Source organism: Talpa europaea (genome assembly GCF_964194135.1).
Source record: "Talpa europaea genome assembly, chromosome: 14".
In the NCBI taxonomy this organism is placed as follows: Eukaryota; Metazoa; Chordata; class Mammalia; order Eulipotyphla; family Talpidae; genus Talpa; species Talpa europaea.
Window position 1 is genome coordinate 72,400,813 of NC_140082.1, and position 288,358 is coordinate 72,689,170.

Consider the following 288,358-nt stretch of genomic DNA (forward strand, 5'->3'; position numbering starts at 1 on the left):
CAGGAATCCCCTGCATCTTGGTTTTTGTCCCCATAAAATCTCCCCCCCCCCTTGTTTTGATCCTACTCCTCTCTCCCCCACTATAGTGTGTCTCCAGTTTATAGTTGTCTGTTGATTTTGATTTTTACTTTATTATGATTAGTCTTTTTCCTGGTCCCTTATTAAAGTTTTCTAAATTCCTGCTAGGAGGGAGGCCATCGGGTGTTTTTCTTTGTCTTTCTGGCTTATTTCACTGAGCATGATCCCTTACAGCTCTATTCATGTTGCTGCAAATTGCATGTGTTTATCTTTTTGATTGTTGAGTAATATTCCATTGTGTTTTGATCAGCCCCTTCTGAGACTCACTGTCTTTGAAAACATCCAGCTTTACACCTAGCGCTTCCACCCCCAAGGCACAGGAGTGGATAGGATTGGGGTGGGAGGGGATGGGTTTCCATTTCTGTAGTTTAGAAGATGGACCAAGGGCCTCATTGATGGTGCAGGCCGTACTATGAAGCTGTCCACAGCCTCTGCAGCGCCGGTTCGATCCCTGGCACCCAGAGAGGGTCCCACATGGCGCAACAGACCTCTTCTGCCACGCCCGCTGCTCCCCTCAGCAGTGTATTTTGTCAGTCTGCCTGTTCTGTTCCCCACTCTGTCTCTGGTGAATCCTCTCACCCTCCCACGCATCTGGCCTGTACCCCAGTTCTTATATAAATAAATAAATCTTAAAAAAAAAGAAGATGCCCCCAGATGGCTGTACACACTTGAGGTGTTAATTTAAGATCTGGAGTTGTGGTATTTTCAACGGAGGCATTTTAGGGTCCCTCATCCAATTCAGCATCACGCCATAGTCTCTGTGGCTTTTTAAAGTGTATCCCTGGTCAGTAGTTATCAGTGAAAGACAGTGTCCAAAAGGGACAAACGCCCTGCTGGATCCTGAAGCTAACAGGCCATGTGTCCAGACCTGCATCCCACCCTTGGGCCAGTTAGGGGGAGTAGGAGTAAGGATAGGGGCCCACATAGAAACCAAATGACAGGAGGGGCAACTGGAAAAACCAGGGGTGATTAGGTTGGTGAAGACCCGGCTCACAAAAACATCGCCTTCTCCCCACTTTGGTGCACTGCACCGGCAAACTTCAGCATAGTGGGAAAAGCCATTCCCCACTTTTAGAGCTCCCCAACACTGGAGCAGGTCCCCTTGGAACTACCCTGCCTGTTACTGTCTCCTTCCTGCAGAGGCAGCACATCTCAGGGGAAGGTCCCAGGGGTGTTGTCATGAGATGACCTTGTAGGGGCAGGATGGCACAGGGCAGGATCTCTGTGACCCGAGCACACAGGGTAAAGGAGGAGTCTATGGAGCCCTCGGTGGCTTTTTCAGGCTTTTATTGGGTCTACCCAGTACACGGCAGGCAGAGGTGCAGGGGGGCGGGAGGCTGCCAGGCCTCCCAACCCCTAGCAAATCCTCACTTTTTCTAGGCTCTCCGGCCTTCTCTCATGGTCTTGTTCTCTTTTGTTTCTCTCATTCCTACAGCATCCCCGTGACACCATCCTTACAGGCCCAGTATCAGCCCAGGTGAATCCCATCTACCTATGCCCACACCCTACTCCAGGTGCCTGCTATCAGGCATGCATTAGGGACCACAGGGTTCTGTCATCTATCCTAATGGTGGGAGGGCAGAAAAACCTGCCAATTATTTACCCTACAACCCCAACTTCATGCGGAGGGTATGGCAGGTCACCCCGCCCACAACTCCCAACTTAACTAAGGAGCAGAAAACAAGCACAAGGCAAAGCCCCTTGGAATAAAGAGAACCAAATCACGAAGACAGTTGCCTCTCTCCAGAGAACGCCCTGACACGAGCAGCCCACGTGTTTCCAATGGAGGCTCCCACATACACCGACTGCAGGGGCAGGGGCCATAGAGGAGGAAATCTGGGACAGAATGTGGAGAAACAGCCATTTTGTCTGAAAATTTCTTCATCATTATCTTGTTTTCCTTTACAATTTTCTGTTAAGAATCTTTAGGAAAAAGATTTAAGTCTTCTCAGAACCTCCAGGCCTGCCTTCCTGGAGAGACCTCACACAACTATCTCCCCATCCCTTCTGTGAAGATAAAGCATCCCCTATTGTCACGATTTTGATTTTTGATGTTTTTTTTTAAGATTTATTTATTTATACAAGCACTGGGTACAGTCAGAAGTGCGGGAGAGTGAGAGGATTCACCAGAGCCAGAGCGGGGAACAGAACAGGTAGACTGACAAAATACACTGCTGAGGGGAGCAGCGGACATGGCAGGAGAGGTCTGTCGCACCATGTGGGACCCTCTCCGGGTGCCAGGGATCGAACCGGCGCTGCAGAGGCTGCGGGCAGCTTCACAGCCCAGCGCTCAACCGCTGTGCCACCAGAGGAGGCCCTTGATTTTTTATTTTAATACACTAAGGCACGCTTTCAAGAAATCCTTCTAAATTTTCTCCAATGAAACAGCTGTTACAGGGCAGTAGAGGTGCTGTAGCCGACAGCTCTCTGTGAGTTGTAGGAGGGTGGAGGCCAGTGGCCGCCTCCAAACCCTGCCCCCCATCACAAAGTTCTTTGGCTTCTCTGCTAAGCTTTTTGGCTTCTTGTAAGGGCAGGAAGGACACAGTGCAGGTTTTCTGATCCAGCAGACTGGGTAAAGGAGGAGAGAGTCCTGGAGACCTCAGTGGCTTTTGTAGGATTTCATTGGGGTTTACCAGGTACACAGCAGGCAGGGGTACTGGGTGGCCGGGAGGCTGGCAGGCCTCCCAGCACCCAGCAGGTCTTCACTCTGGGCTCTCCGTCCTTCTCTCTGCTCTCCCATCTGCTTCTTCTACTGCTTCTCTTCTCTCCTGCTTCTCTTCTGCTGGCGTCCCTGTGACACCGCCCTTAAAAGCCCAGTCTTAGCCCAGGTGAATCCCATCTACATATGCCCACACCCTACTCCAGGTGCCCGCCATCAGGCATGCATTCGGGACCACAGGGTCCCATCATCTATCCTGATGGCGGGAGGGCAGAAAAGCCTGACACTTTTGCCTTACCCTACACTTCTCTTCTTTCTTCGTAGGCCAGGAACAAAGAGTTCTTCTCAGGAATAGAGCAAGCCCCAAGCTGGCGCCTGTTGTGCGTTATAACCTCTTTCAGCCACCCCCCTCCCCAAGTCTGATTGGACCATTTCAATTCTCTGGCTGATAGGACTATTTACCAATCTGTTCATGGCTCACACTTGATGGTCCATTCCACCATCCAGGCACCAAATCCCCTGGGCCCTCTGCTGCCTGCAGCTGGAGCTGGCCTGTGGGGTTCCCATGCACCTCCCTGCAGCCCTGGGGCAGGGGCTGCTTGTCCCGAGGGGTCATGTGTTGGGGCAGGAATGGACACAGGGCAGGTTTTCTGATCCAGCAGACCGGGTAAAGGAGGAGTCAGAGTCCTCAGTGGTTTTGCAGGTTTTTATTAGGGTTACCAGGTACACAGCAGGCAGGGGCGCTGGGGGGCCGGTAGGCTGGCAGGCCTCCCAGCCCCCAGCAGGTCTTCACTCTGGGCTCTCTGGCCTTCTCTCGGCTTCTCCTTTGGCTTCTGCTGGTGTCCCCGTGATGCCACCCTTAAAAGCCCAGTCTCAGCCCAGGTGAATCCCATCTACCTATGCCCACACCCTACTCCAGGTGCCTGCCATCAGGCATGCATTCAGGACCGCAAGGATCCATCATCTATCCTGATGTGGTGGGGGCAGAAAAGCCTGACATTTTTCCTTAACCTACAGTCCACCCTCTCAGGGTTTTCTGCCATACAGTCCATATGTTTCTCTTAGTCTTGGCCCATGAAAGTAAGTGAAATACATCACAATATAATGAAATACACCAGAACACAAATAAGTCCAGGCAGGGCATCAACCTAGTGGCAAAAGACAATTATTATTGGTACCAGCAGATGATCCACCACATCTGCTGCCGAAGGCACCACTCATACAAGGGAGGGAAAATCGCTCAGATATCTCTGTCACATGCCAGGAGCCGTCAGGCCTCCTGACCTTCTCTCGCTGTGGTCTCAGCCACAAGCCACACACCACATCCACCCCCAGGATGCACTCACTCCGGGATTGGGGATTCTCCATTCTTTGGGGGTCATCGCCCAACCCTCAGGGTTTCTGTCTGCAGTCGCTCCAACACTCGGCTTTCATAGCCACCAATGCGACTCGCAGACCCCTGCACTCAGGCCAGCCCACTGCACAAGCACCTGGGTCGGGGATCCAAACTCTACATGCGGCCTCTCTCGGGTCCCCTCTTCGGCTTGGGCTCCACCCCAAGCCACGTTCCCCACCCGTCCCCCAAGGACAGTTTCCTCAGCTTCTCACCCTCACTTGAGAACGAGCAGGGCATCACCCACAGGTGATTTTATGAGACTCATTGGCCTTCCTCAGCTTATTTAGTGCTTAACAGCCACTCAGGGCTTCCCAAACTTAGCATCAGCACCAGCTTTTTTGTTTTGTTTTGTTTTGTTTTTTTGTGGAACCCTCACCAGCGGCCGGAGAACAAATCAGTGCTGCAGAGGCTGCAGGCAGCCTTACAGCCCAGCACTCAACCGCTGCGCCACCAGGGGAGGCCCAGCATCAGTACCAGCTTGCTTTCTCAGTTGGCTTTTCTCCTCCGCCTAGCTGCTGGGCATACACAGGCTGCTTTTGGCCATCCCACTGGCCACCCCCAGATTGCCAAAAAAGCATAACCTGCCAAGGTCCTCCGCCTTCTGGCGGGATTGTCAGTCCAAGTCCGTTGGCCTTTCCCTGCATCAGCACTGGCGAGCTCTGAATCATGGTCCTCTCTTCCCTGACAATGATTCTTGCTGCCTCAGGGGTCGTTGGCTGGTCCTCTCAGGTGTCTCCTCCTCCAGGTGTGGTCTTATCCAGTAGCCCCTGGACCTCGTTCATCTCTTGTGCTGCCATGGCGCCTCCAGCGTCGTCACAGGCAAACACAGTCTGTTACTCCTTAGTCCCTCCAGGTCTTCGGAGGGCTCCATACCCATCTGCATGGATCATCTTGCCGACTTACGCCAATTGTAAAGGGCAGGAATGGACACGGTGCAGGTTTTCTGATCCAGCAGACCGGGTAAAGGAGGAGTCAGAGCCCTTAGTGGCTTTGCAGGTTTTTTATTGGGGTTCACCAGGCATATGGCAGGCAGGGGTGCTGGGGGGCCGGGAGGCTGGCAGTCCTCCCAGCCCTCAGCAAGTCTTCACTCTATCTGGGCTCTCTGACCTTCTCTGCTTCTCTCGGCTTCTGCTGCTTCTGCTGCTGCTTCTGCTGCTGCTTTCTTGGCTTCTCTTTCGGCTTCTGCTGGCATCCCCATGACGCCGCCCTTAAAAGCCCAGGTGAATCCCATCCACCTATGCCCACACCCTATTCCAGGTGCCGGCCATCAGGCATGCATTCAGGACCACAAGGATCCATCATCTATCCTGATGGGAGGGGGCGGAAAAGCCTGACATTTTTTCCTTACCCTACACAGGTGATGAAGAGCCTGCCACCCACTGCCGCTGGCATTGCCACAAGCGGCTTTTGGGCCGAGCAGAAAACCGCTATCATTCTTCCAATGGCTCTGGAGGCCCCGGGAGAAGGTTATGATAAAGGAAAGTTCAGGAAGCATCCTGGGATCAGTTACCAGAGGTGAATAATAGCCAAGGTGGGTTGAGCCTGAGAAAGCCACCCCAGGGATTCTCCCCATGGTTTAGAGGGTTGATAGCTAAGGGGTCTCTGGGGACCCAGGCACCTCCTAACACCTGAGCCCTCTCCTCTCCACTCTACACCCGTGGAGCAGGACGAGCCTAAGCAGCTCCCATGGGCTCCTCCTCCATCTCCCTCCCACCTCCATGAAGGGTCCTTCCCCCCTCCCTCCCATCTCTCTATATTAGGGGTCCTCCATTTCTCCTCCCATGTCCATTCTGGGGGCTCCCTCTCCCCCAACCACCTCCATGGGAGCTGGGAGAGCAGGAACTCGTGTACCTCCTCTACCAGAGGCCTGACTGTGCAGCGTGCCCTGCCTCCTGCTGCCGCCACCACTGCTCTGTCATCCCCCACCCCCTCCCCAGCCCCTCAGAAGGTTCTGGAATCAGGAGTAGCAGTTGGGGTGAGCATCATTGTCAGAAGGCTGGTCCTTAGGAACAAAGAGAGCGATGGGGAAGAAGAGCTGGCTTGCTGGGGGCACCAACAGGGGACGTGTGTGGCTCTGGCGGTGACATTCATCCACGTAGAACATCTTTACATTCAAGGAGCTATGTGATCCCACCTTCTGGGGTTCTTTTTATACTTCATTACAGGAGAATTAAAGGATCTTAAGAAGCATGTGCTTTTCAAGTGAAAACAGGGAATATAATTTTTTTACAGCATATCCTGGCAATATTTTAAGCTCTTCTGCAAGTTGAAAATAATTTTCAAACACCCTTTGAAAGTTCTGATGATTTCAAATCTTTGCTCACCAAACCTTTGAGTAAGTGCAGCGTTTACCTTTACTTAGGTTTTGGGGTGCCATGCTGTGATTATTTTTCATCTGTGATTTCCTTCCCCCATCATCTGTCCGATTTTTGCTTTCCATAGCTCTCTGCCTGACTCCTTTCTGCACATGTTTCCCTTTCTCTTTGTTTCCTTCCCTCCTTTTCTCCCTCCGTGTCTCCCTTTCCCCAGGGGGAGCACTGTTATTCCTGGGCTTTCCTCTCTGGGCCCTGTTGTTCATCTGGGTCCTCTCTTCCTGTACCTGGCACCCAGGTTCTCTACCTCTCCACCCCACTTCCGTCCTCTCCACCAGCCCCTTCCAGCTCAGAGTAGTAGGGACAGGGGATGTGATGCTTGTGTCAGCGCATGTGAGGGCAGAGATGTCCCAGAAAGAGTGTTCAGCAAAGAGGGAACAAAAGATCCTTTATGACAGGGAATAGGGTGCTGGGGCTCTTTTATTGTGCCAAGTCTTTCAGGCCACATTTGCTGAACTGTCGTCATAACTCCCGACGGCGGCCACCTCTTTGGGACTCACAGGAATAATCAGACAATCAAGCAATGTTCCTGGTTCAAGAGAGGACAGCAGAGGCAAAGAGACCTAAAAGTCATTTGTTAAATGAGCTTTTCCTGAGTTCTTTTAAACCCCTGGGCACCGCGCTAGACGCTGGGGCTCTAAGCAAGGACAGACTTGCATCAAGGACAAATTCCTCATTTGACTAGAGAAACCACAGCATGTAAAAAGCGACACAGGAACAGGGTGTTGACCTGATAATGCAAAAGGCACTAACACTTTGGTGGTGGGAAAGGTGAAACTTAGAGGTGAAGCTCTAATACATAGAGGATGAACATGGACCCCAAATCATATGTAGTAGTATAAATCAAAGGCAGGTTAAAATTTCATTTTAAAAAATCAAGAAACAATGACCATCTTGGACCATGTTATCTCCACAAATGGGGATCCAGGGACTCAACCACGTTCTGTCCCTGGCACAGAATATATTTGGAGGAATTGCTATTGGAGATCCGGCAGCCAAAGAGAGGTCACGTGTGGCATGGGCTTGTTTCTTGGAGCAAAGCTGTGGGACTCTGGCTCCTCTTTGACCTAAAGGCTCTGGGGTTTGCCACTGGGAGAGTGTTGGGCTCACATCCCACAGTTCTGGCCCAGATTAACCACCTGACATTGCAAGGGAAGACCATGTGAAGTTCATCTGTTTTAAACATTCTGCCACAAGGTTTGACATCCAGCTGCTGGGAGGAGCCCTGCACCAGGAGAAGTCAAAGAAGATGGGACACAGGAGGGGGGAGTGGGTGACTCACCCTTCCTGCCCCAGTCCCAGGAATTAAAAAAAGATACAGTGTAAAATATCTCCCATGGCTCCCTCCTAGTGTTACCCCAGTGCTTAGCAGCCATCTGCCCTTGAACCTCTGCCCTCAGCCTGTGGTGAACCCGGTGCTAACAGTGGCTTTTCACTCACCACCCAACAAGGCCCAAAATCCACAGACTAAGAGGAGGGAGTAATCAGACCTCACATTGGAGCCCATGGCCTGCAGGATAAGCATATTCATGGAGATGACAGCATGGGACATTTTACAACTTAGGATTGTGGCTCTGCCTTACACTGAAAAGGGGCTGGCCAGAGCGGGGAGGTGCAGACAACTTTGTCTGCTTTCAACACTGCTAGAACAAAAACAAATATTTAACAACCTGGTCTTACCTTGGTTCATATCCAAACCAAATTTTTCCTCCGCTCCTTGCTTCCTGAAATCTGCCCACCTGCTTTGAGCTGAAGATTTCCCCACGTCTGCTCAGCAGAGGGCAGCAGAGTACACCTTTTGAGCCTTAGTGAGGTGCACAGAAAACAGAGGGTTCATTCAACAAATGTGTGGAGTTTGAGGTTGGGCAGTGTTCTAGGCACTATAGATACAGAAACAAAAAAGACAGACAAGGTCTCTATTGACCCAGAGTGAGGAGACAGAATAAGCAAGTCATCAGACTCAGAACCCTTATGCTGGGGGCCAGGAATGGGAAAGAAACTTGCTTTTACATTTGACATTCATTCCATCCAGCTACTATTTTCTGGGTGTTTACTAGGCACCAGGCCCTAATAGGGAGTGCTGACAGGACAGCGTTCCCTGCCCTCCTGGCCCTTACATCCCAGCTGGGGCAAGAGAATACCGTAAACCAAAAACGTGGTTTTAAAGTATTTTAAGGATATCAGATCTTGTGGGGAGTGGGAGAGTCAGCCTTGGGGGTGTGGGGGCAGCAGCACAGTGGGTTAGGTTTCCTCAGAGGGTCAGACTACAGCAAGGTCCAAGGACAGAGTCAGCTCAGCAGCTCCAGGGATATGCATGCTCCTGGACCTCAGCCCTGGTCCTCAGTCTTGCTGAGTTGGGCTGACCAGCTGCAGTTCCACCCTGAGGTCAAGGTGGGAATAGCAGCAGCCCCCACTCTGCACCTCACCTTTGTCCTAAGGGGGTGTTGTGTTGGGGAGAGAGAACAGGAGGCTAACCCATTACACAGAGTTGACTCACCCTGGGGAGCTGGGGGGCGGGGTCAGAGAACACCAACAAGCACAGAGTGGTGAGGACGGGGCTACGGAAGTCAAGGAAGAGAGAGGAGGAGCACAAGGGGCAATGCGGAGGGAGGGGGGATTGGGTTAGTCAGCCATGAACTCACCCCATAGGAAGGAGCCAGGAGAATTCTTTCTCTCACACACGCCCCTCTCCACCCGTGCCAGTGCCGCGGGGAGCAGAACCAGGGAGTTACAACTGAGCACCCTCTACACACCCCCACCGCTTTCCTCTTCTAGGTCAGGCAGAGGAGGCCCTGAGAGGCGCCAGACTGCACCCCAGTGGCTCCTCCGGCTGTGGAGCTGGAAAGGTGGAGGAAAGGGAACAGGCTTGCAGGGCTAAGGGGCCAGGTGGACCAGGCCGCAGAGGGGCTGAGCTTCCAGAACTTCCCCTCCTGGGGTGTGGGAGGCACTGCCAGGGGAACCAGGTAGGCCTTGACTCCTGACTGGGGCTTTGGGAGAATATGAAAGTGGGGCTCTGGCTGCCTCCATTTTGGCTGCGGTCTGAAAGGCCCGGAGGAAGCTCTCCTGCACCTGCAGTGTTGGAGGGGGAGCCCGGGCTGGATGCCCCCCTCAACACATGCAGGGATGAGGTTAAAATAGGGAAACTGACTTTGCCCCAGCAGCCAGGGTGCTGTGGGCTTGCCGGGGTGGGGTCCCGCCTCCCCCCCCCCCCCCACCCTGAGCTGGTGAGAGTTTCCAGAGAGCTGGGTGGGTTTGCTCTCTCTGGCAGGGCAGCGGTCCCAAGAGCCCCATGGGAAGGGAACGGCCTGGAGCATCTGACGTCCTGCCTGGAGGGACACGACAAGCTGAGAAGGTGCAGGGGCCGAGCAACTGGAGGGGCTGGAACAAGACTCGGGGGGGGGGGGCTCCCTGGTGGCGCAGCGGTTGAGCGCTGGGTTGCAAAGCTGCCCGCAGCCTCTGCAGCGCCGGTTCGATCCCCGGCTGCTCCCCGGCCGCCGGAGGAGGGTCCCACATGGCGCGCAGACCTCTCCTGCCGCCCGCTGCTCCCCTCAGTAGTGTACTTCGGTCCTTCTGCCTGCTCTGCTCCCCGCTCTGGCTCTGGTGAATTCTCTCGCCCTCCCGCGCTTCTGACTGTACCCAGTGCTTGTATAAATAAATAAATAAATCTTTAAAAAAAAAAAAAAAAGACTCGGGGGAGCTGGACAGACCCAGCCTGCCCCATGGATGTTGATGAGGGCCTCCTCCTTTCACCGCCTGACTCAGTCGACTCCATCAACAGGGCTTTTCTTCTCTGCAGAGGAAGGAGCAATGAACAGGCCTCCAGGTGATAAGACAAAAGGGACTCTGCAGGGAGGACTGTGGGACTTTCTGGAGGGTAAACAAACGGCAATCTTTCTGGAAGGTCTTGGCTAATCTTATCAAGAACTAGCAGCACAGACATAGGGACCTCTCTGGGCTTCTCCATTATCCAAGGAGTGGCTCCTCGCTTGGGAGTTAGAATAAGCACATTCTTCCTCTGCTCCTGCAGACAGCCGGCCAGCAGAACCAGCACAGCCGACACCACGTGGGCAGGAACCCAGGAGGGGGTGTCTGCAGGCTCCGTTGGGATCTGAAGGACCCTCAAGTCCTCCCTACCCATAGGGGACCTACCTGCCTTAGGAGATTCTAGATCTCTAAGCATCTCTTGTTTAAGACAAAAGTCCCCCCAGCTCCCCAGGGTGGTGGATAAACCACCTTCCATGAACTCATTCATGTGAACTAGTTAACTGCAGTCTTTCGTTTCAATTCATTCAACCAGTCTTGCAAGGAAGAAACTTACCTAAATAAAGGAAGCGGGTTTTAATGCTTTCCCAAACACTGCCTTGCAAAGGTTAATAAGGCCGGGATCCCAATAACCTGCAGTCCAGCCAGGAAGGAGACACAGAAAAAAATGAGCTCAGACACTTGGCGGGAGTTCTGTGCTAGGTGCTCTGGAGCACCCAAGAGAGCTCTGGAGGCTGAGGAGAAAAACAAGGTCAGCAAAGATGAAAGTGAGTGAGGAGTGAGGAGCAAATGCATGGGGAGGAGGGTGGGCAGAAAAGCATAACACATGTAAATGAAAACACTGTTTTGTGTATGTTCATGTGATTTTTTTTTTTTTTTTTTTGGTACCGCCGGGAAGAAGGTTCAGGGAGTCACACAATTGATGAAGGATCTGTTCACGAATGGTTAAAGAACCCTGCTGTGAGTGGTGGCAAGACTTTGAGAGCTTTGAAAGCAGACTTGTGGCTCCATAGGGACACAAATGTTCTGGAAAGTTCCAGCAGACAGCTGTGCAGCTTGCAGCGGGATGAGCAGGCCGATGATGTTGAGACCCAGTCTGGTGGCAGACTTGGTGCTGGGCCAGTGTATATCACTCTACTACCCAATTCTCTGACCAAGAGGGAAAGAACAGAGCTGGTTAGAGGTATGTGTGTGTGTGTGTGTGTGGGGGGGGGGGTGGCATAAAAATCTTGCCCCAAATTTCAGAAAGCAGCCACCACCTTGACCTGGAGGGCAGCAATCACTCAGGATTGGATTGTTGGTAACAGCTCACACCAGGGCCCGCGTCTTTGTCTCCATCAAGTGCTCATTGCCCATATGTGAGTGCTTTATGCAACCCTCATTCATTTTATTACCTTTGATGTTTAAGAGAAGTTTTGTCACTCAAAGGCCTCTGAACCCAAAGATTACAAATTGAAATAATGAAGGGCAGGTCCATGATATTAAATCCCTCGAGCAGAAGATGGGGAAAAGTTTCCCGATGAAGCAGTTTACCCTCCAGAACGTAGAAGCATCCCATCATCATCGTCAGTATCAAATCCTCATTTCACTCACGAGAAAACAGTCCAGAGAAGTGAAAATACCCACCCAAGATCATACAATCCAAGTTCAAATCAAGCCTCTGGCAGCTGGCCAGATAGCAGTTGGGGTCCAGAACCCACAGCCTGAAGGCTCCCCTTTACCACCTTGCAAGTCAATCATGTGACTCGGCAGCAGTCTTTTAAAATGAAGTTGTGGGGACTGGACTGTCCAACCTGTCACGGTCTCAACCAAGCGCCCTGCCCCTCAAAATGGGACCCTGGACCAGCAGCATCTGCATCTTGGGGAGCTGGTTAGCCACAGAGATTCTCATGCCCCATCCCACACCTACGAGTCAGCAGCTCTGAGGGCTGCACCCAGGAATCTGTTTCACAAGCCCTGCAGGGGATTCAAGACATGCTAGCATAGTTCACTGCTTGGCTGCAGGTTCTCTGCCCTGCAGTCCTACCTGCAGCTGTCAAGGTGCCGGGGAGAAATTCCCCACCCTCTCGGTTCTTCTGAGGCTGGACAAATGAACAAGTGATATCAGACAGATTAGTGGAAGAAAAAGACCAAATTTAATGACATCTATATTGGAAAAAGGCCTACTTGGGACATCTTAGAAAAAGATCTCTCTGACCCCTCTTGGGGAGACCGACCCCACACAGCACTGCGTAGCCCCGTCGGTCTTTGATTGCTGTGTTTTCGTTTGCTTTTTGTTCACTTTTTAACTCCCAGAAAGAATTGAGAATCACAAAGTGCAGGATTTTGAAGAATGAGAACTGAGTTCAAATCACTCTTGTGTGGTTACAGGCAGAGGACTGGACAGTGACAAAACCTTTCCAGGATGCACTGCTCACCTGCGGGAAAGGTGGCAGTGGGGGCTGAGGACGCCAGTCATGACCAGCTAGTACGGGCTCTGGGCATGCGTGTCAGTCTCCCGGATTTACCCACACTCACCAGCTGGAGCACCTTAAGGCTGTTGGGAAGGTTGGGAGACTAGGGGACACATCCTAGATGACACCCGGGGCCCTGCTCAGTGCTGAAGTCTGCCTCATGGACGTGCTCACACACACCCCCACCCCACCCCGACGTTGGAGGTTCTGCTGAGTTCCCTGGCATCACCCTTCCCCATCAGCCCCACCTTCCCAGGTTCTTCCCACTGACCCAGCAATCAGGCAGGCGCCCCTTCTGCCCCTGCTCTGGCCACCTGTTCCTCACACAGCCCCGCTCATCAGATGGGCTTTCTAGTCACTGAACCCAGGAATTTCTGCCCTTAGGCTCCCTTCTGCTTTGGTTGCAGGGGAGCAGCCTGGCCTGGTTGGTCTTGCACTTTCCTGCCAGCTCCCGCTGCTGTGCTTCTCTCTGTCCCTGGCCATGAAGGAAGCCCATTTGGGTCTGTGTCTTCAAGCACCTGTACCCCTTTCTGCTGTGCCCCCTCTCCCAAGGCCTCTGAGGCCCTCACAGGATGTGAGCTTGTGGGACCCCCATCCTGCTCCTATTTCCCTCACCTGCCAATATCATTTTCCACTGAAAATGGAAACGGAGTCAGGGTCTCTAACCCAAATCTCCACACTCAGTTCCCTTCCCTCCGTGCCCACAGCCGGTGATGAAAGCCAGCTGGACTCAGCGGCCACCACCCTGCGCCAGAAGGGGCCTCACATGTCTTGCCTCTGGTGCGGACACGCATCTCCAAGGTGGGCAAACTGTCCCATCTCACATACAAGGTTAAACGGCTTTCCTAATGATGGATACTTCACATGCCAGAAACCAGAGGTGGGTTAGAAGTGATTAACAAGCAGTGAAACCAGCTATGGATGATCAAGGATGGACATGGCGGTGGGGGCGTGTAGAATTGTCAGTCATTGCAGAGAGATCACAGGTGCTTACAGGGGAACCCAACCAGTTCCTGGAAGTGATAGACTCCACAATAGATAAAGTTCCACAAAGGAATGAATCCCACCCCCCAACCCCCAAGAACACTGTAACAGGAGACCTTGTCACTGTGGCAAAATGCAGCTTTTGCCCTGTAAGAGTTGTGTCTATGTCTATACAAATGTCTGTTTTCCTAATAAAACTATCCTTTTAAAATGCACCCTTTGGGGCCTCCCTGGTGGCACAAGGGGTTAAGATGCAACCTATGAAGCTATCCACAGCCACTGCAACATGAGTTCGATCCCCGGCCGGCGAGGGAGCTACCCACATGGCGCAGCGGACCTCTCCTGTCTCGCCCGCTGCTCCCCTCAGCAGTGTATTTCAGTCAGTCTGCCTGTTCTGTTCCCCACTCTGTCTCTGGTGAATCCTCTCACCCCCACACCTTTGGCCTACACCCCAGTTCTTGTATGCATAATTTAAAAAAAATACAAAAATAAAATGCGGCATTTCCCTGTTCGTGTCTATGCAAATGTTTTTCCCCTTAATAGCTGTGCTTTAAGAAAATTGCTCTCTGCCACTGAATGTAAAACTCTGCCAAAATCTTTCTCAGAGGGAACCCAAGAACCCCACTCATGGAACCCAACACTGAGATGACACAGGCGCAGAGGCAGGACCAGGACTGAGCCCATCCACCGGACCCAAGGCCACGCTCTTCACTCCCATTAAGTCCCCTGAGCCGCCATGACTTCTCCCTCCCCTGGGCTTCAGCTTTCCCTGGGGCATCCAGCCCCCCAGCTGCCCAGTGCCCCAGAGGCTGCCTTCCCCCTTCCGCACTGGCCTCCATGCTCAGTCCCGTCCCCCTGTCTCCTGCCCGGACCTCCCACTGGGCCAGGAAAAGCACGGTCCTGGCATGGGCAGCCAGCAGGGTACATGCTTATGAGACCCTCAGATCCCCCAGCAGTGAAATGGGGGTAACAATTTCTCTGCAGGCTGTAAAGACGAGAGGTGATTTGGAAGTGATTTGCCAGGCCCTGGCTAGTCACATCTCTTGATTTTGGGAGATGTACCCACTTCCACCTTCCCCTGATCCCCCCTCAAACCTTATTCCTTATCCCTAATTCAATCCTGTGCGTCATGCAGCTCTGGTGTTTAACTCATTTGCACACCCTACCTCCAAGAACAGTGCCTTCCCATCCTGCTCTCCCTTCCCACTGCCCTGTCTCCGAGGCTGCCTGGAGCCTCTGGCCCTGGCGAGCTGCTGATAAAGTTGCCACTGAGGCAGGCGCACAGGACCAGCTGCAGACCTTGCTTAGCAGACTCCAAGACGCAGGTTTCCTGGACAAGGCCAAGCCTGAAGCAGTCAAGAACTACTTCCTCCTCTCTTACTGAGAGGCGGTTAGAAAGCCCTTTATATATCTTTGTTCTGCTCACTGGGTAATCTTTCGTTCATTTTAGTTTCCAAATGCTCCAATATGGAGAGAAGTTGCTTAACAAAATCCCAGGTCCCTTAGTCCACATCATATTCAACCATTGGGCAGGCGCTAAAGATGGGACAGCTCTGCCTACAACCCACAGCGGCTCAGCCCCGCCTGCCCGCAGGGCCACCTGTCGGCTGTTGGTGTACATATATTATAAATGCAAATATGGTGGCTGTCTGTGAGTCTCTGGCCACTTGGGTCACACAGGTGCATCCTCAAGGTGGATTTCTTCCCACTTTAGAAATGCAGCTGAAGTCCAGGTTCAGGGTCAATGTCAGTTACTGTCCCTGTCGCCTCACCCCTGCTCTGCTCTGTCACCTCAGCTTTGCTTTGCCCAGCCTCACACATCTCCAGCAAGAAGACAAAACCACCAAAGCTTAAAATGTCCTAGATCACAGATGCCATCTATCTCAAGATTCTGAACATTTTGGAGGGCCAGAGAGGAAAAAGATTACCTCTTTATTGCTACAAACCTCCAACTAACCCTCCAATCAACTGGGAACTTTGTCATCAAGAAAAAAAAAAATCACAGATCACATCACATTAATTATTGCAGACTTTTCAAAATACTGTTTATGCTCATCACTACTTTGAAATTATGATAGCTATTAGAAATGAGACCCTGTTAATAACACATTAAGACTCACATATTACACAAATATTTGGATAACTACATTGCATATGATTAGTTGTCTTTGTAGTCCCATGCAATGTGTGTCACTCATTTGCAAACACTTTCAGAAAAGCCCCCACAAGGCCAGCAGACACCAGAGGACCGAGGCCAGGCAGGATGAAGTGCTTGGAAACCCTGCAGTCACCCTGAGGACACAGGTGCCCTGTGAATGTGTGGCCATGCGGGCTGTCCAGAGGCTGTCAGGATTCTTTCAGAGATGGCAAATGTGGCCAGAGTCCTGGTAGCTCCCCCTTCTCTGTACGCTTAGCCAGAACCCATTTCCACAACTGAGGACAGAGGGAGCAAGGAAGAGGAGAGAGAGGGAGAGAAGGAAGGAAGGAAACTTCATTTTCACTGGTGTCTTTATGGCCCTTGCAGGGCAGAAAGCCATTTATTCACAGCATGAAACCTCAAAAAGACCTGGAACTCAGTCATGTTTGGATTTCTTGCTATACAAGATGGTAAATGTCTCTTTTAATTTTTTTAAAGATTTATTTATTTATACAAGAGCTGGGGTGCAGGCCAGAGGTGTGGGGGGTGAGAGGATTCCCCAGAGACAGAGTGGGGAGCAGAACAAGCAGACTGACTGAATTACACTGCTGAGGGGAGCAGGGGGAGAGTCAGGAAGGTCTGCTGTGCCATGTGGGCAGCTCCCTAGCTGGGGACTGAACTCGTGCTGCAGTGGCTGCAAATAGCTTCATAGGTTGTGTCTTAACCCCTTGGGCCACCAGGGAGACCCTCTCTTTTAATTTAAACTGCATTTTGTTAGATAACTGAAAATGCTCCAAAAGAGAAATCTCTTCAATTCAAGAGCAACATGGACAGTTACTTTCTGGAAGACCGTCAGTGAGCCTGCACAGGCCACTGGGAGTTGTCATGTCTTGGTCCTTGGATGGCGACCCTGAGGGTCCTTCACTCCACCTTCAGGAGGCCAGCACCTTTCTGAGACTCAGCCTTCATTCTCACGAGTGCATTCAAAGTCTGACTCCCCCGTGTGTGGCCAAGGCATGGCTCACCAGGGTCTCTTCCATTGCCATCTCCCTGCATCCCATCAGCACCCAGGGCTGGGCCACAGGTCCAGGAAGGATCTACTGAGTGAATGTCTCTTATCACTCCCTTGGGGCCCTACAAATACAAAGTCTTTTGGAAACATTTGGTATGCATCATCTGCAGGTAAACATAAAACATAAAGCAAACACATACACAGTATGTGACGAATGAATCGCTCAGGAATACAAGGGCATCTAGGAACAGAATTTTCTTTTTCCCCTTTAAGTCAGTCCTTGAGCAAAAGAATGTAAGCAGAAATCTTATTTTTTCTGACAATATTTTTTAAATCGAAATGCTGAGTTGGGCATTTTATCCTGAAAGGTTTTGCAAATCTGATCCATCACTTCCCTCCCGCAGACTTGGCCCAAATCCTTCCCGTCTTCAGGATCCCGACTGATCCCACCAACAACCCAACCCCACCCATCAACAACCCAACCCCACCACACACACCCCGGCTGAGCTTGCAGAGCACTTGACTTGTCCTTTTTTTTTCCTTGACCTTAACGTGTTTCTTCTCCATTTGAGTTCTCAAGGCAACAGTTTCCCAGTAGATCCTTGTAGATGAATATACTTCTCCCTGTTGTCAAAGCAAGGATACCGCAAACACACTCTAAAGGGCTCTGTGAAATTGTGCTAACAGTTTTGTTTTGCTCAGAGATGGCAAGAAAGGCAAATTTTTGGTTGTCTCAAATAATGGAGAAAGAGGAGACATAAATATGGCTTCCAGAAGGTTCAAGATACTGGCCTCTTCTCCCTCTCAAGCTAAGCTGCCAAGCAAATACTTGGTCCATGCTGTGTTTCCACGATACACCTGTGGTTTGTTCAAAGATAGGGGTTTCCAGAGGCCAAGGAGGAGGGGGAGGCACCACAGCAGCCTCTGACAGAACTGGAGAGCCTCAGATAACTGGCAAACAAGCATATAGATTGCAAATACTTAAGAAGCTGTAAAATTTGCTTCCGGCCCACCAAGTTCCCGTCTCACCCTGGTCTGGAGTGCAGGCTCAGGGTCAGCTCCAGGTAAATACTTACAGTGCTGTGACCTTGAGCAGGCCAGCTCCAGGTAAATACTTACAGTGCTGTGACCTTGAGCAGGATTAGGCTGCAAGCAGCAGCTTCCCCAGTCAGCTGTAAAATGCAGCACATAATGCTACCTCACAGGCCACAGTGAGGAGACAATGAGAATGTATTTAAGGGCTTGGCTCGGTGCCTGGCATGTCATAAACACTCCACGAACGAACGATAACAATTATTATTACAAATAAGAATAAACCACCAAAGGGCACAGCAGTAAAAGGTGAATGCATTTTAAAAGTGTGATAAGAGACTGTAATAGAACGGCCCCGAGCAGCGTGCGTGCAACCGCCGTCTTCAAACGCTGGCACATCCATCCTGTCCGGGTCAGGAATGACAACAGCCGCCACCAAGAGCTTTATCTATAAAGTATCTTCTCTTTATTTAAGTTAAACAATTTTCAAGGATGGTTTCCATCTATAAAATGGACAAAGTACAAGCTCTGTACAGCAGTTCTTTTTAAAAATCAACTGGAAAAAAAATTACCAAACTATATTTTGAATTTGCAAAACATACTCACAGAGACTGTCATTGTAGCTTTTATGATAAAGACATAAGAAAAGACCACCACAGAGAAGACAGCTGACTTTGCCACGCTTTGCTCAAAGGGCTCTTAGGAAAGCATCTTGTAAAAACGGGAGCGGGAAGATGGGATCGTCCCGGTGACTAAAAAATAACGCAACCACAGCAAGTCACTTTGGCACACCGTGTCATGTAAACATAGCTCGCCTTGAGAGGGCTGCCCAGCCACCCTCCGCTCCCCCCGGCCTGCACCACCCCGGTCGCTGCCCCCTCAGCTCAGGGACAGTGCTGCCCCCCTGCCTGGGCACCCTGACCCGATCGTACAAAGATTGGTGAGACTTCCAGGCTGGGTGGAGGTGAGTGGGCGAAGGATTCCTCAAGGACCAGATTAAAATTTGTTTTACATCAAAGCCAAATTTGCTTGTATGCCGGCGACTGTTTTCTTTCCAACAGCAGCAGAAGCTCACAGGTGACAGGCGCTGACAAGGGAACTGGGTGCTCAGGCTGAGGGCGCCTGCACCACGACCCGGTTCCCACCCCTGTGATGGACAGTTCCGCATAGGTACCGAGGGCTGTCCCCAGGAGCCTACCGGTCTTAAGATCAGCCCCTAAGAGAGAAGTGTGCAGAGTTCATCAGCTATAGCCTCTCTGTCCACTAAATGCACCTGATTACTGGGCAAGGGGCGTGAAGGATGAGGACGTGGGACAGTCACCAGCCACACCGCGTGCCTGAGCCCGCTGTCAAAGAGGTCACTCAGGCGAGCCTGTGGCAGCGCCCCCTCTCCTAGAAGAGCAGGCTGGTAAGAGCAGCACTCAGCAGTGTCAACCCAGAATCTTCCAAGGCCATTTCTCTGCGACCTCTCAGTCCCTCCCAAAGGGCTGAAGGTTTGCATTTATGATGCAGCACGGGGCTCCTCACTGAGACCGAGGATATGTGTGCAGGGGCGGGCGTGAGGGAGGAATGCAGAAGACAGGAGGGCAGTGACCACATGAATGAATGAGGCACTGCTCTGCAGGGGCTCGTCTGTCACTGCATGTGGGGGCACAGCAAAGGCAGGTGGGCTCTGAGGGACGTTCACAGGCATCGAGGTGAGACACCCAGGCATCTCTTCCTGTTACTATAATTAGTTTTTAACTGTCTCACAGTTTATACTGACACCTGCTTCCTAAACCACAAGACCCCCAATTCGTGGCCTGAATCCTCAATGACCAGGTGCTGTGGGTTTCCAGCCTTCCTATTCTTGACCCTGAGACCGTCCCCTGGGCCTGAGAGGGCAGGCCAGAGTGCAGGGCCCCGAGACGGCACTGCCAGCCCCCAGGGAGCCCAGTGGTTTCTACTCTCACGGGAGCTGTGGGATTGGCTTTCTTTTTCCTTAGAGAAAAGAAATTGAATTTAAAAAGACCCAAAGCAACATATGTCAAAGTAAGTAGCCCAACCAGGTTTACAGACACCAAGGGCATGGAAAGAATATTTCAACACGCAGCAGTGACTCCCCAAGCTGAAGCCGGACAGATGCCCAGGCCTGAGGGTGGCAGTCTGGGGCGCCGGGCATGGCCAGCCTCCGGGGCACGCTTGTCCAGACCCCGGCTGGCCGCAGTAGCACCTACTCACAGATAAGGCTCCAGCGGGCCAAGGAGGCCACGTCCTCCTTCTGGAAGAGCCTGACCTGGAAGTGTCCCACTCCCTCCTCGGCTGCAAACTGCTCTGTGGGGAATTTACAAGATGAGGTGACCTACAGAAACCATAGGGAACTGACCGTACATTCTTTCTTTATATATATATTTATATTTAGTGTCCCACCATAGAAAAGTTCATATTCAAATATAGCAAGTACATCATGTGGAAGAGGGGTCTGTGCTAGGAAGACAGTTGGGAACGGGGCGGGGGGAGGGACACACGTAAACCTGCGGACAAAGTGACATGATTCGATTCTGCGGAAACCACACGTGATTCCCATGGGGTCAAAAATGGAGATCTAGGAAGAGATCTCCTGGCTGCGGGATGGCAGCCACGCCCCGTTTTCCCTCCCTCCCTCCCTCCACCGCACAGGCCTCGGGTCCTTCTCTTCCTTTTGCTGCTGTCGCCAGGGGTGCTGCTCTGTGGAGGCTGGGAAGGAAGGGGGTGGCGTGGCCTCCAGAAGGGGGTGCTGTCTGCGTCCTGTGAGGTGAGGAGCAGTTCTCTTTTCTTGCCTCCGCTGGGCCCACCTGGTCCCCCAGGCCTTGCTGAAGTTCTCCGACTTTCAGACCATGATGGAATACTGAGGTATATAGTTTCGCGGAAAGTTTAAGAAACATAATCAAGAACGTGATCATCAAACTCAGTCGGATGGTGCGGGAGAAGGACGCCTGGCCCCGGCTCTCCTACTGCTGCAGGTTCAGCGAGAACTTCCACTGCTGGGACAGGGCAGGGCCGCAGACCTCCACGCTCAGGCCCCCGGCCTTGGCCGTGCGGCTGTCCAGGCACAGGCTGCTGCCCACGTGCCGCAGTTTGGAGTTGCCCTCGATCTGCTCCCATTTCTGCAAGACACAGTAGCATGGGAGCACAAACACATGAGCATAGCACAGTCTGTTTCCAGGGTCCTTTGACGACATTAAAAACAAACATTTTTTCTGGTCTCTGAAAACAAGGGACAGGAGATAATAGTCCCAAGACAAACCAGCCATACATGCGCTGATGGCCCAGGAAAGAAACCCAAGTTGTCTTGGTTTGTACCCTAAACTTGTTTCTGGGCCCCATGGAGAGACACTTCTACAATCACATGTCCCTTTGGGTGTCCCCTTGGCCAAGTCTGAGTGTCTTGAGCAATTACCTGGTCTCAGTGACAAAGGGGGTGGGAATTTCCTGTAAAGAGAGCCTCCTCTAATGATATTTCACCCCGATAAAGGAGTCACAGGAAGCTGAGCCAGCTCTAATGGCCCCACGCTGGCCCCAGCAGCTTGAGGCAGCCCTGCTCCAAGGCTGTTGTGTGGGCATCCCCATGCTCCTTCTTAGGTCTTATGCTCAGCTGAACCAGAGGAATGGTCAGGTCAGAATGGAGGGAAAGACGCTTGTGAGGACAGAGCATCATGTTGAAAAGCTTATTCTTTTCTATATAGTGCCTTCTTGTGGGCTCCTTGGTAGGTGTGAGAAGCCTGTCTCAGTCATCCCTGAGTCTCCCAGAACTCTGCAAGGCAGGGGCCAAGTATTATCTGTTGAGTTCTAAACATGGCACCTGCAAAGTATAGTCTTCCTAAATGTACACCCCACTCAAGCTAAACCAACCAGCCAAACTCAACCAACCAACCAAGCAAATTCGATCACCAATCAACCCAGCAAACAACTCAACTCAACTCACCTATTGTTACAGGACAGGGAGAGGGGCAGCCCAGACCCTGCAAACCTGCCTGCTCTAAATGGGTTCTGCCATCTGCTGCATCAACACAAAACATATGAGACTTTAATGGGAAGGAACTTTAATACAACTAGGAAACAATACAGGAAAGGCAAAGAATCTAGTTTCTAAATCAAGTACCCGAAGTTACCCGTCCCCTCGTGGGTAAAACTCCATCCAAATGGGATTGGGCCAGCAAGGCCCCAAAGCCTGCCACAAGTCCAAAGCATCTTCCAGTGGGGACCCACAGAAAAGGGTCAGAAACAACCAGACAAGTCCCGGAGGAAAAGAGCAAAATCAACATCAAGATAAAAGCTGCCATTGTCACTTCCCCACGGATCTTACCCACATCTGTGTTACCCCGTCCACGACCAAAAGACAAGCGCAGTTTCTTCACGTGTCTCTAGGCTCCATGCGCCTCCTCCAGGTCTCCTGGCTCCATCCTGCTTCCTTCCTTCCTCAGTCTCCTCTGCAGCTTCTTCTCTCCCTGCTCAGCTCCACCCTGCCTTGGGTGGGGCAGGGAACCTGAAACCTCCCCCTTTTATTGGGGACCACCCTGTTACACTATCACCCAACCAACCAGGCCAAAAACAATGACCAAATCCCAGCCTGAAAGAAATCTGAGAACTTCCCATCCTGTTGTTTATCCCTATGTAAAAATCTTCGTTCTTAAAAAAAATACTTAACACATTTTTTTCTCCCCAAAGCTCTCCCTTCATTAATGGAGTCTGTGATTCTAATTAATTTTTTACACTGTGTGCACTAAAGCTCCTTTACGTAAGTATTTCTGCAAATCCTTCTGACACCGTGGAATTAAATTTTCTTACTCTTGCCTCCCTTTCCCCTTTGACTCTGCAAATGTACACATAACACGGACACACAGACGTGCTTGGAAACCAAATATTTCTTCCAGTTTCAAGATAAAATTAACCAAGGAACCTTTTCTCAAAGGGCAGATGAGTGAGGGGGGAAGGAGGCAGAGCCAGCAGAGAGGAGTCTGGTGCCCCCAGGAGCTAACGCAGGATCGCTGCGAGGAGGATGCTCTCATAAGGACCTGGTGATACTTGTTTACTCTGGCCTGCTAACTGCAGTTTTTGCCAACAGTGAAATTCAGTGCATCAGGTGAGCCTGGGAGGCCATCACTACCTGCCCACCATCCCCTCTTCATTTCTGGTTCCCTCTTTCCTGTCAGTCATTCTTCATGCTGTTTTCCTCCATTGTCATGTAAAGTGTGTATGTGGCTGCCATCATCCAGGTGTCACTCTGAGTGGCCAGGAATCAGCTTGACAAAGAATGTGGAATGAATGGAATCTGATTCCATTCTCTGGAGGGGGCTCTGCTTGTCATGTATCAAAGCATCAGCTAAATGGAGGGCCTGACAAAAAATAAGCACCCCCCTCCTCAGTCTCTGGAAGGCAGCCTAGGCAGCTTTCTTCCACTGGTCTTGTAACAGGGTGGTCCCCAGGAAAGGCGGAGGTTCCAGGTTCCCTGCCCCACCCAAGGGAGGGTGGAGCTGAGCAGGAAGAGAAGAGGATGCAGAGGAGACTGAGGAAGGAAGCAGGATGGAGCCAGAAGGAGACCTGGAGGAGGCGCATGGAGCCTAGAGACACGTGAAGAAATTGCGCTTGTCTTTTGGTCGTGGACTGGGTGACACAGATGTGGGTGAGACCCGTGGGGAGGTGACAATGGCAGCTTTTATCTTGATGTTGATTTTGCTCTTTTCCTTCTGGGCTTGTCTGGTTGTTTCTGACCCTTTTCTGTGGGTCCCAACTGGAAGGTGCTTTAGACTTGTGGCAGGCTCTGGGGCCTTGCTCTGGGCCAATCCCATTTGGATGGAGTTTTACCCACAAGGGTACGGGTAACTTGGGTACTTGATTTAGAAACTATATTCTTTGCCTTTCCTGTATTGTTTCCTAGTTTTATTAAAGTTCCTTCCCATTAAAGTCTCATATGTTTTGTGTTAATGCGGCGGATGGCAGAACCCGTTTAGAATAGGCAGGTTTGCGGGGTTTGGGCTGCCCCCTCCTTGTCCTATAACAGTCTGAGAGGACTGTAGTGAAGGGGGCAGATTAATGAGAGAAGGGGTGACCTCCACACCCCTCTGTAATGGGCTAAGTCTAGGGGTTCTCAAAGAACAGATCCTCACTGATATACACCTGTCTAGAAAAGCCTACTGTTGGCAAGTCTTTTTCCATTTCATGACGTGAATCTTTAAGGGGTATCAGTGATGGCTCTTGAAATTCAGCCTCCGTGCTTTTGTTTTTTAAAGGTTTAGAGACCAGATAAAGTCATTACTTTGTCTCGTCTCCTGTGCATCTCCACAGACTCTCCTGCCCCCTTACGTCCTGGGGAAATGCTGAGGCAACCTGAGTAAGAACTAGTTAATACCAGGCTCATCCCACGCCTGACTTGCAGGTGGCCTGGGCCCAAGGGGAAGCAGCTCTCAGTGACTCTCACTCACTAAGGTACCACAGTCATGAAATTGCATCATCAGCACAGATGGGCATTTGAGGACTGTGAAAGTGAGCAGAGCCCAGCAAGGGAGATGCCCTGCACAGACCAAACACTTTCATTTTTTAAATAAAGCTTTAAACAGAACTTGTACTCTTTTAGACTGGCATCTTTCCTGGCTGAGCCAAGTGACCTGCCCTTTGCTTTTGGTTCTACAGAGAAGCTGGGGGCCTTGGGCCTTGCTTTGCTGTGGCCACTGCCTGCTTCCGGGCCTGAGGTCTGTGCCTCTAGGGGGTTTGACAAGGCGGAGTTACAGGGTTCCATTTCACTGTCCAGTGCTAAACATGTGTGCACCAGTCCCCAGTATCCCCACTCTCTGGTATTCACTGACACCACCAAACATTTCAGCATTACAGGGCACCTACATCCAGGTGCCGGGCACAATGGCTGCTATCAATAAACTTCCAGAAAAGGGGCCACCAACACTGCTTACCTGGCACCCACCAGGAGGAAGAGATGTCCTGCAGTCACACCCCAGTGCCTGCTCAGAGCAGGTCTTTACAAGCCCTTTGGGAGCTGAACAATCACAAAATACAATCCCTGTCCTCAGTCTAATTACCAAGTGAGGCCCCAACAGCTGACCAGTTGGAGCACAGGCTGGCCTGGGTTGGGGGCACTGGGCTCTCGGGGCCTGAGGACCATACCTGTCTGCTGTCGTTTTCTCGGCAGCCCTGCAGCTTTATCAACGAGCCGGGCGCCCGCTCTACCACGGTCAGGCACAGGTCCATGTGCTTCACTGACTTCTCCTTTGTCAAGGCCCATTCCTGGAACACAGAACAGATGCAGAGGCGCGCTGCATGCAGGGTTGTGAAGTCAAAGCAATGGATAAATAAGGGAAATGGGTGACACCGGGCAGCCAAGACCCAGGACCTCTGAACCAAGTCAGAACCAATGACTTTGCGTCTGTGAGTAAATCTGTGGCTGGGGGTTACTAGGGGGTCACAATTGAGCACTACACTGACCGACTGACATTCAAAAATGCTCTGAGGACCCAAGTGACTAACTCTTATTTTGGTTCTAAATACAAATGTAGAACATCAAGCCCATTTTTCCATAATTGAATGTGAGCTGTAAACATGGCAGCTCAAGTTTGTGTGCCCATGAGGTGGAGAGTTCAAGGTCAACTTTCCCTCCCACCTTATTTTGGAACCACTCTGCCATCCCAACAGAGCATAGAAAACATTCATGACGTGGATTGTAATGTTGGCTGCTGAAACAAAGCATATAGTGTACAGCCTCATAACTGAGCATTACGTTGACCCACTGATGCTCCTGCAGTTCTGTGAGACCCCTAAGAAGGCATCTATGTACTTGGACACACACACCACACAGCTAACACTGACGGGTGCCTTTTGTGTGCAAAGTACTACTTTAAGCCCTTTATACAACAGCACCACGAGAGGCTATTATTCTTTCCATTTTATGGATGAGAAAATGGAGCCACAGAGTGCTAAGATAACTCACCCAAGATTTTAAAAGCAGCACACACCCTGATGGGCTGAGACAGGGTTGAGAGCACGACCACTTATTCTGAACATGAAGCACGTCCACCGGGAGGGAGGAAGCGGGAGGAAGGAGGAGACAGGTAAGGGTGCCCACAGGTGGCAGGGGAGGCGGGAAGCCTGCTCTCGGGAGGGGTACAGCTGGGACTGAAGGGAGGCTTCTGACTTTCACTGTAGAACTTGGGCCCTTCAGAGAAGGACAGTCAAGCGAACCCTCCAGATCTAGAGCAGAGGTCCCTAACCACTGAGAATCCCACAGGGACACCCCGCCCCCAAGTCCTGGGTCCCTTTTTGCATATGCCCAGCAAAGCTGTTCATACACCCACTCAAGAGTGTCCACTCACCCCTGTAAGGACTTGGTACTCTCACACATGCAGGGGACAGACAAGCACGGCCCTGCCCAGGGAGCCCTCTCTCCAGGGAAGAGGATGCTAACACAAGAATAAATGTACTACGTGACTCTAAGGACAACTGATTGCTACGGAGAAACTGTTTTTCTTTTCTCTGCTCTCAGGGGTCAGAGGAAAGGAATACATCTTTTTTTTTTTTTTGTGCGGGACCCTCGCCGGCGGCCGGGGAACGAACGGGCACTGCAGAGGCTGTGGGCAGCCTCGCAGCCCAGCGCTCAACCGCTGCGCCACCAGGGGAGGCCCAGGAATAAATCATCTTTTAAAGATGCCTCACTGTTGAGTACCTAAGTCGCTTGGTGTCAGCCCTGGCGGGTTCAGGTGCAGGGGTGCAGTGTCTGGCAAACCCCCTCAGCCTGTTTGAGGCTTCCCTTTCCCCTGACAGAGTGAGACTCGGGCGATCCCCTCACCTTCCTGGGCATCAATGTTCTCACTTTTTGATTAGTGTTTCTCGAAGGGTACTCTGAGGAATTCTATGAAAAGATGGTTTCAGGTCAAATGGATTAGGTCAACTCTGTGGGCCATGTTTCTCTCTGGCAAACCAACAAATAGCCTGTGAAAGACTGGACGCCCTGAAGGAGAGGAACCTGCTTGGTCTGCTTTCTGTCATGCCGCCCAAATCAGTGCCTGCTGCCTGTCTCCATCTGTCCTGATGGCAGCTCTGGCACTGAGAACCAGAGCACCCTGGGGACGAATCTGTCTGCTTGGTGCTACCGCTGCCGGCCACTGCCACAGCCACCCCACAGTGGTGCTTTCAAAGCACCAGCAGATACTCCCCGTCCCCTCAGTTTAGGATGGCATTCGAGGTGCACAGATCCCAGAAGGAGCGTGTCCAGGCCCTTCTCACTCACTGAGATCACCACACCTCCACACGTTGTGTCATGCCCACCGCAAAGCACCCCCTCGAGGGTTGAAAGGAGGGGCTGGAAAGTTTGCTGATCACAGTTAAAGCTCACGTCTGAATGTTTCTACAACTTCTTGCTATTGTGTGCTTAATTATTTTATAGCAGACTTTACACTGAATTCCAGAACAACTAATTCAGCTATGCAAACAACTGAGCTATTTGTCACTTTGTTCTTCTGTTGCATTTCAATGAACTGAATTTGTAAGAAAGTTCATAAATATTTAAGAAATGCTTTCATGAGCTGCCACTCTTAAAAAGCACCGCTGTTAAATCTGCCATTTCCTGTGTGTCTGCTCACCCCTCAGACACTAGATCCCCAAGCTCACCCTTCCAGAACTCTGGGCCCTGGTTTTAGCCACGACACGTCACTCACCCTCTCGGTTCTCATCCCTGTGGCACACGACTCACAACAGTGTCACTTTCTACCAGTTTGGACTGAGGCTCAGCTGTGGGCGTGAGCATGCACTCTGGCTGCCTGTCTGCCCGGCACCGTGCTCTCCAATACCTGCCCAGTAGCCACTAAGTAATAACTACACCCTGAGGCACACCAGACACATTCTGAGTGCTCAGTCGCCATGTGTTGCTGGTGGCTCCATACTGGGTGGTGCAGATCTAGAATATTCTCAATGACATAAAGAACTGATCTGGAATGCAGCGAGGGGGGTGACCCCAGGTGCTGGGTGAGCGCACACCAGGTTGCCGTGCTGCCTGCTGCTGCCTGCCGACAATGGGCCATCGCGCATCCTCACACCCAGCTGCGCTTTTGGAAGCTCCTGATGCTCTACCCTGGACTAATTAAATCGCTGAGAGCATGCAGGGAGCCACTGCCCAGGACAGTGACCCCCAAAGGCCTGGCACAGTGCCAGGCACAGCAGGCATGGAGCCAATGTTCACTGAAAAGAAAAGCAAAGCTCTGCTGTGAGAATGGTCATGACTTCACAGGAGCAAAGGGGGAGAGATCAGGAGCGAAGCGTCTGCACACACAGGCCTGTCTCTTCAGGCTGACAAGGAGACAGAAAGGCGGGTGGTGGGAGGGCCCCTCTCTCCTTTCCTGGTCCCACAAACACTGTCTGGCTCTTGTTTCCTTGCTTGTCCTTCCTCTGCTGCACTTCTTCCTCCCTCTTTCCAAGATGCTCCTTCCAGGGCCATTCCTGCCACTTGTGGATCCATGAGTCATAGGTTTAAATATTTAAAATTCACAAATCAAGCTGTAGCCAGGGCTGTCTGAGAGTTACTCAGAGCATGAAGCCTGTCCCTGGGCGCATCCCCAGAAGTCAGAGGCCAAGGACAGAGATCTGGAGCCTGGGAGCCTGGAGTGACAGGGGTGTGCTGGGTGGGGCAGGGCTAGGCCTGGGGACACTGAGCCAAGGAGGTGAGACACCCTTCCTCTCCTGCCCCTCACTGTCTCTCTGGGGGCCATTGTAGGTAACCTTGGCCTCTGCATCGCCCAGCGAGGAGAGAAACACCGAGCACTGCAGTCTGGGCACTCCTCAGGAGCATCCACAACAGCCAACTTTACATGAAAGCAGGAACCCTCTTTTAAAAATAGTTCCAGGGCCTTCCCTGGTGGCGCAGGCGGTTGAGCACAGTGCTGTGAAGCTGTCCACAGCCTCTGCAGTGTGGGTTCAATTCCGGCCGCCGGCGAGATACCCACATGGCACAGCAGACCTCTCCTGTCTTGCCCACTGCTCCCCTCAGCAGTGTGTTTTAGTCAGTTTGCCTGTTCTGTTCCCCATTCTGTCTCAGGTAAGTCTTCTCACCTACCACACCCCTGACCTGTACCCCAGTTCTTGTATGCATAAATAAATCTTCAAAAAAAAAAAATAGTTCCATTTAAAGAAGGTTCTGCAATCAATACATCTGAAAAAACAGCTATTGTCTTTTTTTTTAGCTGCAGACCCTCTGAGAGCCAGGCATACTTTCAAGGAGAGCAGAGTACACAGCATTGCCCAGGCTTTCTTGTGTACAAAGCCCACATTTGCCCAAATACCTATTATTATCTCACAGGAGTACCGCCTTTTGGAACACTGTCCTTTTGGAACACACAGGCCACCATTAAGCCTATCAAACCTTCATTTAGCTCTCCCTTTTCAATGAAGACAGAATGCAGTAGGTTTTCACACCTCTAGGAAAGGTTTGTGTTTGTCACAAATTTGCAGGAGCAAGTAATTGTCAATATCATTATAGTTCAGCTATCATTATTCTAATAGGCAGGAACGACAATGACAAGCAGCGGCCAGTCAGGGTGGTGAGGGACAGTTAGGGAGGGACACGGGTAAGCATTCACAAGCTCATTTAGGGACGACATGCAGTCATAGACACAGATACTTTGGGGGTGAGCACATGTCACCAGGAAGAGGGCAGTGGCTGCAAGATGATGATAAGGACAAGACCCAGGTGACTGGCTGCAGCCGTGCCTTGACAATGGATGCTAGAGGTCAGCGTTAGCACAGATGCCTCTGCCACGAGTGGAGCCTGGCCCAAGGTGGATGACCAGCTCCCCATGCCAGTCAGGTCTGGGACATCCCAGCTGAGGTGGCCTGTAAGTGGCTTTGACTGGCAGGACATCCTCACGTCATCTCTGACACAGGAGAGAGACGGCAGCTGGACCTCAGGATCCAGCTGTTCCTGTTCCCTCTGGCCTCCAGGTGCTCAGGGGCACCCCATGCACATACCTGGTTACCCCCAGCATTGTGACACTCATAGACTCCAACAACACCATCAGCAAAATGTCCCAAAGTGTCGAGGCAGTTGGTTCCCTGCTGCAAGGCCCCGAAAGCTATATCCTGGTGATCGGGGACCCTGGAAAGCAACATGAGAATCACTTGCTCAAGTTCACAGCCACCAGCTCTCACCACTTACCCCTTTGTTAAGTGATTTCATCTCAAGCAGAAGGCATCTCAAGCAGAAGGATGAAATCTTGAGATTTCATCTCAAGCGAAAGGTCACCACCAGGCCTGGCACCCCCCTGCTGCATGGGCAGTGCTGTCAGCGAGACAGAGCATCAGTTTCTGGATATCTAACCCTAACTAAAGAGTGAAGTTGGAGAAGTATTCTTCCTATTTTGAATCAGGGAAATTTTTCTGGTAAGGAAATATGTCTACACGGTTAGAAGTCACTCAGAAAAGCAATTAATGGGGTCAAATCCAATTGTCTTGAACTTTCTAAGCCTTAGATATGGACTTTCCCGAGTAGTGGGGAACCTAAGTGGGTGTGTTAGTGGCCAGACAAGGTCAGGGAGCACATGGGTGGGAGCACTACATTTTTGGATCAGACCCGAATCTGAGCCCTGTGCTTGCATGCATGGTGAGGTCTTTCAGACTCTCTATAAACCCCGCACCCCTTTTCTGCACAGTACCTACTAAATAGGTCTGTTGCAAGTGTTATGTTTCATTGTGGCATTTAGCACAGTGCCTGGCTCATAGGAAGGACCTAGTAAATGTCAGAAATTATTCCTATCAGTACAAACACTGAGCCGGCGTCTCCCAGGCCTGGCACAGGTGGGGGAAGCTGCTGTTGTGGTGCTGACTGCTTGTGATGTGATCTTAAGTGGTGCAGGGTCTAATGTCATTCCAAATCTCAGGTGACCTCAGAGTGAAACTGTTACTCTGTCTGATGCTGTCACCTGCCAACCATGGTAACAGCGAGAACAAAGGGGCACCATTAAAGGCTCTGGTCCACTGCCAGAAGCCCCCACTGTTGGCAAGCAAGACGATGCCCAGGGTTTCGCACCGGTGACTGGCACTGCTCTCAAGCCACAGCAAGGCCATCTTTCAAGACGGGCCCAGTGGAAGGGGTCCATCTGGCCAGGTGGCAGGGCGGCACAGGGTCTCCTAAGTTACTTTAAAGCAAAGAAAACAGTTCCAAAGAGACATAAGTGAATAGCAGTAATAAGGCTGGCCCGCATGACCTAACCCCCAATGAGTCTCTGGAACAAGGCTCTGTAGGTGCTGTTAGCACAAAGATATGGTGGCGATGCCTACATGCAGTCACTGTGCTCGATACGTGACTCGCTGCAAATGCCCTGGGAATATGTGTAATAAGAAATGTGCCACAGTAAGGCCAAAGCTGCCTGGCAGTCCCTTTAAGGAGAGGAAGTTCAGATGGATCCCCAGGCCCTGCAGGCCACAGGTCCTCTGATGAGGGGAGCAGGACAGGAGTGCACATCAATTTAAAATTAAAGTCTGGCTGTAGAGAGATGGCTCGGAAGGGTATTTGTGTCACTGCCATCTGCAGAGGAAAGAAAGCAGGGGCCATTATCCTTATTCCTGTCTTCTGCATGGCACAAACAGCTGCAGGAGAAGGCACTGGGCAGGGTCCTGTTCCCCCAGTTCTGCTGGGCATGCTACTCTGCCAGCCCATGGAAGTGGCAACTGCGCCCTTTGAGCAGAAGCCAAGCGGGAAGTGACGCAGCTGATTTAATCTTTGGTCTCTACTGGGCCAGTGCCGGCCCCTGCTCCGACACCCACCAGGGAGCGCAGGAGCAGCGAGCAGGGCGAGGCTGCAGGAGGCCAGCGCAGGCACCTGGGCAGGGCAGGCCTGGAAGGAGACACAGGGCACACCCCCCCGGGAGGCCGGGAACTCCCCCTTTGTCCTCTGACACAGGCAGTTAGACAAAGTCCTCTGGCACACACAGGCCTGTCCTATCAATAAGAACAAGTGACACCAGCCGATCCCTGGGGGCTATTTCCAGGTCCACGAAGAATGGAAAGAACGTCAGCAGGAACGGGAGGGCAGAGCAATTCAGGGAGCAGGTTCTTGGGGTCCTTGAGGACAGCCTTGGGGCAAGGACAGCGGTTCTCACTGGGAGCCCCAGCTCCCGGCCTCTTGACTCACGTGCAATGAACCTTTACTTCACCTCTTGAGCCACACTCGTTACTTCTGACACCCTTCTAAGCCCTTGCAGAATTCAACTCCCAGACCTCAGGGTCTTACCTTAATTCTGGGTAGACATTCTCAAGGTACCATTTGAAAGGCTTGCAGCTCAGTTTCTTCCTAAGCTCCAATCGGCTCTGAATACTAGAGGAGAGGGAAATAATATTCTTTGACACATTTTAGGAAGGGATGAGCTTTCTGGAAACTTGGAAATCTGCCAACAAGACCAGGTTGGGCAGGCAGTAGGGCATGGACCCTGGAATCCTGCCCACCCCCTATGTACCGCCTGACACAGACCTGGCGGCCTGGCTTTGAGGAGAGGCCCTGCCCCTTTTGATACCTGGATGGCTGTTCTCAACTCTGGTCACAAAATGGTTCTAGGGGTACAAACTGGCCACATCCCCCTCTCCCTTCCCAAGGATCCCAAGTAAAGCAGTATGAGAGGGCACAAGGGTCACTCACTTTCCATAAGGAACATTTCTGGCAGAAGGCACTGCTGCGTAGTAGAAATTTTTGTATTCATCCATCCAGACCTCAGCTGCCCGGCGGGTGTTACTAGAAACAAAATAAATCTCCTTGAACTGTGATTTGCTTTCTCCCCATCACACCACTGTTTGCACCTGCCTGGAGTGCTACTTAGGAAGGTCCTCCTAGGCGGGCAGGGAGCTCAGGCAGCATCCCAGAGTGAGGGGCCAAGAGCAGGCATCCCATGCAGCAGCCCTGCCTGAGTTTGTGGGTGGCTGGGGTTCAGCCTGTGCTTACAGAACAAACAGGACACATGTTCTTGCCTATAACAGAACACGCTGTGTTCAAGTTAGAATTACAGCGCAGACAGGTATTTTAAAGAACTGGAGTTGTGCCATAAAGAACAAAAGAGGATTCCTCTGCAATAACTTGTATTATTTCTACTGAAGGCTGTTACCAGGGAATGCAGCAAAGAAATCCTGTTTCTATGGCCTTCCTTGTAATGGCTGTCACACAACTTAGCTCTGGAAAAGAGCTAAGGACAGGTGAGTTACTCCTTTCTTTTCTGCAGACCTGAGCTGAGACAGTGTCCTTGGACAAGGAATCATGGTGTGAAGCTTTATGACCCCCACCTGGGGCTCCACTACATGGTGCTGGAGAGGCACAGGCAAAGCAGACTTTTCTAGTAGGCAAGAAAACCATGTGCTTACAGCTCACCATCATGCAGACAACCATAGTTCATGGTAAATAAGGCTCCTAGAACAAGCTACTTCTGAATGGATGGCCTGGATTAAAGGCTGCTGCATGCACAGGCACCTGCATCTCATCCCACCAACATCCCTTCAAGGCCCTGTGAAGTTCTTTGCTCCCCAATCCTGCCCTCGGTGTCACAGTAGGTTCGCACAGTAGGCTTGGAGCCAGTCCTCCTGGGAACCCATACAGAAGGTGTGCTGTTCTTCCCAAATGGACACAGGAGGCGGCAATGTGTACCTTTGCAAGGAATTCATTTTCTTTACCTGAAAGGGAGCTTGTAAATGGGGAGCCCTTCAAATGATATGAGTTACAGTTATTAAAAGAATTTCAGCTTGGGGCATTTATCTTTCATATAAAGTGATGTCGACACCTGTTTATCTTTTCCGCTGGTAGGAAGGCTGTCTAAGCAGCAGACAACAGGAAGGACCCATCCTCTGATCCAGCAGTTCCTGTTTCTAAAAATGTACCTCAAGGAAATAAGCAACTAGAAGTGAAAGTATTTATGTGGAGATATGTTTACTTCGGCACTACCTGTCATGGCAAACAACTCAGAAAACTACAGCAGCTGGTCAGTGACCCAACAAAAGGATGAATCCCTGGCACTGAACTGGAGGGTCTGAGCTGGAGGGTGCACCTTGCCTGCTGCCAGGAGGGAGGGCCGAGACTCTGAAAGCAAAACAGAGTGGAGAACAGCACACAACAGAGGTGAGTGGAAGAAGGGGATGTGGAGGGAGAAGGGGCATGGGGAAAGGCTGAGAGACTGATTCACCAGTCCTAAGAGTGTTCTCTTTGATGAGATGGGTCTTCTACTTTCTGTTAAAAAAAAAAAAAATACATAGCCACAACAGTGTGCACCTACAGACTTAAAAGTGCTGGGGATACTGGATGAGCAATTTTATTTCTCATAAGAGATGTAAAATATTCTTATTGGGATTGTGGAGTCTTTAAGTAGCCTGTGACCTAACCTGTAGCTGGCCTTGTAACAGATCTATGGGACTTGGATTCCCCATCAGGAAAATGAAAGGATTTGATTCAAGGAACTCCTAGGCTACTCTTAGCTCTAATGGTATAAAGGTTTTATAATTTCCAATCATATCGTGGTTTTAAATCACTTAAGTCTTTAAAGTCATTTCTTAATTCCTAAATGCAAGGCAACCTTTTTCTGTCTACTTAGCAGAAAAAGATATGTAGGAATCTCCCCCCCAAAATAAGCTTCATGTGTTACTCAGTGCTAGCTACGAGTCACTCATTCCAACAACAGTCTTGCAGGTGCTGTGGACACTGAGGCTCCTGGAGAGGAACACCTTGATTCTCTAGGCTTTCCTTGTTTTGGCTCCCTTCAACCCAGGGGACCCAGATAAGCAGATAAGCAGCTCTACCGGGAAGCAGGCAGGAGAGAAAAAGTGTGATTCAAACCAGTCCATTATATTCCTTGGTGGTAACAACAGAAAAAACTTTGATAAGAGGGTAACTATAAACCACGTGTTTCCTGTATTTAATTTCTTGATATGCTCCTCACCATTATTTGCTACACCTAAAACCAAATCCCCTTCTGAGAGATCCACCCCATTGCCACCCCACTACTCATGGCCTTTGAGTAAACTTCAATCAGCACACTCAAGCACACACAGCACTCTTCACACAGTCTCTGATGGGGATCATGAGAAGCTGCTTGGAAAGGTGACTGTGCAAAAAGAAAAAAGGAAGGAACTGTTTGTTTACTCTCAACTGGTCTTAAGGGAGGTGGGGAAGTGGCTGCCATAACCAGAGAGATGATGCAAGAACGTGCAGGTGTGTCATCACCTTACTCTTTCTAAGTGACAGGTGCCCCTGTGGCTGACCTGGGGGTGACAAAACAAGGCAGGACCCCACACCTGCTGGTTCCACATATTCGTCATTCACCACTCATTTACCAACCACCCAACTCACATAAATGAGATCCTCCTCTTCACGCTATCTAGTATCTAGTTCCTGAAGACCTGAAACCTTAGATACATAAGACGAAAAATTGATGTGTGGTAAGGCCATGGCTCTGGAGTGACCCCAATCAGTACCTTTTCAATTCTGTGAACTGGGACAGAGAAGCTAAAGCTTTTTTGCCTTATTTCCCTTATCCCTGCAGTGGAGATTAGTAGTACTTAATCCACAAAGTTTTATGACAATGTAAGTTCGTATTTGTGAAGTACTTAGAACAGCCTGGAATGCATAAAACACTAATAAATATTGGCTATTTGTTAAGTCTCAAATTTTTGATGGAAATACTTATTCATTTAATGTCAGAGGAAATATGTAGAGTAAGACCTCAGAAATCTCTGAGATGACTGACTGGGCTAGGGGCAGGGGAGGGCTCTGCTAAAGACCTAACAGATTATGCTGTCCCCAAACTCTGAAACCCAGGTCTGCTTTCTCTCCGTATTGCTCCTGTGGCACAGAATGAAAGACAGGCAATGGAAAAAAAGTTTCCCTTCTAAAAAAGAGTGCTTTTAAAAAAAACCTATGGAAAGCAATGTCATCTATTCTAACATACCATTTTCTGAAATCCCACTGTTAGCTGTTTGCCGGTAGATACCAACACAGCCATGATTTGGGATATTTGATATGTCTCTATAAGAGGTTTCTGGAAAGAATCACGTGTTGCCTTCGGGGAAAAACGTTTGATATTTATAGAGCTTATTGTATAAGACAATATTTTTGTTTCTAATACGGGGCGAAGAAGAAATTTAGACAATGTTCGGAAAAGGATATTCTTTCCCAGGGAAGGTAATTTGGTCTTGAAGCAATAATTATTTGATATTTGGCTTCTATTAAAATTTCCCAGGGAGCCTCCCCGGTGGTGCAGCGGGTTGAGCACTGCGCTGTGAAGCTGTCTGCGGCCTCTACAGCACAGGTTCTATTCCCGGCCAGCCAGGGAGAAACCCACATGGCGTGGCGTCCGTCTCTCTGCCTGTTCTGCTCCCCACTCTCTCTGGTGAATTCTCTCACCCTCCCACTCCTCTAACCTGTATTCCAGTTTTTGTATAAATAAATAAATCTTAATAAATAAATAAATAAATAAAATTTCCCAGATCTTAAAATTCTCTGAGTTGAAAATTCAACATCTCTGTGTTGTGAAATCTGTACTTAACACAAGTTGAAAAATACCAAGCAAGAGGTATGTTAGTCATTCCCCCTGCCCCCAACCTACCCCACCGGACTCTAAACCAGTAGGGTGTCGTGTCTGTCTCAGCAGGGGCGCCCCATCAGTGGGGTCCTGTGCCCAAGCCTGGGTGTGCCCTCAATTCCTCGCTCTGGTTTCCTGTCACTGCCTCAGGAGCGAGCGGGGCCTGGCCCTAGTGACGAGCGCAGCTACACCTCTGCTATGGGGCCCCTCTTCTGTTCTGGGGTTTGATGACAGGTCCTAGGCGTTCCCCTGCCTCTGACCCTGCAGTGGGCCCATTCATCCTAGTGTCACTGCACCACTAGCCTCTGCCCAGCAGACAGAAGACCTTTCTAAAGCCTAAATAAGAAAGGGGTACCTGCTTAAAACACCCAATAGCTTCCCCCAACAGCAAAACCCAGCTTCCCACAACTTGCAGGGGTGCACCACACAGGTCAGCTCAGGTCTTGCCCCCGGGCTCAGTCCCTCACAGACTAGGCCCTAGTCACACTGCACTCACCTGACTCAGCCCGGCGCCCCCAGGGCTCCAGGCTCCGGGAAAGTCGCTCCCAACATGCAGGTTTCACACCAGTGCCTCCAACTCGAAGGACCCTTCCGTGCACATGTCCTGCCCCCTCGCCCCTCCTCCCAACATAGCTGATGCCAGGCCCACCTTTTCCCTTTTCACAGCCTTTGTGAGTGTTTGGAGCAATCTTACTTGGCTGTGCGGGTGGGGGTGGAGGGCTTGCTACCCCCCTCCCTTGTGGCCAGGCTTGCTGACTTGTACTCCATTTTATCTTTTAGCTCCTAGAAGAATTCCCAGGGGAAAATGTGGTGCCACTGACTGTTAATTTGCTATTTTTCTTCAAAAAGCTCTTCATTTGACATCATCTTGTTTGCTAAAATATACCTATTATCTTTCATGAGTCATATCTGTATCTCATGATGTCTTTTCAACTTGACTTTAATATTGTTTGTAGACTGTACTTGAAAGGTAATTGGTAATAAAGAAGCATCTGTTCTCTTCTTTAAAATAACGTTTTCCCTCATTTGGGGGCTGGACATTGCTATGAGATTTCACACAGGCAGGGGGCTTTGGGTGACCACCACATCAGGCCGCAGGACAGTCCATCCTCCACCCCCAAGAGCCCCCTGACTCGTTCCTTTGGAGGCCCTCTTGCCCTCCCCCACCCCTAGCAAACACGGGTCCATCCTCCACCACATCATTTCGTCTTTCTGAGACTGTCCCATGAAGGAACTGTACAGTAAATCACCTGAGTCTGGCATCTTTCACTCAGCAGAAACCCTGTGCGAGGCACCGAGTGGTCGTGTCTCCCTGTGACTGCTAAGTGACACTCCGTCCCCATGCTGTTCGAGAGCCATTCTGGTCTGGATGGTGGTCAGCCAACTTTGTGGTCCCCGACCCAGCCTCTCCAACACTTACCGGGCAAAGACAGTGCCGCTGCCACCCGGGAAAGTGTAGGGGTGCTGCTTCCGGAACACGTGGCCCACACGGCTGCAGGGGATGATCTCCAGGCTGCCACCGCACTGCCACACGCGGAATGAGATCTCTGAGAAGAATGAGATGGGGGGTGACCAGAGGGTCTGGGGCTGCTCTGAACACTGCCACCCCGGCTGGGTGCAGATGCCCACCCACCACCATCCCACTGCGCCCCGTACTGCTCAGGGAGGTGTGAATAAGGAACACGCCTCTGCCCGGTACATGGTCCTGCACTTTCCACAGTTGGGACTCTGACATGTCCCGGGTTTCGAGGCTCCGTGGCACAATCCAGAATGTGTGGGTGATGTTTTAATGAGATTGACTGTAGTGACTGTTTCACACTAGAAACAAGGGTGACTGTCTCTTTTGCATATAAAGGCTCACTGGGATGAGATCAGACATATCCCTGGAAGATCACAAGCATCAGTGGATGATGCTTGCACTGAATTCTTTGCTAGCTCCATGATCATGGGAATCACGTGCTTATATCAACATGGCTAGAAAAAGCAACACTGAGGCAGTGTATGAATCAGAAAGCGTGAAATGCCCACAGCTAAGCTTCAACAGTGGATTAACAGGCCGCTGCATACAACATCTTCCTCTAAAGAGACTTCAAATGCACTGAGCATGAGTATGCCCCTGGGCTTTACCCATCCAGGAAAAAAAATCTCTTACCTTAAATTGCAAAAATTAGGTTTGTCCTTGTGCATTCACAGGCCTCAAGCCACCTGGCAAATTTGCAGGTGATTTATGGATTATGGTAGTGACCAAGGACACCCGAGTAATAGACAGATACCTCAAAGTGTCATGGCCTCTTGCCAGTCAGTAACCAATGGACTTCATGAAGGTGACTCTTCACCTGCCTCAGTACAAACTCTATCCAGAGGAGTGAGGAAATACAAAGTGCAGGGCCTCTGATGCACACGCACTTGCACATACATATACACCCCCCCCACACCCAGCATATATACTTGGAAGACACTCCCCACACATGGGTGACTTCTGGGGCATGCAGGCTCCTGCACTCCTCGCCACCCATTCTGAGCAACCGTCGCCTGAGTCAGAGGTCCGACTGGATGCGAGAAATTGAGGTTAAACAGAAATATCAAGATGTAATATTCTAAAAGGTCAAATTTTTTTTCTGAAAGACTTCATGAGGTTTGTATAAAAGGGCATTTCCTCTACATCATTTTGCAAGACAGAAGCTACAGAACAAGCAGTCACTGCTGCCAATTGGGATGGCTCAGAAACGGGAGGGTCGCCCCAGACTACGAAGTGAGCTGCTGGGGTACGTGCTGCAGAGACCCCGGCTGCAAGGTGGGAGGGGTGAGAGCCCGCTTAGGGGCAGAAGTGCCAGAGTTTTATGTCAGGTCCAGCAAATCCAAGTGCAGGAAACACCTCACTCATTAGGAGTGAGTGATACATGTAGCTGCTATGGGCCTGTGATTCTCTCATAGTATTAAACACGGTCATAACCATCTAAGTCGATACAGTGAAGAGTTACACTGTCCATTTCAGTGTCCAAGAAAATAAGTTCCTTGTATTTATGGAATAAAATCTAAATATACATTGGCCTAATTGGAAAATTCAAAACTGGGGGCTCAGCAGGCCTTCTAGCTCTCTGAGTAGAGAGTCTAGTAAAGCAGTAAGGATCTGCAGAGATTTGGTTGGAGGTTTTAAGGCCAAGTACACGTACAACTACATTCAATTCTGCTTTCGCTTGAGCCCTATAACTGAGGGATGATTACTCAAATATAACTTGGTGGCTTTTTAATTAGGCAGCTTGTGCTCGAATTCTGGCTCTGCTAATGACTAGCTCCAAGAGTATGGGGGAGCCTGGGCCCTTCAAAAAAGCATGAAATGAGAGGATACGCTGGGAGCATTTAGCATTTAGTCAAAAAGGACAAAAAATGTTCCCCAGGAGCCCAAATCCTCACAGTAGCTGGTTAACAGGCTCTCTGCCCTTCTTTTTAATTGCGTGTATTAGACTTACATCATTAGCTAGGGAAACAAGCTCTAGAGACTCTGGTGACACACACTTGGAGGAGATTGCTTGGATTTCTTCAGTCACCCCAAAACCCCTCTTTCCTGATACACACCCACAGAAGCTGGACAGTGGCTAGTGGTGCACACAGAGCACCCCGAGAAAGGAGGCTCACACCAGGACTTATCCTGCCAAAGCCCTTGTGCCTGCTCAGCCTCTGAAGAAACTAAAAGGCTACTAAGGCTACTTGAGAGGGTCCTCTCTATAGCCAGCAGGGGGCCAGCAGATGCCAGGCTGCATCCCGGCAGGGTGCACTCCATAAAAGTCAAAACGAGGGTCTCCCTGGTGGTGCAAGGGGTTAAGTCTCAGTACTGGGAAGCTATCTGCTGTGTTTGCAGCACGAATTCGATCCCGGGCCGGCCAGGGAGCTCCCCACATGGCACAGCAGACCTCTCCTGACTCACCTGCTGCTCCTCTCAGCAGTGTGTTTCAGTCAGTCTGCCTTTCTGTTCCCCATTCTGTCTCTGGTGAATCCTCTCACCCCCTGCACCTTTGGCCTACATGCCAGTTCTTGTAAGCATAAATAAATAAATCTTAAAAAAAAAAAAAAAAGTCAAGCCAACCCAACAATAAACCAAATTAAAAAAAAAAAAATTCTCTCCCTTTTCTCTGGTCTCTGAGTGAAATATTTCCTTTGGTATTTAAACAATACACTTTCTTCACCATAACAAGCCTGGCTGCATGTCCTCACCTCACCAGTGCTGTCAGCTCATCGCACACACCTCTGCAAACCCCACTGTGCTTCTGGGAAATGGTCGCCTAGGTGATGTCCTACGGGGTCCTGGCTGGCCCGTCTCCGCTGAGCCATCAGGGGACATCTCTGCAGTGAGGGTGACTCAGAATTCTCCCCAGATGGTTAAGGAGTCTTCTGAAACCTTTGTCCTCAAAGACTTCAAGTCCTGCCTGCCTGTCAACGCAGCCTTAAAAAATACCCAAAAGGAGCTTGACTCATGGTCTTTCACGCCAGTGTAATTACTGAGTCTAAAGAACCTTTCAACATCAAGCCGAGGCAGAGGAATGCTCCACAGAGATGCTACCACGAACTTCAACATCACAAAATGAGAGAACAATGATAAGCTCATTTAGTCTTTCCTTTTAAACTAACAAAACCCATCAAAGTCTCTGTTACAAGTGAAAACTTCAAAAAGTGACAGTGGCCTGATTTCCCCCTCCTCTCCCTGTCCTTCCAGAGCCTGTCTCCACAACCACAAGGGTGAGTGCCATTTCACAGCCTTTAAGAGCTGAGAAGAATCGGCTGGGAACCCCAAGCACCTGAAGTTAGACGCTTCAAGTGAAACAAAATGAACCCTAAACAAGACAAAAGTTTTCATCTTTATACAGTAAATATGATGCAGCTACCAATACAGTCCAACGTCTATATAGTTTTGTTCCTACACCTGGATAAAAATGTTATTAAACAGGTTATTTAGAAAAAAGTAAATCCAACCAAATTAGGGTCCCTCACAGAGCAGTCAAGAAGGGCTGACTGCCTGGGCCCCTCCCCAGCTGGTTTCCATGACCCGAGAGCCCTCCAGAGCTCACTTTCTGTTCAATGTGGCTACCCATGAACCCTAGGGCCTGAAATGGCTCCCCAGTTTTGTGAGCATGTGTTCCTGGGATTCAAATGACATTAAAAGTGTTTGTAGTTTCTCTCCTCCAAGAACCTGACCTATACCCTGGCATCTTGCACCCTTAGGTCTGCACATTTCTGTGCCCAGCCCGACACTTTGAAGTGTTATTTATCCTCACAGGGGGACTAATTTTGTCTCATAAACTCCAGTGTCTTTGAAACTTCTTCCAAATGGCACCCTACGTGCCACAAACTCTTGCCTAACAATCTCTTCAAACTTCCATCTTTCATTTGTATCCCTCTTGGTGGGCAGGAAAAGGCCACGGCTTCACCAGAATTGGAAACAAGAATGTGAAGACACAAGACTAATACATACCCAGGTTTTCGCCTCCCCATACATCCATCATCATGTCATATTTCCCCAGTTCTTCAAAATAGAACTTATCCATCACGAACAACCCTCCAGCAATCATGGGGGTTCTAAGGAGACAGAAAGGGGTGGGGGAGAGAGGGAGAAGCTGAAGGTTAAGGTGAGATAGCCAGCATTCTTCCCACTAAGGTCAGCACTGCAAGCTGATCTGAAAAATATCAGCACAGCCATTGTGCTTGGGACAGAGCTCCGGGGCCCCTCTCTCTGCTCTACCACTGCTGTGTTCAAATGCCTCCCCACTAGCCCAGATGCTTCCACAGTGCAAGGGGCTGAGCTGAGTCTCCCCTGGAGAGAGTGACTGTTGGCTGGGCCTGGAATGCTCACTGACACTAAGGAAATTTTCCTCAGAGGATTGCAAACAGCAACACACGAAATGCATTTGCACACTGAGGAAATGCTCAGTGTATTTGCCATCTTTTTGCCCCTACCCTGGAGCAGGCCCCTTTCTGTCCTCCCCTCATCAGACTGGAAGGGGTTAACAGCAGCATGTGCAGCAAGTCCCTTTGTTCTCAGTAGCAGCTTGAGGATTTAATGTCAAGTGGGAAAGTCCACAGCACGCCGCAGGTGCTGGGCAGCCGAGGGGCGTGGGCAGCCCATGGCAGCCCCTTCTATATCTAAGGTAAAGCACCTCCATGCTCATGCCTGGCTGCGGGTGGTCTCCTGTCCCCCAAAGTGTACCCACAGCAAGCCGGGAGCTAATGAGGACAACCGCTTCCCCCAGGGGAAGGGTGAGTAGAGGCCTGCTGAGGAGGGGGCACCTTCAGGCTGGGCACGGAAGGGGGTCTGATACACACCTGGTCTACAGACCCTCCCTGGTCCCTGAGGTCAACTTGGAGCCCCTGGATGCCGCAGAAAATGCCCTGTTACACACGTGGAGGGACACAGATGGCAGGCTGGCTTTCTACTGCATGGACATGTCACACTCCACAAGAGGAAGCAAAATCTCAGAGCACTTTATTCTGTGATCTGGTGGCAGACGTGACTCCTGAGCTAGGACAAGGCTGAGGGGGACGAGCTCAACTAGGCCTCTAGGGAACGTGGGGCCAGGGTCTGAGACTTTACCTGTGAGGAGCACCCTGAAGCAAGCCTGGTACTTACTTTATGGGGGCGACGGGGTTCCCTTGCCGGGATCTTCTCTGCTCGGGTGTCATGTAATCCCATTTGAACACCAAGTTCCAGTCAAAACCTGCCGATCCCAGAAAAGGAACACACAGAGCTGACAAGAACTGGCTGTGGTTGGCTCCCGGCATCGCAGTCCCTCACAGCTTAAAAATATTTGGTATTTACGTAAGTCTCACTGGAAACCACATACAGGCAAAAACCAAACCAAAACAAAACAAAAAAAATGCCCAAATGCCAAAGAACAAAGATGTGGAATTCAGAGAGAAGCTGGAGGGGTGGTATGGGGGTGGGGAGGGGTACACTGAAATATTCTCTTCTCAAAGAGCTTCCCCCAAACAAAAAATGTGGGTCAGGTGTTTCTAAAATTAAGGTGCATTAAGACGATCAGAATAAGTGTGAAATAAGAACAGAAGGGGGGTCTGTGTGATGATACCACTGTACAGCGAGGGCTGTAAGGAGGTCAAAAAACAGGACTGGGGTGAAAATAACCTACCAGCCAGCCTAAGGTAAGGGGTGCAGGGAGGGGACAAGGTTATAGATTCTCTGTGAACTTGATCACATCAGTATCTTGACAGCAAAGGAATCATACTCCAGATGCCAAGAACGGAATGGGGCAAGGTGGGAGAAGGAAAACTTCTAGACGAAAATGAGCCCAAAGAAATAGCAAAGTGGGCAGGCAAGCATCAATTTCTGGAACATTTGGCATTTATCCTGATTCCCTATTAGAATCCACAGGCTGCTCTGGACAGCAGAGCCTGGGCCTGGAACTGGGTTGGGGTTTCTGGCATTGCAGACCCCTGACCCACAGCACCCAGGTCTTGCCCTTACTCAGAAGGCCCCCTGCACTGTGCCAAGGCCGTCAGCATATCCTACTTGGGGACACATGAGGAGCCCACTTCTTGGCAACATGTGGCTCATCGGGCTGCATTTCCAAGGGACCAATGGCCAGAACTAACCAACCCAGGGCCATCTACCTTTCAGCTTGGGCCTCTTAAGCTCCTGGCCATCAGGATTTTTTGTTTTTTTTCTTAAAGATATATTTATTATTTATACAATCACTGGGTACAGTCAGAAGCGCAGGAGGGTGAGAGAATTCACCAGAGCCAGAGCGGGGAGGAGAGCAGGCAGAAGGACTGAAGTACACTGCTGAGGGGAGCAGCGGGCGGCAGGAGAGGTCTGCGCGCCATGTGGGACCCTCCCCAGCGGCCGGGGATAGAACCGGCGCTGCAGAGGCTGTGGGCAGCTTCGCAGCCCAGCGCTCAACCGCTGCACCGCCAGGGGAGGCCCGGCCATCTGGTTTTTTACCAGCAATGCCTAAGTTTGGATTTCTCATCTGTGTGCTCTGGATTTGGGGTGTGTGCACTCCGACAACCGTGTGTCGGTAGCCTGAAGAGGAGAGAACAGGAGGTAGAGGCTCAGGGCCTCCTGGGATGGCACAGCATATTTATGGCTCACTCAGAGGCAGGAGACCAAAAAGATCCCCCAGCTCCCACTGCTTGCTGTCACTGCAGGCTAAGGCGGAGAAGGAGTGAGTGGCTGGGGGTGGCAGCAGGAAAGGACACTCACAGACACTGGTGAGGCCCAGGCACTGGTGCCCATGAGAAGTCGGGCTCTGCCTGCTGCAGAGAGCCACTTCCAAAGCACAAACACCAATGGAGAAACAGCAGGCATCCAGGCTGTTATTAACAAAGAATGCAAAGGCCTCACCTACCAGTTGACAGGTTCTGTGTTCATTTTTTGAATGTTCATTATTATTTTAGTGGCATTAGAATTTAAGAATCTGCTAAAAACACAGATTTTTTTTGTTGATTTTTTTGTTCTAAATGGATGTCATAAAACGCTCAGAGTAAATCTGCCTCCCTTCTTCTGACCGAACAGGAGACCTGCACCCCCCTCCCCCATTCCAGAGCACCTCATTGTCTCCACATCTGCTCAGACAGAAGCAGCTGCTGAGGGAGAAAGACAGCCCATCGAACTCAGTTCTTATAAAATCCTCAGGGAAAGAAGACATTTTGAACACTTAGGCCTTTTTGGTAGCTAAGGACCTGTCCTCTTTAAAGCCCCAAGTCCTTCTCACCATTTGCTATAAATCTTTCCTGATTTTATGCATCCCAGGGTATGGTGGTTCTCCCAGTAGGACTGATCTCTCGCTGATGGCCTGGCGCTTGGAGCTGCTGTCATTGCCCTTTACCACACTATGTGGCTGGCACATCCCTCCTTATGGGGGGGTCTGAGGAGTGGGGGGTGGGGGGGGGAGACAGAGACTTGACCTGAAAGGGTTAAGTGGCACCAAAGGGTGACAGGTAGATGGGTTTGCCATCAAGGAGACACAAGATGTCAGAGGAGAGCTGGTGAGAGAGAAGAGGCAGAGATGGGCTCCCGCTCCTTCAGCGCCATAAACCCAAGCCATGTGGTACTGCCTGTCAGCCCTGGCGTCGCTGCATCCCAGACGCCCAGCAGGGAAGGCCTAATCCTCTGTGATTAAAAATGACATAAAAACTGTGTACGAAGTCACATGTGTCACAACAGCAACAGAAGGTCAAAGAGATAAGGAAGAGCAGGGAACACAGGAAGCTCTTGGAGGGAAGCAGGCTATTTTTCGCTCTCTTGATGAGGTTCTGCTTGTTGAGCTCACATGTGCTCTGTGCTCGGAGCACATGTGCTGGCGGTGTGAAGCTGCCGTCACTGTCACTCCCCGCGCTGAGAGGGAGCAGGGCTCAGACAGCGGTGTGGACCGAAGAGCAAGCAGGGCAGACGGGAAGGGGCACCTACCGCCTTTCAAGTCAGCAGATGCCCCTACGTACTGGAAGTTGTCCATATTAATAACATCAATGATGGGTGACACCACCCGGGTCCTGTCCTGAAATAAAGAAAGGATGAGAGCGGGTATTAAGAGCACAGCAAAGAATACAACCACATAAGAAAGAGGCCTGGGTGTTAGGTAGTTTCAGTGAAAACCAACTGCCCCTTTTGCCACCTGTCCACCACCCTAGGCCCATGGAGACCCGGGCCCCATCAGAGGGCCTTGCCTGCACCATCACACAGGCATCCCTTCTGATGCAGGCGGTCAGAGCCCGTGCAGAGAAGAGACACCATGCCCTCAGGATAGGCTGGGCCTATGTTCACCCACTGAAGGCCAGGGCGGCACCCATGTGCCCCAGGATCCCTCTGGTTTTCCCAAATGTCAAAACTTCAAGCACAGGGAAGCTTTCTATTGGCAGAATCTAAGTTGAGCTGAACCTGAAACACTGAGAGCTGCGTGCAGTCACCTCAGGAATGAACTCACAGCACAGCCCACACAATAAAACTAGGACTCTGTTTCTCTGGGCACAGGAGGTGGGTGTGATGTGGGGAGCGCGGCATTATTACAGAACTGACCAGAGAAGGCCAGACTCCTTTCCTGCATCTCCTCCAAACCAAAAAAAAAAAAAGACCCCCCCCGCCCCCACCCTTGGTGGGCAGGGCTCTTTACGTGGCCACTGTCATTGTCCTTGGGAAGCATTTGTGGACATAAGCCTTTTTAACCTGCCTTTCTAAATTCAAATGGCTGAAGCTAGTGAGAGACGCTGCCCCATCCTGAGAGTTAACAAAAGAGTGTTATCCTCCGGTTGTTTAGAGAACCCATGTTAGCCAGAAGAAAGACTTGGGAAAAGCAAATTAGTAAGAGAATCAGCAGAGCTCCCAAGAACACTGTACATCAGAGGGGACACACTAAGAGAATAATATCCAGTTCTAACACCAAAGGTTAGGTGCAAATTTGCTGGGCACAAAAGCTCTGTCGACCGCGTGGAACAGCAAAGAATAAAATCCTGCTGTAGCTGGGTCTAGTCTGCTCCACTTCTAGGTCCACTTCATCATTCTCTCTTTTGATGTCACTGGAATCAGTGGACTTCAATATTCTCAACTTTTTCTGTCCTTCCTTTAGGAGGGAGCATGTGAGATAATCCTGAGATATCATCACACACTGTCATCTCTCTGGTTGCTTCTGCTCTTCTGGGAGGAAGTCTGGTAGAGGGAGAAGTCAGGGTGGGAGTCCAGGATGGGGACTTGTTTCAGGCAGATGTGTGCAGAGATATGAGGGCTTGGGTATAGGCAGCTGGTGAACTGAGCTCTGCCATCTGCACGGTTTTGGGATAAGTAACTCATGTTCCCTGAGCCCCACCCAGTTTCCTCCTCTGTCAAATGAGGTTGTAATTCCTGGATTATAGTCATGTATAACATGTCCAGCACGCAATTAGGACTGAAGAAAGAGTAGTGAATGTAATTATCATAATTACTAGTACTTTGAGGTTATTTGGTATTTGATGACTTACTGCCCATCAGTTAAGCTTGCTATGTTGTCAAAAGAATGATCTGCTCATTTTGGATTTCTCCAGCACTTTCATTAAGTTTGCTTTGTCACTTTCTTAGGGAGGAAAAAGAGTCAATAAAACAAGTTGAAAGCAAGAAGTGACATAAGGTGAAAACTAGTACTAGAGAGGTTGATTCTAGAAGACCAAGGTGCACACAGCATGCCCTGGATCACCCTAGGCCTCCCTCTGTCCCTCGTGGTTTCAGCCACCACTGCAGTGAGCAGCACTGGGTGAGGCTGCTGACCTCCCTGAACTTCCCCAGCTGAGACTCCCAGCCCTCAGCCAGCAGCAACAGCAGCAAACACTCAAATTGCAAATGCCAAGCCCTGTTGAAAGCATCTTATCCCTTTTGCAGTATTTTCAGACTTGGTTGCAAAGCTGCAGGCAAGGAAGGAAGAGTCTCCTAAGTCAGGGACAGTCTTAAGCTGGCCAGGCTTTCCCCGAGCTGACGTGCACTTCCTACCTGCCAAGTGGTTATCCTCCTTACAGGTAGTTCCCCTTAGTGACTAAAACAAAAGTCCCAGTAGTGCTCCTCTCCCTCTGCAGCACCAAGGAAAAACACAGCTCCAGCCTGGGCTCTTCTCACTGAGACACTCACCTCGGCCACCCTCTCCAGGAGGGGCTCCAGCCAGTGCTCGTTGCACTCACAGTGGCTGTCCAGGAATGTCAGGACCTTAGCCTGGGCTGCGTCAGCTCCGCGGACCCGCGAGCGCATCAGGCCTGTGGAAGCGAATTCAAAAGCACATCAGGTGGGGAAACCCAGCACATGAGACAAAAAGGCAATAGAACAGCACACGGGCATCAACTCCCCTCACAGGGCTCTGCATCTCCTGCGCTGGGCAGAGTTTATTGCAAACATGAGTGGTGGGAGCAGGACTGCCCTATAGTCACTAAGGAGGGTTTCTGTCACACTTTTTCTTTTTAAGTTAATTGGAGAACTGAACAGACAGCCGTCTTAGATGCCTTCTGAGAAAGACCTTTACATAATTGAAGTCTGTTTTATCAAGCAGATGGAATGTGGAACTTTAAAACTGCTTTCCTTTGAGGTGGCGACAGAGATTTCTAATTAACTGGGTTAAAGAAGGTGTGTAACCCAGACACTTCAAGTGCTAATGGTGCCGATTTTAATGGTGATAATTTAATGGCAACAATGTCCCAAACATCTTTGTCTTCTAAGACTTATCACAAGTCAAATAATATGAATGACAATGCCCTACTGTTTGCTCTTTAGACAAAATTAGTTATACTAGGGGAGGAGAGGACAATGACTATGGTGGACAATGGGCACTTTGGTGGTGGAAAACTAGGTGACCCACATGTAAGGGGAGAAATCCTGCATTGTGAAAAAACAAACAAGGATGTGAAATAATGGTATATCATTAATTTAAAAAAATTAGTAACACTATTGAGCAAATTACATATCTATATATTTGTGATCTGTTAACAATATGTATCTTTTTGTTATCATATAAGGCCCTATCATAAATAGTATATTTATCCCTAGGTCATCAATGGTTTTGGCTATGTATGCTGGACTTCACATATGAAGACGAACGGACTATTCCAAGTGTTTCAAGTGCCTTTAAAACACAGCAGTCAAAATGACTTTTTAATGATTCTCATAGAGCTGCATGCTACAGCAGGGAAAAAAGACAAAAGAGTTCCAGTTCTGCTATTGCAAAGCAGCTTGTATTAAGCAAGCCAATGCTCAGGTAGCAATTATAAACTCTGAGCAAAGTAGAGAAGGGCCAGAAAAATAGCAAGAAGGAGACACAAACTAGAGAGGATTCAACCCTTAAAAGAAGAAAATCACATGACGGGAAATCCATTGGTCCAGCATGTTTCCCCTGAGATTCTTCTCCAGTACACTGCAATGCAGTCTTTCTGGCTGAGACAGAGTACGGGGCTTCCAGAGTGTATTGAACTATAGGAAGAAATCCTGAAAAGTAGGTTAAGTCCCAAATCTGGTGAGAACCTCCCTTTAAAACTGACTGACTCCTGACAAAAAGGATGTCAAGGTGTCAAGAAATAACTAGAAGATAGAACTGGGATTTCAGGTGTTATCCACAACAGTACCTTAAGACCGGAACATGAGTCCTGCCAAGTTAGAAGGGCTTCATAAATACCTCAATTCTACAAGGAACCCCAGCAGGAACACATTTAGGAAAACAGTCTGTATCTAAGAATAAGGGATCTGCTAAATATACACTCTTCTTAGCGAAGTATAAAGACAAGGTTATACAAATTCAAGGTTACCACCCTGTAATCTAACTGCTCAGTAGAACAAAGATCAACACTCTTCAGAGAAAAATAGCAGAATTCAGTGTCTCTACAACATATCCTTCACAATTTCATTATGAAATAAAAAATTACTAGATATGAGAAGAAACACAGAATTGTGAACAATGCCAAAAGGGAAAAAAAATGTCAACAGAAACTTGCCCTTAAATGACCCAGATATAGGAATTAATAAACAGGGATTTTAAAGCAGCTATTATCCTAACTCTATCCAATAACTCAAATGAAAAGATGACTGTAATGACCAAATAGGTGGTGAATCTCAGCAGAGAAATGAAAACTATACTGGAGTCAAATGGATCTCCCAGAACTGAAAATTGCTATGATCTGAGATGAAAAAATTCACCTGACAGGACAGCTATATATCCCTGAGAAAGCTACTTTATCCTCTTTGGGTTTTAATATTTCCATCTGTGAAACGAGAGAGAAGGACTAGGTTTTCGATTTGCAAAATACATCTAAGTTGTTTTAAAAATGTAGATGGGGACTTCCCTGGTGAACCTAGGGGTTAAGTCTCAGCACTATCACTGTGACAGCCTGAGTTCTATTTCTGGCCAGGGAAATAACCCCCATGGCACAGCAGACCTCTTCTGTCTTGCCCACTGTTCCCCTTTAGCAGTGTATTTCAATAAATTTACTGTCTCTGGAGAATCCTCTCACCCCCTGCACCTCTGGCCTACACCGCAGTTCTTCTATGCCAAAGTAAGTAAATAAAATCTTTTTTTAAAATGCATATAGTCAGGCCCCATCCTGAGAAATTCAGAAATTTTATTCAACTGTGGGCTGAATATGGGTATGATCATCTTTTATGTTCTTTCAGATAATTCTAATAAAACAGCCAGATGAGGAAATCACTGGCAAAATCCTCAGATGTAATACTGAAACTAAGGCTACTGCTTCACTAACACAGCATTTTATATAACCAGTTTTCTCTGTCATTTAGTAACATCACTATGATCACTTGTGTACTGCCTAAATATATAAGACACACACACACACAAAGCACAAATACATCTTGGAATACGTGCATTTTCTCACTCAACTCTCACGTACTTCACTTGTACCACAAAGGCCTAAATAATCTGGCTTCCCAAAGTGCCGCTCTTCATCCCTTCCCAAAATAAAGCATCAAAATGGGCTCTCACCAAAATGAACATCCCAACTTAAAGCAAATGGAAAATGTACATTAAGAAGTACTATTTTGACTCTAAACAGGTCAAAGCATTCTCTGATAAGGAGAGCAAGTGACCTGTCAGTTACAAAATACCAACATAAAAAAAATAATGTCTCTTTCTCCCCCTTCTCTTCTTTTTTCACCCCTGTATCAGCAGACACCTTGAGTTTAAATTCAAAGAATTATTATGTAGTTTGTTTAGGGGCAAACACAATGTGAGATTTTTGTTTGCTCTCAAGATTTTTGTTTGGAGGCAGGTGTTGAGTCCAGTAAGCAAAGACTGATCCCACTGCTTATTTATCTTGAACATCTGGACTGATGATCTTAGCTGGTTAAAATATGGTACTTATGGCATCACCAAAAAGGCTCTTTTTGACTGATTAGATTTTTGCTAAGAAAAATGGCATTCCATGACCCTAGCTGGCTTACACAGGAGTGAGAAGAGAGTACGCGCAGATCAAAGACAGAGCCAGTGCTCCAGGAACAAGAGGCAAAAAAGCACATGTCTTATAACTGTGCAATTTTCCTATACTGAAAGATTTCTCAAGACTATGGAAGAATCTGGAATCTAACCACCAAGCTCTCTCTTAACAGAACTGATGCACTGGGTAGTAATTACATTGTGATTCTAGCTTCTTTTCCAGATACCTCAAAGTGTCTGGGGTCTCTCTTATAACTGCCAGTAGGATAGACTAGGTGACCCAGCCCTAGCACAGACAGGACTGACAGCAGGTTTTGAGGCTGGCATTTGCAAAATCCAATAATCATGTAATTGCAGTGCATTCTCCCCTTTTTGGATGGTTCACCTTCAGCAGGCTGTCAAAGTTGAATCCCAGTTATTTTATCAAATGCCTGGAGCATGGGATCATTAAACTTCTCATTGCTAAATCTTTGCTTTTCTTCTAAATTCTAGTACTCAAGGGACTGATAAGACTCTGCAGGTTGCAAAAGAAAGAGAGAAGCCAATTTTCCAAATGCATAAATAAAAATGTAATTTGAACTCTTGGCCTGGTATACAAACAATTTCAATTAGTTAGGCTTTGAATGCCCTTCCTATGCTCACTGTGACAGGCTCCCAAGAGGCTTGGTTGGAAGGAGACAGACAAAAGACTAGACAGTTAATTGTTCTTTCAGCTGAAATATTTTTTTTAGTTATTACTGGGCTCAGGAAAAGTCCAAATTTAACTGTCTTGGTACTAAGTGAAGAAGAGAATCTTACCTTCTCGCCGATCATTTCTGAGAACCCGCACTTTCTCAATTTTCCCCAAGAGAGCTCCATCCTCAGCTAGGAAAAGAAACCAAGCAGAGCATTTTGAACCTCAAATTTATCATGGGATTTGTATTCAAGCACAGTGTTCCAGATCATCTATGAACTGATCATCTCTGGGCTCCCCTGCCTTGCTGTCTGGCCTTTTCATGTAACTGGTTGTTAGTTCTGCATTCCAGTAGGGGCTGGCAACCAGGAGGGGCGTCAGATGCAGGGGGACACTGGTACCAGTACTCACGGTCGTTGCTGTAGTCATCCACTAAGATGATTTCCTTGATGAGGTGGGGTCGGCTTTTCTTGAGCACACTGAGAAAAGACAGAAAGATAAAAGTGGTGGGTCCGGTAGGGGTGTCATTAGGGTAAGGAATTCTCCTATCTTGGTCCCATGAGCTGCCTATTCAGTGCACCCCACAGGGCCCCATGGTCACATCCCTGCCAAGGAGCACCTCCTGCCAGGAGCTGCAACAAATGGGTGAGCATGGCTCCTCCCGGCCTCACCTGACCACTGTCCTCAGCAAAGCCGACCTGGCTTCATTGTGAAACGTGATCACCACGCTGGTAGCCGGCAGGTCCACCCGCCACTGCTTCCGCTGACACCTGAAAGGAGAGAAACATCGTCCCTGAAGGAGTAGTCCAGAGCAGCCACAGCAAAGCCCTGAGAACACAGGCAGAGTGATGTGCCAGGATGGATTGTCACTGCACAAGTTACCTGTTTATTCTGAGGTGGAGACAGCAGGACAGGAAACAGAAAACCACCATGAGTGAGGTTTTAAAAGATGAAAGATTTCAGTGAAAAGTAACATATTGAGAACATTTTTCTAACATGTTGGGAAAAAAAGTGTTTTAAAACAGTGAAATCCCATTTATTCTCACATGCAGATACACCTCTAGAGACGGGCTTTGCACAATTCAGTGGTTATTTCTGAGGGGTGGAACCAACTGTGCTTTGCTGTTCTTTTCTTGTTTGTGACTTCGTTGAGAGCAAGTATGTGCAACTTTGGGGATTCGTCACAAAGTTGTGTTGGGAACCTGGCTCTACCCCACTGCTCTCCTGGACCCTGACACAGGGACGCACTCCCTGCCCTGCCAGGGCATCTCCACACCAGGTAGGTGATGCTGGCGTAGGCTGGTGTGGGGTGAAGGACAGGCCCATGGGGTTGTCAGCCCATCAGCTGGCTCTTTCCACTCACAGTGGTGTCAAAAGAAGCCTGGACTTGCCTCTGAAGAAAGCCAGTTCAGGGACCAGGCCTACAGACCACTGGTAGATCACCATAAGGTCTCTCTCAAGCCTGCTCTCTAGAGACAGACACAGACCGCAAGGACCCTGAATGGTTTTTTTTTTTTTTTTTTTTTTTTTTTAAAAGCAGGCGCCTCTGATAGCTCTGGCTTGAAAATACTGGAGTAGCATACAACTAGAGGCACGATCAGGCTCAGCAGATGCCAGCAAGGTGGGCCCTCGGGCAGCCTCTGGGGGTCAGTCTTGAAGAACATGCCAGTATAAAAAACGGTGATGCCACAGAGATCCTGAAAGGACCGGCTGGCTCGGGCTTACAGCCTGAGGACAGGAAAATAGCGCCAATGTACTGACCCACTGATGCCAGGCTGGAGGAGGCGGGGCAGAGGGCTGAGGCACCTTTGACCCCAGGTAGGTTCTCACCAGTCAGGTTTTTAATTCTAAAGGTGGTAAGGGTAGGCAAGTCATGCCTGCAGTAAGGAAGGGTCCTGTCAATTGGACCCCAGAAGGTGTCTCCACATTGACATGCATGATCTTTGGGCACACACATTTTAAAAACCTGTGTTGCTCTTTAGCTTTTAATGCTGTTTATCACAAGTGTGAAGGACAGGCTCCATCTTAAATGGACAGCAGCAGGGATCAAAGGCGTCCATCTTAAATGGACAGCAGCAGGGAAAGGGCTTGGGAGCTTGTTCACACCTAAAGCGCAGAAGCAGGTAAGGACAAAAAGTGGCTGCTCAGCAACTTCCAGACGACTAACAATTCTCCAGAACGGGTGAGCCTGAAAATGGTCAACAGACACTAACTTTCCCTCGTGACTAGAAAAACGATTTCAAAGCAGCGAATTTTGAAAATGAGCAAGAAAAGCAATGCAATTAAAAAGCAATTAGGTCAGAATTGCAAAATGGGCTTCTTGTGTTTATTTTAGTTTATGTGGATAGCTTGACTTTAATTAATCATGTGAAAACTGCATAATATATCAGTCATTGTTTGGGGGGAAAATACATTCTGGAATTAATATGGCACCTCATTATGGCTCCTGATGGCTAAATTTTTAATGATGAGCAGACTGATAGGCTAGGTGGTGGTTTTTTTTTTTTTTTTTTTCATTTTAAGAATTAGCTGATTGTTCGATTAAGGAAGTAAGAATCACAAGGCTCAACTGTAAACAAATTACCAAGAATGTCATTCCCAGCATTCCCAGGAACTCAATCTGTAATGCTAATGAAATAAGAACTCCACTACAGGAGGCTACATCCTCTGCAATTAGGTCCCACTCAACACAGTGGGGCGTGCTGAGCGAAGCAGACCCGGCTGGATGACTTCTGAACACAGGCTTATATGCAGCCATGTGAGAATTTAAGGGAAGAGAGAAGGAAGCATTTTTCATGCCCAAATCATAGTAAACTTAACAGATCCAATCATGTCCCATTCTCTCATTTTCCTTTTCTCTGTAGGGAGCCTCGTCTTCCAAAAGCATTTGGAAGTCTTCAGGGACTCTGCAAACATTTTTCAGAACACACAGGGATTCTGCACTCACATCAATTTTATTAAAATTCGTCTACATATTCATAAGCACCAACTTTTGCTAGGAATTGGCAATCAGGAAATTTAAGTAGTATTCCATTTTTCAGGCAAGGAGGGATAATAAGCAAAAATGGAGAAACAGTGCTCTATGGTGAGTATATGTATGAATGTATATGAATTCAGATCGTAAGTTCTCACACTGAGCCAAGAAAAAGGTGGTGGTGGGGGGAGGCGGGAGAAATTTCTCTAAAAAGAAACAGAATAAATCTTTCATGTAAGGAGCAATATAGCTGCCAGGGTCTTCACTAACTCCAGAGCTAGTGAAAGAGCTCCCAATATAGAAACCCCAGGGGAGCTGGCTGCCAGGGGCACTTTCATACTTGAGCTTTCTTTGGAGCTGGGTAGAAACTCCAGTTCATTTGAAGTCAGCAGCAGAAAGAGTTTGTAGTGAATTTTGTTCTCCCAGACGATACAAGCTGGGCACAGTGTGATGCTCAGGAAAGTGGATAGATGGGGCTTTGGGTCAGACGTATGAGGTCAAGTTCTCTTGAATTTCAAGGGTAATATTAATCTGGTCATTCTGATAACTTCCTCTCTAGAAAAATGGAGACTTTAAAAACTGGATACATAAAATTGTGTATTTTTAAAAAGATTTATTTATTTATGCATAGAAGAACTGGGTATAGGCCATAGGTGCGGTGGTGGGGATAAGAGGGTTCACCAGAGACAGAGTGGGGAACAGAACAGGCAGATGCACTGAAATACACTGCTGAGGGGAGCAGCGGGCTCCCCTCTCTGCCCAGAGAGGTCTGCTGCATCATGTGGGTCAGCTCCCTGGCCAGGGATAGAACTCGTGCCTCATGAGTGATAGCACTGAGACGAAACCCTGACGCCACCAGGGAGGCCCTAAAATTATTTTTTTAATTCTTAATTGGGTTTTAAATTTCTCTGTGGCCAGATGGCTATTGCTATCTGAACTCTTGTTAGCTATTAGAGGAAAAACTGGCCGATGTCAAAGGCAAGTGCTCCTGAGCTTCTCCGGGGTGAAAAAAAAATTAGTTTCAGGGCAGACATGTCTTTGATGCAGATGTTATACTTGGGGTTCATGGTGATATTGATGAGATAACCAAATGCACATCTTCGGAGGGAAAGCAATACGGAAATAGAAAGAGGCAAGTAAGAAAGCAAAAAAGAAAAAAGAAAAAGTCTGGGTTTGCGAAGCTAAGGGTCAAGTCCAGGATAACAATACATTCACCAGCGTGAATTCCGTGGCTCTTGGGCAAAGAGGTAGCCTGCCTGCTTATTCCCAGACAACCTTGCCCTCCCGATGTCCTTGTGTATACAAGCACAGGAAATGTTTCAAACATAGAATCAGAAATATTACACAAGCACTTATGCACAGTCCCCTCAGCTTTGTTAAATTTTAATATTTTGCAACACTGCCATTTGATTCAGATTATTAAAATGAAATAACACATAATACCCATAATACCCATGTCACCAAGGGTAACTAGCCACTATCCTGAATTTGGTATTCATTATTCCTAGATATGCTTTCAGTAAACTAGATAGGTATATATCCATAAATTCAGTATATATCCATAAATTCAGTAAACTAGATAGGTATATATCCATTGTTCAAGATGGAGGGGGATAGATGACACAATGCCATGACTTGCTCTCACTTTGGGGAACACATATTTGGACACACGGAGCTGCTTCATTCATGTTCACAGCTCTATAACTTTCCACTGGAGGAATGCACCACATTTTACTCCTTTTCTGTTGATTGCCAATTTCTCTTCTTTAGGAATAATGTAGCAGTGGGCACTGTTTTTTTCACTTGTGTCCAAAAGTTTCTCTGCATTACCTACCCACCAGTGGGACAGTTAATCACAGATTATGTACTTGACCTTTACTGGATGGTGCTAAGCTGCCCTCCAAAGCGGCTGGACCTAGTTTCACTGCCACAAGGGCCTGCGTTCGTCCTGTACCCTCTCCTCACCATCCTTTATACAGGCAGAGTTTTAATTTTTTGCCAACCTGATTGGTAGGAAAAAGTCTCATCTAATTTTCATTTTCCTGACTACTAAAGAGGCCACATATCTCTCCATGCTTTGAGCTGATTGCAGTGTTCTATTCATTGCCTGTTCATACTCTGTCTACTTCTGTTTAGTTTTTTTTTTTTAACCTTATTATTATTTGATTATAGGAATTTGTATATTCTAGGTGTTATCCTTTGTCAGCCATTTGCCAAAATCTTCTCCATGTCTATGGCAGGTTCTTATTTCATGTATGTTGTTTTTGTCAAACATGCTTTTTTAAATTTTTATTTTTCCAATTGTGGCTTTGGAGTAATATTTAGGAAAAGCATCCCTAATCTAAGGGCATTAATAAACTCTTGTAGATTTTCTTCCAAATGTTTTAACTCTACAAATGTTTTTAGTATTTAGTTATATCTTATATGTATTTTTATGGATGGTATGGTGAAGTAATTTGACTTTTTCTATATGGTCAATTTATTGTTCAGCATCAATTTCTAATTCATTATTTCACTGCTGATTTGTAATGTCACACCACTTTTATATGCATGTCCATTTCTGTTCTGTTCTTTTCATCTATTTGTAGTCACACCATACTGCCCTTATTGCTATGTGTTTGAAGTAAGTCTTCACACTGACAAGTCAGCTTGCACAACTATATGTTATTGGCTATTTGTGGCCATTTGCTTTGCATGAATTCAATGATCAGTTCAAGTTCTATAAAAAAAGGTAATATGATGACAGTGCACTGAATTTCTAAATTAATTTGAACAGAAGTATTACCTTTATAATGTAGAGTTCTTATGTCCTTCAATTATGTTTTGTAATTAAAAATTGTTTTTCCATAGAAGACATGTACATCTTCTGTTGCATTTATTCCCAAGAACCTAACAGTTCAGCTTGCTATAGTGAAGGGGTTTCTTTTTCATTAAATTTCTAATGGCCATTGCTGGTACTGGGCTGTGCGTGTGGCCCCTGTATTCAGCAGGCCTCACTGACCTCTGCAATTAGCTCTGATAGTGTGCAGGTTCACTTGGATTTTCCACCAAATAAGTCATCTACATTTTTCCTTTTTTTCCCCATTTCTTATACATCTTAATGGTTCTTGTCTTAATAAGGCGCTGAATATACAACACAACATGCAAAAAAAAGGCAGGGAAAATTCTTGCATTGATTCTATCTTCCAGTGAACACAATTAGATTTTCATGATTAAGTATAATGTTTGCTACTGATGTTTTGTAGACACCTTTAACTAGGTTAAAGAAATTCCTTTATAAGCACTAGAATTTACTGATATTGTTCCCATTGCATCCATTAAGGTGATCATAGAGCTTTTTCCCTTTAATCCATTGCAACGGTATAAAAAGGTATACTGTATTAATGTATTTTCTGTTGTTTGATCATTCCTGTATTCCTAAAATAAGCTCTACTTAGCTATGGCTCTTTAAAAAATAGAGCTGTATTAGATTTACTAGTATTTGGTTTATACTTTTTAAATTCTTAACCATAACTAAGATCGGTATACATTTTTCTGTTCTTATACTTTGTTTTTCAGTTTCATAGCAAGATACTACTTAGGAAGCAAATAGGGTAGCTTTCCTTCTTCTTAATCTCTAAAATAGACTGTTTTATGTAAACTCACTTGAACCTTGTAAATTTGGGGAAGGGAAACTATTGCTAAAAAGCTTTTTCCAGTTTGTATTCATAGTGTTTCCTGAGTGATACTGGCAATTTCCATAGAAAACTATCCATTCCATTTACATTTTCCTGTGCCACTCGGCACACCCAGAGTGAGTGCCTGCAAGAGGGAGCAGCAAGGGGATCCCTGGGCCACTCTGACCTCAGTCTCTCCAGCCAGCCCAGCACTTGAAACTGTTCCATTCTCCACATGCGCCCACAGGTTAGGTGAGACAAACCAAGAGAATTTGTGTACAGGTCAAGCTTAGAGCCTGGAAGTTTCGAAAACCAATGGAATCCATTAAAATAGATTCCTTACCTCCCAATCCCTTTGACTCTTTCATGTACATGGAGATGTGTGGGCTGGGAATTAATACAAGACACAATGGAACCAAGGTTTTGAACAGCAGTGATGCCATGAAGCCTAACTGTGCATTCTGTGCCCTTGCCCTCAATCCAGAGATGGCTTACAGGGTTTCCACTTCAGTGAATGAAAGGGCAGGCCTATGGTATGATTGTCCTGGCAGTCTAGCATAGGTACCCCTGGGGGAGCTGGAATTTCCTATAGAAGCTGTGCAGCCAGTGCACCCACCAGGCTGGCACCAACCACAGGCTGGGTGGGCATATGGGGGCCACACTGTCCATTTGGGGCAGGACAGCTGTCTTGTCACATAGAGTGTGGATAGAAAGTGAGCATCATCTGGGTCTCCCTGGTGGCATAAAGGGTTGAGACGCAGCACTATGAAGCTATCCAGGGCCTCTATAGCACGAGTTCGATCCCTGGCCAGGGAGGGACCCACATGGTGCAGCAGACCTCTCCTGACTCGCCCGCTGTTCCCCTCAGCAATGTATTTCAGTCAGTCCACCTGTTCTGCTCCCTACTCTGTCTCTGGGGAGTCCTCTCACCCCCCACACCTCTGGCCTGCACCCCAGTTCTTGTATGCATAAATAAATAAATCTTTAATTAAAAAAGGGAAACACTTTCAGAAAACTAAGGCACGTTCTTTGTGACAATGGTCCTTTTTGGTGGCTGTAACCACGCTCGTCTGGGGAGCTTTGTTATTATACAAGGAATTCTGCCTCCCTCGTAGATTCTGGGTTCCTTTTGCTCCCTCATTCTGAACCCCAGCGATGATCATACATGAAAGACCCAGCCCACACTGTGCTCTTCAGACTCCACCAGAGCTGTGGAGCCTGGCACTAGAAAGTCAAGTTGAGGTTTTGGGGGCAAGACCCCAACACAGCCAGGGCACTTTAAATAGGATGGAGCCCATAACAGGAGTCTTAGTTCACAACAAGGTGTGTCGGGGAAGGGGAGAGCTTGACATGGGCTGTCCTAACCCACTCCCAAATTGGGGAGGGGCTATACCTCTCGATCCCAGGGTACTTCTGCTCTGGTCCCCCCTAAACAAGAGACACAGCTTCTTGTGACCATTTCCATGGTGACTGTTACTGGGGGCTAGAGGGGAGGTGGGTAGGGGATACAGGGCAGGCCATGGGATAGAATGGAAGTTGGAAATAGAAAGAAAAAAGATGAATGAAGACAGTAAATCACTGTTGCATAGTGTTCATTTAATTAAAGCATACTTTTAATAATCCTTCAAACAGTGATAATGACATAATATTCCACCTAATCAACTAATTTCTGATCAGTCCTAATAGCAAGGGCTTATTCTATAGAGGTCTTTCAAAATGGAAGAAAACCGAATCCTAAGATATTTAAAAACCTCTGCAGGACCCATCTGAAATTAAGCTTCTTAAAAATCTAGTTGGCAGGAGATTTGAATAAGCCCCATTAATCACCATAGGTTTGTCTCACTTCGAAATTATTAGCCTAAAACAGCTTTCTCGCATCCTGCAGGCTCCTGCACCCTGCACTGCATATGAAACAGGAGCATGTTCTAAATCAAAATATTTATCCTTCCGGTGGCACAAAAAAGTGGAGCCTATCTTATTTACCACACTTGCTTTGAAGTCCTCTAATCCCCTTGAAAAGTCAAGGGTTCCACAGGCAAAAAAGCACACAGATGCCCCCAGAGTTGGCAGACACGCTCTTTGCTCACCCAACAGTGCAGGCTTCGGCACTGGCCTCGGAATTGCTGCCCAGAATACAAGCACGTTCTGCACCCCAGGAGAGAAGAGATCAGGTTTTCCACTGGCCGCCGTCAGAAGCACTGTTTGATGGGATAAACCTATTCTTTCATTCAAAGTGCATCATCTGCCCTTTATTGCCTCCAGTTTTACAGACACTAAATTTTAACTGAAAACTTTTCAAGAGTCAAGAGCAATTGAAAGTTGAGAAAATAACCGCTGGGATGAAGCCATCTGAGCTTCCTAATGCCTGCAGATGCACTTCAGCCTCACCCCAGGCTGTCCCAGGGGTGGCGTTAGTGCAGGGAGGGGAAACCTCATAGACTTTACATTGTTATTCCTCCAGATGCCAGGGGTAAAAGCCACCCCCTGTGGATGGAAGCACCCACTGCTTATGAGGGAATATGTACCCGGTCTTCCATTTTCCCCTCTCTCTCCCTGGGACATGAGGCACCCACAGTCCAGCTTTGTGACACTAACTCTGCCTCTGGGTATAACCGTCTTCCTCCCATATATGTGAGTTCTGGTTTCCAAGTTGTTGAGGATCTAGTTTTTATTTTCACTGCCCTATGAAGAGATGTGTTTTTATTTTATCTGCTCCCTACTGTCTCAATGAGGTCAATGCTTGAGAGTACCCAACTGTTTTTTTTTCTTACCCTTGACAGCAGTTCTGACTTTTCACACCTGTTAGAAGAAAGCTTATGTTCTATCAAGGATGGTGGGTTACTGCTGGGAGCCTGCTGCTCTAAAGGGAGTTGGAGTTTTTGGAGAATACCTGTTTACTCTGCATACGGTCCAGGATGTTAGAAGTTCTGCAAACAAAACTTCTTCCTACAATTGACTCCTGTTCTCTGAGGACGTGCTGGCTTGTGCACAGGCTATCTACTAACCAGGAAAACTTGTTTTCAGCAGTATCTTATTAACCTATATAAGCAAAAACATAATTGTGTGCTGTTTTCTTGTTCCTTTGTTCATATCTGTAATAAAAGCTTGGGCTGGGAAAGTGAGAGGCAGAGCTGCTCTTGATGGTTCTCCCTAAACTCCCCCCACCACAAATTCATTTGTAGACTCTGAGTCTTCGTTAATGTCAGAGAACTTCATGGGCTGTCCTGTCCGCGGCAGTGGCGTCTGAACAGGGTCAAGAACTCTGGAACCTCAAGGAAGATGCGTGTGGTAAGTGTGTTCTCTAGCTAACCTTGATAGTCATGGGTTGCTACTGACTAAGGGGGGATTATCTAACTTTGGGTAACAAATGCGGCAGAATTTGACTCATCATCATTATATAACCCTTTTAAAATGCCTAAATCAGAAGAGATTGGAGCCACTGTCTCCGCCGACAGCTTTAATGAGCTGTTAGATTGGGTCCTTCAGACCTCTCCGTGGTTCCCGGATGAAGGTGTTTTGGATGTAGAAACTTGGGAAGGAATTGGTGAAACTTTCAAAAGGCATTCTAAACAAGGTATGAAAATCCCTACTATAGTTTTTTCAACATAAGCTTTGGTACGAACGGGTCTGGGACCCTTCTAGGAAACTTTGAAAAAGGAAATTAAACATAAATGAGGTACTTGATATTTCTCAGCCTTCCATACTTTCAGTACCACTAAATGAAAGGGAAAATTGCTCTGAAAGTAAAAGCCCTAAAAATAAATGGTCCCACAATAATCTTTTTCAAAAGGAATTAGTTGTTGGTTTAACTTCCTTAGTCAAAGTGATGAAAGAACAAAATACAATTTTTGCAGATGACCCAAAAATGGCTTCTGTATTGATGACTTCTTTGGTAATTGAAAAAAAAAGGAAAGGGGGCAAGTTGACCACTAGGCATATCAACAGGTCACTTTAGCAGCACGTAGAGCCTGACAGAGCTTGCCTCAACCCAGAAAACCAGATTGGTCTTTCTTGCGTATATTGCAGGAGCCCAGGCAGTCCCCTTAGTAGACTCAGGCAAAAACTTTAATAATAATAATTTAAAACAGAAAAAAAAAAAAAAGGACAAGAGTCCCATGGTATTCTTGGATCAACTAGGAGGAACTGCGTAAATATACAAATGTAGACCCAGAGTCCTATGGGGGCCAGAGTTTACTAAAAGCTAAATTTATGCTACAGGCAGCCCCTGATATCAGGAGAAAATTACAAAAACTGGTTGTAGGCCCTCAACAATCGTTGAAAAACCTCCTGACTGTTGCCACCCGTCTTTTACAACAGGAATCAGGAGGAGACAAAGGAAAAAGCCCAAAAGGCCCCGTATCAAGGCGAAGGCCCTGGTGGCCGCTCTTAGAACTTCAGGGATGGATTCACAAGAGGAGCAAGGTGCTGTCAGTGTGACCCCACAGGGTATTTCCAAAGAGAGTGCCCCGGATGTCAGGATAATCACAGGAGAAGGGACTGTTCTCAGTTGCAGAAACTGGGGCCAGTCTGCTCTGAACTCTGTGGGGACCCAGAGGCTCTGATCGCTCCTGCCCTTTCAATTTCATCATCAGAATCTAGGGTCCGCCTTGAGGTAGAGGGCCATTCAGTAGACTTTCTGCTGGATACTGGGGCCACATACTCTGTCCTCCAATCTTGTTCCTTACCATTAACATCTAATGGGGTGACAGTTAAAGGGGTAGCCAAAAAAACTATTACTAGATAATTTACTTCCCTTTGGGGTGCCTCTGGGACTCCTTTTGTTTTTTGATCCCTGAATACCCAACCCCGCTTCTGGGCCAAGATATCTTGGCCAAGGTGGGTGCTTCACTTTATGTTCGCCCACCAGGACAGCCGGCAGCTCCCTATGCACCCTTATTTTGCCTGTAATTGTAAAAACTGACCCATCGGTCTGGTCTGACAGGTCACAGGTGGGGAGAACAGTTTCCGGCACTCCCATTAAAATCAAGTTACGTTGCCGTCCCGGGTGCCAGGACATAAAAAGTTCTTTTCAATCCTGCATCTAAAAAACGTGGGGTTTTTTTGTATTCCCTTATATCCAGATTCATGGTTTCTTTTTGCCTTTGAGGACTCTCCAAAATTCACTCACAACTTGCTTGGCCTCTTGCCATGGTCCTGCCTGCCTTCTCTTTGGTCTGTGCATTCTAAACCTCTTGGTTAGTTTTTGTCTCTCGCAGCTTAAAAGCTACAAACCTTCAGCTTATAGTGATCTTCAGCCCACTGACTATGCACCGGGCCCCTGGACAGACCCGCTCCAACACACTGCCCTGCCCCATTCTGCCCCTTTCCAGCTGTAAGTAGCCAGAGAGACTTGACGCCCTCTACCCTCATGGCTGCTCAGTGTATTGCTCTTCTTGGGGGGACTGAGAAAATCTGAAACCAGGAGAACTTGGGGAACCATAAAGCTGAAACATAGGCCTATGCAAAACTCCATGTAAAAGCTGGGTCTGCTACATGTGGGGGATGGCTTATATCATACTTTGAAAAAAAAAATTGCACTCTTATGAACATTACCTTCTAAAAAAAGCTTTTTGGCTCTGCCTGTGTACTTAATCCACGTTTTGTTGTCATAAAATGTTCATGTTAGTTGCAATACATCCTATTCCATGTATCACGTGACTTGTAGTGACTGTTATCTGTAAAAATGCATTAACCAGACAAATTGGGAATCTAGTCCAAATATCACATTCTTAATAATAAAACAGCTGGTAGCCACCTGAGTTCCAGGTGAACTCCAGGATCCCTGGCAAGAGACCCCTTTTATTGCATTCCTACAGGAGTTGTTGCATACTTAAAACACCATACCAAATGATTCATATAGGTTTTGCCAAAACTAATAATACTTTGCTTTAAAAACAAAAGTAGGATATGTTGGGAGCCTGCTGCCCTAAAGGGAGCTGGAGTTTTTGGAGAATACCTGTTTACTCTGCATACAGAGTTCCAGGATGTTAGAAGTTCTGCAAACAGAACTTCTTCCCATAATTGACTCCTGTTCTCTGAGGGTATGCTGGCTTGTGCACAGGTTCCCTACTAACCAGGAAAACTTGTTTTCAGCAGTAACTTATTTATCTGTATAAGCAAAAACACAATTGCATGCTATTATCTTGTTCCTTTGTTCATATCTGTAATAAAACCTTGGGCTGAGCAAGTGACAGGCAGAGCTGCTCTCGATGGCTCTCCCCAGCCTCCCCCCACTGCAAATTCATTTAGACTCTGAGTCTTCATTAATGGCAGAGAACTTCATCGGCTGACCTGTCCATGGCAGGTTACCACCCTCTTCAAGGATCAGTTGATTCCTCTATGTTTCTGTCTGTGACTCAAAGATTGACTTTTCATGTAACGGGACAGTTATTAGATATCAAAGGCTGCACTGGATCCTTTTCCTTTTAGGATGAATAGCAAATAGATCACCTTTTCACTGGATAACACTGTGGCCTTGAAGTAGAAAGGTCATTATTTTACCTGCCTCTGGGTACTGGCCTGTCAGTGTTCCATAGTGACCAGATGCCCAAAGTTGTCCTATCATGACTGTTCATGTCCTCTCCAACCAAAGCCAGGTTTCCTTAACACCCCCAATTCCAGCTGAGGACAGAATAGTATGTTATGGTAAACAATGGTAAGATTACTTGATAGATGCTTTCTGGACACCAATAATTATGACATTTATGTTCAATCTTTCTGACTCTACAGTTCCATGAAACGCTTACTACATATCTCTGGAGAAGGGCATACTCCTCTTGGTAACACAAAAATCATCCCCTTCTTGCTCCCTTTCAACAGATTTTATTTTGGGTGAACTGCTGAGCCCCAAATGTAAGTCCTGATTGGCCTAAGACAAATTCATTTCCCCAGTTTCTGTCACGGTCACAAATATCCCTAAGTTCTGGCCCATGGATTCTAGCAGAAAAGTCTACTGGGGCAGCAGAGAGAGCGGTATGGGGGGCTTCCATAAGATTGTGCTTGCTGATAGAAACAGAGTCACTAAAGAAAAGGTTGTTTCTGGCCGCTCTGCTTCCTGTCCCATATGGCCATGATGCATGGAGCTATGGCAGCCTTCCTGCCACTATATAAGGAAAAAATGGATGATGTTAAAAAACCAAAATGCTGAAGACAATCAGGAAGGGACTCAGACAGAGCTCTAGTTCAGATGAAGCAAGCTTAGATGGCCACCTCCAGATGCCATGTTAAATAATTATCTAAATATCTTTTTGCTGAAAGTATCCTAACTGATGTAATATAATGAATAAAATCTGGAGGGCCTCAGGCTTCTCAGTGACAATACTCACCAGAAGACAATGAAACAAAATCTTCACAGTTTAAAAGGGCAAAAAAGATGTCACAGAATGTACTGTGAATTTTCACTCACTTATGAAAGAGATGGACAGTAACTCTCAGGTAAGCAAGCCCAGAAAGTATTTCAATTGTTTTTTGTTTTTTTTTTAATTTACTTCAATTATTTCAGCAGTCTGAAAAAATACCTGAAGATCTACTCATAAAAAACAAAACAAAACAAAACAACAAAACAAAACAAGAACTCAACTTATGGCCTAAAATGGTAGGATGCATTAAAACTACTTCAGCAGGGCCTCCCTGGTGGTGCAGCGGTTGAGCGCTGGGTTGCGAAGCTTCCCACAGCCTCTGCAGCGCTGGTTCAACCCCCAGCTGCTCCCCAGCCACCAGAGGAGGGTCCCACATGGCGCGCAGACCTCTCCTGCCACCCGCTGCTCCTCTCAGCAGTGTACTTCGGTCCTTTTGCCTGCTCTGCTCACGGCTCTGGCTCTGGTGAATTCTCTCACCCTCCAGTGCTTCTGACTCTACCCAGTGCTTGTATAAATAAATAAATAAATCTTTAAAAAAAAAAAAAAACTACTTCAGCAGTACAGTTTAATAAACTTGTGTGAGTATGGTCAAGCAAATGAAAACATTGTTAAAGGAACTTAATTATATAAAATATTTTATTATATAACTACTAAAATACAATTTTAACTACAACCTGTGTTTAATTCCAGACAAATAAACAATATCATAAAGTGGGTGGGAGAAAATAAAAGCATATTAATTTTTCATCAAAAATATATGCTGTTTTATTCTTGGCATTAAACTAATGCTTCTCTAATTATCAATGTTTCTGTTGAATTTTTTAAACATACATAGTTGCAGCTAGTTGAATTAAAGGTAAGAAAGAAACTTTCTTAATCACTGGAGAAAAAAGCAACTAACAAACAAAAGACCAAAAAAGTAAAAATAAAACAAAACAAAACATTCTCCGTGTAGGAGAAGAAAGAAAATATTTAAGGAAGTATGAAAAAAAATTGAACGACATTAAAAAAAAAAAAAAAAAAAAGGGTAACAGACCAGAAAAGAAAATGGTTAAGAGTCCTATTAAACTTCAGATTATCAGGTTGGTCTAACAATAACAGTATAATATTAGATTGCTTATAAAATCTACATCAAAATGACAACAAAAACCACCTGTTAGACAAAATATAACAAGAATAAGCAAAATAAAGGAGATTAACATACAAACTAAAATGTCTAACAAAAGAGAAAAACTTGAGATGCAAAGCCAGAGGGGTAATTTTATGTTAATAAGTAAGTATAATTCATAATGAATACATCATTTCTACCCCCATCACAGTATTCAAATATATCAAGCAATTAACTCTTAGAAATAAACAGAAACTTATAAAATTGTAGTAGGAGCCTCAAAATGCCTCTGCAGAGTAGCAATGATACAGATCAAAATACTTTAAATGCAAGTAATCAACCATAGTGAAAATAAAAAGAATACCTACTTGTGGTGGTTTGGGAATTATATGAATGATGCATGGAAAGCACTTAGCATAATGCCAGGGACAAACACTCAATTACAGGTGAAAATTACTGTCACCAATAGCACGCCCAAATAATACTCTCCAAATATTCTGAATAAAATCATTGAATTGTAATGTCTAGCCCCACTGCAATAAAGTGAAAGAAAAAACCACAACAATGACTTACATTTCAACGGATAAAAAGAAAAAAGTCAATTTCTTACAAGTTTGAAACACTCTCCTAAATAAGCAAGGTATTAAAGAAATCTAACTAGAATTCCAGATTAGTGAGAAATAACAGTATTTTGGTCATTTAAAAGCAGGCTTAAAAATAACAAAAATTTTATACCACATTTCATAGCATGTGAGACCCAGCCAAAGCTACATTCCCAAACAAATTGAATAGATTTAAGCAAGCATTCGGCTCTGATGGGGTCAAGAAAGATGGGAAAACATTAAAACACAGGCTGATATGAATACAGAAAACAGATAAACATTAGAATTCATGTGTAGTCCAGCTCTTGGCTCTGAGGGAGGGAAGGAAAAATGGATGAAAGAGTTGGAAGGAGCAAGAAGAGTGGGTGGGTCAGAGAGAAGTCACTGGCATTTCTGAACACAAAGAGATGTTTACATGCATATACCTACAACTGTCTACCAATAAATTTGAAAATCAAGTGATATTTATGAGCTTCTGGAAAGACATAAATTATCGAAATGAATTCAAGTAAAACAAGGAAAAACTTGCCATATGTCAATATCTGTATTAGATTTTAAAAAGTCATCAGAGAAGTACTTTAATTGAAACACAAAAACAGCTTTGGTTTAGATGATTTTGAATCTCAAAAACAATTTCAAAAAACAATTTGTAAATAGATGGTTCTTAAGTATCTTTTTTGAGACATTTGTTCTAAATTCATTTCACAAGTGAGCACAAGCATGAGCCCAAACCAGATGAGGGAAGGAAGAAGGAAAAAGAGGGGAAGGCGGGAGGGAGGGAGCCACAGGGAATTTCTATTATGCATCTTAATTCAAAATTCAAAATAAAATAGTAGCCAAGATCAAGTGATAAATTGAATAAATGCTGGCAGATTATCAGAAATGAATAATATACTAACATTTAAAAACAGTATTTTCTTTCAGATGAGTGGGCAAAGAGGTTATTCAAAAATACTTACCCAACACTGTTAGCATAAAAAAGAAATCATCTCTGCTTTGATCACCAGAGAACTAGCTGAATAAACATAAAATAGAATACATAAAGCCATCAAAAATGAAAGCTATATTTAAAATGTTTCCTATGTATTTGAGTGAAAAACAGACTTCCTAACAGCAAATACAGTAGCATACTGTTTATGTAAAATTACATGCCTCTAACTATCAGAGAATAGAGAAAGATCAGCAAGGACATTCATCAGAATGGTAATGCGCCCCTCCCCCACCCCCAGTGAGATGTTTAGTTTTAAGACTAAGCTCCTTGTAACTTTTTCATGATTTCCTTTTTTTTTTTTGAACCAGCAAACATATTATCATTCCTTTTACAGGTATGGAAACAAAAGAAAAAGAAATAGCTTAGGAAATCAGGAGTCTTTGGGGACAGCCTGACACAAGGCTGTCCTATGCAAGATGGAACAGGCCTTTTGTGTGGATCATTAACATTAGATGAAACAGGGACAGAAGTCAGAGATTTTAGCTACTGTTTGCCTAAGCTAAGTTCAACAAACCCCACCCACCACCAACCCTATCCCCAATAAGCCTGCTCTTAACATAACAACCTTGAGAAGATGGATCCTCTATGAACCACATTCACATGGTGCTGTTACTCTGCTGACACCTGCAGTGGCCCCCCAACTCTCAGAGGAACACCCAGAATCTTCACAATAAAGCCTCAAGACTGCCCAGAGCCTCAAGGCCTGATTCCTCCCACTCTCCCAGCCCAGGCTCTTGCCCAGCCCCTCAGATTTCCCTGCTGTCCCTGGACATGCCTGGCACACCCCCTTTGGGGACTTTCCTTCAGTCCTAATGGGACTCCCTTTCCTATTATCCAAATGGTCCCCCTTTCAGGACTTTGCCTGTAAAAGAGACCTTCCCTAGCCACCTGTTTATTCTCCTCTTTCTGTTTGAGACATCACTGATACAGAGTGTAAGTTTAAGGAGTGCAGCATGATGATTTGACTCACGTATATTGTGAAATCATTACTATAAGTCAACATCCATCATCTTGTATAGATACCCAAAAAAGGTAAAGAAAAACAGTTTTTCCCTTATGATAAGAAAGCTGTACATACAGTGGTGTGAACTGTAGTCTCCGTGCTGTTCATTACATCCCAGGACTTAGCTCTCTTATAACTGGAAGTCTGTACCATTGGACCATCTTCATCCTAATTCTTGCTCCTATCCACCCCCCACATCTGTTAACTGCAAAATTGGTATCTTCTATTAGGCTTTTTTTTTTTTAATGGAGGGGGCTTGTTTTGCTGTTAGTTTGCACATATATGTGAGATCATATTTTGTCTTTCAATGTGTGACTCATTTCACTTTGCATAATGTTCACCCATGTCATTGCAAAAAGGGCAGGATTTCCTCCTTTTGGGTTGCTAAATAATGTGTGTGTGTGTATGTGTGTGACATATTTTAATTTTTTGAGGGTCTCTATACTGTTTTCCAGAGTGACTATTACCAATTTACATTACCACCAACAAGTATACAAGAGTTCCTCTTCTGGGCCTCCCTGGTGGCACAAGGGGTTAAGCACCATACTGTGAAGCAATCAGCAGCCTCTGCAGCATGAGTTCAATCCCTGGCTGGCCAGGGAACAAATCACATGGTAAAGCAGACCTCTACTGTCTCACCTGCTGCTCCCCTCAGCAATGTATTTCAGTCAGTCTGCCTGTTATGTTCCCCACTCTGTATCTGGTGAATCCTCTCATCGCCCCCCCCACCCTGCATCTCTGTACCCCAGCTTTTGTATGCATAAACAAAAAGTTTCCTCTTCTCCACATCTTTGTCAATAATTATTAGCACATCTTTTTGTCTAAAGTCATGCTAATAGGGGGGCTATCTAATGGGTTGATAGCTCACTATAGTTTTAATTTGCATTTCCCAGATGATTAGTGATACTGAGGACCTTTTAAAATCCTACTGGCCATTTGTATTCTTCTTTAGAAAACTTTATTCGGGTTCTTTGCCCATTTTTAAATTGAATTATTTTTCTTTTTTTTTTTTTTGCTATACATGGTGAGTTATGAGTTCTTTATATATTTTGAACACTAACCCCTCATCAGATGAGATATGCAAATATCTTCTCCCATCTTGTAAACTATCTTCATTTTAATCTTTTTTTTTTTTTTTTTTTTGCTGTGTCTAACCACATATTTAATATTGGACCCTGGACCTTCATCCCCACACCCACTGACCCACACCTTTATTTTATTTTTCTCTACTGAATGTTAACATTGTCCTGCACATATAATTTAGCCATTTATTTTACTGTCTTCTACCTCATCCTCTCAATGTAAAGCTCTATGAAGTCATATTTTTTAAATCAGTTTTGTTCACTGTTCTTTTGCCAGTGAGTGATCAGAAAAATACTTGTCACATAGTAAGCACTCAAATGCTTCCTGAATGAATACATAATACAGGAATAAAAAAAAATCAACACTGAATACAAAACTTGAAATCCACGTGTAATAGTCCTACAGGTGCATTTTCTTCCTATAATAGAACTGAATTTCCAAAGAGATGTGAATTTTCTTTTCCCTCATCATTACCAGATGGAGGAACTCATGGTTGATTCAATGTAGTTAACACAGGTATTATTTTTAGTTGGTACTTTCAATTTAACAGACTGAAATGGAGCCTTTGTTCTCCCAGGTTTTACCATTATCTTTAACGCTCCCGGGAGCACATGAACTGGTCAATTACCCCAGTGAGCAGGCAGCAGATTTGGAGTAAGAATGTAGGAACCATAAACTGACAATGCTGCTTCCTTCAAACTCATCAGAAAAGTCAGTTTCTGAGACCATACTGTTTCTGAAAAGGTGAAATATACAGCCTAAATGACTCGAGAAAGTTGAAATACTCTATACTGTTTTGACTGGTTCCTAAAATATACAAAACCCTTCCATTAAAAAAGGAAAAAAAATTATGTTTTCTGGCTCCATGGTAACAGTGAAGCAAATGCGTTTCCAGTGGATGGCTGAAATAGGATGGTTTATTCAGGCCCAAAGACTGATCTCATTTACCAAGCAACACACTGCTGACCACATTTTTCTTGCTCTAATTTCTTTCTGAAATAGGTGGGGTCACTATTTCAAAGCTATTTCCTCAACTGTTTTTGGCCAATAACAAAACGCTCCAAAGGTATACAGCAGCGAGAAAACCCACTCACCCCTCAGTGTAACGGATATACGGGAATATATCTTCTTCACACTTAAGAAGCCGAACATCTGCCCTTAAGCATCACACAAATAGAGTAAAGCTTAAGAGATAATGGCTCACTCTTTATTGAAGCTGCAGTCCTCCTATATTCAGCTGCTAATCACATACAATAACAATAATACAAACATATCCTATAGTTGTGTAGCTTATAGTTTCTGTAAGCTACTTTCATAAATATCTGAGTACAAAAACCATGTTGTTTGATGGGCAGGACAGGCATTATTGTTTTACAGATAAGAATGCCAGGATTTCGAAAGATTACCGTGAACTCAGTCTGGTAAAGGTAGAATCATTAATAAAAGCTGCACCTCCCAAAAGCAAGTCCACTGCTGCTTCTATTCACTCTCATTTGGGATAGACAGGTGCCCAGGAAGAAGAGAGGCCCTTGAGAGTGAGACCAGCATTTTCTGATCCTCTTCTCCTAATACAGGTTGAAGCCCAGGATCTGAATATGTCAAATGACTGAACAAGTCCAGCAGAAGTGATGGCTTTGAAATAGGAAACCCAGGTAAGCTTTTGCAGATGTCAAGGGGTTGAGGAGGCCAGGACTGGAATTCAGGGCTTGCTTGGTAAGGAAGAGAGGCTCTAAAAAACACCCCAGACTTCCAGCAGAATTCCTAAGAGAATTGGACACTCACCAGTTATTGCACAAAAGGAAGCCCAGTTTATACCAGTTCAATTTCAGACTTGATGAATGTGATCTGCCCTCTTTAACTGCTTGTCGGAGAGCAAAACCATACCTTCTTTGGAGGATGAAAACCTCAGATGGTATCTTTAAATATCTCTGTATTTGTTCACATACAGTAAAATGCAATAACTATAAGAACTCAACAGCACAATAGAGCAGAGGAAAGGATTAGTGAACTAGAAAGAAGACCAACAGATATAATATATCCACACTGAAACACAGGGAATAAAAAACAATGAACAATATGGAAAAAAGCATAAGGGGGACAGAGGACATTTGGAAATATTTAACTAAGATGTAATTAGGACCCCAGAAGACGAGGGGATAGAAAAATGGGACACAAGCAAAATTGACCAAAAAAACACGAAGCTACAGATTCAGGAAATTCTTATAAATCCAAACAGGTTCAAAACAAAGAAAGCATTTAGGCACATTATAGTAAAATTGCTGAAAACCAAAAACAAACATCTTTAAGGCAGCTGAAGGGAAAAGTCAAAATGCCCAAAACAAGTAACAATAAGGCTAATAAATAGGTGATATTTTACTAGAAGCAAAAGACACCAGAAGACAACTGAATAATGATGTAAAAATGCCAAAAATAACTGAATTTCTATATTCAGTGAAAATAATCTTCAAAAATGAAAGTGAAATAAAGATTTTTTTAAGACAAATAAATTCATCACCAGCTAACTGACACTTGGAGGAAGCAGTCCCAGACAGAAGAATGAAAATACAAGAAGTGAGGATAAACGGAAACACAAATATGTGGATGTAAGGTAAGGAAAAATGTCAGGCTTTTCTGCCCTCCCGCCATCAGGATAGATGATGGATCCTTGCGGTCCTGAATGCATGCCTAATGGCGGGCACCTGGAATAGGGTGTGGGCATAGGTAGATGGGATTCACCTGAGCTGAGACTGGGCTTTTAAGGGTGGCATCATGGGGACGCCAGCAGAAGCCAAGAAGCAGAGAAGCCGAGAGAGAGCAAGAGAAGCAGAAGACGAGAGAACGCTGGAGAGCCCAGAGTGAAGACCTGCTGGGGGCTGGGAGGCCTGCCAGCCTACCAGCCCCCCAGCACCCCTGCCTGCCACGTACCTGGTAATATAAATAAAAACCTGTAAAACCACTGAGGACTCTGACTCCTTTACCCGGTCTGCTGGATCACAGAAAACCTGCTCAGTGGTCTTCCTGACCGTACAGTGGATAAATCTGAAGAATGACTACTGCATAAAATTATAAAAGATGTCCTGTGGAGTTTACACATTGAGAATTAAATTGTATGACAAGAGCATAAAAGGGGAGAGAAGAGAAAGTGAGGGTGAAGTATTACGAAGTCTGTGCAGTGTCTAGGAAACAGTAAAATCATTCATTTTCATTAGACTCTAATAAGTCAGGAATGCAACAAGCTAACAGAGCAGGGACTACTAATCAAAAAGAAGCATGAAAGGAAAGGTAAAGGAATCAAAACAGGTGGGACAAGCAGAACACAGACTGTTAGATGCTAGTGCTACACCCAAATATACCAGCACTTGCATTAAATGTAAAATGACTAAATACTCCTATTAAAAGACAGGATTGTTGGAGTAAAAATCCAAAATTCAACCATCTGCTACTTGCAAGAGATACACTTCAAATATAAGGAAACAAAAGGCTTAAAGTAAAACCATGAAAAACGTATACAATGCAAAAACACCAAGCCAAAGAAAATGGTGTAGTGGCACTGCTATGAAACAAGACAAAGAACCTTACTTGTAATAAAGAAGGCACTTCATAATGATGAAAGGGCCAATTCTCAAGAAGATCGTGGAAAAATGACAAGCAGGGCTAAAATATACAGGATGGGGGTTAGTGGAACACAACCTAGAGTTGGTTAGTTACCATACCTAGACTACATAATTGTCTGTTTAGCTGTCTGCCTGTCTCCCTCATGTAAGCTTCCTTCAGGTTAAAAAAAAATGTTCATATTCATCACTGTATTCCCAAGAGGCTGGCGGAGAGACATCACCAAAGAATAAAGAAACAAAATTATATTATTCATTTAGAGCCATCCCATCTCTGCCCAAAACTATAACCCAGAGTTATAGCTGGGGGAACTGAGTCACACATGTGCATAGGCACTTACTGATACTAGGCTTTGAAAATATGTTTGCAATCAACTATTTAAGAAGAGACCTACAACATTTAGAGATGCAAACACAGACATAATCTGTGGAAGCCTGACATTCTCTCCCACCAGCACACTTTAATACAGATGCAGATAAGGCCTGAAATGATGAAGGTAAAAATGTAAAGAAAAAAATAAAAGTGATCTGTTGCTGCAAACTGGAGTTGGTTTTATTAAAACACTAAAAATAAGTAAAGAACAAAATGATGATCACGGTGTGGCTTTGGTCTGAATCCTGCACACTGAGGTACAAGCTGGTCCCTGGAGTGAGTTGGGGTGGGGAGCTGTCAAAGCAGAAAGCCTGGTGGCCGCCATCTGCGACTGCCCATGTTGCACACATGCGTCCCCTGAACCTGCCAACACCTCTCACAGCGTAGGCAGGGAGGCCCCACTGACCAAGAGGTGGGCACTAGGCTTGCTTCCCCAAATGCATGAGCAACCTTCCCAGGGAACAGAAATACAGAGCCCTTTCCACCACATTTCCTCAGAGAACCTGATACAGGAAAGAAGGAACAAACACCAAGCTTCTTCTCATTTCTCAGAACTCTGGCAGCACATGGCTGGCTGGCAATGCAATTTCTCCCAGGAGTTTGGCTGCAAAATACCAATATTCAAGTTGTTTTGCTTTTTAGGCACATTCGGGCCTCATGCCAAAGCATACACTGAAAAGGAGTATAAGTTCTAAAGAGCGGATCCCCATGCAGCGGACCTAGAAGACAGAACTCTCACCAGACTCAAGTGGTTGAGTGTGCGAATTCCTGCATTAACCACCTTGCGGACTTCAGGCAAGTCTCCCAAAGCCCATGGCTCAGCTTCCCAATACCTCCCACACAAAAAACTTAAATTCTTGGTTTAATAAGTGTAATACCCCATGAATCCCCTGGGTTCAGGGTTCTATCCCTGAAGAGGCCAAGGGATACCCCAACTACCTACCAAACCCTCAACATGGTAGACTGCAAGAAGGGGGAAAAATCACCTTCCAGCATCTGTGCTTTCTGGACCAGGCTCTGAATTCAGGGGCTCATGGGCACTGGCATGATGTCATCGAAGAATAATCTCATGACCCACTTCACAGGAGTGCTATTAAGTAACATTTATGCACATCAAAGGCTGAGCACAGGCCATGACACCAATAAAAGGTTCAATAAATGTTTTGTTATTGCTATTATCAAAGAGGCTTTTAAAGCTCATGTTCTGCCACTGCCAGACCCCTCTGTCACATAGACCACAAATGCCAATTTGGTGCCCTCCACCAGAGCAAGCAAACCTGCCCTGGTTAGAGAAGTGCCTGTCCCACATGCGATTATGACACCTGCCTCCCTCTCCCGCCACCCGCCCCAGCACCCTGCACACGGGACACGCGAAGGTGGAGTTGGGGTTGTGTGTGGAGGTAGCAGATGCTGTGGCCGCTTCTATGGAGCAGCTTCTACAAGGGGAGGCTGGCTGCATGTGTTTAGAGATACCACTTTTATGAGAAAAGTACAAAGTGAAAACAAAGTGCTGCCCCCCCTCCTCAAGTGAGACTCTCCTTTTTATGCACCCACTAACAAGGAACAGAGACTCCCTTCAGAGCTTGGCAGCTCCCCTGCAAATAAAACCCTAGCTCCTAAAATAATTGCCTTCACCAAAGTTTCCCTCCAAGCTGCTGAGTTTATGTGAAAATCCTTTCTTGGTTTCAAGGATGTTTATTCTTGCTGAGGAACAATGAGAAGTTTGCATTGCGTCTTTCCCCACAACCCTTCATCCTAATTGGCCACTATTAAAACAACTGACACCAATGCTGACATTCCAGGGAGGGTAAACAGCACAGGCTATTACTTATATGCCTGCCCTCTTGTCAAAATTTCCTTAAAAATTAAAGAAAAAAAGAAAGAAAGAATGGCCCCTCAAGATTATCCTGATCTCTGTTTGGGCTGCATTCAAGTCAGATATTAAAAAAAAAAAAAACAAAAAACCAACTGGTCAAAACAGAGTACTTTCTGGTGATCCTGCTAAATAAAACCTTGCAGTTATAATATAGAAATTCAATAAAAATAGTACGTGCTAGATTTAAAGTCTGCCAGATAATCCATCAAGTGTGTAACTTGGACAAACTTCTGAGAGGAGTGTCCCTTGGGGAGCTGCTGTGGGGGGCAGTCCTGTTCTCAGGGGTGATACTGTAGTGTCAGAAACAAAAAGTATCTCAAAATTCTTCATTTTTATTTTAGTGATGAAAGGAAAGGCTGGTGACACAGGGAGAAAGTTTCTAATAATTTCACAGTTTAAGAAATCTGTTCCTTTCCAAAGCCATTCTCATTTTTAAGAAACAAATGAAAAGGAATGGTGTTTGGGCTGGCAGGGAAAGAGGAAAACAGATACTGTTTTCCCCCTTTAAAGACTTACTTGATTTTACTCCTATAAGCAATTTTAAAGTCAACCTTTCCTCAGCAGACAGAATGATATTCTATAAATTCTTGGGTTCCAACCCATTTCTACAGCTCACTTTCCTGTCAGATGCATTTCCAGGCAAAGATAAAACAAAAACCAAGCAACAAACACTCCCTTTCCCCTGACTCCTGCCACCCAATGCCTGAGTTGGAGCGTAGACAGGCTTAACACACCCACACCCTAAAAGAAGGCTGCAAGAGGCTTCTCCTCTGGGCCTCTGCTCCGCGTACAGCGGGAGCGCTCAGCTCTGCCAGCCTGTATCCCAGCGTGAGCCTCGCAGTATGTGTGCAGCTATAGGCCTCGGTGCTGGAGTCATCCAGAGTTCGGTCTGTGTCTTTCTTTTTCTGTCTGTGTTCACTGCCCCTGGGATGACGTCCAGTCTCGTGGTTTTAAATACCACCTGTGTACTGAACAATCTCGAATTGGCGTTTCCACTGACACTGTTCTCCTGAACATCTTACACACATGCAGTAACCGACTGAAAAGGTCCATCTATATTAAGTGCTTAGTGCATCTTGAACTTAATGCATCCAAACTTCACTCCTGGTGTGTCCCTAGCTGGTTCTGCTCACAGTTTCTTCTGCCTCCCTTACATCTGCTCTCCCTGATCCAGTCACAAGCCTTGGGGTCACGTTCCAAAGATTCTCCTCTCCATTCATCCACACATGGGTTGGCTCCACCTTCAGACTATAGTTGACCCTTGAGCAACACAGGAATCAAGGGGCACCAGTCCCTACACAGTCAGAAATCCATGTATAACTTTTGACTCCTCCAAACCTACCTCCCAAAAGCCTGCTATTGACCAGAAACCTCACCAGTAACATCAACAGTCAGTTAACACATTTTCACTTAACATATTTTATATGTTCTATGTATTACATACTGTGTTCTTACAATAAAGTTAGAGAAGAGAAATTGTGATTAAGAAAGTCACAAAAGAAAATACATTCACAATATTGTATTTATCCAGACTGAAAATTTATCTGTCCGTTTATAAAATAAACCAAGCGTGTATAAGTGGATGCGCACAGCTCACACCCGTGATTGTTCAGGGGCCTGCAGTGTATCAGAGCTGACCCTGCTCCCCACCTCCAGGTCTGCTTCCCATTATTTTTGGCCAGGACAATAACAACAGCCTCCCAAATGGGGAGAGAGGTAAGAAACAAGTAGTCTGAAAATGTACCTTTAAGATTCCTATGGTTTAACTTGCTTTTTAGTCTTGATAATTTATTTGAAATTTCAAATAACATTAAATGAGATGAACAGGCTTTCTAATCTTTCACTCACAGTAGGCTTTTCTCAGCCTCTTGCTTTCATGTATGTGTGTGTGTGTGTGTATATATATATATATAGGCACAAATTTTTTTATATTACCTTAAATAGGTAAATAAAACATAGCTGTAGGGAGCAGGAACAGGACACAGTGCAGGTTTTCTGATCCAGCAGACCGGGTAAAGGAGGAGTCAGAGTCCTCAGTGGTTTTGCAGGTTTTTATTGGGGTTCAGCAGGTACGTGGCAGGCAGGGGTGCTGGGGGGCCGGGAGGCTGGCAGTCCTCCCAGCCCCCAGCAAGTCTTCACTCTATCTGGGCTCTCCGGCTTCCTCTCGGCTTCTCTTTCGGCTACTGCTGCTGCTTCAACTTCGACTTCTGCTGCTACTGCTGGCGTCCCCGTGACGCCGCCCTTAAAAGCCCAGTCTTAGCCCAGGTGAATCCCATCTACCTATGCCCACACCCTGTTCCAGGTGCCCACCATCAGGCATGCATTCAGGACCGCAAGGATCCATCATCTATCCTGATGGTAGGAGGGCAGAAAAGCCTGATACCTTTTACCTTACCCTACAATAGCCCAAACAAGTCGGGTCTTCTGTTTGTTTGGCTTTTTGCAGAGCTCCAAGCCCTTGATTCCTTTTCCCCAGGGGATAGAAAATGAGAGGAAGACTGCAACTTCACTGTTCTCCATTTCTGGAAGAACATACACACAGTATAATTCCTTGGGGTTCATCTTGGGGCTCATTGGGTCTTTACTGCTTAAAATCTCCCTTTCATTCTCCTTTGTTTTGTTATGACTCTTATTAATGCATCTACTGAGCACACACTACATGGCCAGGCATGATGCTAGGCAATTCACTCACACAGGAAATATTTATTGAGCTTAGTGCCATGAATTGTCCAAATAACAACACTGGATGTAACAACTCACTATTCTGGTAAGTAAAGACAACTGATAAGGTGTCTGATAAGGAAAAACAACTCACTATTCTGATAAGGAGTGGTAAATGGAAATGCTGGGGTGGGGAGCAGAAGTTGTCCCCTTAAGAAAGGTGTCCCCGAGGGGAGGTGTGATACCCCTAGGAAAGGGAGGCCTCACTGAGATGGCATTTGAACAAAGTCTCAGGGGAGGAAAAAACCAGTATCGTGGGCATTTTGTTTAATTCTTATAGTAACCAGATGAAATAATATCTTTTAAGTGATAAAGGCCATGGGATTAAGAATTGCAGAGTCTGGGATTTCAACCAAGGTCCATATGACTCTAAAACCTTATTCTTAATTAACTTCCACCTGCACTGCTTTCAGATTAATCACAGGACTGAATTCTATTGGGAAGCATTTCCATAGGTCTACAGAAAGGGAGAGGCAAAAAAATATATGATATTTATATAGGAAGGTCAAATGCTTTAATAGTTCTCTATTAGATATAGGGAGGGAGAGTTCAAAGAGGTAACCTGACTTCATAACCTGACATTTAACAAGAATGGTTATTCTAGAGCTTATATTTTGAGGACAGTACATTGGTTCAGTTCCAAGCATCCAATTGACTTTTGGGAGACTTTAATTTAGCCCAAATCCAACAAAAGTGAAAGGCATCACAGCTGCTCCTTAGCACATGCAAATTGAACACGACACAGTGGTTGGAACTAAAATTAAACCCACCTAAAATGCATCCCAACATGGGATGAATATTCAAACATCTGTTTGGACAAGCTCATATTTCAAAAATGAAAAAGATAAAGATACATAGTTTGGGGTACATTTAAGGGAGTTACTACGAAGGCAGAAACCAGCCCACACACAGATAAGCCATCAGAGAGAATACCATTTTTCTTTCAGCACTAAGAAAAATTATGTAGAGGAAAAGCCATAGCAGGAAAAGTAGCTTTTAAAGCAAACAGTGAAATGAAACTTATACCACTTCATGGAGATATAATTCTAAGCAGCTGACTCAAATCATCGTGTAAGATTTTTGAGCTAGATTCTGCTAGAATTTTAACCACTCTCCTGTGTGTGGGTGAAATCCCTCTTAAAAGCCATATTGAACCTTTCAGGCCTGAAGTCAGCTGCTCCTGATCACAGGCATTAACATTCTGGGAGCTTCAGCTCCCTCTGCAATGAGGACAACCTGATGTGAGTTGTGAGGATTGTGTAAGTGGGTCCCCAAGGAACATTAAGCAGAGGCTGTGTGCAAAGGGCTCTAGTGAGCCTGAGGACAGAAGGTGGTGGGGCTGTACCCACCTGGGACCCTCTCACCAGATGTGGAGGCAGGTGCAAACCTGTGATCATGCACAAGCTTCAGACTTTCACAAAGTCCCAGAAACCAGGCATGGCTCCCTGGGGGTCCTCGGACCCCAGGTTAACAACCCCTATTTCAGATATGGTATTAACAGATAACCACGCTGACTTTAACCAGCAGCACAGAGTAAAGACTGCCAAAAGCTGCTGTAGGGTAAAGAAAATGTCAGGCTTTTCTGCCTTTCCGCCATCAGGATAGATGATGGATCCTTGTCCTGAATGCATGCCTGATGGCGGGCACCTGCAGTAGGGTGTGGGCATAGGTAGATGGGATTCAGCTGAGCTAAGACTGTGCTTTTAAGGGCGGCGTCACGGGGACGCCAGCAGCAGCAGAAGCCGAAGCAGAAGCCGAGAAGCAGCAGAACGAACACCGGAGAGCCCAGATAGAGTAAAGACTTGCTGGGGGCTGGGAGGCCTGCCAGCCTCCCAGCCCCCCAGCCTGCCATATGCCTGGTGAACCCCAAATAAAAAACCTGCAAAACTACTGAGGACTCTGACTCCTCCTTTACCCGGTCTGCATGGGATCAGAAAACCTGCACTGTGTCCAGTCCTACCTTTACAGCTGCCTTTAAAAAAATTAATGGGTTGTGGGAAATATGAAACAAAGACAATTTGGTCTGGATTTAGAAAAATGAGATTCTTAATATTACATATGGTATATATGTTTATATATCAATCATATTCCACATATTAAAAATCACACACACACAGTTACTTCCCTGGTCCCAAAGAACCATAAATCTACACTCATAGTGGCTGCTATGAGTAAATAGAAGTGACCAGAACCTAAAAAAAGTGGCTAAGAAAAGGGAGTGGATGGGCCTCCCCGGTGGCACAGCGGTTAACGCTGGGCTGCGAAGCTGCCCGCAGCCTCTATGGTGCTGGTTCGATTCCCGGCCGCCAGTGAGGGTCCCACATGGCCCGACAGACCTCTCCTGCCATGCCCGCTGCTCCCCTCAGCAGTGTATTTCATCAGTCTGCCTGTTCTGCTCCCCGCTCTGGCTGTGGTGAATTCTCTCACCCTCCCACGCTTCTGACTGTACCCAGTGCTTGTATAAATAAATAAATAAATCTTTAAAAAAAGAAAAGGGAGTGGAATACCTGGCATTTCACTGGTACTGACAGTGTCAGTAAAGTTCCCTGAGAACAGGAGAGGAGAGAAAAATTCTCTTTTGAAATATGGCAGTAATGTATAAAACAAAGCAAAACCTTAACATGTGTTCACGTGTAACCAGCTTGGCCGCCTCTCTCCCAGCAACACGCATGAGGAGAAGTCAGACGCTGGCTGGTCCTCTGGGAGCCCAGGGCTGCCTGCCAAGGCCTCTCCAGCTCAGGGCTCCCCTCTCCTTGAGACCTTTCCCAACCCTTCCCCAAGTGAATGCAGATTTGGGGGAGCCTTTTTAAGCTCCAGGGGCTGCACAACCAGCTCAGGTGCACCCATCACCCCCCTCTCCACCCTCTAGCTGGAATGAGACCAGACCATTTGGACTGGAATCCCTGGGCCCAAGCTCAGTGTCTGAGTTGTGGCCATGTGACCCACACTGTTCCACACTGGCTAGAATAACTCTGAAAGTAACTTGTGAGCAGGAAGGCCGGCAAAGCACTCAGGGAAACAGCTGCCATCCAAATGTGGCTGATTTAAAAAAAAAAATCTGACATAACACTAACCCTCTAAGAAGTTCAACATGAACAGAGTCCCAATCAATTATTCTTACCAACAAGGTTTAAAGGTGTAGAGTGGTGGTGTGGGTGGGTGTCACTTTCTCAAACGGTGACAAAATACACGATACAATCATGTCTGGAGGTCTCCAGCATTGGGCCTAATAACCCGGGGTGCCCTGCACCCTCAGCTCCCAGACCTTTCCCCTTAGCACATGGAGGTGAGATGTCACCTGTCCCTCCTGTCTCCATGTCTCTGCTCGACTTAACACCTTCCCTGCTGGGTTGCTTTTTCCCCTTTCTGATCATCACAACATTTCTAACTTAAGCTATTCAAAAAGCTAGAATCTAGGTTTCCTTCCTCCCAACTGGCTATAAACAATGGAAATCTGTGTTTTGTGAATAGGCTTTAAAAATAACAAGTCATCAGTGGGCATGAGGTCAGCCCACTCCCATGCTCTGAAGCCCCCCACCCTCTGGATACTGCCATGGGGCACTACAGAGATAGAACCAAATCCCACATGGTGCTTGACGTCCTATGGGGGAAGTTCCATGGCCACAAGTCTCAGAAGTTCTCCCAGTTTCATGACCCCATAAAGATACAACACACATTCACTTTCCAGAGTGATAGAGAATTTTTAGTGTCACAGTAAAGGATATCTACTGGGTTGAAATAAAGCAGGAGAGAGGCCAGGCAGACACTCAGCTGAGTACTTACTGGTCGTGTCTGGTGTCAGGAATGGCTCGGTCCATCCGCAGCTTGTCACTTTCAACTTGGTTGAACTTGTTGCGGGCGTAGGGGTCCTGTCCAGAGCGGACCATTGTCCCGCCAATGTAAGCTTCTTGATTGAAGTCCCGCCATCGGACTTTCCCTGAAAGGAGCAACACAGAGAGTGTGGGACAAAGGAAAAGAAGACCACGGTGCTTGGCATCAGTGTTCAAACAGAGGGAAAAAGGTGAAAGGAAAGATGGATCCATGCAGATACTTGGTGTCCACCTAGGTTTGTTTAAATCATTGCTTACCACTTGCTAAATATATGGCCTTGGGCAAGATGTTCATTCTTTGAAATAAGTTTCCTAGAATTAAATAGGTGAGAAAAGGAGTGAAAGACCTACTATGTGCTGGTTCCACACATACAGCAAACTCAAAAGAAAGGCGGGGAGGGAGGGAAAAGTAACACTAAGCCTGCCCTGATGAAGCTTATAAAACCCCAAATGGTCCTAAGTGTTGTGAATATACAAACACAGGCATTAGGGGGTGGACCTCACTGGAGACTTTTATATGGGGTGGTCTGAGAGGGCCTTTTTAATAGGGTGACTGACCAGACACTTGGATAAAGGGAGGGGGTGCGCCAGGCGCTCTCCAGGAAGAGCACTGGGAACTGCAATGCAAAGACCCTGGGGTAGGAGCGAGCTTCTCTGTTCAAAACCCAGTAGGAAAAAGAGTGTGGAGGGAGAGTGGTCAGAGAGGAGAAGGCAGAACTGACCATGGCTACTGGCACAAAGATGTTCTTCAGCAGCATGACCCGTGCTGGGTGGCTGGCTTGTATCAACAGCATGGTTGTGGCCCTAGCATGTGCACCTACAACCTCTCTGCACAGATCTCCCTTGCACGCCATCTAAATGTGTGTTCCTTTCTCGAGTTCAGAGATGAGGAAACTGAGCTTCAGTTACATGGGATTTGTGCAAGGCTGTAGAGTAAATTTTCTATCTAAAAGCTCATCTGCTTCTGGTTGCAATTGCCCTGTAGGTCAAAACCCCCATCTCATCACAGCTGGTTGCCGTGGAAATGATGCTCAGGGTCACAGAGGTCTGGCCTCTCAAATGGGAAAGCAGTTCGAGAACCCACGAGCTCTCTGGCTGTGGCGATGATACTGTGCCCCCATAAAAGTGGCTGTGGGGGCCAGCCGAAGTGTACACATTTTCTTCCACCTGAAATAAAATGTTTCTGAAACATTTCTTTGGGAACATGTTTTGCATGCTAAAGCAATCCTGGAAATACTTAACTGAGACTTACCTTTTTCCCCACTTTTCTGCCTTCACTGCCATTCTCTCAGGGTCAGAGAAGAAAAGCCCAACCCCTCTGCTCAAGAGCACTCAATTCCCTCCTCACCGTGCTGGCTCATCTCCCCACCAGCTCGGACAGGCTGGGAGCCTCGGCTGATCTCTATCAGCACCCACTGTAAAATCCAGGTGAGCTGGTTCCAACTCACTTGAATGCCTGAATACTCTTCCCTGCTCCAAGAACTTGGAACTATGGGGCCCCAACCAAAGCCAGAAAAGACACCATCACCCAAGAGATGGTTGTGGATAGTTTTGCTTTACCCTTCTTCCTTTGCACAGGACAGGACAGTAAGAAGAGGGGTAAATGGCCCTTGGTCAGTGTGGACCTGTGTGTGGGGAAAGCCGAAGGCCTCTGCTGAGCTCTGGAGGCGTCCACGCCTGTCCTGGGGGTGTCCCAGACTTGGGGGTATCTGGGACTTGGTGTCCCAGATTTGGTCCCAAGCACTTACTGTAGACGAGGCGCTGGCTCCATGCAAGTACCTGGCGGTAAGGTGAGCAAAACAGAGCCTACGCCCATCCCTGAAGTCATGTTTTAGGAGTCAGACAATAATAAAATGACCACACGAGTCAATATATTAAAACTGAATGCTCTGATAGGGAGAAATGTAGTTCTATGGAAGCTTCCAGTAGAGGAGACTGATTGTCTGAGATGGAGGTGGGGGATCAGGGAACATTTCCTTGAAGAAGGAATATTTGGGCTGAGAGCTGAACAAGAAGAAGTGTAGGGGAGACCTCTGTGACTGCGCAGAATTGCTCTCCACCTCCAGAGCCTGTGTGGGCCCACTGAGAGGCACCCACATGTGCTCCCCTCCACACAGGGGCTTCCCAGCAGCGCTCCCCTGAGTCCTGTCTTGCCTGTGACAATTTTCCCAAGGCTCAAAATCATTTTATTGGAGACAGATTATAAATAGTTTTTCTTTCATAAAAGCATAGCAAACGTTAGAATACAGCACAGCAGGGAATTTCAACCATGTCTGCCTCTAACAGGCATTTTATATCATGACCCGGAAGCCATGGTGCTAACATACACACACTGCTGCAATGCCTGCTTCACCCTTACTATGGGTGAACGGATACAGTCTATTTTTTTTTAAAGATGGATATGAAGCACTGTATTGGTTTAATGGGTCACAACCTGTAATTTTAGAAACACTGGGCCACAGAGTCATTATAGAAATCAGTTATTTCTGTATCATTTAGGAGTGCCAGGGTTGGTGCCCCCAGAGGAGGCAGAGGCAGTAAAAAAAACAGAGCGGGGTTCTCTGTAGAGACATATGCCCCGGCCCCAGGCCCAGCCAGCCAGAAGTCCAGACAAATGAGGATTCAATGGGCTTAAGTCAGAGAAACAGGCACAATAATAGATACCATGTATGAATATACTGGCTTTTTAAAAATGTCATTCATAAGTCATCTCCTACTTCTATCATCTCTTTAAAATTCTTGGAAAGTGTTAGAAACTTAAAAGCTTTAGAAAACAAAAATTACATGAACATCTAGTGAAAATGGACTTGGCTAAACAGAAACAGTGAATGGAAAATGCCCCAAAGATATAAAATTTTACATGAGAAGGCAGGAACTAGCTTCAAGGCCAAAGATGACAGGAGATGAGAACATGCATGTAACTGACATCAGAAGAGGAGGAGGACGCTGCCCTAAGAGGGGCTGCGGAAACAAACTCACTTGTTAAATATGGTTAGGAAACCATTTATGGGGAAATTTATTTCCAGAAGACAGACTTCTCTTAGACACGGTCTTTGCAGCTGAGGGAGGAATCTGCGGCGTCGAGAGTGCTGAAAACTCTGATTCCATAACAATGAGATACTACTGATATTGATGACAGCTGCCTGACCCTCAAAGAACTCCAGGGGCCAAGCCCTGCTTCCCAGCAGCAGCCAGTTGTCAAATATGGACTTACCAAGGGTCTCCATTTACACAGGTCCCGAATCCAGGGCCTCACCCAGTGGACATCAGTGGTTGGATGAACCCATGAATGCTCAACCCGCAAGTAGAAAAAAATCCACACATGAATGGACACTCACAGCTCACCCCTGCGTTGGTCAAGGGTCTGGTGTACTTTCCTTTGTGCTAGGGGGCGAGCCACCTGTCATGACCCCATGCTGACCAGCAGGGCCAGATGAGGATCCCCACCACATTCCAGCCAAGCCCCTCGGGCAGCCTCCATCCCTGGGCGCCCCCGCCCCGCCCTGTAAGGTGCACGTGGGACTGAGAAGGGTGTGGCCCTCTCTGCTGCACCACCACCTGGCTCCCCCCTCCCTGCCTTAGGAAGGCCATGGCGTCATATGAAAAAACAACCCAAGTAACGCTCATTGCTCTGAGGAACACAGCTTCACTTTGTCTCTTAAAGATTCTAACATCGTGCCACTAATTTCCACACCTGAGAGATGTTCTCCCCTGTGTTGGACGGTGGCTACAAGGCCTCCTTCTGTTTGTTGGAATGGTGCTCTCAGGAATCTACCTCCGCACTGACAAGGAAATAAGTCCAGTCAAATAACCAGCTGGAGTGCAGGGAGCTGAGGGTTGGTGTGGGCTACCTGGGCCCACGCCAACGTCCATGCGCCAGGTGGGGCTCAGGGGCCATGGCCGGGATTTGTGGACACGAGCAGAGGGACAGCCGGAACAACATTACATGCAGAACCAGGGCTCCAAGCCCGAGCCCCAACTGTGAGCACAGCTTTCCAACTCCTGACCCTCTAGTCTGCATGAAATTGGAGTAACACCCCACCCGCTGGAACTGTTATGAAAAGTAAGTAATGACAATGGAAGAAATTCCTAAGCCACTGACTACCACACAGAATGAACTGACCTTAACAGGCATAAATGACTGCATGCCGAGTTACCTGCTTCTCATAGATGTAACCCCCAAACTCCTTTAGAAGGGTCGCTGGGAGCTGCTGAGCCTGCCCGCCCCTCTGTAGCCTCTACTTAGGGCTCCCACCTTTTCATATGACCCTGAGAAATGAGTGGGAAACATTGGAGGGCATTCTCACCTTCTTCCCTAGGTGCCTGCGGGTCCCTATCCAGATGAACATGCTCCTGCTCAGGTGAGTATGCACATTTAGTTCACACTACACTGTTGCCATGGGCCCCTACAGTATCTATGAGGAGAGAGAAGGGGACCAGCTGTTCCCAGGAAACATCTGGGGAACTAAAAAAAGCTCGGTGTCATTGTCTGCTTCCTTCAGACAGAGAACAATGTGCTAACGGCTTGTTCAGAAGTTGGGGGTATTCCGATACAAAGAGGAATAGTGACAATCAAGCCCATCTTAGAGAACGGAATCCTAGTGGCCGAGGCTAAGAATAAATCAGTTTTACTATGGCCACATCATGACTGGCGAGGCCCCTCACCTTCTCACTTGAGCTGTTTTTAAAATTTCTCAGAATAGGGAGATGCCTTCGCAGCACTGGGGCTGAGATATCATAGGAGTGGACAAGACAGGAATTGTCCGCACCCCTGGCACCTACCCTGCATGCACCTACCCTGCATGTACCCTCTTCTCCCCTACTCTCCACAACACCCTGAGGATCAGCCAGGTGGGGCTCTAGAAGCTTCAACTGCAGACACTGTCCTGTTCAGAAGTGACAACAGGGAAGGAGAAGGCGTCTGCCCTGTGAAGGCAGTGTGTGTGAGGGACAGGTTGGAACCCCCCTTTCTCAGACCTGCTTAAATCCCAGCAGCCACCCTCTCATAACCTTAGGGTTCAAAGACTCCCTTTTAAGGGATATCTTGGAATTTTTTACATTCTGCGGTGTTTTTACCTTCCTAGGTCAGCTGTTCTACCTCAGGCAAACTCACTATAAGGGAGTTCTTCATTTTGGAGAAATTCACTACCCTGTTTTCCCCACAGTGGCTAGGACGAGTCAGCACAGAGACAACGGCAGCCCTGCAAGAATGATGCAGCAATGTCTCCGCCCTTGAGTTGTGCACACCCAGCTGAAAAGACAAGCCAAGTGACGAGGGCACCGTGAGATGACTATAAACAAAGACAAGGTTCTCTGGGGTAGGAGACCTCAGAAAAAGCCACAGAGAAGGGGCATTTGGGCTGGGTCTTGAAGCATGAAAAGGAGTCTGCCAGATGCTTCAGGAAGGAAGGAAGGGTGAGTGGAGACCAGTCAGCACAGAGGGATGGGGGGAAAAGGCAGACTGTGCCCAGCCTGGAGCCTCAACCCTCACTGAAGTGCTTAAACTGCAGCCTCCACATTCCAGGGAACACAGAACTTTGGAACAAGTAAGTTCCAACCAAATTTGCACCCCAGGAACGTGACTCTGTGGGAAGAATTCCCAGAGTGGGGATCCCAAAGTATGGTAAATCATCCCCCAACTCCCTGATCAGAAGGTCCTGCTTGCATCTGAGTGGTACCCCCAGAATCACGTTTTCCCTCCAAGCCAGGTGAGTCCATGTGGTGTGTGAAGCCCTACATCTCCTGACCTGTCCCCTCAATGAGTAGCACGCAGAAGCCAGGCTCAGGTGAAGTGCTTTCACCCGTCTCTGTGCTTCTATTAATATGGCTGAGTCCAACTACCATTGTAATTGTCAGTCTCACCACTCAACTCTCTCAGTTTCCTCTGTGAACTCTCACACACTATGTGTACTTACAGATAAGAGATAGTAACGACGTAAGGCGGGGCTGCTTCATTTCAATGCATCCACTCAACTCTTCCAGCTGCCTTCAGCTGCTTCTCAACAAGGCCACCTCCTCCAAGAAGCCTTCCCTGGTGTCCCTAGCTGCAGCCTCTCCCAAGGGCATTCCTTTACCCTCTTTTCACACAGCTCCATCATGACCAGTTTTTCTAGAAACCTATTAGGAGAGGATCTTGAAAGCACTAGCCATCCTTTCTAACAACTGAACTAAAAATCCTGTTGGACAGAGAGCTCAAGTCCACTACCTCTCACTGCTGTTGAAAACAGACAGCAGTGGTTTGTCCCTGCTCTGCTGGCACCGTGGCTGCCCAGAGATGACAGACAGCAGTTCCACAGACACCTGTGTCCTTGCAGGGTCCACCTTGATTGGTCTGGACTTGGAGACACATTCATTCAGAGCAATCTGAAATGAGCTCTCAGTGTCTCAACATCCATTCAGGCTTTAGTGTCCTCCTAACCGACATCTGTCGTACCTGTTTGGGTTTGAAATCAACATCTAGATAAACAAGATGGGGAGACTAAATGGAAACTGGTTAGTTCTGTTCTCCCATTCCCAACCCACTCTAAACAATGGGTCTACCCCTCGTCCTCTCAGGGGCACAGCCCAGTGCGTGCCTCACACTCCCACATGCACCCGGGGCCTCTGACCACAGCTCTTTGCCTCCCAGTGGCGGGCAAAGGCCCAGACGGAGCCTGACACACAGCGCATGTTCATAACTAAACAAACATCCTGCAGAGCCTCAGGTCTCGACACCACTCACAGCCTCGGGTCTGCTGTGGCTCCCAGATTACCATGCACCCTGGCACATCTGGCCTCCCCTTCTGCCCACTGGCTTGCTGCATCTGGTCTCAGAAGGGAGCCTGGGGAGGGCCAGAGAGGCCGAGAGTGCTCCTGGTCCAGAAGCCTCAGACCAGAGGTCCCGAGGCCTTCCAGTGCAGGCCAGCTCTTCTTCCCCCACTAGCCAAGAAAAACACCGTCTAGATGGAAGGGGAGACATGGGGTCCCTGTCTTGAGGGGGAAGTGCCAGGACCTGAAGACACGAACTAGACCCTCCACATGGCGCCCTCCATGGGACCCCCACAAGGGAAGGAGTCCTGAGATTGGCGGCATCCCTCAACTTCTACCTGCCAGCCGGCTCCACAGGACACACACCTGTCCACTGTCTGCACTGCTGCCACCAGGTCCTGCTCCCTGGCTACAGACGTCAGGTCCAGGAGTTTCTTCTTTTTTAAAAAACCTTTGACTTGCTTGACAAACCTGCCCACTGATATTCTTCATCTCTTGTATCCTCATACCTCCTGTCCTTCACAAAACACGCTTTTGCAGTTTCACACTTCTTTGAATCCAGTTTCTTTTCTGTCTCTAATCTGCCCCCAGGCTCTTGAGTTACACTGCCCTTTTAAGAATCTTTTTCTTCCAAATTGAGTCTGGGTTTCCCATCCCACCTCAGCGCGTCTAGATGGAGGGCAGTTCAGCCTCCTAGAGCAGGGAGAGAAGCTGGCACGGGTCCTCCATGGTACATTGAGGGCCCCTCTGTAGCTAGTGGGGTCAGGGCACATTTTGGCTCATGAGGGGTCCTGGGTGCCATTCAAAATAGTGCTTCCACAGGGAAGCTCATGCCTGGCCCCTAAAAAACAATTCTAAGATGATCTTTGGAAAAAGGTCTATAACCTGGGAATCACTTGCATCTGGATGACTTGTTCAACAGATTTTAATTAATTTTCTTTTTGTGTGTGTGTGGGACCCTTGCCAGCGGCCGGGGAACGAACTGGCACTGTAGAGGCTGCAGGCAGCCTCGCAGCCCAGCGCTCAACCGCTGCGCCACCAGGGGAGGCCCCAGATTTTAATTAAATGTTAACACCATACTCCCAAACAACATCTCCTCCTTAAATTATTTGTTTTTACTAAACCTCATATTTAAAGAAACAGTGATGTAAACTATTTAAATGAACTCTGAAAGGATTTACCTCACAGATCATGGAAACCGAAGCACGTGGATACACACGTGTGGTGGTCAGATGAGAAGACTAACTCCAAGGAGCCGCCACGCCCAGGACCTCACAGCTGGTCCTGGGGCACGAGGACTGGGCTGATGCCAGCCCATCGCCCCCATGTGCAGGGGGCTGTGGGAAAGAAGTGCCTTGGTGTAGGTCCTTTTGGGCTCATGGATTCAGGTCCTGGGGAGCTTCTAGACCCTGAGCTGGTTCCATGGCTGCAATCAAATCTCCCCTCAAATCTTTCCCAGGAAAGACAGCTTAAACAAATTGAAAGCTAGTCTGTGTAAAACTGAGCAGCCTCTTCTGGGAAAGCAGCCAAGAAGGGAAATAGAATATATTTTGAATCAAAGGACAAAGCTCTCAGATTTAATTTAACCTCTTGGTTGATCTCAAATTGAATGTAATTTTACTATGCTAAAAGAAAAAAAATCCTAATATTCTTTCTTCAGAAGGTCATAATGCTATACTACGAAAGAAAAGAAGCGGACAAGGCCAGGACTATAACAAATATATCCATTTAAGTGACAAAGGCATGTAAATAATACTTTATTGTCATGGGTTATCTGGCATGACAGGAAATTTTGTTCACCTGTGAGAAACTGTCTCCTGAAATAAGGTATCCTACACAATTTGTTTTTAAGGTTGGAAAAGTAGAAAAGTCAAAGAAGGATCAAAAGTGATTTTAAAGAAAGTATGTGGGAGAAATCAGATCTCACAGGGTAAACACTCAATTTATTTAAAATTATTTGTGCCTTCAAAATAACTAAGAAGGCCCTCCATGGTGGCACAGGGGTTAAAGACTCAACGCTATCAAGCTATCATCAGCCACAGCTGCACGAGTTTGATCCCTAGCCAGGGAGCTGACCCACATGATGCAGCAGACCTCTCCTGTCTGGCCTGCTGCTTCCCTCAGCAGTGTATTTCAGTGGATCTGGCTGTTCTGCTCCCCACTCTGTCTCTGGTGAATCCTCTCATCCCCGACCCCGCACCTCTGGCCTATACCCCAGTTCTTGTATGCATAAATAAATAAAAATAAATCGTTAAAAAAATAACTAAGAAAGCACCGTAAGACAATCTGAATTTACACTTAGCTTGAAATGAAGGAATCTTTATGTATTTCTTTCCTAAATTTTAAGGAGAAACTCTTCATTTTTCCCTCTCCATGTACAGCCATGAGAAGTTGAGTTTGCTGTCCACGGTTGCTACTGATTCTTTGTTCATCTCAAATACGAGCGGTATCCAAGTGCACCTGTCACCCAGAACTGAAGAGGACACACAAAAAAATGCAGGCAAGAAAGAGAACATCTATCAACCAGTGGCCATGAGACAGACCCTACACAGACCACTCCCCACCCCATGCCACACTGTCACCCAAGAAAGGTGCATCCCTCTTCTTTGATTTCAGAAATAGAAGAGTGAGACTTTGAGCATAGGTATACCCAACACATCACGGTTAGGGAATCCTGGAATCACAACTCAAATGCAAGACTCTCTTTCCAGGTGCGTATTCCCCCACTGTGCTGATGACTCACTTTAAGTGGGAAAAACTTAAGGGAGCTGCCAAGAAGCAGCCCCTCTGGCCTTACCCAGCCCTGTCCCTGTCACTGATGTGATGGAGTTGTTCAATGGAGGATATGTGTTCCTCTCCTGAAAGTTGGAGGTAGAAGGTGCCGGGGATGTGATCTCTCTATACATGTGTGACAATGTCTTCATCAAAACTCCCAGCCCCAGTTTATGAATTTCCAAGGATGGTTTCAAAAGGAGCCCAACTCGCCAGACAGCTGGACTTGCTGAGGCGGGCTTCCTTATACAACAGCAGAAACTGCTCCTCCTGCAACCTCCACTCTCCAGACTCTCAAATAAGGGAAGAAAATTAGCTCGCAGCCACTTTTGTATGCAGTGTTTCAAATATTTGGGCATCACGATCCCATTTTCCTTCTGTAAAAACATCCAGTTATTTTATGTGTTCCTCACTGGGTGCTGTTTCCAGCCCCCTCACCATCTGAGTCATCATCTGGGCCTGCTCGAATTTACAAGCATTTCTGAAAACCCTGTTAGCTGCAACAGAACAAAATATCTCAGGTGTGGTGTGGCACACAAGGGCATTGGGCGCCATCTGAATTGCCCTGAACGCTATTTTTACTAGGAAAGCGCCAGATAATTCTATTTTAACAGCTCCATCACACTTTCGGCTAGTGATCTGCTCAATGTCCTTGCTTTTGGCCTTCTTACTTGTTGGAATGGGGAAAGGATGAGGGAAGATTTGTCAGTGTTGGCTAAGAAGCAAGGAAATAGGCCCATTCTGGAAAACAATTTAGCAATAAATATAAAAATTCCTTAAACACATGCATTGCAGTTGATTTTGTGATTTCACATTTAAGAATTACTTCAAGGAAAAAATTAAGGATGTATGAAGATTTACCTCCAAGGATAATCACTCTCTATGTTCTACAACAAAGGCTAAGTTCATTGAGCTAATGATAATGGCTAAATGAGGACATGTCTGTGATATGTTACCCTGGGAGGATATAGCTCAGGAGCAGCAAGGGTTCCGTAGCTGTAAAATGCCGCCATAAGCAGCTGGTAGGGGCTGTCTGTACCCTGTCCTGAGCTGTCTCAGGATGAAGATAGAAGTGGGGCCTCTCCATGAGGCCCAGGTGGGAACTTCAAGGTTTCGTTTCCCGGAGTGTGGATCACTGGTGAGCAGTCTTACCTCTAATCCCCAAATCGCTGGCAATGTTAATCACCTAGTGGACTGCTAGGATATTTTTTGTAAGAATTCAGGATAAGACTGAACTTCATGGGATAAAACTCTGGCTAAATGGACAGAGGCCAAAAGGTCCAGGAATTAACTCAGAAATTGTATACAGAAACAGAAATTGCAAATGGAGGTCAAGCCTGAGAGGTGGGGTAGCCCAGCTCGCCTCATAGTTACGTGGGTAAGCGTGCCCAGATAGTGACCCGACGAGTCTGGAGGAACCTGCAATGGCGAGAAACAATGGTCATTCCTGAATGGCAGACTTATGTGTGACTCTAATCTTATTTTTAACTGAATTTTGTATGTTGTCTACAATTAGCACAGTACCTGCTTTTAAAGAGATACTTCCCTAAGGATACTCAGAACCAACTTATTTTCCTAATAGTAACAGGGGCAGACCCTGGGCCTCAGGCCCAGGTCACAGAGAGTTGTATGGAGATGGCTTCCCCACGGCCAGCAGACAGTGTTTTCCAGATAAGGAGGCCTGCAGGGCTGATGGTGCACAGAGACACAGTCAAGAGTGTGCACCCTCAAAAAGGAAGGAGGATGACATGTGCCACCCCCGGGGAGGAACTCTGAAGACACTGCACTAGTGATATAAGCCAGTCACGGAAAGGACAAACACTGTAGGAGCCCATTGGCATGAGGAACCTGGAGAGCTCAAGTCAGGGGCAGAAAGGAGAATGGTGGCTTCCCTGGGCTGGGGTTGGGGAGGAAATGGGGGTTATGTTTAATAGGGACAGAGTTTCAGATCAGGACGATGGAAACTCTGGAAAAGATGGTGATGAGTATACACAGGTGTGAAGGTTCCTAATGGCACTGATCTGTACACTCAAAAATTGTGAAAATGGCACAATGTTATGCAGTGTGTATTTTACCACAATATTTTAAAAAAACACACAACACCAGAACCCATTAAATCCCTCAGGAGAAAAGGTCAGCGGAGCATCATTTTTCCCGGTGCCAGGGTAATGCTGAATAAATACACAAGTGGTTCATCTGATCTTTCTTCTTGCAGGTGGGAAGCAGAAAAGTGAAAATGCTTCCTTTAACATCAATGGCAATTCACACCCTGGATTTCAGTTCTATTACACATTTTGTCATTTCCATTTCATTCATCTTTATGTGAACACGAGTAACTTCTTTTTTTGAGAAATCAACTGTCTGAGGTAAGGAAGCAGTGGGTGGGGGAGGGGGTGGAGAAGGAGCCAAGGATGGGACTGACACACACCCCCCCCAGAGAAGCCAAAACCTGATTAGCACTCTCCTTCCTCAACTCTCTCCCCACTGGGGTCTCTCCTAGGTGTCTCCCCTACAGGAGGTCACTAATGAACAAGAGAACTACACTGAAGTCTCAAAGAGTCAGGAAGAACATGTGATCTCAAAGGCATGGTCTGAAGGATGACAGCCCCGCCCATAGCCGCCCTCCAGCACACACTGTCCCTCTCCCAGTCCTTCTGTCTCACCAGCCAGACAGAGAGAGGCAGACATGAGAAGGAAAGATGCAAGAGGGAGAAATACCGGGAGAAATGAATTTTTCAAACCCAAGAACTTTTTTCATACCCAGAGGGAAATAAAAAGATGAAATTAATTTCTCTCAAGTATTTTCAAAAATCAAAAACTAACAAATACTCTATTTTGAAAAACACTTTGAAAATCAACACTAAAAAATACACTTTCTGACTGGAGTATGATGCAGGAGAGCAGCAGCCATGGACTTTAAACACAAACACGCTTCCACTGGAGCCCTGGCATTGCTGGGAGGGCACCGGAGGACAGAGATGGGGATCCTGGCGGAGGGGGAGAGTCAGGAGAGGAGGAAAGGCAGAGAGTTAAAGCAACAGAGTCAAACTAAACAAGCATTTAATCCTCTGGGATCTCAGAGGACTAAATGCTGCCATTGTACACATGAGAAGATGAAACTGCAAATAGTCACCGACTTTTCTAAGGCCAAATAACTGGTGGCCAGATTGAGCCTGATCCCTGCTCTCAGGCCAACGTCCTTGTCCTCAAGCTTTGGCTTCACGAGGACAGCTCTCATATTCCTAGAAATGGGAAAGAAATTGGAAAAAGGACGAGGGGTGCACTATCCTAACATGTTCAAGGACCATGCGGCACCTCTTTCAGAAAGCAGGACCCCAGAAGAACTTATGAATGCTATGTGGCTATCACACTGAGAGCCAGCTGGACATGCCTGGGGGTGGGGCTGAGGCGGGGAATGGGGGTCAGGATTCTCCCTGAGAGCAAGACCATGGCTTCCCCTGCAAGGCACCAGCAGCCTGGGTCAGGTAGGAAGTGAGCGAACTGTCCCTTTTTCCCTTCAGCCAATATGCTGAGAACTCGTTCACTTCTCAGCTGCATGTAACCGAGGTGAGGTATAGTTCTTAGAAGGGAAATAACAGAACTCACTAGATGAACCCTGAACTTGGGTAATGAGTTTCAGCAGAACAACTCCAGGCAGCGTGACCTGATCAAGGTCAAAAGCAACCGCCTTCACAACCATGCCTGGTCTCTCCTGGTGACCAAGGGACCCAAGTAATTAAAATTGAAAAATGATGCTGACCAGATCTCTCACCCCAACTTTGTGACTTCCTTTATGGTCTGGGCTTCAACAGAAAGACCTGGTGAGGAAACCACAGGAGAAGGCTGAGGGCTTGGTTTGTGCATGGATTCAGTTGCGGGTGTTCATGCCTGAGGCTCCCTCTCAGCTATGCTCTGGCTCAGGGCAGAACCTGGCTATGCTTCTCAAGCCCCAAATTCACTGCTGATCATGGAAGACTGAGCTCACAACAGAAGATGAAGGCCAGCACTCCAGCCCCCAGGTCTCCCAACGACGACTACCTTTTTGCCCGCACACTTTATAGAAATTTCAGATTCCACCCCAAAGTAGGGTAGGATAGCACAAGAAATTGAGTTATAACTTAGGCTTTTGTGAGATCTCAGAACAGTAGTCTTCAAACTGGGACCACATAAGACAATCTTTTGGGTTACAGACTTTTTCAAGTATTATTCCTAGTTTTTTATCTTAAACTTTAGAACATACCAGCAGATCAGTATGGCAGTATGTGTAAAATGCATGAGTACATTTAACATACATTGGGAGGGTGACCTACATTCAAAACACTTTTGCTCATAGGGTATATGGTCAAAAAGGTGAGAGGCCATTGCCTGGGGCACCGTGCAGGGTCAGCGCTGGTTCCTTCATCTGGCAGTGGGTTTGTGGCCATGCTGAAAGACGCTGGGCGCCTACATTTGGCTTATTCAGCTGAGTGCCACTTCCTCTCACACATCTGTCTACAGCTGCTAATAACACCCAGAACACAGGAAGTTGCTGAGGATCTGAACAACCCACTTATAAGTGCAAAATGCTGGACTGATGATTTCCTGCAGGACACAAAAAGATGGCTGTGCCCATCCTTCCGGAGGAAAATATATTTTTTAATCATGACCAAGAATTTCAGAGAAGAAAAGTCCTGTGTATGCTAGTGAAGTGAGAAAAAAGAGTTCCCATGTGAAAAAGGAAGTGAAAAGTCCTTTGGAAAAACAAAAGGACAGAGTACGGGCATCAAAAATTGTTAGTGATGACTTAAAAAAGAAGGAAACCAGTACCTCCCTACCTCTGAAGATAAAAGAAAACCAACGTACGAAGGCTAAGGATATGAAAGGCAGGGTTAACGCCACGCTGAACTGATTTTAACTGGAGTGTGACTCTTCAGTGTCTCATCTAGCCTAAGCACAGAGGATGGCTTCTCCCTCTCTCGCCATTGATGCCTTAGAATCCACTAGAACACTTGGTTTTTGTAATAGAAGACAACCCACAGGAAGTCTCCCATTAATCCACCCAACAGAAGCATATCCTATTATTATAAGGAAATGCTTATTAGCTAACTATTTTGTTCAGATGCTCCCCCTCTGCGTGGGTAATGTCTATTTTACATAGGAAGGAGCTGTGGCTCACAGCTTCATGACTCACTCAGGAGTTCGGGGAGAACAGAGAGGGCAGACCCAGTAGTAGATTCATCTACAGCAGACAGGCACACGTGGTGGTGTCTAGTGCAGCTGAACAGCGGGAGGGCACAAAGGGGGCCTATGCTTCTGTGGCAATGCTTCTGTGGCCTATGCTTCTGTCCAGCCTCATAAGAACCAGAAACACATAGACTCTTTACCATGAAAGACATGACAGCAAAAATGTGCTGGATAAAAGGAAAGACCTGCAGTAAACAGGCCTTTGGTGGTGGTGACAGTGAGGTATGCAGGGAGGGCAAACATCCCACAGCTACACGACAGGGCTCAGTCTCTAGTGATAACTAAGCCCCAGTGTGAACTTTACAAGTGTGTCTTATTCCACTCCAGCATGGAAGGAGCTAGGAAGTCATCACTTTATCCGAAGGACAAATGAAAAAGCTAAACAAACTGAGAAATCAATAACTCTTTTTAGATGCCTCAGTTAGAACTGAGGTCACTGGGCAAACTACTGCTTCCCAAAATTGGAGTGGCTGACAGTGAACACAGAAAATCTCAACACAGAGTAGCCAACCTTTACTGCAACTGAATGCTGGGGCTCGCTTCAGACAAAAACCTCCAGGGAGGGCCAGGCACAAGGGACTCCCACATTTTGGTGAGGAATCCCCACATTTTACCTCTAGGAGCATGACTAGGTTTCTCACAGTGACTATTAAAGACAGAACCCCTCATAGTCACAGCAGGAGAGGAGAAAAGAAATCATTTTGAAATATGTCAGAGTTTCTGTTCTTAACAAGGCCTTTCCTCAAGAAAAAATTATTTTCCCAAGTCTAACCCGCTGAGGTCTTATCAGAGCCTAACCAGCCTGGAGGAAGGGAAATGACCAACTCCAGACTGACCTATCTTCCATGAGGGAAAGGGAAATAACCATTCTCAGTTAACCCACCAATGTGGGAGAAAAACTACGGCAGATTTGTAGAGTTCATGCCGGGGCTTACTTATCACTGAAGACTGAGCCCCATCATGTAAATATAGGGTGTTTCCCCTCCCCTCATGCCTCGCCATTACCCACCAAAGGCCTGTTTGCTACAGTTCATTCCTTTTATCCAGTACATCATATCTGGCTTTCAAGAAAAAATTATGAGACATACCAAAAGGCAAAAGACAGTTTGAAGAGAGAAAGCAAGCAACAAAACCAGACCTCAGATATGGCTATTTCAATTACCAGATCAGGAATTTAAAATAATGATGATTAATAATGGAAAAGGTAGACAACATGGAAGAATAAAGGGATAATAAAAGCAGAGAAATGAAAATGCTAAGGAAGAATCATAAAGAAATGCTAGAGATCAAAAACACCATAACAGAAATGAAGAATGGCTTTGATGAACTCATCAGTGGACTGGACACAGCTGAGAAAAGAATGTCTGAGACTGAGAATAAAACAACAGAAACTTCCAAAGTGGAAGACAAAGATGAAAAAAAGAAAAAAGAACAGAATATCCAAGAAGTGATGGACAACTACAAAGATGTAACATGTTATATATTGTGATGTACAATGGGACCACAAGAAGAAGAAAAGAGAAAGCAATGAAAGTGATATCTGTATTTCATCAAATTAATGTCAGACACCAACCAAACCACAGTTGCATGAAGCTCAGCAAACACTCAGCAGGATAAATATAAAAATAAACCTAACAGCCACCCAGGCTCCAACCTACATCTAGTCATAGCACATTCAAAGTACAAAAAATTAAAGATAAAAGGTAGAGGGGTAAAGAGAGCTTTAGAGAAACAAATTTTGATTTATGGTCAATTTTTCCTCAGAAACCAGGCAAGCAAGAAGACACTGAATGAAATATCTAAAGGATTGAGTGAAAAAGTCGTCAACCTAAGATTCTGTACCCTGTTGCATTAATCCTCAAAAGTGAAAGAGAAATAAAAATTTCTCACATAAAAATTGAGAAGATTTACCTTGCAGGAAAAGTGTAAAGTTTAAAGAAAAGTCTTCAGATAGAAGAAAAGTGACACAGGTGAGGAAGATCTCACCTGCATCTCCATGAAGAAAGTACAAGCATCAGAAAAGGATAAATAAGGGTTAAACAGCAACTTTATCTTATACCTAATTGATCTAACAGACAACAATTTATTCAAAATAAAAGTAGCAACAATATATCAGATTATGTATTTTTATATATAGTATATATATACATATATGCTTATGCATGCCTGTGTATGTGTAAAATGAATGCCAGTGATGATACAAAAGGGGGAGACCCGAGAGGAATTTATGGTATTTTGTTTAAGATATTTCTACCATGAAGCAGGCAGTAGTATTTGAAAGTGGACTAATTGTAAATGTGTATAGCAAACTCTAGGACAACCACTAAAAAAAGAAATGTAGAGTAGCAACCTGCTAAGAAAGGAGAAAGAATGGACCCATAGAAAATGCCCAATTAAAACTACAAAAGGCAGAGAAAAGATTGGAAGATAAAAAATAAGAACAAAGAGTAAAGGTAAGTAATAAAGAACAACAAATATGATAGATATTAATAAAAATATACTAATAATCACTTTGAATGTTGATGGCTTAAATACACAAATTAAAAGACCGAGAATACAGAGCAGACCAAAAAACAAAACTCAATTAACTATATGTTGTCTTCAAGAAACCTGCTTTAAATATAAAGACACAAATAGATTAAAAGGTGAAGAAAGAGAAACCATTCTAATGCAAATCAAGAGACAGCAATAGCAGCTACATTAATTTGAGAGAGAGCAGACATCAGACCAAGGAGTGTTATCAGGAATAAAGGAGGACAATACATAATGATAAAGGGGTCATTTCTCCAAGAAGACAATTATGATCCTGAATGTTTGTGCCTAACAATAGAGTGTAAAAATGAGGCAAAAACTATAGAAATATAAGGAGAAAATGACGAATCCACTATTATGGTTGTACATTTCAATACAGATCCATCAGGCAGAAAGTCAGAAAGGACACAGCTGAATTCAACAACAAAGTTAACTGGACATAATTGATATCTATGGACTATTTCATCCAACAACAGCATAAAATACATTCTTCTCATGCTCACTTGGAATATTCATCCAGTATTATGGACCATAAAACACACCTTAACAAATTTAAAATAACAGAAATCATTCTATGTCTGTTCTCAGACCACAGTGGACTTCAATTGAAAACAAATGACAGAAAGACTGCTGGAAAATCCCAAAATACTTGGAACTAAACAACAAATTTCAACACATGGGCCAAAGAACAAATCTCAAGAGAAATTAAAAATATTGTGAACTAAATGAAAACGAAAATACATCTTATCAAAATCTGTATAATGCTATGAAAGCAATGGTTGGAGGGAAATTTATAGCACTGAAGGCAAATACAGATGGTCCTTCACTTATGATGGTGCACTTAGAATTTTTTTACCTTGGGATACTCATTGAGTAAAAACTATACTTTGAATTTTGATCTTTTCCTGAGCTAGTAATAAATGGCATGATACAGTCTTATGATGCTAGGCATTGGCAGTGAGCCACAGCTCCCAGTAAACCATGTGATTAAGAGCACAAATAATCAATACTCCACAGTGTGCTACTGCCTACATTTTTGGAAATTGTGTTTTTTGTTTTCACATTGCATCATGTCTGAAAAATTCCCATCTTTGTCTCCTGCTTCTGGTAAGAAGAGAAAGGTAATTACTCTGTGTAACTGTGCAGCACGAAGACAGCAAGCCAGTGATGGCCATCACATGAGTTAGAACTTTTGTAATTGGCAATCTCAATTATCTTAAAGGACAAATAGTCAATCATCTACAATAATCAGTAGGTTAGATGTATTAAATCCATTTTCGAGATACAGTATTTTCAACTTATAATGGGTTTGTTGGGATATAACCCCATTGAAAAATTGAGGAAGAACTGTATCAGAAAAGAACAAAGATCTAAAATCAATCATCTAAGCTTCCGCCTTAGGAAGCTAAAGGAGAGCAGATTAAATTCAAAGAAAAAGAAATAATAAAAACAAGAGCAAAAATCTATGAAATCAAACAAAGAAAATCAATAGGAAAAAAAACCCCAAACTGGTTAAAATATGAATAAAATTAATAAGCCTTTAGCCAGGCAGAGGAGACACAAATCATGAATATCAAAAATCAAAAAGAAGACATCACTTCAGGTCCCATGGGCATTAAAAGGAGAATAAAAATTAGTATTAATATTTTTATGCCTATAAATTTAATGACCTAAATGAATGGACCAGATTCTTGGAAGATATCTACCAAATCTCAGACATGAAAAAACAGATCATTTCAACAGACTTATATCTCTTAAAGAAATTGGATCAGTAATTATTAAATTAAAAAACAAAGAAGGGGCTCCTCGGTGGCGCAGCGGTTGAGCGCTGGGTTGCGAAGCTGACCGCGGCCTCTGCGGCACCGGTTTGATCCCCGGCTGCTCCCCGGCCACCGGAGGAGGGTCCCACATGGCGCACAGACCTCTCCTGCCTCCCGCTGCTCCCCTCGGCAGTGTACTTCGGTCCTTCTGCCTGCTCTGCTCCCCGCTCTGGCTCTGGTGGATTCTCTCGCCCTCCCGCGCTTCTGACTGTACCCAGTGCTGGTATAAATAAATAAACAAATAAATCTTTAAAAAAAAAAAAAAAAACAAACAAAGGAGTGGGCTCAGATGGATTCACTGTTGAACTGGAAATATTTAAGGAAGAAATTCTACTAATTCTCTGCAATTGCTTCCAGAAGACAGAAACAGAGAAAATACTTCCTAACTCATTTTATGAGGCCAACCTTGCCCTAATAACAAAACTAGACAAAGACATTGTAGGAAAACTACATGTCAGCACCCCTCATGAATACATACACAAAAATCCTCAAAAAAAAAATCAGCAAATTCAGTTATGTGTAAAATGAATTTTATACCATGGCCAAGAAGGATTTATGCCGGGTATGCAAAGACAGTTCAACATATGAAAATCAATTAATATAATCCATCACATTTGAGAGGCTAAAGAAGAGGAGTCCAGCGAGATGGTGGAAGAGTACAGAAATCAGGCTCAACAACATCAGCCATCAAAACCGATGCAAAACAAAGTCCAAGACCCTTGAGGGAAAAAAGATAATCCGTGTTCACACAGGAGTGTCAGCCCGACTGAAAGGGTAGGGAAAACTCTAAACTTGGTTTAAAGTAATAACCAGGCAGTACAACCCACAAGAGGGATGATGTGTGGCAGAGGCCCTAGCGCTACTGACTTGGCCAACTGGGGCTCCTAAGTCCCAACACTGCAGTGAGCAAAGGGGTACAGGAGCTCTTGTTTTTATTATTTCTTTTTCTTTGAATTTAATCTGCTCTCCTTTAGCTTCCTAAGGTGGAAGCTTAGGGTACACTGCAGGAGAGCAACAGAGGTGAGGGCACAGAGAGAGGATGATGGGCGTGAGTCTGAGGCCCCTAACATAGAACAGTTATGGCCTGATTCACCTGGACTTCCTTACAGAAGAGGCTACTACTGAACCCGGGTTGTGATACTGGAAACTCCTGCACCCCCAGCACAGGCTGAGACATCCTGCCACCCCATATCCCAGGAAGAGATACCTAAATCATTTGATCCCTCTCCCACACAAAGAAAGGAATTTTAAATTCCTGAGTCTTTTTTTAGGGGTAGTCTTTCCAGCTACTCCTCATCAGTACCATCCCCAACCTCTCCAAATGCCTTCTAAAATCCCTTCTCTCCCCCACTCTTGATATGCTCCACATGTCACCCACATCCAGCTCGTACACTGCTGGTGAGCAAGATGACTTCCCGACCACCAGCCACCAACAGGACTGGCCTGGAGTGGGCATCACAGTACCTGGAGGGAGGGTCTCCATGCTTTGTGCTTTCTCGTCCCCATTGCTGTGATGAAGGTCTTTCTTTTTAATTGGATCAATTTCATTCCAGTCCTCCTAGGGGGAACAAAGACACCACATGAGTCGACCAATTCTTCAAGCCAACCCTCCATTCATCAATTCAATCAACACTGAGGCATATGTGGCGGTGGGCTCTGGGGACACCCGGTGTGAGAATGAATTTCCATCTTCAGCACCTACACTGAGGAGTTTCTCAGTGGGTGAAGATGCAAAGGGAGAAAAGTGTGGGGATGCCCTTTACCAAGGAAGGGTTTGCATTTCTTTTTTCATTTTGTATTTGCTTTGCATATCTGTAGAAAGGAAAGAACTCTGGAAACTCCCAGGGCTTTGAAGATCTGTGAGGGTAGTGAAGGGAGATAGGGAAAGTGGATTAAATAAAATAATTCAACAGCAGTTAAATTAAAGCCATTAAAATCAGGATCACTTTCTAGATATATTAGATGGTTTAAGGACATCCTAGGACCAGGTCCTCCCTAGGGGCCCCTTTGAGTCCTCCTCAGAGGTTGAAAGATGATTGCTTAATGCCACTGAATAAGAGTGGAAGGACAGCTAAGCTTCTGCGAGGGCCCCTCTAAGGGGACTGCCAGTAGAACAGAGCTGTAAATTAAGAGCTTAATGTGAAACCGGAATAAGATATAAGCTCTGGCAGAATTTATTCAACTCATCTGCACAAACAATTTAATCTCTCAACATTAAATCAAATGAAAGAACAATTCCATGACCACGGAGCTAAATATACTTTCAATACTTTCAAATCTGATTTCTATGAGCAAAAAAAGACTTCGCTATATGACCAAAATCAGAACTCTCCCATGCTGGTCATCTTCACAGGCTTGCATTGTCCACGGGTTGTTTTCCCGAGCAGATGCTGTTAAAATGATCCGCATAAATAGGGAATTCTCAGGGCCAAATGGTACATTTTTCCCAAATGTGACTTGCTCAGCCCATAATCTGCAGTTTTATTCTGAAGAATTAAAGAGAAACTGTGCCTAAACTTCCTTCCTCTCCAGGCCAGCTTTTCCTCTGGTGGCTTTTGCAGCAAAATGAGACAGCTGGGTATATCCCATCAGGGCCATCGAGACATGACAGGGTAACTTCACAGATGCAGGGGCTGGAAGAGAGACCACCCTGTGCCTGGCAGGTCCCACCCACCATCACCAGGCCTCTCTCAGGCCTCAAGGGCCCCCAGAACCATGACTTTTGAAGATCCTTTCCTCCCACATTGAGACACATGTACTAAAAAGCACCTGTAACCCAATTTAAATATTTTTTGTTACAAATGAAATTTGAAAGCTATCTACAATTTGACTTTTGACATTGTTTGAGAATAAATAAACTTTCAAGTTGCTACTAACAATGATTTCATAGCCATCTTTGCAAATGTGTGAGCGCCTCCATGATACCAAGAAACGTGTAAATTCAGCAAGTAATGAAGTGACTGGCCACAGTATATAGACTTTTCATTAAGCAGTATTAATTTTTATTTTGTAGCTTGCTCATAGCATGTGTGGCAAGTAATTTTTCCCCCACAGGCATCTGGCTTATGACATACCATAAAACCATTTAACATTCTACTTGAATAAAATAAAAAATGAATGATGCCAGCAAGGCCCAATGGCATTAATCTTACTCTGTATGTGCAAAAATCAAGGCATTACCTTGATTAACAGTTACCAAATCAACATTTGCAGGTCAACCATCAATGTTTTCTCAGGAAATATATGTTTCTCCCTACAAACAAGAATGACTAGTCCATATGAAACATTTCTTAACCTTCCCAACCCTTCTCCCCATCAACTCTGCCTACCACATAAGGACCAAGAGAGCCCTACCATACATATAACTGGGTGAAATCATGCTAAACGCTATTTATAAGTGATTAGACACTTTCTCATCCCTGCAACAACATGGTATTTTCCAACTCCTATGTCACAGTAAGAACAAAGAAAACCAGAGAGGTTAAGCAATTTGTACAATTTACACAGCAGATAAAAAGCTTAAGTTGGCCCTTCATTAATCAGGATGGGGCTTGCAGCCCAGGGCTCAAGCTAAAAAACCTGATGATTCTTACCACATCATAAAAATCCAAGAATCCATTACTAGAACCTAGGTTTTTTGTTTTGTTTTGTTTTTAATTACATTTATTATCCAGGTCATTCACAAAGGATTGTTTTGTTCTGGACTCCCAAGGCAAAAAACCTACCAATTATCACGTCACTACCTGCTCCTAAAGTAAAGCAGTGAGGAGGAAGGACCCAGAGATGGCAACAGGTTTCCAATGTGAACACGTCACGGGCAGGAGTGACAGTCCTGGCTAAGAAATATGAGGACACTGTTTGGGCGGGGAAGGGACGGGCTTTGGAAATGCCGAGGTTACTCAGAGACAGCGAGCGGATGTGTCTGGAGTTCTGGAAAGGCACAAGGCCATCGTAACTAGCCGTGAGCATGAGTGACCATCAGGAAGGGCAGGAATCCAGTAAGAACATGGCTCAGGGGCGGAAGGAGGGGCCAACATTGGAGGGGGGCAGGGCGGGAAGAACATGGGCCCAGAACAAGGGCCAGTGACTATGGGGGTCTGAGTAAATCACCTACCTTCTCTAATACTGGGGCACTAGGCCGGATGCCTCGATGTCCCCACTTGCCCTAGCAATCCCATGCAGCTGATATATTCATTCAGCACTTTCTTAGACTTTTAACCAATTTCACAAATGTTTGGTATCCAGAGGCACATCAGGTCCTTTGGGGTGGGCAGGTGGTCTGTGTCCCCACAGTACCAAGTGTGCTGGTGATTTTATGGTAGTTGCTCAGTAATAAATGCAACTTAAAAAAAACCCTCACCCTCCTTACTCATAGTGATTTTACTGGCTTCACCCACACTACAGTGGAAGCTTCTCTTACAACAATCCCCCCATACATTTACATACATTACAAGATTCATTTACACGAGTGGAGGCTCTGTTAAGAATGTAAATGTACTGAATGCAAATGTATGGAGAAGATTCTCCCCAGCACCCACTAGTATCCAGGATATGATACCAACTGCTGTTTGCTTTCTCCTAGTTAAGAGAAAATGATGCAATGACAGACCAGTCCTCTTTTTATTAACTGTTAAACTGTACAAAGTATAAACCATTGAGATTAGAAGAGCCATGATACAGTTTGATGCTCAGTCAAAAGTTGCAGGGAATTTGAAGTCTGCAACCCAGTAAGCCTGCTTTTATTTCCCAGGATGCAGGCTCTTCTCTGCTTTGTTTCTCCTGCCCTCAAAAGAGGGATGATGACACTGAATACAGAATGACTAACCCACAGATAGAACATGCTGCAAAGGTAGATAGGGGCAGACTCAGGATTCTGACCGGAAATTGAATTCTGTCAGGGAAATTTAATCAGAAGTCTAGGATTCTCTGGTGACCTCATCAAGACACCGTGACCATTCTGACCACAGTGTTGGATACAGCTGCACACCTGTAGGGTAAGGAAAAAATGTCAGGCTTTTCTAAAAGCCCTCCCACCATCAGGATAGATGATGGATCCTTGCGGTCCTGAATGCATGCCTGATGGCGGGCACCTGGAGTAGGGTGTGGGAATATAGATGGGATTCACCTGGGCTGAGACTGTACTTTTAAGGGCGGCGTCACAGGGACCCCAGCAGAAGCCGAAAGAGAAGCCGAGAAGAAGCCAGGAACAAACGGAAGCCAAGAGAGAAGCAAGAGAAGCAGAAGCTTAGAGAAGGCGAGAGAGCCCAGATGGAGTGAAGACTTGCTAGGGGCTGGGAGGCCTGCCAATCTCCCGGCCACCCAGCACCCCTGCCTGCCATATGCCTGGTGAACCCCAATAAAAAACCTGCAAAACCACTGAGGACTCCGATTCCTCCTTTACCTGGTCTGCATGGGATCAGAAAACCTGCACTGTGCCCATTCCTGACCCTACAACACCACTTCTGGAAAAACCCGGAGACCCCTGGGCCTTCCCTGGTGGCGCAGGTGGTTGAGCGCCATGCTGTGAAGCTGTTGGCAGCCTCTGCAGTGATGGTTAGATCCCGGCCGTTGGCGAGGGCCCCACATGGTGCAACAGACCTCTCCTATCTCACCCGCTGCTCCCCTCAGCAGTGTATTTCGGTTGTCTGCCTGTTCTGTCTCTGGTGAAGCCTCTCACCCTCCCCCACATCTATCTGGCCTGTACCCCGGTTCTTATATGAATAAATAAATCTTTAAAAAAAAATTGTTTAAAAAAAAAACAAACAAACCCAGAGAGCCTCAACGCTTGAACCCAGAGCTCCAGATAATGCGAACTCTAACTCCTGTCGCCCTATGTACTAACTGACCCAGCTGACTGGTTATTATTAGATATTTGAATCTGGTGTGTTTTCAGTGTCTAGAAGCTCAAGACATGCGGTCTGCCCACTCTGTTCTTACAGCTGTGCACGACAGAAGTGGGCTATCACCTGACATCCAAATGAAATTAAATCAGGCCATGAGCGAGATCAGATGGAAATAAGTGACTAATGTCTATTTATCTAGCATAATTAGAGAGCACAGCCGCCAAAATTCATCCTATTTCTAGAAAGATAAAAGAGCAATCATCTTTAATAAAATGACATTATTTTCAGAGACAGAAAATCTAATTGGTTGGTTTATGAATAGTTATGAAAATTAACTAAGTATAAATAAAGGTTTAGTAATTAAAATAATATTCCCATTATGATCTGTTTCAAAACAAGAAAAAATAAAAAGTAGGCTTGGTTTTTACCGGGGACAAAAATCTCGCTCACTGTGGATGACGGATGTGCCAAGACGGGAAGGGTTGGCCCCATGTAAGCTGCTGGCGGGGCCAGGGGTGTGGAGGGAGAAAGTGCTGTCAGGGCCGCAGATGCGCTGCAGCTGGCTAGAAATCAGTCTCCTAAGCACCAATCGATCACCATCAACTTGTTAAGAGCACTATTTAGTCCAACCCTTTGTCTCCCAGATGAGGAGAAAGATCCGGAAGGGCTAAGTGACTTATTGGGTCATCAAATGCTATAAAACAAGTTCCCTCAAAACTCAGAAGCTCAATAACAATAAGCATTTATCTCACACAGCTTCTGAAGGTCAAGACCTGGATGGCTCAAGGTCTCTCAGGAGACTACAGTCGGGGCGTCAGTCAGCGTATGATGGGCTGAGTGGCTGCTTCCAAGACTGTTCACTCACATGGCTGTTGGCAGGAGGCCCCGTTCCTTAGCACAAACTGGGGCACAGGGCTCCTTGAGTGTCCTCACAACATGGCTGCTAGTGTGCCCCAAAGTAGGTGATATGAGGAAAAGGTGGGGGACAAGAGATACACAGAGAGAGGACCTCAGTACTCCTTTTATATCCTAGACTTGCAAATGATACACTATCAAACTACCACATGTTATTCATTGCAAGTGAGTCACCATGTCCAAAGGGAGAGGAATTAGACCCCACATTTTGGGGAGAAGACTGTCAAAGAATTGGTGAACACAATCTAAACTCACGACATCGTTCAATACCACAAGACTTGATAGTGGCAGGGATGAGGCCAGACTAAACAGAAGACAGAGCACCGCTATCCCAGTTACTCAGGTGTCCAGGAGTAGTTGAGTCACAAAAGGAGTAGAAACATCACATTGATCTCTTACCCACAGTCCAATATAAACACAATGACCGCCAAGGGTAACATGCTTGAATTATAGACCACCACCAAAATAAACAAGCTTACACACAGGAAACTAGATAATAAAGAAGAATCATGTATTGCTAAATCATCAAAGGCTGCCTTCATAAAATTAAATGGCTAACGTTGTATTTTCTAAAAAAGATAAAAATAACACTCTGGGAGAAAAGAGAAAACAAATAGGTTGTTTTAATCTCCCCTACTGAAATACATTTTGTCACTGCTAAATTACTTCAGCTGACTAGACCATATGCTCCAAGGCAGATGAAGTTACCAAAAATACCATCTGAATGACTACTTGATTCCTTTCTCTTCAATTGTCTACTTTCACTATTATTTAATGACTTCTGCAATTACCAGCACAACTAATCCTCATGGTGACATCCAAGTTTTGAGGGAAAAAAATCAGGTTGTCAAATATGTTAGAAAATGCAAACATTTCTATTTCTACAGTTTATTTCTCAAGAGCGAACTGACAAATTAAATTAAGACACTGAAAACTAACTCAATTGTTGACTTGAAAACAAATTTGTAAGCGTATATACTTAGCTTCCTGCAAAGACCAGGACCTCGCGCAACCCAGGATTCTCACTATAAAGTGATCCACAGAGGAACCACAAGGTCTACTGTTTCAAATTCTTCAGTTTGGGTGTCCCTCCAAGGGAGGATGGGGGAATAGGTGCCTACCTATCAGGACAAGGTGAAGAACTGTGCTAATACACTGCTCTCTAAATACCCATTCGCAAACTGGCAAGGGTAACTTTAACTCACTGGTAAAGGCTCCCTAGAAAAGAAAGCCAGAGTGCTAGGGAAGGCCCCATGTGGGTTTACTGTGAACCAGGCAGAACTTCTCTTAGACCAAAAGGCTGTGTTCTGCAAGCATTGATAACTGCTTTTAAGAAAGAGATGGCTTCTGTTTCTAAATAAAGAGTTCCCACTGAAAGCAGTAACTTGGTTTAAGAGGAAGAGCGCTAGCTTCCCTTCTAAACATCATTAGAACTGGACGGGGACATGACAACTCAGAGACCAGAACATGCCCAACTCGATCCCTCACCCACTTCTGAACACACATTCTATGCAGTGGTGGCCATGAGGCCACCTCTGGTTTATCACTTAGGGAGAGCAGGTGGAACAAGCTGGAGGAGTAGAAAAAGCTCAGGGTGAGCTTCCAACAGAAGCCTTCCTGTAGTGTCTAAAACCTTCACTCGGTGAGAAACCTAAGACGTGTAGGGTTGAAGAATCAAGACCAAGGCAGAACTGCAAGCAAGATGGAATAAGACAAAAGGCCAAGTCGGCTGACTTTCTCCAAGGCCTGGACCTGCCCCAGTCAACTGAGTGACAATCTCTGGGGTTGGGCCCAGGCTTGGGTATTTTTGAGATGCTCCCCAGGCAGCGCTAGCCACCGTCAGGGTTGAGGACCACTGGCTTCATCAATGCACTGAAAGTCTTACCTTCATTACTCCAACTTGCTTCATGAACAGACCACTTCATACATAATCACTTGCTCACAAATGAAAAGTATGTTATGATAAAGGTCACCGTGAGCTTCATTTATTTGACTGTGTATCCAGAGAGAAAAGCCAACTGAGGGGGAGCTTGAGCAGCCTGCTTGCTCTCTGGGAGCTGTAACAATCACCTGCACCAATGTTACAATCTACAATAATATTGCTATCAATCCTGTTATTTAGCTTTGCTTACTAAGTGCCTACTGTATCATCCTGCACATGCTCTGTACACAGTCAACTGCCTTCACCTCACCTAAACCTTGTTACATAAGTCCTTGTGTCCACAAACGGCTGAAATGTCCACCAGTGACCCAGCTTGCTCAATGTAGACACTCTAGAAACACAACTATACAAGGCTTGGAAATGTGTCACTGGTTTCTGTCACCTCGGGTAAGTCAGGTGCCTCCCTAAATCTCCAGCTTCCCAATATGCAAATTTAAAAACACCTGCATCTTATCCCCTGAAATGATGTAACAGAAAGGCCTCCAGTAAACCACACGCAAGGCATTATAAAAGTTAGACATTAAGCACTGAGAACACTGACCTTGCCCTCTCCCAGCTTCAGAGTCCACACTTCAACCATCTTTTTAGTTCCACCATTTGGGACTAACCCCCCCTCCTTTCTTCCCCCAAATTAGCTCAACCACTGACTTGATAATGCGTATGCATATGTTACCTGTGTGGTCTTCCTCCCCCTAATCCATCACTCCAGTCCCATTATGAGAAAAACATCAGACAAACCCCAAGTGAGACATATGCTACAATATGCCCAGGACTCCTCCAAAGTGTCAAGGTTGTCCGAAACAAGGAAGGCTGAGAAAGCCACAGCCAAGAGGAGGTGCAAGAAACATGAGGACTCCATGTGGCGTGGCATCGGGATAGGACGCTGCAGAGAGAAAGGACATTGCGGGAGAACTCAGGAAACCTGAATAAAGTAAGAGTTTTACTTAATAAAAATGTATCCATATTGGTTCTTCAATTTCAACATCTGCATCGTGCTAATTTCAAATGTTAACAAGGGAACTGGGTATTTGGGAACTCTCTGTATTGTGTCCCTACTTTTTTTTCTAAAATGCTTCCAAAAATAAAATTTTCAGAAAACTGAAAGAAAATGTATGCCTAGACCTGATTTAGATAAAAGAAAAAAAAATTCTATTAAACACTTCTGGGCAAATATCTACCAACTAGGTATTTTGTAGGGTGTCTGTCAACTTTTCAAGTCACTGAAAGTCTTCTCCACTCCCTTTCCCTTTAGGGAACTAAAGGGTGAGTCTCTTGATAAATGCTGATTTTAAAGCCAATTTTACAATGAGGCACAGTGCCCAGGAGCAATCTATTTCACATTGCAATCCACTTTTCAAGAGCAATCAATCCACCCTAAGCCCCCTGCTCACAGTGGATGACCAAAGCAGTGGGTGGCCCAGAGCAAGGAAGCGGAAGGCAGGCTGCTAACAAGCAACTTTTCCTTATTCCTGGTTCTAAGTAAGAGTTTATGAAGCACGACAGCTCTGGGGCCAAGTCATACACATCCTCAAAGGCAGGAGCAGTGGATTCTTTAACGCAGCAGAGACACGAGAAGACAGAATTAGGCTCATTAAATTAGCTGAGCACCTGCCATTTTGAGGAGCCATTTATGACTTCATTTTTTAACTCTTACTCTGATTCCACCTTTTTCTTTCCATAAACACAGAAATAGCTTCTCCTATTAGGGAGTCTCAAGCCAAGCCCTCACTTTAAAAAATACTTTAATTTTCATTCATTCAATGGAGGTAACATTAATTCACAACACTGTGCAGGTTCCAGGAGTACATTTCCTTACACCCACCACCAAATGTCTAGTCACCATCCACCACCAACCAATTCATCTCTTCTGCTCATTCCATCTTCCCCTCTCCCCCTCCAGTAGCCACCATTCTGTTGTCAGCATCTAAGAGTTTGTTTGCTTTTGTTTTCTTTATAGTCCACAAGTGAGTGAAACCATACAGCATTTGTCTTTCTCCTTCTGACTTATTTAACTTAGCATAATCCACTTAAAGTCCATCGTGCTACTGAAAATGGCAAGATTCATCCATTTTTATGGCCAAGTAGTATTCTATTGTGTTTCTATACCACATCTTCTTTATCCCATAATGTGTCACTAGGCACTTGGGTTGTTTCTATATCTTGTTTATTGTGATAGTGCTGCGATGAACATAGGGTGCATGTATCTTTCAAATTAATAGTTTCATATTCTTCTGGGAAATACTCAGAAGTAGGATCACTGGATCATATGATAGTTTTAGTTCTAATTTTTTGAGAACTCTCCATACTGTTTTCCATAATCACTGCACCAATTTACACTCCCACCAAAACTAAGAAGCTCTGAACAACAAAACACACCATGGTTAAAAGAAAAGGCTTGCCTATGAATGGGGGAGATATTTGCAAACCAAATATCAGATACAGGTTTTGTTTTTTTTTTTTTTCTGAAGTTCCAACAAAGGAGTATCAATAAATGGGAACTACTGGGCATTCATTTTTATTATTTTAAAATGTGTACGTTCTCATTAACATTCTCTTTATGTAGGGCTCAATGGCTACCTGCCATGTGCATGGAGCCAAAACATCTAGAATGTTGTCCTAATCCACTCTTTTCATAAGGTCTTTCTTTTATGACTTACAAATTCTTCTTTCACAAAGGATTTGTGGAAACACTGTCATGCGCCACTAGCCCACTTCATAGAGAAGTACACACCTGGGGAAAGATGGGAGATGCAGCATCACTGGACCTCAGCCTCCAGTCAACCTGTTCAAACGTCTTTGAAAGTTATTTCACATCACAAAAAGTGAGGGGAACATTCATGTCATCCCCTCATCCGAATGACATGCAGTATCATCGACTGCCATGTCCCCCATCGCTGGCTGCCACAGGGGACACTCCTCTCTTGTATTCTGCCCTGGGGCAGGATGGACAGGCTCAGTCAGGGACAATTTACTCGATCCGATCCCTTACCTCTGGCACCTTTATTTACAAGCCCATTTTCTGCTCTCAATAGCTAGGACACATTCCACATTATTCCAGTGTGTGGTGTTATACCGTGGGCTACAGATGTCCCATTATCTGCTTTAAAAGCAAAAGGATAAAGTGTAAATGAGTTCAACAGCATTGGAAAGCAATTTGGCATCACATGTCAAATGCTAGAAAGGCACTTACAACCTTTAAGTTGAGAAATCTCACTTCTGTGAATTTATCCTAATGAACTACCCCCCCCCAAAGAAAGAACCAATTCCATGCATGAATGTTACAGCATTGTTTATAAGAGAAAAAAAAGAAACTTAAAATATTCACCAAAAATATGTTGATTAAATTATGTTACGGCCCCTTAAAAGTATATTATGCAACCATTAAGAATTATAATTATGAAGATCACATAGTCATAAGCAAAATGCTTATACTATGTTAAATGAAGAACCAGGAGACAAAATTTTATGTACACAATGAAACAACTATATAAAAATGTTTCCATATGGATCAGCTTGGGCTGAAATGCATTAAAATAAAAATGAGTTTGAGCAGAGAAGGATGAGTGTTGTCTCCACATCTCAAACTTTCTGTCACATTTTCAAATTACCTTCATGAATAATATATTTTAACAGATATGTTTAGGTTGGAACTGCAAACCCATACAATATTTCATATCACCAAGGCATCAGGGCAGTAGGCATATATTTGGCTTGAGACTACAGATGCTTCTTAAGCAGCCGTGAGACCCACAGTCGAACAGGAGTTGTTTTTAGAAACTGGTGTGAACCTGGCCTCTGCTTTTAGGTGTGAGGTCAAGACACTATTCAGGAAGATCTCTACTTCCAAGAACTAGAGAAAGGGCCCAGAAAGGTCCTGCTGTCCTGGGCAGGGTTTGGCACTGCCAGATTCAGCTTGACAGGGCTGTTCAAGGGTCTGCTCTTCTGTGTCCATCCCTTTCCCTACTGTATTTGCCAAGAAATTGGTCAACAAAATACCAAACTGATCTCATGTGATTATAGTCATTGTTGGCACAGACCTTTTAAACTGAGGGGGATCGTGGACCGTGTCACCGAGGTCACAGGCAACTACATGAACAAGGTGAGGAGTCAGAGGCCGTCTCTGCTGACTGCCCGGCTCCCCCAGCCAGGCCCTGGGAGGGTGGAAGCAGCAACAACAGTGATGCCACCTTCAGAGAACTGATATTTCCTGAGAACTTCCTATGTGCCAGGAGTTGTAAGAGAGGTGAATGTATGCCCTTTCGGTCAGTCTTCACAGTATCCTACGGTGTCATGTTAATGTCCCCCATTTAAAAGATGAGGAAAAGATAAAATCAAGGGTGCAGAGTAAGAGGCAGCACATCCAATGTCACCCTGGGTGTGACTGGCTCCGAGTCCACACCTTGCCCACAACACCAGGCCAGTTCTGGGGTATGCTGACGGACACAGTGCCCATCAGTGCCTGGCAGGAAGTCAAAATAACTAAATCCAGTGCACCCGCGTGCTGCTGGGTGCTGCTGGGTTGGACAGTCACAGGGCACTGTTCATCCTTCCTCTTCTCTTATTCCACTTCAGAAGATTATAATCTTATACTAATATTTGTTTCCAAAGGTTGCTCTTCCTGCCCACACACTTTATCTCCTTTAATCATAATGGGAAATTTGGGGAGAAGGTGATTTGCTGACAGGAACTCATGCTTCACAAACCCAAGTTCCTGCTGCAGAGTTCACAGCAATAGAAATCATATTTTCTACCCATAGTGATGCTGTAAGATTTAAATGAGACAACATGTATGATGATGATGACAGCAACATCAGACATTTATATTAGGTTCTTACTAGAAAGCAGTTCTAAGAGGGGGATTATAGCAATACAGGACCACATCAAGAAACAAGAAAGAGCTCAAATAAACAACCTTAACTCTCAGCTTAAGGAACTAGAAAAATACAAGCAGAACCCAAAGCCAGCAGAAGGAAGGAAATAATAAAAATCAAAGCAGAAATGAGTGAAATAGAAATAAAAAGATAGCCCAAAAGATCAATGAAATCAAAAGCTGGTTCTTTGGGAAAAAATAAACAAAATAGACAAATCTCCAGCTAGGTTCACAAAGGGGAAAAACTCTAACAAATAGAATCAGAAATGACAGAGGAGAAATTACAACAGACATCTCATAAACAGAGGGGATCATAAGAGATTACTATGAAAATCTGTATGTCAGCAAGCTGAGTAACCTAGAAGAAATGAACAAATTCTTTAAAATATACAAACATCCAAGACTGAATCAAGAAGAAATGGAAAACCTGAACAGAACAGTTGGAAGCAAGGAAATAGTAATCAAAAGTCCTCGCCGCCATAAAAAGCTCAGCACTACTTCACTACTGATTTCTACCAAACCTTCCAAGACAAACTAATACTTATCCTTCTCAAGATCTTCCAAACAACTGAAAGAAATAATGCTTCCAAACACATTTTATGACACCAACTTTATTCTGCTACCAAAAGCAAAGAGTTCACACAAAAAAGGAAACTACAGATGAATATCCCTGATAAACACAGATGCCAAAATCTTAGCAAACCAAACTCAACAATGCATTAAAAAGATCATACACCATAACCAAATGGGATTGGTTCCTTGGGTACAGGGATGAGTCAACATCCAAAAATCAATCAATATAATTCACCACATCAACAAAAGGAAAGATAAAAATCATATGATCCTATCAATAGATGCAGAAAAAGCATATGATCAGACTCAATATCCATTTATAATAAAAACCCTAAAAGAATGGGGATAGGACATAGTTCAACATAATTAAGATCATATATAATAAACCCACAGCTAGCATCATATTCAATTGTGAAAACTGAAACTTTTTCCTCTAAGATCAGCTACAAAACAAAGGATGTCCACATTCACCATTACTATTCAACCTAGTACTAGAAGTCCTAGATACACTAATCAGGTAGGAGAAACATATAAAAGTAATCCAAACTGGGAAAGAAGTAAAATTATCACTATTTGCAGATGACATGATAACATACATTGAAAACCCTAAATATTCCACTAAAAACTAACTGAAATAACAAACCATCATAGTAAAGTGGCAGGTTACAAAATCAATTTACAAAAAATTAATTGCACTCTTACATGCAAAAAAAAAAAAAAAGAGTTAGAAGAGAAAGGAATCAAGAAAGCAAACCCATTTACAATCACTTCAAAATAATTAGATACCTACAAGTAAACTTAACTAAGGAAGTAAAGGATTTGTACAATGCACACTCTAAGACATTGTTAAAGGAAATAGAAGACAGCACAAAGAAATGGAAAAATACTCCCTGCTCATAGAATGAAAGAATTAACTTTGTTAAAATGGCCATCCTACCCAAAGAAATATACAGATTGTGATTCCTATCAAAGTTTTAATGAATTCTTCAAATTAACAAAAGAAATATTAACGAAATTCTTAAGGAACCACAGACCCCAAACATCCAAAGCAATTATGACAAAAAAAGAACATATCCTACTCTCAGGCTTGAACTATCTACAAAGTTGTGGTAATCAAAACAGTATGGTACTGGTATAAAAACAGACACAGAGAAGAAGGAAATAGAAATGAGGGTTCAGAAATAAACCCACATTGACATGGAGTTAATCTATGACAAATGAGTCAAGAGCTGTGGTGCCCCAGACAACAGCCAGCCATACTGTGGGATATGTGAGTGAGGACAATTTCACCCAGTCAATCCAGCTATCATTTCACCGCAGGGACACATGTGATCCCTGGGGAGAGCAGCAGAAGGCCTCCCCAACCAACCCACATGGTTGTGAGAAGTCACAGATTATTCTTGTTTTAGGTCATTTCATTGAGAATAGTCAGCTAGGCAGCAACTGAGACAAGGATATGGATGAAATAACATAGGAGGTCCTCCACACAGCTTTACAACAAACAGGAAGCCAATTTTACAGGGCTATTGCCCATAAAAATCTTGGGGCTATGACATTAAAGGGCATTTCTACCAAAGGATTTGGCATGGAGTAAAAGCGAGTGCCATTAATACATTTTGAACCAACAGCCCCCAATTTGAATATTACATCCCTTTTAATAAATAAACAAGAAAAGATCTGGGAAAATCTATTAACAGCACCACTAAAAGAGCTTTGGAGCTTTAGAAGCCACTAATGAAAATGACCAATTTATTCACTTGTTTTTTTGACTGTTTATTATATGCCAGATCTTTGCTAGGAGGTAGAGATGAAGAGATCATTGTTCACGGTCAGGTCCTGTCCTCAGGAGTCTCAGGGATGAGCACAAGGTGTGGGATGTGACCCCAAGCTGGCCTATAGCTTCCTGTCTATAGAGTGGGGATCATGATTAATGGTCACAGAGAGCATCTCTGTAGGCTCTCAGCACTATGCCTGGCACAGTCTACATGTTCAATAATCTTAGAATTGTTACTAATACTATCAATAGTATAAAGTCTTGGTGGTATGTTTTGCTGGAATGTAGGCAATGATTCAGAGAAGTCTTTATAGGGAGGAAATAAGAAGCAACTAAGAGATGACAGTGGTCAATTCTGGAAAAGAGAGATCAGGGTCTGATGAGTGAGCAGACTTAGGACATGGGCTCAGGAACTGGGGAGGAAGCACTGGGCAGGTGGCTGCTGGATTGGGAACACATTCTACAGGCTGTGACTGTGGCCTCTTCCTGGGCCGTCCAAAACTCTCAGTAGTCATTCTGGTCAAAAGTCAGGAATCAAGGGCATGCCGGCCAGTCTTCCAGAGACAGCAAATAGGGTTAGGCCAACAGTCTGAGGTGACAGTTCCCCAGGATTCTAAGGACGCATCATGACCCAACAAATCCCTGGAGAAAAAAGGGCCCCAGGAAGAGGAGGACTTCCATTCACCAGGCTCTGTTCCACAATCTTCACTCCGGTTCCGGAGTGCAGACCACCTGGTCAGAACCAAGGCGGCCAGCGTCACCCTGAGCCACTACATATCCTAAGGATCCACCACAGACTCTGTACAGGGTCTTCATTCTGGCTGGTGGCTGGGAGTTCTAAGATACCATCCCTTTTCTGCTGAGAAAAATCCGGCCCATCTGGTCCCAGGCTAGTTTTAATATTTTAAGTGCTTTCTGCATACTGTTCTGAAATGCAAAGGCTGGGGTTCAAATAAACAAGGTAACTGGGTAAAATTCCCTGATTGACCCTGTCAGCCTTTCCTGAGACCCTTCTAATATAAACTCAAGGGTGCACTAAAGATTTTGGGAGAAAAAGCTACAGAAGCATTTGGCCTCCTGTGCAGACATGAGAAGTCACATGGGATAAGCATTTTTTTAATGGAGAAAGGAGCAACCAGAAGAGAAGACTTCTCTGCATAAATAAAATGTCACATAGGTAGCAAAGAACTGCAGCCAACAGGACAGGGTCAATGAGGCTATTCTCAGGGATGGGTAAATGCAGAGAAATGTTTACAGATTACAGGTTAAGAGTGTGCTTTTTGTAAAGCTGTTTCAACCACTCCTCTTTGTCTCGTCTAAAAGCAGTGTCAATAGTGCTGCTATAAACACTGGGGTGCAGGTGCCCTTTGGAATTACTGTTTCTGTGTCATTTGGGTAAATACCTAGGAGTGGGATTGCTGGATCATATGGAAGCTCTATGTTTAGTAGGTCCAGAAATCTCCACACAGCTCTCCATAGTGGTTGGACCAGTTTGCACTCCCACCAGCAGTGCAGGAGAGTTCCTTTTTCTCCACACCCTCGCCAACATTTGTTGTTGATAGTTTTTTTAATAAGTGCCATTCTCAGTGGTGTGAGATGGTATCTCATGGTAGTTTTGATTTGCATTTCCCTGATTACAAGTGATGTTGAACATTTTTTCATATGCCTGTTGGCCATTTGCATTTCCTCTTCAGAGAAGTTTCTTTTTAGCTCCTCTGCCCCTTTTTTGACTGGATTATTTTCTTTGTTGTTGTTGAGTCTCGTCAGCTCTTTGTAGATTTTTGTGATCAGTCCTTTATCATTAGTGTTGTGTGCGAAAATTTTCTCCCAGTCGGTGGGGTTTCTCTTTGTTTTTGTTATTGTCTCCTTTGCTGTGCAGAAGCTCTTTAATTTGATGTAGTCCCAGCTGTTTATCTTTGCCTTCACTATCACTGCTTTGGGTGATGTGTCTGCAAAGATGTCTTTGAGGTCCATGTCATGTAGTGTTTCGCCTATATTTTCTTCTATGTATTTTATGGTTTCAGGTCTTAAAGCAACCCAAATGCCCAAAAATAGATGTCTGGATCAAGAAGATGTGGTACATATACACAGTGGAATATTACTCAGCAATCAAAAAAGATAAACACATGCAGTTTGCAGCAACATGGATGGAGCTAGAAGGGATCATGCTCAGCGAAATAAGTCAGAAAGAAAAAGAAAAATACCGGATGGTCTCACTCATAGCAGGAATTTAGAAAACCTAAATAAGAGACCAGGAAAAAGACTAATCAATACAAAGTAAAAATCAAAATCAACAAGCAACTATAAACCAGAGACACACTATGAGAAGAGGCTGGGAAAGGAAGGACGAGTCAAAATAAGGGGGGGGGGGGTGCATTTGTATGGGGAATATAACCAAAATGAAAATGCATACATTGTGCAAAGATGAAAAAAGATGTAAGAATTATATAAAATAAAGTATTTAAATAAAATAAATAAATAAAAGCAGTGTCAGCAACCTTACAGGGTGCGAGCAACCTGCCCCTTCGCCCATTTCAAACATTTGATATAAGAATGACCCAATGCTGTGTGGGCGACAGCAATGTGAATGGCACGGGGGCTGGGGCACTAGAAACCCCCCAGAAGGCTCCATTCTCTGTTGCAAGTTACACAGAACCCCATGTACAAGGGGACAAAGCCTGTCATCAGAATTCATCCAACCACCTTGGAGGCGTGTAAACTCTGACAAGGCTCACAGTCATGCAACCACCACAACCAGAATACAGAACAGCTCCATCACCCAGGAAAATCACCCTGAGTACCATAACCCTCTCCCTACCCCAGCAATCCCTGCTCAGTTTTCTTTCTCTACAATTTTACCTTTTCCAGAATATCATATACACGGAATTACATGGCATGTCACCTTTTGACACTGGCTTCCTTCATTTACACGAAGCACTGAGATCATTCCCACCTCTGTGTTTCCTTTCTGTTGCGAGGATGGCTTTCCACTGCACACAACCACACTCCCCTGGTCTGGGCATATCAGCTCATTCACCTATACTCCCTAGCTGAGGGAGAGTTAGTTAAGTAGCTTCCAATTTAGAGCAAATACAAATAAAGCCATTATGAATTCTGTGAGCCCATACATTTCTACTCCCTTGAATAAATATTAAGAGTAGGATCACTGGTTGTATGGAACCATGTGTTGAACTTTATACAAAACACCCAAACTATTTTCCAAACTGGTTGTACCATTTTGCATTCCTACCAGCAACATATGTGAATTTCAGTTGCTCTGCAGTCTTGTCAGTCTTGGTGTTACCATGGCTTGGTTCTTCTGTTAAGTCATCATAATAGGTGTGTAGTGACATTTTTCTTATCTGCTATAAGCATGCTTATTATAAGCCAGGAACCATGCTCAATGGTTCACATACATCTCAATGAATGCTCATTTTAACTCTACACAGTAAGTTCATTTTTTCTGCTTTTAAATAAAGAAACTGAAGTGGCTCTTGATACCAGGGTCAGAGGACTACAAAATGTATAGCTTTAAATAAGATCTCTCCCAAATGGCCTTCATTGTTTCTTCATAGATTTCTATATTCTTTTGGGCCTTGGCTCACAGCTTACCTCCAGTTTATCTGAATAATGATGTAATACAGTCCAGTTTAACCTTGTCTTTTTTTTTTTTTTTTTTGGCAATTGATCAGTTCTCAAAGTATTTCATTTATCTCTAATTAGAGAACCAAGTATTCTCAAAATAACCCATGTTTCTTGCTGTATTTAAGTTTGTGAGGCACCTGTCTCCCCAACGCTTCTTTTTCATCTTCTACATTTCAGTCACTAATTGAAATGAACCAAAATGTAGAAAGCGTTTTGAAATCAAGGGAGGAAATAGGCTGCAAAAAACAGCTACACCAACATGCACGTCACAGCCCCAGGGTTCACAGTGTTTATAAAGCCGCAGCCCTGCAGGGCGATCGGAAAGTGAAGGCAGTTTAGTTGTAGAAAATATAGTAGGCAATGGGTAGAGGGACAGGTTAAAAACAGATTAAAAAAAAAAAAAAGTAAAAAACAAAAACTGCCTGCTGACATGTGCACTGTCTAGAAAGCTGGGGGAAAATAGTGGGTCACATCATGAGGGAAGAATCAATTTTAGGAAACAAGTGTTAAAAGCAAAAGGAAGCACAAAAAGGAGCCTCGAGTTAGTCAGTGAACACTCTACCAAGGCCAAGGAGACATCCCTGGGATGACAAGGGAACCAGCGCTAATGCCAGAAACAGGTCCTAAAACAGCGCAGCAGAACTCAGCCGTCCACCTGGATGGAGGCTGCCGGGAAGCAGCCACACCTGGAGCCCGACCAGTACATGCAACCAAGTCCTGAGGGGCCTGTCCTCACATGGGGGCTCTTCTCCTCAAGAGCCAGGAGTCAGGGAGTCAGGTCTTCCTACACACCAACATCTCTTTTAGACTCTGCTCCCGCCCCTCCGAGCACAGCCCCGTGCTATCACTGCCCATGGGCCAGAACGCCTTGCTGCTCCAGTCAATGAGCCCACACACCACTCACACTAAAGAAACAGAAATCTTATCCTGTATTTCCTTCAGCAACTCACAGAGAGCTCCCAGCCGCCCCTACCAACAACTTCCCCTCGCTTCCCAGCATCCTGTGGGTCCTACCACGGCTTCTTCCAGACCCCTCAGGTCCAACTCCACAGAGCCAACCTGCCCTAGACCATAACACGGACTCCAAGGCTTGTTCTGACCTGACTCAATGATTTATTCTTTGCATCTGACAAGCCACCATAGAATCTGCCTTTCAAGGCAATGCTTTCATCCTTTGCTCAGAACTCTAAAACAAAATGGTCATTGATGTTTCATTTCTGAGCAACCCCCAGGGACTCCCTTAACCTGAGCCCCTTATCTAATCTCTATTCCCCGACACTCCCTCCAGTCAGCCTGGGTCATTACTAGCCTTCCAGTTCCTTTATGAGTGCTGTTCATTTGGGAAGCCAGTGTGGGGGTTATATAATCACTCTTTTCTCCTAGAAAATGGTCTTCAATTACAAAAGCTTCAGACCCCACAAAGCCTAGCTCTGCCCAGGGACTGTGTTAGGACAGCCCTGCCCTGTACCTGCCAGCCTCAAAGACAAGACCTGTTTGGCCACAAGGCCTTTTACCTGAGGTCCCCAACATGTTTCAGGAAGGGAGACTTAATGACCTATCCCCAGTATACCCTAACTCCTGACCTGTGTTTGAAGGTCATGACTTCTTAAACTTCTGAATGAGTGGCTATTCGAAAAAAGTTCCAGCTGTACTTGTATTCCAATCATTAGTTCCTGGACAGTGCAGGTAGAGCTCCGACTGGAGTGAGGTGAGCAGTGATTAAGGAAGGCTGAGAGGACGCTCTCCTGGAGGTCAGAGGCAGCTGGCAAGGTCAGCTCCAGGGGGAGAGTCTGAACAGAGAGCCAGTGGCTGCCAGAGAGACAGGGAGAGTGAGGCTCCAGTTAACCCCAGGATGTCACGCTCTCGGATATCTGCTCCACAGACATGCCCAGAATGTGAGGACCCCACGAGCTGCAGAGACGCTCCTACAGAAAACTGTGCAGCCCGCAGCCAGGAACACATGCCTGGGAAGGCCCGAATTTCTGGAAAACAAAGCACCACACTGAGGCCCCACCAGGTCAAAGACCTGTCGGGTCACAGAAAGTCTTCTGTGTACCAGTATTTAGAAACTGGAACTCAAGAGGGAGACCTTGGACTTGCAAGCCAAGTGGTAAAACTTTTTGTAAGGGCCACTGAGAACAAACAATACCTGAATGAGCCTGCTGGAGCTGCCACCACAGCTGAGTGGCTGAAACAACAGGAATGTAGTATCTCACAATTCTGGGGGCCAGAAGCCTGAGATCAATGTGTCAGCAGCTGTCGGAAGGCTCTGGGGATCTGTCCTAGGCCCCTCTCCAGGGCTCATGAACAGCAATTTCTCCCTGTACATGTCAGTCTTGGGGCCCAAATTTTCCCTTTTTGTAAGAACACTGATCACACTGGCGTAGGGCCCAGCCTAGTGATCGCATTTTAATGTGATTCTCTCTGTAAAGACCCTATCTCTAAACCATCACATGCTGAACTAGTGTGGGGGTGTGGACTCCATCATATCTCGGCGGGGGGGTTGGGGGGGCCTGGGGGTGACAGAGGGGACCTCTATAATTCTCTCTTCCAGAGATTTCGAAGAAGGGGCAGAGGACACACACCGAAGGACCCAGACACCTCTCTCAGCCTCTGGCTTTCCGGCTGACCTGCGGCCGAGTCAAGACTGTTGTTTAAAAAGGCAGATGCCGTGGGCTCCAGGAAAGTGGGAGCAGAGGCCAGTTCGGGGCTGGCAGTGATCTCTGTGAGAATGCGTCCCACGCAGAAAAGAACTCGCCCGCCATGTAACTGGAGCCACATGTTGATCCAAGCACAGGGACCAGGGCAACTTGACTTCTGACTTAATAGGGAAATATTTAAATGTACAGAATATACATTCTAGCCACACAACGGGGGGTAAGTTCTGGGTGGAACAACTCCACAGACACCAATTATGCAAGTTCTTTTCAAAAACCTTGAGCCTCCAAGAAGCTTATCTGACAGAGACTTATTATTCTCTCCAAATAATGGGTGAAAAAAGAAACCATTTCTGAGTCTTTATAACACAGACACCCAGGCAGCCAGGCCCACACAATAAATCTGCATAAAAGTTGGTAAGAGGGATAAGGCAGCGGTAGCTTTTATTAACGTATCAATTCCACCAGACTCCAAAGAAGGGAAAGGATGAATGATAGGGCCACCGGCTGGGCCCCAGAGGGGCCTGCCCTCAGCGAGCCAGGGGGCGGGGAGGCAGAACAAAGGCTGTAACCCATCTCAGGAATGGGGAGCAAGGCCATGGCGAGACAGGCTGAGCTCACTGTGTGGGATACAAAAGAAACTTTTCACAACAGGGACCTGGAGTTGGAATTAGGGAAAGAAAGCAGGGGTGGGGAGCCAGGAGGACACTTTGGGGAACTGATGATTGGTGAGTTTAGGAGGTGTCCTCAGACAAAACTGGAGCTTCTCTATGAATTATTGTTCGAAAGGACTGTGTAAATGAACACTGAGGCCACTGTAATTCCTGTTTCTGTGTAGAAAGTTTATGGGTATTTTTTTCCTCTTTCCCTAATACACTAAATGTGCTTAGTATGATAAAAAGTGAGAGAGAAAGAAGGCAAGCAGGCTGGTTTTAAAATATGAAAGGATGAACCTCATAAATTACTGTTTCAGGGCACTTGTCAAATCTGAAATACTCCTGAATGCAAGAAAAACAGAGCTGGTGATGAGTATCCTCTGAGGCCCTGGCACCACACTCAGATAACAGGTGTATTATCTTATTTAATTTCTTTTCCTTACCTCATTTAACTTGATCTCCTTTACATGTATTTAGAGAGACTAAATGCATTTTGGTCAAGTCACGACGACGACGTATTAAGTTTTCCTTACCGTGGTGCACAAAAAGCCTAAAACATAGCAGATGAGAGTGATTTTCCCAAAAGCAAAGCTGAAGAGAAGGCAGCAGACTAGGTCACAGGAACAGAAGCTAAGGCGTGGGAACACAGAAGCAGGTGGGCAAGAGGCCTGTCAGTGCACCTGGGGCCAAGGACCTGTGATGAGAGAGAGAGGTGGGGGCAAGGCAGGCAGGAGATGAACCCCACCTCATGAAGACCAGCAGATTTTAAAGAACCCATCTTGTAGGGTAGACCAATGCTGGAGATGAGTGTGACCTCATCTCATCACACTTACACACAAGTGTTTTAAATCAAATCAACTAGTTCCTTGACGGTCTCTCCTTTTATTTCTCGCGTCGATATGCATTCTTTCAAACTTTTTTGCCAAAACTCACAGCAAAATATAAAATCAGTGTAGAGACCCAGCACACAATTCTTAAGTATATATAACATTTCATACCCACATCCACATGTACTGTTTCATGAAACTACCTGCTCCCACGACATTCATGTGCTCTAGTATTTTCTCTCTTCTAACTTTTAAACAATGATGTCATTCTCCTCAACGGGATACGTGATCTACTTAGTGGACTGTGACTTGTAATTTTTAAAAAACCTTGTGCTAGTCTTTGGAAGAGCTTTGGAAGTCAAGGTCTCAGCCTTGCTGTCCCAGGCAGCAGTACTATCAGGCCACAAGTCCTCCCAGGCCTCTTTATTGTTCACCTGCAGCCAAAGCTCCAGGGGCCACACTGTTCTCCCTACTTCCTCTGGGGTTGGAGCAGGTTCATGTAGGGAAGATGCTTCAGGGGAAGGCAATTCTGAACAGATTAGAGAACTGGAAATTCTCCTCCCAGGACCATGTTGGGGAGGACAGTGCTTTATTTAGTGCTTTATTAAGGAAACAAAAACCATGCATTACCTCTAAGACATTCTTGGCCATCAAGGTAGTTTACATTTCTGTCTGGGGCATAATCTTTAGCTTCCTGGAAGCAGCGAGATGGGTGATCAGACCTTCACCTTTATCACCCTCGCTGTGGTGTGGATTAAATATGTAGCACTGTATTTGAATGGAAACAGCAGTCAGAGCAAGAGCTGCTGGGACACTTCCCAACATTCTTCTCTCCAGGAAGATGTGGAGGCCGGCAAGATCAGGGAACAGGAGGAGCAGGGAGAAAAGACACAGAAGCCCATGGTGATCATCAACTGCTCAGCAATCTTTATCTGACAAAGCTGCAAAACCCATCCAGGGGACCATACAAAATCTTGAACATATTTCCCCAAGATAAAGGGTATTATATTCCAGGAAGCACCTGGAGTAGTGTGCCTGAAACAGAACGGAGCTGGATAGCAGTCACACAAAGGCACCAACACCCCTGCAGTCCTGCTGCAGCCAGCCTGGTCCCAAGAGCTATGAACAGGGGCCTTAACTGGGGGTTCTGGGAGGTGCTTTCAGATCACAGAGGCAGATTCCTTGAGAAGAAAAAGCAAGGGTAGATTCCCTTTGCTCAGAGGACAGAATGCTTCTATGCAGAAAAATGCACAGCTCCTGTTTGGGAGGCCAGTCCCTGGATAGGAGCTGTTCCTATGTCCCGCATCATCTTGAAAGGGGGAGGGGAGAGCCGGGCGTCTCAGCACATCTTCAAATGGATGGCAGAGCACTGCAGCAGTCTACAGAAAAGCCTTGGACAGAATTCTAAGTAGAGCTTCAAGTCTCAAAACAACACAACGCAAAACGGGAAAAAAAAAAAAAAAAAACCAGAAGAACTCAAAAATTATCACAAAGGGGGAAAAGAGAATAAGGAGCTATGGAATAGAAGAGGTGAGGTTTCCTTTAAGGATAAAATAAGACACATCCCTCTCTGATTCCCAACTTGAATGCCAAAGGAGGGACTCGCTTTTCTGGGGAGGATGCTGACAAAAACGAAGAATAAAGAAGGCAGATGCTGCGGTGGTTGTTTTAATCTATCTTCTTAAAGTAGCTTTCAGAATAAGTTCAAAAGTCTTAAAAGAGGATTTTTGTTTGTTTTATCCAAACATGAGTTTTGGGGAGCAAATATACTGCCTTGGGAGATGTTTGAAATACTGCCTTTTATTTCAAGCCTGTGAAGTCTCTTCTAGGTGTTCTATCTCAGGCTTCCCTAGATGAGATAAGGAAATGAGCCTGCAGGGTGGAGGAGCCACAGGCACAGAGGGAGGGGACTCCAGATGCCACATGAGCTTATGGCCCCTGACATCAAATCCCAGCAGAGTAAGGCAACTCCAAGTGTCTCTGGCTGGGTGGGTCCCCAAGCCTGCGCTGCCACGCTGAGCTCGGGGCCATCACTCTGGGGGCTGCCATTCTACATTACAGAGTAATGAGGTGAGTGTGATGTGAAGGATTCCTAGAGATTGGATCAAGAGTGGGAAGCCCACAGCGGCCCCCACATGTCACTATCAATTGTTCAGATGGCCGCCAGAGAATCCCCGCTGAGCTAACTCGGGGGCTCTGCCCAGAAGTGGTTCCATCCATCTCTGGAGACAAATCTAATAAGGTGAGAATGAGTGGAAGGTGGTTTCGTGGGTTTTCCATCACACCACACTATGGAAGAAGTGAAGGGTGCTCGGCTGCAGTTTCCCACTCTGGACCCAGAATGATTCAATACATCTGTTTCTACCTACAGAGCTGAGATGTAAAAACAAAGCCCACCACCCAACTCCTAAGCCAACACAAGCAGCACGGGGTGGCAGGACACACATAGGTGCACACACACATACATGCATGCGTGTGCAGGCACACGCACGCGCGCACACACATCAATCCTCTAAACACAAGGGTCCTTGGCCTTCTGTTGCACTCCTGTATACCCAGGAAGCCCGGCATGCCCCTATGGGAGGAGGATATGGTTAGTTCAGAAATCTGCCTTGACCCCAACACCAGACCCAAGAATGCTGCAATACACAACCCACTCACCCCACACACGCACTGCAGACGGTCTACAGAAAGGACCCAATAAGCCAGTAATTACACAGCAATAGCAACCAATGCGCCTAGACCCCAAGCAGCCCTGCAGGGCTGGGCCAGGGCCTGGGCAGCTAACCTGGCATGCTACACAGCAAGCCCTGGGAGCCTGGGGTCAGGCCACCGGAACCAAGTTACACCTGGGGAGCTAAGCAGAGTCACCCTGGTTAGGGCCTGGGTGAGTGAGCAAGCACTGGGCCTGCGTTCTGATTCTGCTTTCTCAGGGGTGAGGCACTCACCAGTCTTGGACCACGTGTCCCGGCATGACCAGTATCCAGCAATTTCTGCTAGGAGTCCAGGAGAGGCAATGTGAACACACGAGCAAAACCACACCTTCACCCTGAAGTGGGCAAAGGTTTTCTGGGAGACCTTTTTGCTGCCATGAATAATTTTAACAAAATGAAATCAGGGCCTCCCTGGTGGTGAAAAGGGTGAAGCACAGCGCTGTGAAGAAGCTATCTTCAGCCTCTGCAGCATGACTTCGACCCGGCCAGCCAGGGGAAAACCCACATGGCGCAGAAGACCTCTCCTGTCTCACCCGCTGTTCCCCTCAGTGGTGTATTTCAGTCAGTTTGCTTGTTCTGTTCCCCACTCTGTCTCTGGTGAATCCTCTCACCACCCCCACCTCTGGCCTGTACCCCAGTTCTTGTATGCATAAATAAATAAATCTTTAAAAAAAATTTTAAAAATGAAATCATTATGACTCAGTCAATCTCAACTAGGAAAGGCCAGATGAAAGGGATCTGTGTGCATTAACTGCCGTGTTTCCCAGCCTGGAGGCAGCGACCTGGAAGATGCAATTCCTCCCACTGAGGATGCTGTCAAATCACACCTCATCTGAGCATCTTCACTCTCCACTCCCCCAATCCAGTGTCCACCAGGTGGTCCCTCTCCCACCAGCCGCTCACCAGCTGTCCTGGTGGGTGCTTATTTCTAGCAAAACCAGAAACCATAAGCATCAACAGATGAATAACAAGCAAAAGAGAAGGAAGAGTGAGCACTAGTCGCCAGAAGTACACCCCCCCCCTCAGGGCACCTGTGTCCACTGCACCAGGAGGAGCTGGCAGGGCCACTCTCGTGCTGACTCCCACTTCTCCATAATTAGACTGTTTGCAGATACCTTGTTTCAAATGTGGTATTTCCAAGTCTAGACAGAACTAACCCACCCAGAATCTGCTGACTCTGTGGGGCTTCCTACAGGGCCTGGAAACACCCCCCAATTTCCTGCTGTCAGAGCAGCACCCAGTCCCTGCCAGGCAAAGCCCCATGCAGGCATTTCGTCAGGGGGGGTGGCTTTCAGCCCCAGCCGGGAGTCAGGCACACCATGTAAGATGCCTAAGCCACAGCTGCAGCGGTGGAATAGCTGGGCCTCTGGGGCCCCAGGTGATTCTGACATGCTGAGAGCTACTGCCTTGGCTGCATTTTCTTACCCACAACCATGTCTTCGAAAAACAGAAACTGGAGGCTGGCTTCAAATGCCAAATGCACGGGGAACCAAAGGATGGGAGGAAAAGACCTGAATTCCAGGCAAGGCACCCTGGGGGGGCTGGACTTAAGTAGAGACTCCCAAGCTGTGGATGTCCAGGGGAGCTGGACTGGCAGATTTGTAAGCTATTCAGAGCCTGGTCTGGAATCAAGCAACTCAAGGGTTCCCTGAAAAGGGTGATCCATTATGCGCAATCTCATAATGAGACGGAGCCGGGGAGTGAGTCTGAGGACACCACAGCAGAGCAGAAATCCGGGCTCCGCACGGACCACCAGGAGCTGCCAGGGCTCTCAGTCCTTCTCCTTAGTTGTGCAGAAAAATCAAGCAAGAGGGGCCCAATTTCACTTCCAGATCTTTCTGGAAGGCCTGGCGGGTGATATCTGAAGGCTGCTAAAGATAATCCTAGAGTTGCCACCCTCCCCTCAGTAAGTTTCAGTCACTATTTCAGAATCACCCTCCCTAACCTCCACCCGCATCTACCACCTCCTCTCAGAGCTTCCTTTCACCCAGTAAATACGGCTTCTCCTCAAGTCCGCTGGTCTCTAATTAATCTTTCTCTTCTTGCCTCCCATGAGAACACTGACACAGGTTAATGATGCTTACTTTGACGTAAGCCTCACCAGGAGGAAAACAAGGCCTGGGATTTGCTTGAAAATATACTACCTCCCACCCCCACCCCAAAAGAAAAAACAAGCACAGCAAAATCCAGATGGTTGTTGAAAGGGAGTGGTGGGAGGAGAAGGGGACAGGAGTTCATTCCATCTGATTCTATGGATATTTTCATCATCAAATCTTCAACAGAAAAATACCAAAGGTCTACATGCACTGCCATCCTCGTTCTGGTGGCAAGGAACAGAGACCGCCCTTCACTGGGAGGCCAACTGCTATTTCGAGCTTTTCTCATTGGATCTGTGGTCATTCGGTGACAGAAAAGTGACCCCAGCAGTCCTAGTCTACAGCTACTGTCCCTGTGGAATTAATACCCCTTTACACTCTTAAAAGGCTCTGATCGGGACGCTAAGTTGCACAATCCCTATAAACACAAGGAACAAGGAGCCCTGCTAGGACGGGTTCGCCTTTTGAAATGCGGCCCTGAAGCAGCAGAGTAGCATCTGCTCCCTGGCCTGCTCCAGATCACCATCGAGGTCAAAGTGCCAGCGCAGATCTGCTCTCACGTCCCCTCCTATGGGCACCGGGCTTGCAGAGACCTCTTCACGGCGCTTGTCAGCTGAGCAAATTTCGGCAGCAAGGTTCTAAAGTTTTAAAAGGCACCACCTCTGTTTGAAAGAGTGCTATTTTTAAAGTGATTAAGATTTAAAGGTTAGCGATTAAAGCCATTAAAAACCAAACTCTCGTTATCTGACAAATGCCCCGATGACAGGGGAGACATCATCCCAGAGAAGCAAAACCAGCCATTTACTGCCTGAACACGGGCATGGTCAAATGCTGCCTGAAAAAAACTCCATTAACAGCTGTCGCAGCTGGAAGGTCTATGTCACCCACGTGGTATCACAGATAAAGACAGGCACTACACCCTTTGAATTATCAGAGTGGCCCCGAAGACCTGAGCATGAGCTGGCACTTTGCCACATGAGCAATACTCTGCAGACCAGACCAGGAGGCACATGTGGGGCTATCTTTGTCCTTATCCCTTCGCATCTGTCACATCTCTACAGAGCCACACGGCACTTACAGTAGTAACAACTGGCAGATTCCTGGTGGGATGTCAGCATCACCTGAGGGGTGGGTGTGAGTACAGCGTGCAAATGCACCCAGCACGCCTGGCCCACACCCGCTGACACGACTGTGTCAGCTGAGGACCAGTTTCTGTGCTTCATTCCTGCTCTTGCTGCAACAGATGGACCGAGTTCCCCTCTGGGTGTTGTACCAAATACAACTACTTGTGCCAGAAAACCAACCCGATGGCCTCTTCCCCTGAAAGCCAGAGGGAGTGAGTACCCCTGCCCAGGATGACCAGGCTGAGTGCCCTGGCACCCTCATTCCTAGAGTCCACTGCTGAGAAATGACTAGAGAGTTCTGCTTCTGGACTCTAGATCCAGGAGTACCAGAAGCCAAGCTAAGCAATGTCATGTTTCTGCCAGTGGCTCACACACAGGCAGCTCTCTAGGACTGTCCTCCAAAAACAGCTCGAACCGGAGACCACCCTGCTTGCAACCCTCTGCTCTGAACAGCAGCCCAGGAAGGAGAAGGGATGTGTCGCTGCTGACCGCCCACCGGTTCAAGACCTCCTGGTGTGTGCACAGATGGGTCCCCACTCTGGTGTTACAATGAGCATTAGTGGCTGATCAGAAGTGGGATCAGAAGTTGCTGACCAGTAAGTACAAAGAGTATTTAGCCCACAGCAAACGTGTTTTATTAGAAGTGACTAGAACTGACAATGTCCTGCTCATAACAGTCAAAACTCCAGACTCCCAGACTCACTGGAAGCCTTCATCCACAATGTAGTACCCATTGAAATGATGCCTACCAGGTCCTTCGACTAATGTTCGCTCAGATATTCCTCACCAGTCCTAAGAAGCTGGTATTGTTTTATTCCCACTACACAGAGGAGGAAGCAGAGGTACACCGAGGTTAGGTTACCTGCCTGCCCAGGTGTGATCAAGTGGCAGAGATGGAATGCAAACCCAGGCCTCTGGGTCATGATTCCAGGTCTTTAAGCACTGCCCACACAGCCTCGTGGGAGGCTAAGGGTATCCCCACCTACAAGGGCAAGACGTTTAGTGGTGAACTTAACATAGTTTACACAGATGCTGATTTACAGCGCTGCCCACCTAAAACTTAGGTAATAATGTAATGTTACTTCAGTAAAAAATTTAAATAAATTTGTTTCCATGCCAAAAACTCCACAAAACCCCATAAACAGATCCTGGAGTTCCCCAAGACCCTGTTTGCAGAATGTCACAGAGGTGTGGATGGAGCGTGGTCTGCAGCAGCTGCCCCACCACGCTTTCTGACAGATGGCCAACATAAGTCCTCCTGCCCACAGCTTTGTTGAGCCGCTGTCTGGGATGTCCTCACCCACACATGGGCTCTGCCTCCTTGGGGGTTCCTGATCCTGGCACACAGTCCAGGCTCTTGTTAAGCAGGGATGGTTTTCTGGACAGACTGACCAACACAAACACCAATGCAAAGATTTTCCAAGTTCTGAATAATCAACTGTAAAAATTCTTTACAGACCCTTTGAAGTCACATGCCAAAAAAGCAAGAAGAGAGCTTTTTTACCACCCCAGAAAACATGAAAAAGGGAACAGCCCCCAGTGGCTCACAGTGCTGTCCCCCCTCCCTCAGCAGGACAGGCACACTGGTGCCGTCAGGGTCTCCCCACATGCCTTGCCACAAACTTAAACTTGCCACAAACTGCTTTTAGCACGGCTTTCGAGTGCTTGAGGCTCTCAGTCCTTTACACATATTAACTCACTTAATTCTTTCAACAACCCAAGGTCAAAAAGCAAAGTCGAGACCATTAAAAATACCCCAGAAAATATCAGGTGTTAGCAAGGATGCAGAGAGACTGGAAGCCTGTATACTGTGGGTGGGAATGTGCAACAGTGAAGTCATTATAGAAGACAGTATGGACAGTCCTTATAAATCAAAAGTAGAATTACCACGTGACCCAGCAATCCCACTTCGAGTACACACCCAAAAGAATTGAAAGAAGAGACATGAATAGATACGTGCACAGCTATGCTCATATCAGTTTTGTTCACAAATGCCAACAGCAACCCACGTGTCCATCAATTGTTTATTCATGATAAATATGATGAAACACACTATCAATATTACTCAGCCTTAGGAGGAAAGGAAATTCTGACAGCCATTCCATGGCTGAACCTGCAGAACATTATGCTAAGTGAAGTAAGCCAATTACAGAGGGACAACTATTCTATGACTTCAGTGATGTAACTACGTCCCTAGAATGGAGAAATTCACAGACACAGAGAGTAGAATGGTGGATGCCAGGGGCTGGGAGGAGGAGGAGTAAGGAGTGAGTACTGTTTAATGGGGACAGTTTCAGGTACTTAATGCCACTCAGCTATGCATTTAAGAATGGTTAGGATGATGAATGTTATGTTACACATAACACTTTTTTTTAATTTAATGCAAAATAAGGGCAAATAGAGGTCTGAACCGACTGGACTCAGAGCCTGTGGTTATCTTTAATGACAAGTAAGTTTCTCTTCTTTCAGCTGCAATATTAAGACTACATAATACACCACAGACAAGTGTTAACACTTTCAAAATAAATCAGCTCTTACTAGTCTCCTGCAGGATGACCTACTTCACATTTACTCACACCTTCTTTGAAAAGACAGATCATCTAGAATCTTTAACTTGTTTAGTTTGTGGTTTGTTTCAAACTACACACACTTGTAAAGAACACTAAGAATTTTTCCTGAAAAATTTTTCTCTGAAAAAAACAGAGAAACAGGCTATAGTTCTTTCAGAACCACGAAAGACCCAGGAAAGCAGAAGGCTTACTTTTTCTTCCCCTTAACACCATCAATTGGTAATCAGATGGGAGATCCTCTGCCTACATTTAAATACTGTATAAGTGGGTTGTATAAAGGCACATACTACTGGGAGTCACCTTATTTTGCGTTATGCTGAATGATTTAGACAATTCATTTACCACTGAAACACAGAGAAGCCTCTCCCTGGGGAGCAGGGTAAGGGGGGCTGCAGAGGAGGATTCGTAAACAAGATGATATCTAAACACTGATACAGACAGAATTAAGCGTAGGAGGGGAAAGAATGAAGCCGGAATACATTTGCAAAAAAGCCTCCCGCTGTGGAACCAGCTATTCTAACAAACCTAGGCTGAAGAAATGATGAATTTTCCTGAGCACTACGACATTGCCAGTTAGAGTCTAAATTTTTATAGCAACAGGCAGTGAGGCTTCAAAAGAAGTCACAAGCCACAGTCTTCCCATTCCCTTGGGGAGATAGAGGCCGAATCACGCCCACCTGGACACTGCTGGACGCAGAGACCTGGGTGGTGGCGGGGAGGAGGAAACTGGCCAGGTCACATAACCAGGCAGTGGGGGTGGGGGCAGACATCAAACATGAGTTCTTGGCCAAACCTCTGGGTCACACTACTATTTATTTACCCACCACCTGGCAGGGACTGTCTTCGGTTAAATCTTGGCTGTCCCTAAATAGGATGGCAGGGGCAAAGCCATCCCCATACACCAACCCCTCCGCTATCCCCTACCTACACACCTCCTCCCACCTACCCCATCTTCCTCACCTCAGTCTCCTTCCTCTGGGTCATTAACAGTCAGACCAAGGGGAAAGCAGGCCTGGAAGGCACAGAGAAGGCGCACAGCGGAGGCTGGAGGGTGCGCTGGCAGAGGGCTCCAGTCTGGTTGCAGCAGGAACACAGACGCCTGAGCAAGCACAGTCTCTCTGGGCCCCACGGGGCTGGCCCGATTCAATGTTAGGTCCCTCCCAGGATTGTGCAGCTGGGTGAGTCTGTGAACCTAAAACCTGAGGCCCGCAGGGCAATGAAAGGCTGCTTGGAGTTTAAAACACCTCATTCCAAGTAGATTATCTTCAGGAGGACCTAAAGCCAAATGATTCTCCAGAAATTTCGGTAAACTTTACAAGACCAAATCTTATGTAACCATCACAAGTAATCCGATCTCGGTCCCCTAGTCTGTGCGTTGCCAGATTCCTGAGCTCCGGGTCTTGCTTCTCATCCCCCCTCTCCACCCCACATTGTATCTAAAAAGGAAAAACCAAAATGCTTCACTGTTATATTGCTCTTTCCAGGAAAGTAATTTTTTCACAATTCTACCAGCTCTGAAATGACTGTAGGCTTGCAGAGTTCCCTTTTTAAAGGGAAGAAAAAGGATGGTGTTGAGCAAGAACTCATTCACTCAAGGCAACACGGCGGCCTGAGGTCAGGAGTATGTAGCAGACCTATTCCTCAGCACCGAAAACTACTCCACTAAAAGTGGGAATGTCAAGTCACCCAAAAGCCAAGGCTCTTTATTCCTTTTTCTCCAGAGAGGTGGCAGAGGAGAGAGGTAAATTCCTGGTGTTAGCTAAGAGCACATCTATTAGCAATTCAGAGGGCGCATAGGTCACAAGGAGAAAGGAGGAAGCTCACCACACACAGCTTGTTTGACTCTATTTAATTTTAATAATTAAATATTATTAATTTGGCCTGTTTTCCTTGATGCTAATGAATTTTCAAACCTGCTTCTGGGTGACCACATGGGTGGGTCTGTGAATGATTCTCGTCCCCTGCAGGATAAGCCATCCTCCCCTTACAGGACAGGAGGAGAAGGAGCACCCAACTGTGTTCATGCCCAGAACAGGGGTCTCTCCATGGCCCACACAGGTGGGAGGTGGGGGGGGGGGGCAGTGGGCACTCCCACTCATCAAGAACACACACAGAGAAAAGCACTCGGGTTTCAACACTAGAACGGTGATCTTCAGATTTAACAACAGAACAGTCTTCTCACCTAGATATCCTTGCTTAAATATTAAATTTCTAAGATGGGTATAAATCTATCCATTTTACACAGGAGCAGTGAGGTGAAGGGACTGAGAGGGGTCTATGGTAAAGAGCAACTAGAAAATGCCAGAAGCTTCTAGTTGTTCTCATCAGACTATAAATCCTGAGAGCAGGTGTTAGTGCTGCCCTCCTGTATCCCTCTCAAGTGCTTGGTCAGTGGGAAACAGGGTAACATCAGATTCCTGAAAGGTGATTCAGTGACAACAAGGTATTTTTTTCTATCAAACCACCCATTGAACAAAACCCAAGAAGAAAAAGGTAAATGGGATGGGTCAGAGATTAGAATAAGGCACAGCTACCCATATAACAGATCAAAACTACAAAGAGAACAATAATATCATTGTTTAAAGACTTAAATAAAGTCAAAAGAAAACAAGGGAGAATGTGTCCCGATCATCATGAATGAAAGAGAAGCAAAGCTGAACCAACCCAGACCATATACACAACATCAGAGCTGAGCCAAATCCTATCTTACCTCTTTTTCACCTTTACAGTGTGTTTACCTATTCCAGTTACAATTTGGAGCTGGACACATCCAGCTGGCCAATGCTCAGGGCTGCAGAAAGACTGGAGTCCCGGGCAGTGGGCACCTGATGCCCTGATGGGAAGGGCCATAGAACCAGGGATATTTCAGTGAAAAGCAAAGACCCTTCTGCAAATAATTAATTCCTACCCACCCTCAGCCTTGCAAGACAAAGTAACTCTTCCCTCATGGCTGGGACAGCCTCAGCTGAAGGCCAGCAGCACTCCCCCAGCAGCGGCAGAAGAAGAGGTGGGAGACCCAGCCCCAGCCTCAGCCCCTGACCAGCCCACCTTCCAGGCGATGGTACTGGGTACCATCTGCCTGACCACAGTATGAATCGGAATCGGACTTGGCTCCCAGTGAAATCCTCCCGGCTGCATCTGCCTCTTCCATGTGGGCGCTGAGCCACACAGCACAGACCCCGTCTACAATCTGTTCTGCAATGGAGCCCCAGAGCAGCAGGGCAGCCCATGTGGTTCATCCCCACAAAGCATGTGTGCCTCCCAGCACCACTCATGCCACCTGGCGCTCCCCAGTACAACCTTGAGGAGGCCCCTGTACCGGGAGTTCTGCTCCCCAAGGAGATGGGGTGAAAAACATACTCCTTGTGGGGGAAAGACCAGCTTCCTGTCTCAAGGAAATGCAGATCTTTGATTAATGATGGGTTACATCCTGATAAACCTATTGAAAGTAGAAAATATTTAGGTGAAAATGCATTTGATATATCTAACATACCAAACCGCAGAGCTTAACCTAGCCTCCCTTACACGTGCTCAGAACACTTATATTAGCTCACAGATGTAGACACGATGGAATGAGAAAACACAATATCCAAGAAACATGGCAGCAGTGTACGGCCGGAGCTGTCTGCCCTCATCAGGAAGAGGTATTGCACCGTGTTATCGCTAGCCTGGGTAAAGCTCAAAGCTCAAAATTTGTCTCTACTGAATGAGCATTTGTGCTAATGCCATTGCAAAGTGGAAAAATCTTAACTCAAACCACCCTAAGATGGTGACCATTGCAGTTTCTAAACTTAGACCCACTGGGCGATGACTGAAAAGTGCTCCTGACCCCAAACCTCCCCCGTGCACACAGTGCAAGAAGTCTGAGGAGAAAGGAAGCAAGGGCAGGCGAGGGCTGAGCTGCGGGGAAGCAAGCCACACAGATTGCAGCTTTTTGGCTGCTGGGTTATTTCAACATTTTCTTGCTGAATCACCTTGGATCAGATAACTGACATTTTCATTTTCTGTAAAATGGCACTACCAAGGTCCTCCTCCCACTTGTTTCTCTCTAATCCATGAGACTACAAACAAGCACTATTTTGGAGATTCTAATAACAGCATCAAGACAGAACGCTGCCTCCATTATTCCTGAAGTTACCCTCAAGCCCAGTGTTCTAGAAGGAATGGGGCCTCGGAAGCAAAGCCCCAGAGTTTGCAACCTGAAGACAAAGCCTCTCTCTTTAGGGACAGTGGCATTCTGGCAGGGAAGGCTGTGGGACTGGGCACAGAAGGAGGAGAGGCATCCATAGAGATTGCTAGAAATCAAGTCAGTAAGCGAACACAGGACTGGCCTTATGCACTTAAGCATCTGCTGAAACGCTGGGTTAAATGGAAAAGAGTGCAGGGCCTCCCCTGGTGGCACAGCGGTTGAGTGCTGGGCTGCGAGGCTGCCTGCAGCCTCTGCAGTGCCAGTTCATTGCCCAGCCGCTGGCGAGGGTCCCACAAAAAAAAAAAAAAAAAAAAAAAGTAAAAGAGTGCAATTCAACAACGAGGCATGGCCCCCACCCTCTCCTGGGGCTCTCCAGCAGGATCAGCTGTCGACATCTGGGGGTGGACACACCTGTTGAAGGGAAGCCTGGACAGTGAAATCAAAAGCACACAGATCTGGCACATTCCAACAAGGCATTAAAGACAGCAAGCAGGTTAATGGAGACTCCACTGCCTATGCAGGAAGCACACAAGTGCTTTACACACATCCACATGTTGATCTCTCCTGACAAAGCTCCACATAAATCTTTTCATCTTTGTTTTATGGAAGAGAAAACTCAAGATCAGAAAGATGGTACTTGTCTCAGACCCCTCAAGCAATGAATGGAAGAGTCAGAATTCAAATTCAAAGCCAAGCACAGCAGATGGCAAGGGGTCTCCTGCCCCACGATTCTGCCAGGGGGCCGAAGGAAGGCCCCATCACTGAGGTCCCAAGGCTGCCACCTGCCTGCACTGACTTCGCTGCAGGTACATTCTGATGGCTTCTGTGGCTTGTGCCTGACAATTCAAAGAAAGAAAAGTGGAAGGGACCCAGGCTGCATTCAGAGCTTCTTTGTCAGCACAATGGAAATGAGATAAAGAAGTTTAGAGAACAGTTTCTTCTCAAAGACATGCTTCACAAAGTAGAATTACAAAGGAAAAAAATGAGCCTCAGGAATTGGTGCAAAAGGAAGATTCTGGATGAGAGGATAAAAATACGGATTGTCCTCCTCTGTGATTTTTATGGGCACTCACACACTGGTTCCTGCAGCCAGGGCACTGTGGCTGCCACCCCACATCTCGGAAGAGGCAGGTCCAAATCCCAAATGTCACCTGTGCTGAGATGCATGATGCTCCCCATCTCAACGTCTCTGCAATGAGATGAGTCTTAAAATTGATGTAGGACATTTTGTTGTGTTTCTATTTTCCCCTTAGAGATAATAAAATGGTGGTGCATCTATAATCCTCAGCACCTAAGGTTGCACTTAATGTTATATGACCCTTTGAGGTAGATAACAGGTGATGAAAAACTCTCAAAAGCTTTGCCTCGTGTGAACTTCACAATAGATGCAACGAACAGGTTTATAAATTCCCACTGGTGTTACTTAAAAATGGAGATACTATGGCAGGCTGCTTAGTGGCAGCCATCAGGACTGGACTGGAGTGTTTCTACAGCAAGCTCCTCCCCTAGGGCAGACACCTTTCTGTCGCATAGCATGGACAAAGGTTATACCCACTGGACATCTATGTGAGGTGACGTGGGAACAGGTATGTAAATACAGATTCTCACTGACCTTCAATGAGACTGAGTCAAGGAAGCTAGTCCTCCCCACTGAGCCTGAGACTCCTCCCACTTGGACTCAGTCCAGGGACCACCACAGGAGGGTGGTTAGAAACTGCTTCCCCCAAAACCAAGGAGGAGATGGTTGGCACATCTGGGTGACCAGCTAGCTACTGGGACAAAGGGAAGGAAGTCAGTTTAGATCTTCACTTCTCAAATATACCAAATGAATTCATAGGGATAAAGAGATAAATACAGAAAATCAAGCAAAGAAACCAAACACCAGAATACTATGTAAGTAAATGACTTCTAGACGAGAAAGGCATTTCTACTCTTATAAGCACAAAGGGAAAGAATGAGAATTTAACTACATAAAGTTAGGGGTCCCCGTAGAAGGAAGAAAGCAAGGAGGGAGGAAGAAAGGGAGGGACGGAGATAATCTGGGGAAAATATTAGTCCTCAGAAACAAAGGGTTGCAATTTTAATATTTATTCAGTAAAATGAAAATATTGAAAATGGCAATATCCACTACCACTGAGGCAGCAAAGATCTTATTTGCAAATATTAACATTTAATGTGGCAAAGGTACAATAGAGTCTTCGGATCCAAGTATAAGCTGGTATGACTTTTTGGACTACCAAGTCCTAGAAATGTTCAAGCTCTCTGATCCTGTAATTCTATCTAGAAATTGGTTTTAAGGAAACAGTGAAAAATACAACAAAAGGTTGTACAAAAAAGGTGTCCATTTAAATTAAGCAACCAAGAGGGAACTAGGTAAACTGGGACATACACACACACAATGTTAATGAAAGTTTTCCAGATCATGCAAAAATGCTTAAGAAGCAGTGTTAAAAATTTCAAGTCAAGAAAAAAAAAATACTGTAACACATCTCAAGTATATTAAGAAAACAGGGACTAAAGCCTAGAAGGAAGCAAGGCAGTGCTTCTTTTGTGGATTATGTGTTACCTCTTTTGGCTTCCTCTGCTCTTTCCTATACTTTCATAATTAATGTGCATCAATTCCATTCTGTAATTGGGGTGGAATGTAGGGGGAAACAGACAAAAATTCTTACCCCTCATCCCATGCTCGAGAAACACAATTCCAATGCAAAGGGAGGTAAACACAAAGACACTAGGACAGTTTTAGTGGTATTCAGAAAGTAAAGAAATATCTAATATAACAGCTTCTTATTTTGCAACAAAATGCTCAAAACATTTTTTTAAGAAATAATTTAATTCTTTTAACCACTGGCTGGTACCTGTTTTAAGAAATGCACAGATGGTCCTTTTTCACTTCAGTATCATCATCCTCTACTTCTTTTTCTCAAGTAAGCCCCAAGATAAGTTGCAAGTCACCAGGGCTCACTACAGTCCCTTCTGTAAGGCTCCTAATTTCACAAGGATCAACTAGATTTGGCCCTGCAGCAAAGCCCTAAGAGGGACAGGGCAGTCCCACGGCCATGCTAGGGAGCTGATGACCTAGCCTCTGTGGCTTTCCTGCAGTTCCAGAAGCATCGATGCATGACCAGACAACCCACCCCACGACGGGGGCCTGGAGTCAGTCACACAGAGGGCCACCAGGTCCCTCCAAGGCAAGGGGTCAGGGTGTGATCTTTCCCTAGAACTCCAGGTGAGCCTAGAGTTCTTGGGTTGGAGACCCTGGCATTTCCCTATCTCTGTTCCTTCTGGGGTGGCACAAGCCAAATCAGAAGAGGGGACCCTGCACCTGAACCCCCAAGTCCCAGCCTTCTTATCTAAGACCCACCCTTTTGCTTTCTATTCCCAGAAGAAGAGAGAACACTGGGGTGCTGGGGGATGGGGGGCAGCCTCTTTGCTGCTCTGTCCCAATCCACCCAGAGCTCACCCTCCTCCCAACTCAGGTCTTCAATCCTCCAGTTCCCACAGCTTCCATCCTGACTGGGTTTGCTGCTTCACTGCCAGCCCACAAACTCATTAAAGCAGTTTAGCCATTGTCAGCCAAGCTCAACAGAGCACGAGGAGCTGTCGCTGAGACTTCCAAAGCTGTCTAAGTGGAAATCCCAGACTCTCAGTCTGCAAAGGTCCCCCTGTGGGGGCACAGCGGGCAGGAACTCCCTACTCGAGGAGGAAAGAGTGTCAGCCGAGGCTCCATGATGCTCCAGACCCGGTGTGACCCAAGCTGGCTTGTGTGTCTTCAGCCGCCTGTGTCCTTGAGAGCGAGAGTGGGGGCAAACACAAGGCTACAGACCTCTCTGCTGGGCTCCCAGCACAGCGAATCCTTTGCATAAGTTAATGTGCAGTGGCATCCAGAAATGAGCAATTAATGAGTGCTTTCTAACTGCCAGGCCCTGTGGTAAGTGCTTTTCTGAAGTCACTTAATTTACTTAACAAGGACAGCAATGGCGGCCCTGTGCTCTGCGTTGGTGTTAGCTGCATGGAACTGGGATCATGCAGAGGGTGCCAGCTCTGGGGAAGAGCTCAGACGAGCCCCGGGGTGACCGTGGCAGTGGAATGGGTGCCTGAAGGAGTTTCTCAAAACCCTAAAATGTGGAGAGTTGTTTAGCTTCCAGAAGGAAACTGGGGTGATAGTAGGAGGTGACATAAGAGTCATTTTCAATTGGAGATTTTCATGTGCAATGGTGGGTATCAGGACCAAAAAGTTCCAGAGAGCTGGACATCAACTCAATAGAAATGTCCAGGACAGAGAGGACTTCAGAGTCTGTTAACCCGAACTCCACATTTGACAGATAAGGAAGCCACGGTCATCCAGATCTTTCTGCATGGCTGAGATGACACCCTGAGGCTGCAGTCCTTCCTGCCCAGTGTATTCCAGGGAGAAAATGATGCCCACCTGCCCTCAAAGCTGCCACCCAGGAAACACTGGGGCCACCTGCAGCTGCTTTCACATCCAATACCAGCAACTGCAAGTGAGAGAAGCTTTTCAGGCCCCAGGCATCTCACTGCTCCTGAAGGACACTCAGGCACAATGTCTCCTCTTGGAAGATATAGATTTGTGGGTTTTCTCCCCAAATAGCATATATAGGCTAGGAAAGTGGGAAAAAAAAATATTAAGAAATAGAAAAATTCGCAGCATATCTGCAGTCAGAATTTGGCTTTAAATCCGGGCAACATAATCTATTTTGAGCCTGAGACAAGTTTGCTAATTCCTAATGAGCCAGATTAGAAACAGACTACAAACGTACAGCAAACTCATCACAAAATTATGAGAGTGCCCGAAATACACCACATTACTTATGCACCGCTAACAGCGGCATGTGGCTACTGAGCAAAAACGGTGTCACGGTGCTCCAGGAAGACAGGGCTTGTGAATTATTACTGATGATCCAGAAAATCCTCCCGCTAACTCTCATATCCAGAAGACGCAGGCTGAGGGGCTCGGAAAGACAATGAGGCACGAAAAGTCCTAGGATACAAAGATGCTCTAGGATGGAATTCAGGGGCACTGGCCCAGAGGCAGGAGGGAGATTTGAGAAACTGCGCTGGACCTTTGGGGTTCACAGATGAGTGTTCCTGCTAGACAGAAGAGGAAAAGCCAGGAGAAGGGGTAACAGGGGCAGGGAAGGGCCTGGGAGGCTGGGTGCTGAAGATATGACCAAAAAGAGAGAAGCCCCACGTAAATGCCCTCATCAAATTCTCTTCCAAGATGACATCTGCTTTCCTTCCTCCTCACCCCCCAACACAAGAGGTGGGGACTCTAAGAGCTCTGGAAACCACAGTGGTTCCAGCCCCAGTTCACAGGAACCCACTGGGGAGCTTGCTTAAGGAAAAGGAACACTAAGGCCTGGATTCCATGCCCTCGAATGAAGGGGTGCTGCGGGCCAGAGGGAGGGCAGGGCCAGCCCTGAGAGTCAGCAGGCCCACAGTACTGGGCCCTTGCTGCCCCCGCCAATGGCAGCACCAACTTCAGCAGAGATCGCTTCTCTGTAACCCCACATACACATTCTCCAGAGCACTTGTATTTAGAACTACCCCCATATGGTGAGTGGGGGGTGAGAGCAGCTATACCCAGAGGCCTGTGCAGCACAGCCGCGGAGAGAACGCAGGACAGATGGCCAGGCATGGGCTGGGAGGGTGCTACGTCACTGCTGAGTCCCCCCCCAATGGCCTCTGGGGGCCCAGTCTGCTCCCCGCGGGCACCAGACAGGACTCAAAGACCACTCCTACAGTCATTAGACACGTGGTGAGAAGGAAAAAGGAAGTTACATCTGAAGCTCACGGTCCAGTTGATGCACCCCCACTTCCGCCACCAGGGCCACAGGGAGTGAGTGACTCCTCAAGGGCCTCTGACGCCCAAAGCAGGACCAGGAGGACGGCCCGCCTCAGCCCGCAAAGGCACCCTGTGCCACACATCACAGAAGCAACACTGAGGCAAGGAGGAAGCAGGGAGTTCCAGCTCAGCAACTCACACCTGGAAGGAGCTCAGAGGAGACAGCGGCTGATGTACTTACAAAGTGAGCGCCTCGCCAGTAAAGATTAAATACACAGCAAGGGGCTCCAATACATTCAGTTCTTTTTAAAAAGCAACTTTTCAGAATGAATTATAAATCACACTATTTAAGAAAGCTCCTCAGTCGGCACACAGGAAAGCCTCTGAGATAAGCAGGGAGGAGCAGCCCGGATCAGCCGCAGGAGTCGTCAAGGCGCAGTCCGGTTCCAAACTGGCATCACATGGGCCCAGCAGGATCTTTCTCAGGCTCTAGTGCTGTGCAAAATATCAACCACCACCCTAAAAGGTGGGGGAGAGCCTCCCTGGGAGGCCCACTAACCCACCGCAGGAATATGAAAGCCCCAGATTGAGCCATTAGGTAGCTTCCCAGAAAGAGCAAAACCTGAAAACCAAAGCAAGCCACGCCCACCCTCTCCCCATCAGGGTTCCGGGGAAGCAGGTGGCTGCACACTCTGCTGTCTGGGACCCCGTGCAGTGGACCCAGGAGACCACTGAGGCTCTGCAAGTCTGCCAGCAGGGACCCCTGCTGCTCACAGATGAGGCTTTTCTGACTCTGCCTTGGAGCGTGGACTTTATTCTTTGGCTCAGAGGCACCTTTGGGTCCACCATTCATGGAGCAGGATGGGAGAGGGGCCTCTCCCCCTCACCCCAATCCTCTCAGAGCACCAGCATCCATCAGTCCTCATCACCAGAGCCCCCTTAGAAGCTAAGTCCCAGAGACACACCTTTCACTGGTATGCAGGCCCCAATCCCATTCACACCGGTCTCTTCACAGCAGCCCAGAGAGTCCCCAAAGTCACCTCCCTCCTAGACTAGACTCTTCACCAAGCTCCTCTCTGCACTCTGCAGAGAGGGCCAGCACCCGCTCTGGCCTTTGGACTCTGTGCTCCCACAGCTCTCTACAGCTCACAGCAAGCCCTCTAGACACCTCTCCCATGTACCACACTCCATAAAGTTCCCATCTTGGGACAGCTCAGACTACCCTGTCCCCACATACTATGCCAGCAAATACATTTTCATCCTTTAGGTATGGCTCAGGAGTCCCTGCTCCCAGGGGACACTCCAGCAGCCTTCCCCACACACTCCCCACCCCCACCCACCTCAGTCCATTAGGTGTCCTTCCTCTTTCCTCCAACACCACTCTAAGGCATCATCTATTCACTTGTGGCCTCCACCCAGACCCACAGGGATGGGCCCACAGGGATGTCACAGCCCTCCCATCCCCTCTGCCTATTTCAGCCAATGAAACATAGAATTGAGGGGAGGACAGACAAACAGGAGGGGGACATACAAACTCTGTCAAAAATTCTTTTTAGGGGCCTCCCTGGTGGTGCAAGGGGTTAGGATGCAGCCTGTGAAGCTTTCCGCAGCCTCTGCAGCATGAGTTCGATACCCGGCCAGGGAGCTACCCACATGGCGCAGCAGACCTCCTGTCTTGTGCGCTGTTCCCCTCAGCAGTATAGTTCAGTAGACCAGGCTGTTTTGCTCCCCACTCTGTCTCTGGTGAATAATCTCACCCCCCACACCTCTGGCCTGTACCCCAGTTCTTGTATGCATAAATAAATAAATAAATCTTTTTAAAAAAATTCTTTTTAGAAGGGGTGGCGACACAAGTCCCAGTTCTGAAGAAATGAGCATATAAAACATGACAAGAGGTTTTCAAAAGAGTCTAACTTTTCACTTGAATGGAAGACTGGAGTTGCACTGTTGGAAATGTTGTTGGAATCTGGGCATCTAACACAGAGTTGCCTGTTAGCCTTCACACCCCAATATAATTTTTTTCATTGCCCAAAGGCAGCTGCCAATCCCCACCAGTTGCGTATTTCTCTTGCTACCAAAAATCTATCACTGCCAATGAAAAATTCCTACCATCCCTCTACACAGCTTTGGATTTTTTTTCAATATTGACATTTCCGTAGGTACGTATCACAAGAAACAAAATTTAAGATACAATGCTGGCTGAAAGGCTCACGATCCAAACACAGTAAGTAAGCCTGTCATCTCTCATTAGTTCATCTGCCTTGAGTTTAAAGCATGTAATCCTATCAAACTCCAGCCCTGCCTTGCGTGACCCTCCTCAGGGAGAGGTGCCTGGCAAACTGTGGAATTTGAAAAACACAAGGAGAGTTTAGCAGACGTTCTTTCTTTCTACACTTCCCCCACCCAGTCCTGTACATCTCCTTACCCCATTCTCAGTTTGAGTTGAGGCAAGAGGTCCTACATTGCAATGCTGTGACAGGTTATCACATCTGCATTATGAACACTCCGATCTGGTACTGACTTCAAGCACCTGGCAGTCTTCTTTGGAAATCTACTGTCTCCAAACCTTCATGTTTGACAAGAATAGGGAATAACAGTTTGGTGTGGATCAGGTCACATGACATGTCAAGTCTGCTCAACTTCATTGATAAATACAGCAAAATCTGGAGGTAGGACTGTGGTCTGCTGTGCAGAAAACAATCCACAGGGACAAAGACGGTGCTATGAATAATGTTGTGACCTTCCAGTGCAGGACGACTGATGTGGGCACCGTAACCTGGATTTCACAACACACAGTTGGATTCTCAGATATTCCCGGTCCAAATGGACCTTAACCTGGCACAAAGGTTGGGTGGGGCTGTTAGCGTAGGTCCTGCCCACCCCTCACAACCCCCATTTTAGTTGCAGAATTCCTGGAAAGGACTCAGACCAAAAGTAAGTAGAAGGGTCCTGGACTCTGGCCTTTTTTCTCCAAAGACCTGAATGAATTCAGTGTATACAGGAAAACTGGGATGGTACCTTCCAGCCTCTCCAAAGAGAACTGTCATCGCCTCCCTGAAATCCCTACAACCCTGGATTAACTCCCATTAGGGATACAGCACAGCTACTTCCAGAGAGCAGCCAAAGAGATTTGCATGCCCCAGACTGATTGTGGGAGAACTAATGACATTTCTTTGCTTTTGAGTATCAGCCCACTGGTGATGAGGGGACAGGTAAGCTTGACAAGCCCAGTACAACCACAACCAAAAGAAGAACTCTTGGTTGAAAGAAAGCATTTTTAGCCATGTTTACCAACAAACCAACGCTCTCTCTGTAAGTGTTGGCCTTTGCCTCTCCCAGTTTCCCTATCTGCATTGACAATAAAGTGAAGGGAAAAAGAAAACTCCAAGGAAGTTTTTATCAATACTTGGGACATAATTTAACTCCATCTAGATCTATGCTGAGTAATATTTTTCACACTGCACTGAGCTAATGAAAATACTTTGCTTCTTTTTAAATCTGAGCTGGGGGCCTCCCTGGTGGCACAAGGGGTTAAGTCTCAGCATTATGAAGCTATCCACAGCTACTGCAGCATGAGTTCAACCCCTGGCCAGGGAGCTACCCGCATGGTACAGCAGACCTTTCCTGACTCGCCCGCTGCTCCCCTCAGCAGTGTATTTCAGTCAGTCTGCCTGTTCTGCTCCCCACTCTGTCTATGGTGAATACTCTCACCCCCCACACATACCTCTGGCCTGAACCCCAGTTCTTGTGTGCATAAGTAAAAAAATCTTAAAAAATAATAAATAAATAAATAAACAAACAAACAAATAAATAAATAAACCTGAGCTGGGAATGTGATAAGTTTTAATACTACCGGAAGTCCAAAAGACAGGGAACAAGATCTTCAGCCCATCTACGCGTCACTTTCTGCAGCTTTAATTATAGGTGAGAGCTGTTCTGTGGCACCTACAATGTCCAGCAAGTGAACACAATGACTAAGAAGCCAATACCGTGGTGTCTTCACATTTTCAGGGCTTCCCAGTGTGGTTTGAGGTTTGGTTTTTCTATCACATCTGTGAAGTCTACAAAGTCATTTTCAAAACTGCAGATGCTGAAAAACTAACAAACAAAAGTTACGGTTGTGGAGCTAAAAGGGTGGTAATTAAAACATCCTGTTGCCCACAGTACAGGAGAAGGGCATAAGTACACCTGCTGCCTTATAAATAATATATACATGTTTTCCCTTCCACATCAGCAGAAAGCCAGCAAGCAAAAAAGACCTCCAAGAAATAAAGTAACAAGCCAGGGTCAGGCAAGATGATGACAAGAGCACACAAAGCGCGAGACAGACTGAAAGGGAATGAGCAGAAGAGCAAGGGGCTCAGGAGTCTGACATAATGGTATGGGCAGAGCAGCCCTGACCACGTAGGCAACTTTCAGACCTTGGGCTCCTATGGCATGTGCCACCCTTCAAATCAGTGCCCTTGGTAGGCCATTACTCAGAATATTTCACCCTTTAAGGTATATTTGATTTTTTTTTTTTAAATCAGCTAATAATTACTCAGCTCCAAGAGTCATCAATAGGGCTGGTGATCAAGCTCAGTAATTTCACTTTTGGTCAAGAAACCATAAAGGATCCCAAATGGCAAGTGCAATTTTCTCACAGGGATCAGGAACTGGCTGTGATGAGAGCACCCCAGGCAGAGCTCCAGCCACGTGCCGACAGCATCAGCAAAAGAAATAGGTGCTCCCCCTGCCCCACACAGCCACCTTGAAGACTGCCACGTCCCTGAATACACACATCTTGACCAGTTTATTAAAAAGGCCTGCAGCTTTAGAACATTCCCTTGGTGAATCACTACAGCACATCCCCCACTCAGTGCAACCCCAAGTGAGTGATTATGAGTGAAGGGATGCAGGGCATGTCAACAGCTGATGTTCGAAAAGCAGGAGCCACACCCCTCCCAGAAGCATGCACAGATGCAAACATGCACTGCACGTGTGCCAGACATATATACGCCAGATGGACAGCTCATCCCGAATCATCCTCAGTGGGTTCATCCTAAATAGAGATAATCAGTTCAATGTTAATAATAGCTGAGACCTTTAAAACCCTCTGGAGGGAAACGCACACACACAGCACTGCTTCCCCATTCCTGTGCACTGAATGATCGACTGTGATTTTCTGATCTCTCTACCCCTGAAAAAAAAGTATATAAAAAGGCATAACTGAAATCCTAAAGTAAAGTGCAGACACAAAGATTAACACAGGACTTCCCCAGAGTGCTTGTTTCTTGATGCTGCGGCCTGGAAGGTGTGGGTGTCACTGAGAAGGTGAGGAGAAAGAAGCAGTACATAGTTTCTGATTTGGGAACCTCATGGCCTTGGATTCAGATCCTTTAAATCTTGATCTAAAGGAGAATGAATGTGTCTGGAGGAAAGTTATGCCACTTTCTTTGCCAATGAAGTACAAAGAAGTGGGTCCACTGGCCCCCAGGTAAGAAGATACACTAGAGAGAAGTCCCCAGCACCATGTAGGCTAGCGGGGCAAAGGCTTGTGAGCAAGCTGGTGTTCTGCCATGTCCTGGCAGCAAGGCTGTGTCAAAGCAGCAGGAGTATTGCTTAGGAGGGAAGGGGAACATCACATCAGACAGATCTTGGTTCAAATACTAACCCCCCATCACATCCTTTTAGCTCTGCAACCTGGAGCAAGTTAGTGATGCTCCCATCTCCTTTTCTGTGGGTCTACAAACAGGCTTTACACCCCGCCCCCCATGTTCTTCAAGGCTTTTGGAGGAACTAAACTGTGGATTGTAAAGTGCTCAGCACCAAGCCTGGATTGGGGGAGGCTGTGCTCACTGAGTCAACAAATCTCCCTCAACATGACTCTCCGCAACGATGTGTATACACACACACACACACACACACACACACACACACACACACGAGCTGGTTCCACAGGTAGTAAGCATTCCACTGCTCCTCAAGAGGGTCAATGCGCAGGAGATCTGGCAAGAACTAAAGTGCATGTTGGTGATCTCAACGTATGTCTCAACAAAACAAAAAAACAACCATTTTTTAAAAGCATTGCAAAGTGCACACTGACCACACTGCACTTCTCCATCCCCACCCAGGTGTTCAGAAGCTGTGCTAGAAGCCTCCACAGCAACCAGAGGCCTGAGGAAAAGGCAGGAGATTCAGGGTTGCGCTCACCAGTCTGGGAGCGCACAGCAGGGCTGGTTCTGCAGCAGGGCAGAGGGGACAGTGGCAAGTTTGCGCAGGGAAGGGCTCCAGCCACAGACAACGGCCCCAGCTCCTGCTCCGAGACCACCCACTCACCGGGGCATGGAAAAGGCCACGAGGCCAGAGTGATACAGTCCCCTGGGGAAATACCTGGAGGATACCTGGGTCCTAAGTCAAGGTAAACTGTTTTCTAACCTGGTGTCCACATCAAAGCGTGCTTAGAAGTCACTCGGGCTATAAAAATAATTAATGAAGTACTGGAAGTTCTACTGTAACCATAGTGTAGAAGCTGTGCCAGCAAGACCAGCAGCCATGTCAGGTCCTCTGTGATGACCAAGAGCACTGTAAACCCACTGGAGGGGGGGCAGGGTGTGTGTGTGTGTGTGTGTGTGTGTGTGTGTGTGTGTGTGTGTGTGTGTGTGTGTGTGTGTGGTGGAGGCGGAAGAGATACGCTTTCTCTCCCAAACAGCCTGGGAAAGAAAGGAATACTGATTCCTGTGGAAGGAAGCGCAGAGGGAAGCTGAAGGGGCATCTCCACAAGCACTGGAGTATCTCCAGTGAGGTCAAGATGGCCCAGTGACACCAGGGAGAGGTGCAGGGGCTCTGTTCCAACATGAACACAGCCACCTGCTGTGCAAGGACCAGAGTACCCCAAGAGGGCTGAGGCTCCAGAAGCATAAGCAACTGCGGAGACACACCCTTGGAGGGACTGTGTCTTTCTCAGAAGTCCTGGTGAGGACTGACAGGGTGCTGGTGGGGGCTGACAGGGGCACCCGAGAGCCACAGGGCAGGCCAAGAGCCAAGAAGGCTGTTCCTGAGCAACACCCCCAGGATTACTAGAATGAAATGGGATTCTGGGAAGAGACAGGGCCACCATTTATATGACCTGATTAGAGCACAGGTGAGGAGAGGGATGAAGCTGGACAAACGCTGGGAGCCTTTAGAAACCCCTTGCAAACTTGATGAAAGTGTCCGCATAGTTGGGAATAAACCTAACGAAAGAGGTAAAGGACCTATACAAAGAAAACTATAAAACGCTGTTAAAAGAAATAGAAGACACAAAGAAATGGAAAGACATCCATCCCCTGCACATGGATTGAAAGAATTAACATTATCAAAATGGCTATCCTACTAAGAGCAATTTACAGATTCAATGCTATTCCAATAAAATTTTCAATGACATTCTTCAAGGAAATAGAGCAAATATAGATGAAATTCATATGGAGCCACCAAAAACCCCAAATAGCCAAAGCTCTCCTGAAAAAAAAAAAAAAAAAGAGGGAATGGATGAATCACACGCCCAGACTTCAAGCTATACTACAAAGCCATAATAATCAAAACTGCATGGTATTGGAACAAGAACAGACACACGGACCAATGGAACCAAATAGAAAATCCAGAAATAAATGCGCAGGTTTACGGTCAACTAATCTTTGACAAAGGAGCAAAGAATATGCAATGGTACAAAGAAAATTTGTTCAATAAATAATGCTGGAAAAACTGGGTCACTCCATGCAAAAGAATGAAGCTTGACTACTTACTACCTCACACCATGCACAAAAACCAACTCAAAATGGATTAAAGAACTAGACATAAGACCTGAAACCATAAAATATATAGAAGGAAATACAGGCAAAACACTACATGTCACATACCTCCGTAGCATCTTTAAAGACACATCACCCAAAGCAATGATAGTGAAGGCATAGTTAAACAGGTGGGACTACATCAAATTAAAGAGCTTCTGTACAGTAAAAGAGAGAGTAACCAAAACAAAGAGATACCCCACCGATTGGGATAAAATTTTTGCACACAACACTAATGATAAAGGACTGATCACAAAAATCTACAAAGAGCTGATAAGACTCAACAAAAACAAAGTAAATAACCCAGTCAAAAAATGGGCAAAAGAGCTAAAAAGAAACTTCTCCAAAGAGGAAATGAAAATGGCCAACAGGCATATGAAAAAATGTTCAAAAATGTTCAAATCAGGGAAATGCAAACCAAAACTACAATGAGATACCATCTTACACCAGTGAGAATGGCACATATTAAAAAAAAAAAAAAAAACTAGCTACAACAAATGCTGGCAAGGATGTGAAGAAAAAGGAACTCTCCTGCACTGCTGGTGGGAGTGCAAACTGGTCCAACCACTATGGAAAGCTGTGTGGAGATTCCTCAACCTGTTAAAGATGGAGATTCCATATGATCCAGCAATTCCACTCCTAGGTATTTACCCAAAGGACACAGAATCATTAATTCAAAAGGGCACCTGCACCCCTGTGTTTATAGTGGTACTATTTACAATAGCTAAGCTATGGAAACAACCCAAATGCCCAAAAATAGATGACCGGATCAAGAAGATGTGGCACATATACACAATGGAATACTATTCAGCAATCAAAAAAGATAAACTCATGCCATTTGCGGCAACATGGATGGAGCTGGTAGGGATCATGTTCAGTGAAATAAGCCAGAAAGAAAAAAGAAAAATGCCAGATGGTCTCACTCATAGCAGGAATTTAGAAAACCTAAATAAGGGACCAGGAAAAAGACTAATTATAATAAAGTAAAAATCAAAATCAACAAGCAACTATAAACTATGGGGGCAGGGTGAGAAGGGAGTAGGATCAAAACAATGGGGGTGGGAATTTTACAGGGACTATAACCAAGATTAAAATGCATACATTGTGCAAAAAAAAAAAAATGATGTAAAAAATATATAAAATAAAAAAAAAAGACTAATGCTGGATGCTGATGAAACAAAGTATCCAAAGTATCCAAAGAGCTTCCTAAGTAATAAGGAAACAAAGTATCCAAAGAACTTTCCAGACACTAATGCAGAGACACTTGACATCAGAGATAAGGGTAAGGACCACAGTGATAAGGGATAATTGCAATCTACTGTGCCAATGCTAGGTTGCCCTGGGAATCTCACATCAGACAGCAAGACAATGATCAGAGGCTACTGCAAACACATCAAAAGGACCCAGGAGCCATCCAATGACTCTTAGCTGACCAAAACTGGGGTGATTTGAATATTAGTAAGGATAATTACAATAAATAGAAATGCAAGTATTTAATATTTGTTGATACAAAACCAAATCAAGCAAACAAAATGCCCTATTTGGTCATCACCTATTAAACTTAAGAGAAAGCGCTGAGGTGGGTGCCTCTTTCCCAGATGGGCAGCATCACAGGTGAACAGGCAGTGGATGAGGAAGAGCTTTTCTTTTGTTTATTTTTTTAAGATTTATTTATTTATTCATACAAGAACTGGGTTTAGGCCAGAGTTTGGGGGGAGGTGAGGGTATTCACCAGAGCGAGTTGGGAGCATAACAGGCGGATCTACTAAAATACACTGCTGAGGGGAGCAGTGAGTGAGACAGGAAAGGTCTGCTGCGCCACGTGGATCTTTCCCTGGTTGGGGATTGAACTCATGCTGCAGTGGCTGGCTATAGCTTGATAGCACTGTGTCTTTAACCCCTGCGCCACCAGGAAGGCCCCCAGGAAGAACTTTTCTTTCTCGAAGTATTCTAGCAAAGAAATAAAAAAATGGTTGACAGGATGAGACACCACAATGCTATAACTCCTAAACTGGGAGACTGAGGTGGAACACAAACACCACAGACACAACCAGCAAGCAGGGCGAGTCACCTGCCTGAAAAACACCACAGGTGGTGATCTCACCATCCTCCAAATACTAAAATTCACACCTGAGTCCGATCACACTTCGAGACCCAACTTCCAATTTGCAAGAAATAAAGAGCACAGAGAAACTTGCTAAACTACATGGGGGTACAATCCACAAAATCCAGGCTCTAAAAAACTAGAGGGCGAAAGTCAGTTTTCTTAACAAATAAACTGCAACAGCAAATCAAGGAAATAAAACAAAAATGAGGGACAAAAGAGGAAACTGAGGTTTTAAAAAGACAATCATAAAGGGCAACTTTATATAAATCCTGAATAAAAAAAAATCTGTAAGATAAATTTATGAAATTTTAAACCAAAAGTAAATTTGAATAATGGAGCATTTTATATTAGGAAGTCATCCTTTTTTTTTTAAAGATTTATTTTATTTATACAAGAACTGGAGTACAGGCCAGATGTGCGGGAGGGTGAGAGGATTCACCAGAGACAGAGTGGGGAGCAGAACAGGCAGAATGACTGAAATACACTGCTGAGGGGGGCAGCAGGCGAGACAGGAGAGGTCTGCCATGCCATGTGGGTATCTCTGCGGCCAGCGGGGATTGAACCGGCACTGAAGAGGCTGCGGACAGCTTCACAGCACTGTGCTCAACTGCCTGCGCCACCAGGGAGTCCCGGGAATTCATCCGTTTTTTAAGGTATGATTTGTGATATTCTCAGGTTTTTTAAAAAGATGTCTTATATTTAGAATACATATTAAAATATTTACACATCTTAAAAAATGATTTCTAGGGTCTTCTTGAAAGGACACACAGAGCAAGACTAACCATGGGCTGATAGTGGGTGAGAGGGGTGAGGGCATGTGGGGTTCATGATGCTACTCTTTCTACTTGTGTAAATCTGAACTTCTCCATAAGGTTTTTCTTTTTAATCAGTCTGGGCTTGAGCAAGAGACACCTAAAGGTGAGACCTAAACAAAGGCTTACAAGGTAAGAAATGCAAGGCTGGGATGGAATTCCTACAGAAGTGGCATGAGCAAAGGTCCTGAGGTGAGGAGGAGCTATGATGAAAGAACTGCCAGACAGCCTGCTCTGGTCTGAACATTTGCATCTTCCAAAATTCATATGTTAAAATCCTACCAGCAGCGTGACTGGGGAGTGGGAGGGCCTTTGGGATAGGAATAAACCCCTTATCCTTTCCACCACTCGAGGATACGAGAAAAGTGGCAGTTACAACCGGGAAGAGAGCTCTCGCCAGAACCCAACCACGTTGGCACCCCAACCTCAATTTTCCAGCCACTTGAACTATGAGAAATTAATGCAATTGCTTACCCAGTCAGTGGTATTTTGTTAGAGCAGCCCGAATGGACTAACGGTCCTTACAGAGTCAAAGGCGGGGAAACTTGAGGCTGGAGAGAGGTGGAGAAAGACCTGGTCACCCAAGACCCTTCCTCCCAAGCCATCAAACTGGGACTCTGGATGGGGAGCCTGGCCCCCATCATGGCTCATGTACTACAGGTCACCCAGAAGAACCTGCTGTTGATGCACTGAAGGAGAATAATAATGAGGGGAGCGCGCCACGCAGCAAGACTCTCCGACAGCCCCATACAACCCTTGCCAGCAGCAGACCCGCACACTGACAATGGTGAGGCACACCACACTGCACATTCACGGCGAAGGCCGAGATCCATCCAACATTCCGGACTAGATGAAAAGATCGCTTGAGGGCACACTCCCAGGACAGCTGCATCATCTCCCAAAGCCAGCACCTCACCAGGTCAGCTCCAGGACTCACAGGAGACTCTAGCCATGGGGCTGGCCTCGCCCTATTCCTGCCTCCCTAAGCCCAGCCACTCTCCCCTTGCTCAAAAACCCCCTCTACCTCACCCCTACTTACAAATGATGTTTTACAAAGCTAAAGAGAGAACACGGAAAATATGCCAACTTATTAATCTTCGAGTCTTCCTGAATCTCACCAAGGGGGAAATTCCTTCACAAGTAATAACCAGAAGCTTCCAGGTGACAGCAGAGCAAGGTCAGGAGGGGCCAGAATGAAGTGTGAAAACATCAGGGGACTAAATTGAAAACCTGATAATCCGATGTGGTCAAAAGGAGTCCGAGCAGCCCGATTCCAAAAACCTCAGGTCACTGGGAACTCAGACTCAGTGGGTGGGAACTTCTGATTCTAAACCACCAGCTCTGGCCCCAAAGGAAAACCCATCATGCCTTCCCCTAAAACGAGACTCTGACAGCCCACACTGAAACACAATGGCTGCCACTCCATCACACCAGGCCTGGCACAGAGACTGGCTTTCACTCCTTGCCCTGCTCTGTGGAACAGACACCCCCCACGCATCATCACTGCTCCTCAAAAGAGAAGCTCAGTCTTTGGTCCTCAGCATGGGGAAGAGCCTCCCACACCCCAAACCAGCCTCCATTCCGAAAGCCCCGCAGCACCACTGCCCACTGCCCGAGGCGGCCTCCACAGAAAGCACCACCTCTTGGCTAATCGGCACAAACAGGCTTATGTCACCCGCCAGCTCCGAGGCCAGAGAGGAGCACTGGAAACCCACCCATGTCTGCACTGAGTGAGCCACCGCCAGCAGAAGACACGTCCCGCTCCTCAGGCCCCACTGAGCAGTGTCTGCCCCGTCCACGTCTGCAGCACCCTGAAGCGCAGGGCACTACCTCCACGTGTCTGTGCGGCTCTGACCCCAGGTGGTCCTGGCTGTTCTGAGGAGACCCTGGTCCTCAAGGCAGCGTCACATCTCCAATCACTTCCCTGGGTCTGGGACCCAATAACTATGACCGGCCCTTGGGCTCCAAGCGTAGACTGGATGTTAATGCCAGCAAACTGGAGTGCTGAATTACAGAGGACAGAAGAAAAGGAAACTGCTATAAAGAAGGTACACTTACAAGAAAGAGAACAAAACTCACCGCTTCTCAGCAGCCACTCACTCTCCCAGCATGACCATCACGGCCCTGAGAGGAGCGGCGGCAGCTCTGGGTCCATCAACGGGCACTGGACCTGGCTGCTCCCCAGGTCCCAGTTCTGGGCTCCACCTCCCACCCAGCACTGTGCTCTGCACACAGTGATCTCCTTGCAGGCGACTCCCAACATAGGAGACTCGAAATCCTGCACAGACAAGCACTACTGGGTCCCTGCGTCTGCCTGTCACCCAAGCAATGTGGGTGTAACATCCCCACAGGCTGGAAAGCACTAGAAGAAGCCCTGCACATGCTCACAAACACTGAGTGCAAAGGTGGGTGGGAAGGTGCTCAGGACACTCATGCAGTCTCTCCAGTGCTCCTTCCCATCCCCAGTCATCCGGGAGACCTCGGTCTGCAGCAATCAGGCAGCAGAGCCCAGAACAAATCCTGGGTGCAATGCAATTATTCTGGGCATTTCCTAAGTGCATGAAGACATTCTGTCTTACTGGGAAAGATGATGGCTCAAGTCAAGGTCTCGTCTGGCTAACAGTCCAAAAGCAGACCACAGCCAGGCCTGGAGCTCTGCGTGCCACCTGCTCCCTGGCAAGACGCGGAAGATAATCTGCAGTGCAGGAACCTCAACCTTCCTCCCATCCGCCCACCCTTTCCCTCCTCCCCCTTTCACTACTTCACACCCACAAACAAGAAGAAAGGCCTATGCTTAAACCACTTAGAAAAGGACAAATCACAGTCCAGCGAGGGAAAAACAGTTAACAGTGGCCCCTCTGAGTGACCTCTGTGCCACCAGACACCTGGGCTATAGGATCCCGCCCTTATCTCTACCAGCAACCTGTCAGTCAGGCCTGGGCCACAGCTGACAGAGATGGAAACAAAATGCTTTCTGATCCTTGGGACTCCAGGACAAAAGCAACCTGCATGCTTCAGGCACGCTTTTAACACAGCTACTCCCAGCACCTTCAGAGGCAAGGCCTCCTTCCTTTGAGAAGTTCCCAGGCATGGACTGCATGCCACACCCCTTCCAGATGCACGAGGAGTGGGCGCCCAAGTTAAGCTAGTCCAATCCATCCCTCCAAGGAGGTGCAGGTTCAGGATGAAACAGAGAAAACATCTCTAGAGATAGCAGAAAACATAGGAGAGACAGCAGCTGCCAGGCGTGGAGGAGCAGAGCAGAGCAGAGACCTGGTAGGGTCACTTGCCCGGGCAATGTCCAGTCCATGCACTGGATGTCCCGGGTGATGTCCAGTCCGTGGAGGAGCAGAGCAGGGACCTGCACTGCTCCAGGTCATGGTTCTCGCCCAGCCTTCTGAGGACTCCCACCTCCCTGCAATAAGTTCCCTCACTGCTTAAGTTAGCCTGCAGTAGGCTGCTTTTGCTTGTAATCAAGAATATCTTTTAAAAGGAGATCCACTAAAAATAAAAAACAAAAGGAAGTCACTGGTGTGTGAATCTGGTGGCCCCTCTCAGATGCAAGGAAAAGAGCAATCTCTTGCACCGAAATTTCAGCTCCTAAGCTCTAGATCCTATATTCAGAATATTTTTCTCTGTCCTCAGAGACCATCTTCCATTTTTGATCTTGCATAAATTTCCCAGGTGAAACCGTTTTCATTTTAAGAAGCTTTGGTTGCAGACACTCTGACAATTAATTTAATGCAACAAGCTAATCAAAGTGAGAGGCATAATAGCAAACTTGCTTCCACTCAAAGCGCTGGCTCTGGGATTTAATAGAGTGAAAAACCAGAAGTTAAAACTGCAACAACCCCTGATGACTTCGGCTGGCAAGAGAAACCCTACCGGGGTCCTCCGAGGGCGTGGTGCTTTCCCAAGACAGTGCCTCTGAACACCTCAAGGACAACAAGGCCCAACTGAGCGGGGAAGATTTACCTTGCAACAGACACATAAATGTGTGTACACACAAACACAAGTACACACACGTATTCTCGTAAGTCAGGAATAAGCAACACTTTCAAAGCTTCCTTTATCAGCTTCTGCCTGGTGCTGCTGCTTGCAGGCAGGGGGAAGAACATGAATCCCCCCAAGGCCCTATGATCTGCTAGTAACCTGTCCAAAGAATGCTACACAGTGCAGCCTCTTCAATTCTCCAAGGTCAGGGTGACGCCCAAACCCCTCTCAATTTTCAGACTTAATGTATCTTCCTTCCCAGTCTCACTTTAACCAGAAAAATCTGCTGGAGGAAAAGGGCGGGGGGGAGGGGGGGGAGGTGGAAGTGATGGGGGGGGGGTGTAGGGGCAGTGGGGAGGGGGATCAGAAAAGCACAGCTGAGAGGGACCCTCAGGGCACAGGAGAACAAGTCTAGAAGCCGAATAAACAATATAATAGCAGCAGAGAGCGTTTTTCTGCCTTATTACCGTGTACAACACACTGTTCTAAGTGCTTCTGTTACCCTCACTCATTTAAGCCTCACACTGCCTCTGTTTCTCCCCACTCTAAGTGAGGCACCAGCAGCAGATGTCAAGCACGGACACGGGAGAGGCCTGGATGTGATCCCCACGATCAAGCGCCATGTTCCAGGCACTCAAACTCGCACACCTATGTGATGCTGGTGGGGTGCCCTGACTTCCTGATGCCCAGAGGCTCAGACCAGAACAGCCCAAAGGGGTTTCTGCTGCCCCCTCAGGGCATGCATAGAGCAGAAACAGATCCTTTTTCCTCCCTAAAATGACCCTACAGCACAGGCTAAACACACATGAGGAGATGAAGGAGGCAGCTGCAGAACTTAAAAACCACCACAGAGGAAACCCAGAACCCGCTCAAAGTAAAACTCATTTAGGGACCAACACTTTCAAACCTCAAGTCAGGGTTCTCAGTGCTGGCACCGGCAGCAGGGCTGGGCCAAACCAGGGGAAGAGATATAGTCTGCCCAGAAATCTGTGCCCAGGTCACCCCCTTGCCCCACCCGAGGGGAAGGCCACAGGTGAGCAGAACTGTCTCGGATCTACATCACTGACCCCACTGCAGCAGGAAAGCTGCAAGCTTGGAACTACAGACACCATCTCCAAAACAGAATGAACACACAACAGTCTCATGAAATAGTTTCAGCCTTTTGATCCAGGCTCACCACCTGCTTGCCTGTGGCGCGCTCCCCTAAGTGTACCCCAAACCCATCTCCAGGTATCCCGGGCTGACCCTGGGCTCCAGTCTCCCTTGTCCAGTTCTCTCCTAGCGCCAATGTCTGGCCAAGCATTAGAAAATGACTCCTCCCAGAACCTCCCTCAGGATCTGTAGCTCCCCACCTGGCTGCCAATGCAAGGTTCTGTGCCATTTAGTAAACACCCTCAACCATTTGGCCTTGAAGCCCGTCTGTCCTCTTCTAAGCAGACGCTGCTTCTGCTTCCCTCCAGCATCACCCAAGCGCCAGAGCCGCTCTTCCCGGGAGTCAGCCCTCCCCACCTGCCTCGTCCTCCGCCAGCCCCCGGACAGCACAGGTGGTCCGCTTCAGAAGGCCTCCCCCAACACCATACCCAGAGGTTTCCTCGGTTACCCTCTAGCTGATGGTTAGACAGGGGAAATGGTCCATGCGGCCGTATCATTCCCACTAGGCCAGACTGGGTTTGGGAGCCAAACGGCAAAGTTTCAAAGTGTCACACCCCTGCTTATTGTATAGCAAGGTCCTTCACATCAAAGGGCACCAACGGACCAAGGGCAAAGGAGTCCACCATGGGCCAGGGCAGAGGCTCCACGTGCTCCTCAGGATGCTGAGGCCAGGCTCCAGGAGGCAGAACTCTCCTCGCCAACTCTGAACCAAGTCCCAGTCTTTACTCAACATCTCCACCTTCCCCAGGGTGTTACTCCTGCTGTCTCCAGGCAGCCTCCCACCTCCACCTACCATCTTTCGCTACAACTTGGGGAAGGGGACACAGACATCATGGGTAGAGCCACTTTTCTATGGAAGACTTCATGTCTGAGCAGCACTCAAATTCTCTAGTATGTTCTGCCAGGCAAAAAAAACTTGCTGGGCAACCAGTGTGTGCCAGATCACTGTGCTGGGGCTGAGGGGGGCTCAGAAGGGGAAAGGAGGGCCCCCAATAGCCAGCACTGCTGACAGGCTTTTCCCATCCAGCATGTGGATAAGTGGGGTCCATCTGTCTTCAGGCAGGAAAACAGGGTCCTCCTTGCATTGTCTGGCATCTGGGACAGTTCGGGGGGTATAAAGAAAAACAACTAAGATTCCCAGTGCCCCATTGGTGGCAGCACTGCACGAGCCTTGTGTGCACCACAGCAGTCACTTAGAGGGGGGCGCTCCTGCAGAGGGAGTGCCCACTGGGGCGAGCCCTCCACATGGCAACCTTCAAGGCCCAGCATCTAATGTTACTAAGAGACAGGTTATCCCTCCCTCCAATTTTCAGGGTGGAAAATAAGCAGGTCAATAACTATGCCAGGAAGGAAGGAACCAAATGTTCCAAGACATCAGGCAAAGCTCAGGCAGTAGCAGAGCAGAGATTTCCATCAGAACAACGGTTCTTAACCTTGGCCCCTACTGCCTGGCCCCTGCCGCGCCCCAAGAGATTCCAAGCTTGCATGAGGGCTACCAGGGTGGCAGGTCTTCTGCAGAACAAGCCTCGGGTTAGAAGTAGCCAGAGTTTCTCCTTGTTCCTGATGGGTGAATATGGTCTTGGCACATTTTAACTCCTCTTGCGTCTCCCACAGAGCTGAGCTGTGTTCTATTAAACACTGGTTGTTTCTGATCAATCCTGCAGAATGACCTGCCAGTCAAGCGCATATCCCCAAAAAGGGCAGAGCTACATGTGAATAAGCTGGGCCCACGTACAATTTTATCATTAACCCTTTAGAGTCAAACCTGAGTGGTTTCCACCTGCCCCATTCCACTGGTACCTCTGAACATCAGATAATGTTGCAGCCAGAGTCATGGCCTAAATGGTAATCAGGCCATGATACACACATGAGTGCCAGCCTCAGCTGGGCCAGAGTCCAGAATAGCTCCTGGAGACCCCAAGGCATCAGTGGTGCCAACACAGACACTCAACACCGAGGACTGACCATGCAAACCCATGTAGGTGGTAGGGCTGGCTTCCAGGATGCTGGCGGCTCATGGACAGGCCCTGCCACCTGCACAGGGAGCGTGCACAGCCCAAGGCACAGCTGCAGCAACTGCTCCTCCCTCCCTGTCCCTGCTTACTGGTCAAAAGCAGTGAGAACAGGCATGAGCAGGAACAGGTGGCTTGTCCACTACTCTAAGCATCTGGCTAAAATTTACCCTTCTAAGAAAACTTCCCAAAGTGACTTGATCCCATTTACAGGATTTCTGTAGCCACATCTACCAGGCAGACAGCTATCTTAGGGGAGTGCTGCTCAACAGTCAGGGGGAGGCCCATCAGTGGAATGTGAACTCAGTACAGTGGGTTGAACCTCTATTTTTTTTAATGAGGTAGGAAAAAGCAGGATAACTAGTCCATCTGGAAGGATGGCTGGCAGGATGGATAGATTTCACCTAGACACACTTGTAGAAAATTAGAACTCTCCTAGGATATCTTTATTTTGAGCTTTTATGTGTGTCTGACCAGAACTAGTCTCACAGGAATGCCCCCATGGCTTCACAGGCAAACGACTGCACGTGGCTCAGAGGGGTGTTCTGGGCAGCAGTGAACCAGTTCCCACTGCCGTACCCCTACTCAGCCACCTGTCTTACAGGCCAGTAAACCCAGGGGTGAGTCTGTCCAAATCTCAGCACCTTTTCATTGCACTTTAAGGTTCCCCCAGGTAACATTCATCTGCATCTGCCCGAGGCAACTGAGCCAGGGCTCAGCTCACAATGTGACCCTCACCCACAGACATTCCAGGGATGGGCACAGGCTCTGCCTCCCCCTTCCCTACCTTTGAGTCTGATTTCTAATGTCTCAAGCCTAAAGAACAACTTCTGGGAAAATTTTTAATTATTCACATAAACCACCCTGCAAAATGCCTGCTCTAGCTGTAGCATGTAAACCACTTTTAATCATAGAGAATCTATTTGGAAGTTTAAAGAGCTCTGTAATTCTCTTTTCTTTAATCAACAGCTTAAACCACACACATGCACAAATACACACACAGTCTGTGAGAAGAAACTACAATTCATTTTTTCCTTGCGAGAGTCACCTCTCAATATGCAGGAGTAGCTGATGAACCCACAGGGAGGCGGTAACTACCTGCATTTATCCGACACTGTTGCAGATGCCCCCAGCGGATGCAGCCTTCTGAAGAGAACCCCTGCCTGCTGAGCCCAGCCTTCCTGCACTGTGATCTGGCTTCAGGAACCAGACCACCCAAATCCTCAGGACACCCCTGCATTGCTGCATGTACCCACCAGCAAGCCTCAAGAGCACCAAGCCTCCAAATAATGACTGGAAACGGGCAGATAACAACACTGCATTTTTCATGGTGCTGTTATATGATTAAATGAGATGATGCATAAACAGAATGAACTCATTACACGTTTTCCAAAGTGAATGCTTGTGTGTGTGAAGGGGACCGTGTTCATCACTACACTGGGGTAGCAGACACACCCCCGAACATTAGCACAGATGGTCAGACTACCTCCCAATGACTCAGCGCAGGACTTGGTGAGAGCAGCTCTTCAAATGCGGGCTGATGGTAGGAAGAACCCACGACACGAGGAGCCCAGTAAATGCACTCTCATGAACACCTGGCACATGGTGAATGCTCAGCAATTAACTCACCAACTGTCAGACCCTGTTCCCATCCCGTCTCAACCCCTCAAAGCCTTCCATGGAAGATATACAGGGACTGAAACTAAAGAGAAACAAAAGAAACTCAGGTCACGGCCACGTGCACTGGGTTTCAGAGCAGTGGACCCAGTAATTGGCACTTTCAGCAAACTACAGGGATGCGGAGCCTCAGGTATCCAGGGACCCGCCCCCACCCCGAGGATGCACCAGTGCTGGAAGCAGGTGTCCTGCAGTTCACAGAACTCTCTGGGTGAGGGAACACCTCCTCCACAGCGCGGCTGACCTCGTGTGGAGGAATAAACCTGCCATTGAAAAAAAGCGTGGTCAACGCATGCAGAGAACACACAACTCGGCTGTCACTCAGCAGTCCAGGAAACAGAGCAGACGATGCCTGGAAGTGCTGCAGTAGACAGCACTGAGCTAAAAGAGCTGACACGTGCTACTGCAAAGTCTCCATGTGGTTAATATGCCACTATTGCGCAAGCCTGGCTTCCCAAAAGCCAGATCTGAAGACTGGACTAAAGAAACAAACATCTTAACCACAATCACCATGACCACTATCAGGGTGGAGAGAGCCAGGAATAAAGGTGAGTGGAAAGAGGCGGGAAAGATAAGGTGTGTGCATTGGCAGGCAGGTCCCGGTGGCATTGGACAGAGTGAGGACTGCCTCTGCTATTTACTAGCTGTCCATCTTGAGCAAGTCATTTCACCTTGCTCTGGGGTGCCATCACCCTGATGTATAAGATGGACATCATTATTATGTGACAAAAGGATGCGCAACCCAAAGTAGATTACAAGCCTAGGTATTAGGCTCCTGGAAAGCCACAGCATGACGACACCTATAGTAGTCTCACCTTTAGAAAAGTTTTTTTGGTGGTATCATTGACACACAACATTATACTGTTTTCAGCTGCATGACATCAGCATTCAGTATTTGAATCATTGTGACTGATCACGTCAGTTCAAGGCCCAAGTCAACTTCAGGATTTACTGCTTGGCAACTTTTAAGTACTCTCCTCAATATTATCAGGTCTCCATGCTGGTCTAGGACATTCTACCTTGAACAACACGCGTCCGACCTTGCCTGACCCCAGAAGTCTCCGTGCTGTACATTATTTGCCGAGACTCATTTAGAACAGGGAACCTGCATCCACTCCACCCACCCGCCATCAGTCCTCACCTTCATATGCTGCTATTTGTGTTAACTTCCACACTTCACCCAGGCAGGCTGCCACGAGGGATAAGGTGGAGCAAAAAGAATATGTGCCCATGGGAGCTTAAACAAGCATCATTGAATCTAAGACACCATCAACTGTAGGGTGCCCCATTAATTTTATATGCCACTTAGGAAGAAAAAAGTTATCAATTAAAACCATGAAAACCAGCTATTGTAAGATGCATCCAAATTTCAGAAATGTTAAATGCGAGGGGGGTAAACGTGTACTTTCAAATCAATGATACATGGTGTGATGAGGACCCCAAGGGAGGTCCTCCACAGAGCCCAGGGTCTGGCCCTGACCACACAATGGCCAAGGCCACTTCAAGGCCAGCAGGCAGTGGGCAGCCAGAGGCTGCTCTTTAAGAATCCCTGGCAATTTGTTTGATTTCCAGACTTTCTGCCCATCAAGGAGATTCTGACGCTATGGATATGGATGGAGCCCAAGAACCCTTACTCCAAAGCGCCTTGGGTGTCACAGCACACAGGAAGGCCCTCCCTTCCCTCTGAAAGGGCTAGATCACAGGACACTCCTGTCTCCCTCGGGCCCTCACCTGCCCCAACCCACTCCCACACTCTGGGCTGAGAACATGGAAAGATGTCTATATTGCCTCACACACCCTCTGCCAGGCAGGGAGAAAAAAAGTCTGGCTAAAGCAACAGATGGATCAACCCACACAGAGCCCCCCACCCACCCAGATGCTATCCCCTTTCTTCCCCTAACCTCTGGCATCAGGACACACCTTTGGTGAGGAACAACTGAGTAGCACCAACAGTGTGGATCTAAATGTAGCGCGCCGTTCTGTGGCCCTCCTACACTTCCATTCTGTTGAGTTGCTCTTGCACACTTTCCCCCAACTCTGATTCACTTTCCGAGTATGCAGTTGCAGACCTACATTTAGAATTGGGGGGGGGGGGGGATTGAAAGCGTCCTGTGTGGCATTTCCCTAAGTCAGCTGTGACTCAGCCTGGCAAAGCCCCAAGTGTCTTTACAGCAGCTTCCTTCTGTCCCTTTATTAGCTCAGCGAGCAGCAAAGAACCGTAATAACAGGCCAGCAAGGCTCACGGGCACATTTGCTAGCACCTCCTGGGACCCAGGGAAAGAACAGGAGTTCAGCCCCCTTCCGCCAGCCCTGCAGATTTCATTTACATTCTGAAGCAACAGGGGACATGGGTGGAACTCCACGGCTGGTGAATTATGCATTCCAGGATTTCTGAAGCCTATTAAGAAAGGAGAGCCTAAGTGGGTGGTGAGCACGAAGCAGCTCCAGCCACCTGTTCCCTCCTCCCGCCCCCGCTCAGCACATCACATTTATTTTATGATTCAATGCATCCAACTAGGCAGGGCTTTTAGACCTTCCCAATTTTGACATTAGAGAACCAGGGCTCTGAGACTCGAGACCATCAGGCTAACCCGACAGCCACCCTTCTGAGGCCCCCCAGCTGGCTCTGATAACTATTCCACCATCACAGGAAAGGGATTCCCCGGCCACCTAGTCCCAAATCCCCCAGAAGACAGGATTTCAGCTTGCTTTAGATAGTGGTTTCATTAAGCTTTAGGCTAAGGAGCCAGAGAGACAGGGAAAGTCCCAGTGTCCCATGCCAAATAAAGCCAGAGGCCATCTGCCCTGCCTTCTGCAGCACCTGCCAGCCGCAGAGCCCAGTGGCCTTTACAGGTCCGTCCACAACCTCCCTCCACAACTCTGGAGAACACAAGAGAGACTTACAGACGCTCTGGAGTTAGAGGGGGAGTTCTCGCCACCAAACTGGCGCACAGTGCATGCCGGCATGGCGGGCACTCAGGAAGCGGGGGTTGAAATCAATCAGCTAATTAAACCAAGCACGTGGCTCTTTGGGGTAAGCGCACACACACTGAGTCAGTTCTGAGGGAGCAGGAAATCATCCCTCCAGGAGACACTGAGCCAGAGCCAGCAGGTGGGGTAGGAGCGACCCTTGCCACACAAATGACTAGGGAACTAGAAGGAATGAAGAGCAACCCAGTACCTGGGTTCCCAAGCAATCCAAGTACCTGGTAAGGGGCTTGTCTACACCAGCTGACTTGTCTCAGAACTGAAGCCAAGAGCACGGTTAACTGCAACTGTGCCTACTGATAATGACATGTTGTCTCAAAGCCACCCTTTCCTCGCAGCCACATACAAATCCCACAAGCATCTCTTCGCCAGCCCCACTGCTGCAGGCAGCCATGCAGCCCACTGACGCCTGCCCCAAGGCAGGCAGGAGAGACGTTCACCTGTATTTCTTCCCACCCCGAGACTAAAGATGGAAACCCTCCTCACATCTGGCAGTGTTTATCCCGGGAAGAAGAGGATGGCTGTGGGGAAGCATCCCCATGTTCCGCCTTGTCGTCAGTTCTTGCTGAATAAAAAATAATCACCCTCTCATGACAGCAGCACAGCCATCCACAGACACAGAAATGAACCAAGGTAAAGAGTAAATGCCAGCAATGTGCAAACTGCGGCACCACGTGTGTTATCACAGTCGATCGAGGGAGACTGAGCTCCTGAAAAGCTAAGGAAGATTATTAAAACTCAAAAGAACCCCAACTCTCTATCTCAGAAAATAGCTCTTTCTAACAATTGTTTTTCCAGACAGCCTCACCTTGGGGAAAACAGAAGCGTAACAATTTCTCCAAAAGCCAAGGATTAGGTCATGAGTATCCATTCCTGAAAATCCCTGTGCCCCAAACACAATCTCAGGAAGACCATGGTCTCAGTCTCAATCTGACCCTCCAAAGACCAAAATGGCACTTCTGGTCCCACAGAGAGGGTCCTCCAGTAACAGGCTTCTGCAAACACCTTCTGAAGTGTCTCCTTTCCCCCCGTGTCCCACCCTCCCAAACATCCACTCCCAGCTCCCTCCACTCTCACTCCCAAGGCCTCTGGTATGTCTTCAGTCTCTCGACCACCCCAGACTATGATCTGCCCCATAGAATCTGTTTCCTCCTCAACGCCTATGGAAAAACTAGGAGTGACTTAGTTTGCTCTTTCTCTCTTTAAAAAAAAAAAAAAAATCCAGGGCCTCTCCTGGTGGTGCAGCGGTTGAGCACTGGGCTGCAAAGCTGCCCGCAGCCTCTGCAGCGCCCTTTCAATCCTCAGCCACCGGCAAGAGTCCCACATGGTGCACAGACCTCTCCTGCAGCACCTGCTGCTCCCCTCAGCAGTGTTATTTCATCAGTCTGCCTGTTCTGTTCCGGGCTCTGGCTCTGGTGAATCCTCTCACTCTCCCGCGCATCTGGCCTGTACCCTGGTTCTTGTGCAAATGAATAAATAAATCTTTAAAAAAAAAAAAAATCCACAAGTTACCACGCTCAGCACATGCCATTCCAACCAGCTGTGGAAGCAAGTGTTGCAATGGCTCATGCGGCCCCCCCATGTCAGGATCACCAGGTGATTTCCACCTCGCTTGTGCAAACACTGCGCTTTTAGGACCCCGAATTGGGAACTTCCATGGTATAGACTTTCCCCACTGAACCACAGCTGATGTAAACTCTTCCAAAAAAGAACTTGAGAGTCCTAAAACAGGAAATCATACATTTGGGCTTATAACTTCAGAGAGATACTTCGCTCTTAAGACCAAAATTACTGCATTTATTTTGAAGCTGCAGTTGCTGCTCAAGCAGAAGCCCCCTTCTGTGCTTCCTGGCACGGGAAAGCTGACATCCAGCCGCAGGCGCCTGGGTGCCGCCCGTGGCTCCAGTAAACACATAGCTGCCCTCAAGGGGCTTCGGGCGGGCTCCCCTTTTCTTACTTTAAAAGGAAAATTCAAGTTTCCTTTTTTGCAGGGATAGAGGGGGAGAGGAAGTTGTTCTTCTAAGAGAACAGAAAAAGTTTGTAACCTTGCAAGCCTTTAAAACTTACTAGCACCTAAAATTAGCTGCTCTGATAGACAATTTGTCTTTGCACTTTTACACAATGCAGCCAGCTCACTGAGAAGGGCAGAGTGCCTGCGTCAACCAGGAGAAGTTGGAAGACGCAGGGGAGAGCTAATTTTAGGAGGCAGCTTTTTCACTCCAACCTCTTTTTGTGCTTCTGTCTGGCAGAGAGACAGGACAGAAGATAAGGAAATTGTCCTCTAGATCTCACCAACGGACTTATTACTATGCATCAATCCTCTTCCCTGGCCAACCCACTTCAGAGTACCAGAAAAGACGTCCATAGTGCACAGTCTCAAGAGGAAAAGTCTCAGGAGGAGCATGAATCACTACACACAAAAAAAGCTGGAACACACATCACAGATTTACAGAACCCACTGTTCCATTAGGTACATTTTTTTCCTCCATCATCCTTACATTGTTTATTAAACATTTACTCCTGGCCCAGAGCTGGGCTGACTAGGACCCAAAAATTTGTTAAAACACAGTCAGGGGCATGTCAAGATTCTTTTAAGTTGTCTAAAAAAAGTCATCTGTTTTATCTAGCTTGACAAACTGGGAGTATACTCTAAAACCACACGCTGGCACCTAATGTACTGGGGATGGAGGGAATGTGTGAGAAGATGAAGTGTCCCAGTCACTCAAACGGCTGGACTGGGGGATGTGGTATAAAGACTTGCTTAACACTTACTGCAAAAGTCTGTATCACAATGAGGCACTCCTGAAGCGTGACACATTAAAAAGTGTAAGAGGAGGGAAATACACACATGTGTATGCCTGTACAGGTGCACACATGTGCACATATATGTATATAACACACTGAAGGAGCGTAAGGGAAAATACCCATACATATGCATGTGCATTAACTACTGACATTTTACATACTTCTTTTTACAAAGTACACTCATACATATTCAATCATTTCTGAGCCCTGAAACCAAAGTAGAATTAGCATTATCATCGATTTTATAGAGGCCAAACCTAAAATTTCAGAACTATGTCAGCTACCCTAAATCGCCACCTAAGTATTAATGACACGAAGTATACTTGGTACATGATACCATAACTTTCCACCAATAAAAGATATTCAAAAATTTCCTGAGAGCTCAAGGACAGCTTAAATTAGGGTGTTTCATTTTAATGTTAAAATGTAAGGAATAGCATTATTCACAACAGCCAAAAGGTGGAAGCAATCCAAGTGTCTACTGAGTGAATGAATCAACACAACATGGTATGTACATATAATGGAATATTATTCAGCCTTTAAAAAGGAAATTTTTATGCATAATAAATCATGGAGAATGCTAAGTGAGATAAACCACTCACAAAAGGACAAATGTTCATGAATCTCACTCATAAGAAGTCCCTAGAACAGTCAACTTCATAAAGACAGAAAACAGAATGGTGGCACTAGGGCCTAGAGCGGGGAAGTGGGAAAACAGTGCTTAATACAGAGTTTCTGTTTTACAAGATGAAAGAAGTTCTGGAAATGAATAAAGGTGATAGCTATACAACAACCTGAATGCACTTAGTGGTAAATTTTATCAAAATCTTTAAAAACATTTTTATATAATTAAAAATAAAGAACATTTTTAAAAGTTAATAAGGAAATATACTTGGTTCAGTGAAAATCAGTAATCTCAATATGATAGAAATTGTCTCTCCTGAGCAAAGCACTGAGTGTTTTGATGATTTGGATTAAAAATTCATTAAATGAAGAGTTCGGCAGGTAATGTTGCTGAGGTCTCCTGTGACCTGGGTCTGAATCTTGATGTGTCAAACAGTTTCTCCTTCTGCTGCTCTCTATTCCTTCTCCCCAGCATAGCTTTGGACAGAACTCAGAACGATCCTGAAGTTCTCACAACAAATTTATTAGGAAGAGGGAATCATTTTGTTTGCTTCTAAACAAACCATTCAGACAGAAATGAAGGAATTACTCATTCTGCAGAATCTATTTACCATCTGTTGCTGAAGGGAAGTCTTTTTTGAATGAGAGGCTGGCTTGGAGGACCTCTGAGTGAATTAGACCCAAAAAGAAAATGTGCCTCCCAGGCTTTAAGTCTCTTTCATTCCATAATGTATATAATTCAGACCAAACTGATTACATCCTTGAGAAGAAATAAATGAAGGGATATTAAGGAGATTCAACACAGCCAGCAGTTCCCAACCTGGTGACCTCAGGCTGTTAAGGATTACAGGGGAGAGTTTACGAAAACTGAATTAATTATGAATTAAGAAAAGACTTTGCAGAATGGATAAAAAAAAATGATGATCTTCAAATAAGATGAAGGTCAGATGTAGAAACAGAACAGGAGTTCTGGTGAGAAGGAAGGAAAGAGAAAGGGAGGGAGAGAAGAAAAGAACAGATAATAATGCTAATTCTATTCTGGTTTCAGGGCTCAGAAATGATTTAATATGTATGAGTGTACTTTGTAAAAAGAAGTATACAAATGCCAGTAGTTGATTTGTATACATGCGTGTGTACAGGTACTTTCCCTGACACATCTTCAATGTGCCACACAAATATATGCGCACATGCACTTGCTCAGGAGATAGTTTTTATCATATTGAGAAAATACAGAAAGAGGCAGGGGCGAGGAGAGAGCTTGAGTCCTGAACACCTGCCCCCTTGCTATATGCAGCCAGCATCCTCATTACCCTGCCCCTCCTGGTTCCTCTGACAAGATAAGCATATTAACAAATATCACATTTAAATCACTTAAGCAAATGACTACACAGCACTGATAAGGAATTCTTTAGTCATAATTATCACAATGAGTATTTAATATGCTCAGTTCAGTGATCAAACCTTTTTTTAAAAAAACAGATTGATTTATTTATTTATGCATACAAGAACTGGGGTGTAGGTCAGAGACAGAGTGGGGAGCAGAACAGGAGGATTGCCTGAAATACACAGCTGAGGGGAGCAGCGGGGAGACAGGAGAAGTCTGTTGCGCCATGTGGGTTGCTCCCTGGCAGGTGGGGGGTTCGAACTCGTGCTGCAGTGGCTAGTGAGAGCTTCACAATGCTGTCTTTAGGCCCTGTGCCACCAGATCTCTCAAGGGAAAATGTTTCTGTCATGGCTCAACCTAAACTGGCAGGTTCCAGAATGAGGAGAAGCCACAAAGGTAGTTATTTTGCAGGCCTTAAAACTGAAAGCAAACACTGCTGAGGCGGGCTGGCTCAGTGAGAAGCATCACCACGCAGGGCAAATACTCCTGACACCTGGAGGAGCTCTGGGAGTGGGGCGTTCCAGTTACCATCCTGCACCAAGGCCCTCCCCAGGTGCAGTGGTGTGGGCCATGACTGCTGCATCCCCAATCCCCTGGGTCCCCAGGCAGTTCTCAAACTCCACATGGTGCTGTTGGGGTGAATCACAGGTGCCTGGCTTCATGGAAGGGCAGCCCATGGGGTCTCACCCACCTGTCTGAAACCTTGACCCTGAGTCCCCCCACACACCCCCATACCCACACACAGTCTCTCTTGCTGACTCTCATCCTCAGGGCCTCTTTCTGTAGCTGGGACCTCACCCAGGGCAGCAGGACTCCTGGGGAGCCCAGTGGAGGCTGCCAGCCCTGCCCCAAGATGGAGTCACACCCATGCCAGTCTGCTGGGCAACTAGGTCACCAGACAGGCCTGGATTCAAGAAGGGGGGAAGACACCATGGCTTGACGGAAACGTGGCACGCAGAGCATTCCAGGAACAGAAAGTGCTGGGGACATTGCTGGAGGCCCTCTACAAGCACGGGTCACAGGTGCCCCGATGACTCCCGATGCCATATCACTCCAGGACTCCCCAGCTTCGGCTAAGAAATGGACCCTGCGACTTGTCACCTGGAGAGAGCAGACTGAGGTGGTGAAGGACAGGCTGGCCCGGGGAGCCAGCAGGAGAAGGCTTCTACTGCAACCCACCCCACCTCCCCTGTAACTGCCACCCCAGCCAACTCACTTATTAACCTGTCACTTTACCTGGCAGTCTCTTCATCCAAAATGGGGATGATAAAAATGCCCCACCAGGTTTTTATAAGGAATTGAGTGAGTGAACACACACAAAGTGCTAGTGCGGACTTGGTGCTCAAGATCCCAATTCTTACCCACTGGTGGAGGAGTCCCATCAAAGTCCATCCACAGCCCAGAAAGGCCAGGGGCAGACCCGTGTGTCCGCTGCCGCTGCCACATGCACTCAGTCCTCTGCTGGCTGGAGGCGTTTAGAGCCAGGCACTGGGTCTCCGCCCTGATCGCTCTTACTCTCTCTGAACCTCAGCAATCAGAGACAGATTGGAACAACTTGGGAACCTGAACACCTCAAGCAGAAGGGCCAGTTTGTAATCACAGTGAAAAGCCAGGGCATCCACTGCCCGTGCCTCGAGCCCCAGACAGAGAGCTTCACCCGTGTCATTGTACTTAATCCTGGCCACCACGACGGGAGCAGGAGCACACCTAACACGGTCAGGCTCCACACCTGACTCTCCCCCTCCTCCATCCGGGGGAGTCAGGGCCCTGACACAAGCAACGGCGCCCAGCTTAGCCCTCACCCCACTCTTCCTACTCCCACCCCGCATGGTCAGGCTCTGACTGTTTATTTCTCTTTTGGTAATTTTTATTTCTAATACACAAATTCCCTTTAATATAAGGTCTCCAGGTAGTGCAGTTAAGTACAGGTATGTAAATCAAAAGAACACCACCCCCACGTCACTCCCATTTAATAAGTGATGAAGCCTAGAGCCAGTAAGCGCCTCACCCATGGTACCAACGTGGTCCAGCCCACTCATCAAGACCTTGCCCTCTCAGCGACCACTTCACTGCCCCGGGGAGTGAGGGGACATGTAGGATGAGAAGCGCCATGAGCCTAGGGTGGCGCCGTGAGCAGCTGCACAGGGCGGGTGTGGACCGGACCATCATTTCCCCGTCCCGGAACTGCTTTTACACAACGATCTCATGTCCCTGCTTCAGCTTCAGGCATTGGCTTAAATGGCCACATGCACTTCTGCAAATTGCTCTTGCCGTTTGCCCCACCGACACTATTCCTTATGATATGCAATGACCTTTATATGAGAGTCCACTAGATGCTCAGCAAGTCTGAAGTCTAAGCAATGTCTGTCTCTCACAGGAAAGGCTTCATTCTATCAGAAAATGAGAACTATGTAACCTAATGTGTTTTCTGCTTTAGCTCCCGAGACACAATTCTGTGTCCCCAGGTCCAGTGTCAGCAGATGGGCACCCAGCCCTGCCCGGCGGCTCTGGCATGGCAGGCTCCCACCCTGAGACCCAGGATGTCAATACCCACCAAGCAGGACGCTGTGGGGGATGAGAACAGACAGGAACACTGACCGTGCTCCACCCTAGTTTGCCTTCATCCTCAACTCTCCATCCTCTACTTTTTTCTTTTCCTTTTCTTCCCACCCAAGTCCCTACTCTCTATACCTAGATTATCTGGCTCTGGATATTTTTGTAACTCTTATTTTAACTTATGCTTACACACAAAATGCATGCTTCTTTTCTTATAAATTGCCTCAAGTCTTTTAAAGTGACATGGAGCTTAAACACAGAATACCCATCATCTAGAAGTTGAAAGAAATTTCAGAGTTGTTGCATAATGGACATAGACTCTAAAGATAAGGTTGGGAAATGTCACTCTCCAAAAATAAAGCTAGAGAGCCAACAGGATAAATGACATTAGCCATCTGCGGCCATCTTTCCAGGAAGTAACTCACTCTGGTTGATGATTTAGAGTATGGCTGGTGAGAAAAGAGCATCACTCAAACCTCATAGGGGAACCAAAGCAAAATCAGGAGGACACACAAAAATCTACCGAGCGGAAGGTAAACAGTAATCTAATTAAGGATGTCTCAGGAAGTAGTTCTGCCAACTGATGACTAAAGAATTTTGAAGAGAAAGTCAGATGTATCAGTCAGGGAGGAACCAATTTGTAGAATTCAGACACTGCAAGCTTTTTAAACATAATATAAATGGTTAACTAGGTATAAAGCTGTTAAATTGGTAACAGAGAGGATACAAAGGAAAAGCTAAGGCAGGCAGCACAACTACAGCAAGCAGCTACCGCCCCTAGGATTGAGGAAACAAAGGGAAGAGGGTGGAACTATTGAACCTCACAAACTAGAAAGGAGAGGCCCCAGGTTCAAACCTGGGCTCTCTAATTTGGGGGGACAGGGGACTGAGCAAGGAGATGAGGCTACTTCTGCCGGTGCTGGGTGCAAAGGTTTTCCCGAAGGTCACTCCCGGAACAGGAAGGATCAAGTCCCCTCCCTGCCTCACCTGGTGCTGGCCCTTGGACCACCTCCTGGCAGGGCCTCCCAGGAGGCCATCAGCAGCACTGATGCGCAGACCCCTAAGTTGGGCAGCACAGAGAAAAGTGAGAAGGATTTGGAGCTGAGACAATAGTTTAATAAACCATACATTAACTTTTGTGAAAAATGAGTCTCCCTCACTACTCTAGGGAATGATTATTGATTCTATAAAACAGAAATATCCCCAGAATGGTGAAGGCCAATTTATCAACTGAGGGAAATTCATCAGACTGAGGGAAACAAGCCTACAGAAAGTGTAGCTGCTCACCCAGTTACGTTGTGGTTTCCCGGGTACATGCACCCCCAGGGCCGGCTCACACAGACAGGGTCCGCAACATCTCTTCATGAACTGTCATTCTTATTTCCCAACATTTTACAATTCTGATCCATATAAACCCCAATCTCTGACTGATAATTTCCTAGGAGAATTAATAAAGAGGAGCTCCCAAACCTATGAAACCCTAGACCCATGAATGATTCTCTCTTTCAAACCTCTGTCCAGAACAGCTCAGGGGTCTCTCATTTTAATGCATGATTTAAACACATGAACACAAATCAGGTCTCTTGCAGAAAACAATCACATGTGCCTCAACTGTTTCTACAGATGTGTTACACACAGAGAATTGGGCAGAAAATGTGAAGAAGACAGGCACAAACCTTCGCCTCCACCCTTGATAAACCTATTTATGGCATTCTAAATTCTGGCTACTTTATCCTCCAAAGAGGAGTCAGTCAGGTTTAAGTACTTCTGGAACCTCAGAAGCTGAGGTTCTCTGCCTGCTCCTTCCCCACTCTGCCTCTCAACATGCATAAGGTGCTCCTCCCTAAGAATTCACACCTACTGGGAGAGCCAGACAGCAGCTCTACCCAGGATCCTCCACCTTCAACTCAACTGTGCATGTGCAAGGCTGCTGGGGTGGGGCAGGCAGCTTCCCTGCACCTAATATCACCAATTCCAGGGCCGACTCACAGATAAGCTTTAATTCCCCCAGTTTGACAACCAACATCAGTATCCTCCAATCACAAAAAAAGTTCCCAACACTTTCAATCCACTGGCACATGATCCAAAATAGGTCATCTAAAATGATTTTCCCTGAAGACTGACATCCACATGGTCACTGACACTCACTTGAGGGGTCAGACCTCAGCACCCCCAGATTAAAATAATATAGACAAATAAAGTCCATCATTGCTTGACTGCTAAATACCTCAATCCACTCTCTATCCATTCAGTTCAGAGTCTATAAGAGTCTAAACTTTTTTTTTCATATCTGGCGTTCATAATTTTCATTATAAACAGCAAGCTCCTTGGAGCTGCCAGAATAACTGCTAATGAATAATAAGAGCATCATTCAATAAGCCAATGGGCACTCCATGATACACCCACCAATAATCAACATTGAGTTGATTTGAATATCAATATATTCAAAATATCAATACTGACATAAAAGCAAGCACTCAAGTCTTCCAAAAGAGAAGAACAAACTCAAGTTCAAGGTCCAAACTCAAGGAGATCAAAGATGTGAGGACTCCGTGATTTTTAGCAATTATTCCAAGAGATGGAAAATCTCAACGATGCTTCCTGACCAGCTGCTCCCAAACCTGACTGCATGGAATCACAGGGGGAGCCTGACATTCTGATTTAATTGGTCTGGGGTGGGCCCTAGGCATCTGTCATTTTTAAATTTCCCCTGGTGTTTCTAACACATGGCCAGATTGAAAACCACTGGTCTACAATTTAAGGAGGGGGGCAGGGATTGGGGTGGGGGCGGTAAGGAAAGAAGCAGCTGCAGGGAAAATCAACTGAGACACAGGGAAGAAGGAAAGGAAAATGAAGAGAGAAGATGCCAGCAGAGAGAGTCTGACGCTAACTGTAGTCTCTGAAGTGTCGCTCTCACGCAGCAGTTGGAGTGCAATTGCATATGGTTCCCCCTGCATATGATTCATTTGTGAAGTTTAGTAATTAGTAATGGTCATCAGAGAAGGTAGCTCTTACAATACAGAAACTAAGCATGCCCTAACAGGCCATGCCCCCTTCCTCTGGGGACCAGGTCTACTGGTTTTGGAGGAACTGTGCCAGATGCCTGCCACAGGGAAGTAGGGTCCAGTAGCCAGCTCCCTGCCAGCACCTTCATTTCCACCTTGGCAGGCAGCTTCCCAGGTGAAGTATGTTCCTCCATGGAGTGGAAGAAAAGCACACTGACCGCCACAAGATCACTTCGTGTTTCTAATAAAATGACCCACATACACCTTTTCAGCCAGAAAGCTGGAAAGCTGAGCATGCCTGTATGTGTGTACACGTGTGTGCACAAGTGTGTGTATCTACAGCAGCAGAGAGAAAATTACTTTCCAGCTGAGGTAAGGTATGGGTGTGCATGCACACACACACACAACACATACACTCAACACACGATTTACTTTCTACTTACATGTAGCACTTTCTACTTACATGTCTGAGGACAGGGTGGGTTATAACAAGTATTTCACAAGCAACATCTCACTTAATACAGTTAAGCCCAGTTATTACCTCCACCTACAGAGGAGGTGACAGATTCAGAAAGGTACTGGTCCCAAGACACAGAGTAGTAAGCAGAATGAAAACCAGAAGCAGGCCAATGACTTCACAGTGCAAAACTGCCCACACCACCTCCCGGTAGCACATTGCCAGCACACCCAAAACAGCATACCAGACACAGGCCTGGGAGGAAGTGCTATGCCCTCAACAAGCTTTATGGATAATGAATTATTAACTTCTCCAAGAGACCCAGCCGAGGAGAGTTAGTCTGCAACGGAATCCTCATTCTGCAAAAGTTATGTCCTGTGCAGGGCTGAAACCAGGGAGGAGCAAGGAGTGAAAAGAAATAAATCCTCTTAGCACACAAAGAAAACTGCTCCTTGTACAACTGTTTTCCTCCTCAGCCACGAAGACCACCACCAGCACCCCCAAATGAGAAAGAGAACAAGCTCCAATCTCCAAAGGGCAGCTTAGGTTGTAGGAAATTCTTCCTCCAGGCTTGCCTCTGACCCTGTGCTCTCCTTTTCCCTTGAATTATGCATTTTTCCACCCTCCCCCTAGTCCTCCACTAATGGGCTGGCAGAATGACTAGGAGGTGCTCTCGGGTTTTATTTTTATCTTATTTTATATAATTTTTACATTTTTCATTTTTGCCCAATGAATGCATTTTCATCTTGGTTATCTTCCCCATACAATTCCCACCCCCTTATTTTGACCCTAATCCCTCCCCCCCCACCAGTGTATCTCTGGTTTATAGTTGCTTGTTGATTTTGATTTTTACTTTATTATAATTAGTCTTTTTCCTGGTCCCTTATTTAGGTTTTCTAAATTCCTGCTATGAGTGAGACCATCCGGTATTTTTCTTTTTCTTTCTGGCTTATTTCGCTGAGCATGATCCCTTCCAGCTCCATCCATGTTGCCGCAAATGGCAGAAGTTTATCTTTTTTGATTGCACACAACACTAATGATAAAGGACTGATCACAAAAATCAACAAAGAGCTGAAGAGACTCAACAAAAACCAAGTAAATAATCCAGTCAAAAAATGGGTGGAAGAGCTAAAAAGGAACTTCTCCAAAGAGGAAATGCAAATGGCCAACAAGCATATGAAAAAATGATCAGCATCACTCGTAATCAGGGAAATGAAAATCAAAACTACGAGACACCATCTCACACCTGTGAGAATGGCACATATTAAAAAAACTAGCTACAACAAATGTTGGCGAGGATGTGGAGAAGAAAGGAACTCTCCTGCACTGCTGGTGGGAGTGCAAACTGGTCCAACCACTACAGAAAGCTGTATGGAGATTCCTCAACCTGCTAAAGATGGAGCTTCCATATGATCCAGCAATTCCACTCCTACGTATTTACCCAAAGGACACAGAAACATTAATTCCAAAGGGCACCTGCACCCCTATGTTTATAGCAGCACTATTTACAACAGCTAAGCTTTGGAAACAACCCAAATGCCCAAAAATAGATGACTGGATCAAGAAGATGTGGTACATATACACAATATTACTCATCTTTGGGGTTTTAAAGGCTGAACTAGCTCGGCCACTCGCCAGTCACTCCGCCAGTCTCACTCGAGTGACTCCAGATGTCAGCCCTAGGGTCTCATACTACCTTGTACCTCCAAACTCGCCAAATAATTGAGGACACAGTGTTCTCCTCTCCTTGTATCCTAAGAACATCAGGTCCTGGAACAAAATCCTAACACTGGCTCTTTACACTTCACGAAGGGGAACAAACCTCTCCCCTATCATGAGGCACCCAGGCTCCTCTCTGAACTCTGCACACTGGCTTCCAACTCTTCTCCAGTGGCTCCACCAGATGCTCCTTAAGAGCTCACTCCCTTTAGTAAGCTGTGTCAAATTATCTTAGGGGCACTGGCTGAAGTGTGAACAGATTGTGTGCCCACCCCTGTGGGCTCCCGGTATTGCCTGGAGGTGCCCCAACATTTCACAAATAGAAATCCACCTCTATCCACCTCTGTCAAATGCTTCACACCTCCAACCCCTAGGCCAGAAGTCGGCGCTCTATACCCACAGGATTATCACGTAAGTGACCACCTGCAGCACAAATCATGTAAAATAAACAGTAACAAGTAGCTGGAAAAAATCAGGGCTGTGAGGAGTCAAAGCACATCAGCTACCTGACCCCGCATCCAGCAGCGTGCCCCTACACAGGCAGGTGCTCGGGAACCACGTCCACCCAGGTGATTGTCTAAGGATCGCCATCTAAATGTAGAACCATTTTAGAATGATCAATTGGTGGGAGGAGGGTTAATAATGAAAAACTCCTTTCTAAATGCAGCCGGAAGGGATGAGACTGCTTAAAAACAATTTATGATTCTATTGCTCAGTATCTCTCTCCTATACCTCAGCACCCCTGCACAGTTTTTCTCCACTCCTCAGCTGAGGTGAAGCAGCACCTCCACCGATTAAGGCGCAATGATTTAATAGCTTAACTCACAACTACAGCTGGGGCCCGCTCGGCTGTGACGGCAATGCAGCATTTCTGGAGGAAAAGGCAGACACTCTAATCTCCTCTAAGTCCATGTTCACAGTGCACTTGGGGAAAAGCCAGATTCGCACCCAGAAAGGATGGTGACTGCCTGCCCTAACTACTCTGCGAGACCACAGCTGTTACAGAGCAGGGACTCAGTGTGGAAAGGGGAAAAAGGACTTGAGAGCCAAGTTACCCAGCAGCAGGAGAGCCCAGCAGAGCAGGACTGCAGTGGCTGGGGTGCATGATAAAAGCACAGCATGCCCTCCCCTGTAAGCAGCCCAGTGGCCCCAGAGCCCAGGCTGGAGTGGGGGCACCAGTCAGGGCCTCAACTCACTCACCAAGATTTCCAGACCACCAACCATGTGCTGACCGCTGGGGGACTACAACAACACACAAAAATAAATTCCTTTATTCTTTTCCTTACCATGCCCAAACACCATCCAGCCGCGCATCACCCCTGCCCACCATGCTTGCATTTTCCAGCCTTTTTTGCTCTCCTTTGCCCATGAATGACTAGCTCATTCTGGCCCCAAGACCACGGCACATGATGTTCTCCATGCCTGACCAGTCTTCCATTACATGTTCATGACTGGATGCCTCTAGTCACCAGTTCTCCCGCAAAGTCCCTGCTCAGCCCTTTCTGATGGTCATCTGAGTCACTCCCACCTCCCCACCCACGCTTAGTGATAGCCCAAACTGGCATGGTTTGCCCATGTCTGCCTGACTCCCCACAGCCTCTCCGGGTCCAGCACAACACAGATGTTAACGCAAAGGAAGGAGAGGGTAGCCAAGCACAGGCGGGCCCTGAAGATGTTCACAGTCCAGTGGGATGCAGGAGATCAAGTGAAAATCACATGAGGGGCTCAGCAGGTTGGGGAAGCCCTAGAGGTGACAACAGCAAAAGGTCAGGGACCCAGGGATGAGGAGCGGCTCGAGCCCTGCGCTCTGCCAGACGACCAGGTCCGTGGAGATGTAGACCCCCCTCACGCACACCCCATGGCCCAATACCAAGGAGCTGCAGGGAAGAGCTCAGGCCTCCCCACAACTTTGGTTCCGCTCCCCTTTGTCTTGGGCACCTCCCTATGCCCACCAAGGGCACAGGATAGGACAGTGCGGCCCCTCCCCAGAGAAGGGCTAGAGACGCCCACAGGATCTTCAACACCGTCACATACACACAGCTGCAGTCAGTGGCAATTGCTCCAAAGACACCAAATAAAAACGTAGCAAGCCTCCTGTCATCACCCTGAAGAAACTGGATGCTGAAAGCTGACCACTGCCTCTGTACTCTCTGGGCACCATTTAACAGCCTGGACAGCCCTGTGAAAGGAAAAGACCAATACTCTCAAATGGGGGCTCTAAATCTTGCAACATGTCAGTGTGCTGCGAGTTTCAGAGGGCTGCAGGCCACCTTTAAAGGTCACCTCTTAGCCTTCATCATCCCCCGCCCTCCTCCATCATCAAATTAGCACTGAAATGTATACTTTCTGCGCATGTGGCTTCCGGACTGTCACCCCGGACAATGCCAGTTTTCCAGGAGTCCACACGTGCAGACCTCTGGAACCAGGCTTTCGGCCACACTCCCTTCCTGGAGAGATACCTAGCACAGAAATCATGGAGGGCACCTGAGTCAGTCTCTGCCCAGTCAGCCCTGAGGGTAAAGGAGAGGGGAGCCCACAGCTGGGGTCAGGGGGCACCGGAGGGTCACACAGGGGTGGGCCAGCACCAGAGGCCTCGGGTGGAGGTTACCATCTGAATGTCTGTGGAACAGTTAAGGAGGGACTTGAAGCCGGACAACCGTGAAATTACCACGCCATCAGCTCGCTCTGTCCTGCCCATTAATCCATTAGCTCTGCTTTGTCCTCAGAGCCCCGGGAATGGACATTGCACTTTGACCAATTACAGTATCTTAGAGACTCAATTGTGACTCTCCAGGCCTCACCCAGCACCACACGCTCACCTTAAACAAAGAAAGGGGAGTCTCAGGTCCACAGAGATTCCACACAGCCTACGAGAGGGAGATAGGCCACCAAGGAAGGGAAAGTGCCCCCTGCCCAGGGGACCCTGCACCTGATTGACACTCCACATCCACAAGTCACACCATGAAGTCACCTTCTGCCTGGACGTCTGTTCCCCCAAGCATGTCCACTTAGTGAAAGAGAAGCTTCACCCCCAGCCGGCCCCTGAAGCATCTCTGAAAGGAGACAAAGCACACATGCCAATAGTGATAAAAGCCCTCACTGAACTGCCTCGGCATCACCTCCATCATCTCACTAATTTCCATCAGCCCCATTTTAGCAGACGAGGAAATGGAGGCTAATAAAGTAGTAGCAGCAGGATTCGAACTCAGGTCTAACGTCACAGTCAGGCTGGTTCAATCCGCACAACCAAACCCAGTCTGATGACTGGGTTTCCTTCCAGTCATCACACAAGCACATCTATTCATCTACGACTGAGTTCATGGTTGTCTTAATCGGCGCCATAAGAGAAACACACAAACCCCGCACTCACTGACAGAGCCAGTCCTCAGCCCTCACAGCGGGGCTTTGTTGCACTGCCACGGCTATTAATTTGTCTTCTACTTGTCACTCACCTACAGTTTCAAAAGTAAGCCAGAAACTGAACTAATGAAACTAAAAGAACATTTACTAATTAAAACCTCATGGAAAAGTTTTCAAATAACATGCTGTATTCAGATAATAACAGCTCAAGATATTGAAAAACCAATTACCAATTAGAGTTAAAATATTAATTATAGAGTCACATTGTTAAAAACCACATCCTGGTATAATTTTCAAAAACACATTACAAGAGATTAAGGGGTAAAATTGGGAAATCATTTCTCAGGAAGCACACACTGAAGGGCGGCATGGGCCTATAGGGGCTTCCTGGCAGGCTTCCAGCAGACCAGCTCCCCCTGAGCTCAGCCCAGCTGCCAGGGGACCCTGCCCCTCTCACCCACTTGCTCTGGGGCCCGTTCCCCAGTATCAAAGAAGCATGGACTGCAGGAGTCCCTTCTATACATGGCACAGTCCATGGAGGTAGGTGTTCCCTGGGAGGGTGGGAAGAAGTGGCAGAGAGCTGTCCCCACCGCCTGGTGAATGCCTGCCACTTGGGACAGCCCCACCCTCAGAGGCACCCACCCCTCTTGCTCTCACAGAGACACACCAGCACCTGGCACTTACTACATATATACCAGGGCCTAATCTGATTTATTCCTTACTAAACCACCCTCTGAATTAGGGAAATGAGGACACTGAGGTCCGAAGAGATTAAGTCACTGGTCTGAGGTCACCCAGCTAACTGGAGATACCAGAATTCAAACCTGGACCCTGTGCTAAGAATTCCCCCAATCATATCACCCCAGAGCCAGCTGCACCAAGAGTTTCTTTGCACAGCAGCCCTGGGCTCCTAGGGTAGACCCACAAGGTCAAAGCCAGGACCAAGCAAAATGGTTCAAATGCCCCAAAGCAGATTGGCTGGGCACCCCGCTGAGACTCAATACCCTCCAATACCAACACATAGTGGGCAAATGAGCAGAGCTACCAATGTTTAGAAATCAGCCCACATCCATGGTGGGGCCTGAGTCATGGAGACAAAGTCCTCCAGGCAGCCAGACTCTGGACACACAACAGCCCTCCAAGAAGCCTCCTCCCTTCAGCAGAAACCTAGAAGGAAAAACTCCTAGCACCAAGGAGAGTTTTGCTTTTAAACAATTACAGCACAGCTGAAAAGGACACCCAGGCCTTTCCAGTTTTGGAGTGAAAACCTAGATATATTAGATCACCAGAAAAACCCCTGTGGGGCCGGTACAGATGATATGCTACCACGTGCTCTCCAATGGTTAGTGAGAAAAATGCTTTAAACTAAAACCCATGTCTTAAATACAAACACTACTGCAAAAATGATATATGCCAAGTCAGATTTATCCTCAGGGATGGGGGATCCTTTACCTACATTTCTTTTCTTTTGAAAACAAAAGAGACTCTACACACATCTTTGGAGGTAAATGTGCGCTTCGTGACCCACATTATTTCTCAACGCAGACTGGCACGTAGCCTTGTGAGTTACCAGAGGACGGATGGAGGACAGCCTCGGCAGCCCTCTGCACAGGGGTTCCACGTGAGGCCCACCTGCCTCCACGAGCCCACTCAGGAGGCCTGGGCAACCACATGACACCCAGCCTCAGGTCTGGAGCTCAGACCACCCAAAAGCCAGGCTATAGCCCCCTCCTAACTCCCTGCTGGTGCATCCACGTCAGGCATTTACAATTAACAGAGGTGAAGGAGATGATCACCAGCCCCGGCAGTCACCACCTCGCCGGACTGCAGAGCAGCTGGGCATCAGCAGGAGAGAAGCCTGCTATTCCGTGACTTGTTGACGACTCAGAGGCTCCTGCTCTAAGACCAGGCCAGCCACAGCTGACTTTCCCCAATGCCATATTTCAGGTAATGGGGGAAACATTAACAGGCCAGCCCCAACTTTGCTGCTGCATTGCCTGTGGGGCAGGTTAATAACTTTGTGATCCATAGGCAACTGTACATGCAAATGCAGGAAGAACCCAGTTCCTGATATTCTTCCAGGCACAGTAAAACAAAAGATAAATGAGCAATGGCGCTAAAGTGTTTCAGGCAGCTCAGCGACAAGACTGATAGAAATTTGAAGTACCCCGAATTATACCTTACAGAAAATACACCATATTATAAATTTGCCAAAAATCTCTCATTTATAAATACAACTTAAAATATGAAGCTTTAGCAACAACATCCTGCGGGAAAGAAAAAGAAATAATAGCTCTTTACTAAAGGTCTCCCTCCTGGCTTCCCAAGTTGTCCCAGTCCCTAACACGTCGCTCATGACAGCAAGCGCATTTGCCTGGGATGAGTGAAAGGCTGGCAGGACTGACAGAGGACATGGTTTCTGCCCTCAAGGCACCTGTTCAAAAGAAGGGTGTTGTCAATACAATGAGATATCTAGAGCAAACTCTGGTGTGTAACAGGGTGTCTGGGTCACTGAGCAGGCTGCCTAAGAGGGGGTGATCTCAGGACCACCTGCACTGAAGCTCCCCCACCACATGGCTCACCAGGATCAGCAATTTCCAGAAGTTAAGAGCCTTTTTACACAGGAAATGGCCCCAAATGTAAGAGTATTTTCCTGGTGATACTGGTGACAATTCTGAATCATAGGCAACCTCTGAAGCATCCTTTGAAAAGAATCACAGCTGGATATTCCCAAACTACAGAAGAGGCTGATGTACATCTTTTTTTTTTTTTTTTTAAATAGAATGGTTGGTTTGTTTTTGTGTAGAAAAACTAGGATGTAGGCGGGGGGGGGGGGGGGAGGGGGGTGTGTGTGAGAGGATTCACCAGAGACAGAGTGAGGAGCAGAACAAGCAGACTGACTTAAATACACTGCTGAGGGGAGGAGCGGATGAGATGGGAGAGGTATGCTATGCTATATGTGGATCAGCTCCCTGGCCGGGGATCAAACTCACATTGCAGTGGTGATAGCGCTGAGACTTACTTAACCCCTAGGCCACCAAGGAGGCCATAATGTACATCTTTACTGACTGCAAGAGTACTGTGGTTATATTATAAAAAATGTGTATTTGGTTCTTCAGATGACCAAAATATATTTCACATAGATATTTTGTCTTTGTCCATTGTTCAGGATCATAGTTTCCAAAACCCCTGGAATTTCCTGAGCAATGGGAAGACCTTCTGTTACAATATCTGGACTCATATCCTCACTTCCTGAAGTAGCTTCACAGTCACAGAGGTAAAATGGTGTGTCTCAGTCATTTATAACACAACTTTCCAACATAATAGGGCTTATGTTGAAAAGCACCTAAGGATGGGTGTTGGTTGAATTTCCCACCACCTAATTTGAGGGTGGTGGAAAGGGGCCCCCAAGGTTGAATGAGTCATCTACGGCCAATGAGTTAATCAATCATGTCAATGCAATGAAGAATCCATAAACATCCAAAAGAGGAGGGTTTATGGGCTTCCTCGTGACACCATGCCAGGCCCCAAAACTCTATAAAGACAGAAGTTTCTTTGTTTGGGACATCACCTAATACATCTCTTCAGCTGGCTACTGATTCCTATGCTTTAATACCCTTTCCGATAAGCTGGTGACCTAGTGAGTAAATGAGTTTCCTGAGTTCTGTGAGCTATTCTAGCAAATTAATTGAGCCCAAGAGGGGGTGGCTGGAACCTCTGATTTATAGCTACTCAGAAGCACAGGTGACAGCTTAAGCTTGTGACTGGCATCTGAAGCAGAGGGCAGTCACTGCTCTAGTTGGTTTATTCAGTGACCCGAGTTGGTTTATTCAGAATAGTAGGGTTCTCTCTTGCTGACGGTGAGTTCCTGAAGGGGAAACAAGAGTATCCTGCTCAACTCTGCAGATGCCAGTACTCAAGGGGTCACCTGTAGACAGAATATGCCCAAAATTTCTGAATGGTTCATCCTCATCAGCATTGAGTCCTAACCTGTGGGGTCAGATGCTAACACCCAGGTAGAAAGCGCCAGAATTGGGTTGAACTACAGAAACCCAACTGGTGTCGGAGCATTGTTTGGTCCTGAGTGGTGGGTGGAGAAGCCACAGCTCCCCCATACAAACACTGGAAATTGGAAGCAGAAACCTCTTATAAAGGCCTAAAGTGGAGTTTTAAAAAGTACTAATTTTCAGCTGGTTTGCTAACTTAAGCTGCATACATCCACAGACTTATGTTTTTTAATGAAATGTTTTAAAATACACAAAAATAAAACAGTGTGATGAACCCCACATGTAGTCTACTGAAACAATACATTTGGTCAGTCTTGTTTCCAACAATACATTTGGTCAATCTTGCTCTCCCATAATTTTCCCACCAGATCTGATATCCTTGCATCCATCAGTATTTTAGTTTGTATCTGCAAAAGATAAGGATTTTCAAAAATCATAACCCTAAAGCTATTATGACACTAATAAGATTAATAGTAATGCCTTAAGTTTCAGTTACTCTCTAGTTCCTATTCAACTTACCCCTAATTCTTTTTTAGAAAGTCTTTCTATGATAGGTCTGTTCAGTGCTAGCGAGCTCCTTGGAGGAAGCAGAATACTTTGTTCACCTCTGTGAATCCCAATGGGTTCATGCTCCTCAGCAACTCCTCTCTCAAAAGTAAAAAGCAAGAAGCTTTCTGTTTACTTGAATTCTGGGATGGGAAGAGGACAGACACACGTGCCACTGAGGGCTGTCCTTTCTCATGGAGAGAGTTCTCATAAAGCTGAAGGATCTGACACATGAGAAAAAGAAAGGCCATAGCGCCATCAAGTCTTAGGCGCACTCTTTTTTCAGAGTTCAACGTGAAATGGGGCTAAATCCCAGAGAGTAATACAGCCGATGCAGTGGGCCAGTCCAGAGCCATGGGGCATTCTCAAACACACAACACACTGGGGGCAAAGTCTGCAGGATGGATGTCAGTAGCCTGGAAGAAAATCCCAGAAACAGCAGTAAATCATTGTGAATCCCTAGAAACCAAATCAAGTGGGACGGGAATGGATGGTGAATGGGGGAATTAGGCAAAACTCCCAGAAGAGGCAAAGGTTGGCTAACGCTACATAATTACCATGCTATGGAAAGAGCCCAGAATCAAGGGCTCTTAGTGCTTTTATGGATTTTTTATAGAAATGCTGCATCAACAAAAACCTTGGTGGTACAGAGAATGACAATGTCTGAGGCAAACAGGCACTAACATCTGTGAGTTAAAAAAGCAGCAGCTGAAAAAGTTTTAGGAACATCTCACTCCAATGTATTTCACATAGTTACCTTTTTATCTATGCGTAAGAGTGATATATGGAAAAATCAATGTCTAATTAAGTTTAAAAGAGCTCTTTAAATAAGTAGAAAATAAAAATGTTACCTGATAAGAAAGCATTGTGTTATACTTCAATGGACAGTGTTTTTCTTTCCTAGTGGTACATAAAATAATGATTTTATGAATAATAGCATTTTAGATTTGATGGAAAGGGGTATATTATAGACAAAGGGGGAAATGGGTGATCGTTAATGACAAGAAAAGAAAAACAAGTGGGCCCGCTTACAGGCGCAGAGGAATAGGGACTGGCAAGGCGCAGGGGAGAGGAAAGGGGCTAGGCCCTTTGAAGGTCACAAGCCAAATGCTCAAAATCGAGGTCAATGAGGAAGCCCTTGAGGCAGGAAAAACCATGATGCTGAGACTGCAAGGCACCCCACGCTGGGTCAACCAGTACAAACCCCCAGTGCGAGAACCATCCCATTTACCAAATGACAGCAGCCGCACATACTGATAACAGGGTACTTAATTTATGGGCATCTCCAAAACACAGGTCTGTAATTTGCATCAGTTCCAGCCTCCTAGGGCAGTTTAGCTGCGAAAGAAAAGCCCTTCATTTGAGGCATTCGTCCACTCCCTGCCCTGGTCTCTGCAGTGGAGATGGAGGAAGCGGAACAGCCTCGCTTGAGCCTGCAGACCTTAAAATTACCCTTTCTTTCCTGCCATGTCAATGTTCCAGTTGTTTTATCCAGAAACATGCTGCAGGCACAGCACAGAACCCCATAATGCATCTAATGACCCCTCTTCAAGGCCAATGGTTTCTATGAAAAGCCACTGGGTGCTCTGCCTTGAGAACCAGGGGGACCTGCAGTTTCCCACCATTCCACCTCCCTAACGTGTCGGTGCACAATGAAGTCACATGTCCATTTTATTTTCCACAGATGTCACAGATCACAGAGTCTCAACATGACCTGGCTCTTCAGGGCCTGGGTTCCAGGCAGGTGTCTGACCTCTGGTTCCCTCAGATTTGCACCAACAACAGCTCACGGAGATTACTCAGGGTGGAAACTCTGTGCTGGGGCAGGTGCATGGGGACTGGACAGGATTTCTCATGAAGTGATGATGTGCGTGGAAAGCCTTCTACAAATGTGCGGTGTGATGTAATGGTGTGCCTGACAATGGACAAGGCAGGCTCACCCACTCCGACTTAGCACTTTATGGAGATCAGCCCAGAAATCAAGCCACAAACTTGTTTCACATGCACATTCTAAGTCAACCAGCAAATCACCCTGGAGGTGCCTAGCGCAGCCCTAGGTCTGTGGTGGGGAGGGGCTGGCGGAGAAATCCCCTCATCACCAAACACACGGTGTGGCTAACAGGAGACCCAAGATTCCCACGTGGTGGAGGGGGCGCCACCACTGACAACCGAAGCCTACAACCTTGGAGAAAGAAAGTTGGCTCGTTTATTTAGGAAAGAAAACCAAGGAGTACAGAGATCACTAAAATGGCTGGACACGGCTGAAGCTGGGGCTTGTGGCCAAGTACACCACAAAGGCTCATGTCCTTCAAGTCTCAGCTCAGCCCTGCTCAAACCTCGCCTTCCTGATGTGACCACCCATTATAACACCGCAGCTGCCCCCTCCAACAATTCCTAATCCCCTCACGCTACTCTGGATTTTCCATGGCACACTGCACCTTCTCTCACACTCTATAAGTTACTTACCTACCATGCTTTTGTCTAGCTCCCCACCACAATGAAAGTTCCAGGAGCAGAGGAATTTTGCCGCTGTTACATTCTACCTCCATAACCCTACATACCCACCCAACAGAATATCTGGCACACGGTAGGCACACAAGAAACACTCGTTGAAAGAATGGACAAAAGGGACCGGAGCCTGCTTGCATTTCATTTCTGCTCTCTGGCCAGAGGGCCAGGCTGACTCCTGTCTTCAGGACAAGCCAGGACCTGAACACAGAACATCTCAGAGCAAAAGAAAAAAAGAAGAAACCATCAAAATGGACGCCACTGCCATCAAAGCATGACTGTGTGTGCAACTGCTTTGAAATGCCTTCCAGGAGCGCCCGCCATGACCCAGCAGGACGAGGGCACTGCCTGCACATGGAAGGGACTGTGAGACCTGGTCTAAGGGCAAGCTGCCTCCCACACCACCAGCCAACAGAAACCTGGATGCCAAAACCTGCCGGCCACCCCACCGTCCCCGGAGGTCCAGGAGCTGTCTCCCAGCTGACAAGGCAGGCCCCGCCAAGCACTAGCTCTTCAAAGCTGGGGCAGTTACTGAAGCTTGCAGTGATCAGTTGTTTTATCAGTAAAACGAGAGGAACCAGTAAAACGAGAGGACTGTTGGGAGTAGGGAGAATACTCACATCTGGAGAACATCAGGACCTGCCTAGCACACTGTGGGTGCTAACAGTGTGATAACTGAGTGCTTTTCCCAGGGGTTCCCCCCTAGACCACACAGAGAGGCAGCTCTGTACATGGAGGTGGCAGGAAAAACAGAAAACAAAGTTAACCCTGACCACAGCAGTGGTTCTTAATCGGGGGCCATTCCTTCCAGGGACACTTGTGGGCACTGTTTGCTTCCACAGCTGAGCTGGGGTGCCACCAGCACCTAGTGGGTGGAGACTGAGGAAGCTGCTAAACAGCCTACTACACACAGGGCAGCCCCACACAATGGAAATTATCCAAAATGTCAAACATGTCAGAGTTGAGAAAAACTGAACCAGAGAGCAACCAATGCCCCCCCAAGAATCCCCGTCCCTGCCAAAACACATGTCCTGGTTTGGGACCTGGAAATTCAGCAGCTTTATCCCCTGACATCCTGGCCATCCCTCCTGGATAAGGGTCACCAGGCAGGAAACTGCTAGCCCTGACAGGCCAAGCTGGCCGGCAGGAGGGGTCTGGGAGAGACTCCTGGGAGGCAGAAGCAGAAGGAACAGTTCAACAGGGCGGGTGAACAAGGGCAGGCTGGGCCATACTACCTGGCCCACCTCATGTACCCTGGCGGCCACCCCTCAGCTGCTGCTTCATGACAGGCAGGACTCTAAGACACATAAGTCCCCACGGCTGGGAAAGCTTTTTATATGTAGGCCCAGGAGTGAGACTCTACGTGACTGTTTTTGGTTTTTCAAATCCAGTCCTGATGAATCACTGCCATCCACATTCCAGCATGCCAAGAAACCCAATCCATATAAAATGACACATCTCCAGGGCCCCTACACTGGACATGACTTAATGCAAAAATGCCAAGTGTTTCACCCAGGGCTGCAGGGGGCAGAGTGAGAGCAGGAGCCATCGGAGAGGAGGGGTTGGGGTGGGGGTAAGGGGCAGATCAGTCCCCTGAGGGCATTGCCTCCCATTACCACAGTGTCCTCAAGGTTAACTTTGTTTTCTGTCCATCTCCTTGCCAACTTCACCCAACAGGACTGCTTCTCTGTGTGGTCTAGGGTGAGCCCCTGGGGAAAACTCTTAAACATGAGCCTGGTTTTTAAATTTCCTAGAAATGGACACAGCCTCAGAGATGATAAAGATGGAGGAGGCTCTCACGACAGGACAGGCAAACTGAATAGGAATGCCTGGTACCTCCATACCTGGGGTTCAAAGCTAAGGTCACATGGCCAAAGGTAAGGTCCCAGATCGGGACATGTGTTCTGGCATTTGGGGGCGGAGGGTACTCTGATTTCGGGCTTCTCAATCTTGACATGGTTGATAGTCTGAGCTGGATCATTTTTGTTGTGGGGCCACCCTGTGCATTAACACCAATTAAGAAAGTAAGGTCAAGGTCTATTCTGAGGACACTTGTCCTCAGCCTACATTGGAATGAGCCAACACTGGGACCTACCCAGGAGGATTTGCTTCGGGAGTGCCAAGAGGTCCTCCTAAGAAACCTTACCCACAAGCAGCTTGGAGCAACGAACCCCAACAGCAACAGAGTGAAAGACTTCCTTGAGGGAAAAGGTGATCTTTTAGGTGAGGGAAGTGAAACCAGGTCAATACCTGTGATCCACGTGGCACATTCACAGGGGTACTACTCAACATGTTCTACTGTTGGCACTAGTGCTCAGTGTGGGCACCAAGGTGGGGTGCAAGAGGCCCCCAAGATGGTAGTTTTTGCCTTTTTAGTTGCTGATCATAAAGAAGGAAAGACCCAGATGGGGCTGGGGGGCTTTCTCAAGAATGGTATTTATTCAACAACCTGTAACTCACTGCTGTCATCTGTGTGGGATGGCTGGAAGCGGGGTTTCCATCTGGACATCTGCCCTGCAGGTCTGCAGACAGAGCTTCCAGAACAGGATTCACATGGAGAAAAGTGAGAAACTAAAAGGGGAAGTGGGTTTGACCAGTTTCGGCGATTTTCTCATCCCATGATTTCGGCTGGGCCAGCTAGGAGATTTCACAGATTTTTTCCCCCCAGGGACACCTTGCCTCCTTCCAGGGATCCCCACCAGGACCTCACAATCAACTCCTGTGTGTGCCTGTGTCTCTGCCGTAGGCAGCCTCACCACCTCCTGCTTCCACTAAGCCAGCTGCCTCTGGATTTGCTAGAAGTTAAGCAGCCAGCTTTAAAACTGACATCTTCCCAAACTGACTTCCCTTTCCCCAGAGATCTGAATATTACAAATGACAGCTACTAGAAATTATACATACATATATATACATATACATATACATGCACATGATGTCTGTCTCACCCCTCCCCAATCACTTTTGTGATACCTCACAAGTACCTCTCCGACCCCAACAAGACACCCACCACTCACCAGGAACTTGGGGGGGGAGGGGGAATGTACTGAGGCCTGAAGTCTGCATACAACCTTGAATACCTTCCTAAGTCTCCCCAGCCAACTGCAAGGTCTGAGAGCAAGTGGACCCCTCCGTGCGGGTTTCTCTTTCATTTCTGCTAGAGGGTTAAGAGAAGCGCTCATTATTTCTGCACTGTTTATCAGTCACAATCTGTTTCCATTATGTTTGAGCACCCGGAGGCAGCCACAACACAACTCCAGAATAGGGAAACTTGATTTTCTTTAGAGAGAAGTTTATATTACAGTGCCATTTGTCAGATTCTCTGGCTATATGGTGTTTTCCCCCATGCTCTTGCCCTCCCACCACGGCTCCAAATTCTCATTTCAAATGGAATTTCTTTAAACTCCAAAAGATTCTACGTGGTGGGGACAGCACGGTCCCCCTCTTCACAACCACCCCCAAGCGCGCCTGCAGATCTGCTGATATCCATGAAGCGCATGGCTCATGCTCAACCTCGAGCCACACACGCCCTGCTGGGGAAAGCAAGGCTGCAGAGGCAGGACCCGGAGCCTGGGCGTGGGGCGGGGGGTGGGGAGCCTCCTTGATCGGGAATCCCACTTAGCGATGTGTCCACCAGCAGCTCTGACTGTTCACACGACCACCAAAGAATGTTGTGTTCTCCACCCACTTTCCCGTTAGCTGCTCCTGGATGGGAACCCCACTCTGACACCAAGGCTGGGTACCAGAGAACTGGCATGCATGGTGAATGGACCACTCCCCAAAGGGCAGAGCCTCATGCCATTCATGGTATTAGGATGAGTTTAAATGAACCAACTAAGCCATCAGAAGAATGGATTGAAAGAAAGAAAAACATTAGCAATTTTCCAGAAATCAAGTCAACTTAAGGTCTTACGCATATTTTCAAAGGGATATTTAGGTTTTTCTTTGTCTTTCTCCTTTCTTTCCATTTCTTGCCATTCATTCAGCACCTACTCTTTGCCATCACCTACCAGCGGCATTTAATTCTTGGCACAAGACAAACACAGTACAACTGATAAGGCACTGATCACAAAGATCTACAAAGAGCTCACAAAGACGCAACAAAAACAAGTAAACAATCCCGTCAAAAAATGGGCAGAAAAACTAAAAAGACACTTCTCCAAAGAGGAAATGAAAATGGCCAACAGGTATATGAAAAAATGTTCAACATTCCTTAGAATCAGGGAAATGCGGGCCTCCCAGGTGGCGCAGTGGTTGAGCGCTGGGTTGCGAAGCTGCCCACAGCCTCTGCAGCGCCGGTTCGATCCCTGGCTGCTCCCCGGCCACCGGAGGAGGGTCCCACATGGCGCGCAGACCTCTCCTGCCGCCCGCTGCTCCCCTCAGCAGTGTACTTCAGTCCTTCTGCCTGCTCTGCTCCCCGCTCTGACTCTGGTGAATTCTCTCACCCTCCCGCGCTTCTGACTGTACCCAATGCTTGTATAAAATAAAAATAAATAAATCTTTAAAAAAAAAAAAAAAGGCAATGCATTGTATAATTAAAAAAGAAAAAGAATCAGGGAAATGCAAAAACAGACGACTGGATCAAGAAGATGTGGCATATATACACAATGGAATATTATTCGGCATTCAAAAAGATAAACTCATGTCATTCGCAGCAACGTGGACGGAGCTAAAAGGGATTATGCTCAGTGAAATGAATCAGGAGGAAAAAGAAAGATTGGATGGTTCCGCTTATAGGAGGAATATAGGGGAACCACATAAGGGATCGGGGGGAAAATAATAACAAAAAACTTGGCAGGAAACTATAAATCAGAGATATTCTGTGGGGGAGGGTGTGGTAAAGGGATCAGAACAGGGGAGAGAAGAGCACAAGGGACCATGGTGATGGTTCATGGGTGAATGGGTGGTGGGAATTTTACAGGGAATATGCCTAAACAGAGAAAGCACAACAAGCATATATTGTACAAAAATGAACAATGATGTAAAATATATAAATAAAAAACAAAAAAAATTAAGAGGCGGCTTCTGAGAGTCAGAGAGGTTCAGTATATTATAAATGTCACTAAGCAGAAAGGGACAGGCTGCTAGCATCACTCAGTGTCAATACATGGATTCACACCGTTCCCCTTCGTTTGAATGTCCACTAATCAAGCTCAAAAAACATTAGTGGTTCCCTAAGATCAACCAAATTAAGAGCCAATAAGTCAACTTGGCATTCAAAGCCCTCTACAATTTAGTGCCAAATTCTTCTCATTTTACACCCTAATGTTCCCCTATACTTGCACCATGCTCTAGCCAGGAGACCCCTCTCCTCCCCCGAATGTATTGTATCTCACCCCAGTCCTCCACCCTTGGACCCCCAAAACAAGGACTACGTTACCTGTGTTAGTTCATGGAGTGAGGGGCCCTTTGGCCTCCCAAGGATGTGGGGTGCACAGACACGGGGACACAGGCTTAACAAACTCTGTCAGCAGAGCTCATCCTTCACACACTGGAAAACCCTTCCCTTTCCATCCTATATAGCCACACTTTACCCAGAGGCAGGTTCATTTCCACAGAAACCCCATCCTCTCTTCTGCAGCTCCCTCCAATGCCAGCAAACCAAGGCCCAGGGGAGACATAACATGATTAAAATTTTAAAGCATTTAAGATACTCAAAGGAATAGCATCCTTGAAGTGCAAATTACCAATTTAGGGAGAAAGAGCTCAATACAGGGGAGTAGAGGAAGGAGCTACACAAATGTAAATGAAATATAATTTGAAACAATATTGCGCATAAATTGATTGACCACACACTGGGAACTTCAGTACCAAATTGTGCCACAAGGCCTGGCCAGAGTTGGTTCTCAGCACCTGCTCCTGAGGTGAGCTGGTTTTCTGGATTTTGCCAAAAGGAGAATAACAGTTCTGAGATGAGTTATTTAATAGGCAGGGCACAAAGCGAAGAGACGGAGCTGGGGTGCTGAAGCAGCAGAAATACTAGTCAGGCTCCCATCAGACAATCCCCCAATGTCTAACACTGAAGTCTGGTACCTCATGAAAAAATGGCAGGGCATAGAAAAACTGGCTAACTATGGAATTAGTAGTCTTGACTTAAATAGTATGAAACGACAAGAAATAGAAGTCCACTTATATCTAGAAAAGTATAGCTAGTATTTAAATTCTGCCTTTACATGCGTTACTCATTATCTTTTTCTGTCCACACTTTACAAGCTACACATTTCCTTTTATCATGAGAATGAACTAAATTTGAAAGAAACTTTCTAGTCTCTAAATCTACGGAAACAATTTGGGAGGAAGGAACATTATACTGTTTTACACTCTAGATTAGGAAATTGAGAACAGGGGGCCTGAGGGATCTGTTCAGCCCCTCCAGACAGAGTACTGGGGCTTCAACTCTATCAGTGCCCACCACCCTAAGTTAATGAGTCCTCAAGCACAATTTCAAAAGCTAATGCATCTACACACCTCTCCCTCAACTGACAAATCACTTAACCATTCTAAAGGCTAGGATTCAATTTTATGTTCATTGACAGGCAGGCTCCCAAGTCACCAATCCCTGTGATTTTCCACACGTTTTCTATATCAGTATCTTCCTTATGCCACCAAGCCACTAGGTGTTCTTGATTTTTTTTATTTTTAACTAAGGATCACACTTCAGAGGTCAACAGGGAAGACCCCATCCATCAGCTGAAGCCCACCAGGGAGAAACTGATCTCTGCAGATGTGAAGTCCTCATGCTGCTGTGTCTAATCACATGTACTAATGAGAGTGGCAAACCAAGGAAAGAGATGCCAAGGGTGGCTTATTTGCTTGGTTTTCTCCTGGATGAAAGGCAGATGGCTGTGCCAGGTCTCAGCAGCACACCAGACTATGCAGACCCACCAAGGCACAGTTTACTGGGAAGCAAAATTTTAAAAATAATTTCAGTTTAGCAAGGCCATACATTTCAAAGGGCTATGCTGCTTCCACTCTCCTTACCCTTCAAGAATAAAAGTGCATTTAAAAGGAGGGGAGGGAGGGTGGAGACACTTAGAATACTCGGTCAGCTCAGCACCCAGTTAGGCCACTTCAGTACCTGGAAAGACTGTTTCCATTTCTGCCCTGCCAGATAAAACAAACCCATGAAATTCACCAAAAAGCAAACGAGAGACCTCCACTCACCTGATATCCTCAGCTGAGAAGAAATGAGGGAACAGTGGAGGGACCCACAGACCAAGCAAGGGAGGAAGCCTCTGAGAAGCTGACCCTCAGCACTGATACTTACGGGCCAGACTTTCGGACTCAAGTCTGTTGTCTGTAGCCAGTCCCGCTTGGCTTGTGCCAGGATAACGTTCCCTGGGTACGAGCCGACCCGTGGTCCACCTCCTCTAACTCAGAAATTCCTGGGTTTGCGGTGACACTCAATGGGGGGTGACAGGATTTTGGAAAAAATAACGCTGCTTTCAGAGCCTCTTAGCCACCAAACCACCAAACCGCCTGCGCGTGTGCACCCACCGGAGCCCCCAGCGCCCGCAGGACGGCGCCGTCCCGGCCTCTCCGGCGCCCCATTCACCCCGGAAAGCGCCGGGCGCCCGGAGCGGCGTAAAGGGTCCCGGCGGCCTGACCGCTTGGCCCCTGGGGGCTGTCGAAAACACTCTTGGAAGAGGGGCTATCCCCGCGAAACGGCGGAGTGGGGCTGGGAATGGGGACCCCGCAGACCACGTCCGGCCGGCGCAGGGGGTCGGGACAGTGTAACGCCCGCGGCGCCGGGGGGGGGGGGGGGGCCCGCCGCGGCGCCTCACACCGCGCAAAGCGCCGCGGTTCTGCACTTGACACCGCCCCGGGGAGTCTGCTTAATCCCGCGTGGCGCTAGCCGCGCCCCGACCCCGGCCCCGGGGCAAGGAAAGGAGCAGAGAGACCCCAAACTGCCCCCTTCCGCCGAGTGACGAGCGGGGATAGGTGAGGATTTGCGGCGGCTCGTGCCAAAGGGCTGATAAGAAACTTGGACTCCCCTGCCCTGCCCTGCACGCCGAGCCGCGAAGGCAGCCGCCCCCCCTCCTCCCCACCCCCTTTGTGTTTCCAGCACCCTCACCCCTAAACTTCCCACCGCAGCGGGTGGGGCTCCGGCGGCCGGACAAGACTCAACTTAAACTACGTGGGGCAGAGGGGGGGCGTCTACCGAGAGGACGGGGCGCGCACGAAAGGAGCCCGGGGTCCCCAGTCCGCGGGGCTGCACCGGGCAGCCCTCCCCGCGGCGGGCGGACGCCGAGGGCTGGATGCGCCCCGGCCTCGGGAGGCCCGGGCGGGCGGGGGCCGGAGGGAGGTCCGGGCAGAGAGCCGGGGCGGGGGCTCCCCCTCCGCGCCCCGCGGCCACGTCCGAGCGAGGGGTGGGCGGCGGGGCGGGAAGCGCGGCGGCACTAGGGGGGCCGGGGTGCTGGGGGGGGCCGGGGGCGGGGGGTGCCCGCCGGGCAGGGCGTCCCACTCACCTTCCTGCCGGCGCCGCCGCCCGCGCCCGCGGCCAGCGCGGAGCCGCCCCCCGAGTACATGTAGTAGGCGATGCCCAGCACCCACAGGAAGGCGAAGCACAGCAGCATCCGCGAGCGCCGCCGCATCCTCCCAACTCGGCCGCCGGCCGCGCCGCTGCTCGCGAGTGCTGCGAGGCCGGGGGGCGGGGCGCGGCGGGGAGGGGCGCAGGAAGGGGAAGGCGCGGCGGCTCCTCCCCGGCGCGGCGGCGGCTCCGGGCGGCGAAGGCGGCGCGCACTGGGCGCCCGAGCTCCGCCCCGGGCCGGGAGCGCCGCGCGGCGCCCGAGCAGGAAGCGGCGGCCTCGGAGGCGGCGAAGGGGTCAGGGAGCAAAGGGCGACCAATCGGCGGCGGCTGCGGGGGCCCGAGCGCGGGCCGGAGGAGGGGACGACCGCGTCTCCATGGCTGCAGCACGCCGGCCTCCGCCGGGACCGCCCCGCCCCGCCCCCTCTGCGTCGCCCCGCCCCCTCTGCGTCGCCCCCGCCGCCGAGCCCCGCCCCCCGTGAGTGACAGGTGGCTGCCCGGGCCCCGAAGAGCGCGCGCACGTGCACGCGCACGAGGGACACTCTCCGTCATTGCTGCCTCGCGGCCACCTACCGGCTTTCCTGTCTTCGGACCAGCTCTGACCCTGAGCCGGCTGGCTCTTGTGGACCTACCCGTATGCGTTTTTTGGTTCAAAACCCCTTCTGGACCCGACTTTGCTGCTACTCGCTGCAGTTTTCTTACTATCTCGCTGGAAAACATCTCTGAACCCCTGCTCTTCATTGTGTTTATATATTTAAGCTGAGGTGGGGGCCTAGAGGCAGAAACAATAAGTTTCAAGGGAACATTTTTCTGGGAATGAATAAAGCGCTAACAGCAGGTTTTAGTTTTGTTTTGCTTTTTAAGTAAACATGAAAGAAGAAGGAAAACTATCCACACATATATGTATTTGTGTGTATATTGTATTTTTTTTTGGAATTTGTTATGCATTAAAGTTTATTCTAACACTATATAAAGGGTTCCAGTTTAGTTTTCCTTATCCAAATGTCTAACATAGATTTTTTATAGCATTTAAAAACATAGTATGGTAATTTAACAGAATGCAATGAAAACTAAAAAAAATAAATAAATAAAACTCTGCATTATGTGCCAGACCTATGATAAAACCAAAAATAAGCACATTATACTTGTCTTTATGAAAAACAGAATCCATTTTCATTAAAATGTTAAGAAGAAAATGTAGATGTATTTGTGGGAAATGTGTTATGCCACAGACAATGAATGCTTTTAGTTATTTATAGAAAGAGGGAGGCCTAACAAACAAAATCTATGTTCTGTTTCTCCACATTTTGCTTTGTGATCTGTAGTTACACAATTCATACTTAGTAAATGTATTCATAATTTCTGTTAAATTGGGACATTATTTTTTAAATAAATTTTATTTTTATATTCCCCATACAATTGCAACCCCCTTATTTTGACCCAATCCCTCCCCTCCCCGTTCCCCACTCCCCATAGAGTGTGCATATTATATTTTTTAAATCTTTTCCTTTTAATATGTTGCTTTCTTAAGAAATAATTAGTGCACTAAACATCTTTAAAGAGGCAAGACAGATCTGTCCTGTAACAGCATCTGTGTAACCTTGACAATGCCCTTGTACCATGCAAAGTTTCCAGTGAGAAAGAAATGTTATTTAGCGCTGATATTTTTAATTGATTTCGGGAACTTCCCAGTCTAGAGGATAATGGCAGCTGCCTAGATCTGAATCTCTACCCTGAATCTACTTTCAGGGTAAAAAAAAAAAAAAAAAAAAAACAAGACTCAGCATTCCTAGGACAGAGAATGACATGAACCTAACTTCAAATTACTTAAGTAGAATAAAGGAAAAACATCAAATTCCAACAAAGCTCCCTCCACTGTTGCCAAGCACTTAAGTGAAGCCCAGAGTTAAGTCCCTTTGTAAAGACAATGTCTCACAACAAGATCAACTGAACACAGGTCAGTCTCTTGATTGAAAAAGAGGACAGGTTTGAAAGAGAATAGGACAGGAGGTGGCAGCCTTGAAGAAGCCTTGCTTCTGGGCAAAGTCAGATAAATAAAGAAAGGGTAAAGTCCTTTGGAAGCCTAGCAGTGAGAGGAAAGAAAGAAGAAAGGGGAGAAATTAAAGATCATGCAGAAATAAAAGACAACCTATCTCTCCCTGAACCACTGTTATCTATTAAAAACTGCATTTCATTATACAGGTAGAAGTGAACATCCTTGGACTGGGAACCCTGAGTCAAAATGCCTAATTACAGAAAATCATCAAGTCAACTGCACACACTGCAAATGCAAAAAAGAAAGCAAAATAAATCACATTTCTTATGATGAAAAATTAATCCACATTTCCACTAATAAATCCTCTCCCAACCATGGAGCAGAAAAAGTTTGTAACACCACAAATCAAACTGAACAAAGTATCCTCTATTTGGACACACCCAGGTCTGGGCAGACCCAAGCACACTCACATACACCCTTAGATACAACTAGAATCAGAAATTCAACATCAGAACAGATGACACAAAAATTAGGAAGAAAGAGCTGATCAAATCCAGGAAAGAAATGAAAAATAAAAACAAAACCCCAGAAACAAAGAACAATTACAAAATCCTAAGAAAGAATGTATTCAGAATACATTCAGAATACAAAATATATAAGGGAACTGAATAATAGTAAGAGAATAATTAAGAAAATGAAAATAAGAAAAAGAAAAAAGCAGATAAGGTTTAACGGTAAGTGGTTGAAATGAAAGCCAGGGAAGAAGAACCAAATTACATATAACTGGAGCCCCTAAAGCAAAAACATCAAACAGTGACACAATATTAAAACTAAATCCCAGATGTGATGTACAACATATTAACTATAATTAACATTTCTGTACAATCTATTTGAAAGTTGTTAAGAGTAGATCCTGAGTTGTCAAAAAAGAAAATAATTTGTTCTTAATATACCTACATGAGATGCTGCATGTTAACTAAAGTGATTGTGGTAATCATTCCATAAGTTATTAGTCAATTTATTGTGCTGTACACCTTAAACTTATACAGTGCTATATGCCAATTATATCTCAATAAAACTGGGTAAAAACCTATAATCCCAAAAAATAATCCAAAGATAAAACAAAATTTAACTTACAGAGAAAAAGTGCCATTTACATACCTTAGAAAATTGGTTGGAATGACCAACTTCAAAATATATCTAAGTAATACTATTACATTTTAGAGACAAAAAGACCAAGTTACATAGAAAGTTAAAAATTTAGGCAAGGGCCTCCCTGGTGGCACAAGGGGTTAAGCACTGTGAAGCTGTCCTCACCCTCTGCAGCACCAGTACAATCCCCAGCCAGCCAGGGAGCTACCCACATGGCGCAGCAGACCTCTCCTGTCTTACCCACTGTTCCCCTCAGCAGTGTATTTCAGTCAGTCTACATGTTCTGCTCCCCACTCTCTCTCTGGTGAATCCTCTCACTCACACACCTGCACCTCTGGCATGTACCCTGGTTCTTATATGCATAAATACATAAATCTTTTACAAAAATTTAGGTGAACAATCACACTCTTTTGAACACATAAATCAGGCAACAGGAAAGCAGCATTTATAAGAAACTCAAGGAAAGAAAGTACAAGCCAAGGATTTTTGTGTCCAGCCTTCAAGGACCAAGGCTATAGACAAATAGATGTGAACTGAGCTTCAAAATTCAAGAGCATCATAAGCCTTTCCTGGAGAATGGACTTCTCTCCACCAAGACATAAATGAGAAATGTAACTATCATAGCCACACTGATAGAAGTAATATACATGATGTTAAACAAAGTACTTGAGCTTAATTCCCTCTGCCTGTGTGTAGAATGAGTAATAGAACTACAAACAATTTTTGAATTCTTTTTATGTTTTTCTTCATAGTATATGGGTGGACTGATTAAACTATTTTATGCTACTGTGTAATTAGACAAATTAGAAAATGCATTTTTTGGAGCTAGAATTTTTAATATGGAAGAAGGGAGACACAATATGGAATGAGGGAAGGAAAGGAAGATTCCTGTGGAATAGATGTGGAGTTAGAGATAACAGTATGAACTCATTTCATATATATGTGTGAGATACCTATTTATGCACGCATGTATATCTGTGTTTATATATATAGTCACACATACAAACAAATGTATTTTGCAGATATAAAACATATATAATTATTATGAATTCTCTCTCTACATATATATAGATACAGATATAGAAATATAGATACCCTAGGGGCCTTCCTGTGGGGCAGAAGGTTAAGATGCAGAACTATGAAACTATCCACAGCCACTGCAGCACAAGTTCAATCCCTGGCCAGGGAGATCCCACATGGCGTAGCAGACCTCTCCTGACTCACCAGCTGCTCCCCTCAGCAGTGTATTTCAGGTAATCCGCTTGTTCTGTTCCCCACTCTGTCTCTGGTGAATCCTCTCACCCCCACACCTCTTGCCTGTACCCCAGTTCTTGTATGTATAAATAAAAAAATAAATCTTTAAAAGAAAGAAATATAGATATCCTAGATTTGGCCGCTGAAGGGGACCAGAACAATGATACCCTAGTAGTAACAAGCACATCTTATAAGTAAATCATTCCCCACTATAAGAGGGTTTCCTTGGAAAAGTGATTGATTTCATGACTGGAGCCTAGAAGGTATGTATGATCTAGAATATCATGTTATAATGGAAAGTAAGGAAAAGCTAAAAAAAAAAAAAAAAAAAAAGGCAGGGCTCAGGAAGAATGTTAAAAGTTCACAGAAGCCAGCTTGAAGGGTTTCTTACCCTTCAAGGCTAAAATCTAGTAATGTGTGTGTGTGTGTATCAAAATAAATTCTGAATAAAATGGGAATCTATGAGTCCATATTTACAGTGAGTAGATGAATAATTGGAGATGGGTGGGTCTTTCAGTAGAATGCCAATTGAAAGAAGGATGAAGTTGAAAATCACCATTTTGCAACCATCACATCAAGACTGGATGGAGAAGACTCATCAGTGAATATTAGAGAGTGTATGTTGGGGCTGGTGGAGGGGATATTATTAGAAAGAATATTACAAGGTTTTCAAATGTCTTTCAAAAGAATTGCTATTAGTTGCAAGGGGGACTTAGCTACCATATAGTGAAGGAACTGGACAACACTTTGACCAGGTGAGCAAAATGACATCACTCATGAGGTCAGATGGACATCCTGCAGAGAGACCCTGGGAAGGACACAGTCTTGCTGCTTTAGTATTCTGGTCAAGAATACATACCTCGGGCCTCCCTGGTGACACAAGGGGTTAAGACATAACCTATGAAGTTGTCCGCAGTCTCTGCAGCATGAGTTTCATCCCCGGCCGGCCAGGGAACCACCCACATGGTGCAGCAGACCTCTCCTGACTCACCCGCTACTTCCCTCAGCAGTGTATTTCAGCCAGTCTGCCTGTTCTGCTCCCCCACTCTGTCTCTGGTGAGTCCTCTCACCCCTCACGCCTCTGGCCTGTTCCCCAGTTCTTGTATGCATAAATAAATAAAATCTTTTAAAAAAAGAAGAATACCTATCTTGACTCTAATCATAAATGAATCTTGGAATTCATGAGGGACATTCTATAAAATAACTCGTTTGCCATCTTCAGAAATGTCACTATTGTGAAAGATAAGAGAAGATCCCAATCAGTAGAATCTAAAGAGACATGATAACTAAATGCAACACTTATTCCAATACTAGAGGCTAAAGATGCTGTAGAGGACGTGAATGGACAATTAACAAACTCAGACAATGGACTGTAGGGAACAGCACAGCACTGGCTACTATAGCAACAATAACCCAGAGTAAAATGTCACATTTCTGATTTTGATAACGATACTATGATTACATAGGAAATTCTTGTTCTTGGGAAATAGGAGCTGAAGTATCATAGCAGAAAGGGGCATGATATATGTGAGTTACTCTCAAATGTTCAGAAAAAGCCTAGATAGAGTAATAAAGTGACAAAATATTAAAAATGATGAGTCTGGGTGAAGAACATATGGGAATTATTTTTGCAACATTTCTGAAAGTTCGGTATTATTTCCTATCAAAAGTGATTTACTGGCAGTAAATTAGCTTCATTTTGCAAATTAAGGAAGATGCAGAAATTTGAACTCATTGGGTCAAAGCTATGCAACCCCAGCTCTGAACTTCTCTGCATCTCATTTCCCTGGACAGCTAGCATACATTCTACTCCACCTTTTCTTTTCTTTTACCATTTTACTTTCCTAAAACACCTCTTACACATTCAGCCACTTGTGTGCATGGTTTCTGTAGCTTTACAGGCAAGAGAATACCCTAAGCATAACCTGACCTCAGGTCAGTCCTGTACAGCACCATGACCTTCGTTTAGCTTTGTAATACGTCCATGCCTGAAGCCCTTGGGGTTCTTTTTCTTGGCTATATAGTACGCTACAAACAATTGCATATTTGTAGCAACACATAAATATAGCTTAGGTATTTCTGCTGCCAAATTCACTGCACCAGGTGCTATAGTCAGAGACATCAGGAGTGGAGAGCCAGGTACAGTTTGCTGATATATTGTCAATAACCGCTGAACCTTTTTTTTTTTTTTAAGATTTATTTATTTATTTATACAAGCACTGGGTACAGTCAGAAGCACGGGAGTGTGAGAGAATTCACCAGAGCCAAAGCGGGAAACAGAACAGGCAGAGTGAAGAAATACACTGCTGAGGGGAGCAGCGGGCAGACAGGAGAGGTCTGCTGCGCCATGTGGGACCCTCACAGGCGGCCGGGGATCGAACCGGTGCTTCAGAGCCTGCAGGCAGCTTCGCAGCCCAGCGCTCAACCGCTGTGCCACCAGGGGAGGCCCACCACTGAACCTTTTTAAATAATCTGATTGTAATAATTTTCCTCTTTCTAAAATATTTCAATGGGGGTACATATCCAACTAGAAGAGAAAAGGAAAGCAAAATTCCAACTGCTTCAAAGAATTAAACATTGAAATTGAACAATCATACTCTTCCCCCTCCCGCAAAGACTTGTGCATTTATGCAGATGCTGCTGTGAACAGAAGATATTAAAGAGGAATGCCCAGTTCCCCATCTATTCACAGCCCCCACCATGGACTGACATTAATGGGAGGGGATGCTTTGGAGGAGAACAGCTCCATCTACAGTGGTTCAAGAGCTACCTTCCCTCAAAAGTGCCATTCTTAATGACACAAGCTCAGAACTCCCACGCCCAGTGACTATGTGTGTTAACCACCTGCAGCAGCCTTTCTGGAAATTTCCTGACTTGAATTGTGACTGAAAACTAATTCATCAAAATGATTTAGGTTAAAGAATTCAATTGCCCTAAAAATATAAACATTAATAATGTGCTTACTCTATGCCAGGCACTGTTCCAAGAGCGATTCACATGTTATTTTACACTATTGTTATTAATATGCACCACAGCTTAATGAAGCTGATGCTCTTATTATTCCAGTTTTAGAGGGCGGGCAGCACAGTGCTGCTTCATTACAATTAGCTCTGCAAGCGGCAGGATGGAGTGACAAGACAGCTTTGGGCCACACTGCAGGCAAAACAGTGGTCACCTGGAAGAGTAGGGCTGGAGCCTGACTAATAGCACAGCAGGAACTTCGGGGAGGCTGGGACCTTCTGGCCCCCCCTTTTTTTTTTAAAGATTTGTTTATTTATACATACAAAAGTTGGGGTACAGGCCAGAGGTTTGAGGGTTGAGAAGATTCACCAGAAACAGAGTGGGGAGCAGAACAGGCAGATTGACTTAAACACACTGCTTGAGGGAAGCAGCGGGCGGGTCAGGAGAGGTCGGCTGCGCCATGTGGGTAGCTCCCTGGCTGGCTGGGGATCAAACTCGTGCTGTCGAGGCTGCGGATTGCTTCATAGTGTGGTGCTTAACCCCTTGCGCCACCACAGAGGTCCCCCTTCTGGTTGTTGATCTGGATCCTGGTTATATGTGCTGGGTTTGTGAAAAACTTCCATGGATTGCACACCTATGACATATGGAAACTATGTTGGTGAAAAAGAAGACTTCAGAAAGATGAAGAATCACTGACTTCCTTTCAGTCTCTGTAAAGCCTCAGTGAAACATACCCCCACTCATCAGCCCGCTGGAACCAAGGCAGTACAACTACTCCCTGTGCTGGTACCCTACCCTGGTGGGGTGAGAACACCCCAGAAATCTCCAGACAGCCCTAGGTTCATGAGCACAGGTCTTCCAGCTGCACCTTAGGGTACTGTCAAGTCCCTCAGACAAAAATCTAGTCCCAGGGGCTGCTTCCACACCTGACTCCCGCTTTGTCCCCCATCATCCTGCCTGGGACTTCACCCAAAGGTGTTCTTGGTCCAGAGTTGGAGAAGAGCTCCAGAAAGGAGCTAGAAAGTCAGGACAAGAATCCCTCTCAGGGCCTCCCCGGTGGCGCAGCGTTTGAGTGCTGGGCTGCGAAGCTGTCTGCAGCCTCTGCAGCACCGGTTTGATCCCTGGCTGCTGGGTGAGGGTCCCACATGGCGCAGCAGATCTCTCCTGCTGCACCCACTGCTCCCCTCAGCAGTGTACTTTGTCAGTCTGCCTGTTCTGCTCCCCACTCTGGCTCTGGTGAATTCTCTCACCCTCCTGCGCTTCTGACTGTACCCAGTGCTTGTATAAATAAATAAATAAATATTAAAAAAAAAGTCAAAGAAAAGTCTAGAAAGGGGTGTAAGATTAAAAAAAAAAAAAAGAATCCCTCTCATTCTTTTGCCCATTTTTTGACTGGATTATTTTCTTTGGGTTTTTTTTTGGGGGGGGTCTCATCAGCTCTTTGTAGATTTTTGTGATCAGTCCTTTATCATTAGTGTTGTGTGCAAAAATTTTCTCCCAATTGATAGGGTTTCTCATTCAATTCGAGTGTGGCTGAGACACCTGGGTGATGTGCCATGTGGGCCTGGAGGAAGGGTAGCCTCACACACAGCCCTGAGAATTCTTGATGATTGCTTTGAAGCAATGTCCTACCCTCCAAGTCTTCTTTAGTAATCCCTGTCCTGCCCAGAGAACCCCTCGCTGTGACCCGAGACGTTGTCTTTTCCTTCCCTGTCACCCCTGTGTCCCCTTGCCTCTTCCCCGCCCACCCCTCACCTGAGAGCCCTCAGCATGTTTGATGATGCCCACTGGTGTCTGAAGGTGTTTTACATTTTCCAATTGTTACCTGAATGTCTGATATTGTTTTTATCATTCTGATTTACTTTGCTGCACATCATTCTCTCAGTTTCCTACATTTTGCTGACAATGGCTGCATTTCAACTTTCTGTGGCAACACCATACTCCACGGTTTATGTGTACAATGCCATCTTGATCCATCTGTCTGTTGAAAGAGATTTATGCTCTTTCCACATCCTAGTTATTGGAAATAATGTTGCTCTGAATATAGTGGAACATGTGGGGTTTTTTTTAAAGATTTATTTATTTATACATACAAGAACTGGGGTACAGGCCAGAGGTGTGGGGTGAGAGGATTCACTAGAGACAGAGTGGGGAACAGAACAGACAGACTGACTGAAATACACTGCTGAGGGAAGCAGCAAGCAAGACAGGAGCGGTCTGCTGCACCGTGTGGGTAGCTCCCTGGCCAGGGATCTATTGCTTCATAGGTTGTGTCTTAACCCCTTGCACCACCAGGGAGACCCAACATGTGGGGTTTTGTCCATGGCTTCCTAGTCATGGTTAGGTGCCCAAGAGTGGGAATGCTGATCATAGGGTGTTTTAATTTTTTATTTATTTTTTTAAAGATTTTATTTATGTATGCATACAAGAACTGGGTTACAGGCCAGAGGTGTGGGAGGTGAGAGGATTTACCAGAGACAGAGTGGGGAACAGAACAAGAGGACTGACTGAAATTCACTGCTGAGGGAAGCAGCAGGCGAGTCAGGAGAGGTCTGCTGCACCATGTGGGTCACCTCCCTGACCAAGGATTGAACTCGTGCTGTAGAAGCTGTGGACAGTTTCACAGTGCTGTGCTTAACCCCTTGCGCTGCCAGGGAGGCCCCTCATTTTTAATTTTTTAAAGTAAATCCAGATTACTTTCTTTTTTTTAAAAAAAAAAGATGTATTTATGGACCTCCCCTGGTGGCACAGGTGGTTGAGCGCAGCACTGTGAGCTGTCCGCAGCCTCTGCAGCACTGGTTCAATCCCAGCCGGCCAGCGAGGGTCCCACATGGTGAGGCAGACCTCTCCTGTCTCGCCCGCTGCTCCCCTCAGCAGTGTATTTCATCAGTCTGCCTTTTCTATTTCCCGCTCTGTCTCTGGTGAATCCTCTCACCCTCCTGCAAATCTGGCCTGTACCCTGGTTCTTCTATAAATAAATAAATAAATCTTAAAAAAGATTTATTAAAAGAGCTGGGGTACAGGCCAGAGGTATGGGGGGGTGAAAGGATCCATGAGAGACAGAGTGGGGAGCAGAACAGGCAGATTGACTGAAATACGTTGCTGAGGGGAGCAGTGGGTGAGGCAGGAGAGGTCTGCTGCACCATGTGTGTCTCCCTGGTAGTGCAAGGGGTTAAGATACAACCTATGAAGCAATAGATCCCTGGCCAGGGAGCTACCCACACGGTGCAGCAGACCTCTCCTGTCTCGCCTGCTGCTTCCCTCAGCAGTGTACTTCAGTCAGTCTGTCTGTTCTGTTCCCCACTCTGTCTCTGGTGAATCCTCTCACCCCACACCTCTGGCCTGTACTCCAGTTCTTGTATGTATAAATAAATAAATCTTTAAAAAAAAAACCCACATGTTCCACTATATTCAGAGCAACATTATTTCCTCCCTCAGTAGCGCCAGCATCACCCCTGCGGGGGCACCCCTGTGGCTGTGCTGCAGCCTGGGCCTCCTGGGCTTGACAAGCCTGAGGCAGGCAGACGTTCAGTGACAGGGGAGCTAAAGGCCACTTGGGGCTTTGCCCTGTTCACACCCCACAGGTGACAAGGCACAGTTTGCTTCATGTTTGCAGATTCTTCTCTTATAGCTCTTCCTCCCCTATTTCCGGGAGAGGGAAGAGAACCCTCCTGGTAATTGGTAGATGCGTTCCTAACCTCAGAAGTACCCTTACCCTCACTTCTCCCCTTACCTGCTCACTGCCCTCCTTTAGGATGAGCTTCTTCCCAGGAGACCTCTCAATTCAGCAAATAAATGAAGTCATGACAGGTCTACCTGCCCTAGCTGTCCCCCAGATATATCTGGGTTCTGGGGGGCCTTATATCTATAATTCAAGTAGAATCTGCCAGGAGTCTTACCAAGTGCTTTCACAGGCTCCCTCTCACTGAGTCCTCACCAGGTAGCCTTATTCTGCTTACATTGACCTGAGGGTCAGAGAATTCAGGTGCGTTATCCAAAATCTTCGGTGCAACTGGTTAACACCAGCACTGAGTACAGGCAGGCCCAGGCTGTCACATTGCAGGTCCACAGTCTCCTTCCTCCCCCATCAAGATTGATCAAGTGTGTGTATATGTTCTGAGGCAGTCTCTCATTTATTTATATTCCACTCACTTCCAGAGATAATTGGAATCAGCTTACAAACCCCACAAACACATATATATTAACTGTTCAGAGAAGTGTTGTGGAGGCAGACCATGAGGTTCCATGCCCCCCACCCCCTGCCAGATTTCTAATCCTGGAGAGCTTTGTAGGATTTCCCAAGATTCCTACCTTAGAATAGCCAAGAGTAGAGCTAACTCATGTATAGGTTTTCATTCAGCAATGCAAGTAGGTAAAGGGGACTAGAAACAGGAAAGAGAGAGAGAGCGAGAGAGAGAGAGAGAGAGAAAGAAAATATGAATCATACAAGAGCTGTGTGGGCTCAGGGCAGCCCTCATCATCCCAGAACTACACTGCCCCTGCTCCTGCTTCAGGATGGACACCATCTGATCTGGAAACAACCCCTTTATCATCCCAGAACCTGAGAATGCAATTGCTGTCTGTGAACCAAAGATCTATGTCACATTTATAAAACTTGGAGGGTTTGTAGGGAACATGGATGACTAGAATTCAATTTTGGAAAACAATTGATTGTGTGATTAAAAGACAAGCTTCTTCAACTTAAGAATAAATGAAGGGCTATTAAGATTATATTTTCAAAGTATTATTATAATGCTGTTGTGGTCATGTAGAAAAGTGTCCTTATTCTTAGGAGATGCAGGTTAGAGTGTAAGGGGATGAAGTGGCTTGATGTTTGCCACCCAGCAGAAAAAGTTTATTCATAAAGACTGTTATAAATAGGCATAGTGACATGCATGTCTCTATGTCCATATATATATAATAAACCTCTCTCTAAATATAAATATATTCACATATATTACTTTATATAACATATTTACATTTTTATTATTTATTATACACACACACGTACACACTTCCAGAGAAAAAGAAGCAAATGTGGGAAAAAATGTTAATTGTTGAATCCAGGTGGAGAGTATAATGGGGTTACTATTCTAGTCTTTCAACTTTGTCTGTATTTAAATTTTACAAATGAAAATTTAGGAGAAAAAATAGTATAATAAAGAATACACAAGGGAAATCTGGTGAATAATTGCAGTGAAAATAATCACAATTTTTCCTGGGAAAAAAATCACTCCAGACATTGTATTCAGACAGAAACATCCAGCAGGTTGGGCCAGCTGTCAATCAATTATTCAGCAGTTGTGCTGGGTCTAGAACTTCTCTAAACACTGAAAGGCAAACAAAATTGTACACTATAGCTGTCTGGACCTGCTAATGATTAAATTCAGCTTCATGAAAATGTTTTGCTTTGATGTTTTCTCTGTGAATTTCTAAAAAAGGGCCTAAGTTATACCTCTATTAGCAAAGACAAACCATTCCCAGGAAGAACGTCCTTGCCAGACATTTCTTAGCCAAGAAGAGAAATTATTCATGATGCTCCAGTGTCAGAAAAGAGAGGTTATCCTAAGAAATTCCTGGAATCAGATCCCAAATATGGGCAAATGTGCTGGGAGTCCCAGGAAAAGGGAGATGGAAACAGAGTTGGGTCAATGTTAAGGCCAAATGGAAGGTTTCACCTCTGCAGGGGTGAGAGGTGGGGGAGCCCTGGAGAGAAAGAGTTGGAAAAAGGGATCTAAAGAGCCAATCATGGAAGATGATTGATGCTTCCTGGACATCCATTGATTAATTGGGTAGGCAAAGGGTTCAAAATACAAACTTCCACTTTGCAAGTTCTCTTCCCTTTAGAGAGCAGTCACCTGTTCCATAAAGAATGTCTTGAGTATGTGCTTTGAACCACTCTCTATTCTAAATTATTGGAATGCATTGATGAGGAACACAAGGGAAAACCACATACCTTCAAGTAGAAAGAATACAATGCAGAGGGAATGAATTTCAGTTCATCAGTAAACAGAAAGGACAATCTGTTAGAGTCACCTGCTGTGGACCTGGTGGGAGCAAGGGCTGGTGGAGACAGGTACTGAAGATTAGCCCGGAGGCCTGAAGATGGGAAGGAAAAGGCTTTGGATGCAGAAAGCAAAGATCTCAGATTATGATACCCCCTAAAATGGGTCCTGTTGATTTCAGAATCAGCAGAGAAAAACAGAAACTGCGCTGAAGTATTTCTGACATGCAGCTGTAAGCAGGCAGCCCTGCTTAGAATGATTTATGAATATGTTTTGTTTTTATTTTTGAACATAGTTGACTTTGAATAAATGAACCTTGTTCCTGAGGCATTTCTAATTAAGGTATAAAAAACAGCCTTTACCCTCAAGGAACTTAGCACTTTTTTTGAAATACAGAACACACACATGCCAAATTAGTAGGAAGACAACAAAAAAGTGCAGAAGGGCTGGGCGTGGACAGTTAGAAAACTTTCAATGCAATATATATGCTAGAGAGCAAGTAAGGTTTCTATCAAAGTCTCTTTTGGATTTCCAAATTAAAAAAAAAAAAGTTTTACTGTTCTTAATCTCTTGCATTAATCTGGCTTTAAGTCAGAAGCTGCTCGCAATTGGCATGATGACAATTCGGGGATAATTCAGCCTAGACTGGAGGACTCCTGACACATCATGGGGGAAGGTGTGAACTGGGCTTTGAAAAATGGGAATAGTTTAGACCCGAGTGTGGACATTCTTGGAGCAGTGGATGAGCAGGGGCCAGTGAGCAGAGGGGATGACAGGGGAGGCCGCAGCCGCAGTCAGGCCAGTCCCTGGACAGAAGAGGCTTATATCCTGGGAGCCCAGCTCTCAGGCAGGTGCATCTGAACTTGATCCAATAGGCCAGGGGGTGAAGAATAGAATAAAAACAGCATTTTATCAAAATCAACAAAAAACTATGAACCAGAGACACTTTTAGGGGGGCGGGGGCGGGAGGGGAGGGATTGGGGTCAGAATGGGGGGGGCTGCAATTGTATGGGGAATATAACAATAAAATTTATTATAAAAAAAAAAGAATAAAAACAGCATTTTAAAAAATTCATTTTTTTACATTGTTGCTCAAGTTAATTTTTGAAAGTATCTTAATTTGCTATTGAAGTTGCATTATAGCATTAAAAGGTCTCAGGTGTTCATCATTCTAAATCAACATCTGTATGTAATACCTTATGTTCACAACTGAAAAAAAAAACATTAATTTAATAGATGATTTCAGGATTCACTGAAGTGAAGAGGATCATTTTACAGCCTGTTACAGTACCATGCATCGGGATGGGGTGGTATGAACTTGAGCAGGATCTTGAAGAGAGGAGTGAGTAGGAGCTAGTTATGAAGCAGCAGCAGCTGGAATCCATAGGTAAAGGCACTTAAGAAGGGAACAGAAGGTTCAAGGTCAAAGGCACCTCCAAAGCCTCAGGCTTTAGAAAATGGGAGGCCATTGGCAGGAGAACTGAAATGGGAAGTTCTATTTATTTGCCCAGCCAATGTCTATCAGGCACATGCTTGGTGCAGGACACTCTTCTAGGAACTTGGGTTCCATCAAGGAATGAAACAGACAGGTTCCTTCTTCTGGGGTTATAGTCTAGTGCAGTGTGACAGGGTGGGATGAGGCTTACAAAAAGGACTGCACACGTAATAAATAGGAAACAGCATGTCAGAGGTGTACCAGACAGAGGGACAAGCAGAGCAGGTGGGAGCAGGAGAGTGCCCGGTATACTCCAAGTGCTGCATTAAAGAGGGGGGCCACTTAGCACAGGTGATATCAGGGCCCAGCATGGAGAAAGGTAGGTGATTCAGTTAAACAGTTACCTGGAGAAGGACATTCCAAGAGGGAGTCAAAGCAGCCAGGGCAGAGACCCCAAGGCAGGGGCTTGCCTGGCCTTCAGGGTGAGTCAGGGGTTCAAGGTTGCTGGAGCAAAATGAAAGTGAAGGGAAAGATGACAGACATAGATGAACCTTGGGGATGGAGGACCACATTGGCCACCTCATGGACTTTGGTTTCAATTCTGAGTGAAACGAAAGGGGAGGGGGCAAGAAGAGTGATGTGGAACTGGCTCTTGTGTTGAGATTTGACTGTAGGGGGTGAGAGCAGAAGCAGAAATACATTTTCAGAAGGCACCAAAACAGGATGGTGACTCAGAAAACAGAGGTGGTTGAAAACACCAAGACAGCAAGTGGCATGGAGAACACAGGGGACCGAGGACAGGGCTCTGGGCACTCCAAAGTGACTTAATAGTGAAATACAATAGCAAATTGGCAGTGGCTGCATTATGGTGGTAAGACCTATGGGGATACCCCGATGTTACCTGGGTTAAAAATTAATTAATTAAACAAAAAATACAATAAAATACAATGAAAAGTTCAGCATTCAAACAAAATGAGAGAATAGGAGGAGGAGAATTGGAAAGAGAGAATTCAATAAATTCTTTGGGGTTTTGCTGCAAAGAAGGGGCCAAGAAATGGGTTAACTGCTGATTGGAGATCTGGGGATCCAAATGCTGAGGGGATTAGGTGAAGGGGGTTTGTAAAGGGGAACTAGATTGGGCAGCAAGATGACTTTGCATTCAAGATGTTGGTAGGTCACTCTGTGCCAAGGTCAGTTGTGCTCAACAGCATCTAGTCCAACTGAGACAGGGCACTGCACGGGTGAGGCCACAGGTGTTCTTCTCAGCTGGGTGCTAGGGGAGATAGTAGTTTAAAAATGGAGAGGAAATGGGGGTCTCTCTGGTGCCACAAAGGGTTAAGCACAACACTGTGAAGCTGTCATAAGCCTCTGCAGCACAAGTTCGATCCCCAGCGAGCCAGGGAGCTACCCACATGGCACAGCAGACCTCTCCTGCCTTGCCCGCTGCTCCCCTCAGCAGTATATGTCAGTCAATTCACCTGTTCTGTTCCCCACTCTGTCTCTGGTGAATCCTCTCACCCCCTCCCCCCACACCTCTGGCTTGTACCTCAGTTCTTGTATGCATAAATAAATGAATCTTTGAAAAAAAGGTGGAGAGAAAATGGAAGCAATGCGTGGCAGCCACTCAGCACCTGCCTGAGAAAGAGGGTGAGAAGGGGCTAGAGGAACTTTAGCAAGTGAAGTTTCCCCAAACAGGGTTATGTGCAGGATCAGGGAGGGATACCTTAAGGGGGCAAAGATTGGCCGCATGAGAAATGTAAGCCCTAAGCATGGAGGATGGATGTCCAGAATATTTAGTGTGCTTGGGCTGCCATAACAAACTACAAGCCCAGGGGGTTTAAACAATAAGCTATTTTTTCACAGTTCTGGAAGCTGGACGTCCAAGAAGAAGTGCTGGCAGTGTGGACGTTTTCTGAGGTCTCTCTCCGTGGCTTGTCGATGACTATCTTCTCCCTGTCTTCACAGAGCCTCCTGTGTGTATGTGCGAATCACTTCTAATAAGGACACCAGTCATAGTGGATTAAGGTCCATAGTAATGGCCTCATTTTACCTTAATTACTTCGTTAGAGACCTTATCTCCAAATACAGTCAGTTTCTGAGATACTGGAGGTTAGGATTTTGAATACATGAAATTTAGGGGCATAGAACTCAACCCATAACACAGAGATTAGACCAGATTTCCTCCTGAGATGGCAAAGCTAGAGTCAGAATAAAGCCACAGTTAAGACTGTAAGATGGAAACAGATGCTATCAGCTAAATCTTTCCATCAAATTAAAGTCAGGTTGAGAGCAGCACTGGTTAGCAGTATAAGAAACAGAAATCTCCCAGTTGAAATTAAAAAGGGCAAAGACAGGAAATGCAACTAGGCTCTGTCAGTTGTGAAACTATTAGGCTGTAAAATAATTGAAAGCAGAGTTTATTGGAGGATTGGAATTGTAATTCGGGTCCACGACCAAGCGTATTCACCATCAGGGGCAGGTCATAGGGGAGATTTAAAAGTTGGGCAGGAAAGTGGTCTGAACTTAAGTCATTTGTTGTGAATCTTCTTGGATTGGTTCTTAAGTTCATTTGTCTGCCCATGATCGGAGGCAAGTTTCCAGACAGAAGTCTGCAGTGGAGGATGGAGGGTTGGGGGGTGTCTTTTGTCACAATCAGCACATGGTCTCTTGGTTTTTTGTAGTTACCGATGAGCTAGATCAGCCTGTTTAATCTTCACCTAGAAGTCTCAGCATGGCAGCTTAAAGACAAGGTGGATTTTGTTTGACTCAAAACAGATTCTACAGCTCCAAAGAGACCAGACAGACTCTCAGATCAGAACCTGCCACAAGAACTTGCTTCCCCCACCACCTCCCAGAGCCTCCCAGGTCCACTCTTTGCTTCATTCTTCTCTCTAAAGCATCTCTTTTCTCTAGTGCGATACTGATGATGGCCTCCCAAGCCTCCACATGACTTCCCAGCCCTCCATTTAATAGATGTTAGGGACCATCTCTGAGGTGCATTCCAAATCCCTAGGAATTGGACATTTGTTCGGCTGGGTTGAGTAAAATACATCTCCCCTTTCAAAAAAGATAAGGCCCCAGTGTGAGGTAGGGCAGCAAGGAATACAGATATGGCTGCAGGGTCCTTTCTAGGATGGAGAGGGCTGGCACGCGCTAAGAATCTTACTAGTGAAGATAAGGAGTAAAGAAGGGGACGAAGGAGTGAGAACCAAACTTGAAGAAAGCCAGAAATAGTTCTTATGCAGAGACGAGAGCTCAGGAAGGAAGAAAGAGGCCCAGACTGGGTCTGAATGGCTATGGGAGTGTGAGGATCAGAAACATACAAAGGAGAAAGTGAGATTTCTGCTGACAAGACAATTCAGGCTAGGTAATATTCTATTGAGCATGATTGCGTATAATGAGGCAGAACAATAGGGATATGAGTGAGGCCTCAGACATTTTCCAGGGGCTGATACAAATAACTTACTTTATTAGCTGTTCCTTCCCTGTGCTTAGAATACATTGGGCAACTACAGGCAAGTTAATTTTTTTCTATATGGAATGAAATAAATCTGCCCAAAGATAGGGAATATTTAGAAATAGTCTAATATTTTTTAAGTTATTAACTTTGCTTTTGATGATTGAAATTTAACAAATACCAGTTCTACCTCCTTTCTTGGCCTCTCTAGCTCATCAAAGAGCCCCAGGTGACAAATCTCTTCTTATTGGGCCTTGTCTCACACACTGTAAGATGTGGGTAAGTCACACTCTTGGAATCTTAGTTTACTCATCTCTAAAATGGATATCATAGTATCTGTCCTGCCATCTTCTGCAGGCTACCTGAGGCTCACCTGGGCTCACCTGATACAGTGTGTAGAAGGATTTTGCAAAGAGAGGACCATCTATCCCTGAGGGTGGTACCTGTGGTTTGCCCTACAGCTGAGGTCCTGTTGCTGGTGGGGTGCCTACAGCTACACCCCCAAGAGGGCTTCACGCTGGGCATTGCTGCAGTGCAGGCAGGCAGGCTGTCACCCAGACCTGCTGGGGCCTTGTGTCAAATGTATTTCAGCAGTAATTGTAAATGCTGTTGACAAAATTGCTCCCCGGGCTGAATGCTTCAGCACAGTTTTATTTATAAACCACTCATGAAACCACCATCTTCTGTACCACTCATCCACTTATTCATTAGTCACACAGATATATATTCAGATGATGTGTGTGTGTGTGTGTGTGTGTGTGTGTGTGTGTGTGTGTGTGTATCCTCTGGTTACTGGACCTTTGTCCCAGAATCAAAATATCATCTTCACAGAGAAGTGGCAGAGCTCATTCTCTGAGCCCAATTCCAACTCCCTTGGAAATGAGCAATTGATCAGCGGGCTTGAGTAAAATGCACCCCCCTCTCCAAACATTAAGGTCTGGGTGTGGGGTGGGGAACTGTGAAACACAAATATGGCTTGAGGGCACATTCTAGGCTGGAGAGGGAATGGGCTGGCAGACCTCTCAGGAGTGTAACAGGGGATCGGTTATCAGGTACCTCAGCAAGAGTTAAAAAATTAAATCCATTTTTTTCACTTAATAAAATGAATTTGATTACCCTCCCTTTTATCTCTTCCACTATTTTTCATTCCTTTGTCCCTGGCATCCCGAGGTGAAATGTGTTTGATCTACAATCCTATGTACAACACTAGGGCACTCCCTCCCAAGTCAGCTCAGGGACTCTGGCACAGAAGCTGCTGAAAGTCTTCTGGATCAGGCAGGAAGCTCTGGTTACAAGCCCAATTAGAAGTGGCTAACAGTACTGCTCATGGACCTGGCAAGTCTGTCGATAGTGGCTTTTAGAATGTTTGTCTTTCTTGGCTGCTCAAAATCATTTTAATATCCTCCTAGGATTTTGTGCATTAGCCATATTGTGAATCCACCTTCTCAGTGTAGAGGCTCAGTTCCCTTTGCTGCTAGGTGACCTGGGTTCTTCCAATCAGTTGTGCTCTCCTGAGACTTTGATTAAGTAGGGTGACCAGTTGTCCCAGTCTGCCTGGCACTGAGGGTCTGTGAAACTTTCAGTGCTAAGATTGGCAAAATCCTGAGCAGCCCCAGTTGAGCTGGTCACCCAATCTAAAGACACCTATAGTGGAAACAGGCTGAGTCCAGGTACTCAACTTGCTGCCTGGCCAGAGGAGACACGGGGTCAGTAGTTGTAGTTGTAGAACATCAGATGTGCAAAGGAGTAGTAGGAATCATATCTGTAAAGTCAGCCCAGAGCCTATTTCTAACCATTTTCTGGGCTTCTGGATATTCTCTATGATATCACTTCCTTTAGTCTAGTTATAGGGGGTTCGGTTGAATGACAAGACAGAGGGCCTTCAGGTTGAGTTCACCAGAGGCTCAGTGATGTCATCAAAGACTATTTCTAGCTCTTGAACCACCTGTCCAGTGTAGGGGGCCCCCTTGTTGTCCTTGGATGGCCATAATATGCAACAAGGGCTGCAAAGTTCTGTCATTGGCATGCAGTGGAAGTGTTTCTGCCCCAGACTCTCAAGCAAGACTTCAGGATTTCACCCTGATTGGACCAACTTGGATCATTATGATATGGCCAATGTTTAGAGCATAGTGATTGGCTTAAGGTGGACCAAATATTTCTTGAAGCACATGGACTGTGTTGGCAAGAGGTAGGTACCAGAATTGTAAGCAAACTTACGTTAGGAGTGGAAAGGCAAACAGGGACTAGAGAGGCAACACAAAGTCATGACATAAGGCTCGGCTCTTGCCTTTGTTACCTATGAACCTGAAGTTCCAGTGACCTCTTTCATAAAACCTTCTGCAGCTTCAACCCACAGGGACTCTCCTCTAAGCTCTATCCTGCTTACTTGTACAGCATGCTTACAGGTATATATCTCACTATGTGGTCATTTTTTTTGCACCCATCCATCTACAAGCTCTAAAGAGATCAGGGGTCCAGCTCATTCTTTCTCCAGCAGACACGGTTGCATGTTGCCTTGTATCCAACAACATGGACATTGCAGAGTGGCTAGTAAATGGTTGGCTTCTCAAAGTCCCTATTTTAACATCTCCTTGGTGTCTGAAGCCTGATCTACCAGGAACTCCTTCATGAAAACTTACACTGGAAAGCCATGAACAGCTTTAAAATTTTTTTTAAATTCATTTGTGCAGTGATGAGGACTCGGGCCTCCAGCTTTCTCCAACTACCCTTCACCCCCCTATTATGGCTTTGGATGCTCTTCTATCCTTAGGGATCTGTCACCAGGGGCCATCTCCAGCCCGGGAAGCATCTACCCTTGCCTGCTCATTCAAGACTGAGCGAGGTTGCACCGGAGAGTGGCCCAGACTTGGTTTTGATGTAGGAAGAGACTGTCCACTTGGATCCAGCAAGCAAGCAGTGTGAAGTAGAAGCACGGCACATCATTAAAAACATCTCCTCCCCCTTGCATTCTCTCAGTGGTGGGAGAGGAATGAGAACTGAGAACTTCTTTTTTTCTTAAGACAACTTTAATCAAAGAGAGCTCATTAAAAGGGCTGAAAGGGAAAAGTTGTCATTTTGAAATGAGCAGGCCAGTTGTTTCAAAGGAAATTATTAACATATTCCAGAAGAGCATTGTTAAAGCAGACGTGAGAATGCAAAAATGGAAGAATCAAATGCTGTGTGAAGCAAGATCAATCAGGTCCTAGTACCAAAGGGGCCAAATTTGGAGACATAATCAGCATGTGTTTTCCATGATTATTTCTCAGCTTCTCAATCCCTCACCACAGGATTGTGGAGAGGCCTAGGCAGTGTGCACCTGAGGCTTGCCCACGGTCCCTCTTGACAATCCCTGAGAAAGAAACCACAGGAAACATGGAAGACAAAAACCCACATGGGGACCTTCCCAGAGAGCATTCTGTGAAGTGCCTGTGTCATGAAATGCTCTGTAATCAAAGAAGTTCTGGAACGCCTTGTACTCTGAATGCCCTGGCAGGTATATTACAGACATTAGCATATTAAAAGCCCTGAGAAGTCCAGCAATAATCTGTTTAACTGCCTCTAATCAGGATTACTCATATATTTGACCACAAAAAATCTTTTTTTCACCCATAAAATGACCTGTGGAACTAGTGTTTTATAGGATATGATTTGAGAAATATGCCTTGACCCACTACCGGATCTGGTTCTGGTTACCAGCTTCAGACTTCCAGCAAAACTTTCTTAGCGTCACTTTGAAATTGGACTTTCATGTTTCCATGTGCTCATGCTTCCCACACTCTAATGCAGGATCCCAAATGCTGGGATCTGAAGACTGCCCAGAACTCACCCGCCATGAAGTCTTTTCTATGAAGACCCTGAAGGTCAGGTCCAGGGTCAGGGGGAAGTGTTGCAGCATCTCAGTGAGGTGGCAGAACTGGTCCTCATCAATCAGTATGGGGTTCCCAGGGCATAGTCCAAGGTCTTTTGGAAATGGGAGTGACCATGACCACCAGGTACATGGGAGGATGGACAGCCTCGCTGGACATGTAGACGGACAGCCCTTGATGTGTGTGTAGGGAACCATAGCTCTGTTTCCATAGGAGCTCAGGTCACCTCAACCAACCTGAAGAGCAGACCCAAGTACTGGATTCCAATCCTTCCTCTCCATCCCCCAAGTAGAGATACAGTTTCTCCTAATAGATTTTTTTTTTTTTTTTGTTCTGACCTTCATTGATTTAGGAATTAGCAGAGTGGAACACAGGGCCACTAGTTATCCTTATAGATACCTGGGTGGAATGGGGGACAACTCAGCTGTACTGTGCCAGCTGAGAGGCCAGGACACTACTTGGCAGGCAAAGCAACTGTTAATTGTCAATGTCAATAGGGAAGTTAGAAAGGCAAGGCAAGGCAAGGCAAGGATACCAAGGGCACTGTGCTATTGTGTGCAGGGGGATGGGTGAGTCACCCTACCAGGGCGGCTGGCTAAAGGAAGCAGGTGGGGCCTGAAATTTAACCAAAATTCTACTTGCAAAGCTGGGAACACTCATATGGGTTCATGCAAAGTCTGAAAGAGGCCCAGATGGGAAGAATGCCAAACCTCAAGACTTTGAAGTAAAAGAAGAACAGGGACCTAACTGGGGTCACTCAGCACACTTGTCATATAAAATTTAGACAAAACTTAGGTAATGAACTGAGACTGTAGGCAAAATCTAAAATTTAAAGCTGCGAAGGCCTGCCAGGCAAGCAATGCACAAGAAAAGGCCTCGTGTGTGGTCAGACCAGGTGAAGGCAACTGGCCTGCTGGAACAGTGCCTCTTGGGGAACTGCGAGTCCCCGCCCTGTGGCTGCTCTTTCACAAGAGTTAAAGGCATGATTCTGACCTCAGCGTCTGGCCGCGGATGAACTCTCCTCTATTTTTAATAGAGTGACAAGAGCCAAGGATCTAAGGAAGGCTTTAAAGCCAGACCTAAGAATAGGGAGCACCTTACACTAATGGTGTTGAAGCACTGGGGTGCACTCTTGCTTGAATGTCTAGGATCTGAGGAAACTCAGGGGAGTGACTTTCAACAACGCTCGGTGTATATGAACCTTGGGTTTAGTGAGTGGTGGTCTCATGGTCAAGGACATCATTTCAGACAGGGGTACTTCTGCCATCCAAGTTCCTTTCTCCTTAATTGGCATCATTACAAATTTATGGTTTCCGATATGATTCCTCCAGTCTGGTCGTTAATTAGCTCCACTTAATAATCCTTGCCTTTACCAGCTTTTCTTTAAACTGTCACCATTCTTTTAAGTCTTACAATATTCTTCACAGGATTATTGTACCTCCCATATCTCAGAGGAAATAAATGTCACCTGAAATGAGCTTCTTGAAACTTCCTACCCAGTATTCCTGCATTATGGTGACCTAAAGAGATACACATTTTAGTTCTTGTTCCTGACTCCTGACCAGAGTTGCTAGCACCCAAGCAATCTCCTAAGGGATAAGAGCAATAGGAACACCTTTTATTAAAACATTTGGTTTTTATCACAGCCCAGGAGTGGAGTGATAAAGGTGAAAGGAGTGTTAGTTAATCATGACAAGCCCCACTCTATGCTTATGAGGTGACTTTTGGAAAGCCTCTAAGGATGGGGTTGAGGGGTGGGGGAAGGCTCTTTGCCAGGGCAAACAATCCCATGATTAGTGTTGGAACTTCTAGTCCTTGACCACAACCTCGAAAGGGGCGGGAGACTGGAGGTTGAATTAATCACCAATAGCCAATTATTTCATTAATCATGTTTTGCAATGAAACATCTATAAAAACTGTAACTGAAGGGGTTTGGAGTGCACCCAGGTTCCTAACCACATTGAAATGCTGGGGTGGTGGGGGGAGCTGGTGTATATGGAGATAATGTGGAAGCTCTGTGTAGCCCTACTCCTAGATCTTCATAGCTTTTTCTGTCAATCTAAAACCATTCTAATATTTTAAAAGGTATAATTTTTAAAACCTTCTTACCAAGAAAACTCAAAGTCCAGAATGCTTCACTGGTGAATTCTACCAAACATTAAAAAAAAATAATAATAATACCAGTTCTATAAAAGCTCCTCAAGAAAATAAAAGAGAACATTTTCAACTCATTCTGTGAGGCCAATGTTGTCCTGATACCAAAACCATACAAAGTCATTGAAAGAAAAGAATATTGCAAACAAATATCCTTCAGAAACATACAAAAAAGTTCTCAGCAAATAAAGTCTGATAATATGTTCCAGAATACATCATTGCTAAGTAGGGTTTATATGGAAGTACAAGACTGGTTTAACATGTGAAAATCAATTTACTTTACCATGTTAACAGATTTAAAAAGAAAAACCATAAGACAATCTCAATAGGTACAGAAAAAGTACTTGGCAAAAACTAATACCCATTTATGATTTTAATAAAATCAGCAAGCTAAGAAGGAAATTTCCTCAACTTCATTGAGAAAATGAAGTCCAATGTATAGATGTCAAAAGCAAAAAAAAAAATTATAATTACAGATGCCGTGACATGATTGTATAAGTATAAAATATTGATCAATTTACAAAAATGGTGGCCAAATTGACAGATGAGTTTAGCAATATCAATACATAAAAATCAATTGTATTTCTATGTACTAGCAATGAAGAATTACATCTGAAAAGTATCATTTCAATTAAAACTAGTGATATATTTCATAAAATATGTGTAAAATCTGTACACTGAAAATGATAGTGTTGAGAAAAATTAGAGAAAACATAAATAGAGTACTATATCATGTCCAAGAATTAGAATATTTGATATTTTGTAATGTCACTTTTCTCAAAATTCATTTTTAAATTTGTAGATCCCCAATCAAAATCCCAGCAGGTTCATTGGGTATGCGTTGGCAAGCTATTTCTAAAATTGGTATGTTAATGCAAATGACCGAAAAGTAGCCAAAACAATTTTGTAAAATAAGAATCAAGTTAGAATACCCACCACTACCTGATTTTAAGATTTACTATAAAGATACAGTACTCAAGAGAACTTGGCATTTATATTTAGATAGACATATATCAAAGGGACAGCATGTCAGCAAGAACGGTAGACTCAGGATCTCCAAAAATCCTCTCTTTTGCAAGGGAAATGAAACCACTGGGAAAAAGTAGTCAGAATCAACATTGTATGATGGTTATTAATGGAAATTAATGAAGGGCTTCCAACAAATTGGGGAAACTTCATTCAAGAAAAAGAGTAACCTCGGTAAAAATACTGAACTTTTGGTGTTTTAATTTGTCCTAGTTTTCATCCCTACTTCTCCCAACTCCACAGTAGCTTTGAAAATAGCCTACAATCACAGTAAAAGCCCGTAGCCTAGTACTACTAACAGTGAAGAGTGGGTTTGTTATAGGACAGGGAGAGGGGCAGCCCAAACCCCGCAAACCTGCCTATTCTACATGGGTTCTGCCATCCGCCGCATCAACACAAAACATAGGAGACTTTAATGGGAAGGAACTTTAATAAAACTAGGAAACAATACAGGTAAGGCAAAGAGTCTAGTTTCTAAACGAAGCACCCAAAGTTACCCGTCCCCTCGTGGGTAAAAGTCCATCCATATGGGATTGGCCCAGAGCAAAGCCCCAAAGCCTGCTACAAGTCTAAAGCATCTTCCAGTGGGGACCCACAGAAAAGGGTCACAAACAACCGGACAAGCCCGGAAGGAAAAGAGCAAAATCAACATCAAGATAAAAGCTGCCATGGTCACCTCCCCACAGGTCTCACCCACATCTGTGTCACCCCGTCCACGACCAAAAGACAAGCGCAGTTTCTTCACATGTCTCTAGGCTCCATCCTGCTTCCTTCCTCAGTCTCTTCTTCAGCTTCTCTTCTTCCTGCTCAGCTCCACCCTCCCTTGGGAGGGGCAGGGAACCTCCCCCTTTCCTGGGGACCACCCTGTTACAGGTTTGGAGATCTTTTGAATCTCTAGCCCAGAGAATTGTCATTATCTGACACATTTTTTGGTTCTCTGAAACAGACCCTTCGAACGATTTCTTTTTATTTAATCTGAGTGGGAGCTTGTCCAGGGCAAAAAGCTTATTTCCCTCAGGGGTGTTTGCAGGCAACAGGCAGGGGCAATTGTTTTACATTGCTGCTGTCTGAATCTGTGGGTTAATGCTTGGGGTAATTAATAGATTACCCAATAACTTCATGGGAAATGAGATTGCCACAGGCTCTGGAAAACTCTGGAGTGTTTCTGGACACCTAAAAGAACGTAAGCACAGGTTGGACTATGCGCATGCTGGGGGGGTTGGAGGGCTGGGGGGCTGGGGGACAGGGCAGGGGCTGAGCGGGCGGGGGCGGGGGGAGGGGTGGGGGAGCGGGGGTGGGGGCGGGGGGAGGGGCGGGGGGGTGGGGGTGGGGGGCGGGGGGAGTGGGGGTGGGGGGCGGGGGGAGTGGGGGTGGGGGGCGGGGGGAGGGGTGGGGGGAGTGGGGGTGGGGGGAGTGGGGGTGGGGGGCGGGGGGCCAGGAGGTAAGAAGGCTGCTCTTCGTGCTGGCTGTGAGTGAAGGCTAACGCAGCAGCTGAGAGTGCCTGACTGAGTACTGAAGGTGTTACCCCGCTGATACACATAACTCCACAGCAAAGGCTGGGAGACTTATTGGTTCCAAGTATTTAAGGAATTTTATGATTAGGGACCACAAAGCTAACGAGCAGAGATTTCAGAGGTTATAGGTGCCCAACAACAACAACAACAACAAATGCGTATGTGTATAGATATATATACTCAACAAAATTATGTCAGAAAATTCACTAAACAAAGAACAGCAGCAAACAGTAACAACCATTTAAACCCTAGGAGAAGGGGAGAATCTGACTTCCAGAACAGCCACCTTCTATTACTTTAACAGGAGACTATAAGACATGCAAGTAACTAGACAGCATGGCCCGTGCAGAGGAAAAAAAAATCAATCAATAGAACCTATCTCTGATGGAGTGCAGAAATTGGATTTACTGGATAAGACATGAGGTAAGATATTCTGAATGTGTTTAAGGAACTGAAGGATCAAAGGGTAAAAATAGTCAACAGAAAGGTTCACATATATATGTTGAATTGATTTTGGCAAAGATATCAAGGTAATTTATAACATGTCAGTTTTAAAGCTATCTATACTTGTGTCAAAAGTCATCAAACTATACAATTAAAATTAGTGAGTTTCATTATTTATAAAACTATACCTTTTTATTTTTAATAATTTATTTCTATATTTTTTACATCATTGTTCATTTGTACAATGTTTGCTTTCTTCTCAGGTGTAGTCCCCATAGAATTCCCACCACCAATTCACCAGGGCACCATCACCATAGTCCCTTGTGCTCTTCCAGCCATTGCTTTAATCCTCTCCTTCCCCCTCCCCTGCAGAATGTTTCTGATTTATAGTTACCTGTTTATTTTTATTATTATTTTCCCCCTCGTCCCTTATTTGGCTCCCCTATATTCCTCCTATAGGTGAAACCATCTGACATTTTTCTTTTTCCTTCTGACTTATTTCACTGAGCGTAATTCCTTCTAGCTCCATCCATGTGGCTGCAAATGGCATGAGTTTGTCTTTTTTGATTGCTGAATAGTATTCCATTGTGAAAACTATACCTTTTAAAAATAAAAATATACCTTAATAAAGTTGATTAGGACAATCCCCCTCCAGGTGAGTCACTCAAAACTTTCACTTTTGCACCATCCCCCCTCCCCCATCCCAGTCTTGCGCACACGGCTATTTGTTATGTCCCCAGCTCTACCACACCCTGGCAAGTTCAGTTGTTTCTCACCTCAGCCTTCACCTACTTCATGGGGTGATAACGTCCTTCTTCACATTCTCCCTCTCTCCTGAATTGCTCTCACCTCTGGCTACTCCATTTCCATTTTCCTTCCAAGTTTCTACTTTGTCTATCCCTTAAGGCTTGGTCTTCACCTTGTCAGTTCTCTGCTCTCTTTCTAAATGCTCAGCCATAGTGATCCCCTCACCGCGAGTGACCTCGTCCTCCACTACCCAGACCTGACCTAATCTTGGTCCACACCCCCGCCCCCAGGTGTCTTAAATAATGTCAAGAGATATAAGGAAAACTTGAAGTTGAATTTGCTTGAGTTTAAACTCAGTGTACACCACACAACTGGAAGGGATGCGTGGAAAAGAAATGTTTTATAGTGAATTTCAAATGAGCAGTCGTAGTCACTGCCCTCCACCCTAATCTCTAAGTCCCAAGCTTATGGCCACACAGATGAGAATCCAGCCCTCCCTTAGGTGATAGTGTTAAGTCCTCTTGGAACCCCTCACCTACCCACCACCTCAATCACCATGACAACTGCATGCTCTCCAGGCTGAGCCTCCACACCTGGACACAGCCAATCCCCAGGCAGCCTCCTCTGGGACCATTTTCCAGGCAGGAGCGCCTCCGTTTGCTGTCCATATTCCTCTTGGTTCCAGGGTGCTTTTTTTTAAATTTTAACATTTATCAATTTTTTTTACATTTTTTAAGGCCATATCTGCTTCCCCCCACCCCCTCAGATTGAGTCCCCATAGACTCTCCTTCCCCAAGGCACCCGTGCACCATCACTACAGTCCCCTGTGCTCCTCCCTCCCTCCCTCTCACCCCTCTCCCTCCTCCTCCCCTGCAGTATGTCTCTGGTTTATAATTGTCTGTTTTTGCTTTGTTGTGTTTTGTACTGTTATTATTTTTTTATACTGATGTCTTATTTGGTTTCCCTATACTCCTGTAATAAGTGAAACCATCCAATATTTTTCTTTTTCCTTCTGGCTTATTTCACTGAGCATAATTCCTTCTAGCTCCATCCACGTTGCTGCAAATGACATGAGTTTATCTTTTTTGATTGCTGAATAATGTTCCATTGTGTATATATACCACATCTTCTTGATCCAGTCATCTGTTTTTGGGCATTTGGGTTGTTTCCAGGTTTTACCTATTGTAAATAGTGCTGCAGTAAACATAGGTGTACAGGTGCTCTTTTGAATCACTGTTTTTATGTCCTTTGGGTAGATCCCTAGGAGTGGACTTGCCAGATCATATGGTAGCTCCATTTTTCAGTAGACTGAGGAACCTCCAGACAGCTTTCCACAGTGGCTGGACCAGTTTGCACTCCTATCAGCAATGTAGGAGAGTTCCTTTTTCACAGCATTCTCGCCAACATTTGTTGTTGCTTGTTTTTTTTATATGTGCCATTCTTACTAGTGTAAGGTGGTATCTCAGTGTGGTTTTGATTTGCATTTCCCTGATGATCAGGGATGTTAAACATTTTTTCATATGCCTGTTGGCCATTTGCATTTCCTCTCTGGAGAAATGTCTTTTGAGTTCTTCTGCCCATTTCTTGACTGGATTGTTTAGTTTGTTTTTGTTGAGCCGTGTGAATTCTTTGTATATCTTTGTGAGCAGTCCCTTATCAGTTGGATGGAATGCAAAGATTTTTTTTCCCAATCAGTGGGATGTCTCTCTGTTTTGGTCAATGTCTCTTTGGGGTACAGAAGCTTTTCAGTTTGATGTAATCACAGGTGTTTATCTTTGCCTTCACTATCTTCTTTGGGTGATGAGTCTTTAAAGATGTTTTTGAGATGTATGTCTTGTAGTGTTTTACCTATATTTTCTTCTACATATTTTATGGTTTCAGGTATTATGTGCAGTTATTTTATCCATTTTGAGTTGATTTTTGTGCACAGTGAGAGGTAGTGGTCTAGGTTCTGGGGTGCTTTAAACCAGGAAACAGCTTCATAAAGCAATGTGCCTGCCACCCTAGGTGAGTCAAAGGGGCCTTTCTCCATGAATTGAAAAAATAAAATCACGGTTCTCAGCAAAATGGATTTAATGGTCCCAGTAATGTCTATAAAACATCTCTCCTCAGCTTCTTAAGCACAGACTTGAGTAACTTACTATTTTTTTGTGCCATGACACTAAGATTTTTTGAAACAGAGGAAGTCAGCAATAAGATGAAGCCTACATCTTCGTGCATTTTCAGGGCAGCAGAAAGAATGCCTCCACGGTCACCCTCCCTGACGCCGTCGGTGGGAAGTCTCTTGGCATCAGCACCCCAATTTGGGGTGCCCATCTCCTCCCTGGCCCCCGGAGAGGAAACCTCTCATTGTTCAAAAGTTTAACGAAGAAAAAATATTTTGGTGGGCCTCCCCGGTGGCACAGCGGTTGAGCGCTGGCTTGTGAAGCTGGCCGCGGCCTCTGCGGCGCCGGTTCGATCCCCGGCTGCTCCCCGGCCACCGGAGGAGGGTCCCACATGGCACGCAGACCTCTCCTGCCGCCCGCTGCTCCCCTCAGCAGTGTACTTCAGTCCTTCTGCCTGCTCTGCTCCCCGCTCTGGCTCTGGTGAATTCTCTCACCCTCCCGCGCTTCTGACTGTACCCAGTGCATGTATAAACAAACAAACAAATAAATAAATAAAAACATGCCTCTATAAAAAAAAAAAAGAAAAAATATTTTGGTGTTTTCATTTGATCTTACTTATTTTAAATGATTTCAAATTCTAAATCCTCACCCTAAAGACAAAATCAACTAACACGTAGCAACAATATAAAAGCAAAAAAACACACTTCATAATTTCCCATTACAGATATCTAGACAAAGCTTTTTAAACATATAAAATACAGACACATTTAAAATATAAAAACTAATAAATCTTCCTTTCGAAATTTTGCAAATAGAGAATATACAAAAAATATATAAAGAAGGGATGGAGCTGGAAGCGATCATGCTCAGCGAAATAAGCCAGAAAGAAAAAGAAAAATACCGGATGGTCTCACTCATAGCAGGAATCTAGAAAACCTAAATAAGGGACCAGGAAAAAGAATAACTATAAGAAAGAAAAAAATTAAAATCAACAAACAACTATGAACCGAAGACACTCTTTGTTGTGGGAGGGAAGGAGGGATTAGGGTCAAAATCGGGGTTGCAATTGTATGGGGAATATAAAAATAAAATAATAATAATAAAAATATATATATGAAGAAGGGAACTAAAATTACCCACAATGTCATCGTGAAGAATTACTGTTAACATTTTTTACAGTTTTCCAGGGGTTTGATGGACATGTGCACAGATCTATGTGTGCTTGAGAGTTCACACTATATATACTGTTTTATAATCTGCTTCTTTCAGTAATTCATCATGAGTACTTGTCAGTGGCCCTTCAAAATTATATTTGTAAGGTCTTTTTTTTATCATCTCATCATATGCTTGGCATCATTTATATAAGCTAGATCCTGTATTTTCTATTCATCCTAATAAAAACTTCAGTTGTTTCTATTTGTTTTTTATAAATTATACATCCTTGTATATCTGCCATAAGTACATTTCTAATTCCATTGAGTAAATTTCTAGATGATATAATTTTTGATGAGCTAAAGCTAGGACTCTGAAAATCTCTTGAAAGTCTAAAATTTTCCAGTTCAGACCTGTTCCTCTGGCCTCCTTGGTGGCTCAAGGGTTTAAGATGCAATCTATGAAGCTATCACTGCAGTCACTGCAGCATGAGTTCAATCCCTAGCCAGGGAGCAACACACATGGCGCAGCAGACCTCTCCTGCCTCACCCACTGCTCCCCTCAGCAACGTATTTCAGTCAATCTGCCTGTTCTGCTCCCCACTCTGTCTCTCATGGATCCTTTCACCACCCCCCCATACCTCTGGCCTTTACCCCAGTTCTTGTATGCATAAATAAATCTTCTTTAAAAATCTTAAAAAAAATAGACCTGTGCCTCCGAGAGGCTTCTTTCAAATGATTCTTCTTAGTGCTAAGATGCCATACCATCACCTACAGAAGACCTGTAAGAACATATACTGAATTAATCATTTATTCCTTAACCTGGCACTATCTCTCACTTATGTACCAGACCCTTTGCATGTATTATTTTTTTGCACATTATCCTCACAGTGATCCAAGGCAGGTAGTGTTGTCTTCATTTTAAAAGTATGGAAATTAAGGGCCTCCCCTGGTGGCGCAGCAGTTGAGCGCTGGGCTGCAAACCTGCCCGCAGCCTCTGCAGCACCAGTTCGATCCCCGGCTGCTCCCCGGCCACCAGAGGAGGGTCCCACATAGTGCACAGACCTCTCCTGCCGCCCACTGCTCCCCTCAGCAGTGTATTTCATCACTCTGTTCTGTTACCCACTCTGGCTCTGGTGAATTCTCTCGCCCTCCCGTTCTTCTGACTGTACCCAGTGCTTATATAAATAAATAAATAAATAAATCTTTAAAAAAAAAAAGAAAGTATGGAAATTAATATTAAGAGAGGTCCAACAACTTTCCCAAGGTCACATCATTAATATGATACCGGAACTGTAGGTTTGGACCCCAGGCTGCAGGGACAGCACTGAGTCGCAGCCACTAGGCCACCACGGGTTGGTGTCTCATGAAGCCACAGCAGGAACTTCGCAGACACTCAGGCAAGCAAGCGAGAAGAGGCAAATTTGTTTAGAGAAAGAAAAAGTTTGTGAGGAGAAAAGGAAGAGAAATACAGTGGGACTCCCAGGCCGGTGGAACAAGGCCAGGGAGGAGCAAGGAAGCCAAAGTGGAGTCCTGCCTCGAATATAGACCTTCTTTCCCTAATTATTTTAAAGCTCCACCAGTCTCTTTGTGATAGGTTAGTTCTCAGTGGTCTCACTCACTGCCTAAAGGTCTCTGTGCCCAGAACTAAATCTCTGTGTCCCAGCCCTTATCATTTTCACTTCACTGTCCTCCATCTGGAATGTCCTGTTGACCCTAAGGTCATAAAGTAAGTCCCTAATGTCATAAGTCCTGGGGTGTTTGATTAATCCCCTTTGGAATTTGTTGCCCTTATCTCTGGAGCCTTCCTTAACTTTCCTGAAGTCTCTGCACTGTCCTTGAGTCTGCCTAATTATCCCTAACTTGCTCTAGAACTCAAATACATGGTTATTTGAATTCAGATCTAGGCCTCCCTGGTGGCGCAAGGGGTTAAGACAGCACAATGAAGCTATCTGAAACCACTGCAGCAGGAGTTCGATCCCTGGCCAGGGAGCTGCCCACATGGTGCAGCAGACCTCTCCCGTCTCACCTGCTATTCCCCTCAGCAGTGTATTTCAGTCAATCTGTCTGTTCTGTTCCCCACTCTGTTTCTGGTGGGGAACACCTCTGGTGGGGAACATCCTGTCACACCTCTGGCCTGTACCCCAGCTCTTGTATGCCTAAATAAAAACAAACCTTTAAAAAAAATTAAAAAATAAGAATTCAGATCTGTAGCATCTATATTCTTTTCCTCAGTGATTCTCACTAATGCAATACCCAACCTCCTCAGGAAAGAGGAAACCTGTCACATATGCATGAGTTAGTCTCCTGGATTTGAACCCCAGCTTTACATCTACCCTTACACCTAGACCTCATGCAAATTATTGTCTGTCTCTGTATTTGTTTCCTCATCTCTAACTTCCCAAATAGCCAAAGCCACCTTGAGAAAGAAGAACAACCCTGGAGGTCTCAAACTTCCTGACTTCAAACAATATTACCAAGCTATCATAATCAGAACATAAACATATTGGCATAAAAACAGATATGGAACAGAATGGAGAGCTTGGAAATAAACTCATACATATGTGGTCAATTAATTTAAGACAAGGGAGCCAAGAATACATAATGTGGAAATGATAGGCTCTTCAATAAATGGTGTTGAAAAAACTGGAAGAACGCATGCAGAGAGTGAAACTGGGTCCCTATTCAATGCCATCCACCAAAACCAACTGAAAATTGATTAAAGTCTTGAACATAAAACCTGAAATCATAAAAGGCCTAGAAGAAAATATATAGGGTCATCTCCTTGAGATCAGTCTTGGCAATGATTTTTTGGATTTGACACCAAAAGCAAAGGCAACAAAAGCAAACATGAAACAAGGTCTATATCAAACAAAAGGGCTTCTGTGCAGCAAAGAAAACCATCAAAAAAATAAGAGACCATCTACTGAATGGGAGAAAACATTTGCAAGCTATATATTTGATAAGTGTTTACCGTCTCCAAAATATAAAGGACTCATAAGTCAGTAGTGAAAAAGCAATTAACCCAATTAAAAATGGGCAGAGGAACTCAATAGACATTTTTCCAAAGAAGATACACAGATAGTCAACAGATACATGAGGTCTCATCAACAATCAAGGAAATTCAAATCAAAACCACAATGAGATATCACCTCATATATCTCAATGATTACCATAACAAATGCAAGAAATAGCAAGTGCTGGCAAGGATGTGGAGAAAAGGGACCCTTCATGCATTGTTGGTAAGAATATAAATTGGTACCATTACTGTGGAAAACAATATGAAGTATCATCAAAAATTTAAAAATAGAACAACCATAGGATCCAGTAATTCTATTTCTGAATATTTAAATGAAGAAACAGAAATCACTATCATAAAGAGACATCTGCACCCCCATTTTCATTGCAGCATTATTTACATCTGTCAAGACCTGGAAACTACCCATGAAACTGAGTTTAAATTGTTAAATTGGACTCAGACCCTCGAACACAAATGAAGAAAAGAATTAATTTGAACTTTCCTTTGAGACCTGCTTTCATAAACAGTAGATCCTGAAAGTTTATCAGCAAATGACCCAAGCTGAGCATGCACAGATGCAACTAACCTTAAGCTGAATCCCCAGCTAGTTGATACAGAGGAGGGGAGCAACCTAGAGGAGAGGGGCATACCAACAAATATTTAAAGTTCCAGTTACCTGAAAAAAAATCTTTATACTGCTGCATATGTGGGCCGTCCTGTAACTCACCGATGAACTTCAGCCAAGTTCATATTTCCTTGCCCCAACCCACTCTTTAGTCAATAAAATTTAACTCCTTTGTTCTTAACCCTTACTCCAAAGCAATATATGCTCCTTTTCCTACCAAGACAGGAGAGGGAAACTTGAGGTTTTTTTCCCTCCTTGCTCTTAACCTACAATAAACTTTCTCCTGTCAAAGTTGACATTGGCCTCAATGCACATGAGGTATGGAGCCCATCAATATGTGTCCATGAACAGTTGAATAAAGAAAACGTGTCATTAATATATCAATAAATCAACAATGGAATATTACTCAGCCATTAATAAGGAAATTCTGGGGCCTCCTTTCATGGTGCAGGTGGTTGAGCACAGCACTGTGAAGCTGTCTGCAGCCTCTGCAGTGCGGGTTCGATCCTGGCTGGCCGGTGAGAATCCCACATGGTGCAGCAGACCTCTCCTGTCTCGCCCGCTGCTCCTGTCAGCAGTGCTTTCGATCGTCTGCGTGTTCTGCTCCCCGCTCTGTCTCTGGTAAATCCTCTCAAACCTCCCGTGCATCTGGCCTGTACCCCTGTTCTTGTATGCATGAAAAAAATCTTTAAAAAATAATAAGGAAATTCTGCCAGTTGTGACAACATGGATGTGTAACAGGGTGGTCCCCAGGAAAGGGGGAGGTTCCCTGCCCCACCCAAGGGAGGGTGGAGCTGAGCAGGAAGAGGAGAAGCTGAAGAAGGGACTGAGGAAGGAAGCAGGATGGAGCCAGGAGACCTGGAGGAGGCACATAGAGCCTAGAGACACGTGAAGAAACTGTGCTTGTCTTTTGGTCGTGGACTGGGTGACACAGATGTGGGTGAGACCCGTGGAGAGGTGACCATGGCAGCTTTTATCTTGATGTTGATTTTGCTCTTTTCCTTCTGGGCTTCTTTGGTTGTTTCTGACTCTTTTCTGTGGGTCCCCACTGGAAGATGCTTTAGACTTGTGGCAGGCTTTGGGGCCTTGCTCTGGGCCAATCCCATATGGATGGACTTTTACCCACGAGGGGACGGGTAACTTTGGGTGCTTCATTTAGAAACTGGACTCTGCCTTACCTGTATTGTTTCCTAGTTTTATTAAAGATCCTTGCCATTAAAGTCTCATATGTTTTGTGTTGATGCGGCGGATGGCAGAACCCATTTAGAATGGGCAGGTTTGCGGGGCTTGGGCTACCCCTCTCCCTGTCCTATAACAGATGGAGTCTGAGGATATTATGCTAAATGAAATTGAAAATGACCAAACCAGGTATTTTCACTCACACCCAGAAAGTCAAATTCTGAAGCACGAGAAATGCTCTTTACATGAGTTTATTCAGATGGCCATCAAGGAAGTCAATAGGATAGGAACCCCTCCTCCTCCTCAAAAATAAACCTGGCTCCCTGTATGGCAGGAGTGCTGGGACTATGTAAGAGGGTGGAATGTGAGGAGAGTGCAGGGCTTCAAGTTGCTGGGTCCCAGGAGGTGCCAGGGCACCCTAGGTGACAGGAGTCAAAGTGTTTGACTTCCCCAGGTGGGTGTTTTCTCAACAAACAGCAGATGTTTGTTTCTGAGGCCACCATCACCCCCAGAAGGACCAGAATTTTTCTAGGGATGTAACACAGTCAGTTTTCCAAGTTCCCAGGAACTCAGCTAGAGCCAGTTAGGGGCTAATCGCAAGGAGAGTTAGTGGGAAGAGAGAACAAAAAGGTGGTTAGGGTTTAATTCCACTTATTTCTAATTCTTATTCTAGGGGAGTTTTTTTTTAAATTTTTTTTAATAGAGGCATGCTTTTATTTATTTATTTGTTTGTTTGTTTTGTTTATACATGCACTGGGTACAGTCAGAAGCGCGGGAGGGTGAGAGAATTCACCAGAGCCAGAGCGGGGAGCAGAGCAGGCAGAAGGACCGAAGTACACTGCTGAGGGGAGCAGCGGGCGGCAGGAGAGGTCTGCGCGCCATGTGGGACCCTCCTCCGGTGGCCGGGGAGCAGCCGGGATCGAACCGGCGCTGCAGAGGCCGCGGGCAGCTTCGCAACCCAGCGCTCAACCGCTGCGCCACCGGGGAGGCCCCAGGGGAGTTTTTTTTTGTTGCAAAGTGGAGGGGGTCTGGGTACAAGTAGGCAGAGAAACACAAATACCAAATACCGTAGGCTTTCACTTCTATGCGTACTCTTACAAAACTGAAAGAAAAATTGATGGTTGCAAAAGGAAGAGGGAAATGGGGGAATAGGTAAAAGTGGTCAAAAGGTACAAACTTCCAGTTACAGGATACAAGTTCTGGGATGCAACGCACAGTAGAGTGACTATAGTTACAAAACTACTCTGTGTATTTGAAAATTGGTAAGAATTAATCTTAAAAGTTATCATCCCAAGAAAATAATTTGTAACCAGTGATGGGTATAATAATTTTGCAATATGTGCAAACATCAAATCAGTATGTTGTATAACTAGTTATATGATAATGTTATATGTCAATTATATCTCAATAAAACTGGGAAAACAAACCAGATCTGACTGATGAAAAGCCATCACAATTGAGAAGATTCTCTGGGGGCTGCTTAGGATTTTCTGGATTACTGGCAATCCATTGCCAAACAAAAACACACATAAATAAAATACATGTGCTCTCTGCTGGGGGTATCTCGGTCTCTGTCAGAGGGGTGCAGCGGCACAAATGGAGAGCTGTGAGTGATGTAATGCTCTGGCTGCCCCTGGCTGGTCACCATCACGTTGTGGGAACTGAGCTGCAGAACAGGGAGTGAGCAAACAGAAGTCATCGACAGTTCCTAAGCAAGAATGAAGGCGATGCCTCCTGTGTGGTGCCTGCTCCTAAGGAGAAAATGTGGGCACAGTTTAAATGGACCGAAATGGGATGGAGTGGAGCTCTGTGTTGGGTGGCTGTAGTGCCGGAAAGAGCTCGGAGCAGGATCTCTATGATCCATGCAGACGGGTAAAGGAAAGCCCTGGAGCCCTTGGTAGCTTTTTTAGGCTTTTATTGCGCTTTTACCAGGTACACGGCAGGCAGGGGTGCCAGGGAGCCAGCAGGCTGGCAGGCCTCCCAGCCCCCCGCGAATCTTCACTCTTACCTGGGCTCTCTGGCTCTCTCTCGTTCTGTTGTTCTGCTGGTTCTGTTCCATGACGCCGCCCTTATAAGCCCAGTCTTAGCCGAGGTGTGCCCGCCTACGCATGCCCACACCCCACTCCAGGTGCCCGCCATCAGGCATGCACATAGGACCACAGGGATCCATCATCAAGGCTAATAGCAGGAGGGCAGAAAAGCCTGATACTTTTTCACTTACCCCACAGTGGCCTTAGGAGGACTGGGTTTTTTGTTTCTTCCAATTGTCAATATGTCACTGAAATCATGTGATGTGAGGTCGAGGAAGAGATTACAATGCCAGCCATGCATGCTGAGCAGCAAGGTGAGACAGAAGATAAGTCTGCACCTGGCACAGATGAAAGTAGAGACCCAGGCTATAGACCCAGGATTTGAGAGAGACTGGGAGTGCCCAGGGAACCTCTCTTTGGTCTGGTTCATTTGCTAACAGGATAATCAACCTTCCTGAGACATTCAGAAAGAAGAGTCAGACTTTCTTCCTTGCTTTCCCTCCTAGTTTGGGGCCCTTAAAAACTACAGGGAGCCTAGAGCTAAGTAGAATGGGGCAAATAAAATGGAAATCTTCAAGAGAAGTAGGCTTTCTCCAGAGGCAGACAGTGCATGCCGAGACTTGCAAATGAAGCTCCAGGAAGACACTGGGTAAACACAAGCTGAGGAAGCCAAGTCCTTTTTTAAATTGCTTTTGGAAGAGAAGTAACCACAAGATGACATTTCCCCCTACTTCCCTAGATATAAAATGAAAATATTGAAAAAAATCTTGACCTGAAAAAATATTAAACTTAATTAGGACCTAGTTACTAATCTTTCTAGAATGCAAGATGGGTACCAAGGAGAACACACATATGCATGCTTAGACTAATATACAAAAAGAAGACTAAGGTTCTCTTTGGGGACTTGTCCAAACCCTCCGTCTCCCCTACCCCCCCTCCCCCCAGCACCAGGTGCTCTCTGAGAAAAATTCAGATTACTGATAATACCCAAAGGTGTTACTCTGGGGATATTTGCATTTAAATGAACCAAATCATCAAACTAAAGGACCTGTCATTTCTCACTTGGGTACCCAGATTCTGGAGTTTCCTCTGGCTTCTGCAGCCTGCTTGTCCACCTTTTTTGGTGACCTAGGGTGATTTTACTGAGTTCATTCGCCAGCCAGCCAGGAAGCAACCCACATGGAGAAGCGGATTTCTCCTGACTAGCCCGCTGCTCCCCTCAGCAGTGTATTTCATGCAGTCTGCCTGTTCTGTTCCTGTAAAAGGCAGGAATGGACACAGTGCAGGTTTTCTATGATCCAGCAGACTGGGTAAAAGAGGAGTCAGAGTCCTCAGTGGCTTTTGCAGGTTTTTATTTAGATTACCAGGTACATGGCAGGCAGGGGTGCTGGGGGGCCGGGAGGCTGTCAGGCCTCCCGGCCCCCAGCAAGTCTTCACTCGGGTTTCCGGCCTTCTCTCATGTTCTCTCTGCTCTTCTCATGGCTCTGCTTCTCTCTCGGCTTCTGCTGTTATGGCATCCCCATGATGCCGCCCTTAAAAGTCCAGTCTCTCAGCCCAGGTGTACGCACTCCAGGTGCCCGCCATCAGGCATGCATTCAGGACCACAGGGTTCCCTCATTTATCCTAATGGAGGGAGGGCAGAAAAGCCTGATACCTTTTACCTACCCTACAGTTCCCCACTCTGTCTCTGGTGAATTCTCTCACCCCCCCCCCCCACGTCTCTGGCCTGTACCCCACCTCTTGTATGCATGAATAAATAAATCTTAAAAAAAAAAAGCCTGGGGCCCTCTTTGAGTGGTTCAGCTAAAGCTAATATAAACGCACAACTTTTCTGTTCTTTTTTCTCCTTCCCTCTGCCCAGCTGTCATTAAATCTGAACATCCTAAGTACATTCATGTGTCAGCCAATCAATTTCTGCCTTCCATCTGACTAGTGTAAAATTTAATCTAATTTAAAACTTAATCAAGTGAAGTAATCAACACAATATGGAAATCCAGGATTTCAGGATTTCCACCCTCTGCATAATGTACAAATATGAAAAAAATATACTTTCTAGAATAGTTAGCAGTTTCAAAGTGTCTAATAATTACTCCCTGCTGGGAGAAAACCCTTGAAGAAGATGAAGGTGTGTGACCAAGGGATACCCAGGGACCCCCAAACTTGTCTCTCAAGGGATTCAGCCATCTGTGCACACACAGGCAAAGGAGATTCTTAGTGTGAAAGATCTTTGACAGAATTGGTGTGAAGAGAGAGGATATTCCTAATAATGACTATATGATAAAATGCCCCAAATTACCCATTCCCCTTCGGCCTCCCCGGTGGCGCAGCGGTTGAGCGCTGGGTTGCGAAGATGCCCACAGCCTTTGCAGTGCCGGTTCGATCCCTGGCACCCGGAGAGGGTCCCACATAGCACGACAGACCTCTCCTGCTGCCCCGCTGCTCCCCTCAGCAGTGTACTTCGTCTGTCTGCCTGTTCTGCTCCCCTCTCTGGCTCTGGTGAATCCTCTCACCCTCCCCCACTTCTGACTGTACCCAGTGCTTGTACAAATAAATAAATAAATAAAATCTTTAAAAAAAAATTTACCCATCCCTCGTGGGAAAATACCCAAATCAAGTTGGCTTTCAGCAGGGCCCTAAAGGCCTGAAAGCTTGCCACAAGTTTAAAACACCTGGAGGGAAACAGAGGAAGCAGGTTCCAGAAAGCTGGGATGAAAAGGAGATGCTACATCCAGACGAAGGCTGCCATTGCCAGCCTCCCTTTGGCTCTCTTACCCACGCGTCTCTACATGTCTCTCCTCTACGTGTCTCCTTCCCAGCAGTACCAGGGTGCAAGTTAGGGCCAAGGAACAAAAATTCTTTCTTCCTCAGAGCCCAGGTGAGCTCCGCCCCTCACTCCCAGTAGCTAGTCCAGGATGGCTGATTCTAAGTGGGCAATATGGTTCCTCCCCCAACAGGTGGAATGAACTCAAGAAGGTGCTTTGAATACCTGGTTGTTGGGGAACAATGAGGCCGATGTCTACCCACTGATCAGAACTCCTTGCCCAGGCAGCCTGGGAAAGCAAAACACCTGGTGTGACCATGTGCTCCTGACAGGCTCTTCTGATCATCATTCTTGGTGTAGAAGAAGGCGGTGACTGCGTGTTCCCTCTGAGAGGTCTGTCTCATCTCCCTGCAGGAACCTCAGTTTTCTTATCTGGCCAATGGGAATCTGGTCCTTACCCTTGATGGTGGTTACAGGCACTGCCTGGGCCACATGCCCATGCACATTGTAAGCTGTAAAGCACTACACAGATGTTATTTTATTAGCTGAGAATGATTATATACTAAAGAGTCACAGAAAGCAGCTGAATGAACTAATGAACAACTTGGAACTCACCGACTGGCAGAGCACGGGCACGCAAGGACACCCAAGGGCATGTCCGTGGTGGGCTGGAAAGAGGTCAGAGGCTAGCTCTGGGCAATGGGCATAAGGAGGGTTCTGAGAACTAGGTAAAGTCTGAGCACAGTAAGGATTTTCAATCTATAAGGATGAGGAAGACGATCTGAGCAGACAGAATCGCAGGATTCTCTCGTTCATTTGAAAAATTATTGCTCAACAAATGTCTAGTGTGTGTTTGATCTGTATCAGGCAGAGGGGCATATGCCGCAAGGCAAGAATGTGCCCTGCATTCTGGAAGCCTGTGAAGAGAGCTCTGAACACAATGAAGGAGAGGAGGACAAAAAGAGCAAGCAGGTTTGGTCACATCAAGGAGCTGAGTGCATGGGTGCCTGTGATTCTGTAGGCTCAGTCACTGTCCTTGAAGACAGACCCAAGGAGAATGAATAATCCTTCCCTCTGTTTCAGCAGGCGATCGCCTCATTAACGGAGCTGTATTTGGAGAGCAGACTAGGAGACAATTGAGAAGCAGAGTGCCCAGATCAGAGGTGCTTCTTAGTGTTCCAGAAACAATCCCAGAAGAGGTTACAGAATTGCCTAGTTCCAGGCAGCTAACTGTGAACGCACATGGCTCACTCAAGCCTGGGCCTGCTGCTATTCCCCCACTTCCTTTGTGGTGAGGTCCTTGTCCCGGCTCCCTGAAGTCCCTGACTAACCAAAGCATGTCAGGATGGGATGGGTTCCAGGGAACAAAATGCATCTGTCTGTGGAGAGTACCAACAGGGATCACTTTGCTTTTGAAACAAAACCCAAAGTCCTGCTAGAGGGACATCTGTCACTAGGGAACCAGGATGTAGGTCAAGAGGCTTAAACACGCTGTCTTCTAATGCGCTCTTAGTTTGGAAAGGAGATGGGTTCAACCCTGTCCTTATTATTTCTTCAATCCATACATATATTTCTGAGTAGAAGCAAGAGAAGATTTTCCCTGTTGATTTAGTTCAACTGTAGAGATGACCCATGACTGGCCAGAAGCCAGGAGGCATTTTCACTGGCTGGTCTTATGACTTTGGGGTGACACCTCATCTTTCTATTAACTCATTTGTGAAGTGAAGCTGTTGGGATGAGCACTGTGGCCTTCACTTGGAGGTGAAGGCCCTGGAGTGTAGATAATCCTGGCTCTACCCATCCCAGCAAATCCCAAACCCACGATCTCAAACCACCCACCCATCACTGGATGCAGACATTGTTGGAAGCGCTTGTTGACTGGATGAGGGTGAGATGATTGGGGACCCTGTAATCTTCCTGATCCCTCAAATCATGTGGACTTTCTAATCTCTGAGACCATTTCACATCTGATCATTATCATCCCTAAGGCAAGTAAAACAGAATTGATCTTCCTGTCTCCGAAGAGGAAATCAACAAAGGAGTGACATTTTACAGGAAATAGCTGAATCTTCAATCTACCAGGACACTGACATACAAACCTTTAATCCCCAGATTTCAGAATGTCACCACAAAGTTGAAACTGAAACAATTAAATCAATTGTCCTGACACCAAACTGAAAAGTTCTCCCCCAAGAGTTAATACCTACAAGCATCTTATGGAAATGAAATTTGGAGGAAATCTTTCTACTCTGGCCTCCACTTGACTTTGATTCAGTTCTCTCTCTCTTTTTTTAAATGATTCATTTATTTATTTATGCATAGAAGAGCGTTCTCTCTCTCTTTTTTTAAATGATTCATTTATTTATTTATGCATAGAAGAGCTGGGGTGTAGGCCAGAGATGCAGGGGGTGAGAGGACTCACCAGAGATAGAGTCGGGAGCAGAATAGGCAGACTGACTGAAAAACACTGCTGAGGGGAGCAGCAGACGAGACAGGAGAGGTCTGCTGCACCATGTGGGTAGCTCCCTGGTCAGGGATTGAACTCATGCTGCAGTGGCTGTGGATAGCTTTATAGTACAGCTTATTAACCCCTTGCTCCACTAGAGAGGCCCCTGATTCCAGTTCTCTTGAGACTGGGTGTTCCACCCTCACCCTCCTTGCCCTCCCCACGCGGTCCACAGGTCCACAGATCCACGGTGGGGCCACCCTTCTGTGCCCTCTCCTGACTGCTCTCGCTGGCTCCCCTGGGTATGACAAAGCCCGCTCCTGGCCAGCTTTGGAGGACCCCCCTGCTCTTCTTTGCCCAAGCATTTCTCTTACAGCTTCCTGGTAGTACTTCCAACCTTCCACACTTTTCTCAAACCTCTTTATGCTTTCTTTCCCGGATGACCTTACTTCTTGGTCCACAGAGAATTTGGAGCCCAACTACAAGTAATATCCCCAGTTCTCCAAACCCACAAGACTGGGCACCTCCCTCCCTTTGGCCTCAAGGATCTGTGCTTCCACCTAAGAACCACCCACTTCTCCCTCTCATTCGGGTTCCATAGGTAACATCTAGATGAAAGGCTACAGTTCATTAACAGAAAGTGAATCTAAGATCTCTGTGTGGCGGACAGACAATCCATGATGGGGAGTCAGTGCAAACAGTCTTCCCTTTCCTCCGCAGTCTCCTTGGCCACATGGAGCCCTCCTCAAGGGGGATGCTACCCTTTGGACCGCTCCAGAACTTGGCCCCCTGCCAGGTCCTTGGGTTATGTTGCTTCTTGCTCTGGACTTGGTACTCAGGTCTGGCTCCCTGAGTAACTTCTAGTTTTCCCCTTGGAATGGAGGAGGCTTTGGGGACTCTGGATCTTGAAGGTGGAGGGAGGGAGCCAAGGTAAATCTCCCCATCATGATCCAGCCACAAAATGAAAAAGTTAAAAGACAAATCAAACTTGCTTTCTTAATGCTATTCATAATGTAATTTTTGTTCATTAAGACTGTCTTTTTCTCTGTAATTACCAGACTCCTGACATTTATCTTGCCATGAGGGCAGGATAAATACCTCCCGGGGGCACAGTGCAGGGGTGAAAATCGTGCTCTATGATAGAGAAATGCTGTCTAGTGTTGTTGGAAAATGATCTTCCTCTGATTTTTGCTTCTTCTGTCCCTAGCCTGCTCTCTCACTTTCTGATCCTCACCCACACTTGGAACCCTCCCAAAATTGAAAAAAAAAAAACAGCCATATCAACTGTCCTTGGTCTCTCCCTCACATCCCAGACACCCACTAGTCTACTTTGCCTTTCAGCATCCCCCTAAAATCGTCCCACTGTTACTGATTCTGAAGGGTCTCTGTCTGGCTTTCACCAATGAATCCCTGCAAGTTTTGAAAGAGCCAGTAGATTTCAAGTGTGGAACGTTTGCTGTGACTGACACAACAGGAGAGGGAGGGCAAGTGTCCTGAGCCTTGCTTTTGACCTGAGAACAGTGGGATCCTGGTAACGGGGTTGGTTACCAGGGAGCAGGGAGCAGCATCATTGCACATTTTAGGCTGGGCTACACCTGGACATGGCAGGCAGGTTGCATGCCTCTCATATGTAGAATGCATCTTTAGCATCTTAAGTCTCCAGCCAGGGGTGTGTATCTCAGCATGTGAATGAATTCTCAGTCACTCTGGGTCAGGTCTTCTGCCATCTGTATCTGTATGACCACCAATTTTTAGCTAGTTCTGGAGCCATTGCCTGAAAGAAGGAAGCCTCTTAGGATAGGGTCTGTTTTCACTGATGATTGACTAAATTCCTATTAGCCTGGGCGTTCAATAAAGGAAGGCTGGGCAATCAAAGTCTAGGCCCGAGGGGTCCGTTAACACTATATAAGAGCCCTGGCACCCCTCCAGATGTTAGATCCAAAACAGAATTTTAAATTCTTTTGGAATTTGTCTCTTCCAGAAAACCCCTTCTTCTGGCTCCCAGATCACAACTGCCCTATTTGCTGCTCTACTATCCTACGTGCTGCTCCTTCCTAGAATTCTCTGCCTCTTAGAGCTCTAGTTGGCTCTCATGACTCCAAAGGCCAAATAGTGCTTACAATTTCCTTGGAATGTAACTTGGAACTTCCAGGACCAAGAAACTCAATGCCTACTAAATTTTCAATCAAGTGTCTCTCAAGCACTTCAAACTCAATCAGCCCGAGATGAATTCATTGGCTTCTTTTCTAGATATTCTACTATTTTTTCACTTTAAAGGAATGCTACCATTATTCACCCAGGCATACCTGCAGGAGTCTGGGCACACCCAGAAGTCACACCACAGAGAAGCAAATGAAGTTCTATCACCTAAGCCAAATACTGCCCAGGGTGGAAATTCAACCAATCGCTGCTTGACACACTTCCCGCCAATCAGAACTGTACTGGCTGAAAACCTCTTTGCATAAAGCAGAACTGAGTGGGGACTAGCCTGACCTTTTCTCCATATAAATGTGCTCTCTAGGGGCTACTTGACCACACAACACAAGTGTTTCTGGACTGCTGTCCTGAGCCTGGAATAAAAGTCAGTTGGAACACATGAGCTTAACACATTTTTTTGTTGTTGTTCTAACACTGGACCAGAGTTCAGCCCCTGAAGGACACAGTGAGAAGATGGCCAGTCTTGGCATTGGGAAGGGGTCCTTCCTAGGTCCTGGATTGGCTAGTGCCAGGAAATTGGACCTCAGTCCCTAGAACTGTGAACAAGAAGTGTTTGTTTTTATAAGCTACCTAGTCTCTGATGTTTTGTTATAGCAGCCTCCACAGATATACTAAGACAGTCACACTCACCAATCCCAAGAGGACGGGGTACACAGGGAAGCCCTGGGACTGGTTGGGAGGCAGAAGGAGGAGAAAATGTCAGCACAAACCTATACTCTGGTATCTAAGGGGGCAGGGAGGGGTAAGAACAGCAGAAAAAGACAAGTAGGCTCAAAGTTGGCTAGTTTGAATAATTTTAGGGCTCTGGGGCATAGCAACTGTCCCTAGTTGTCCAGTGCCTGATCTGGGTGATTCGGGCAGGGAAATGGTGAGCAATAATGTGAAATATGGATTAGGGGCTGACGTGCTGGTCACTGGACTCGCCAGTCTGCGTTTGAAAGGTGTGCTCCCAGGCACTTGCTTCCTACCTCTAGGAATTCACTAACCTTGGGTCAGCAAGCCCCCAGGTATCAAAGCATCAGATAATACAGAAAATAAAACCATGATGAATACACCCTTGCTACTCTTGGCTACATCTTTCTCCTCCTCCAAGTTTTCAGACTAAATGTTAACTTCTTGGAGAAGACAATGGTCAGGGAAAACCTTTCCTTTCATTTCTTTCAAAGAATCCAGCATGAATTGTTATTATTCCCTTAGCTGCCATTCCCCAGAAAACAGAAGTAAGCAATGACTTAATGCCAATGTTCTATTTAGGTGGTATCATGTGGAGAGAGAGGGAGGCAGCAAGAGAGAGGGAGGCAGTTAGGCTGCTCTGCCGGCTACAGCTTTGGAGGAGTTTCAAGGAGACAAGGACGGTTGCTCATGGAGCCCCCACTCGGCCCAGTGGTAGCCAGTCTGCATGGAGGAGCTGCCTGACAGCCATGGCACTAGCGGGCAGGTGTCACCCCTCCTGCTTTCCCGCCACTGCACCTTCACACTTGGGGCTGTGTCGTCTCACCACTTGGAAGCCAGATGTCAAGACCAGTATGGTAGCATTTTTTTTAAAGATTTATTTATTTATGCATACAAGAACTGGGGTACAGGCCAGAATTGTGGAGGGTGAGAGGATTCACCAGAGACAGAGTGGGGAGCAGAACAGGCAGACTGACTGAAAGTCACTGCTGAGGGGAGCAGTGGGCAAGGCAGGAGAGGTCTACTATGCCATGTGGGCAGGCCCCTGGCTGGCCAGAGGGTCAAAATCATGCTGCCGTGGCTGCGGACAGCTTCGCAGGTTGCGTCCTGACCTCTTGCGCCACCAGGGAGGTCCCCAGTATGGTAGCATTTTAACCCAAGTGTGGAAGTAACAAAAGACTGATCAATTCCACACACATGATGGTTGGCAGTCCAAGGAGGGATCTGACATACCCAGGGCATGTGACTGGAGAGGCTGGATCTGAGAGACCTGAGGTATGTCTGACCTGGTATCTTTTTATTTCATTATCTTTTCATTTCTGCTAGTCCCCACTAGAGTAGAATATTCCACGCAAAGGCCATTCTTGCCAATTCAATATTCTATCCCCAGGTTTAGTGAAGTTCCTGGCATAAAGTATGTTCATTGAAGCACCATTTGCAATAGCCAATCTATGGAAACAACCTAAGTTGTTAATCCAATCCAGAGGAGTGGATTAAGAAGACGTGGTATGTATACACAGGAATACTACTCAGCAATGAGAAGAGAAGAAATGCTGTCATTTGTGACAACCTGGACAGATCAGGAGGGGATCTGTTAAGCAAAATTCATCAGAAGGAGAAAGACAAATACTTGATGGGTCCACTCACATGTGGACTAGAGCAAACAAAACAAAGAAACAGATAAAAACAAAACAAAACAAACCCTAAAAACCTGATAGTGGAACTGAGGCTACCAGAAGGAAAGGGTGAGGGTAGGATCAAAGTGGGGAGGGGGCTTAATGGGCTGTGGTGGATGATTTTTGGTGCTTTGGTAGTAGGCATGGCCAGGGAACGGGCATGCAGAGGTGTGAACAGACAGCCCTGAAACACATACAGCATTGCAGCTCAATGGTACCTCCATAAACATAATTTAAAAACAAAAGCAAAAATGGAGCACGTGCCAAACGAGTCTTGCTACACTAAGATCAAATGCTGCAGAGTTGCCTATGCCACGTGCCGCACAAATGATCTCACTCACTTTTTTCTCCACAATATATTCACAGTAAGGCTGCAAGGGCCCTGAGTGTGCATAGCATTTCTTTCATCCTTATTTTCTACTTTTTCACTCAGTGCCTGACCTGTATTAGGTACTCAATAAATGTTTGTTGAAACTCACGCATGATTGAATAAGTGAATGTGCTGTGAAGATGTGGATGAATAGACTTTCTGCAATTATTATATCGTTGGGCCCACTTGACTTGCAAGTCACTTTCCTAATAAAGTGAAATCAAGATGCCCTGAACTGGAAATTGCCATTTCATTTGTTTCTTACTTTGCTGTGATATTAAGGGTTTTTTTCTTTTTTGGCAATATGCTAGCTTGGATAACCTGAAAACTTTCCTGCTTACAGAACACCTAGAAATAATGATCAAAATATTACAATTTTTTTTTTGGCAATGCACAAAGTTTTCAAGAAAGGAGACTTCACAGATGGAAAAACAAATAGCTACAGTTGTTCAGGGCTCCATTTATGCTAATTTTGCCTACTGATAGAACGTATTTGTAACTCCCAGATCAGTACTTGGGATGCTTTCATGGTCATTTATGTACAAGGTGCCAAAAATATTTTCATCTTATACACATGTTTCCAGTTAGATCCAACAAGGGGGCATTTTGCCTTCTAGTTTCTGATCTTAAACTGTGAACAAGTGTCTTTATCACAGTCTGTTTATTACTATGTTACCCACATTTTAGTTCTTTGTTTTGTTGATTTTATTGTTTAAAATGGCCCCCAAATGTCATGTTGTCTAGTTTCCTACGTGTGAGAAGGTTGAGATGAGTCTTATGGAGAAAATGTGTGTGTTAGATAAACTTTGTTCGGGCATGTGCTATAGGACTGTTGACTCTGAATTCATTGTTAATGAGCCAACAATAATATTTAATGAAGAATCCTTAACCAGACACATGCAGAGCAAAGTTATATTTTGATCACCTGATGAAATGCTATGACCAGAGGCTCAAATTACCCCTAGAACAATGGTTCAGTATTTGCTAATTCAGTGTTTGCAATGACTTTGTAGAATATAACCACTGCAAATAATGAGAATCAACTGTATTTAATAGAAGTTCCAAGAGTGTCCAGGGCAAGGTTAGTATATGGAGGTAAAATGTTGAAAATTTTCCAAATTTATTTAAGACACATGTACTCATGAAGTATAGTGAGTCCCAAGCAAGATCAAGAAAAGCAAATCCATATGTTGGCTCATCACAGAGCGCCTTTAGAATACCCAGAATGAAATTCTTAAAAACAGCCAAAGAAAAAAAATAGAAGGTATAAAAATGTAAACATCATTAAATGTAAACCAATTCTCAATAGCAACACAGAAGAAAGACTACATAGAAATATAATTTCAAATTACTAAGAAAAGAATTCATATCCTAGAATATGTCAACAATGTCAATATAAACATTATTCAAGAAGCAGGAAAAACAAAGGTATTTCAGACAAAAAAGGAATAAAGTTATTTTCTGCTAGCAGGACCTCATTGAAAGAGTTACTAAGACTATGTTTCGGGAGTCAGCAGGGAAGAGTGGGCTGCAAGAAAGGATGGTGAAGAAGGAAATTCATAAACAGAGGAGTAAATCTACAGAAATGTTCCATGTAAAATCAGCACAGAGAGAGCTTGAGCAAAATTCTCAGCATTCACTCATTCATTCAACAAATATTCATTAAGAATGTAAAATATGGGAACTTCTTAGGGGCGCAAGGGGTTAAGATGTAACCTAGAAGCTGTCTGCAGCCACTGCATCACGAGTTTGATCCCTGGCCAGGGAGCTACCTATATAGAGCAGCAGACCTCTCCTGACTCACCCGCTGCTCCCCTCAGCAGTGTATTTCAGTCAGTCTGCCTGTTCTGTTCCCCACTCTGTCTGGTGAATCCTCTCACCCCCTGCACCTCTGGCCTGTACCCCAGTTCCTGTATGCATAAATAAATAAATCTTAAAAAAAAGAATGTAAAATAGGCCAGTAACTATTTCAGGTGCTAGTAAGAAAATGGTGAATAAAGTAGACTAACCATACCTGCCCTCATGATGGTTTAAGTAAGTATGTAAAATATTTAGTATGCTCTATGATGTCACATGCAGGGAGAAAAAGCCATCAGGGGTAGGGGATAGAGAAAGCTGGAAAGTGGGGCAGGGCTAAACAAAGCTCTATCCCCCAGACTGGAGTCTACTCAACTAGATGGATAGGATAAGTGAGCTCTTACAGCTGCAAAGAGGTACTGGAGTTTGGGGCTATCTCTGCCTTCACTATGTTAGATACAGGATTACCTTCTCCTAACCCCCATCCAAGATGACTTAAAAATAAAAGGACATAACATCTCCTCACTGTTGATCTCTGCTAAAGGGACAGTCTGGGCAGATTAAAGCTAGTGGCAAAGTCCTAGGAAGTAAAGGAAGTCGCCTTTGGGCAAAGCAGGAATTCTTTGTAGCTGATCTTGCACTTCCCAGTTTTGGGGAAGTACAGCAGTCTGATTGGACAGGGACCCATGAGGCTCAGAGGGTCTTGGCAAGTTGGACTGTTAATCAGAATTTAGCATTTGGAACAGTTTGGGAAGAAGTGTGTTTAAATCAAACCCTTTTGAGGGAAAGTAAGAAACAGATTTCGTGGGTTGTGGCCAGTCATAAATTTGTTTTAATGCCAGAGTTTTTAAAAAGTGGATTTTACTATCCATAAATCAGTTTTATTTACGAACTTCAGCTTGATCTGTTTTCTTCCTGTTCCTCTGCATAAAATAAGCTGGTGTTACTCAGGCTGTGAAGTGGAACAATTGTGCAATATCAGAGGTCTCTGACTTGTAAAATACGAATTTGTTTAATTTACAAATAATATTTATGAACAGTTCTAGGGTGGGAGTCCCTCTCTGAGTTCCTGGCTACTTCTGGAAACTATCCTCCCTGTCCTGGTCCTGCCATAGAGCCACCTCCTCTACTCACCGGTGCAAGAGCCGGGGAGAGGGGGATGTTGCTGTTGCCTGCCCACGTGGCACCTTAGAATGGATACCCACCCACACTATGGTAGAAATGGGCTTTATAAGAGACTGTGCTGGCACTTAACCTCCATCCTGAGCTCCATGGGAAAACAAAATTACAAACAGCTGAGTTTAATCAGTTTTTGCAACTCACACCCACAAGAGGGATGCAAAATCAGATGACAATGACATAAGAAGAAAGAGTGCCTGCTTCATTGAGAGAAACATGCTCTGCTCCCAGCCCCCACTCTTTGGTCTTATCTTGAAGAGCTGAACTTGACTCAGGGTGGGGCATAGAACAAGCTCATGCCAATTAAGCTAAGGGGAATGAGTCAGCTCTCTGCCCTCACCAGAAGGTGAGGGCTGGACAGGCCACTGGTGCTGTCAAGAAACCAGCTAACTAACTAAAAAAAAAAAAAAAAAAAAAAAAAAAAACCAAAAAAACCCCCAAAACCGTGAGCCACACCCCTGGTTGCACCCTAAGCAGGCAATCTTTCCCCTTTGGGAGGTAATGGGTGCGTGAGGGCAGGGATCAGCATCTGAGCAGCCTGGACTGAAGCTGTGAGCACTGGTGTTGGGGCACTGCTCCTCCCCATCTTTGTGCTCCAATGACTTCACTCAGTCTCCCCTTTGTCCTCTGAGCCTTTGTGATAATACACCTGGGAAGGGCCAGCTTTGACTTGTGGTTGGACCTTGAAACCTGAGGACTCGCTTATCCCATTTCTTAAGGAGACAGGAACCTGCCTTAACAAAAAAGGGAAACCTGGATGTCTTAAGTTCTGCTGTCTCTAAGCCAGATACTGAGTAATCTGATCTTCAGCATCACCTGGGGAGCTTATAAAATGAAAGTATGCAGATATTTGAGCCCCATTCTAGACACACTGGATCTGGAATTCTGGGATGGAGTCCAGGAATGTGTACCTCATTACACTCGCCAGGTGATTCAGATGGTAAGCTAGGTCAGAGAAAACCTGATATAACAAATCCCAAAAGAAGTTTCACACTGGTGATTTAATCATCAAAACCCTAAGGGCACACAGAACTCTTCTGAATCAGTGAGAAAAATATGAATACTGCACCCCCACATCCCCACACCACAATATAGATGAAGGTAAATTTTATATTTTAAGAGTCTCTAGTTACATGGAAAGATGTTCATCCTTATTACCAAAAAAATTGACGCGACCAGATGTAATTGTTTTTGCACAACTAATTGGCAATGATGAAAACATGGTGTAATTCTCAGCGTGGTGTGTGTGTGTGTGTGTGTGTAAACCCATACTCTTGTGCCCTGTTGGTGGGAATGTAAATTGATGCAATGTGTTTGGAGAGTCACTGAGCAATCTCCGTCAAAATTTTAAATAAATATAGTTTTCATAAGTCAACTTCAAGGATTTTACTCTACAGATGTAATGGAAGAAGCAAGCAAAACATATGCATAAGAATGGTGCTTGCGGCATTGTTTGTAATAGCAAGATCTGGAAACAAACTAAAGGTCCATTGATAGGAGACAGTTGTGTATATTGTGGAACAACCACACAACGGATTGGATTATTAATCGATTTAAGAAGAATGAGCTAGATCCATCGGTGCTGATATAAGACAATCTCTAGGCGATGCCATTCCATGGAAGAAACATTGCAAGGTTGGAAACCATTTTAGGTAAATTGACATGAATGGAAGAGGTGCCTGTGTTTATATGTGCACAGAATTCTGAGAAAGGGCCATGAGAAACTAAAATGAAGTTACTTTTAAAGAGTGGGAATAAGGGAATGCATGGAAGAAGTGTCTTTTATTTAGTTTTCATCTGACAACATTATGAATTATTTGAATAGTACCATGAGCAGGTATTGTGTAAAAGGCAAATAAGCTAAAATAAAGAAGTTAAAACTTATGTACACAACTACATGCTCACTATGGGTATGGTAGCTGTAGTGGCAGGATGGCACAGAGCAGGTTTTCTATTTTTTTTTTTATAAATTTTATTGTTATATTCCCCATACAATTGCAGCCCCCCCATTCTGACCCCAATCCCTCCCCTCCCGCCCCCGCCCCCCTAAAAGTGTCTCTGGTTCATATTTTTTATGTTGATTTTGATTTTCACTTTCTTATATTCATTTTCCTGGTCCCTTATTTAAGTTTTCTAGATTCCTGCTATGAGTGAGACCATCCGGTATTTTTCTTTTTCTTTTTGGCTTATTTCGCTGAGCATGATCCCTTCCAGCGCCATCCATGTTGTTGCAAATTGCATGTGTTTATCTTTTTTGAATGCTGAGTAATATTCCATGGTATATATGTACCACATCTTCTTGATCCAGTCATCTATTTTTGGGCATTTGGGTTGTTTCCAAAGCTTAGCTATTGTAAACAGTGCTGCTATAAACATAGGGGTGCAGGTGTTCTTTGGAATTGATGTTTCTGTGTCCTTTGGGTAAATACCTAGGAGTGGAATTGCTGGATCATATGGAAGCTCTATGTTTAGTAGGTCCAGAAATCTCCACACAGCTTTCCACAGTGGTTGGACCAGTTTGCACTCCCACCAACAGTGCAGAAGAGTTCCTTTTTCTCCACACCCTCGCCAACATTTGTTGTTGCTAGTTTTTTTAATATGTGCCATTCTCACTGGTGTAAGATGGTATCTCATGGTAGTTTTGATTTGCATTTCCCTGATGACAAGTGATGTTGAACATTTTTTCATATGCCTGTTGGCCATTTGCATTTCCTCCTCAGAGAAGTGTCTTTTTAGCTCTTCTGCCCATTTTTTGACTGGATTATTTTCTTTGTTGTTGTTGAGTCTCATCAGCTCTTTGCAGATTTTTGTGATCAGTCCTTTATCATTAGTGTTGGGTGCAAAAATGTTCTCCCAGTCGGTGGGGTTTCTCTTTGTTTTTGTTATTGTCTCTTTTGCTGTGCAGAAGCTCTTTAATTTGATGTAGTCCCAGCTGTTTATCTTTGCCTTCACTATCACTGCTTTGGGTGATGTGTCTATAAAGATGTCTTTGATGTGCAAATCACGTAGTGTTTTGCCTATATTTCCTTCTATATATTTTATGGTTTCAGGTCTTATGTCTAGTTCTTTAATCCATTTTGAGTTGATTTTTGTGTATGGTGTGAGGTAGTGGTCAAGCTTCATTCTTTTGCATGTAGCGACCCAGTTTTCCCAGCACCATTTATTGAACAAACTTTCTTTGCTCCAATGCATATTCTTTGCTCCTTTGTCAAAGATTAGTTGACCATAAATCTGTGGGTTTATTTCTGGATTTTCTATTTGATTCCATTTGTCTGTATGTCTGTTCTTGTTCCAATACCATGCAGTTTTGATGATTATGGCTTTGTAGTATAGTTTGAAGTCTGGGAGTATGATGCCTCCATTCCCTTCTTTTTTTTTTAGGAGAGCTTTGGCTATTCGGGGTTTTTTATGATTCCATATGAATTTCATCAATAATTGTTCTATTTCTTTGAAGAATGCCATTGAAATTTTGATTGGAATAGCATTGAATCTGTATATTGCTTTTGGAAGGATGGCCATTTTAATAATGTTTATTCTTCCAATCCATGAGCAGGGGATGTCTCTCCATTCCTTTGTGTCTTCTTCTATTTCTTTTAACAGTGTTTTATAGTTTTCTTTGTATAGGTCCTTTACCTCTTTTGTTAGATTTATTCCCAAATATTTGATTTTTTTTGTTTCAATAACAAAAGGGATGTTTTTTTTTTATTTCTTCTTCTTCAGATTTATTGTTTGTGTATAGGAAGGCTACTGACTTTTGCGTGTTGATTTTGTATCCTGCCACTTTACTGAACTGATTGATGAGTTGAATTAGCTTTTCTGTGGAGTTTTTGGGGTTCTCTATGTATAATATCATATCGTCTGCAAATAGTGATAGTTTGACTTCTTCTTTTCCTATTTGGATTCCTTGGATGTCTTTCTCTTGTCTTATTGCCCTAGCTAGGACTTCCAGTATTATATTGAAAAGCAGTGGTGAGAGTGGACATCCTTGTCTTGTTCCAGATCTTAATGGAATTGCTTTCAGCTTTTCACCATTGAGAATGATACTGGCTGTTGGCTTGTCATAGATGGCCTTTATGATGTTGAGGTATGTTCCTTGTATCCCAAGAATTTCAAGGGCTTTTATCATGAATGGGTGTTGCACTTTGTCGAAAGCTTTCTCAGCATCTATTGATATTATCATATGGTTTTTATATTTCTTTTTGTTGATGTGTTGGATAACGTTGATTGATTTTCGGATGTTAAACCATCCTTGTGTCCCTGGAATGAATCCTACTTGGTCGTGGTGAATTATCTTATGGATACATTGTTGGATTCTGATAGCTAAAATTTTATTGAGGATTTTTGCATCAGTGTTCATTAAGGAGATTGGCCTGTAGTTTTCCTTTTTTGTGTTGTCCTTGTTCGGTTTTGGTATTAATGTAATGTTGGCTTCATAAAACGTGTTTGGTATTGTCCCTTCCTTCTCAATTTTTTGGAAGAGTTTGTGAAGGATAGGCACTAATTCGTCTCTGAATGTTTGGTAGAATTCATTTGTAAATCCATCAGGTCCTGGGCTTTTGTTTTTGGGGAGGTTTTTGATTACCATTTCAATTTCGCTAATTGTAATTGGTCTGTTTAGGTGTTCTATTTCTTCTTTATCTAGCTTTGGGTGATTGTAGAGTTGTAGGAATTTGTCCATCTCCTCTAGATTGTTAAACTTGTTTCCATATAACTGTTCATAGTAGTTACTGATTATTCTTTTGATTTCTGCTGTGTCCGTTGTGATTACAGAGCAGGTTTTCTATGATCCAAGCAGATAGGTAATGGAGAGTCCTGGAGCCCTCGGTGGCTTTTCAGGCTTTTATTGAGATTTTATCAGGTACAGGCAGAGATGCGGGGTTGGGGGTGGGGGGCGAGGGGGGTGGGGAGAAGGGTGTGTGGGCAGCAGAGGGGGAGAGGCAGGAGGCTGGGAAGCCTCCCAGCCCCCAGCAAGTCTTTACTCTTTCTGGGCAATCTGGCACTCTCTCTGCTCTCTCCTTCTGGTTCTATTCCTTCTACTCTCTTGTGCTTCTCTTTCATTCTGCTTGCTTGCTTGTTCTAGTTCTGTTCAGGTTCTGGTGGCGTCCCGTGATGCCACCCTTATGAGCCCAGTCTCTCAGCCCAGGTGTACCCACCTACGTATGCCCACACCCCACTCCAAGTGCCCACCATCAGGCATGCATTCAGGACTGTAGGGATCCATCATCAACGCCAATGGCAGGAGGGCAGAAAAGCCTGATAATCACTTACCCTACAAAAGCCTCATTTTCTGGTCTCACTCCCTGTACCAGACACCCCTGGAGTGCCCACCGATCTCCTGGCCCCCTATGATTTTTGCTGCCATGAGCTTTGACTCACCTCAAGCAAAAACCACTTGCCACAGGACTATGTCCCTCCATTTTCTGCCCCAGGACTTTTATTGTTGCTCTGAGTCTGACACCTGAACTGTCCCGAGGGTTCAAAGTCACAAGGAGCATTTCCAGGAAGGTGGGCTGGTGGATAAGTGCCCTGGTGCCTCTCTTCAGCCCAAGGCTCTCCAAGGAAGGATCTGGAGCTGTCAAGCCTGATGGCTCACATTCTCCATCTCCCTCTTCCTACTGTCTCACTCTTGCTTGGGGGTCAACACCCAGTTACATACCGCACCCAGGCATTGGTCTCAGGATGTGCCTTGCAGGGAAAAAAAGTAATTCTACCTTGGAAGCACAGTTCTTGGAAGTCACCATTCCCAAAGGCTCTAGAAACCATGTGACAGTAGCAGTGACATCCACAATGATGAAGGTGTGGAGACATGGCCGCCCTCCACCAGGTACTCTAAGTAGACTGCCCCTTGCATCATCCCAATCACCTGTGAAGTGGCTACAAGTGGGGTGACTGGGGCCACCAAGTGCAAGTCTCAGAGGGCTGTGTGGAGAGGCAGGCAGCGTTCTAGCTTTAGATAAGTCACCTGGAGCACCTCAGTTTTTCGACAATGATGCTTTCAGGCCATATCCTGTGGGTTTCTAGTCAGAGGAAATAAGAGGCCAATTAACTAAACTGAGCAAAACCGATTAAGGTGCAAGAGATTAAGCATCAGGCATTTGGGAACTGAGGGATAAAGATAGAGAAAGTTGTCTTCTGGAGGACCCCCTTCAGCTGGAGCCCAGGAAATCACCCCTTTATTTGTGTCCATAGCCTCAGGCAGGGTCTAGATCTGGCATGTAAACTGGGAAGGGCAAGGAGGAAGGGGCAGTTGAACAGCCTGACCCAGGGAGGCAGGCATGACTCTGGGACTTCAGGAAGAGCTGGAGGCCAGGAACTAGGCCTGCACTTGAGAAGGGCGCAGGGTTCCACCGCAGCTCTTGTGGGCTGGAAGCCCTTCCGTCATCACCTGTCATCTAAGTGAGAATGTTCAAGCAAACCACAGTGTTTGCTGTGAGCACTGGCTTCCAGGTGACCCCACTGTCCTGTTCCAGTCTAATGCTGCCCAAATCCCCCTGCCCCACCCCACAGGTAATCCGAAGTCCTTTTGGAGAAGGGGGCCAGGGTCAGCACACTGGTATAGCCTGGCCTAGAAATGTCCGACAAAGCTCAGGAGGCCAGGGCTGGGGCCAGTCTGGGGATGCAGACATCACACACACCTCCTCTCCGCAGAGTCCTCTAAGATGAAGGTTGCTGCTAGACATGGGTTCCTTGCCCTAAACCATGCCAGGGGGTCAGAGAAAGCAATTTAGAAGGACAAGGAAAGCATTCTGGTCAGCAGAGAGCTCCAGGAGCAGAATATTTGTTGTTTTTCACTGATCAAGATTCCATGTGTTTTTTGAGTAATATTTATTCAAAGGGCGCTTTAAGCGGATAGACTAACAGCTGCACCCAGGGTTGATTAGAAGTCTCTCGGGGAAAAGGATCCTGGATGTGAACCATTTACTCTCTGTGGTCCTGCCGTTCCAGGCTCTCTAAAGAAGGGGGGAATGTCCTGTCTGAGCACAGCTGGCCCCAGGAGTGTGACTAATTCTGGGCTTCAGGGTCTGCGGCTCAGGTAAGCCTGGCAGGTGCCTGAGTTTCCAACTTGGAGATTCCTCCAGTAGCTGCCCTTCTAGCCCTCCACATCCTGGGAGGGTGCGCAGTGCTACTGGGCCACTTATTCCTGCAGGGAATGAGGGCTTTTTGAAAAGGATTTGAAAGAGAGAAGAGGAATGTTAGGGGTTGGATTGTGATACCCCCAAATTTATATGTTGAAGTCATGATCCCCAGCACCTCAGAATGTGACCTTAACAGGAAATCCGAAAGTTTTCGTTTTGGTGTTAAGTTTGCTGAATGATAGGAGGTGCAATATAAATCAGTTTAAGAGGTCAGAATGGGGCCTCCCAGGTGGTGCAGCGGGTTGAGCACTACACTGTGAAGCTGTCCGCAGCCTCTGCAGCGCGGGTTCCATCCCAGCCGGCCAGGGAGAAACCCACATGGCGCAGCAGACCTCTCCTGTCGCACCCACTGCTCCCCTCAGCAGTGTCCTTGGTCCGTGTAGGGTAAAGAAAATATCAGGTTTTTCTGCCCTTCCGCCATCAGGATAGATGATGGATCCTTGTCCTGAATGCATGCCTGATGACGGGGACCTGGCATAGGGTGTGGGCATAGGTAGATGGGATTCAGCTGAGTTAAGACTGTGCTTTTAAGGGCAGCGTCACAGGGACGCCAGCAGCAGCAGCAGCAGCAGGAGCAGCAGCACCAGTAGCAGCAGGAGAAGTCGAAGCAGAAGCCGAGAAGCAGCAGAACGAACGCCAGAGAGCCCAGATAGAGTGAAGACTTGCTGGGGGCTGGGAGGCCTGCCAGACTCCCAGCCCCCCAGCCAGCACCCCTGCCTGCCATATGCCTGGTGAACCCCAAATAAAAAAACCTGCAAAACTACTGAGGACTCTGACTCCTCCTTTACCCGGTCTGCATGGGATCAGAGAACCTGCACTGTGGCCTGTCCTGGCCCTTACAGTCCGTCTGCCTGTTCTGCTCCCTGCTCTGTCTCTGGTGAATTCTTTCATCCTCCCGTGCCTCTGACTATACCCCAGTTCTTGTATAAATAAATAAAAAATCTTTTAAAAAAAAGAGGTGAGAATGATTACACTAACAACAGGCATTCATTTTATTATTGATTTTGTTATTATTCCTGTGTACCCCCAAATAAAAAGATGATGAAAATGGAAAAAAAAAACCAGGAAATCCAGTCTTTGGTCTCCGCAGATGTACTGTGTTAAGATGAGGTCCTGCAGGTGTAATGTACCCCTAGTCAATTAAGGTCCTGCAGGTGTAATGTACCCCTAGTCAATTATGACTGGTGTCTTGATAAAAAAGGGGGAAGTGGGCAGACATGCACACAGGAACACCACCATGTGAAGATGAAGGTGGATACTGGGGTGATAGTTCCACAAGCCAAGGAGCACCAAAGAGACCAGCAAACCACCAGAAGCCAGAGAGAGGCTGCTGCATGGCCTGCACAGGAGACAACCCCGTTGACACCTTAGTCTTGAACTTCTATCCTTCAGAACTGTGAGACAATCAGTTTTTATTAAGTCACCCAGGTTTTGTTACCACAACTGTAGCTGATTGATGCAAGGGGCATGGTCCGTGGTGGAGACAGAGGGACTTATAGGAAGGAAGCCAGGGCCATGGGGCAGACTGCCCAGGGCCAGCAGTGATGTAAACAAGCAGACCCGAGGGCCAGTGAGGAGCAAACCTTTCCCAGTCAGGCCAATACCAGCTCCTCCCGGGGAGTAGGAATAGAAAGTTCTGCTCCTCTACCTTCATTTCTGCAGGATATATCCACCTTTCTATCAGGACAGAAAAGAAAGCTAAACTCCTTCCATCTCCTGCAGGCAATCTGTGCACACCATGAAGTAGGCTGTTAAGATGATTCATGTTGTTATCTGAGGTGGATGGAGGCCACGCGTCTGGTAATAACCGGCCGGGGAGAGAAGTTGGAACCTCATCCTGACTGACCGACTTTGGGCAAAATTCAATGTTTCATCCGCCTCCAACCTATCTTGTTTGAAGATTGGCTGATGAATTTCGGTGCCCCAACCATGTGGAAAAAACCCTTCTAGTAATTTGCTTTCCTCCCCTCCCCCAAATTGTCTCCTTGAAAGGTTTCACTTTGTAAAGTTGTAGCTTCACACTGGAGTACACGGGATCTTTGCAGACTTTGAATGTTGGATATGAGTAAAGGGTATGTCTACAGGACAGATACCTGTGACAATGGGGATGGTTGCAGCCTGAGGACAGAGGACATAGGGACACCCTTTACTGACACCAGAACTTTCTGTGGTTTCCCCCCGGATTGGTGGGCCACGCTGACAGGACATTCCATGGCCATCACTGAGGCCCTGTGATGTCAGCCTCCCCTGTTCCTCCTCACCAGCCTGTGCCTGGTTGACCAACGGCCTCAGGTTGATCGTCAAACCTGTCAACATCTTCTGTAGCAGCAGCAGAGAACTGCTCTCTCAACTGGTCCTTACCTGCCTCCTCAGCCATCCTCCCCCCAGCACACACATCCCTTAAGAATTCCTCCTTCTGGACCTCCCTGGTGGTGCAGGGTGGTTGAGCATAGAGCTGTGAAGCTGTCCGCAGCCTCTGCAGTGCTGATTTGATCCCCGCTGGCCACGGAGCAACCCATATGGCATGGCAGACCTCTTCTGTCTCGCCTGCTGCTCCCCTCAGCAGTGTATTTCAGTCAGTCTGCCTGTTCTGCTCCCGGCTCTGTCTCTGGTGAATCCTCTCACCCTCCCGCACATCTGGCCTATACCCAGGTTCTTGTATAAATAAATAAATATTAAAAAAAAAAGAATCCCTCCTTCTCAAGTAGCACATGTGCTTTAAAAATATTAATCTTTTTGAAAAGAGCTGAGAAATGTACAATTTTATCCCACTCTTAACATTTTAGACTATATATAAATACTATTTGTGAAAGAGTGATGACAATTTTGTGAGTTTTTTAAAAGATGGTTGTAATTATGATTCTTGTGTAATTAACTCATATATAGCCTCATCCTGTAGAGCTGAACAGTAAATGAGCTGGGGACCTGCTCTGGCCTTCGATGTCATTCCAGAGCCTTCTGCTGCACTTGGGTGGTGCTCCTATGGCACTGGGACTGACTGGTAGCTTAGACTGTGGTCTGTCCAGAGAGCTCTGCACACTCCAGGTCAGCCAGTGCAGCCAGGACTGTTACCATCCTCCTGGAGCAGGGGAATCTTCCCCATCCCCTGCCCATGCACCTTCCAATAAAAACCTACGCCCTTAAAAAGTAAAAGTCTCTGCTTCTCTTTCTTTCCTTACTCCAGTCATAGCATAAACACCCTCCCAGCTGCTTAGACTTAAAACCTCAACACCACCTGCCAGTCCTGCTTCAACTAATCTGCCAATCAGAGGCCATGGCAAAGCCTGGTGTGTCCCTCTGGCTACTTATCTCACGTGCCTCATTTCTAGCTCGTCCGGAGTTCAGGCCTTCGCTGCCTCCCTTAGACCACACAGTGACTTCCAGACTTCCGGGCTGCTTCCTCCTCCTCCATCCCTCAGCCATCTGCTCCTTTAATTGTATTGAAGATTCTCTGCCCTCTAGGATCAGGAATTCGTCACGGCCTGTGTGATGGGCTCTGTGTCTGGAGAGTTCGGCAAAGGGAAGGACACACAGCCACTCCATCAGTGTGATCCTGCCAGGTCACAGCCAGTGGCTCAGGGTGTCACATCTGCTCTTCTCTGAAATACCCATGGGGATGGGGAGAGGGAGCCCAACAGGGCAAGGTACAGATGAAGAGGCAGTTGGGGGACAAGCCTGGGGAGCAGAAGGGTGCCCATGTGTCCCCTCAGTGTCCTGGATGGGCACTGATGTTTGCGAAGTCAGGTCTGGGTCTATAGCAAGAGACCAGTGAGAAGGGCGCTGTGTCCCAGTTCCCCCAACTGACCAGTGGGGGCAGGGGTAGTGGTTGGGGTAAGAATTCCCTTCTTCACCTTTTATTTGGATGGGGACCCAGGGACAAAGATGAGGCTTGGGAAACTGACATGGAGGAACCATAGTGTTTGAGGACAGGCAACTGAGTCTGACTGTCAACTCCGAGCAGGGCTCAGTTCTCTTAGCTTCTGCTGTACCAGGAAAGGCACTCGGTCACCCTGAGGTCACGAGGGGTCGACAGATTCTTTGCTGTTGTTCATATCACTCTTTGTTTGATTCTTCTCCATCAGCAAGTGTTAAAAAAAATCCATCTCTGAAGACCAGCTTAAGTGTAACCTCCCCCAGGAAGTTTTCTTGGGTTTCCTAAGTCAGGGTTAACTTTCCCTTCTCTACACTCCCTTGGTACTTTGTTCATCTATCATACTATTTATCATGCTCATGTATTTTTATATCAGTGTGTGAACCCCCAAAACTTGTGCTTGATAATAGGTACTAAACAGATGTTTATTGACTGAATAAAAGAAAGAACTAATGAATATAATAAAGGTTTCCTTTATCCAGGACTCCTCCCCTGTAACCAGCATGATCTTACATCTGGTTGCTTTTCAATAAATGTGACTAAATTGCTAATTTGATGTAGCTTGTGATTATAATATTCTTATGTCATTATCTTTTACCCACCTTCTGTGGGAGAGAATAAAGGAAAATGCACTGCCCTGAGCTGACTGCAATGATACTTTCTGAATATTCAGGCACTGAAAATTGCTGAGGACTCTGAAACCTGCATTGGGATACATGGGGAGGCCCAGATGGCTGGGCCAGTTTTGGAGATGCCCAAACACCTGGTAACATGAGCATCTTGGATCCTGTGGAGAACCTCTTGGTGATGTTTAGCCACTCTTTGCATGTACTTGAACCTGTTTAGCCCTCCCAGTGTCAAGAGCAATGCAGGCTGGTCATGTCCGCCTTGCTTTCTAGATGAGAAAGCATCTCTGGCAACTTGGCCATGCCTAGAGTGCAGGACACAGTATGGGGCACAGCAAGGTGCCCTCTGCCTCATGTTCTCTGTGGCAGGTTCCCTGGGGCTGGACTCAGGAAAAACCACCCCTGCCAACACCTTGGTCTTGAACGTTTAGCCTCCTAAATTGTGATAAAATAGATTTTTGCTGTGCAAGCCACCCATCTGGAATTTTGTGACATTAGCCCCAGCTGACTAAGAGGGGGGTGTCTACCCGTGTGACTGTTCTAGGGCCCACCCTGGTTGCAGTCACTCTGAACTCAGACTCCTGGGGTGCACTGAGTCTGTGATCCTGAGCAAGTCAGTCACCTTTCGAAGCCTTAGTTGTTCAGTATATACAATGGGACCACTTTCTACCTTGGAGGGTTGTGTGGCATCTAAAGAGTTTGTGGAAATTAAGTGCAAGTAGGGATTTGAACACAGGTGGTCTGATTCTAAAGCACATGTAACTAGAATAACTCCATGGCAAGTTTGTACATTTTGCCATAAACTGTATCTTCCTAATTGTGGGGCCTCCCTGGTGGTGTAGGGGTTAAGTCTCAGTGCTATCATTGCTATGGCCTGAGTTTGATGCCCTGCTAGGGAGCTAACCAACATAGCACAGCAGACATCTCCTGTTGCACCTGCTGCTCCCCTCAGCAGTGTATTTCACTCAGTCTGCCTGTTCTGCTCCCCACTCTGTCTCTGAATCCTCTCACTCCCTGTACCTCTAGCCTACACCCCAGTTCTTCTACACACACAAAAAAAGTCATTAAAAAATGAGCACTGTGAAAGGTAGAAACAGAAATTACTGCTCTCCGGATGTGACCTCCAGCCAGGACTTGATTTTCCTTTGGCCAACAAGCCCTGCATCCCAGAGGAGCAGGTCTCTGGGGGCCATCTCATGTTTGCCTCAGCTTTCTGCACCTCATAAGGAGCTTCCCCCAGATAGTCCACAGCTGCCTTCTGCCGAGGTCGCAGCACAAAGCTTCCAGGGAACATAACAGAAAACCTCAATATAAACACAGTGGTGATTTCCTTCATATTAGGCAAACATGGGAAGTGGGACCAAAAATAGCATTGGCTGTTGCTCATTAGTCAAATGGAAGTAGCCTAACTTTTTCTGACCATTCTGACGAATTTTTCAGGGGCACCTAATAGGGGTGGGCCTGTTGGGTGAGTCCTGTTAACCTGGGCAAGTGCTGAGACAGATAATTAGAAACAAGATGGGCTTTATGAGCACCAGGACCCATGTTTCACCACTAGTTCTATGACATCAAGAGACTATGGACATACATGTCATTCTGCCTAGCCACCAAACAAAGAGAAAATAAAGAGAGTCAGCAAAATGCAGGCTATTCTTCCTCCACCAAGCAGGTGTCAGCAGGAGGAGTTCACATCCAAGGGCACGGAGCTCCTCTGCTTGACGGGCACACACGGCTCCCAGGACTCGGGCTTTCACACGCCCTGGCAGCTCGCGGCTTCAGGCTGGCAAACTTACAAAAATCCCACTTCAGCAAATGTCACTGACCTTACCTGTGAGTTAGTAAGATTTTCAAAAGAGATCCAGGACTTCTGCTTCCCAGCTGAAAAATCACACTGCAGCGCGTCCGCCCCACTCGCGTCACTCCCAGGGGGCTGGATTCTCCTCACTTGCTCCTGCTCCCATGCCAAATAAATAATTCACCACGGGGCTGAGTAAAATACAGAGTCAAAAAACAGAGAAAACCAGGGAGCAGAAACCATGTCAACTTGATGATAGTGTTTGCGTCTTGGAAGGCTGTAATAGAGGCTCCACAGGGTTCACATCCTTGCCAGGAGTCACCAGGGTGCCCAGAGGCTGAGCAAGGTCCTTCTGCTCCACTCGATTGCCTCATTTTCAGCAATGCCCTTTCAGCTCCCAAGTAGAACACAGGTATTTCTGAAGGTGGCTTGGCCAATGTGCTTGACCTTTAGGAGAAAAATAAGAAATCAGGAGAAAAAGGGAGGGAAAAGAAAAATTTCAATGTGCAGTTTCCTTTCTTCCCCTTTGGCTAAACTAGTGCTGAGAAAGAATTGCCAGGAACAGCATCTGCTACAAGTGCAGTGATTTAGCAAAAATTCCCTATTTCCTTTGCCCTTATTTCCCTTTTGATTCATCATGGGAATGTCTGAATTTTCCCCTGAAAGGATCATGGCCCAGAACTTTCCTTGGCAGTCAATTATAATCGCCGCTAAAAAGGTTCTTGTATTTCTTTGAGGTCATTTCTCAGGGCTTTCGAAAGTTCTACATAACCCCAGTGATTCAGGCTGTTTCAATGAAACTGCTCAGTGTTAATTCCGCCATTTCACATCTGCAAAACAAGAGACAGAGTGAGGTTAAAGGCCCAACTCAAGTGGGTCACGTCCTGAGATCTGGAGTCTTTTAGGGGAAACACATAAGGTAAAAGCAGACACCAAGTTGATATGTCCTCTCCTGAAAAGAATTACAGCTACTAAAGCCCCAAATATGCCCTCATCAATAGGAAAGGAACAGCGCAAACACCCACAGCCTCTTGAGTGTCCACTCCTGCCAATGAATGGGCAGGGGACAGACTACAGATCCAAAGATAGGAGACACGCCCAGTGAAGTCCACTGTCCTCGCATGACCTTGGGCAATCACCACCCTCGCTGGACTCTGGCTCTGAGTGGAGAAGGCCCCAAAGTTCCACATGGGAGCTTCTGGGTATAGCCATGCAGGGAGGTCTCCTTCCATCCTCCATATTTTGTTAACTTATTTTTGAACAGGCCATGCCAGCAAAATCATGGTATTTACTCTGTGCCAGGCTTGCTCTAAACCTTTACATATCAACCTGTTTAATCTGACAACAGTTCCAGAGGGAAATGCTATTATTATCATCCCCATTTATAGAGGAGGCATGGAGAGATTAAGGTTTAAAGATGAACAGATTATGAGATGAAGGCACAGTGAGAGCACCTTCTCAAGCTCACTTAGACAGCAAGGGACAGACTCGGGTGGAACACGGGCAGCCTCACCCCAGCTGATGCCCTTCCTATTGCGTCCTGAAGGTCATTCCCAGACCTCCAAGCCCTCTCTTGAGTCTACACTTGGCAATCTTCTTGTACACTTGTATGTATATATGTACGTATTATTTTATTGAGAAACAATTGATTTACAACACTGTGTATGATTAGAGGAACAGGTTCACACCTCTGATGTATGTCACCACACATCAGCCATCACCAAAGCACCCACAGTCCTTATCAGACCATTAAGCCCCCTCACCCCTTTTTCCACACCTCTGCCCTCCCTCTCCATCTAGAACTATTGATCATTTTTGTGTATCTTTTCAAGAACTATTGCACACATCTACATGTTTACGTACATGTAAATATATGTATACTATATATAATAGAGAACTATATTTTTTTTCTTTAGGCAAACAGTAACATTTCTACTCTTCCTTTTTTTTTACCTAATACAAGAATGTGATCTCACATGTCAATTGATTTAGAGTTACCTCATTCTTTTTAACAACTGTATAGTATATTCCATTGTGTCAACCACAATGTATAAACTATCACCTACTGATTCACATTTAGGTTGTTTCCATTATTTTACTATTACAAAAAAATGCTGCAATGAATAGTCTTGTAGATGCCATTTTGCACTACAAGTTGAGGCACTCCCCAATATATTCTTTGTCTAATCCCTGGAATTTGTGAATATGTTGTATTACTGGCAAAAAGGGTCTTTGCAGATGGAATTATAGTTATAGAGCTTTTTAATATTTTAAATATTTATCTATTGCATTTACATGGATTTATAGCACTGTATATGATTATACTGTATATGATTCACAATACTGTATAGAGAGACAGAATCACACCCTCCAGATAGATCTGACCACATCATATCCACCACCGAGGCACCCGCAGTCCTCCCTTAAGAAAGGGAGATTACTCTGGATTCTCTGGAGGTAGAGTCTAATTCCATGAGCCTTTAGAGGTACAGAACTTCTTCTAGCTAGAACCAGGAGAGGTGAGGGGGTGCTAGAAAGACCGGAATCATGAGAAAAAGACAACCTACTATTCTGGCCTTTTGGATGGAAGGAGCCATGAGCCAGGCCATGTGGGAAGCCAATAGCCAACAGCCAGTGAGGAAAGAGAGGCCTCAGGCTGCAATCTCACGGAACTGAATTCTGCCAACAGCCTGCAAGAGCCTGGATCTGAATTCTCTCCCAGGGCCTGCAAATAAGCACCCAGACTGGCCAAGCCTTGATTTCAGCCTTGTGGGGCCTGGAATAGAGAACCAGCTGAGCCTCTGACTTTCTGAGCAATTGAACTGTGAGATAACAAATCTGCATTAATATAAACACTGAATTTGTGATAATATGTTATAGAAGCAATAGAAAAATAAATACCTGCAAGTAGACTAACTGGGTCAAAGGGTATATGCATTTAACATTTTGATAGATATTGTCAATTTCTCTCCTTGGACATAATAATGTACAATCTCACCAGTTAGATGTGATGGGTTATTTCTCCACATCTTCCGCTACTCAGTACATAATCATCTTTGCCAGTTAGATATAGGTGATTGCCTTGAACCCGTGCTTGCACAGCAAGATTGCCGCTTCACTTTAGATTCTATGCCCATTTGGAGTTGTTTTGGGTGAGGATGGGCTCCTGATGGAAAATGTTGGGGCTTTTTTGGGAGATGCCGCTGTCAAACAGGTTTCCAGAGGCAACTCATCCTCCCCTCCTGCGCCATGAGAGGGGGTGAGGGAAGTCCAGGGATGGGCCCCAGCTCAGGTAGGGATGCTCCAGGCAAAGCTGGGCACAAAGGAGAAGTTCAAGTGTTGTCTCCTGGGGGAATGGGGAGGACAAAGGTGTCCGGAGCCAGCTGCAGAAGATGGGGTATGTCTGTGAGGCTGAGTGTGGGAGACATAGCCTAGTTAGTGCTATGCAAAATGTGGAGATTTCCCAAGAGCTCAAGTTCTTGCTCAGTTGGACCCAATTATGAAAGGAGGACTATGGCTTGGGCCAGGGAACAGGCTGACTTAGAAACAGAAGCTCTCAACACCAGTTCGCAGTGGGAACTGGAGTCCTCAGTCCCTCCTTGTTCAGTCAAGCCAGGGAGGAAAAGCACATGGGAAGGATGGGAGAGTGAGATATCTGAAGGGAGGGAAACAAAGTTAATAAGAGACAGAAATCTACCATGTGCTGTGAAGGGAAAGTGCAGCTGTGGGGAGCACCCCACCAGGAGGCTCCTGAGAGGCAGCTTCCACAGAAGGAGCGCCCCCTACAGGCCTATGCTAGTCAACCTGTGAGAAAACCAGAAGGAGCTCATTCACTAGCTTGACATGAACTGGTGCTCCCATACCATAGCCTTCCTCTGAGGACCTATCACAGAGGTACAAGAGTGTCATAGAAAGAGGCTGGGTGGGGATGAACTGACCTCACACCCTGGCCAGCTCATACACAATGGAGTATTACTCGGCAATCAAAAAAAGATAAACTCATGCCATTTGCAGCAACATGGCACTCAGCTCATGACAACTTTGGGGGCTACTTACTGTGGGGCTAAAAAATAAATAAATATATATGTATGCACATATATGTGTGTGTATATGACATGACCCTAGAAGTCACACATGCCGCACACATATATGTGTGTATACTTATGTGTTTGTGTATATGTCTATGCAAGTACATTTATATAAATAGGTGTATATAATACATACACAGGTGTACATATATGCATAAATGTGTATGTACACACATGTATATTAAAGAAAGGAGAGAGTGCAATTGTGTGCTTTGCATACAGTAGGTACTTAGTAAATGATCACTAGAGTTTCAGAATTAATTACAATGTATCTGCAAAATCACCTAGCAAAGTCACTTTAGTTTACAAGTAGAAAATGAGGATTCAGAAAAGTCTGTTGATATGCCCAGCACAAGCCCCCAGAGACGCACTCTCTTTTATAGTCCCTTCCCTCAGAGAACAAGGGCTGGCCTGTGCATCTGCCGGAATACAGCAGGAGCAGCACACACGACTTCTAGGGTCATGCCATGAAATACACTGCCCTTTCCACTGGGCCCTTGGGTCACTTGGTCTGGGCCAGCAAACTGCAGTGGAGTGAAGGCACAACGCAGAGACCCACACAGAGAAAACTGACTGAATGGCACTGGCTTGCCAGCAGTGTGAATGAGCTGCTCTCGAAGTGAAATTCCTAGACCCAGTCAAACCTTCAGATGACCGGGACCCTAGCTGGCATCTCACTGCAACCTCAGGAGAAGCACTGAGCCAGGACCATGGGAACCACTGCTGAATCCTTGCCTTTGAAAATGGTTAGAGAGGGCCTCCCCAGTGGCGCAGCGGTTGAGCGCTGGGTTGCGAAGCTGCCCGCGGCCTCTGCGGCGCCGGTTCGATCCCCGGCTGCTCCCCGGCCACCGGAGGAGGGTCCCACATGGCCCCAGACCTCTCCTGCCGCCCGCTGCTCCCCTCAGCAGTGTACTTCGGTCCTTCTGCCTGCTCTGCTCCCCGCTCTGGCTCTGGTGAATTCTCTCACCCTCCCGCGCTTCTGACTGTACCCAGTGCATGTACAAACAAACAAACAAACAAATAAATAAATAAAAATACATGCCTCTAAAAAAAAAAATGGTTAGAGAGAATAACAGGCGATTGTTGTTTTAAGCCCCAGCTGTGATAACTACTATATTCATTGAATGTGCAAAGCATGACTAACTCTTAGTGTATTTCATTTTTTTGTTTTTGTTTTTTTTTGTGGGACCCTTGCCAGTGGCTGGGGAATGAACCGGTGCTGCAGAGGCTGCGGACAGCCTCACAACCCAGCGCTCAACTGCTGCGCCACCAGAGGAGGCCCCTCTTAGTGTATTTCTTAAGATGTTTCAATATAGAGCTATAAATTCACACACCTTGTTAAAAATCAGTACTTTCTCAGCTTTAACTGTTATTAATAATTGCCTGTTCTGGTCTTTATTTTCAAGAAAAACTATTAGCAGGCCTTGTTACAATCTCTGTGTGACACAGGGAGCAGCATCTCATTTCTACCTCCTGAGCCATCCACACCAGCCTGACATGACTCTTCAAAACTTCCCAGGGGGCTTGAGTCAAGGTTATTAACTTCTTGGTCCCCCCAATCTGAGACAGGCATGAGTTTGACTCCTCTGCTGTAGTGATGTGTGCTACAGGCCTTTCTATCCATGCTCTCCTCTTCTCTGAGGGTTCCTCAAGCACAGTGTTTTCTGGATGTGCCTCTCGCAGTGACCCAAATTGCTTGTGATTGTTCCTCTTCCAAGTGAGATAAAGACTTTGTTTTATTTCTACCCAACTCACTTCTCTATCCCAAGACCTGCCTCTCTGGGCTTTTCTTCACTGAGCCACTGTCTATTTTACTCTTCTGCATACAGCTTAGCTGCAAGTGGGTAGCAAATAGAAAATCAGTTGTTGGCACTGTCTGGCTCTGCAGTCAGGAAAGCTATGAATGGAAAGCCATATTCTTTGTTAAAAAAGTGGAAGAGGGTCTGCAGGTTAAGTCTCAGGCTATCACCTCTATGGCCTGAATCAATCTCCAGCCAGAAAGCTACCCACATGTCGTGGCAGGCCTCTCCTGTCTCACCCGCTGATTCCCTCAGCAATGTATTTCAGTAGATCCACCTGTTCTATTCCCTGTTCTGTCTCTGGTGAGTCCTCTCATGCCCCACACCTCTGGCCTGCACCCAGTTCTTTTACACAAAAATAAATAAAAATCTTACAATAAAGGAATAATTATTTTTTTTAAAAATGAGTGAAAGAGCCAGGGGGAGAAAGGGAATGTCCACAGAGCATTTGCTCTTGCGCCTGAGGTGACCTGCTTGTCAGGAAACACAAGCCTTCACTCAGCAGCACCCTTGAGAGAGGTTACCTTAAAGAGAACATTAAATATGGACCTTGCCATGTTGCTGCAAATGGCATGAGTTTATTTTTTTGATTGCCAAGTAATATTCCATTGTGTATACGTACCACATCTTCTTGATCCAGTCATCTATTTTGGGGCATTTGGGTTGTTTCCATATAGCAGGAATTTAGAAAACCTAAATAAGGGATCAGGAAAATGACTAATTATAATAAAGTAAAAGTCAAAATCAACACGCAACTATAAACCAGAGACACACTACGGGGGGCGGGGGGAGAAGGGAGTAGGACCAAAACAAAGGGGGTGGGAATTTTACAGGTATGATAACCAAGATGAAAATGCATACATTGCACAAAAATGAAAAATGACATAAAAAATATATTTTAAAAAATGACGGACCCTGCCAGAGTCCCGGGAGATTTCAAACCTGACTTTTTGGGAGACTTTTCAGAATGGCCATATATATCTACTTTAAGGATCTAAGACTCATTTTAAAAGCCAAGTTTTAAAATAGGGACATACAAGTACTTTCCTAGAGATAGCAATCCCTCTCATGAGGAGACGACTTCTTACTCAACCCTCAGAGCTATTGTCCGCTGTGGTAGATCCCAGCCATATGTGGCTATTTCTATCTAAATCCCAAGTCCCTCATATTAAACTAAATCAAAATTCACTCACATGACTACAGATAACAATCATTTTTTTCTTTTTTTCCAACTATGTAATGGTCCTTTAATGTAATGAAAAAGCACAATTTGGTTATTCTTTCTATGCATGATAGACATAAAATTTAATCATCATGGATAAACAATCTGTCCCTCTCTTCAAGTTTCTCGTAATCTTTCCTTCATGCTATCAAAACACCTGAGCTTCTGAAAAATCAAAAGGCTTAGCTTTCTAAGCGGTTGAATTGCAGGTCTCCAACATATCTAATCTAGATTTCAAACTCTCGGTAACCATCCATAGTGCTAGTCAAAAAGCCTGTTCCTGAAGCCTGGATTGCTCAGGAAGCAGATGCTGAATGGGAGATTAACTTGAAGGTGTTTTTAAGGCATCCCTTTGTATCAGCGCTGCAGATGAGAGGGAAAGGCAGCAACCTCAGGCAGAGGGAGAAGTCAAACTGGAATTCCTGCCCAAGAGAGACAACCAACCACAGAGGCAACTCAAGTTAAATTGACCCTAAATTAACATGTCCTACTGGGGCCAGGATGGCCAGGCCTTACCTCCAAGAAGTGGTCAGTCACTGTCCATGGCTGCCCTCGGGAAGGGCATGCTTTTGGGTGAGAATGTTCTCCACAGTTGGCCCCTGAAGGGGCTGACAAGTGAAGGTGTGTATGACAACACCCCCTGCCCCTGCAAACCTAGTAACTTGGTGACAGGCCTGTCATGGATAAGGCTCTGGAAACACATTTAAACTCCCTTTCCACACACACACACACACACACAGGTGCTCAGTGGTGTATGCTGAAGCACTGATGAATTCTTTGAAAATACTGTTATTTTAGCCAGAACTTATATTATCTGAAGTAATTCACAAAATCACATTATCCACTGTCTAAAACAGCAGTCCTTCTCTAATCCAAAAGGATCTCTAGCCTTTTTCAGGAGTGCCTATCAGGGCTTATAAAATCTCCCAACAGAAATACAAGTCTTTCTGTGTGCTTTTTGCCTAGAGATCCACAAATTAACACATCACATCAAATGTATGTCACACCAGATTCTAGAGCCAAACACTCTCCTCTTCTGACTTCTTCACCAAAACTGCCCCTGCCCCCAGAGATCACTGCAAGGTTTAGTTGATCTCTAAGTTTATTTGCTTGATTTCCAAGCCAGAACCACTGCCAAGTTCATTCTCTGGGTCTCCTGGGGATTCCAAAAGAGAAGAAAGCGTGAATCTTTCAACTGTAGTTCGGAACTTGTTGGTTCCTAAGTCCCCACACCTTCATTCCACTCCTTGCTGCCAATTAACAACTATAAAAACAGAACAACTTTCTGGAAGATTCTGAATGTTTGAGGGAAGTAATTCTGAAAGGGTAATGGAATTTATAGACCTAGTGAAGGGGTGGGGTTTCCAAGCAGAGGAAGAACTTAAGAAAAAATGGGTGGACAGAAAATGTAGGGGAGTGTTTATGGAGTGAGGATTTTGAATACAATGCTGAGAACATGTACTCTGGAGGCAGCAGACACATGTATGTCAGATAGTTGACAAGGATAAGGGGGCTGCTGCCGCGGACCAGCGCAGCGGTAGACTTGCAGGACTGTCTCAGGATTGAGAAACTGTGAGGATGCTCAAGGAATCGGCGCATAAATGACACACAGACACATAAATGACAGACAGACACACTTCAAGAGTGAAGATCTGAATGTAATGTGCTCAAAATCATCATAGACTTTTTTTTTTTTAAACTTTTTTTTTTTTTTTAAAGATTTATTTTTTTTTTATTTATTTATACAAGCACTGGGTACAGTCAGAAGCGCGGGAGGGTGAGAGAATCCACCAGAGCCAGAGCGGGGAGCAGAGCAGGCAGAAGGACCGAAGCACACTGCTGAGGGGAGCAGCGGGCAGCAGGAGAGGTCTGTGCGCCATGCGGGACCCTCCTCCGGTGGCCGGAGAGCAGCCGGGGATCGAACTGGCGCTGCAGAGGCTGCGGGCAGCCTCGCAACCCAGCGCTCAACCGCTGCGCCACCGGGGAGGCCCCATCATAGACTTTTATACCTTTTCTAACAATAGATGATTACATACAATTTAATTCTTTCTCAGCATAAGACATCTACTTTGTTATTCATGTTCATGTGATCGATGTTCCATGGCATGGCACAGCAAACAATCTCAAAGTGCTGAATCTACACAATCAGTTTTGTTTACACAGAACAGCATTCTTTAAGCTAGCTTTTCTTGATTCGTATCCCAAAACCACAATGATCAAAAACATTGATATTTACCTACTGGCACCTTCTACTTTTAGTGATCACAAGCAATATATTCTACGTAAGCATTTTTATTTTTATGGTGTTGTCTCATGTGAGAAGTATTGTGATTATTATAAAACTACTATTGCCACACACTATTTTCTTTATCATGCATTTTCTGAAACTGATTGTACACATATAAGGAAAAAGCAAAATAAGCGAAAAAGTAGTATGATTATAGACAGGTTGCTAGGTTGCTACTTATTCTGAAACAATGACTATCTGATTGATGGTTAAACTGCTTTGTAGGTAATTCCATCAGGCTTGTTTGCAGGTGACGTTCTTAGCAGCCTTGTTTCCGTCAAAGGAGGGGTTATTTACTGCGGGCTTGTTGCCTAAATTAGGCTTATAGGCATGTAGACCTTGTTTGATCTGAACGCCAAAGTTTATCATAATGAAGCCCCTCGGGAACTGCGCCTGTCTTAGGTCGTCAGGAGTCAAAGACATGAGGCTGGCCAGTGCCTTCTTTAGTCTGCCCCCGATCTTACCCGTCATTGACTGTCCAGTCCAGTGCACAGGGGAAGGGGGTCTTACTCACTCTGATGTGTCTGAGTGAAAGCCTCCCTCTTTCCACTAAGTTCACTGGTGTTCAGCGGCAGAGGCTGTCGCAGGCTGCCCTAGAACCATGAACACTACAAATGACCGACTGCCCAGAGAGCACTTGGCAATGACCCCAAAAGGTGGGAACTACCTCCAGTAATATGAGGGCAAAGGGTCATCAAGAAGACAAGCAAGTGCATTTTCTAAGCAGAAGAATTAACTGTCATGGACCAAATCAATACCAAGCCACAAAGCCAGCTCTGATGTCTAGACAAGCCTCTCCTCTACTGGCCTCTATTTATATTTCTCCCACAGGAGGGCTGTCTGCTCTCTCATATCTGTGATAGGGCAAACATCCCTTTCTGGGACTCCATCCAAAAAGCCTGTGGCATCCTCCTGAAGAGGCTAGGGGCATCCCCATGACCTCTTCCATCCGGCAAACCACCCCTCCCTCAGCCCCCCATGGGGCTCTCCCACTGGCCTCCTTCACTGCTCTGTCACAGCCGAAAGGCGAATCACCCAGTGAGTGCTGCTTGTCCGTATGAATTCAATTCATGTTTAATTAGAGTCTATTGCCCCTTAGGATGCTTTGCTCCCATTTCTAGCCCACGATTTGGAATGTTAATGTTCGGCAGAGGTTGACATTGTTGCCCACCCCCCTCACTCCACTCTGTGAAGCCCCTCAACCAACCAAGAGCCACAGTCACCCCCAGAATGTGCTCTGAGCTCCCTGCCTCCTGCTTTAGCTTGCTCTTCTTGTCTCCTGGTTGATCCTTCATGACCCCAATCCTGCTCCCCTGGCAAGGTGCATATGCAATTCAAAACACATGTCTGGAACCCAATCAGCAGCACAGCCCGCTGGACCTAGGAAGGGCTCAGTGGGCTTTCAAACTGGCCCTGGGAGGGTTGGAGCCCAGGGGATCAGGCCACCTGGATACCCCAGGTTGATAATATCCTGTCCTGCTCACAGGTAGAGACAGAGCCAGGGGCTTATGGGGCCTGAAGTCCATACAATTTTGAAAGGCTACTTTAAGAAAAAGATTACACAAAAATCTTTGGCAAATTTTGCAAAAGCACATGATGGTGTGAACACATTGCTGGGCCCTCCTGAATCCATTCACTTGCTCCCTCACACCCCACCAGCCAGCCATGCCCCTAAGCACACTGCAGGTCCTACCAGGCCTCTTGTGTGCATGGTACCTGCAGTGAATTAGGCCCCCACACACCTTTCAAGGCAGTGCACAGACGTGGCTAGATTTCAACCTCGACACCCCCAGCAATATTCAAGCTCAGCCATACCTCCTAGCCTTCTAATCTACACAGGCCACCCTCCCCCTGTCTGAATGCTTCCCACACCCACCTGGAAAATCTCTCCAGACAGGGACCCGTCTCTTCTTCCAGGAGACTTTCTGAGCTGCCTAAGTAGTTCCCATCGTGACTCCTGCGTGTCCTGCACAAGACCATTATCCCACATATTGGGTGGCATTCTCACCCCACCCCCCGGCCCAGGTCCATGTCCTTCAGCTCCAAGACACTTTTGCACACATGAGCATGTGCATGGGCTCATCTGACTGTCCTGTTGAGCATTCACTATGTCAGATGCTTTGAACAATTTACACTCCCCCCCTCCCCCGCCATATACAACTGCTTGGGGCCCAGCTATTTACATCCTTCTTGTCTGTCAGAATTGGCCAGGGCCTGGGGTAGGACCAAGGCTGTGGTGAGGGGTAGCAGAGGACGGGGGAGGCAGAGACAATGCAGTGGATGGGAACGGACATGTACTTGTCACTGACCCCTGACTCTCTACGACCTGCACTTTGTATGACATATTTCTATGGAGCATAAGCACTTTATCAGCAGTGACCTTATCTCACATATGTGTGTGTGTTCTTTAATAAATGGCATGGGGGTCTCCCCTGTGGCGCAGCAGTTTGAGCTCCGCTCTGTTGGGCTGCCCGCAGCCTCTGCAGTGCTGGTTCGATTCCTAGCCGGCCGGGGAGAAACCCACATGGTGTGGCAGACCTCTCCTGCCTCGCCCGCTGCTCCCCTCAGCAGTGTCTTTGGTGTGTCTGCCTGTTCTGTTCCCCGTTCTGTCTCTGGCGAATTCTCTCACCCTCCCGTGCCTCTGACTGTACCCCAGTTCTTGTATAAATAAATAAATCTTTAAAAATAATAATAAACAGCATGGTCCTTGAACACAGTCAGTAAATAATTGTGGTACTGAATTGTCGTGATTCAAAAGTGGGCAGCATCATATTGAATCTTCAGACAGGGACCAATCTCTTCTTCCAGGAGACTTTCTGAGCTGTCTAAGTGGTTCCCATTGTGACCCCTGTGTGTCCTGCACAAGACCATTATCCCACCTATTGGGTGGCATTCTCATCCCACCCCTCGCTCCGTGTCCAGGTCCTTCAGCTCCCAGACACTTTTGCACAAAGAGTCCACCTCACCCATCTTCTCACCTTCAAGAAACTACACAAAGATCTTTCACTTCAGCCTTCAGTGAAAACTCCCCACCATTTATCAGAACCCTGTTGCCCCATGTGATAGTTACCCACAGACTTTCTGGAATGAATGATCAGTGCAGTTTAGCTTACTGCAACACTCCATTTCTGAACCAAGCATTTGACTTCACGTTCTAATTTACTAATAACACTCGATTCTAATAAACAGGTGCCACTCCCCAGCAGCACTCAATCTCCAAACTACAAGCATAAAATGGAAAGTGTTTGGATTGCATGTTGAAGGAAACATGCATGCCTCCTGTGAAGGTGCCTTTAGAGAACTTATGCTTTAATAAAGAGAATAATGGGGTGAGTTTTGGCATGGGTTCCATCGCTAATGGAAAACTTCACATTTAGCAGGGTTGATGAATTGCTGTTGGCTTTATGTACATATCAACTAGCAAGGACCAAATTCCATTGACTCGGTAAAGCAATTAGAACACTAAATACCATCTTCTTTGTAAAACTTTTATCTTTCCAAAGAGAATTAAGATAACTCTGCTAAATTCAATGACACTAGGTATCTTTTCTGTGTGTCCTGTCTTTTCCCTACATTCATTCAACAAACTCAAAGTGAGCACCTCTTACTGCTTTACCTTGTTCTGGGACAAGTCAGGTGATCCTTGCCCTCTTGGAGCTCACAGTCCACTGAGGGAGACACACAGGAGACAAATTCCATAGTCTGTTTCTTCTGCCCCCAGAGGACTGCAAGCTCCTTGAAGATGGGAACCATATCTGATGAAGCCAAAACCAACCAACTAATAGAAAAGCCTTTGAAACATTGGCTGCTATTGTACAGACTGCTTACCTGCTGGATTTTGCAGGTGCTAGCAGCTGAGAGTGTAACAGGGTGGTCCCCAGGAAAAAGGGAAATTCCAGGTTCCCTGCCCTACCCAAGGGAGAGTGGAGCTAAAGAGAGAAGAGAAGAAGCTACAGAAGACACTGAGGAAGGAAGGAAGCAGGATGGAGCCAGAAGGAGACCTGGAGGAGGCACGTGGAGGAGAGAGGCACGTGGAGGAGAGAGACACGTGAAGAAACTGCGTTTGCCTTTTGGTCGTGGACTGGGTGACACAGATGTGGGTGAGACCCGTGGGGAGGAGACAATGGCAGCTTTTATCTTGATTTTGATTTTGCTCTTTTCCTCCCAGACTTGTCTGGTTGTTTCTTACTCTTCTGTGGGTCCCCACTGGAAGGTGCTTTGGACTTGTGGCAGGCTTTCAGGCCTTGTTCTGGGCCAGTCCCATTTGGGTGGACTTTTACCCATGAGGGGATGGGTAATTTTGGGTGCTTTCTTTAGAAACTATATTCTTTGTCTTTCCTGTATTGTTTACTAATTATATTAAAGTTCCTTTCTATTAAAGTCTTATATGTTTTGTGTTGATGAGGCAGATGGCAGAACCTCTTTAGAGTAGGCAGGTTTGGGGCTCCGGGGTGCCCCTCAACCTGCCCTGTAACAGGAGGACCTTGAGTTCACAGTGGCCCCCTTTACCCCAGGACCCAGACCTCACACACTCCAGGTACCCTGAGCCTTCCCAGCACTGGAGCTTCTCTGTTGCTCTGAGGTGGGCACATCCTGGGCTGAATTAACAGGCCAGAGAGAAAGAAACTCAGGAATAAGAGTTAATTTGGTTCACTGACCTATTCATCTCTCAAATCTTCCTGTGATTTACATGAAAATAATTAAAGTTCAGGGTGAATATCAATGAACTGGAATGTCTTCAAGTTGTTGCCTCTTCTCTCAGGCACCCAGAAGAGGATGGACTCTCCTTTCCACCTTCCTCCTGCCTGCCTTGGTCAACTTCCAAGGTACCCCAAGAAGGATGGCAACTCACAGCCCCCTGATTAAAGGCGGGAGCCAGCGATGAGGGCAGGATGGAACTCTGTCCCTTAAGCTTTGTGGGGGTCCTTTCCTCCCTGAGTCCTGCTCTCCAGAAAAAGAAGGAGGAAGATGGGCTCCGCGTGACTCCCTGTGACACAGCACTGGGGCCTCCCCGAGCTCGCTGACCCCCCTTCTTAAAAATCTTCCTTCATAAAAGAAGGCAGCATTTTCTTTGGGGTCCTTGAGTCCTTCCAGCCTGAGGCACTCACAGAGCACTTGTCGTCAGCGCAGGCCTAGAGACAGGCCTTGCACACATCACTCAGGAGGCTCTCGGGTTTTATGTAGATTGTCCCCTCCGAGGCAAATTACTGGTGAAGAGTTAATCAGAGCCTCTCTTCTCAAATATTCAGTAATTTATGTAGTGGTGTGGGAGGACTTTCTGTTTTGTAAAATTGGGAGGTAAAGTTTGGCTTCCCTTGTGCATCATGAGGGAGGTGAGGGGGAGCCTGAGTCTGTTTAAGTATTCTCCTCCAGAAGGCATCCTCCAGAAGGCATTCTACTCACCTTGTGAGCACCTAGGGGGATGGTAATTAAGAGTTATTTCATCTTCTGACTTTCTCATTGCTGTCTTCTCTCTCCTATAAACTTTAGCAACTGTTGCAGAGGACATTAGGATGCTTTGTAGCTATTCTGGCTCCCTGCCATGTCCTTCCTTTTGGCTGACTGAAACCCCCCAGGATCCAGGACACCACCATCTATTTATTTTATTTTAATTATTTTTTTTAAGATTTATTTTTTATTCACGCAATGGGGTACAGGCCAGAGGCGCGGGAGTGTGAGAGAATCCACCAGAGACAGAGCAGGGAGAAGAACAGGCAGACTGACTGAACTACACTGCGGAGGGGAGCAGTGGGTGAGACAGGAGAGGTCTGTCTCGCCATGTGGGAATCTCCCCGGCCCGGTGGCAATCAACCTGAGCCGCGGAGGCTGCGGGCAGCTTCACAGCGCTGCGTTCAACCCACTGCACCACCGGGGAGGCCCTTTTTTTTTTAATTTTATAAATTATTGGCTCACTCTTGCCTAGACCTCCTATTCACATCTCAATTGGCAATGAGTTTTGAGTCTCAGGTGTATGGGCTTCCTTTCAGATCACATGCAACATGAATCTTCCTCTGCTCCAAGCTCCTCTGGATCCTGGCGGAGCCAAATACCTCTACAGAACGCAGAACTCCGTCCAGGACTCTGCTGCTTCCGGCCATCGCTGCTCTCCCAGTGTCTTCAGGAGACCTCTGTGACCTCAGCTGGCATATTCTTATAGTAGGGATAAAACCTTTGTTCCTACAGAGTGGGTCTTGTGAAGATTAGAGGGAATACAAATGAAGTTTTTAGCCAGAGCCTGACATGAATTCTCAAGGAATGTTCAGGATTACTGTCACTGCTGCAACCTGTCCGTGTTTGACATTGACTGGTGGACACATTACCCTCACAGGTTTGTTTCTATGAAGCAAAGAGAAGCCAGCAAAGCTTCCGGAGGTGATGGATTCCCCAGAGAACATTCTTGACCATAACTTGTGATTGTGTAAGATACTTTCGGAACACAGAGCTACCTAACTGGGCCTTATAAATAGAGGGTGACTGCCTTCCTGGCAGATGCTCCATGCACTCCTTCTTTGTTTGTTTTATGTCCTCTTTTAAATGCTCGAAGATTTGGATGCACCAAATACATTTTGACACTGACGTAGTTGGAGAAAACCCATTGAAAAAAGCATGAGCTTTCCTGTTGTGAATATGGATGTTAATAAGTAACAAAATAGCTGGGCGCCTCTATCACTGGGCTTTCTGTGTTCAACAGCATCGGTGGGCATTAGCTAGACCTGCGATCGTTGGGTCTGCACAGTGAGAAACAGACAGTGTCCCATTCATTAGAACATCACAGACACCCATAAGTGAACCTCACGTGTGTGATTGTCCTTTTTTCGTTTACTTGTTTTTAGTAGGAAAGACAGAGTTACTTCCTGATTTTGCATATACTCGCTATTCAAAATTTGATTATTTTAACCATTGAGTCTCCCTCCTAAGGAAATGTTAGCTAAACCCAGGTCAGAAAATTTTAACTTTTTTCAGTCTTGCTCCCCTTTTTGGGGGAGAGGGGTTGTTTTGTTCGGCTTTGTTTTCACATGAATAGGACCAGGCCAGACTGAACCCAAGCTGACCAGCTGCCAACCCAACTCTCCAAACCTTGGGCCTGTTCTATAATCTACAGTCTTGAGTCCAGGCACCCCCAGCCACAGGTGGCTTCTGAACACTTGCGAGGTGACACATGTGTAAGGGCTTGGGGAAATCTTAAATGGGCAGGAAATGGTCACTGGCCAGATGTTCCTGTTCCCCATTTCCTGTGCACTGGAGTATGGCTGGGAGTGAGTACTCAGCCGTCTTCTTTAATATTTTCAGTTCCAAGATCATCTCGTCCAACCACAGGGCTTTAAATACCATCTACAAACTGGACACTTACAAATTTCTCTCTCCACCTCTGACCACTCTACAGAAACTCAGATTCTAGTTTACAACAAGGCCCTCAAAATCTCCAGATGGTTGACTAATAAGCAGCTCAAACTCAATGTATGTAATGCTGAGCTCTTAAGTTGGTGCCTGAAACGGACTCTTCCCCATGACTTCCATTACAATAACTGGTGCCATCATTCACCCAAGTGCTCAGGGCCAGCACTGGGTCATATGGACCCTTCTCTTTCTCTCCAAGCTACACTCACACCAGCAACAGTGTCTGCGGCTGTGTCTTGATTCAGGCTGCGTCTTGCCACCTCCCAACTGCTTTCTGTCCAAGTCACTGCCACCCTCACCCAAACTACTGAAGTATTTCCTGGATTCTTCTCTCTTTTCCTACTATCATCCCCAATAAGCAGATCGCTTGACAGTATCTAGAATCTAGATCTTTTAAACACTTAAGAATATGTCATCTTCTTGCGCCAAACCCTCCTGAGTTTACCCTTTACATTGCTCAGAAGGAATTGAATTTCTCTCAAGCTTCCCTGTTCTCTGCCTGTCTCGGGGTTCCCAGGGCTGACTGCTCTGTCTTATCTATTGATGCCACAGTGGCTGGCACATCACAGATGATTACTACTCATCTCTAGAATTATCAACTGAATCCTGTCCCCCCAAGTGGTAGAAGAAGCATTGTGGGTGATACCTGTGCTAGGAATAAAAAATCATCACCACCACCCCTTTACCCCAAAAGAGAAAAGGGCAGTAAATGACAAGACTGTCATGTCTAAGAGAAAAGTCTTTAATGAAATTTGTTGTCATCACAACTTGTACCTCTCCTCTCCTTTTCCACCCCACCCTGATACCTTCACTGCACCACTTGGGTTATTATATATTTTTAATCTTCTACATTTTTGTGAAATGTCTTTTGAGTTCATTTGTCTCTTTGGGGACACACTGTTGCAGGATATGAATAATTGAACACAACAAATTTGGATGATAAATTATGGATTACAGATGCTGAGTTATTTTGGAACTGTTGCTGTGTATTATAGCAAGGCACTGGAATATTAAAAATGTGTGTTTTAAATGATTTTATGTTGCTTCTTGAAAAGAAAGAGGAAAACCGTAACAGACGCATCAGGGAGATTGCTGTCTGCTCACAGTCCTCTTGCTGGGGTCTCTCCTGAATCAGGTTGTGTCCATCCTGGGAGTGCGATGTGCTCTGGGCCCTACAAGGTACCTGGGGGGATTCTGGAGTAGCTCATGCCATGGGACCCTGATTGCATGTACACCCTGTGTCCTTGGTGGAGGGACAGGAGGATGGATATGGGTGATGCAGAGGAAGATGTAGATTGTGCAGCTGTCCTGGGAGATGGGGGGTGGGGTGCAGAGCTCAATAAACAAGGAGGTGACCTATCCCAGCACTGAACAAGGTAGCACTGAAGGGCAGCCAGGTTAGGCTCCATGTGGTGCGATATGGGATTTCTTGTAAGCTGACAAGGAGGCAGTGCCCACCAGGGATATGCCAAGACATGTCCCATTTATTCTTTCTCCTGATGGAGACTGGTGTGTTTTTGAAATATGAGCCCGTGGTGAGGCCTGGGCCTTATTGCTAGGCAGTCATTACAGGGACAGATGGGATTGGACATCTGATGTGCAAGCACCTGTCAGTGCTTTGAGGTTGTTTGTGGCCAGTTTCCCAAATCAGTAGAGGAGGAAGTAAGAGGGGGCCTCTGTGTGTGGCCTGGATGGAAACAAGCGGGGAGGGACATTCTGGGGCTGACAATTAACATGGAGGAGGCGAGTAGCTGAGTTCTGGGGAAAGTGCATCAACACGTTTTGAGGAGGGTCTTGCCATTTTCCAAGATTCTCAGGTGGGGGATATTGGCAGCCCATCACCCACAGTCCCCCACCACTGTGCTGCCTCCTCTCTTTGTTCTCATCCCTCCTCCACCAGTTCATACATGACACTGTTGTGCACCCATCACCACCAAGAACCCTTCAGCTGGTGAAACGGACACTATCCATTAAAAAGCACTCCTCAATTCTCTCTCCCCTGGTGCTTGGAGACCACTATTCTACTGTCTAGGTCTTTGAATTTGGCTATTCTAATGAAATCATTTATATATACCTTTAATATAAATATATATATTTATATATATCTATTTTTGTGACTGGCTTATTTCATTTAGCATAATGTCCTCATTGTCTTCCATTTTAAGGATAAATAATGTTCCATTGTGTGTAGACAGTTGGCCTTTAAATAAATCAAGTTTGAACACTGTGGGTCCAAGTACATGAGAAATTTTTCTATCCATAGATTCTGCCTTCACAAATTCAACCAACCTCAGACATCAGCTGGTTGAATCAGGAGAGGCAGATTCACTGAGATAGACAGCCAACCACAAGGGACTTGAGGGTTCATGGGTTCGGGTATTCTTGGGGTCCTATAACCAACCCCCCGAATATACCCAGAGATGACTGTAGTTCAGTTTTGCAGGAGTCACAAGTTTTACCTAGATTTTCAGTTGTGTTGGGGGGTCAGTGCCTCAACCCCCCATGTTGTTCAAGGGCCAACTGTTATCCCACATTTTGTCTATCCATCGACTTATCCATGCATCCTTCCGTTGCCTCTACCTCCAGGCAAGCAAGGTAAATATTACCATCACCATATTCTATTCTCAAGGCAAAGTAAGAAATCTGTGCCAATCTGAAAATCTTTCTTTTTTTTTTTTAAGATTTATTTATTCATGCATACAAGAATCAGGGTACAGGCCAGATGTACAGGAGGGTGAGAGGATTCACCAGAGACAGAGTGGGGAGCAAAACAGGCAGACTGAAGGAAATACTGACTGAAATACTGCTAAGGGGAGCAGCAGGCAAGACAGGAGAGGTCTGCCGCACCATGTGGGTTTCTCGCAGGCTGGCTGGGACCAAACCTGCGCTGCAGAGGCTGCAGACAACTTCACGGTGCTGCGCTCAACCGCCTGCGCCACCAGGGGAGGCCCTGAAAATCTTTCTTTATAAATAACTGCTCTTTACTGTCTGGGATATAAGTATAGCAAGATAACTTCTCTAACCTCCAACCTCGCCTCCTGACATTTTGCTTCAGTCACCCTTTTCCCCAGCCCCTCTCCATTACCCTCCAGTGCATTCAAGCTAGAGGGTCAGAAGGAGAAAAGCCCTGAGGGGATTATGGGGAGGGGCTTAGAATTTCCAGCCTGGCTTTCACAACTGAAAGTTCTTTACCCTGCTACTTGGCTAGATCTTTGTTTGATCCCTGACTGGGCCAGAAGCTCGGGAGAGTGGGCTGTACCAAGAATTTAATAAACAGTTCTTGACAGACTGAGGGAGCTGCTATAATCACCAACAGGCCTTCCTCTGTTCACTCAGAGGAACACTGCCAGTTCTGGACTTCAGGTGAATCAGGCCATGTCCAGGAGATACTCTGAGGAAAAGTCTAAATATGAATTATTTTTAATAAACAAGCACTAGGAAAAATGCATGATTCATAAGCGTAGAGCCCAGTGAATTATCACGATCTGAACACACCATGAAACCACTACCCACAAGAAATTGAAATACCAGTATCCAAGATGTCCCGGTTTATTCTCCCCAGAATAATCACTACCCCTTCCTCTCACACAGTAGGTTCATTCTGCCTGTGTTTTGAGCATTACATAAAAGGAAGCATCCAGTATGTGCTCTATTGTGTCTGGCTTTTTTCGCTCAAGATCATACTCAAGAGATTCATCTACATTGCAGCTTGGAGTTGGAGATGAGCCTTTCTCATTGCTGAATATAACACAATTGATTCATCCGCTTTTTATGTTGTCGAGGTGAGAACTACAGGTGGGAAAACTCATGGGCATATGGGCTCTTTCCAGTTGTTACTATTCTGAATAATGCTACTCTGGATATTCTAGGAAATGTTCTCACCTAACTTGGTATTTCTCCCTGAGGTCCCAATTACAGAAACAGAAGGAAAGGCATCATGCTTATTTCTCACTCACATTCTTTCAACTCCACAGATCTTTGCTAGGGACTGAATGTATCTTCACCCACCCCCACCATATGTTGAAGCCCTAACCCCCTGAGGTAATGGTATTTGAAGAGGAGGCATTTGGGAGGTGGTTAGGGTCAGATGGGGTCATGAGGATAGGGTCCTCATGCTGGGGTTTGTGCCCTTGGGATACACCGGACGTGAGGAGACACCCAGACAGCACCTTGAACTTGGGTGCCCTAGCCTCCAAAACTGTGAGAAATATGTGTTGTTTAAGCAATCCAAGCTAATGATTAAGGGTCCCTTGCATCATGCTCAAAACACAAGTTGATGAACAAGTCTCCCATTTAGTTTTAATCTAGCCACATTTATATTTAAACTCTATATGTTTGTCTTGTTTAAGAAATCTCTGCAGACTGAAATATCATGAAAATATTTTCCTAAAATGCCCAAGGCAGTAGTTGCTAGTCACATATGGCTATTGAGCATTTGAAATATGCCTAATAGACAGGCTGAGTAGAATAATGCAAAATCTTTCTTTAGAAATTTTATATGGATTATATGTAGAAATAATATTTTAGATACATTGAGATAACTAAAATTAAAGTTGATTTAATCTATTATTGTTTTTAAAAATGTGGCTACTAGAATATTCAAAATTACATGTGGTGAATTGGTGGCTTGTGTTATATTTCTATTGGACAATATTGTTCTAGAGAATTTATCTTTCACATTTATATCATATTAATATCTAAATCTTATCCAGAATTTTCTGTGTCATTTAAGGTAAGGGTCAATTTTTATCTATTTCCCCTATGGGTAACCAATTGATCTGGTCCATTTATTAAAAACATTGTTCCATAGTATTACCTTTCTTATAAGTCAAATGTCAATATTCATGTGGGTCTCTTTCTGTTGTATTCCATCAGTCCATTTGTCTATATTGTCACCATTAGTTCCTGATCATAATCACTGTAGTTTTATAATAATCTATCTCTGGTCATTGAGTTCTCCAACTTTATTCTTCCTTTAAGTTTGTCTGGCCTGTTAGTAACCATTTGCATTTCCATATATATTTTATTATCAACTTAACAAATCAGAGTACTTGCTAGGATTTAATTGGAGAGTGTTGAAAGTATGTATTTGTGGAGAATTGACACCCACCTTCTGATCCACAAACACGGTTTCTATATGTATGCCTATCTTCTTGTAATTCTTACTATCATGTTTTATATTTTGCTATGTGGAGAAGTGTTGCACCTCTTTTGTTAGACTCTTTGGTGATTTTTAAATGCTCTTGCAAATGATATTAACTTTAAATTTCTTTTCCTATTTGTTGTTACAGGCAGAAAGAAATCCAATTGATTTTTTAATTAACAACTTCTCCAGAGACTTTGCTAAATGCACTTATTAATTGTAATGGTTGATTTGTGGATTCTTTTGAAATGTTTATGGATACAATCACGCCATTGGAAAATAATGACAGTTTAATTTCTTTCCATCCATCTTACTCCTTTTATTTCTTTTTCTTTCTGTACTTCACCAACTAGGACTTCTGGTAAAACAGTCAATTAAGATGGTAATAGCAAGCATTTTGTCTCATTTTTAACTTCAGTGGAAAAGACTTTAACACTGTACCAAAGTATCACTTTTTTCTTTTTTATGATGTCTGTAGTAGGTAAGGCCTTTTCCTTCTAGCTGACTGAAAGTTTTAAAAGAAATTGTAAGTATGCACTAAATATTATCACATGCTTTTTCTGTCTTGAACAAAATAATTACATGATTTTTCTCCTTTACAATTGTATAATAGCCACTACTGTGTAACAAATGATCCTAAATCTTGGCACTGTAAAACAAAAAACATTAACTCACATTGTTTCTGAGGTTGGGAATCTGAGGGTGGCTTAGCTGGGTAGTTTTGGCTCAAAGTTTCTCATGAGGTTGAAGTTGCACTTTTGACCTGGCTACAATCATCCAAGACTTAATTGGACTGTGGAGCCTGCTTCCAAGCTCATGCATGTGACTGCCCCAGGTCTTCATCGCTGGAGGCTTCCGGTCCTTGACACAGGGCTTCTCCTTTGGGCTGTCCCAGCATGGTAGCTTGCTGCCCCCAGTGAAAGATAACAGAGAGAGTGGGGGTTGGAGAGCACCAGGCTGGAAGCCTGAGACTTCAATAACCCAGTATCAGAGGCGACATACCATTGCTTCCGTCATATGCTATTGGTTACACAGACTGGAATTGTGTCTTGTAATATTTTTATAATGTAAATCAAAACAACAACAGTAACAAGGACACAGATTAAAGAGACAGGAAGACGACCCTGCTGCTCTTCCTTTCTGTGTCTCTCTCTAGCACTGCGTAGGGGGCAGGGCCTTGAGTGACCAACACAACACCAGTTTTCTGGTGTGCTTGCCTGCCCTCTTAAGCACAGCAGCCACGATTTGCCTCCAGACTCGTTATTTAGAAAAACAAACCTGCATTTACTTGTACCACTGTAAGTGGTGTTTTCTGTCACCTGCCTCCAAAAGACATTCTAAAATAATAGAGTGAAAATCTTTCCTTAAGAATGACTTTGATTTTTGAAAACTGCTGAGCTATTTACACAGCTGTGATGCTAACGTAAGTGATCAAACTAGACAATGTAAAGGTTTTAGATGATAAAAATTGGCCCGAAAGCAAGTCTAAATAAGGGGACATCTGCACACATTTCAAACAATATCAATAATATTGGAATCCATTTGAAGGCAACTATTTTAAGAGGTAATAGTCAATTAGATGATACAATTTGATAATTTTTCAAAAAGATCAGTGACATTTCTACATTGTCATACCTGATTTTTCTTTCTATGCTCCAACATGATTCTGAATTTGTCCACACTCAATAAATGCTTGTTGATCATATAATACTGGAAGTCCTAGCCAGAGCAATAAGACAAGAGAAAGACATCCAAGGAATCCAAATAGGAAAAGAAGAAGTCAAGCTATCACTATTTGCAGATGATATGATAATATACATAGAGAACCCCAAAAACTCCACAGAAAAACTAATTCAACTCATCAATCAGTTCAGTAAAGTGGCAGGATACAAAATCAACACGCAAAAGTCAGTAGCCTTCCTATACACAAACAATAAATCTGAAGAAGAAGAAATCAAAAAAACCATCCCTTTTTTTATTGAAACAAAAAAAATCAAATATTTGGGAATAAATCTAACAAAAGAGGTAAAGTACCTATACAAAGAAAACTATAAAACACTGTTAAAAGAAATAGAAGAAGACACAAAGAAATGGAAAGACATCCCCTGCTCATGGATTGGAAGAATAAACATTATTAAAATGGCCATCCTTCCAAAAGCAATATACAGATTCAATGCTATTCCAATAAAAATTTCAATGTCATTCTTCAAAGAAATAGAACAATTATTGATGAAATTCATATGGAATCACAAAAAACCCCGAATAGCCAAAGCTCTCCTGAAAAAAAAAAAGAAGGGAATGGAGGCATCACACTCCCAGACTTCAAACTATACTACAAAGCCATAATCATCAAAACTGCATGGTATTGGAATAAGAACAGACATACAGACCAATGGAATCGAATAGAAAATCCAGAAATAAACCCACAGATTTATGGTCAACTAATCTTTGACAAAGGAGCAAAGACTATGCATTGGAGCAAAGAAAGTTTGTTCAATAAATGGTGCTGGGAAAACTGGGTCGCTACATGCAAAAGAATGAAGCTTGACCACTACCTCACACCATATACAAAAATCAACTCAAAATGGATTAAAGAACTAGACATAAGACCTGAAACCATAAAATATATAGAAGGAAATATAGGCGAAACACTACGTGATTTGCACATCAAAGACATCTTTACAGACACATCACCCAAAGCAGTGATAGTGAAGGCAAAGATAAACAGCTGGGACTACATCAAATTAAAGAGCTTCTGCACAGCAAAAGAGACAATAACAAAAACAAAGAGAAACCCCACCGACTGGGAGAACATTTTTGCACCCAACACTAATGATAAAGGACTGATCACAAAAATCTGCAAAGAGCTGATAAGACTCAACAACAACAAAGAAAATAATCCAGTCAAAAAATGGGCAGAAGAGCTAAAAAGAAACTTCTCTGAAGAGGAAATGCAAATGGCCAACAGGCATATGAAAAAATGTTCAACATCACTTGTCATCAGGGAAATGCAAATCAAAACTACCATGAGATACCATCTTACACCAGTGAGAATGGCACATATTAAAAAAACTAGCAACAACAAATGTTGGCGAGGTTGTGGAGAAAAAGGAACTCTTCTGCACTGTTGGTGGGAGTGCAAACTGGTCCGACCACTGTGGAGAGCTGTGTGGAGATTTCTGGACCTACTAAACATAGAGCTTCCATATGATCCAGCAATTCCACTC

General features: G+C 46.0%; 1 protein-coding gene across 1 annotated transcript; it reads right to left on the reverse strand.

Moving 5' to 3' along the window:
- Positions 1–20,854: 20,854 nt before the first annotated feature.
- Positions 20,855–198,783, reverse strand: GALNT2 (polypeptide N-acetylgalactosaminyltransferase 2; the record flags this gene model as incomplete). Its single annotated transcript, XM_084253809.1, has 16 exons — positions 198,470–198,783; positions 103,748–103,841; positions 83,143–83,296; positions 52,675–52,773; positions 52,415–52,482; positions 52,129–52,194; positions 48,036–48,157; positions 45,858–45,945; positions 43,062–43,149; positions 41,910–42,013; positions 37,863–37,989; positions 32,527–32,619; positions 32,125–32,208; positions 29,865–29,991; positions 25,020–25,139; positions 20,855–21,010 (listed from the first exon to the last, which is right to left on the reverse strand). The coding sequence occupies exons 1-16, from the start codon at positions 198,593–198,595 to the stop codon at positions 20,855–20,857; spliced, it is 1,716 nt and encodes a 571-aa protein (XP_084109935.1). The 5' UTR covers positions 198,596–198,783.
- Between the last annotated feature and the right edge of the window lie 89,575 nt (positions 198,784–288,358).